At 40.6% G+C, this 288,358-nt stretch overlaps 3 protein-coding genes across 9 annotated transcripts; 1 reads left to right on the forward strand and 2 right to left on the reverse strand.

The window, feature by feature from the left end:
• Window positions 1-56,973: 56,973 nt before the first annotated feature.
• On the reverse strand, window positions 56,974-60,175 carry LOC118884412 (translation initiation factor IF-2-like). Its single transcript, XM_036832062.1, has 2 exons — window positions 59,393-60,175; window positions 56,974-58,707 (listed from the first exon to the last, which is right to left on the reverse strand). The coding sequence occupies exons 1-2, from the start codon at window positions 60,173-60,175 to the stop codon at window positions 58,510-58,512; spliced, it is 981 nt and encodes a 326-aa protein (XP_036687957.1). The 3' UTR covers window positions 56,974-58,509.
• TSC22D1 (TSC22 domain family member 1) lies at window positions 59,666-187,170 on the forward strand. Of its 5 annotated transcripts, none has more exons than XR_005017166.1 (4): window positions 59,666-59,909; window positions 60,375-63,430; window positions 90,700-90,870; window positions 91,764-93,446. XR_005017166.1 is itself a non-coding variant. In XM_036831262.1 (4 exons), the coding sequence occupies exons 2-4, from the start codon at window positions 60,546-60,548 to the stop codon at window positions 185,991-185,993; spliced, it is 3,195 nt and encodes a 1,064-aa protein (XP_036687157.1). In that variant the 5' UTR covers window positions 59,798-59,919; window positions 60,375-60,545; the 3' UTR covers window positions 185,994-187,127. The 5 variants fall into 5 exon arrangements, 4 of the variants coding, with proteins under 4 accessions (XP_036687156.1, XP_036687157.1, XP_036687159.1 ...); XM_036831262.1 differs by lacking the exons at window positions 90,700-90,870; window positions 91,764-93,446 and adding exons at window positions 184,507-184,558; window positions 185,736-187,127 and having other exon boundaries at window positions 59,798-59,919; XM_036831261.1 differs by lacking the exon at window positions 91,764-93,446 and having other exon boundaries at window positions 90,700-90,871.
• Window positions 187,171-218,233: 31,063 nt separating this feature from the next.
• SERP2 (stress associated endoplasmic reticulum protein family member 2) lies at window positions 218,234-244,238 on the reverse strand. 3 transcript variants are annotated; one of them, XM_036831129.1, is made up of 5 exons: window positions 244,194-244,238; window positions 243,803-243,920; window positions 239,070-239,142; window positions 225,128-225,545; window positions 218,236-218,663 (listed from the first exon to the last, which is right to left on the reverse strand). In XM_036831129.1, exons 2-4 carry the CDS (start codon window positions 243,884-243,886, stop codon window positions 225,451-225,453), a joined length of 252 nt encoding a protein of 83 aa, XP_036687024.1. In that variant the 5' UTR covers window positions 243,887-243,920; window positions 244,194-244,238; the 3' UTR covers window positions 218,236-218,663; window positions 225,128-225,450. The 3 variants fall into 3 exon arrangements, with proteins under 3 accessions (XP_036687026.1, XP_036687024.1, XP_036687025.1); XM_036831130.1 differs by lacking the exon at window positions 244,194-244,238 and adding an exon at window positions 244,145-244,180; XM_036831131.1 differs by lacking the exons at window positions 225,128-225,545; window positions 244,194-244,238 and having other exon boundaries at window positions 218,234-218,663; window positions 243,803-244,068.
• Between the last annotated feature and the right edge of the window lie 44,120 nt (window positions 244,239-288,358).

Raw genomic sequence — 288,358 nt, forward strand, 5'->3', positions numbered from 1 at the left:
GTCCACTGAAAGGGCCTAAAAACAATGACATCCCGGTAGAAATGACCATATCTAGCACTCAGATTTTGTTTTCTATTTACCATTCTCCAATAAAAGGAACCAGGGTTTCTTGAGAAATGGCTCATTTCAGGTCTGGTACAATAAAGGTTTAAGGTAAACATGGAACATCTTGTAGTTCCATAAAGCAAAGAAATACTCAAACTCTAATGGGGTTAATGTCAAAGTACCATAGGAATGAACTTCAGGGTTTCCTGAACACATTTTTAATTAAGTGCAAAACACACAAATTAAGTATAAAAAAGAATATGGGAATATAACACTTTGAATTAAAAAAATTAATAAGCCTATGCAGACTTAAAAAAGAGAGATACAATAGAATACCACTGAACAATAATAAGGAACAAACTGTTGAAACACACAAACAACATGGCTGAATCTCAAAATCAAGCCAAGTGAAAAAATTCAGACAAAAAGGAGTACATACTGTAGGATTCCATTTATATAAAATCTAGAAAGTGAAAGCTAATCTACAGTGACAGAAAGCAGATAGGTAGTTGCCTGTGGATGGGGTTAGAGGAAAGAGGATGAAAAAAAACTTTGGGGGGTGTTGGAAATTCTTGTTATCTTGATTATGGTAATGGTTTCACAAACATTTGTCAAAACTCATCAGTTTATACATTTTAAATGTATGCAATTTATTGTGTGTTAATTTTATCTCAGTAAAATTAGAGAGAGAGAGAGAGTGTAAATGATGGGGACTCTTCTTCCATTGCTAGGTTATAAATACAGAAGAAATGAAAGAAGTAGAAAATTGTCATTTTGCAATCCCCAATGTAATAACTGATTCAGACAAGAATTATCAATAGAGGCTATCAATTCTGGGGGAAATGTTCAAGGTAACAGGATAGTCACATGGTCTCAAAACATCACCCCATAGATTACTTATCAGTCCTAAAGGGGAAAATATACCTCTATGTTGGAGAGATATGGTGATAACACCATCACAGCAGAATATACATTCTTTTCAAGTGCACAGGGAACAGTCTCCAGGATAGATCACATGATAGGCCACAAAACAAGTCTCAGCAAATTTAAGAGGATAGAAATTATCTCAAATAGTTAACTTGAAGGAGCTGTTTGTTGCAACTGTATCTGAAGCCAAGATTGCCTCCTTTATAGTAGACCTTGACATATGAATGAAATAAAAATTGCAATCATATTGCTACTCATGGGATCTGTACCATCAGTAGGGATCCACTGAGGACATCCTGGTCCCAACATTGCATAAAATTCAATTGGAATATTTTGTTACTGGTGAGATTGGCCTGTTCTTTTAAATAGCATATTGTTGTTTTCAAATAGAGTCATTAATGGTTCCATTTTCCCCTCTACACATTGAGAAATAGCAGTTTCTGTTCTATCCATGGGCAAGTCATTACTTCCAATTTCAGCATTTTATCATGTTGAATATTTATTGAGTTCTACAGTAAATCATGGAGCTTGTAAATACTGTCACAGGAAAACAAATTTATAAACTACTATTATCACAAAGATTCCTGAAGCGTTATGCTGTGTGGAGAACCCATCTCATCAGTCACTCAGGAATGTTATATATAAGATTTACAGCCCTTGCAAATGAAGCTTTAGAGGTTTTCATATGTGATTGACGTGTCCATCCATTATATCTGTTACTCAGTAAGTGCACAGATGGTGCTGTGTGCTGAGTGGCAAGGTGGGTGGGGACCCAAAGGAACTCTTCTGGTGCTTGTAGAGGTCAACGTGTGGGCTTGTGACAGAGTAGGAGAAGAGGATGTAGCCAGATACAAGGTCTGACCCTTCAATCTGGATGGGCCCCTGCTCTAGAGAGGAGTTTGGCAGTGCAGTATCTCCAAAGTTTTGGATTGGCCTATGTCCCTAGAAGAATGTTGGGTGCACTGTGACCATGGCCACTGCAATTGAGCCCACCCATTGGATGAAGTGCTCTAAGTTCTGTTGTAACAGAGGTGGGTCATCCACCCAGGGCCCTTCTATATCTTTCCCACAGGGATTTGGACTTTCACCTCTGTGCATCTGTTTCCTCCCTGGGAAATGTAGGAGAGCACCTGCAGCCTTGTGGAGAAAATCGTAACTTCTCCTTTTTCTGCTTCACTTCTTAAGCCATCACCCTCTTTGACAAGATGTACATTTCTCTTTCTTTCAGATTGCTATTGAAGTACAGTGCATAAATCTAATCTTTAAAGTTTATCTTATTTAAAGTCTCTGGGGAGTACTTAGGATTTGAAGAAAGCAAGCGGCAAACCCTGGAAAATGTGAATAATTATAGCATTATTGATTTATTCTGTAAACTTGCATCTTATTTCACTTTACTTGAGGCTGGAGTGAACAGCTGTCTTTTTCATTTATTTTTCAAAAGCAGAGACTAGTTAATTCTTTTTCAGGAGTGGCAAGTTGTTGATCAGGAGATTACAGTCACCCTGACTAGTGAGCTGAGTTTTCTTCTTGTTGCTCTCTGTTGCCAGGGTATCTTCTTTGGGTTTGGGGCAACTTTCCCCAGCTTCCTTGTCTTTCTCCTCTTCCTACACTACACAGTGACTGAACAACCTCCAAGGGCTAATTTAGGAGGAGTCGAGAGCGTTTGAATGGGGCTTTGTATTCGTGATTCATTTCCGTTAGCCTCACACAGATGAAGGATGGCACTAAATAACACATCCAATTTTTGAGGCTTGATATTTGCTAACTGTATAGCCAGGCCCCTTTGACTCTCACTGAAGGGGAAACTTAAGCTATTAACTGAGATTAAGTGACTCATTTTAAGGTCAAACAGTAAATCAGGGATAGAATGGGAATTAGAACCACAGCTCCAAAGAGCTACAAAAACAAAGACTTGAAGAGCAGGGAAAAAAGGATACAATTTAGGAAGATTACTTTCTCCTCTGGCTACAATGACAGACAACCCTGCCTCTGGATTATTCTCAGGGATTAATAATTCATTTTGAACCTCAATAATGAATTCAAGTGTTCACGCACACAGCATCTTTGTGTGACAGTTCTGTGCTCTGCTCTAGAAGAAAACGGAAACAGATTTAAATGGTTCGCTGATCCCCACCCACTCTGCTGTCTGCGGTGTGTTGATGTAGTTCAGTTTATTTTAGCAAGAATTTATTTAGCGCACACTGCATGCCAAGCATGGTGTTAATCCTCTAAAATGAATATTGGAGAATTTAAGCAAGACCCGCACATTTCCCAAAGGAACTTGGAGTCCAGTGATCTATTCATTTATTACCTTAAATGATTATTTGTACCCTTCTCTTTCCAACCAGTATAATTACAAGAGGAACACAAATTAGACTTTGACTTAAAAGTTTCAAGAATACGCAGTGATCTTGAAGACACAACTGGTTTTTTTTCATTCAGCCAGATGAAGTGGTGAATGCCAGCACAGTGACATCGGCGGCTGCCCTTCTGTTGTAGACTTGGAAAGCATATCCTAAATCCTCCAGTGAAATGTTTTGACAGGCATTTTCATCCAGATGTTATTAGCAACAAAACGAAAACAATCCACACATCAATTCTGACTCTCAGGGAGGTCCTTGATGGGAATGTTAGCAACTGCAACTTCAAGTGTTCTTGCCCAACCAAATCTCATTTCCCAATCAGTCGTAATCTTTTAAGTAGCTTTTCTCTTTGGGGGTAAATAAAGCATAGGCATGTATTTGTTCAGCCACTTTTTGCATTTTTCATTACTGCGACACTTTTTGGAAGTTATGACTGATCCATGGCTTAACGACGTAAGGATATTCTCAATAGCCAAAAGGCTATTGGCAAAAACATCACACAAGCCTACAACCTATTGGAGATCGGAAAGAGCGTGGTCTGGGCAGTCCATTCATTCAACAAATATTTATTGAGTATTCTGCTAGACCTACATCTGAGACCAATGACTCCATCTCTCTGAGCCTCAGCTTTTCTCATCTGTGAAATGGGGACACCTACCTCGCAGGGTGGTGGGGATTCAGGACAGCAGCTACGTGAAAATTCCCAGCCCAGGGCACACATAGGGGAGGTACTCAGTAAACATGGATTTCCTTCACTTCTAGGGGAAAAGGAAAAGATGTATTTTTTCACACTTCCTTCAAGTTGCCTTCTTCACCTCTGCCCTCTTCATCTTTAACAGCTGCAACCTTGGAGACTTCCTTAGAAAATAGATAGAGGTCATTGCTTGGGAATGCCTTCACGTTCTGTCTTCTGACCTCTCCTCAATGTGTCCTCATCTTTACTTATTTGGTCTCAAAGCATCACCGTCCTTTCTCTGGCCAGATTAACTCAGCCTTCTGTACTCTGGAGCTCATTCCTTCCCAATTCCAAAAGACCTCCTGCCATCCAAAACTTCTTTCTCTTCTTGTCCTCGGGTACTTTACTTTCGGTGTATAAACAAGGCTTGACTCTCCTCTTGGACTCTTGAGCTCCCCCGTCCAAGGGTCTCTCTCTCCTTGACTTCAAAGCCAAGCTTTTGGGGGTTTCCCTGGTGGCGCAGTGGTTAAGAATCCCCCTGCCAAAGCAACCGCATAGCACAAGGAGATCAGCTCTGTGCTTTGTGACCACCTAGAGAGGTGGGATAGGGAGGGTGGGAGGGAGATGCAAGAGGGAAGAGATATGGGAACATACGTATATGTATAACTGATTTACTTTGTTATAGAGCAGAAACTAACACACCATTGTAAAGCAATTATACTCCAATAAAGATGTTTAAAAAAATAAAAAATAAAATAAAAAATATTAAAAAAAAAGAATCCCCCTGCCAATGCAAGGGACATGGGTTCGATCCCTGGTCCCGGAAGGTCCCACATTGCCGCGGAGCAATGAAGCCCGTGTGCCACAGCTACTGAAGCCTGCATGCTCTAAGGGCCCGCATGCCGCAACTACTGAAGCCTGCGCACCTAGAGCCCGTGCTCCTCAACAAGAGAAGCCATCGCAATGAGAAGCCCGTGCGCTGCAACGAAGAGTAGCCCCCGCTCACCGCAACTAGAGAAAGCCCGCGTGCAGCAGTGAAGACCCAATGCAGCCAAAAAATAAAAAAAAATTTTTTTAATAAAAATAAATATAAATAAAATAAAGCTAACTGTTTAAAAAAAAAAAAAAGCCAAGCTTCTGGAAGGATGGGCGATGGATCACTCCCTCCGCTTTCTCACCCACCATTCACTCCTCAAATCCCCATCCTCTGGCTTCTGTCTTCCTCACACCATGGGGACAGCTCTTGCCAAAGTCATCATTCATTTCCAAGCCTATTGAATATTTTTTCACCTTATTCTTCGCGGCTCTTTATGACGTTTGAAACTGTTTTCCTTCTGGAAACTGCTGCTCCCTTGGCTTTGTGGTATGTGATTCTGGCCCTCCTCTTCCTTCCCTGGCCACTCCTGGCTACTCTAGGGGCTCCCCATCCATTATGCCTGATGATAATAATCAACTTTTTTTTTTTTACTTTTATTGGAGTATAGTTGATTTACAATGTTGTGTTAGTTTCAGGTGTACAGCATAGTGATTCAGTTATACATATACACATATTCATTCTTATTCACATTCTTTTCCAATATAGGGATAATAACCAACGTTTATAGAGACCTCAATATATGAAGGTAGTTTCCTAAGTACTTTATATAAATTATCGCATTTAGATCTTAACAAACCTTTAACGAGTACTAATATTTCCCCCTTTTATACACAAGGAAATTGAGGCTTAGAAAGGCTAAGCAATCTGCCCAGAGGGACATACTAATAAGAAGTGGAGCCTGATTCAAACCCAGGCAGCCTAGCCCCAGAGCCTCTCTTATCACTACCTAAAGATTAGTTTTCTCCTTAACCTTTTCTGTCCATTTTAACATTTCAATCCTTTCCCCCCTCATCCTATAGGTTCTCCCAGATATATCTAATTTACTCCTATTCTTTCAGTGATTACCTACCTATATATTGATGACTCCTAGGTGAGTGCAGGATCTCCAAGAAGCAGACACCAAAATGGAATTAGATGTGCAAGAGATTAGTTGGGAGAAATGACTGCAGGGGATACAGGAGAGAGGGAGAGCCTTAGACCTTTGTGCTGATGGACGTCGATGAAAGAACAGGAAGGAAGGACGTTGGGTAGGGAGAGCCTCAGCTCCCAGTACAGCCCAGAGGAAGCCTGTGTTAGAGAAGCACGTGTGAGGCATGGCCATGCTTGGTCACCGGGTGGGAGCAGCCCAAGGCGAGTGTGGTGAGTGTGAGCCTGTCACACTTGAAGGTGAAGGGGCAGAAGCCTGTCTGCCAGCCTACTTCCTCGCACCGGGTTCTCTTGATGGGAAATCTGAGCAGTACACCTCCCTAATCAATGCCAAGCCCCAGTCCCCATTTTCCATCCGAACCTGTCTTTGAACTCCAGTCCTACCCCCAGCCGCTTGTCTCCCATGTCCATCCCACATCCACGGAACCTCAAACTCAGCATGTCCAACACTGAACTCCTTAAGGGCCTCGCCCCTTTCATATTCTCTACATCCGCTGCCTCACCGTGTGGCTCTATCATCTAAGTCCCCCCCCCCCACTTCCTTTCCCTCATGTCTGCGCATATAACCAGTAACCACATTCTGTGGATTTTAGGTTCTAAATTTCTGTTACATTGATTGGTCGTTTCCTCTCCATATCTATTACCGATGCCTTCGTTCGGACCCTCATCATTTCTCTGTTATAAGAGCTTTATATCTCCCTGGTCTCCTTGTCTCTGCTGTCTTCCCATTGTGCTGTCAACAGAGTGATCTTCCCCCCTTGAAACTGACCTCATGACCTGATCATCTCCACGTGACATAGTGAAGCTGAGAGGTGAGCGCTGAGTGCTACAAGAATTCAGAGAGGGGATGGTCAGCATCTGCTGGAAACGCAAGGAAGCCTTCCTGGACAAAGACACCTGAAAAATCACCAAGTAGATGACCAGCCCCTGTTTAAATAGGTAATTATCCACTCAGCCACGGCTGCTCATGGCCAAGAAAAGTTTAGTCATAAGAAAGTTTCATGTTGCTTATGAAAACAGTGATTTGTTGCAGGCAAAGAAGGAAGGCTCTTCATTTTCCCTGAAATGTGAGGACCTTTAGGTTTGGGATTTCTGTCTTTCAAGCACAGTGGACATTAACACATATCTGTTGGATGGGTTTCAAGTTCAGCCATGGCCTTTGCCCTAGTGCTCCCTGACCTCGCCCCACACCTCCCATCTCCTTTTAACTTGAGAGGCAAATGCATTCTCACTTCTCTTCGGGGAGGAATTGTTTCTTGTCTCTTCAAAGAGAAACTTGAGAAGGCCAAGAGTGTGGGCCTCTCCGGCAGGTACGGTGAATTCTTGATGGGTCTGAGAAACAACGGAGTTGATTTTGGTTTTCAAGGATATCAGAGAACTTTAGGAAATCACCCAAGTTTTGAGTATTTTGAGTTCAATTTCCAGACATGTCAATAAAGATATGACTATAATATGCTCTGGAGGATACAAGATATTCTGCTCAGTGAACTGACTTGTGAAAGTTTAATCAGCTAACTTATCCTTCCCCCCACCTCTACCCATCCAGGATACAGAAATGAGCACTTTCCTTCTTCCAGAAGAAATTTATTCCACATGCTCTGTGAGACAATGTAACAGAAACTATAGTAGATCAGATAAACCGACACACGCGAAGATACTATCAGCTACAAATAATACCAAATAGCAGCCTTCTAATTTTGATACCTAAACATAAGTTCCCTAGAAGATGTCATTTTAATAGCAAATAGTTATACACTTGCTTTAGATTAGTGTTTACTTTCTGAAGGAAATGATCCCATTATCATCTTTTTGCCTGTAGGAGAGGAGGGGCAGCAGGAGAAAGATGACCGAAGCAAAAGGTCATGGAAATCGATTCCCGGTTCAGGCAGATGATTAACTGCCTCTTCAGAGGCAACCCCTAGGGCCACAAAAGCCGTTGCTCATTTTAAGACTTTCCCAAGTTTCCCTCTTGATTATTGAAATCTGATCTTTGTTTCATAGGCATACATCAGTAGCTTGAAAACTTTATTTTGTTGACTGTAATTTGTCCCCCATATTCAAGACTAGGGAAGCAGGTAATAGCTCTATGCCAGGGGCTCCCCTTCATGCTGGGGTTTGTCTTTGCAAACGTGGAAAGGAACAAAGGCTGGGAGAAGATGCCCAGAGAGCTCAGACCATGAAGAGGGAAAGAGGCATAACTGCCACTTTGGGTGGCCATTCATTACCTTTTGGAGTACAGGATTAACCCCAGTACAAAGTGGCACTTTCCTGGTTAAACCAAACTCTTGGTTTTCTATAATCCTGGGGTGTCAGGATCAGTTGTGAAATGTGTGTCACACGCACATTACTACTAATAAAGTTGTAGAGCTTTTCTTAGTACCGACCATTATTATTACTCAATAAATGTGAGTAGATAAAAATATATATATATGAGTAGATTAAGTGTTATCCTTTAAAAATGTCTCTCTCACTCAGGTCCATTCTTTTTTTTTTTTTTTTTTTTATAAATTTATTTATTTATTTATTTATTTTTGGCTGTGTTGGGTCTTCGTTTCTGTGCGAGGGCTTTCTCTAGTTGTGGCGAGCGGGGGCCACTCTTCATCGTGGTGCGCGGGCCTCTCACTATCGCGGCCTCTCCTGTTGCGGAGCACAGGCTCCAGATGCGCAGGCTCAGTAGTTGTGGCGCACGGGCTTAGGTGCTCCGTGGCATGTGGGATCTTCCCGGACCAGGGCTCGAACCCATGTCCCCTGCATTGGCAGGCAGATTCTCAACCACTGCGCCACCAGGGAAGCCCTCAGGTCCATTCTAATGAGCTTCCCTGGGGGAGAGACTGAGGCTGGAGATGGTTACTAATGAGCCACGAAGACCACTCTATGGCAGCTCCAGTGGTCTGTGCCTGAGAACCTCATGTGTGTTAGGCATCATGACTAGAATAAGGTTGAGAACCGTTGGTCCAAGAAATAATCTCTCAGGGAGACCTCTGGGCCTCTAAGCTGGTGAATGACCATGCTTACGTGTGGCATCTTTCTCTCCTCCTCCTTCTCACCTTGCAGCTCGACCACAGGTACTAACACAACACAGTGTTCAGTTGACTCTTATTTCACATGAGCTCCCTCTGAAACCTCCTTTCACTGAGTTGTCTTGGCCCAGGCTGCTGCCTGCAACTTGTCCAGCTCTGCCATCACGGCTCCAAGCATCCAAGGAGAAAGGGAAGACAGAACCCATCACCCAGCTGTTCCGGGCCACCAGCGTTGTGTTGCATGTGTATGTAGCATGTCAAGAAAACTGGCTGCGTTTTTCTTTTTTCAAGTAATCAGCTTTCAGAGCCCATCTCTGCCATTTAACTAGTGTGTGACCTTGGGAAACTTTCTTAACCTTGCCAAGGCTCAGTTTTCTCACCTGGAAAATGGGACTACAGTAGGGTTGTTGTAAGGGTTAAGTGAGATGATGCTGTTGGGAGGAAAAACTTCCTCTTCCAACATGAGTTCAGCTCGTCAGGAGAAAAGACAAAGTTTATTTACATTCACTGGAGCCTTTAGATGAAATGGCCCAGAACAGCAAGAGACAGGGGTTTATACATCAACTAAATAGGGGAGAGAAAGGAAAGAGAAAGATCTTCTGTGGGAGAACAAAGGAAGGTCTGACAGTTTCAGATAAAGTTTGTTAAGCAGTTACTCATTCCAGTGATAATGGTTAGTCTCTATTCCACAGAATGGAGACTCTCCCAGAGAGGGGATTTATGACAACTGTATTTTTGGGGAGTTCCAGCTTAAGTCCCCCAAATAAGTTTAGAGAAGGTTTCTTTCTGTGGTTGGTGTTTGTTCAGATGTTTTTAGCTTAAAATAATCTTTATGCCATTGAGGTGCATGTTGGGTTCCTTCATTGTAAGACACATGGTGCTATGTAGGTGTTGTTACAGGAGAGGGAAATCTTTCAGAGTTCGGAGACATTACCCAAAAGTGGCATCATCACCCTTGGGGCCAGTGGCTCCCTTCTGGGCTCTGGGGAGTAGGTGGTACCCTAGAAATCGTAGCAGCAAAGGCAGCCATGAGGAGAAGTGCTTTGCTTGTCCCGAGAGGAGAAAAGAGGTCCCCACTCTCCACACTTTGACCTTAAACACAAATGATGTGCTCCTGCCTCCACCTGGAAACAGCCTCTTCTTTGGCTCCGCCACAGAAAAAAATCAAACTGAATAAAAATAATTTTCCTTCTGAAGTTTTTACTCCTGGTGTCTGTAGAGATGGTCAAAAGGAGGCAAGGCATGTGGCAGAGGGATGCTGGAGTCCAGGCGGGAATTAAAGTCACCTAACGAGGACCAGCTGAAAATCCACATCCAGGTTTGTGTATTTTTAAGTCCAAGTGAACAGCTTTATATAAAGGTGTGATTTGGTTTCAAGGTATTTTAAGCCCTGACAAGAAAAATCTTTAAAAATAAGAGATAAATCTCTACTTTGCTCGTTAGAGAAAAGAATAGTGGAATAGTTCATATTGCATAGATTTTCATGTTTTAATTCCATTTTTTTCCAAGAAATCTACTTCCCTTCTATTTGTGGCACTGCGTGTATAGCTGGGAGTGAAGACACGTTAGAAAAATTCATGTAATACCTAATTGCATTGAAGATAGTTATACCAAAAGAGACTGACTCCCAATGAGAAATCTGCTTTAATTTTATTATTTATACTATAAAGGATTTATGAATTGCATGTAGTGCAAAGGGCACCACACCAATCCTATAAATGTTACTCTTATATAACTGCACAAATTATGCAAATGATGCAAATGACTTATGCAAATAATTCAAAATTGCTAATCTGAAATTTTAATTGGGCATATATGACAAATATTTTCTTCAGTAAGGTAGATTCCCCCCTCCCCAGGCCAACTGGTAATTAAATAAGAAATAAGGGGAGTAAGGTACCTTAGTGGTTAGAAAATGAAATTTGTTTTTTTTTTTTTTTTTTTTTTTAAAGGTTAGACTTTATTTTATTGCCTAGATTCTATTTTTTTTTAATTTATTTATTATTTATTTATTTTTGGCTGTGTTGGGTCTTCGTTTCTATGCAAGGGCTTTCTCCAGTTGCGGCAAGCGGGGGCCACTCTTCATCGCGGTGCGCGGGCCTCTCACTATTGCAGTGTCTCTTGTTGCAGAGCACAGGCTCCAGACGCGCAGGCTCAGTAGTTGTGGCTCACGGGCCTAGTTGCTCCGTGGCATGTGGGATCTTCCCAGACCAGGGCCCGAACCCGTGTCCCCTGCATTGGCAGGCAGATTCTCAACCACTGCACCACCAGGGAAGCCCAAATTTGTTTTAATATAAACATATCGCCCAACATTTTTTTGAGTGACTTAGTTACTGATGCCAAAGATTATCAATCAGACTAGTTGTAGAAGCTAAGAACATGCAGTATATATAACAAATAGGCGTTTTTGGAATTATTTGAGGAAAGGTGATATTTTTCTTATTCCAAGAGGTACCCTATGTTTATCCATTATTTCTTCCCTAAGGGCACTTGTTTATGACCAGTAAATAATCGAATTGCTTAATTGGTCTATCCACTTAAAAAAATATCATTCTCTGCATATTGCCAGCATTTTTATCTGCATTATTAAATTCTTTTAGATTGTAAATCCCAAAGCAGTAGCTTTCAGTTCTGGTGTCATAAGCCATTGGTGTTTGATCGTCTTGTAAGAGAAAAGAAAAAAAACCACAAAAAAAAAACCTCGTGGGGTGGAATGTGGGTGGGATTGAACATAACTCACAGACCGCCCTACGGGTGCCTGGAGCTGGAAAGCATCTTGGACGCCCATGGGAGCGCGTCCCTCATGCAAATGTCCTCTGTCAAGTGTGACCCTTCAGAACAAAGGTTGAGGCCCAGATCCTGTATGGCTCGAGGTCACGTTGATCCAGATGATTCTTCCCAGCTAGGATGGTGACACTACAAGAGGGCATCTCATAAAGGCCCCCTGATGGTGATAACAACAATAATAATGACCACGAAGCTGGTGGTGGTGATGATAATGTGTCTTTGTTCTCAAGTGGTTCCCGATTTACTCTATGTCACCTCTTCTTAGCCTAGGCCCAGAAAAGCTGAAAAGTTGGAAAGCCAAAACTCCTTCCTCCCAGCAAGTGCAATGAAAGGTAACGGGTAAGACGTACCAACTCTTCTCCTCTGCCTGATACACCTGTGGGCCCAGATGAAGGTAAGCGTTGCTCTCCCATGTATGAAGCCCCTCCGGTGCCCATCAGTATAAGGTCCAAGTTCAACGCAGCTAGGAAAGAATAACAGGTCTTGTTAGTGTGGTAGACACTTTGCATCACCTCCCAACAGCCAGTCTCACCCCCACTCCTTGTGATGTTTACTCTGCACCCACGTGCTCAAGGAAGGTAGCTCCCCTCCCCCCCTCCCCATCTCTGAGGGGTGGAACATATGAGTCAAAGGCAATCACAGTGGTCTTCTCTTTAACAGTGATTGGCTTAGGCACTGGCACCTTGACCCAGTCCTGAGGATTAGTCTGGGAAAGCTTTTCCTCATTGATTAAAAATAAAAAGATGCACAGGAGCGCACATTTCTCTCCTTTGCTGGACATCTTCATACCCGCAGGTGATATCTGGAACTGCTGTAACCCCTTGGGACGGAGAGGGGAGACCCTGGCCACACACTGGGATGTTGAGATGCTGAATCACAAAGAAGGAAAGCACCTGGGTCCTTGATGCCATCGTGGTGCCACTGTATTCAGCAAACCTGGAACTGCCATCTCTCTGGAGTTCTGTAAGATAATAAGTTTGCTATTGTTTAAACCACTTTAAGGAAGGTAGGACTTCTATTGCGCGTGTGGGCAAAGGCGTTCTCACAGACACACCCTTTAGAGGAGCATTCAGCCTTGTGATCTGCCAGCCAGGCATAGAGGCCACGGAGTTGATAAACGAACCAAAGGAGCACGCCCATAAGTTGCCCCAGTCACCTTGATTCAGTTGCTGGTTTAAAAAAATCATTGAAAACTGTAATTTTTCAGCCTTCTGAAATATCCATTCATTCACTCATTCAGTGACTATTCAGTTAGCGTTTACTACGGTCTTGCTGGGAAGGACACAAAGAAATGGAGTATCTAGCAGTGACTTAGTTCTCAAGCATTCACCAAAAGCTTCACATGCACAATTTGATGGCCACAAGAACTCAGTGAAATCAGTATTAGCATTTCCATTTTACCGATGACTGATCTGAGGTTCAAAAAAAGGTTGTCCAAGTGTCCATAACCTGACTCCAAGTCCAGGGTTCTTTCCACCAAAGCGTGAATTGTATCTTGCCCTTGTACCTTGCTTTTAGATCTAAAATCCGGGAGATGAGGTATCCATACATTTAGAATGAAAAAACAAGATTTAGATAGCGATGCAGAATAGCTATTTGGGAAATATTACAGGGTAGTAAGTGGTTAAATGCCTAATGCGTAGGGCAAAGAGCAAGCATCACAGAGGAGGAACTTATCATTCTTGATGCAGAAGCAGAGTGTATGTTTATTGCAAATGGAAAATAATCTTTCCCACACAGGGACTAACAGCCTGTATTTGGAATCTGATTTAATCATATAAAAACTATTGTTAACTTCAAAAAAACAAAAAAATGCATTAACCAAATCCATGTTTCTTATCAGATCTGTGCTACCTACTTTTGGCACCTGTAAATAATTAATTCTAAGCTTGAAAAGATCTGATAAAACAACTTCATTTGAAAAGCAATCATGTGTAGTTGTTGAGACTATTAGAGGAAAAAGATTTAAGGTAGTCTCAATTTGCTCCAATAGCAACTGAAGTGAAGGAAATGGATTAACAATAGATTCTTACCTTTACTAAATCACAGAATTAATAACATGTACTCAAGCCCTTTAAAACTGTCTGATTCAGTAGCCAGTAGCCACTAGATGCAACTATTTAAATTTTAATTAATTAGAAATTAAATAAAACTTTAAAATTTAGTTTCTCAGTTGCACTAGCCACATTTGACATGCTCAGTAGCTGTATAATAGGTGATCGGCTACCATATTGGACAGTGCAAATATAGAACATGTTCATATTTGCAGAAAGGCCTGCTGGACACTGCTGCTCTAGACTGGCAAATGATAGATTGTGATGGAGAATTTAAATTATTTTTTAAAAGAAAAAGGGGAAATATTGAGTTCTTATTATAGTACTTTTGCCTTGTTTTGTATAATGATAGCATCAGAGTTGCTCTGCTCATTCATTATAAAACAAATATTTGCACTTTGCTAGGCACTGTGTAATTACGCAATTTCAGTTCTGCTAGGGATGGGCAGTTGTTTCTCCCAGAACCTAGCACCTAGCACTGTGCAGGAAAATAGTCCTACTCAAGAATTGTTTATTGACGGAACAATGCAGATCTTCAAACATCTTCCTCTGCCTTTGTACAGGTCAGGAATGAGACTAGCAACTCCATTGCTGAATATAAGGTAACTTCTTAGTTGCCCACCCAATATCTTTTCCCTCCTTCTTTTCTGCAGGTAGAATTCCAGTTTTATTCAGGTCACTAATGTCCCCAGCCAGGGAGATGGATCAAGACTTTTCTATGCCCACACAACAATTTTATCCCAGCTTTCCCATCCTTTGTTTCATCTAGAATGGCCATATAATCCAGATTTGGCCAGTGAGATCTAGGTAGAAATTAGTGTGTGGCGTTTCTATAAAACCTGATAAAAGGAAATCGACTTGGCTGCACCACCCGCTCTGTTCCCTTCTTCCTGCTTTGAAGGTGAATGTGTTATCTGGAGACGCCACAGGCATGATAAGATTCTACATTTGAAGTGGCCATTATAATGTATGGTTCAGACCTCCTGCTCCAGGGAGCATAATTGACTGATGGCTCCAGGTGCTGCCTTTCTGGACCCACCCCCGAGCTCATGCAAGGCTATCCTTCCTATGGGACACTCTGAGTCTATGACCGAGTATGGCAGGGAAACGAATGCAGGCCCATTCCTGCAAGACAAAGGCCTCCTTCAACAGGCAACTTTGGCCTGAGGACTCCCCATTGGCCTGGCTGAAACTTTCTTAGAATTATCCAGCATCTGAGAGTCTTCCTCTCCAAGCCTCCTTCCTTGCTGCTCTTTTTCACAAGCACCAGATTTGCAACATGGTCTGAAAGCTCTTCTTGTCAATTCTTTCTCCCTCCCCTTTATCCGTCATAGCCATTTCTCCTAATAAATCTCTTGTGTATCTAACTCCCTCTTGAAGTCTCCTTCTTAAAGGACCCAATCTAAACCCAATCTAATCTTGGCTAAATAAATTAGGAACATAATCTAACCTGGGAAGCTAGAAGAGGTTCAGCCTGATTGAAGCACGAAGCGAAAAGGCTGGAGAGGTTAAGAAGACTTGAAAGCTACATTCAAACCATTGGTTTATCAACCTCTCTCTGCTTTCCTACTTTTAAAATCCCTGCAATTTTTTTTTTTTTTAATAGTGTAAACCACTCCGTCAGGATCATTTCCTAGAATCCACTCCTATCCTTCTGGACAATTCCTTTCAGCACCAGTTTGGTAGCTTGTCTCCAAGATGGCCACCATCAATTCTTTCCTCCATATAAGCTCATACCATTTCCTCATCAAGAGATGGAATCTCTTCCTACCTTCCCCTTGAATCTGGGATGGCTTTAGTGACTTGCTGGACCAGTAGAATATGGCAGAAGTGACACCCTGTGACTTTCAAGACTCAGTCATGAGAAATCTTGTGGCTTCTGCCTATACTAATAGGCATATTCTCTCATGGAATTCTCTCTCTTTAGAGGAAACCAGTGACTGTGTAAGAACTGCAACTAACCACGAGACTACCTGTCGAAGGAGAGAGAGAGAGAGAGGCATGCTGGCCAGACTTCAACTGTTCTAGCCACCCCAGCCCAGCACTGAACCTGAGTCAAGGAGCCATCTTGGACTTTCCAATCCCATCAGATGCCCCAAAGAGAAGAAAAGAGGCTCCAGACATACAGCCCCAGGAGAGATATCCTAGCCATCTCCAACCATTTATTCCACTCCAGCTGAAGTCTCAGATTTCATGGAGCAGAGACAAGCATTCCCACTGTGCCCCACTCATATTCCTGACTCACCAAATCATGAGCATAATAAAAAAGGTTGGTGTTTTATGCCACTAACTTTCAGGATGGTTTGTTTTGCAACAAAAGATAACTGGAATATCCTTGGGATCCCTCACATCCATAAGACTAAGCCATTTTAAACAATGGCTTCTCAGAACTTCATTTTAGTTCTTTGAACTCTATCATCATATTGAGCTAATTCTCCACAGTCTTTATCATCCTCCTGCTAGACTTCCTGTCTTCCTCACTGAATCCAGTATCATATGGTACAGTTATGGAGGTCGTGCACTGCACAAAGGTGTCAGGCCAAGGAGTTGAGTGATGGCTGAAAAAGGTGTCTTTACATTTACGTAAATCTGTTATATAGCTTAGTGGCTGTCTTGACTGGGACAGTCAGTCCCCTCAATTTTTCAGTCCTTCAGTTCTCTTTGCTATTATTGGATTGCCTGTTCAATGTAATCCAATGCTACCTTCACCCCATTTTCATTTTTTTGCATCTTTGATGTCTTGAAGTACTCATTGTGCCTGTCGCAAGTCTTGGGCCACTTCCTTCCTCTTCCGCTATTAATAAACTCTTTTTTTTCTCTCTCTCAGCAGAAATACCTTATTTCCCTAATTGTATACAATATTTGCCTATTTAAAAAATTTAAACTATACATAAAAGTTACACTATACATAAAATTATAAAGAAGAAAGCAAAAAACCTGAAATCCCATCCCTGAGATATCTATAATTAACATTTTTGGTGACTTTTTTTTATATGTTTGTACATATACACAGGATTTTCTGGATCATTCTATCTGCTTCCTCCAGTTCTTTCCCCAGATGATAAATGAAGAATCTTTGCCTGGATGCTTACACTGCTTGGCAATGTTTTAAAATCTGTCTCATTTCCTTTCTACTACATCTGGTAAGTTGACATCTTTTCAGTTATCCTCAGGCTCTACCCACTTTGCTGCAAAGAGTGAGTCCCTCCTCAACTCCCCGTCACCTCAGTGGACTTCTGTCATGGCCCATGCATCAAAAAAGGATGAAGAGGGACTTCCATGGCGCGGTTAAGACTCTGTGCTTCCACTGCAGAGGGAGAGACTATGGTTAAGACTCTGGGTTTCTGGGACTACCCTGGTGGCGCAGTGGTTAAGAGTCCGCCTGCCAATGCAGGGGGCATGGGTTCAAGCCCTGGTCCGGGAAGATCCCACATGCCGCGGAGCAACTAAGCCCGTGCGCCACAACTACTGAGCCTGCTCTCTAGAGCCCACGTGACACAACTACTGAAGCCTGTGCGCTTAGAGCCTGTGCTCAGCAACAAGAGAAGCCACCGCTCCCCGCAACTAGAGAAAGCCCTCACACGGGAACAAAGACCCAACACAGCCAATAAATAAATAAATAAAGACTCTGCACTTCCACTGCAGGGGGAAAGACTGGTTAAAACTGCTGTAACCTAAGTGTCCATCAACAGATGAATGGATAAAGAAGATGTGGCACATATATACAATGGAATATTACTCAGCCATAAAAAGAAATGAAATTGAGTTATTTGTAGTGAGGTGGATGGACCTAGAGTCTGTCACACAGAGTGAAGTAAGTCAGAAAGAGAAAAACAAATACCGTATGCTAACACATATATATGTAATCTAAAAATAAGAAAATGGTTCTGAAGAACCTAGGGGCAGGACAGGAATAAAGACGCAGACATAGAGAATAGACTTGAGGACATGGGGAGGGGGAAGGGTAAGCTGGAACGAAGTGAGAGAGTGGCATGGACATATATACACTACCAAATGTAAAATACATAGCTAGTGGGAAGCAGCCGCATAGCACAGGGAGATCAGCTCGGTGCTTTGTGACCACCTAGAGGGGTGGGATAGGGAGGGTGGGAGGGAGATGCAAGATGGAGGGGATATGGGGATATATGTATACGTATACCTGATTCACTTTGTTATACAGCAGAAACTAACACACCATTGTAAAGCAATTATACTCCAATAAAGTGTTATTAAAAAAAGAAGAAAAGAAGAAGATTTGGGCATTACATTTTCTAATTCTTTTTTTGTATTGAATGTGTGTCCAGAATACTTGCTTAATGATCTTATACATTCTCATAGTTTGTAAATTTTCTTGGGTTTCCTATGCAGACAATCATATTGTCCCTGAAAAATTAGATTTTTATTTCCTTTCTCTATCCAAATATATTTTACTTCTTTTTATAATTTATTTATATTAGCTAGTCCCTCCAAGCAATGAATTAGAAGTAATGATAGTAAGCATTCCTGTCTTCGTCCTGACTTAGTAAATAAAAAGCTTCTAATGTCTCACCGTTAGGTATAATATTTACTAGAGTTTTAGTGAATATCACTTTGTTAGGTTAAGGAATTTTCTTTCTATTCCCCTTTTGATTATAGTTTTATTTTAACGTTAATATATGTTGGATTTTTCTGTATCTATTGATGTGTTTATGTTTCTTTCACCTTTAATTTCTCATGAGAAATTACATTAATGTATATTGTCTAGTATTAAAACTTGGGTGGACCCAACTTAATGGCAATCTATAATTTTTTTCTCTCTAATAGCCTTTTTTAAATAGTTGAGAAATTTTGTCTCTTTTTCTATTTTTGGAACATTTTACATAAATTTGGGATTATCCATATTTAAAGCATCAGTAGAATTATTTTTAACTGCCTAGGTCTGTAATTTGAGGGAGGATATATGGATAGAATATATTTTTAAATAGTGATTAAATATGCATAATAGTTGTAAGTGTAATCATATCTTTAATTCGTTTGCGAGTCAGCCTGGCAAGTTATATTCTTTTGGTAAATTGTTTATGCAAGTCTTCAAATTTATAAATTTATAAGTAAATTTATAAGCATTCCAAATGTAAAGTTTTCCTAGCATTATATTATAGTTTAAAAAAAACTCTAAAAAAATAAAAAACTGTGCACTTCCACCACAGGGGACCTGGGTTCGATCCCTGGTCAGAGAACTAAGACCCTGCATGCCATGTGGTGTGGCCAAAACAAAACAAAACAAAAAAAAAGAGGATGAAGAGGGGCAAAGAGAAAGGAAGCAAGTCGGGGCTACCTTGGGATGGACAGTTGGACAGTTGACAAGCTTAGGAGACAGAAGCTGGGAAGGCAAAGCATAGCAGGCCAGGATGGCGTGTACACTGAGCAAGGCCAAGTCCAGATGCAAGAGCCAAAAAGTAAGATTGCAATGGAAGCAAAAGAAAGGCCTTAGAGAAAGTCTGTTAGACACCTGAGTATGACTCCTGTTAACAGGGCTTTATTACAGCCAACTCCGGGTGCTAAAGTACTTAAAGGTATAAGTGTCACTCCTCACAGGCTGAAGTTCTGGCTCTTGAGAACTGACTCCCTGTGCGTCCCTGGCCAGTTGGTCCACTCACTCCCCTTGCCTGACTGTGAGCCTTGGAAGCAGCTCATGCCTGCATGAAGGCTAAGCTGGTACTAGTCTTTGTATGATGGCTTGTCTGTGGAACTTCTCTTCCAGGCTGGAGTTGGCCAGGGCCCAGCTCTGCCCTGCTGAGTTGTTCCCTCAAAACATTTTTCTTCATATTCCTAAAACCCTTGCCAAGCTCTGGCAAAAAATATTACGTTTATTACCACAAGCCAGGTTATAAGGTGGGAAAGCATCCTATGTTTTGATGCTGCGGTATAGAAACGAGAGGAAAAAGTCCTTCAGTGTCCTGGTAAGGCTTGAGTGGCTGCTGGGGTGAATAAAGAGGGGAGAGTTGTCTGCTGTGGGCAGTAGGGGAGGGGACCTGACGTTCCAGTGGCTTCTTACTTGGACCTTCAAGCAATCGGCTGGTTTTCAGCTGCATGTTCATCGTCAATGCCCAAGGTCCCTGTGAGTCCAATTCCTAAGCATTTCAGAGATTTTTTGTTGTTGTTGTTAATTTATTTATTTATTTTTACAAGAGATAAATAGACTGACACCAAGCATTGTACATGGATGACCACAACAAAAGCAACAATGATTGCAATTACCAAACATGAAACATTTCAGAGATTTTATGGCATAAATCAGGTCACTTCTAGACTTCTCTCACTGCCGGTTTGGGATTCAGTTTTCACAAGTCTCCTGTGTCAGTTATGGCTCATCCATCTGCTTTACAGTTTTCAAAATGTTGATGATGTTTGTCTTCATGGGCATAAGCCTATCTTTTAGATTTATTTATTTTTAACCTTTTACTGTCATTTTGGGGGTTGGGGAAAGAGACTGAAGTAAAGTACACTCAATCCATCATCTTCAACCAGAAATTAATATGAGAGTATTTGCCAAGGAGAGCAACATGGTGAAAACATTATTTTAGGAAGTTCAGATCATCTGTAAAATGCAGGATAAATTAGACGGGCAGAAACTTAAGTCACGGAGCCAGGAGGGCACACAAAAATCCAAAAGGGAGAAAGTTAAAGGTCTGAAATATGGTTGTGGCAAAGAGAATGAAAAGAAAGAGCAAGACCTTTGAAAAAGGGGAAAGGAAGGAATTTGTTGGCCAATTGACTAAAAGGAAGAAAGAGGAGTCCATGTGCTTAGGACAGAATGACTGAAAGAATCCTAGGAATTTATGAGAAGTAATAAAGAAGAAGCAGAAAGAGGTTTGGGGGGCAGTTCATGGCTTCTGCTTTTATAATGATGAGTGTTAAGAATGAGGGGAAAGTAGGTTACTTTCTTAGGGCAACCAAAATATAACAGAAATTCTACCAAAACTCATCAAAGTTTTTATTTAATTTACAGGGAAATCTATTTTTAAAAGATATTTAGAATATATATTCAAGAACTTCTAAGTGTAACATTGGAAGTGAATGGCCTTGGAGGTTCAGGAGGTAATGTCTTTTCTCTCCCCATATGAAGGTCATAACTTTTTTTTTTTTTAATTTTATTTATTTATTTATGGCTATGTTGGGTCTTTGTTTCTGTGCGAGGGCTTTCTCTAGTTGTGGCAAGTGAGGGCCACTCTTCATCGCGGTGCGCGGGCCTCTCACTATCGCGGCCTCTCCCGTTGCGGAGCACAGGCTCCAGACGCGCAGGCTCAGTAATCGTGGCTCACGGGCCCAGTTGCTCCACGGCACGTGGGATCTTCCCAGACCAGGGCTTGAACCCGTGTCCCCTGCATTGGCAGGCAGACTCTCAACCACTGTGCCACCAGGGAAGCCCTGAAGGTCATAACTTTTTAGGAAAAGGTTTTTTATTCTCTGGAGAGAGTAAATCAGAGGGTTTCTGATTTAGGAGTTACCAGGCACAGCTTAAGTTTTGAGGTACCAAAACTTAAAACAGGGGATTAAGAAAAATCCTGCAGCCTTTTTATCCCACTGGTAGCCAGGCTGCCTTTTTAGTCAAGAGACCATGAGTCTTTTTAAAGAAATCTGACTAGGCCAAGAGGAAAAGCCTAAATATACAGACAACAGGGGCTCCCTGTGCCAGTCAAGGATCTCCACAGAAACACAGAATCAATAGAATATATGTGTATTCACATTAAGAGATTTCTTTTAAGGAAATACCTCATGCAGTTATGGGGCCCAGAAAGCCCAACATCTATAGGGCAGGCCAAAAGCCTGGAAACTGAGGCAGGATTTCTCTGTTACAGTCTTAAGGAAGAATCACTTTTCTCTGGGAAACCTTGTTTTTTGCTCTTAAGGCCTCCAACTGATTGGATGAGGTCCATCCACATGATTGAGATTAATCTTCCTTAAAGTCAACTGATTGTAGATGTTAATCACATCTACAAAATACCTTCACATCAATGTCTAGAGTTGTGTTTGATCAAACAACTAGGCACCATAGCCTAGCCAAGCTGACACATAAAATTCGGTCCTCACACTCCCCAAAGAAACTGCCCAACCAGATCACCCCAACACCAAAGCCCACCATCAACAAGGCCCACCCATGGCACAGACCTCTGAGTCCCCTTATTAAGTGCCCCATGCTAAAGAAATAATAGTCAACCAAGAATCAACAGACATCTCAGCAAAGTCACTTTGTGGAAACAAAAACAATTCAGGGAGAAGAAAACAAAACAAAAACAAACACAAACACAAACAAAAGCAAAAACAAAAAGCCAAACCACCATTAATATCTTTGGGGGAGATAAGAGAAGACAATTCAATCCTGAAACAAGAAAGAAACTACTGGAGAAAAAAAGACTTCAGAGAACAAAAAGGAGCTCCTGGAAATTATAAAAATTATAACATAAATGAAAAACTTGGTAAGAGGGTTATAAGATAAAGGTAAAGAAATCTCCAAGAAAGTAAAACAAAATGACAAAGAGACAGAAAACAGACAAGAAAAAAAAAAAAAAAGGAGAGGGAGAGAGAAATCAGTTTGGGGGGATTGACATCTAAATGAGGTTTCAGAAAGAGAGAACAGAGAAAATGGAGGAGGACAAATTGTCAAAGAAATAATTCAAAAAAGTTTCTGAACATTAAAGGTCATAAGTTTCCAGATTGAAAAGTTTTACCAAGTTCCCAGCCTAGTGGTTAAATCTATATCCACACCAAGCCACCTCATCATGAAATTTAAGAAAACAAAGAGAATAAAGCGTGGGTGAGGAGGAGGGACAGATTACATACACATGATCAAGAATCAGACCGACTTTGGACTTCTTAACAGCATCAGCAGAGGGCAACGGAACACGCCTTCAAAACTCTAACAAAAAAATAATATTTTAACCCAGAATTCTATTACCAACCCAACCTAGTAAATTTAAGGGTAGAAGAATGATCTTTTCAAAAATGAAAGTTCTCCAAAAATTCACTTCCCAACCACTTTTTCTCAGCAAGGAGTGAAGGATATCTTCCTCCCCAAAAAAGGAGTAAACAAAGAAAGAAGAGGACATGAAATTCAGGAATCAAGGGATCTAAGGAAAGAGAGAGGGAAAAAGAATACTCAGCAGAATGTTGAGGGGAGATCCAGGACACAGCTGCCCTAGACAGAGAGAGTAGTCAGTCCAAACTGAATAAGGTCAGAGGATTCTGGGAGAGATGTCTCCAAGGATAAGAAATTGATGGGGCACCTGTCATGTTTGAACATATTAAGAGGAGAGTTACATCACTTGGGAACGGTTCGGAGATAGAAAACTAAGCAATAAAAACAAAAACAAACCAAGAAATTATCAAATCCAGGAAAAGCAAAAGGTTATTGAAGAAAGGAAAAGTAATAATGTCAGTTAGAACTACTTGGCTCAATTATAAATGGTATTTACCTAGTTAAAATAATGTCAATATTAAATATTGTTTAATAAAATTAACATATTTGCGGGGCAGGCAGAGAAGTGGAGAAGGAGCTAAATCCTTATCTTGTCTAATAAATAGAAATGGATAATATGAAATACTGAAAAATCAAGAAATAGTAGTTACTTCAGTAGCAGTCCAGTAATGTTATTTACAGATTTAGAGGTAAATAGATTTAACAAAAAAAAAAAAGAGTTAAAAGGGCTTGTCTCTGGGAGGAAAAAATTAATGGTGGAGACAGGGAGAGGATTGTTGTTTTTCCTAATAAGCTTTGTAGAACTGTTTGATCCTTCTTGTATATACACAATTTTAATGAAAACAAAAACTAGAAAAAAACTTCCCAAATAGCATAAAACCCAAACTCCTGGCAGTCTAAGAGTCAAGCTTACGGAGTCAGAGTCCTGGGTTCCAATACCAGCTTTGCCACTTACCAACTATGTAACCTTGGGCAAGTTTTCTAAGTTCTCCAAACTGTGAAAAGGGGATAAATAATAGTTCTCATGGTAACGGTGCATACTGACTGATTCACAGCCCTGGCTTGTGAAGAATGAATGAAATAACCCATGTGAAGTCTGAGCACTATGCTTGCTACACTTAGTGTTGTATAAACTTTTGCTGATTTTTTTTTTTTTGGCCATTATCAGGCTGACGTTCAAAGGCTCTTTGTCATCTCTCCCATCTGCATTTCCAACCTCAAGTTCTCTCACTCTTCTAGATAAACTCTAAGTTTGGCTGGGCAGTGTTCATTCTTTCTGAAATACACTGCCCTCCTTCCTGCCTGCTCGCTGCTCATGCAATTATTTATTTTCCTATTCCCCAACCTATTGTGGTTGAAATAACAATGGCAATGAAATGTGTTACACCCTGTAGATAACTGGACGATGTCTGCATTGATAGAATCTAAATTCAAGATGTAAATATTTCCTCTAGGGGCTAAAAGCTGAAAGGAGGTGTTCCATTTTTGTTCAAGACATGTTAATCTTGTCATTGCTCAAGGTTGCCATGGTTCCTGTTTGGCGCTTCCAGGACTTAAGCTTGTGCCACTACATCTGAACAAGTATAAATAACCCTATTCGACTGAGACAGGGAGACAGGCAGGGTGAGATTCTTGTGAGATAGGTCAATACTGTAATTAGAAATATAAGCCAGGATTTTTGTGTCTCGGTTACAAACTGATCCTGGCTGCCCCTGACAATGCATATTTCCAGCTTCATGTTTTCCTGGAGACCAGGGAGCAATTTACTTTGTAAACCAGAGAGATACTCTTTTCCCTTTCCTGGGGCAAAATTTAAATGGAAAAAACCCCCCATAGTAACCATTTGCTTATAGTTTTTAAAAATAAAGGCTTCAATTGTGTAATTTGTTAGAGCCAATTATTTTATTGAAGAGAGAGACTTCATTACAATATAAAAATAAGTTCTAGCCTAAAAGATAAAGATTGAACCAATGAAAATAAAGCTAATTAACTTTGGCAAATCATACTCTTCCGTCAACTTCATAATCATTTTCAAGTGCACAGTCATAGGTAGAACAGTTCCTTGAACAGAAATGAAAATCGTGTTTTTATGAGACTCACTAACCTATCTCTGATGACATTTATGTACTTTCTTAGAGACTTTTGGTGTCTGGTGTATATAGGAAGTAAATAGTAATATAGGAATGGTGTTAATTGCTTTTCATTGCTTTAAATGGTCACAAGATTTCAAATTTTGATTGCATACATCATTTTATGAAACTTTCTTTCGAAGATTTAAAGAAGAGGCACAAAATTATCTTCCTTCTAACCATCATTGTAAGTTGAATTCAAATAGACTATCCAGCATCTTATGCAAATTCACCAGCATTTCATCATTTATTATCTTCGCCAACAATATTTTGTTTGTATTTACTGACACTTTATCAATGTCCCTAAGGCATATAAGGATAAATCAGTTGCTATAAGGTGTACATTTGTATGGACTAGGAATATTCTCTTTCCTCAGAGGGTAAATAATTCGTGAAGGGTTGTTTCATGCGAACTGTATTAGGTTTTTAGGTAAGAAAGTGAGAGATGAGAATATTTTCATGCAAAATAGAAAATTTGAAACCCTCAGGTTAGGTTTTGAAAACTCTTATTCCCTTAGCTTTAAGGAGGGATAAAGTAGAAGACATTTAGGTGAGCAAAGACCTCCAAAATGTACACTTTAGTTTCACCTTCTCTGTGCCGTTCCTATGCTTTATCTACTAAGCCAAATACTATTGCTTAGGACACCCAAGGAACAATTAGAGCACCGTTCAATCTCTATTTTAGAAAATTTCTTATAAACTGAGTATTAACCCATGATTGCCCTTTATTTCTAATTACTTTCTTGCTTATTAATATCTTTGTTAATTTAAACATATGTGCCTGCTTAAATCTCATGAAAACCAAGTCTTAGATAATAGACAAGATATGTTGCCAATGCAAAGTTGCCAACTACAGGTTGGAACTGTTCTTAAAACAAGAAGGTCAAATCCAAAAAAGGACCCATGAACCAAGTTTCCAGGACCCTCTAGTATGCACTGGATACCAATGACTAAACATGAAAGTAATACTGATCTCTTTTTATTTTATTTTTTTATACAGCAGGTTCTTATTAGTTATCTATTTTATACATATTAGTGGATACATGTCAATCCCAATCTCCCAATTCATCCCACCACCACCACCACCCCTGCCACTTTCCCCCCTTGGTGTCCATACGTTTGTTCTCTACATCTGTGTCTTTATTTCTGCCCTGCAAACCGGTTCATCTGTACCATTTTTCTCGATCCCACATAGATGCCTTAATATACGATATTTGTTTTTCTCTTTCTGACTTACTTCACTCTGTATGACAGCCTCTAGGTCCATCCACGTCTCTACAAATGACCCAATTTCACTCCTTTTTATGGCTGAATAATATTCCATTGTATATATGTACTACATCTGCTTTATCCATTCGTCTTTTGATGGTCATTTAGATTGCTTCCATGTCCTGGCTATTGTAAATAGTGCTGCAATGAACACTGGGGTGCATGTATCTTTTTTTTTTTATTTTTATAAATTTATTTATTTATTTATATTTATTTTTTGGCTGTGTTGGGTCCTCGTTTCTGCACGAGGGCTTTCTCTAGTTGCTGCGAGCAGGGGCCACTCTTCATCGCGGTGCGCGGGACTCTCACCGTCGTGGCCTCCCTTGTTGCGGAGCACAGGCTCCAGACATGCAGGCTCAGTGGTTGTGGCTCATGGGCCCAGTCGCTCTGTGGCATGTGGGATCCTCCCAGACCAGGGCTCGAACCTGTGTCCCCTGCACTGGCAGGCAGATTCTCAACCACTGCGCCACCAGGGAAGCCCTCTTTTTGAATTACGGTTTTCTCTGGGTATATGCCCAGTAGTGGGATTGCTGGGTCATATGGTAATTCTATTTTTAGTTTTTTAAGGAACCTCCATACTGTTCTCCATAGTGGCTGTATCAATTTACATTCCCACCAACAGTGCAAGAGGGTTCCCTTTTCTCCACACCCTCTCTAGCATTTGCTGTTTGTAGATTTTCTGATGATGCCCATTCTAACTGGTGTGAGGTGATACCTCATTGTAGTTTTGATTTGCATTTCTCTAATAATTAGTGATGTTGAGCAGCTTTTCATGTGCTTCTTGGCCATCTGTATGGCTTCTTTGGAGAAACGTCTATTTAGGTCTTCTGCCCATTTTTTGATTGGGTTGTTTGTTTTTTTAATATTGAGCTGCATGAGCTGTTTATGTATTTTGGAGATTAATCCTTTGTCCATTGATTCGTTTGCAAATATTTTCTCCCATTCTGAGGGTTGTCTTTTTATCTTGTTTATAGTTTCCTTTGCTGTGCAAAAGCTTTGAAGTTTCATTAGGTCCCATTTGTTTATTTTTGTTTTTATTTCCATTGCTCTAGGAGGTGGGTCAAAAAAGATCTTGCTGTGGTTTATGTCAAAGAGTGTTCTTCCTATGTTTTCCTCTAAGAGTTTTATAGTGTCTGGCCTTACATTTTGGTCTTTAATCCATTTTGGGTTTATTTTTGTGTATGGTGTTAGGGAGTGTTTTAATTTCATTCTTTTACATGTAGCTGTCCAGTTTTCCCAGAACCACTTATTGAAGAGACTTTTTCTCCCATATATAGCCTTGCCTCCTTTGTCATAGATTAGCTGACCATAGGTGTGTGGGTTTATCTCTGGGCTTTTTATCCTGTTCCACTGATCTGTATTTCTGTTTCTGTGTCAGTACCATATTGTCTTGATTACTGTAGCTTTGTAGTATAGTCTGCAGTCAGGGAGACTACCAATCTCTTATGGTTCAAAAATTTCATTGGATAATGGCATCTTCCTTGGGTTCAATAATACAGTGGCTTCAAATACTATGGCTGCCAACTCTTCAATTAACAGATTGATGAATGTATTGAAAAACTGGGCTGTTCTCAAGTGGTAATCCCACTAATGGATATTATGCTTGATAAATTAATTCTGAGGCTTAACTTCCATGCAGAGTGGAAAACAATGAGAAAATCAAAGAGAAAACAAAAAGAAAATCACAATAGCACAAAATACAGATTTCAAAGAACTGCCTTGTAGCCTCTCCTATAGAAGAGGACAAGAAGAAATAGACATTTCCAGAAACATGGCACGTGATATAAGATGACCACCTCATCACTTTGCCTTGACTGGCATGGAATGTCACCTCACACATGCAGATGACTTTGGTGCAAAAGCTTTTTGCTCATGATGGTTTTACTGCTGTCTGTGCAGGACACACTGAATTACATGTGATGACCACGTGCTTTTTCCATAGCAGCGTCTATAAGAATGTTTAATTTGGATTTTCCAGAACAACAGCCTAATGGCTAACAGGGCCTCACATCCTTTCCCACCAAGTGGTGCCCAGGGAACCTTATTCCTGATTGTGGTTGATAACTGACCACTAGGTTTAATATTTCCCCAATTTCTTTACTTTTCTTATTCCACTTTTTTTTTCCTGTTTTCAACTGCATGTCATATACAGATTGGGGTAAAACACTTCACAACTTATTTCTGGTTTAATATTTCTCATTTTCAAATGTGCTTTTCAGACTTTAATTAAACCTAGTCTCCCTAAGGGGCTACTAGGAAGCACTGTTTTTTCTGCTTTCCAGAAGGGGACAAAGAAAAAGGAATAATGACTTCAGACAGTAAAAGTAGACAGGGACAGTAAAAAAGAAACTCTCCTGACTGCTTCTGAATTTAGAAGCTTTGCAGCCTTTCCTCAGACCTCAATTCGCACTAGTAAGCCTTTTAGGGAAATCTGTTTCCTTGAGGAGGTTGATAGGTATTATATTCTATTTCATAATATGAGAAGAAAAATCATTACTTAATTTCTTATAGGTGTAACATCACATATAAATTAAAGTATAAAAATAAGAAAAATGTTTACCTTATTTGCTTAGACAAAAAAATCATTTTTATTTATTATGAAGTAATAAAATTATTATTATTTTTCATTTTATAGCAAAATTCATTCATGATTAGGCCAAAAATAATTCTAATTTGACGTACTGGCCTTTAAGTCATATAATTTGATAATCCTGTATAATTAGAATTTATTGAGACTATTTAAAATACAACCTTTTTGTCTTTAAAATGCACACATTAAGTGGACATAAAACAGTTAAACAACAAAACCTCAACAAGGTAGCCACTGGTTAGTTTTGACTGCATTTACTGAGACCAAAGAGTACATCTGCAAGCAGTATATAAAAAACATCTCAGAAAACTTTTTGGGGGGATAATAAAGTAGCTCCTTGAGGAAGCACTTATTCTTTCTTCCAAATTCCACAGCAAGATTTTACTTTTAAAGGCAGATGCTGTAGGTCTTTTTTTTGCAGAGAAGGCAAAAGAGTTCCCCTCTTTGAGGTGTAGTGCTGCACAAATATTTTTAACAACTAATAGGAACAGAAGGAACAAGGTACAGAAACCAAACTGATGAAGACACTCTCATCTAAAATTTGTATTTTACTCACTGCAGACAAAGACATAAAAAATGGGAATGTTCTCCAGTTTTCACATCAGAAAGAAAACATTCTAGTATGGACCGGTTCGGAATGGATGGAGGACCAGGAATGACAGAATCAAGTGGTAAAGAAAGCACAGGATGTGGGCAAGACCAGGTGAGAAACAGTTTCCTCTGTCAGCCGTGCCCCGCTATAGTGTGCATTACGGTCGACTCCTCACTATCCTTTCCTCCCACCAGATGATCAATCTAGGCTAACTGTAATTCCATGAGCCTTGCCAGCTCCTAGTTAAGGAATGGGTTTGTGACCCAATGAGAAAAAATCTGCTGAGGGCTTTCTGGGCAAGGTTTCCTCACTCTTATGAAAGAGTTAGAGGAAAAGATGGACTTTCTTCTTTCATACTCAACCAAACCTACGCTCAGAAGTTGGCAGAGTGGATGGAAAGAACTTCAGTATTTGATGAAGTTGTTGAATTACTAAATCAGCCAGTCTTGAATCCTACCCTACTTCTGGACTTCCATTTATGTGAAATAATGTTTCCCTATGTTTAAGCCAGTTTAAATCAGAGTTTTTTGTTAACTATTAACCAAGAATTTTCTAATTGATAAAATTAATGAGGAAGATTGGGTATTTCACCAAAACTCTTGCATGACACTATTTATATTTGCATTTATATTTATATTTACATTTACCTTTATATTTATATTTTTTGGCCACGCCACACGGCTTGTGGGATCTTAGTTCCCCAATAGGGGATTGAACCCAGGCTATGGCAATGAAAGCACCGAGTCCTAACCACTGAACGGCCAGGGAATTCCCTTGCCTGGCTATATTTTAAGTACGGTTTCCATAGTGTATGTTTATACCTAAGTTGACTGAGCTTAGTTTATTCCACAATTTGGGTTCTCTTCTCAACTCTTAGTGATCTTTCTCAAGTCCTAACTCAAGAATCCTTTTATAGGGGCTTCCCTGGTGGAGCAGTGGTTAAGAATCTGCCTGCCAATGCAGGGGACATGGGTTTGAGCCCTGGTCTGGGAAGATCCCACATGCCACGGAGCAGCTGGGCCCGGGAGCCACAACTACTGAGCCTGTGTGCTACAACTACTGAAGTCCGCGTGCTTAGAGCCCGTGCTCCGCAACGAAGAATAGCCCCCGCTCGCCACAACTCGAGAGAGCCTGCAAGCAGCAACAAAGACCCAGTGCAGCCAAAAAAAAATAAATTAAAAAAAAAAAAAAGAATCCTTTTATATGTTGTTTGGTAGAAAGGTATGTGAACTAATTGACTCCAGATGTCTTTGCAGCCAAGATTTGGTGTTCAGAATGGGAGAGTAAGCAAGCAGCATCAGTTGCAGAACGATGCTTGTAACATCTGTGAATGTGTCAAATATTATCCCTTTGAGATTATTTTACAAATGCACTAATAAAGATGTCATCCACTAGCAAATTTGATATTCCTAATAATATGACTGGAAAAATAAGAAGAATTTATAAAGAATTTCTTTATTCTTCCCCTCAATCTTCCATCATTTGATGACTATTTTATTAATGACTTAACATGTTCTCCATTCTATGCTGGCAATTAAGAGCTAAGCATTCACTATGGATATCAATATTCATATTGCTGGGACTAGGAAGAGTGAGTATTAAAGAACAGTCCTATTATTCCAGGGATCTGCAAGCCAATATTTCTGAAAATGAAAAATCACATGTCTTTCAGAAGGAATATCTTTGGGTTAAAATTTGACTATTTAGAGTAGCATGACAAGAGCACCGCTACAACAGTGCAGTCTATGGGAGGTTTGAATAGTAACATGAAGTAGGATGGCCTCTAACCTAGGATTTCTTACAATCTATGGGGTCCCTTTCTATGAGTCTCAGGAGTCCTCTGTCCTTTTGCCAGGACTCTTTTGTCCTTAGTTTGGCCTTAGTAATAGCCCACAGGTAACAAAGGGGGATATATAGTAGGGGAGATACTAATTCTTGCACCTAGCATTCTTTCCTTTTATATTTATACTCTTTCTATAGTGCTTTAGTGCACCTAAGCACACCTTACAGTGCCTCCAAGCTATTGCAACCTCTTGACCTCAGTTAATTCCCACTTAAGATAAATCTCATCTTTCTGTCCAAGTTGCCTTTCTTGCCCATAGTTCTGATTTATTACCCTCATGACAGCCAGAATGATTCTTTAAAAATATTTGCATGGTATATCATTTTCCATCATCTTACTCTCGAGCTTTCTGTATCCTTATATTAAGGATGTGCTTCTTGTAAGCAACATGTAATTTATTTATTTATTTATTATTTATTGTTGGCTGCGTTGGGTCTTCGTTACTGCGCGCGGGCTTTCTCTAGTTGCGGCGAGCGGGGGCTACTCTTCATTGCGGTGCACAGGCTTCTCATTACGGTGGCTTCTCTTTGTTGCACAGCACGGGTTCTAGGCGTGCAGGCTCAGTAGTTGTGGCTCGCGGGCTCTAGAGCGCAGGCTCAGTAGTTGTGGCGCACGGGCTTAGTTGCTCCGCGGCATGTGGGATCTTCCTGGATCAGGGCTCGAACCCACGTGCCCTGCATTGGCAGGTGGATTCTTAACCACTGCGCCACCAGGGAAGTCCCCTAGGTTTTGTTTTCTTATCCATCCAGTTTGACAACTTTTATATTCTAATTAGAACATTTAGTTCACTTACATTTAATATAATTATCGATATATTTTGCTTTATATCTATCATCATAATATTTGCTTTCTTTTTGTTTCTTCTGTTCTATGTTCTGTTTTCTCTCATTTCTTGTCATATTTTGGATTTATTTTATTATTTATTAGTAGTATTCTAATTTCTTTCCTCTATTAGCTTAGAAGTTATACATTCTTTTATTATTCTTTTACTGCAGGATTACAATATTAGCTTACCAAAGTCTAACATTAATTGGTATTTTTACCCTCTTACCAGACAGGAGCCTTAGAACCTTTTAACTTTATTTATCCTTCTTCTGACTTATATGCTATTGTTGTATTTTAATTTCATGTTTATTGAAAATTTCACAAGAAATTATTATTTTATACAGTCAATATTTATGTTATCCACATATTTACCCTTCTCATTGTTCTTTATTCTGTCCTACATCTCTAGGCCTCTGGGCTTTCATCTGGGATCATTTTCTTTCTGTCAAAAAAAAATCTAGATCTAGATCTATCTCCTTTGCATTTTCTTTACTGTGAATCTGCTAATATGAATTTTATCAATTTTTGCTTGTCTGGATATTTATTTCAGCTTCATTCTTTTATATATATATATATTTATTTATTTATTTTTGGCTGTGTTGGGTCTTCATTGCTGTGTGCGGGCTTTGTCTAGTTGCGGTGAGCGGGGGGCTACTCTTCGTTTCAGTGCGCAGGCTTCTCATTGCGGTGGCTTCTCTTGTTGTGGAGCACGGGCTCTAGGTGTGTGGGCTTCAGTAGTTGTGGCACATGGGCTCAGTAGTTGTGGCTCGCAGGCTCTAGAGTGCAGGCTCAGTACTGTGGTGCACAGGCTTAGTTGCTCCGTGGCATGAGGGATCTTCCCAGACCAGGGCTCGAACCCGTGTCCCCTGCATTGGCAGGCAGATTCTTAACCACTGCACCACCAGGGAAGTCCTGGTACTAATATATTTTGATCAATGTGTGTCCTTCCCATTAGAATGTAACCTCCAAGAAGGTAGAAGGCATGTCTGTTTTGCTCCCATTGTATTCCGAGCACCTGAGCAGAGTGTATGGGGCATAGTAGGTGTTCATTAAATATTTGTTGAAAGAAGGAGGAATTTAACCTTTACTGAACACCTGTTATATACCAGGCAGTGCGGTAAGCGCTTTGCAAATATAATTTTATTGACTTTTCATAACAACCAAATGTGTTAAGAATTCTATCTCCTTTTCACAGATGAGATAAAGTTTGAAGAAGAGAAATAATTTCACCAAGTTCACACAGTCAGATATGGATGTGGGGTGTGACCTATAACCTCTGCCTCCATAGTAAATGCTCAGTTTATTCTGCCACATTTATGTTGACCAGGTGGGCTGTTCCCTGGCTTCCTCTGATAACAGGCTGGCTGATTTCATGAAAAGATGGAAATAGTAAATAATAGATTAATATCCTTTCAATGGCAAATTCCTGAAGCCTTGTTGCTTTAATGAAAGAAATTAATTTATAGCTACTAAATTCTAGGTATAATGTAGACAGCTGAATGAGCTAGTAGTTTAGAAGAGATACATTCAGGAATATATCTTCAAAAATCATACCATGTAGACATTTTCCTACTGAGCTAACATCAATTGCCCACAAAGATCAGTTGTTTAGGTGATACAATTTTGATATTAGGGTCTCTAGTAAAGAAGCTAGCACAATGACAAAAGTTCCAACCAAGATAACAAATAAATTTTAAAGGTCAAGGAAAAGGAAGAGGCAAGAAAGAGAAGATAAAGGAGCAGAGAAGAGAGGGAAACATATACAAAAGGAGAAGAAACAGAGTAAAATGGAAAGGGGAGAGAATGGTGCCCATTTGTTTTTTTGTTGTTATTTTGGGTTTATTTCTTTTAGTTTTCAGTCCACGCTCTTTCAGTAATACCATCCTCCACTTACCCTTTGGGATTACATCCTCCCTTTTGGATACGTAATCTGGTGGGACTGTTGTTCAGAAGGGGGCTGCCTTCCCTGGGCCAAGGAAAGAAGAGTTGACCATAGCTAAACCACTCAAATGCTCTCTTCCTGGAATCTGAATCATTCCTTCTAGATGCAGCTCTTGAGATGTTCATGCCGTGGAGACTCACGTGAGGTGCCCGGTTCAGTCCTTTCCAACACTGGGTCTTCAGCCTTCTCTCCTCAACCCTTTGAGCTTCCCCAATTTACCCAATAAATTCCTTTCTTACTTAAGTTTACCAGAGGCAGTTACTGTTGCTTGCAGCCAAAGAACTCTACCTGACAGAGTCAAGGAAGAAGGTAAGTGAAAATAAGTGTGGAAATTAAGATCTGGAGTGAGATCCACAGAGCATATATTTTCAGATCCTAAAACAGTAGGTACTGGGGACAAACAATTCTGGTTTAAACCTGGAAAAAAATGTGCAAGTTAGTGTTCAATCATCTCAGCTCTCTAGGAGCAAATATAATCACACTGTAAAGTAGCAGAGGGTTTCCAAAAGGTGAGAGTAATATTCTTTTTCAAGGATAGCCTACTGTAAGATTGACATCGCAATTTCGAGTAATGAAAAGAGAATGTGTCTCCTGCAAGGCAGAGGTTTATCTCTGTTTTTACTGTGTAAGATCTTTGTGTCTTTGATGATTTCACATCTTTGGCATGACTAAAGGATTTTTCAATTCAAATCGAACTCCTTCAACTTGGCTAGTCCCTCCCACTTCCCCTGACTGGCCCCCTGGGATTCTTTCTTTTCACTGCCGAGGATTAAATTCCCTGTGAAAGCCTTGAGGGCAACAGACATCTGTACTAGAAATGAGATACAAAACTGTCCAAAAAGAGAGAAGCAATCCCAAAGCCAAAGTGAGAAAATAATTGAACACTTATTCATACTGGAAAAAAGTCTGGTTCCAAACTGAGTTTTTTATTGACTTTTTCTGTGAGGAAAGTATCATCATTTTTGAATAAGAAACTGTTATTCTTCTACTTTACCAAAGATGCTAAGTTTTGCATGTTTAAAACACCACACAAACATCTCCATAGAGAATGGCTTGCTGCCAATATCTGGTGAGCACACCAGACTTTCAAAACAGCCCAGTTATACCAGTTCTGTATGGGTGGGTGAGCGATTCAAGATAGAAGGCTGAATTAGAACTCAGTCCTAATCCTGCTTGGAATGCTGGTTTTATTGGGTCATAGCTTGGTTGATCAGAAGACAACCCCACATGCCTACAGTAGCACAGATCCATTGCTCCCTCCTCAAGCTACACACATGAAAGGCACAGTGCTGTTTGCAATGTGAAACATCAGATGTGATGAGTACAAATAAAAAGGACCAACAGAACACATTGTAGACCTTAACTATTACCTTGTTATTTTATCAGTCCTTACTCTCTCCACCTCACTTATGGAATATCTTACATTAAATTTATATTCTGGCAATTGGTGTGTGGAGTCATAAATTGTGCCAAACTGAATTGATTGCCAGTTTAGACATGATGATAAAGGGGTTCATATAAGAATGATATATTATCAGAACTGTATTGTCTCAACTTTCATCTGTTAATCCAAAAGCTCATCAGAAACTTGAGGCTGGATATAATGGAATATGATTCAATGGACAAGAATTGAGCTCCAGATATTAACTCTCATAAAATAGCCCCTTGAAAATGTCTTTTCTTTATGTTTATTTGCCATGGGAATTTTTTTTTTGTTGTTGTTTTTTTGTTTTATTTTTGCTCACACATTTTTGCTCTGTGTGACAAAATTGAGCTTGGGGGAAAAAATCACATAGGTTATTATGTCAGGGCTCCCAAATGGTTAGATGACCCTTCAGTAAAAAAACCTAAGGGTTCTTTGTTTTTCTTATAGTTGCTCAGGCTTTAATTCTACTGAAAAGTGACTGGAAAAGCCATTCTATGAAATGACTCTTTAATATTTGATAAACGAGTCAGTCTGATGGGCCTATATTGTCACATCAGTCATGCTTCTCAGCTAAGACTGCATATTTTCACATGGAATGGTCATTAAGCAAACCTTTCAAGATGACAGGAGTTCAGTTACTTTGTCGCATTTTCCAGAAGGAAGAATAATGAAATAAAGTCTGGAGAGTTAAAAGGAAAAGGAAAGCATGTTGCGCACACACACACACATACACACACACACAAACACTTCTTTCTAACGTATGTCTTTGCAACATAATTTGTCACAAAGAGCTACATACGAAGTGAATAGGAGACATTTATTCCTAAATCCTCATGACACTTTAATGAGATAGCAGGAGAATATTATTATTTAGCCCTTAATGACTGGGAAAATTGAGGCAAAGGGATGCTGAAAAATATATTGAATATTACACTATTAGTCTGAATTAAAAGACCGGAACTTGCTCAAATAACCTAGTTTGGGGAAATGAACCTAAGATGGGGAGTGAATTGGACAATATAGACACCAGATAGCTTCCATCTGGATCCAGATGCTATTTCCATTCTACTCTAAGTAGCACTGCTTTTAACCACAGACTAAGAGAGCTCTGGTCTCTCCCCAGAGAAATCAAACTGTCAGACTTCTCCCTTGGATTGCTCCTCCCAATCACACACTCCCACACTCACGCTCTGTACACAAACCTACCAGCTGCCCACCAGAAACAGCTGTCTCAAGACAGGTCTGTCAAAAGAAGTCTTTCTATGGATGTACAACCACTGGCAGCAGCAGGAACCCTTCACCAAAATTGTCCCTTTGGCCTCAGTTCCAACTTTTGCCTCTGACCCAGATAATACGTACATACCCATTGTAGAAAACATAAAAAATACACAGAAATCTTTTTTAAAAAATCACTCATAATCTCACTACCCACGCATGCCGCAACTACTGAAACCTGCGCACCTAGAGCCGGTGCTCCGCCACAAGAGAAGACACTGCAATAAGTCCGCGCACCGCAATGAAGAGTAGCCCCCTCTCGCTACAACTAGAGAAAGCCTGCGCACAGCAACAAAGATCCAATGCAACCAAAAATAAATAAATAAAAATAAAATTAAAAATTAAAAAAAAAATCTCACTATCCAGATTGATGTCTGTCAATATTTTGATATTGTGTAAAAAAAAATTTTAATCTAAATATTCATTTGGGTTCACACTGTACTTGGAATTTTGAGTCCTGCTTTACTTTTTTTAAACTTAACTTATATTGTGAACATTTCTCTATGTCATAAAAACATTCTTTGTAATCACCACATACATCTAGTCCATAAAAAATAATGATTATAGAGATCAAGGAGAAACCACAAAACCGAAGGGGAAAATAGTAAACAATCTCAAAGTTGAAGATGAAAGAATGATCGTTCCAATTACTAATTTTCAAATCCTAAAGGTTATGGGGGAAAATGTTCAAGAAAAAATTAGAAACTAGTAAAAAAGGAATGAAGCTACTTTGATAAACGTATAAAATAGCGAAAAGATAGTTGTTAGCAAAGGCATAATACATAAATACCAAGAAAATAACTTTTATTGTGCAGCACCAAATTATACTGGTGAGGTTAATTAATGTAGTTTTATTAAATAATAAAAGGGAAATGCCTACATTTTAAAAAGATGCCTAAAGAAAATATGCATAAAGGAGCTCATTAACTGTATGATATTCTTAACATGGCATTGCAGGTTCTAACATTAGATTCCCTATGTGAGTTCTGTGAGGACTTAGAAAAAGAGGTGGGCAGTATGTTAATGGCAGAACCGTCCAACTCCTCCCCCCATGCCCCACCAAAGATCATTCACAAGAACAACAACAACAAGAAAAAGTGGTAATATTTAATCTCTAGCAAAATATTTTGTGTTCACTGGAGATTGATCCTGATACTACCAGCACCCCCCTTTTGCTTCAGAGCACCTCTCACTTCCCAATGACATCCAGGGGGGTGGGCTGGACCTGGGCTAGAGCTGGGAGGAAAGAGCTCAGTTAAGGGACCTGGAGAAGACTGCGATTTATTGCTAAGATGATGGGCTGTGGAGTCTGACAGAACTGCATTCCAATCCGAGGTTGTCACTTCTAGCTGTGTCACCTGGGCAAGTGACCCAAACTGTCTGCAGTTCCCTTTCCACATTTATATAGTATAGGTAATAAAATCTGTTTCTCACAGATGTTTCATGAAAGTTGGTTATTGTCATTTATACTTCATTTTCATGTTTTCACATATTTCTACTTCCCCTTTTTTGACCATGGAATTGTAGCTCATTTCAACAGTGGTTCTGGCTTCTTGTTGTTTGTTTCAACTTCATTAATAATACACTGGACTTGTGTTATGGTAAGTCAGCAAGATTCCGTCCACCCCAGAACTTGTCATTTGATGTTTAACAAAGCTCATAGGTGGCACTAATACTACTCTTTAAACATTCATTATACAAAAATTCCCTAAATAAACTTTTTATTGAGAGCCTAATATGTGCTAAGCACTATGCCAAATGATATGGCTAGAAATTAATAAATCCTGGCTGGATAAGAAGGTGAAAAGAATTGTCTAAATATATTTAGAAAAAGGCTTAGGCAAATATTTTAAAAAGGTATAATAGATGAGGCTAACAAAAAAGTAGAATTCTAGTTGTAATATGAGTTAAAGACAATGTTGGTTTAATTTCAAGAAGCTTTCTGATAGGGTAAAGAATATGAATTAAGAAACTGGAAAAGCAAAGTGGAGTAGTAATCAGGAGACTTTATTTTCAACCCATGCATTAGCTATACTATTTTGAGCAAGGCATTTAATTTTTCTGGACCTTAGTTTCTTTATCTGTAAAACAGAATTCAGGGATTACAAACTAAAATTTAAAAAAATACTCTCCTAAAGAACTCATGGATTCAAGAGAAATCACAATGGAAATTATAAAATATTTTTTTTTTTTTTTTTTTTTTTTTTTAATAATTTCCTCCTCCTTTTAGCTACTTTTATTTTTATTTATTTATTTATTTTTGGTTGTGCTGAGTCTTCGGTTCGTGCGAGGGCTTTCTCTAGTTGCGGCAAGTGGGGGCCACTCTTCATCGCGGTGCGGGGACCGCTCTTCATCGCGGTGCGCGGGCCTTTCACTATCGCAGCCCCTCCCGTTGCGGGGCACAGGCTCCAGACGCGCAGGCTCAGTAGTTGTGGCTCACGGGCCCAGCCGCTCCGTGGCATGTGGGATCTTCCCAGACCAGGGCTCGAACCCGTGTCCCCTGCATTAGCAGGCAGATTCTCAACCACTGCGCCACCAGGGAAGCCCTTATAAAATATTTTTATATGTACAACAACATATCAAAACTTGTGGGTAATTAGAAAGGTAATGGTAATTGGAATGAAATGCATACATGTAAATGAATTTATTTAAAATATAAGAGATTGAAAATGATTGAGCTACATGTGCAATTCAAAAAGCTAGGAAAAAACAAAGTAGAAAAGGAAAATAATGAAATTAACCATGGAAATTAAAGAAACAGAAAAAATAATAAAAATATAGATTATCAGCAATACCAAAGGCTGGTTTTTGGAAATAATCCAGACAAGGCAATTTATGGAAAGAAAGTAATGGGCCAATCTCATGAATTTAGATGCAAAATTTCTAAATTAAATACTAACAAATCACGTGCAAAAATGTATAAGAAATACATTGTGATCAGAGGTGCAGCCATTATGGAAAGCAATATGGAGGTTCCTCCACAAATTAAAAATAGGATTGCCATATTATCCAGCAACCCCATGTCTGGGCATATATCCAAAAGAATTCAAAGCAGGATCTCAAAGATATATTTGCACACCCATGTTCATTGCAGCCTTACTCACAATAGCCAAGACGTGGAAGTAACTCAAATGTCCAAAAACAGATGAATGGGTAAAGGAAATGTGGTATATATATATATATATATATATATATATATATATATACCATGGACTACTATGCAGCCTTAAAAAAGGAAGGAAATCTTGTCACATACTACAACATGGATGAACCTTGAGAATACTGTGCTAAATGAAATAAGCTAGTCACAAAAAGATGATACCATATGATTTCACTCAAATGAAGTATCTAAAGTAGTCAAAACCATAAAAACGGAAAATAGAAAGGTGGTTACCAAGAGCTGGTGTAAGGACAGTAGTAGAATTAGTGTTCAGTGGGTATAGAGTTTGAGAGTTGCAAGATGAAAAAGTTGTAGAGGTCTGCTGTACAACAATGTGAATATACGAAACACTACAGAGCTGTACACTTAAAAATGGTTAAGATAGTAAACTTAATGTGTTTTTTACCACAACTTAAAAAAAACAGTAAGACATGGAAGCAACCTAAATGTCCACGGATAAAGAAGATGTGGTATGTATGTATATATATATAATGGAATACTACTCAGCCATAAAAATGAATGAAATAATGCCTTTGCAGCAACATGGATGGACCTAGAGATTATCATACTAAGTAAGTCAGAAAGAGAAAGGCAAATATCATATGATATCACTTACATGTAGAATCTAAACTATGATGCAAATGAACTTATTTACAAAACAGAAAGAGACTCACAGACATAGAGAACAGACTTGTGGTTGCCAAGGGGGAAGGGGCGCTGGGGGAGGGATGGACTGAGAGTTTGGGATTAGCAGATGCAAACTATTATATATAGGATGGATAAACAACAAGGTCCTACTGTATCACACAGGGAACCATATTCAATATCCTATAATAAACCATAATGGAAAAGAATACCAAAAAGTATATATATACATATATATATATATATATATATATATATATAACTGAATCACTTTGCTGTACAGCAGAAACTAACACAACATTGTAAACCAACTATATTTCAATTAAAAAACAAAGTAACTACAGCACAGTGCATAATATTCAGACACTGGAGGGAAATGATCTGGGTTCCAGTCTCAGTTCTACCACTTATCTATGTAACCTTGGGTAAATTACTTTTCTTTAGTTTCTTATTAAAATTAGGATAAGTATAGACCGTTAAAAACAAACAAACAAAAAACACTGTGACCAAGTAAGGTTTATCCCAATACCTGTTGGTCTAAAATTCACCATATTAACAGATAAAAGGATCAATAAATACAGGAAAACTTTGTGAAAAATCAACACTTGAAATGTTCTTCTCTATGATTTATGCGGCTTTTCTTTCTCTTTCTTTAGGTCTCTGCTCAAATGTTGACTTATCAGTGAGGCCTTTTGGGACCATCCTGCATACAGTAACACCCTCCCACCCTGCCATTCTCTAACCCTGCTCTATATTTCTTCATAGCAGTACTTCCCAGGCATAAAGATAATGGAAGAAATCACAAAGACAAAAATAGAGAAATTCGACTACTTAAAAATGTAAAACTTCCTTATGGAGAACAGTATGGAGGTTCCTTAGAAGGCTAAAAATAGAACTACCATATGACCCAGCAATCCCACTACTGGGCATATACCCAGAGAAAACCATAATTCAAAAAGACACATGCACCCCAATATTCATTGCAGCACTATTTACAATAGCCAAGACATGGAAGTAACCTAAATGTCCATCAACAGAGGAATGGATAAAGAAGATGTGGTACATAGATACAGTGGAATACTACATAGCCATAAAAAGGAATGAAATTGGGTCATTTGTAGAGACATGGATGGACCTAGAGTCTGTCATACAGAGTGAAGTAAGTCAGAAAGAGAAAAACAAATATTGTATATTAATGCATATATATGGAATCTAGAAAAATGGTATAGATGACCTTATTTGCAAAGCTGAAGTAGAGACACAGATGTAGAGAACAATGTGTGGATACTAAGGTGGAAAGGGTGTGGGTGGAAGGAATTGAGAGATTGGGATAGGTATATATACACTATTGATACTATGTATAAAATAGATAACTAATGAGAACGTACTGTATAGCACAGGGAACTCTATTCAATGCTCTGTGGTGACCTAAATGGGAAGGAAGTCCAAAAAAGAGGGGATATATGTATACATATAGCTGATTCACTTTGCTGTAGAGTAGAAACTAACACAACATTGTAAAGCAGCTATATTCCAATAAAAATTTTTTTTAAAGTCAAATCACTATGTAGTACACCTAAAACTAGCATATATGATACATTAACCATATTGCAATAAAAATTAAAAATAAATAAATTAAAATTTTAAATTTTTTATTGGAGTATACTTGATTTATAATACTGTGTTAGTTTCAGGTGTACAGCATAGTGATTCAGTATTTTTGCAGATTATATTCCATTATAGGTTATTACAAGTTAATGGGTATAATTACCTATGCTGTACAGTATATCCTTTAAATTAAAATTAAAAAAAATAAAAATGACTGGAGCTATCTTCAGTGCTACCACTTAAAAAAAAACAACTGTAAATGGAGTGTAACCTTTAAAAATTGTACAAAAAATAAAATTCTTTTAAAAAGCCCACTCCAACTATTAAGATTTACCCAGAAAAGAATTCTAAGCCTGTTTTTTAACAAAACATTTTCCTTTTTATAATTAAAAAAAAATACACATTAAAACACTTTCCAAGGTCACTTATTTTGATATATTCCCCAAATGAAAGTTACATATAAATAGCATCTCAAACTCTATGACAACACTCCCTGAGAAGTTAGGTCACATTAGTTCACTCTGTTCTGTCTTTGCTAACTCTACTTCACTTCTTTCAAATCAAACTGATACGGTTAAAAATGACATGCCTGAAAGGTCCTTATGTTCACTTTTACTGTATATAGTATATCAACTTTATGAAATAAATAATTCACAAAATATTGCAATCCAAAAAAAAATGTAAAACTTCTTGATGCCAAAAAACCATAATAAGCAAAATTAAAAGCCAAGTTTAAAAACAGGGGAAAATATTTATCATCAATATAACTGGAGAAAGGGAATGAGTTCATAAGTACAAATAAGAAATTTTTTTAGTAGGAAAAAGTGGGAAAAGGACATGGACAGATCAATCCATTTACAGAACATGAATTGATTAAATTTTTGAAAAAAAATCAACCTCACAAGTACTCTAAGAAATGCAAAATTTAAAGAGATGCTTTTTTAAAAACAAAAATCTTTGGAATTAGAATGATTTTAAAAGGAATACAACTCCATGTGGTAAAACAGGTCCTCATGTCCTGCTGGTGAGAATATAAAATGATGCACATTTTCTTATATTAGTTATGCATTGCTGAGTAACATGTTACTGCTAAACTTAGTAGCTCAAGGCCACCGATGAACATCTATCATTTCACAGTTTCTGTGGATCGGGATCCAGGAACTGCTTACCTTGCCACTCAGGAAGGGCAGTCTGTAGCTGGGGATGGTCATTGCAGGCTCAAGCAGGGCAGGAGAACCTACTTTTATGCTCCCTCACGTGGCTGTTGGCTGGCCTCAGCGGCTAATGGCTATTGGCCAACAAACTCAGTTCCTTGCCACGTGGAGTTCCCCATTGGCTGCCGGCATATACCTACAACATGGCAGCTGGCGGCTCTCAGAGCCAGTGACCTGAAAGAGCGACCAAGACAGAAGCCACAGTGTCTTTTATAACCTAACCTTGCAGGTGACCTGTCATCACTCTGCTGTATTCTCTTGGTCACACAAATCAATCCTGGTAAAATGTGGATCAGGACTTCGTAAGGATATGAAGACCAGGAGGCAGGGACCACTGGGGGCTCTCTTGAAGGTTGGTTACCACATTTTTTAAAAGCAAGTTGTCAATATTTAAAAGTTTATACCTACCCCTTGGTCCAATAATATTAATTACAGTTCGAGCAATTTATTCTAAGAGAACAACCATATACGTGGATAAATATTATGCCCAGGCGTGTTTACTATAGCACTTTTATAATAGTAAAATATGGAAATAATTTTAATGTGTAATAATAGAGGATTTATTGATCAAACAAATGGTAATAGTATATGATGGACTACAATGTATCCATCAAGAGTGATTTTGAAGAATTTTCATATAATGGGAAAATGATGATATAAGGCTTTTTTTTTTTTTTTAAGGCAGGGCATGAACATTTGTATAGAATATACTTACTATGTAAACATTAAAATGCATACATAATTATGTTTTAAAAAGAGTGGGTATACCTTAATGCAGTGAGAAGACAAAATAACACATATGTAGTATTCCAAGCACTCACCCCTCCTACTCCACCAAAAAAGTTTAACCTGTGTCTCATTATGAAGAAATAATCAAACAAATCTAGCTTGTGGGACATATTGCAAAATGACTGGTCTGTAATCTTTAAAAATGTCAGTGGCAGGAAAGACAGAAAAAGACTAGAAAATTGCTTCCAATTAAAAGAAGGTGCAATGGATTTTCCTCGATTGACTTTTGGATTTTTTTTTTAGGGTATAAAAGACATTTTTAGAACAATAACCTGAGGAAATTCGAACATGGACTTTATATTAGATAACAACATTGTATCAATGTTATATTTCCCGAATGTGATCATACTATTATGATTATGGAGTAGACTGCTATTGTACTTAGGAGATCCATGCTAAAGTCTTTAGAGTTGAAGTGTCATGCAGATAACTCTTGTGTGTATATGTGTGTGTGTGTGTGTATGTGTGTGAGTGTGTGTGTTAACAATTGGTAAATCTAGGTGAAGGGTACAAGGTGTTCATCTTACTATTCTTGCAACTTTTCAAATGATTTGAAAGTTGAAGAAAATAATCTTTTAAAATTAAATGCAGGGCTTCCCTGGTGGTGCAGTGGTTAGAAATCCGCCTGCCAATGCAGGGGACACAGGTTCGAGCCCTGGTCCGGGAAGATCCCACATGCCGCGGAGCAACGAAACCCGTGTGCCACAACTACTGAGCCCGTGAGCCACAACTACTGAAGCCTGTGAGCCTACAGCCCGTGCTCTGCAACAAGAAAAGCCACCGCAATGAGAAACCCGCACACCACAATGAAGAGTAGCCCCTGTTTGCCCCAACTAGAGAAAGCCCGCGTGCAGCAGCAAAGACCCAATGCAGCCCCCAAAAAAAAAAAAAAAAAAAAAAAAAATAGTAAATGCAACCCTAGAAAGAATCGAGATAGTAAGAACAGCTTTATTTTGGAGTAAAATTAAGACAAAAGTTTATACTTTTCTGTAGTTACACATTTTCAGGATTTTAACATGCTAAGCCTGTTATTTTAATAATTGGCTAATAATAAATGTTGTATAAAAAGACAGATTTTTCCTCGTTAGGAATGTCCACTTAAGTTTTTGTACCTTATTCTATAAATCTTTAACTGACTTTATTTAACAAGGCAGAAATTTTGCCTTGAAACTTTAGTAAGATGACTAGGAGACAACATACACAACAACCATATATATTGGTTGTAAAAGATCGAAGTTAACAATATGGATGACCCTCAAAAGCATTATGCTCATCATACAAAATATCTTTAAAAAGGGAAAATATAGAGAGACAGAAAGTAGATTAAATGGTTTGGGAGTGGGAATGACGATTGGCTATAAGTGGGCATGAGGTTTCCTTTTAGGGTGATGGAAATATTCTAAAATTAGATAGGGGCGATGGTTGTACAACCTTGTAAATATACTAAAATTCATTGAATGCTCTACTTAAAACAGGTGGATTTTAATGGTATATAAATGATATCTCAGTTGTTTAAAAAATACAGATTAAAAGACTTTTTAGCCAGATGAAACACACAATCTCAATTTGAAGAGACAAAAAAGGTATGAGAAATCTATTAGGATTACTTGAGAAATAGCCAATAGAATCTTACTGTTCTATCCTTAGATTTTCCTTGTTTTTATCAAGAGAAGCATCATTCATTCAGACTTCCTGGAGTCATTTAGATGTAAAGGAATACCTGATTTATAGACTAATTCTCTAAAACATATTTTATAAATTTAAAATACACAGGCTAGTAGTGGATCACAGAAGACTCATTGCTTAATTAATGGATTAAACTGCTTTGTAACTACAGTTTCAAATTTTATTTCTTTCAGCAATTGATTTTTTTTTTTTTTTAGCAATTGATTTTTGAATGTTTACTATGGCCAGTTTTAGAGGTAACCACCAACATATAATTGTCTGTATAGAGGTGATGGTACCGGTAAATACTTAAAAATGCTGCTTGGAGTCAGGTTTATAGGTTAATTTATAAGCATATCCTTTCTTCAAAAAATAGGTAATACCAATGCAAATTTACTCTAGTCCATGAGTCACAGTGGTTAATGCAGTCTGAGTTAGTGACGTATCACTGTGTTCTCAAAAGTGTTAATGAAGTTATTCTTGGTAAATTTTAATGCGTCTATAAAATACTAATTAAAAGATATTTGATCAGAATTAGAAGATCATATTCTAATTCCAATTGTGGCAATCAGTTCTGAGGTACTGTGATAACCAGACACCTCGGCTAGTTCCTCTTGGACCTGTCTCTTACTAGACCACTCGCTAATGCCACACAGCCCTTGACTGACTTTACGTAAGTGTGAGAGGACAGTGCTTGGTCTGTCTCATTGGCGTGGAGCACCATCAGACCAGGATCTGCAGTCATGCGAGTGCAAAAAAACCGGGGGGGCCGGCGGTGGATTTAACGTCCATAGGACCACACTTTTGAGGAATGAGGAATGGAAATCAGTAGATAGATGTTAACCCTATTTGTCTCCTGGAAAACATATTTTAAGGTTCCTCCATGATAGCCTGCTCAGTAATACATCCTTGTTTTGGTTTTTCCTCCTTCCCTGTTTCATTCCCTCCTGCTGATATTCCTGCCTCCTGACCCCACTTTTTCAAATAAACTACCTGCATGCAAACCTTGTCTTTTACTTTGGAGGAACTCAGGCTAAGACATATAGGATATTTGATATATATACTATACTATGGTATATATATACTATATATTACAGTACTTGTTAGTAAATTCTTGCTGAATAATTGACAATGTTGGACCAATAGGTTTGCATTTTTCACTTGAATAGCTTCATTCGAGTAATAGGAATTTTATAGATGATAAGCCCCTAATGTTAGAGGGAATAAGTTCCTAATGTACTTTAAAAATTTTTTTTTATTTAATTAATTAATTTATTTTTGGCTGCGTTGGGTCTTTGTTGCTGCATGTGGGCTTTCTCTAGTTGTGGAGAGCTGGTCGGCTTAGTCTTCCAGAGACCTCTCCCAGCTGCTTTGCAACCAACCACAGACACCAAAGAATTCTGTGTTAATTTAATTCTATCCTCATGCAGTCTTTGAAGAATTCTGTATGTGACCTTGGTACCCTTAACTAAGTTCTTGCTCCACTACTCACCCTATTACTTTTTTTTTAATTTATTTATTTATTTTATTTATTTATTTTTGGCTGTGTTGGGTCTTCGTTTCTGTGCGAGGGCTTTCTCTAGTTGCGGCAAGCGGGGGCCACTCTTCATCGCGGTGCGCGAGCCTCTCACTGTCGTGGCCTCTCTTGTTGCGGAGCACAGGCTCCAGACGCGCAGGCTCAGTAGTTGTGGCTCACGGGCCTAGTTGCTCCGCGGCATGTGGGATCCTCCCAGACCAGGGCTCGAACCCGTGTCCCCTGCATTAGCAGGCAGATTCTCAACCAGTGCGCCACCAGGGAAGCCCCTATTACTTTTTGATGACCCGATCATGTCATATTTCTGCTGGTTGTATAAGTGTGATAGAGTCGACTGAAATGTACATTATAATCATTCTAGAATGTTCTGTTATGAGGTTTGTAGGCAGAAACTGAGTTTCCTGTTCCACACTAAAAATGAGCTACAATTTAGGCAAGTCCTTAATAAATGTTTGTGGGCAGAGAGACCTCATTGAAACAACAGCGATCAACTCTTCGTTATCTTTGCTATTAGAAGAAAGCAATGACAGAATTCTTCCAAAATATTGGATAAAGTATAATAGACTTAGACGTCCCCCTCAATAGTGTTACCAGACTAGACTTTTTTCCTCTTTTGGTCTAGACCAATTTCTAAAGGATTTGCCATCCGTCATGCACACACTGTAATGGGGAATGGAGGACCCGACTGCAGTTGACTGAGAGGTTCAGGATGGTCTGGGAATGCAAACTGCCCACAGGAAAGTCACATGCAGATAATGAGGTGATGGTTGTCCCTGCAATACTGATTAAAATGCACTTCAATCTCTGCAATAGGCTTCAGGCTCTGCTTTTCTGGCCCTGGGACTGCCATAGCCAAGCTGGTAGGACAGGGGTCTTTCATGAACAGGACCAGCAAGTTTAGGCTTTTAAAATGGTCCCTAGCTTCCTTGTTGAAAATGGAGCTCAAGCTTTTGTTTTAAAAACTTCGTTTTAGGGCTTTAAATGTGAAGCTGATAACTTACTACTGACATTTATCTTTAAACGTAAAATCCCCTTTCTAGTCTTTCTCCTTACGGAATATTCTATCTGTCACTATATAGATAGTGGGCTGCCATAGAATAAAATCAGTGAATGTTAAACATATGAGATACGGACATAGTTTTATCCTAGGCTTGGTTGTTTGCTATCATGACATTTGTCAGGGGATAAGTAGCCTCGAAGAACCTTTTGTGTGTTGTTATTGCCCCTGCTTTCTGTTAAGTTTGGTGTATTTTATTAGTAGTATTGCTAGATTTAGTTACACCAGGAACACAGAGGCTTTTCTCCTCCCAAATGTCTGCCATTAAAAAATGAACAAAAGCCAAAACCCAACAACAAAAAATTAAGACAACCAACAAAACCCATACACTTACTCAGAATCAATTATCATACTAAAGAGCCAAAATTGCAGGGTTTTTTACATCTGTATTGGGCACTATTCCCCAGCAGATGTATGCATCAATGAGGCATCATGGTTTCTAAACTACATTGTTGCTATTGTTTCACATTAAAATTTTTCTTATCTAATTTCTGAAGATCCATATTGTGCCTATATGTAACTGCTGGATTAAGAGGTGCTTGCAATGACTTGGAAGTCTCTGGTTAGGTTCAACCTGGAGGAGAAATGTCTTTGGGGAAACGTGAACCAAATTGTTCTCCTGCTGCTTTCCATTTGTCCTTTGTTTAAAATAAGGTTATATAAATACACCTTCGAGCTGGGGGTGAGGGTCCGGGGTAAGGTTGCCTCCTTTTGTGCCCTCACTGATATATAAAAGACCATTGTACAGGCAATTTTGTCTACTAAAGAACAGGCAGTAGATATTCAATTAATGATATTGGACTTGGATCAATCTTATCTTTCCTATTCCTAGTTCTTCTAAGGAGAACTTCCCATTATCTCATCCTTACCAGTATAGCAGACCACAAATTATTATATATTTTGAGTTAATTCTACTTACTTTCCAGGGAAAAATATTTTAACCCAATAAGATGAAAAATATCTGCAATATAACTCAGATGAGATCAGCCATGACTCTTTATATGTATTTGTGGAATGTTAAATTTAAAAAAAAATTAGTTGATAACCTTTTATTTGCTTTTTTTTTTAAAATTATTTTTCCTCTCCTACACTCTTTTTTAAAGTATTTTGTTTTTATTTATTTATTTATGGCTGTGTTGGGTCTTCGTTTCTGTGCGAGGGCTTTCTCTAGTTGTGGCAAGTGGGGGCCACTCTTCATCGCGGTGCGCGGGCCTCTCACTGTCGCGGCCTCTCTTGTTGCGGAGCACAGGCTCCAGACGCGCAGGCTCAGTGGTTGTGGCTCACGGGCCCAGTTGCTCCGCGGCATGTGGGATCTTCCCAGACCAGGGCTCGAACCCGTGTCCCCTGAATTAGCAGGCAGATTCTCAACCACTGCGCCACCAGGGAAGCCCCATTATTTGCTTTTATATTTTATGTTTTTGCAGCAGTTTCTTATTCATGAAGTACAACTCAACACGTTTTTAGGATGAACAAAACAGCAAGTGGTGTTATCAGTTGACTGTTGCTGCACAATTGTCGCCAAGAAGAAAATGAGATATTACTATTTAAGGATTTCATTCAAGTGAAGATGGTTGTAGTCTCAATTTCTGAGGTATGCTGAGGGAAATGGGAGTGGAGGGAGGGGCAGGTTGGAGCACTGGACATGAAGGGAAGAGAAAGAGGAATGGGGAGTGATGTCTATTATAAAATCTATTCAGCCTCCAAAACATTTTTGACTTGTAGATCAAAGCCATTTGAAAATATGTTAAGGCCTGAGTAAGGCCTGAGTCTTAAAAGAGTGACTCGTCTGGTGCAACTAGTAATAAGATGAATGTTAAGCTAATGTCTTATTAGAACAGAGTCACTTGAAACAGTGCCAAAGACTGTTCTCTCTGGACATTTTAATAATGCAGAGCTGGGTGGAAAAGGTGATTGGCCTCCTCTGAAGATCCTACAGATCTGAGAGGCTCTGGGGCCAAAATCTCCACGCTCTTCCAAAGGAAGTGGTGACATAAAGAAGTCCTACTTTCAGTCAATTACTATGTATTCACTGGGAATAAACTTCAGCTACAGAATCATTATCATTAAAAAAGAATTTATTGAACGCTTGTATACAGGGCTAAATATTATGTACTTAATTTTTTAAAATAAATTTATTTATTTATATATATATATTTTTTTTGTCTGCGTTGGGTCTTCGTTGCTGTGCGGTGGCTTCTCTTGTTGCGGAGCACAGGCTCTAGGCGCGCGGGCTTAGTTGCTCTGCGGCATGTGGGATCTTCCCGGACCAGGGCTCGAACCCGTGTTCCCTGCATTGACAGGTGGATTCTTAACCACTGCGCCACCAGGGAAGTCCCATGTACTTAATTTTAAAAACATATCCATAATAATAAACAAGGTAGCTTCTTTATTTTAACCTTAGTTATAGAAAGAAGGTTGTTTTTTATTATACTGACAATTGTAGGGGAGGAAAAAGAATTCTTCCTCTACCCTTCTGAGTTTTTAGCTGAGGCCCTTGTTATAAAAGACAGATTAATATTAAGAGAACTACAAACAAGAATTGCAAATTAAGAGGAAAAAACCTAGAAGTTTATTAGCATGTATACCTTATGCATACATGGGAAATACCCAGGAAAAATGAGTAACTCTCCCAGGTGGCTTAAAATTCAGGATTAAATACTGTCTTAATAGGAAAGGGTAGGGGGGATATAGGCCTCTTACGGCAGAATTAGTGACTTTTAGGAAAGATGAATGGACCCTTAGAAGAACAGATGGGAGGTGTGGTAGTCTTGAGTGTGGTGCTGACATCTAGTTCTCTCTCCTCTGATGAGTCCATCTTCCCTGGTTGATGAAACTCCTGGGCAGGGGATTTATGACAATTGAGTTCCTTCTGGAGGATCTGTCTTTAGGCAGATAAAGGAAGTTCAGAGAAAGCCTCTCCCTGCATTTGCTGTTTTTCAAGTGCCTACAGTGCAAAATATTAATATACCAAAGTGGCATATTTTGGGGTGGTATGCCTTGCTACCCTTCACAATCATTAATAAAAGGAAAAAGTGTTTCATGTGGAGACAAATGCAAAAATAATAGCAGAACCCTCATTTGGTATTAAGACTTCAAAATGGAAGTTTTGACCAATAAACAGGTAGTAAGTTTTTTAGATGTATTAACTAAGTCAAACTTTAAAAATTGATCATTTTATCTGAAATTATTCATTGTAGTCTTTGTATGAGCTCTGTGACTAGTCATGCCAAGTAAGTTTCTTAGAAGATAGTTCTGGAGCTCATCTGAGTGGAGGAAGCACATGAATTCTCCATATCCTGAAGCCAGAATGTAAGGAATGCACTTCCAGAATCCACAGAGGCTAAGCACTCCAGTTCTAAACAGTATTTAACATAATGCTCTGTCCCTAAACAAATGCAAAGCTACCAGAAAAGAGGATGCAGATTCAACTCGTATCTTCTTACCATTTTCACTGAACTTTGCTTCTTAAAAAAAAAAAAAGATTGCTTTGGGCATGATGTTCCATGAAAAAGAGTAGTCAGCAAGTTGTTATAAGCTTAGGCTGGGCAAGGAGAATTTTACAGAGATCAAGTAAAGAACAGAGAAGGAAATGTAATACCATTGGATGCCCTTGACCAAAATTTTAATAGTGAGCTTGTTTCCTCATGTCATAATTTCTGAACCTAATGTTCTGCAGAAACATCCTGTGAAAAGTTCAGTAGTGAAAGTTCATATGACAAATTATGTTGACAATATTATTGTGTAATGTGGGATTTAAGAAATTCTTTACAAGTACTTATTGAGTTACTATCATATGCTTGACAATAAAGAGAACTTAGCGCCCTTTCCAAGATGTTTTTCACTGGAAGTATTCCTTTGAAAATGCTTGTTTTTCTTTATTAAATAATTTAGGATCAACACTGGGGTACCATAGAGTATTATTACCCCATTTTATTCAAAATACGTATTGATAGAGGTGTAATTCAACAACCATTTTTGTGTGTCAGTTATGACTTGGATAAATAGGGTGTTTAGAAACTCTTTCAAAACATCAAACTTAAACCACTGAGTTGGCATTATGGTATGATCCCATTCCTGTCTATAAATAACTGGGGCAAGAAAGCACCTGGACCTTTGCTTCCAGTTTTTGATGGAAAGCTTTGCTGGCATCTTTGCAATTAACTTTATGTTTAACTTCATGAAGGGGCTGAGTCAGTTATACATTTAATTTTCTTGAATTTGACAAGTGTGTATATATTGCATGTAATAAATCAGTTTTATTAGGCTCTTTCTTCTAAATCCCATCTCACGCTTTTCTCTGAAATTCCAACCTTTCCCCTTTAATTGTTCTAATTTTATCATTCACACAGGAAGGTTTTGTAAACACCTTCCACAGGCAAACAGTACACTTAATGGTCTACGGTCATCCTATTTATTTATTTATTTATTTTTGGCTGCGTTGGGTCTTCGTTGCTGTGCGCGGGCTTTTCTCTCCTTGCGGCGAGCAGGGGCTACTCTTCGTTGTGGTGCGTGGGTTTCTCATTGCTGTGGCTTCCCTTGCTGCGGAGCACGGGCTATGGGCACGCGGGCTTCAGCAGTTGCAGCACACGGGCTCGGTAGTTGTGGCTCACGGGCTCTAGAGTCAGGTGCAGTAGTTGTGGCACACGGGCTTAGTTGCTCCGCAGCATGTGGGAATCTTTCCAGGCCAGGGCTTGAACCCATGTACCCTGCATTGGCAGGCGGACTCTTAACCACTGCGCCAACAGGGAAGTCCTACGGTCATCCTAGGAAAAGGATTTTATCTTGTGTTTCTGACTCTAATTTAGGTTGGATGTATCTAAGATTTTCTTTTCATTTTATTCAAAGGTATTAATCAGAAAAGATTTTGGCCTTTATGACTACTGATTTCTTGTTTTTCTTCTACAATGAAATTAACTGGGAATGTCAATTTAAGTATAAGTTACCGAAAACTATTTTATTGATTTTCTTCTCCTAAAACATAACCCAGAGTAGAAGGAGAAAAATGAATGACCAAAGGAAAATTCCACACTGAGGAATGACTTCAACAGCCATTCTTTTTTCCTTGAGCTTTGAGACTGGAGATATACCTAAGTGTTTGTGAACCTAATCTTTAAATACGAAGAAATACTGGCTGCCATGGTTTGTTTGTACTTCTTGACTTGGTTTTGGTTCATGTATGGTGGAAGGACAGAGGTCTTCTTGGAATTATGATACAAAGAAAAATAACAAATTTGTTTATTTCTGTAACTTTAAGTATTCAAAAACATGTACAAATACAAATTGGTCCTTAGAACATGTTGGAAAGACTAGATTATTATTGTCCCTATTTTACAGGCTCTCATGTTAAATGAACACTAATTGCTAAAATGGGAAAACATTTATCTTGTCCTGTATAGACAGTGTCCCTCAATTATGTGTGATTAATGCCTTTTTTCCCCCAAGCATTTGACATCTGTTTTTGATCAGTGAAGGATCATCCAACTTATCAAGCTGTTGTTCTGTTCATTTATGTCCAATTCCTACGCAGCCACAGTAGAGACTCTAAAATGTTCATTCTTTCCTAGAATGTCTCTGCATCAGGAGAAAATGGTGCTCCTAGATTCTTTGGAAAAATTAAAACATGAGTATTATGTAGAAATTTAACTTGGGAGCTAGAATTGGCAGGAACCTGATTTAACAATGTGTCTCAAGAGGCAGCTGTGAAGTAAGAGGTGGTTACTCCGTATGGATTTGTGTCTTAACCCTACTACTTGTTGTTGTGAGGCCTCAAACTCTCTGTACCCCACTTTCCTCATTTGCAAAATGGGGTAATTATAGTTCGTACATTATACAGTTGTGAGAATTAGAGATAAAACAAAGCTGTTAGAAAATGTGTGGTTGAGAGTAGGCATTAAATAAATATTAGCGATCATCTGGGGAGATCTGGAGGATTATTTGATTATAAACTTAAAAAAACCCTAAATTAACAAATTATTTCTTTTTTCAAGGTCACTTCACAGTTCTGTAGCAGAAGTTAGAAATGATTTTTTTTTAAGTTGAGAGAAAATTCTCCAAATTAACACATTCGTAAGTCAGCAAAGACTGACTGTGGAAGCATGTGTAACATTTGCATTGGTTCAAACAGGGAAGAAGTCTTTTATCCTCTTCATGTAGAAGAAATGCTATGTGCAATTAGTGTGTGTGCAGCATATCTTCACTGGCATTCAAAAGCATTAAAAGAACACTCCCTAATTTCCAAAAGAGCTTTGAAAAATACTAGTCTCTAGAGGTCAGACTGCTTTTTCAGAAAAATCCCTCAGCACAGAGGCATAGAATCTGAAATTAAGAGGACCTGAGTACCCAGATTTAGGCATAAACCTTGGATGAGTTATTTAACCTCTCTGTGATCACTTACTTCTAAAATGAGAATGATAATGCCTCCTCCTTCAAAGGGTAGAATTTAACAAGCTAATGTATACCAGTGTGCCTTCTGAACCATAAATTCAAATTTCTGTACTTTTTTCCATTTTATAATTGTGTCTCCTTTGAGGATATAAAATTGTTTAGCTGACCAGAAACATTTATATTGAAAATTTAATAAGTGCTGCAAAATTTCATCAGTTACAAGCTAAGCTATACTCATTGAAATTTGAATGAAAAGTTTCAAAATAAGTATTTTGTGCAATTTACAAAAGTCAAATAGCACATACAACTCCTGGTCTCATTTAAAGAATTTTCTAGACAGCAAATTGATTTATAAACATGGTGTAATATCCCTGTGCATAAGTTTCATATGTAAAAATGTGTGACTTTTTCCATGTTTATAACTCATTATTCAAAAATTTGATTTTTTTTTTCAGATGACATTTAAAAGTTACAGATAAGTCCTATTGCAGGACTGAAGCACTGGTTAGCCAGAAAAATTACTGGAGTGGATCAGTGGTGTATTTTCTTCACCCATTTCTCTTTAGTATTTATCTTTGCACTCACAGCCATTCTGAGTCTAAGTATTCCCTTCCTGTTCTTCAAGGGCATTACTTTTGGAGAATTAATTGGTTTTAAATACTGATCTATTTCACAGTTCTCACAAATAGGTAAATTGAGTTATAATGGTCAGGAAAATTTCTATTTTATGGTAGAAAAAACTCTAAACATAGTGAAACTGAGCAGGCGCCCTGTGGGGCTCCCAAGCACAGAGGCCCTTTTTGTCCCCCCATTTCTTCTGGGCAAGACTCCACCTCTGTGACCTTCCCTGAGTTCCAAAGGGTGGATTCGGACAGTTGCTAATCAAGGGAGGGGCCGCCAAGAAACCACCTGAGGCCAGAATCAAGGGAGGGGCCGCCAAGAAACCACCTGAGGCCAGATTAAAGGGACCAGAGAAGCTCATCAAGATGAGGAGATGAGCATCTGAGAGGAGATTGAGGAAGTGCAGGCCCTGCTCACACCCTAATCTTGTCAAAGACCCCGCCTTTGAACTCCTGTTATAAAATCCCTTCATCAGATCCTCTGGGGTTGAGACATTTTCCTGAGGCAGAAGCCCGGCGTGTCTTCCTTTGCCTGGCAAAGCAATAAAGCTATCTTCTTCTACTTCACCCAGAACTCTGTCCCCGAGATTCGATTCAGCACCGGTGTACAGAGAGGTGGAGCTTTCGGTAACAATAGCCAAATATACATGCTGGTTTGCAATGTCACAATAACGAGATTTAAGTGAACACTGCACTATGGACTAATCTTTTCCACAATAGAGAGTAATTCAGAACTACACCTTCAGAATGTAAACAGGTGAAATGCAGTCTTTCAAAAGACAAAGGGTAACTCCAAGTACTGAGTTCAAAGGAATTAATGACTTCATTGCACATAGCAGTGTGCATTTGATATTAATGTAAAAAAAATTCAGACCTTTTAGATTAAAAGGTGGTAACATGGTAACATGGGGTTGTTCAAGTGCTTCGGCTTGTTTTTATGGACTTATATTTATGTATTGCTGTTCATAGAAACGTTGGCAACTGGAGAAAGGAGAGAGAGAGCGATGTTTCTCAAACGCAGGTTGCCGTAATTGCAGAGCTGCTCGTCTATCTCAGTGGGCCTTGATGCAGCCTAACCAGGAATTTGAAGGTGATACGGCAGAGAAAAGTGAAACCCATTTCAAAAGGCTGTATTTTCTATGTCTTACGTTATCCTGAAAAAGTTAAAACAATAACAACTTTCTTTTAAAAGAAATAATATACCCACTAACCCCCAACATCAAAACAGCCCAAAATAACAATACTCATTACTACTGGTTATTAGAAGTATCTGCTTTTACAGGGTTATCTCAATGACTCATTCTGTCAACGCTGGAAGACTTTATTTTTTATAAATTTATTTATTATTTATTTTTGGCTGAGTTGGGTCTTCGTTGCACGCAGGCTTTCTCTAGTTGCAGCGAGCGGGGTTTACTCTTCGTTGCGGTGCGCGGGCTTCTCATTGCAGTGGCTTCTCTTGTTGCGGAGCACGGGCTCTAGGTGCGCGGGCTTCAGTAGTTGTGGCTCGCGGGCTCTAGAGAGCAGGCTCAGTAGCTGTGGCGCACGGGCTTAGTTGTTCCGCAGCGTGTGGGATCTTCGTGGACCAGGGCTCGAACCCGTGTCCCCTGCATTGGCAGGCGGATTCTTAACCACTGCACCACCAGGGAAGTCCGGAAGACTTTATTACATGGGTTTCTTCTGCTTCAAACCCTATCATAGTTGGTGTTTAGGCGGCAGGTATTTAGCTCAACACACCAGGGGGTGTTGAGCTGTTGTCTGGGGTAGTTTAAAATTTTGACCTAAGGCAAGATTTTGAGAGATCTAGAGCATTTTCTTTCACACTGTAGCTCACAAACACATTTTGCCCTACTAAATTCTATTGCAGTTTCAGTTCATTAGGATACTTCCTATTTTCCGTTCAAAAACTGTTGAAAAAAGCATGTCAGAGTTGCATTTCAACAATGAATGGCGGCCATTAATCAGGTGTATTTCTTGCAACAAAAGCTGTTGTAACATTAAAAAAGAAATTATTTTTGTAAAATACACAAATGGCCATAGTTATGTTAAAAAAAACCCCAATCATTCACGTATTAATTCATGAGTAACATAAAACAAGTCCGATCTTTTCAAGTGAATTTGAGTTTTACTACCATGTCATTTTCAATATTTGTGAGCACCTACTCCGGAACTCCACATTAAAAACACGTAGTCCTACCTTTTGGGTTTAGTGGGGGACACCACAGAAAAAGCAACATATCAAAACTTTGATACAGGCTATACGGAGATGTTGAGGGTGCGTTTCTATTCAGTAATAGAATGGTGATATTCCTAACCTCTTGGGGCACAGAATGAGGGGAAAAGTTTAGAGAAACCTAAAGTAACGTGTTGAATCGACAATTATGCCATTTATGTTTTAACAAGCTCCTGAAATACGATTGTAGATCTGGAAGTCTGTGAGACTTACTGAAGCATAGGTCTAACCATAAACGTTCAGTTCCTCAACAACCTAAGTTGAAAAAAAAAAACACATTTCTCCCTAGGGTTTTCTATATTATAATACTTTGTTGTTTTTTAATTCCTGGGCGAGAAGTACACTCTCGCCTAGTAGTAAACAATGCTTAGAGCTAGAATGTTTTGATGTGTAATGCCAGGGAAGCAACTTCCAGTAAACTGCCTCCCATCAACCTAACATTGCTTCTGTAGCACCATGCTCAGATCCATGCAGGTTTTATTATTATTTTTTAAACTGGAATTGCAGATGGTTCTTTCTCTTTTCTAACCTTAAAGGGTAGTCTTCATTGATGATCGTGTTGCCACCATGACTAGGCCAGTTTGTCTTTTAAGTCAAACCTATGCAGGCTACAGCCTGGACAATTAAACGAAAAGCTACCCCTGCTGGAGATAAGCTCCACCTGTTGAGGTCAGTTATTTACTTGGCCGGGCTACTGCTTCCCTCCAGGTAACGACGAATTGCAAGCGCTCCCTCTCCAGACAAGAGCTCAGGCAGTTAACTGCAAACAGCTGCAATATCTGCCGGGCTGGCTAGTCCGTGCCCGTCGAAAAGCGAGGGGACCGCATGGCAGCTGCAACTGCGCTGCACAAAAGGGAGCGTCTATCCCGAGGAGCTACCGGCCTTCCGCGGACGCCGCGGCTCCGAACGCTGGGGCATCCTCCGAGGGGGCGAGGGCCGCGCGGGCCGGGGTCGAGCCCAGGTGCGGCGAGGAGGAGGAGGGCGCCTCCACGCGCCGAGGAAGAAAGCCTGACTCATGTCGTGGCGGCGGCGGACTCCTGGGAACTGAAACTCGTGATGCTGTTGCTGCGGAGAAAAGCCTCATTACCCATTCCGCAGGCGGGGGGACACTACCCAGAGCGCTGACACCCAAGACCCGGGCTCCAGCGGCCTCCGCGAGCCCCTCCCTGCCGCGCCCCCTCCCCTGCCGCGTGCCCGCGCGCGCGCGCGCCGCGCGCCGGCCGCGTGTGAAAAAGGAGCGGACACACCTAACCTGCGCGCGCCCCGCACCCTGCCCCACCCCCACCAGGCCGACTCTCTCCGGCCGACCCGGATTCGCTCCCCCGGCCGAAATTCCCCACCCCCACCAGCGCCGCCGACGTCGGCGCCTCCGCCAGCCTTCGGAAATTTCCGCCAGGAGACCCGGCGCTCGGCGAGGTTCGAAGACCCGCCGCCTCCTCCTCCGCCAGACCCGGCTTTATGTCTGCGGCGCCGGGGCGCATGCGCAGACGCCATCTTCCCTCCTTCTCCTCGGCCAGCCCCCTCCCCCCGCCACCGTCGCCGCCTCCTCTAGCCGGCGGTCGCCCCTCCTCCTCCTGAGCTCGGGCGCTGGTCCCTCCTCTGCCGATGCCGCGAGAGACCCGGGGATACGGTGGAGCCGGAGAAAAGCACTAGTAACAACCACCACAGCCCCCTCTCCGCCCGCCGCCCTCCCTCGGCACCCACCCACTCACCCGCCCCGTTCGCCGACACCGACCAACCCCACCTCTCGTTCCTTTGAACGGCGTCGGCTGCAGTCGCTGCAGCAGCCCCTCTGGCCACCAACGCCGCCGAGAAAGGAGTCGTCGCCGCCGCCTGCGGCCCCCTCCCGCCCGGGCCGCGGGAGCAGCGGGGTGCGGACGAGCCGGCTGCGGAGGAAGAGGACGAGAGCGGCTCGCATCGTCGGCGTTAGCGCACGTCCCGCCGCCCTCCGGGGAGGCTCGGGCGCCGGCCCCTTCCTCCCCGAGGACGTGTGCCGAGCTGAGGCGCCTGCCCGGAGGGAGGAAAATGCTCGGGCTCCATGGCTGCCAGTGATGGAGAGGTCCCTGGGCTCCCGCTGCCACCGCCGCCGCCGCGCCCCGGCCGTGATCCGCGAGGACCCGGCGTCTCTGCGCGCCCGCCCGCGCCCCGTTGCTGGGCTCACCGTACCCGGCGCCCCGCCGCCGCCCCGCTCCGAGCCTCGCCGCGCCGGCCCCAGCCGCGGCCAGCGTTTCCTCACGGAGCAGCCGCCGCGAGCCCAGGGGGTTTGAAAGGGTCCGCGGGGCGTGGGGGGAGGGCCGAGCGGGGCCGGCGGGGCCGGTGGGGCCGGTGGGGCCGGGAAGGGAGGTTTGAGCCACACTGAGCTCAGGGTTCGCCGGCGGCGGCGGGGCTGGGGGTGGCGAGGGGAAGGCGACACTCGCTCGGCGCCGCCTTCGTGCAGAGCGACCGGGAGGGTTTTGCAGCGGCCGCCGCCGCCGCGGCGGGAGGAGGGGTGGAGGTGGCTTCGGAGTTGTCCGGAGAAGGTGGGCATTTCTCGGCTTTCCCACCCCCTCCCCTAGCCTCCCCCCTCCCCTGGTCTTCCCCTCCCTCCTGCCCCGCACCCCACGTGAAGCGGAATATAAAGGGGGGTGTGAGGCTAGAGGGGAAAGTGAATGGTGAAGGACTGAAGGGGTTCCCCCTTCGGGTCCCCGGCTGTTCTGTTCACCCTCGTTCATCCTCCCTTCCCGAAGCTCGCCCTCGAAGGCAGAAGCGACCGGCGCCTTCGGCTGAGAAGGAGGAGGAGGAGGAATCGCGCCGGGCAGAGCGTCAGGTCCCGTTTTCCTCCTCGGCGTCTTGAATACAAAGATTACGGTGCAGAAGGAAATTGCACTCGCCTCCTCCGCCCCCCGGTACCCAACACAATGCACCAGCCGCCCGAGTCCACTGCCGCCGCGGCCGCGGCCGCTGCAGACATTAGTGCTAGGAAGATGGCGCACCCGGCAATGTTCCCTCGAAGGGGCAGTGGTGGTGGCAGCGCCTCTGCTCTCAGTGCAGCAGGTACCGGCGTTGGTAGTAGTGCCCCATCTTCCGAGGATTTTCCGCCTCCGTCGCTGCTCCAGCCGCCACCCCCTGCAGCATCTTCTCTGTCGGGACCACAGCCTCCGCCTCCACAAAGCCTGAACCTCCTTTCGCAGGCTCAGCTGCAGGCACAGCCTCTTGCGCCAGGCGGAACTCAAATGAAAAAGAAAAGTGGCTTCCAGATAACGAGCGTGACCCCGGCTCAGATCTCTGCCAGCATGAGCTCTAACAACAGCATCGCAGAGGACACCGAAAGCTACGACGATCTGGATGAATCTCACACAGAAGATCTGTCGTCTTCCGAGATCCTTGATGTGTCACTTTCCAGGGCTACCGACTTAGGGGAGCCTGAACGCAGCTCCTCAGAAGAAACTCTCAATAACTTCCAGGAAGCCGAGACACCTGGGGCAGTCTCTCCCAACCAGCCTCCCCTTCCTCAGCCTCATTTGCCTCACCTTCCACAACAGAATGTTGTGATCAATGGGAATGCTCATCCCCACTCCCTCCATCACCACCCTCATATTCATCATGGGCACCACCTCCATCATGGGCACCACCATCCATCCCATGCCGGTGTGGCCAGTACACCCATTCCGGGAGGGCCGCCCTCAAGCCCAGTATCCAGAAAACTGTCTACAACTGGAAGCTCTGACAGTGTTATGCCAGTTGCACCAACTTCTGCCGTATCATCGAGTGGCTCACCTGCATCTGTAATGACTAGTATCCGTGCTCCGAGTACAAGCGGCAGTATAGGTATAAATTCTGTTACAGGCACTAATACGATGAATAATGTCAACATTACGGCTGTGGGTGGTTTTAATCCTAACGTGACCAGCAGCATGCTTGCTAATGCTAATTTAAGCGCGAGCAGCGTTCCCAGTGCTGCCGGTGTGAGCGTTGGGCCTGGAGTGAGCAGCGGTGTTAACGTGACTCTCTTGAGCGGCCTGGGCAACGGTACGATTTCGTCCTCCGCTCTCATTAACAGCACTGCCAGTGCAGCTGCAGGGATGACTGTAGGATCAGTTTCAAGTCAGCAGCAACAGCCGACAGTTAACACGTCCAGGTTCAGAGTTGTGAAGTTAGATTCGAGTTCCGAGCCCTTCAAAAAAGGTAGATGGACTTGCACCGAGTTCTATGAAAAAGAAAACGCCGTCCCCGCCGCCGAAGGGGTGGTGATCAATAAAGCAGTGGAAAGTGTAAAACAAAACCCGACGGAAGTGACTTCTGAGAGGGAGAGCACCAGCGGGAGCTCAGTGAGCAGTAGTGTCAGCACCCTGAGTCACTACACGGAGAGTGTGGGGAGCGGAGAGGTGGGAGCCCCGGCTGCCGTGCTGCAGCAGCCGCCCGCTCTTCCAGGCGTCGCCCTGCCGCAGATGGACTTCAGTAGCGCTGCTCCGGCGGGCATTTCAGCAGTTAGCCTGCCGCAGAGTATTTCTCAGTCACAGATCTCGCAAGTACCGTTACAGCCTCAAGAACTGAGCTATCAGCAGAAGCAGGGTCTTCAACCGGTACCTCTGCAAGCCGCTCTCAGTGCTGCAGCGGGTGTCCAGCCATCACCTGTGAGCGTGGTGGGTGTACCTTCAGCTCTAGGTCAGCAGCCTTCCGTTTCCAGCCTGGCTCAGCCCCAACTGCCGTATTCTCAGGCGGCCCCTCCGGCGCAGGCTCCCCTGCCAGGCACACCACCCCAGCAGTTACACTATGGACAGCAGCTGCCGGCTCTTTCCACACAGGTGGCCCCAAGCCACGGTCCGTCAGTGACTCCGAATGCTGCTTCCGAGTATGTTCAGCAGCAGCCGATTCTGCAAACGGCAGTGTCCTCTGGACAGCCCACTTCTGCGGGGGTGGGAGCAGGAGCCGCGGTGATTCCTATGGCTCAGCCACAGAGCATCCAGCTGCCAGCGCAGCCCGCAGCAGTCCAGGCGCAGCCCGCAGGGGCATCTGGCCAACCTGCTGGCCCGGCGCAGACGGCAGTGTCTGCTGTACCTCCTGGCAGTCAAATTGCAAATATTGGTCAACAGGCAAACCTACCTACAGCAGCACAGCAGCCCTCTACCCAAATCACACCTTCAGTTATCCCGCAAGGTGCTCCTCCATCTTCACAGATAGTTCCACCCGCTCAAGCTGCGATTCTTCATCAGGGAGTTCAAGCTAGTGCTTCAGGCCTCCCTCAACAGTTGGTCATTGCACCCCAGAGTACCTTGTTAACTGTGCCTCCCCAGCCGCAGGGAGTAGAGTCAGTAGCTCCAGGAGTTGTTTCGCAGCAGTTGCCTGCAGTTAGTCCTTTGCCCTCTGCTAGTAGTATTTCTGTTACGAATCAGGTTAGTTCGGCTGGTCCTTCTGGAATGCCTCCTGTCCCAACAAACTTGGTTCCATCACAGAATATAGCACAAGCCCCTGCCACTCAAAATGGTAATTTGGTTCAAAGTGTCAGTCAGCCTCCCTTGATAGCAGCATCTAATGTAAATTTGCCTTTGGCGCAGCAGATGCCACTAAGTTCTACTCAGTTCTCTGCACAATCATTAGCTCAGGCAATTGGAAGCCAAATTGAAGATGCCAGGCGCCCAGCGGAACCCTCCTTAGTTGGCTTACCTCAGACTATCAGTGGTGACAGTGGGGGAATGTCAGCAGTTTCAGATGGGAGTAGCAGCAGCCTAGGAGCCTCTGCTTCTCTTTTCCCGTTGAAGGTGCTACCGCTGACGACACCCCTGGTGGATGGCGAGGATGAGAGGTAAGGTCATGCCATGTTTCTGCAGACACTCGGCAGATTCAGAGTTAATCTATTTAGTAGCTATGTATATGCACAAGATTAGTCTAAAGCATTATATATTTCTTCCTTTTTGTATGTGAAACTGCGTTTTTCTGGTAAGTTTTCTAGAGCAAGAGCGTTAATGGAGCAGTCTCAAACTAGTTGGTCAGGAAGTGGTATAAGTATTGTGTAAACACTATTTGACAGGATAGTTTTTGAGCATTAAGACTAGGTCTGGGAGCACCGAGTGGTTTTGTTATTTATAAAATGGTTTTTAGAGTTATTAGTTTTTGCTAATCCGTCTAATAGCTAATCTGTTCTTTTGAATTACGAAAATCATTATGATCATCTCTCGGGCACGGGAGGGGAGGTTGTGGTTCCCACATTTGTTTCTCCTTTACTGGACAGGACAACCCTTTTCAGTTCTACTGTGTTTGCTCTTAGTCTGTGAAAGATAACGTTAGCTGCTTTTCCTCATCAGATATTATAGGAAAGATGACCTAAGCTGGGTTATACAGGTTGCCCTCAAACTAATTGACCAACTTTTTGTGTACTTATCTAATGGTCGTTTCATCTGAACAGTAAAGGAATGGGAATCTTAAAAAGTGTTTCGTGGGGTAGGAGGCCATACACTCTTAAAAATAACCAGATTTATCGTTGATGGTAGTATGCTGTGCATTTTTCCTTTTGCATAGTAGATCAAGGTGGTAGCCATTTTAAAGGGTAAAGAAACAAAAGTCTTGGAGGGTTGAATTTATAGAGACATGAAACCGACTTGGCGCTCCTACAGTCTACTCCACCTGTTCTCCTCTTCTCTTACCAAAAAAAAATACATAAAGCCTAAAGTACATTATTAAACCAGCGTTTTCTTAATTGGATTGGAAATAATGTGATAATCATGTTTATTGAATCAGATTGTGTCTTTGAAGCTGGCTAGCTAGAAAAGTTGTGAAATCTCTCATGCTACTACATGGCTTTAAACTAAGTTGATTTTTAAAGGAATGTTCTTTTCACAGATTTGCCAGTCTGTGACTAACCTTGATCAGAATAATATAGGAGTTATGACAAAGGCTATTCATTTTCACTGTGGAACTTTGAATAAGCTTGAAAGATACTTAATTATTTTAGTATTAGTTGGAGATTTTTGTGATTGAACTTTTATCAAACCAGTTGGAACATTTACGTTCAAAATGTATATCTGTGGTTTTCCCTTTGGAAATGTTGAGCATATTTCAAAAGAATTGCAGTTTTAGAAAAACAAAGGCCTAATGTTTCAGTGAGGTTTTCATGTTTTTTTTTTTTTTTTAGTTACTTAAAAGATATAAGGTAAAGGCATGATTAATTGAAATAATTTAAAGTCTTGTCTTTCAAGATTTTTATTATTTTTCTAAGTCATATAATTAAAATCTCGTTACCTAGCCAAATGTATTCTGTATCATGTGTACAAAACTGTACATTAAAAGATAGACCTCTTCTAGGAGGTGGTTTCCTTAATAGTCCTATTATAATTATTGTTAAACCTTTATATGTATCAAATCATACTAATACTTATCTGTAATTTTAAAGAATTATTTACCCCAAATATTAATATGTTCTAAATTTAAAGGGTGTGATCTGAGTAAAGCCCACGGGTACATTATGTGGATGCTAAATTTAGAGAAATAAAAGATGGGTCAGATACACAAATGAAAACCACATATTTTGAATTCAAACCTGCCATGATTTTTGCTAATTACTGTTTGTGGTCTCCTGGCATGACATTCTCCTTTTTTGTTTTCCTCCTGGTGGTAGGGCATGATAGAGCTTTCCACAACATGCTGTTCCAGATGATTAAAGTCAGGAGACTTTACAGCTAGGTTTTTAACTGTAGAGATAGAGTCCCCGTTTAAGATATTACTACAAAATTAATTTTTCCGTATAGTAACTGAGAGGAAGATTAATTAGGGGCAAATTATGTAGGAAGGTTTGAAATTAAAGGGACAAAAACAGATACTGAGAAATATGATTAAATATTGGTATAAAGTAACTTGAGTTGACTGTACCTGTTTGAATGAACTACATATCTGAGCCTTTGTTAACATCAAAGTCAAGTCGTCAAAACCAGAAAATTTTTTTTCAGAGGTATCCTTTAAATTCTGAAAAATCAAAATGACCCCTAAAATACCTGTAAAGGTCAGATAGGGTAAATTTGTATATTTTTTTCTTTGTGTTTTCCTGCAGATTATTTCTTTTATCACTGTAGTTTGGAAAAAGAAATGTGTTTCATTTAAATTGGTTCTTGGAAGGCAATTTGAGAATATCTGCACGAGAAAAAAGTGATAATGAGTTTCTATTTATTTTTTTAAAATGTTAATGGTTAAAAAAATTCTTTTTACTTTTCCTTCCCATGTTAGTTTCTGGGTCACTTGCGTCTTCTGGGCTTGGTCACCTATTAGTCTCCCATGGGAGAAAAGAGTACATTGTAATTTCAGTATTATGACTTAGAAAACACGTTAACAATAAAACTTTTGGATGGTAGGACAAATGAAGATTCGTTGTTCTTTAGTCATCTTTTGAAATAATATTCTAACACTTTAAATTTTAAAATATTTCTAACACGTGGAAAATGCTTTCAGTTGGCTACTGGTAGAGACTGTGAAGATCAGAAACATGGATCAGGCATTAAGATTATGTATCTAGTTTTTAAAAAATCATTCTCATTAAAAAGTTCTTAATGTCTCACGTTAGCCTTTAATGTGAACTTATTTTTACAACACAGGGAAGATACAGGTATTTCACACTGATATATAGTCTTTAGTGTTTTGTGATTGTTAATACAGCCTCTTCTGTGAAATTAATTGGTCAAACTTCTATTCATCCTTCAAGGCTCAGCTCAGATGTTCCCTCTGAAGCAGTCTCTTCACCCAGGGAATGTTGTTTCCTTAGCCCTTTTTAGTGTTCCTCTATTCAAGGCACTGCACACATTCAGTTTGAATTATGTTTACCCATTTTCCCCACAAGACTGTGGGTTCCTCAAGGGCAAGAGCTAAATCTTTTTTGAACGGATTAATGAGCAGACCTTTCTCTGCTTTTTTATCATGATTTAAAATTTGTATTGTCTCTCACCTTAAGCACAACTGTTCAGGTTGTAGGATCATATAATTAAATGCAACAAAGTGAAAAGAAATGAATGAAAATACTTGCTTTTTCTACCTCTTTTGCCTTTTCATACCTTGAGGTGAATTGATGTCTATCTTTAAATACAGTGCCTGTTATACAGTTGGCCCTCATATTTATTAAAGAGGAATGAGTTTTCTTATCAAGTAGGAGTAATACTCATTTTACCTACTTCTTAGGATGGTAGCATCAGATAAAATACTTTAACTGTAAAATACTAAATTATAAGTTTTAATTTTTATTTAGGTTGTACCTGCACAGTTTAAAGAGCCAAATAGTTTACATGGTTATCAAAACAAACAAAAGCTTCCTGCCTGCTTCATTTCCGAGAAGCAATCACTTTCACCTCTTAGATAATGACTGTGATATTTACCTCTTAGTCTCTAACTGCTTGTATTGCTACTAGATGTGCAACATAGCCAGGTGGTTAGGAGCATGGACCCTGGAATTAGACTGCTTAGGTCTGATCCATCCTCTATTGTTAACTAGCTGCTTAACCTCTCTGGGCCTCAGTTTGCTCATTTTAAAAAGTGAGGAAAATAGTACCTATCTCATAGGGTTGTTACAAGAATTCAATGAATTTGCAAAGCCCTTAGAACTGTTTCTAACTCATATGCCCTATATGTGTGTGTTAAATAAAATACTCCTTACTTTTTTAAAAAAATACATTTCTTTCTTTCTTTCTTTCTTTTTGGCTGCATTGGGTCTTTGTTGCTGTGCGCGGGCTTTCCTTAGTCGCGGTGCTCGGGCTTCTCGTCGCCGTGGCTTCTCGTCGCCGTGGCTTCTCTCGTTGCGGAGCCGGGCTCTAGGCGCGCGGGCTCGGTAGTTGTGGCTCGCGGGCTCTAGAGCGCAGCCTCGGTAGTTGTGGCGCACGGGCTTAGTTGCTCCGCGGCATGTGGGATCTTCCCGGACCAGGGCTCAAACCCGTGTCCCCTGCATTGGCAGGTGGATTCTTAGCCACTGCGCCACCAGGGAAGTCCATCCTTGCTTTTGTTTTTGGCTTTATTAACTTCCTGGGTAGAAAATGAAGATTAACTTTGTCATGACCTACTCAGCTGGTCCTCTTACCTCCTGGTCCCCCCTCCTCTTAATAGTTATGATTGCATCACTATTGATTATTCAGTGTTCTTGTAAAATATGATTACTTTTCCTGTCCTGTCTAATGTTCTGCACTCGCCTCCCTCCTCCCACCCCAGCCATCTAGTATGTGTGGTACACTTATATATATATTTCTGTACACTATTTAGCATTTAGAAATGTTAGTGGGTTCCCCCACCCCAAGTTTTCATCTGTCATCATCTGTTCCCTCCAAGTTGCCTTTCTCCCCACTTTTGTATGTTTTGGGCTTAACCTTTTATGATAGAGCCTTTCCTCAGACGTCTGGCAATTCTTGGTCCTCTGCTTGTACTTAAGCGTAGGAGACTAAAGAGCTGATAAGAAGTTCTCAATGTGACTTGCTGACTGTTAGCTTTACCATAGGATGATTTGGCTGGAATTCATTGTCTCCACCCACCCTGCCCCCCCTTAGTTTTCTCTGTAGTAATCACTGATTCATCATTTCATCAGATGTCCCTTGAGATGTTCAGACATATCAGGTACTGTTATCAATTTTATCTTCCTGAGGAAGTCTCTCTCATATTTCTCTGAGCTTCATTCTGGACTGATTGCCTTTTAGACTTGGTATGCAACTATTAGTATTTGGGGGATTCCTTTCACTGTCTTCTGTGGTTGGATCTCCATTTTCCAGTGACTCATGTCATTATTCATTCTTGGCTCACTTGATGTTTTAAAATGGCTTTTGCTTACCCTGTTACTTGTTTGATTCTTCGGTTAGGTAAAGAATACTGGATTGGAAATTGTATTATTTTATAATTTTGCTCCATGGCTTTCTAGCTTCCACGTTGCTTTTGAGAAGTTTGAAGCCATTCTCATTCCTTATATATATTACATGTGACCTGTGTGTATGTGTTTTGTTTTTTCTTTTTTTCCCCTGTACTCTTGTTTATTCTCTCTTTCCATCCCTTCTCTCTTTCTTTAAATCTCTGAAAGCTTTTAAAATTGTATCTGTTTTTAGTGTTCTGAAATTTTACGATGATGGGTTCTTATGTGGGTTTTGTTTCATTCAGGGTGCTGAGTACTGGTGTCCCCTTTCAGTCTGGAAACATCTTTTAATTCTGGGACTTTTTCTTGAATGAGGTTGTTGATTATTTCTTTCCAATTTCTTTTTTCTTTCTCAAACTCCTTTTATTGGGATAACGGACCTTCTTGACCAGTCTTCTAATTTTCCCATATTTTCTTTCCTATTTGCCATCTCTTTTTCTTTTTGCTTTACTTCTATTGAGTTTCCATCTATTATCATGTATTTGATTTCCAAGAGCTTTTGTCTTTGGTCCTTTTAAATAATATCTGTCCTGTTCTAGTAGCAATAGTACTTTCTCTTAGCTGTCTGATCTCTGTGTGATCTTTGTCCTCCAGTTTTTGCTTTCTTAGTTTTTATTTGTTCGGTCTTTATCTTTTGTGCTATAGCCTTTCCGTAGATGGTGGTTGTGTGTGAGAGTAGGGGAGTAAAATGCTGATTCAAAATTCTGAGAGTCTCGTTAGCTTTGCTTTATGGTCACCTGGCCGAGCATCCCCGTATATGTCTCTTCACTCAGTCAGCTTGTTTTCAGTATGTTCTCCCGCATACTGTTGTGCCTCATTTCCTCAGTCCTGGGATCTTGTGTTTTATATTCACCAGACAATATATTTTCAGTTTTTTTGTTGGGGCTGGGGAGGGGCAGTTGGGATTTGTGGGGCTGGTTGCTTCTTAAACAGACTTTTAAACAATCTTCCTTATTTTAGCACTCTCTCTCTCCCACATCCCACTTCAGATGTATGTGGTACTGCCAATTCCTGAGTCTTTTGGGGATTTTACAGTTTAAATTGAGTTTGTTCTTGGCTTTCCCCACTGTTTGCTAAAGATTTGATTTCCTAGTGTTTGCTAAATAAGTCATTTGTCACTCAACCATCTGCTTTCCAGCTTCCAAATTTTTGTTGCTATTGTCTTTTCCACCCGTTCTCTCAGTTTTTGTGGGTTTATGGCTTTATATCTTTAAAAATTCCTTTTCTGTCATTTTAGTGGGGTTTTTAGGAAAGGAGTGTAAAATAGATGTGCATTTAACATTACACATCTATTTCAGTTGTAGAATACTGCACTGTTAAATGTAAAGAATGATACTAATTTTAACAATTCATGTTCCAAGATTTGATCTATAACTAGTACGTAAATTTTGAGTGGAATTGCTTGGCTTATATTCAGCAGAAATAATAATGGCATATAACTTGGTAGTTCAATTCACAGAAGTGATCAAGAATGTTAGGATTAGATTCAGTTAATATTTGTTGTCACATTTAACCACTCAACAACCTTGTGAATTAAGTTTTTTTCTAATTTACTGGTGAATAGACTGAAGCTTATTTAGTTTATTAGAGAAGCCAAGTAAGCAGTGTCAGGTTATATACATAACAGTAAAGTTATATACATAACAGTAAACAGTAGGATTAAAAGCCATTTTTCCAATTCAGAATCTGGTGCTGTTTCTACTACTCATAAAGCCAACAAAGAGGTAAGGGTGATGCCCATAAGTAATAATAGAGTGGCTGAAAACCCGAAAAAGGGCAGGCTTTACTGACTTGTGTATTAGTACAAATAATGGGATTGTCATAGAACGTACCAACATTTACCTATGAGCCCTTGGTGAGAAAAAAGTGGGTAAAGTCGTAAGAGTGGTGTACCTGGGATACAGTAGACAGACATGTTAAATGAATTAATTTTAACATTTTTTGGGGAAGTTGTATGAAAATTATCTTTTCAGGAAAACCATTTTAATTTTCTAATAATTTAAATTCTGTCTTTGTAACATTGACTTCAGAATTGCAAAACATGTAGATTTTATTTCTTATTTAGAAAGTTCAATTTAAAAACATGAAACTGCAGAGCATGCCCTGTTCTGGTGCGACAATATCAGAACCCTGGTTGGTTTTTTGCTGTGTCACCGTGTCGTTAGGTTTTAATATGTCATGGTAAGAATATGCTTTAATGGCTTATTAAAAGAAATTACATGAGGGAAAAAAATGATAAAGGATGTTTACATTATTTGAAAAGAATGATCTATAATGTTTTGGATTCCAGGTTGACTTTTTTCCTAGTCTCACATATATTCAAATGCCCCACTCTCCCCAACCCTTCACTTCTTCCTTACTAGTCAGCTTGACCTGAAAATCTTACTTGACCTTTCAGTCTCAATAGGTCTAGTTGATCTTTGTTTTCCTTCCTTGAAACACCCACTCTCTTTTGCTTTCAGTGATATCCTGCATAGTTTCTTCCCACCTTTCTGGCCACTCCTTTTCATTCTCCTTCAGTTCAGCTCCTCTGTCAGACTCTCAACATTGGAGTTTGTTTGGATTTGAGTCCTCTTCCCACCTACTGCCTTTTCCCTTTTCCCTAGGTAATCTGCTGTTCCACGGTCTGTATGCTCTCAACTCCTGAATGCATATCATAGCCCACACTTCTCTTCTTAGCTCTAGACTGCTACGGTCCTCTGCCTTCCTGTTATCTCTGCTTATATTCTCACAGCCTCTCAGTCTCAACAGATCATAAACTTAACCTCTTCATTACTTACCCTCTCAAATTTCTCTTTTAGTCATGCTCATTTTAATAAATATTTCTTACTGTAGTTCTTCACTTTAGAAACCTGAGTCAATCTTGATAGCTTCCTTTCCCCCACCCTCTGCATTCTGACCATTACATTCTAAATATATCTTGAATTTATCTTTTCTTTCCCCATCTGTGTTGCCACCACTCTAGTCTAAGGTAACACAGTCAGCTCTTAAAGCCCTGCAGTAGCTTCCTCACCAACTTCCTGCATACATTCTTGCCTTTCTCTGATTTTATGTCTTGTAGTCAGAGTGATGTTCTTAAAACGGAAGGCTGTTCAGGTCTCTCACTTGCCCCAAACCCCTGAAGCCTTCCCATTTCTTTTAAGGTAATTAACATTTCGCTTTTGCTCACTTCTGGCCTCATATGCCACTTTCCCCCTCACTTTCTGTGTCCCAGCTGCCTCCTTTCGACTCCTTGGGTTGCCATCCTTTCTTGCTCTCTCCTCCAGGCTTTGGCATGCGCTGTGTCACCTTCCCTCCATTCCTCCTTAAGCCTCACTGTCACTTTGAGAGGCCTTCTGTGACATACCAATCTAAACTTAGGTTCTTTGTTAGTACTGTTTAAGATCACCTTGTTCTTTTATAGTGCTAGTACAGTTTGTATTGCATAATTAGTTTTTGTTTTTGTGGATTATCTGATTGATGATTTTAAGCTTCATGAACAGAGATGTTTGGTTTGCTACTATATATCCAAAGTATATTTCAGTGCCTTACAGTAGGTACTCAGTGAAAATCTGCTTAATGGATAACTGAAGAAAAATATTTTTAATACTGGCATAAGTTCAGCTTCTTTTTTTTTTTTTTTTTAAAGATATCTTTATTGATTGACTGATTGATTGCTATGTTGGGTCTTCGTTTCTGTGCTAGGGCTTTCTGCAGTTGCGGCAAGTGGGGGCCACTCTTCATCGCGGTGCGCGGACCTCTCGCTATTGTGGCTTCTCTTGTTGCGGAGCACAGGCTTCAGACGCGCAGGCTCAGTAGTTGTGGCTTACGGGCCTAGTTGCTCCGCGGCATGTGGGATCTTCCCAGACCAGGGCTCGAACCCGTGTCCCCTGCATTAGCAGGCAGATTCTCAACCACTGCACCACCAGGGAAGCCCAAAGGGTACTCTTGAGCTTCATGGGGATAAGACAGATGAGATAGCATCTTATTTTTCCAGGCATCCCAGATTATTTTTGTAATATCAGGTCACTACTTAAGTTGAGGAACTCTTGATACTCTGTGTACATGCCTGAGTATTCCTTTTTTGAGTAAATTGTAGATGGATGGATTGATTATAAAATTGCTCATTGTTGATAAGATTTCATTCTCTCCCAGCTCACCTAGTTATCTAATTTCTTTGGTTATTAGGGTTAGTGTATATTCACATGGTAACAAACAGCATACTGACGAGTTAGGAACATATAAACGTACAGTTGAAATACTATCTAGCATTAAATTTTTGCTAACACATGGCTATGATAAATTTCTAGTGGTGATAGTAATAAAACCTGCCTCTTGTATGATTGGCGGGGGGCGTTAAACAAAACTCTGAAATAGATTATGTACTCTTGAGTCATAGCAGTCCTAAATTTTTTATTTTTTTATTTTTTAGGACTTTTTTTTTTTAAATTTATTTTTGGCTGCCTTGGGTCTTCGTTGTTGCTTGCGGGCTTTCTCTAGTTGCAGCGAGCAGGGGCTACTCTTCGTTGCGGTGCGTGGGCTTCTCATTGCGGTGGCTTCTCTTGTTGCAGAGCACGGGCTCTAGGCGCGCGGACTTCAGTAGTTGTGGCACGTGGGCTCAGTAGTTGTAGCTCACGGGCTCTAGAGCACAGGCTCAGTAGTTGTGGCACATGGGCTTAGTTGCTCCGTGGCACGTGGGATCTTCCTGGACCAGAGCTTGAACCCGTGTCCCCTGCATTGGCAGGCGGATTCTTAACCCCTGAGCCACCAGGGAAGCCCATGTCCTAAAATGGATAGGATGCTTTTGTTCCATTTTCACAGAGGAAAAAACTGAGTCTTGGGTTCATTTATTCAGTCAGTAATTAAATATTGAGTTCCTACCATGTGTCGTATGCTGTTTTTAGCTTTTCATGGACAGACTACAACAATTTAGTAATAATAGTAGTAGTAATAGTTGTAGTAGGAGTAGTTGAAAATTATGGTACTCGCTATATGCTTGTTCTAAGCACTTTATATATATCAACTTGTTTAATTCTCAGAACAACCTTATGAGGTGTAAGTACCATTATTATCTGCATTTTGCAGGTAAAGAAATTGAGGGATAGAATGATTAAGTAATTTATTCAAGGTCACATAGCTAGTAAGTGGGAGCTGGGATTTAAATCAAGTCAGTCTAGGTCTAGATTTTGTGCTCTTAATGACTTCTGTGCTCTGCTGTCTCTGTAGGATATGATCAAAACCAAGGTGTTCTGACTGTTGTTTCCTACGTTGGAAGGCACTGGGAGCTACAGATATTTAACTCATTATATCCTCAGATACTCTTGTTTTGATCTTGGAAGTTTGGGTAGGGATGCTACTCTTGTTCTTGTACTCCAGAATGTAAGCTCCTTGAGAGTAAGGATGTTACCCACCTGTTTTTACCTCTGTATTTCCACTGCATGCAGTATAACCTGATTCATAGTGTGTTCTGAAATATTTGTTGAATAAGTGAGTGCAGACATGTGGCAAAAACATACCCCACAGTCATCTGGGAAAGGTATATAATTATTGCCAAATACTTTGCCATCCTGTTACATTATTGCATAGCGGTTTTGATAGGAGTAAGGTTCAGTTTTTCTCGGATATGTTACTGTACCTATTACATTAAGTTCTCTGTCTCCCCCTCACTAGCCTATCAGATGGGTATATTTATTGAGTAGGTACTAGGTGTAAATCATTATATCTAGTAATGGTGTGGGCAAAGATGTAATCTAACATGGTTCTTGTTCCCAAGCAGTGTATGCTACATACACATGGGGAAATTATGAGAGCTAAATAACACTTTTAAACAACATGAAATATGAAATCAAAGAATCAGAAATTTTGAGCTGGAAATCTTGATCCCATTCAACTTTTGGCTTATAGGTAGAGGAACAAGTTCAGAGAGGCTACGTGAATTCCTGACATAGTGCTACAAAACGTTTCTTAGACTGTAACTGGAGCGCTAGCCTCCAAAATGACACAGGAAATTGCATTCAAAGTTCACAGATGGGATAGAATTGACCTTTGGTAGGTTAGGAAAGCAGTGTTGTTTGAACTTACTTTTCAAAAGTCTTGAGTTGAAGGAGAAAGTTTGAGGCAGGAGAGGGTTAATAAAAATGGGAGGAAAAAAGGAGAACAGTCTGGGCCTAAGTAAGGCAACAGTTGGGCTTAATGGAGTAAGTTTGTCTTAAGGAGGTGATAGGAAGTGACTGAAGGTTAAATTGAGGAGTGATTTTTGCCCTCAACACTTGCTAACTAACTGATGTTTAAGGAAAATTAGTATCAAAGGAATCCGTAATCCGGATTGGAGTGGGGGTACGCTTGGAACAGGGAGGAGAACTTAGGAAATTATGTTTTTTCTGTTATTTGTTAACGAATGAAAGAAAGAAATTAGGGGGAGAGTGATTTCCGTTGTAAAATGATTCAGTACAGGAACGCTTTGGTTAGCAAATCTCTCAGTTTATAAAAATACTGTATTCACCTTCCTACCTTCTCCTCCCTTGAAGCAATGTTTTGTTTCTCTTGTGTTGAAAAAGAAAAAAAATAACCTAATTTCCCAGAAAAGCTATTATTTATAGCTGCAATTTTAAAGGTCTGAGGATAAGTGGTTATAACCTTCAGGTAGGATTTTTGGCAATTTAATCTTTTCATAGGGTTTATCTGTGTCTATAATCCAAAGCAGATGTGCCCCAAAAATATTTAGTAGTGAAAAGAAATCCAAGTGAAGGTGAACTAAATATTTAGGATTGGTTCTTTACTTTAGTGATCGTAGCTGCTTTCTTTTCATACTAACCAGGTTCCATTGCCAGTCTCTTCCAGGCATTGGAAAGAGGTGGAATTATTTCTTCCTATCTCCTGAGCACTCCTAGGTCTCTACCGAAAGGGAAATGGTATAGATTTATTTAAATGAGAAAAGCATTAATGCTATCATTGACAATAAATGTGAGTAATTTGATTATTTTACTGACATTTAAAGTGCCACAAAACTTACGCCTTTATATGTTGGTGCATTGTTTCATTTTGCTTGCCATTTAAAAATTTCGAGAATATATACATGTATGTGTGGGTACACATACAAAGGAATATAATTTTTTAAAAGGATGTTTTGAAAATGTCCTTAGATTACAGAATCTCCTGGGTATTTGAAAGGATGTAATTTATTGACTGTGTATATGCATAGTACTCTTTATATCCTTAAGGAGAGCCTACGTTGAATTTAAGAATAAGTGTATATGTATATGTACGTATACGTATACATGAAAGGAAAAGATAACAGGTAACAGATTCAATTTATATTACTCTTCTATTTCTGGTCCTTTGTGTCAAGTTTTCTCACTCATTTATAATTTATTGTATCTTAGAGTATTTATATCTATCTTTGTAAGCTTCTTGAAACATTTTAGGGAATGACTTGGGATAGAAAGCCAGTAAATGGGAAAAGTATGGCAAGGGAGAATATGGTGTGTCATAAGAGATCTCATAAAGCAGTATTGGGAGACAGAAGGTAAAGATCACATGCTTTTGAGGAGGTGACATTTGAGAGAAGTTTGATAGCCATGGGGATTAGCAAGTCACTTTAGTGGAGAAAACATACCAAGAAGGTTCAAGGTTCTCTTTATAGAAGAGAACACAGGACATAGTCTAAGTTGGTAAGAGATAGTGTCTGTATACAGGAATGTAGAAGACAAGGCTAACTTTGAAAAGCCTTAATTAAAGGCGGGATTGCGAAGTTTGGACCTAATTGGACTTGGAATGGAGAACGCTTCTTGTTTTTGTATAGTGGCCTTATCAGTGCTGTGTTTTAGGAAAGTGCTGACCTTACTTTGGATGTCTAGTTGCTTCCTTCCTTAATGGGGTATGAGAAGTTCAGTAATTCCTTTTCTGTCACTGGTGGAAATGGAGGCACATTTTCTTTGTGGTTGCAATCTGAGGTAATGGTTTGAACCAGTGACCTTGGCCTCATTAGGAAAGCTAAGAAGGTAAGGACCCAGTCCACACATGGTAGCACTCCACTTATCCAGAGTGGATAACCTAATCCTTCAGACACAGCTCTGGCTTCCAAAACTGCTTGAAATTGCCATCACAAAATAAAGCTATGTTTGTGTGTTTTTTTTCCCTTACTGTTTTTGCATAGCATTTCTGGTCCTTTTTAGACTTTTTTTTCAAGTCTTATGTTTTACTGGCTTTATCATTTTAAAGCAGATGAGGGGAGGGGAAGGGAAAAAAAAGGGGATTCTGAGGCATGTAAGGTGACATTGGGAAAGTAGCAGTTTCTATAGCCTGGCAGCAAGGTAGGAGTTAGAAATTTTAAGAAAACCCCAGAGAAATTTGATATGGTATTGAATGTTCACCAGTTGAAAGTTAGATTATGTTTTGTGTATTATTTTAAGAAGCATGAACACGAATGCGTTCCCAATGGTGTTAACTACTGAGCTATGGATGAGTATAAGGAGACAGTATTTTTAGTTGTCTGCCTCCATTGTATCAGTTAACCATCGACAAATTAATATACTGCTCCATGTTGCTTTTTTCCTATTCTAAAGTAAGGGCAAGTGTTTCACGTTTTCCTAGCTTTCAGGCTGGTAAGATTATTCTGTAAGAAATTCATAATGTGTTATAAATAAATGTTAGACCTTTACAGATAGAAATTACAGAGAATATTTTCAGTAGTAAAATTAAAAGTCCCTAATAGATGCTAAGATTGAAGTAATTATTATTAATGATTTGTAGTTTTAGTGAAATTACTGATGAATAAGTGACATACAGTTACCTGTTCTGTATGAGGTATTGTATAGATACCTACTTATTAGTTATTTTGCTATAATATTATCCCCCCTGAGTTTTTCCTTTGAAATATTTTTATTAATTACCTTTTTCAACACAGTAAATCAAATAATTGTATCAAGGAAAGCTGATTTCTCATTTCAGATGTTTTTAATCTCTTTAGAAATGGATAACCCAAACCGCTTACTTTCTTTCATAAGGAAGTTTTTGCTTATGCTTAATATAGTTTTGTTTGCTTGGTTGTGTCCTTTTAGACAGTTTTGTTTTGGTATTTTCAACAATGACAAGGATTCTCTTTCTATTGAGGGAAATACTCTCATGTTTTAAAAATTACTTTTGAAAGATGGTATTCAGTGAAACTTACATTAGCCAATTTATTTTGGAAAAAAATGCTGCTTTGTAGTTACCGTTTTTGCTTGGTTTTTGTTTCTTCAAGTGTATTGTTTTGGGTGCAACGTGGTGAGGCGAATTGAGTGAATGCCTAGTTTTGGCTCTAGTGCTGTCTGCTGATCATGTGCTAATGAGCCATCGCACGTCTGGGTCTTTCCTTCTCTTCCTGTTTTAAAAGGCTTGATCACTGTGCAGTTTGTCTTAACTTCTCTTTCAGAGTCAAGCGTGGTGCCGTGTCTTGCCTTTGGTGGATGTTCCATGATATCATAGCATCTTGAAATAAGGGATTTGACTGATTCCTAAGCTGTTCTGTATCTTCATTGTGTTATTCTCCTCTTTGGGGATCCACCAAACATTATTTACCAGTTATTCTCTGATATGACATCAGGATTTATATGTTTGTACACTGGATATATTTTATTATTAGGAATTTTACCTATTTTGAGGTTCCAGGGAGGAAGGGTGGATCCAGAATGAGGAGGTAGGGTAAGTCCAAACTAGGTATCGTAACTAGCTTTCTGCCTCCATTCTTGAATCCCATAATAATAAACCACGAAACTGCATCCCAGTCCTTTTAGGAACAAGTATATTTAATGCTTATTGAAGGTAAATAATATTTGGATTAGCAACTTCTTTAACTCTTTTTTGTAAATTTGTATAAGATTGATGATAAATTCATAGGGGACCTGAGGATTATATAACAGATGATTCTAAGATTTCTTTCAGTGTATTACTGGCTGATATATTACTATGGGTAAAATATTGTCAAGTAGCTTGGTCACGTAGCTACTAAGTGATGGAGCTAGTATTCTAGTAGGTGATTTGATTCCAAAGCTTGTACCACTCGGCTCTCTGTATCCATGGGTTCTGCATCCATGGATTCAACCATTCTCTGGTTGGTTGAATCTGAGGATGCGGAATCCACAGATGGGAAGGGCCAATAGTATTGATACTACTGGATTTGGTATCCACAGGTGGTCCTGGAACCAATTTCCCTGTGGATACTGAGCGATGACTGTATTCTTAAGCATTTTGGAGGTTGCCATGGCCCACTGATAAGCAGCAAGAGGTGACAGTGGACAACTATAAAAAACAGTCTTAGCCTACGAGTATGGAGCCATTTGGCCTTATACACTTCTCGTTGGTTCCTCATTATAGAGTGGTACAGTGACTGGTGTTCCTAATGATGATCCTCTCAATCTGAATTTAGTTATTTTTTCTTGATACATTTTGAAAGCATTTTTTATTCAAAATGATTAAATTTTCCAAGTTCTTGCTGAAGAATAAACTTTTAATTTGGAAAATCTGCTTAAGTGGCATCCAATTTCTGAATAATAAATTGATAACAGAGATAGTTTTATGACATGAACATTTCAATAAATCAGACTGGTAGCCTTCCATTGGTCTCAGTGAGCTTTAAGTATTATAAGCTGTTGATACTTAGGTTATTTTTTTTGTTTGTTTCATGTGATCAAATTATATTACAGTACTTTTTAAAGTAGAAAACTCACTTTAATCAATTCAATCATAGTAGCACATTGTGACTCAGATCTTTAATTCTGTACAGTTACAGCTTATATTCACATCACATGCTTATTATTGGAACAAGAAAATGCTAATTTACACGAAGGTTTTTATAGTAAGTTGAAAAACAGGATTAATCTAGTCTTTTCGCTCATTAACCTAGAAGGGGAAGTGTATTTTTTAAAATCTAAGACAATTGTATTACTTATTAATTCAAAGTTTTTATAGTAAAGCTGCTTTCCTTAATTGTTATTATATTTTTCCTGATTCATTTACAAACATTGGAACTATAGAAAGAAGCAATTGGAATTTTTTTTGAATTGTAGTTAACAGTAAAGATTTATCTTAAAGGATATAGTAGCTTAATTAATCATTTAATAGTAATGTAGTATAAATCTTACATGTTCCATAATTTTACTTTCCAGTAATATGAAATAGCCAAAAGCTGCTGAAAGTCAGTAATTTTCACATCTTACACAGTTGATTTCATTTCTAGACTTTTTACTTACTGATATGCTTTCAACAGCCTAAACCCGCCACTCTTCCCAATCCATGAGACGGTCACATTGAAGAGAGAATGTTTTAAAGTGAGGTTACCATTGTGAAATGGATAGGCTAACTAACAGACTCTGGGTTTTTTTTTTATGTAAAGGTTTAGTTGTGTTTCCAGTTATATTCAGATTCTTAGCCCACGAGGATCTACCAGTAGCTTCAGTTAGCTTTTTAAGAAATCGATCCAATATGCAAAAGCAAAAACAAGTAGACACATTGGCCTAACAAAAACCTAGTTGTGCTATATTTGGGCTTATGAATATGTGACCTAAATGCCATTGATACCAATGGTCTGAGTTAGAGGCTCAAAACATGAATAAGGGAGAAAAAACAGAGAAATAGAAAGGTGGTAGAAGACCATTAAAGGGGATGGTAGGGAAAGAGGAGGATCTGGTGATAGTCATAATTTATTAAGCAGTTTTGTTGCCTGCGTCTGTAAATCTAGCTGTATAAAGTATTTTAGAAAAATTACCTAAACTAGTTAAGCAATTGTGTGTTAGCCCAGAAGGCTTTTTATATTTACAGTATTTCTTTTCTTTTTTGGTATTGTGATGGTTTATTTATTTAAGAAATATTTATTAAATGCTTGTTATGTATGTTAACACTGAGCAAAGGTACTCAGGATGCAAAGAAAAAAAGTCATGATTTTGGTCTTAAAGAGTTTTGTCTAGTACCCTGAAGAAATATCCTAATATCTTGATATATCTTCCGAATTATCCCAAGTTATATTATGCTTAGTTATTCTGTGTGTGATGTGCACGACAGCTTTTTTATTCACACAAGTTGATTAATCTAGGCTGTAGACTAATGAGCATAGAGCATAATGAGGTAGAGTTTAATGAGCATTAGCCTTGGCATCCGATGTGGTGTCTGATCTTGTTTATGCTACCTCTTCATTGTATGACCTTTGTAAATGTACGTGTAAGCCCAATTTCCTTACCTGTTAAATGGGAGTAATAGCTATCCTTACACTGTTGTTGGGAGGATTAAAGGAGATAAAGTAATGCACCTAGCTCAGTTCTTAGTTTTGTAAACAGTGGCTGCTCTTATTGTGCCGAATAAGAATGATTCCATTCCTTTCTTACCCGCTGTAAATTAAAACTAAAAGCTCGTCTACATATTTAGAGACTGTCTCCCTACTATAGCCTTCGAAACAAGTGATTCTGCGCCTTTGTGACATTTTTGGTTGTAGCCTTTTTCACCTTGGGCTCCATAAGAGAATTAATGCCTACAGGAAAAGAGTGACTACTTTCTCAGTTCTCTTAAGAATAATGTATATCCAATATCACCATTCCAGATGCATAAGAGAGTAGTGAATGTGTTACATATAGTGGAAGCATCAGGGGTGAATTCTTTTGCTGAATCCCAGGATGCTAGTACTACATCTGACTATTGGAGAAGTGCTTCAAACTTCTGAAAGTTATGGAAGTAAAAGTTGTTACAAAGCACACTTTCCTCTTTCTTAATGGGGGCAGGGAATATGTAGAAGGAATGTAGTGTCATGTAGCAGTTTGTTGATACTCCAAAATGCAACCATTTCCCTAATCAAATGATTCTGAAACTCTTTCATTGTAAAGATTGTTTTAGACAGGCATAATGCCCTGAAGACCCATCTGTTCCGTACTCGGTCCCATATGGGACTGAACACTTAACCTCCTTAGAATGAATGGAGTTAATCAGTTTATTTTAAATAAGATAATGAGTCAGTACCTGGTTTTTAAGTTTCAAAGATTCATTGAACTGGATTTTGAAATCTAGTTTAAAAGTTTCAAAACAAGTGTTTTGGGAATACTAGTTCTTCAAGTATAAAAAAAAAAAAAAATAGTTCTAGAGCCCAAGAATTTGGGGGAATGCTTTTTGACATAGACATCTTGGAGATGGACATTGCATTTTAGTTTATTGAAGATTGAGAAATTCTGCAGAAGGGAGACAGTTTTACTTATTGACTCCAACTCTTTTGAACATATAGCACCTATTAATGTCCTGTAGACCCAGTGTTTTTTGGAATACACTTCGGGAAATATTGATCTGCTTCATTTTATATGTGAGAAATATTCTGGGTCGTATAGCTAAGTGATGGCAGGCCTCAACTGGATCCCATCTCTACATTTATTATTCTACGTGAACAGTTCTTTTTCTGCTATACCACCATATTTTCTGTAAGTATTTGATTTATATTAGAAATAAAAATATAATTGTTGTCATGTGAAAGTATATACCATCTGGCAGAAGTTTAAGAACATATTTTGAGAAGTATAGCACTGACATATTTGCAGCCTCATTTAATTGGCCCTGTCATTGTGAATGGTTTGCAGATCTTAGGGATGGCCTTCATATGAGTTTAGTATATTCCTGGGGGAAATCTAGTTAACTCCACAAACATTCAAAGATAGGGAAGCTAATCAGAATTTGTTCTACGCTTTGATTAGTAAAATATAGAAATTTTACTAACTTGGTTTTTCTTATGCTTTAGAGTTAAAGCTTGACATTGCTAACAAAGTAAAGGAGCCAATTAAACATTCTCATCTCCCATTTATCCATTTCCTATGTTACACTTATTTGAACAATGGAATAAGAAAGGAGTACTGAAAGGGATGTCAAATTCTGAGAAAAATTGAAGTCTTCTGGGGACTAAAAGGATTTATCAAAGGGGTGAAAAGAATGGATATTGGAGATGTTCCTGAAGATGTATTAGTAGATTAAGGTATTTTTGGCTCTTTTGGGAATGTCTTTGAAGATAGACCACCATAAAACTGCAGGAAGTCAGAACTTTTAAAGTGTTAATACTAGCTGCATTCGGCAGTATCAGAGATTTGATTCAAGTTTTGAAGGAAGAACGGAAAAAGGTTTTTTTCCTACTCAGAAATACTATAATCTGGTGTTCTGAGTAAAATTTAAAGGAGTGCCTTATTAAAACATGTGAAGGAATATACATGAATTTCATTTCTTCGAGGAGGTATGTCCACATTTGTCGTTTTCTCACTTGCTAAATTGAAAACTTGAGTTCTGGTAGTAGTGGCAGTTTCAAGGCCTTAACCCAAGATCTGTGATGGCTTTTACAAAGTTGTGTTGATAGCCTATACGATGTTAACTAAACTTCATATATCTGTTTTATATCAAATCATATTTCTTAAATTGTTGATTGTTGATGGTGGTGATATTCTTTTCCCTTCGTACCTTTTCACCATTTTCTTTTTGGCAGTACTTTCCTTTTCAAGACCTGGATGTGACTGTAAAATCTTATTTACAAAATGTTTGGAAAGTAGAATCGGCTGTTAAAGCTGTGAATGGTTGGTAAAATGCCAGGATTAAAGGTTTTTTTCCAGGATTTAAATTTAGTATAGCATATCAGGTTAGGCATTTTTTATTTTTCTGGTTTGTAGTTTCATTACTGTGTAGATATTAACTACCTGATGAGTATTTGACAAACACAGGCTTTCTTAATTTCTGATGGTTTACTGACATGGGCCCTGAAGTTCAGGATGCCCTCTCTCTAAGACTTATGGATGTGTTGGCCTTATGACTTTTTTTTTGTCACTGCAAGCTCAGTGGCCGGACAAGTTATATAAATTAGAATAGGGTAGATTAAAGGTGTTATTTGTAATTAGATATTTGTCCTGTCTTTTCAAAAGCCTACCCCATTTTATTGATAAAGAATTTGAAAGCATCCTGTTCTTGTATAAAGTGTTGAGTGCTTCTGATATCATACTTACATTGAGATGAGTGTATTTATATTGATTTTTATTAGACTTAGGTTGGGACGAGGAAGGGAAGGACCTTCCTTTGATTTTGTCTTTATGTACGGAAGAATTTGAGTAGATATACTGAAAGCTATCTGTAAATAATTTTTAAAATATATTAAAATTTAGGACAACTACAACGTCCATACAGAGTATTATATACTCTGTAACAAACTAAAGACTGTTCTCTGGGTAGCAGAATTGAGCTCTGAATTAGTAGAGAATAAAATCCAATTTGTTATTGCTAGATCATTATTCTAATCATGCACATAACAGAAATGATGACTTAAATTATATAATTTTATATAATTTTTAAAGTACATTAAGATAATTGAACTCATTAAACTCTTTGAGATTTTTATACATTTAAGAGAGTATCCTATATATTTATTTGTTAGGCAGGTCAATAGATATGTGTGACATATAAACTAGAAATTAAAATTCTGCATTTTGCTTTTTTGTAGATAGTTTAAAGATGAGAGAAAAAAAAATAAAGATGAGAGGAATTTTGGATTACCTTTTCAACAAAGTTTTAGATACAGGTCTTTCAGTTTCCATAGAAACATCTGTTTGTTCCTAGATATTTATGTTGCTGATATTGAGTTTTGCTATATTTTATTTCTAACTCTTACTGCCTTGTCAAACTTTCCTGGGTTGATAGGAATGGCAAAGCAAATAACTGTCAACTGATCTATGTTGAAATGAAATAGAAGGAGAGAATTTTAGAATTCTACTTAAAACATTTATTCTAGCACTTTATCATATACTAAGTATTTTGAAAGAAAATAATTGTTAATCAAAATAATATGATTTGGAAAAGTATAAAATTAGTGAAAACTCAGGATCTTGGAGACAAACTGGTTTTCAGTTTCCTGCTCTACAGCCTACTAGGTGTGTGATCTTAGCTGAGTTACTTTACTACTTTGTGCCTTAGTTTCCTTATCGGTAAAATTGTGATGATTGTACTGTATGTGTCATTGAGTTATTGTGAGGATCGAATGAGGCAATATATATATATAATGCATAATATATTGCCGTATACTAAGCTCTCAATAAATGTTAACAAAATAAAATGAAAGTTTATGAATATTGTAACTGATTTTATAAGTAAAGGTATATTATTTGGGAGTTTTATAATTTGATTTTTAGCAAAAAAGTGTTAGAGGGATATTTATGGTGCTATACATTGTTTCTTATGAAAGTTTTTAAGGAAAATGAACAGAAATTTTTATTCCTTCCAATTTTATTATGCAGGAATAAAAATTCATACATGGTAATTTATTTTTATTTTTTTATTGGAGTATAGTTGCTTTACAATGTTGTGTTAGTTTCTGCTGTACAGCGAAGTAAATCAGCTATATGTACACATGTATCCCCTCCCTGTTGGACCCCCGACCCCTCCCACCCCTGCCAATCCCCCCCATCTAGGTCACCACAGAGCATCTAGCTGAGCTCCCTGTGCTATATACAACAGGTTCCCACCAGCTAACTATTTTACACATAGTAGTGTGTATACATACATGGTAATTTATATTTGAAGACTTCTGGTTTTTTAGCCACTTACTCTATTATATGTTTGCTTTAGTCTAAAGTTAATTTCCATGCTAGTTTAACATAAACATAATTCAGTTTTTCTCTTTGTAGGAGAGAAGATATTTTTTGATCTCTCATACTTTTCTTCTGAATTAAAGTTCTCCGTATAGAGAACTATTTATCAAAGAAATTAAAAAGCATAAGCAAGACTGTCACCATCCGATTACTTTTCTGATATTAGTACAGAACATAATGCTGTCTGTCATTTCCACTAGAATTAGTTTTTAAAGAAAGATCAGAGTGAACTTTCTATCAATAAAAATTGTAGATTTATATTTCTTCTCAATGAACATTCCATAGGTACGTCACATTATTCAGAACCTTTTGTTTTATATTTTTAACTTTATTTTAAAATAAATTTAGACTTAACAAAAAGTTGCAAAAATAGTACAGAGTTCCCATATACCTTCACCCAGCTTTTCCTAATATTCATAGGACAAATATAGAAATCAGGAATTAACATTAATACTAACCAATCTGTAAACTTATTTGCATTTTGACCATTGTCCATTAAATCATCTTTTTTTGGTCCAGGATCCTATCTGGAATTTCAGTGTACTTAATTGTCATGTCTCTTTAGCCTCCTTCAATCTGGGCTAGTTCTTCATTCTCTTTGCCTTTTGTAACCTTGACAATTTTGAAGAGTACTAGCTAGTTTGAATATTACTTAACTTGTGTGTCTGATGTTCTCTCATGGTCAGATTGAGAATTATATATTTTTGGAAAAGATTCCACTGAAGTGATGTTATGTCTGTATCAGTGCATTATATCAGGAGTTACATGATACCGATTTGTCCATTACTGGTGGCGATAAAAGATAATTTGGTTAAGGAGGTGACTGCCAGGTTTCTACACTGTTGATTTACTCTTTTTCCCTTTGTAAATAATAAGTGTCTTTGGGGAGATATTTTAAGACTATGTAAATACTGTTTCTCAAAATACTTCCATTAATTTTAACATAAAATTATGTTCACTAAGGTTTTCTTTGTTTCAAAGAATGGAGCCTTTTTCATTCAAAGGAGGCAGTGGTCAGTTTAAATGTTTCTGTGTTTAGTCATCTTGACCCTGAAGTTGCCTTTTTAAAGGCAACTTGATTCTGAATTTTTTTTTATAGTCGATATATATTTTTATGATTGCCTTTTATATTTTATTCTATAGAGCATTAACTACTCTAAAAATGTATTGTGCATTTTCTTTTTTTTACCTGTTTTACTTCCTCATCTTATAGTCAGTGGAACATGAGGGCACAATTGGATTAGCTATTTTTTTCTTTTCTATCTTTTAACAAACACTTGACATTTAAACCTAGTGGAGTAACTTGAATCCCAATAATATTTCGGGATAGTATCTTTTCCAAAAGGATGAAGAGAAAATATATTGGTAAATCTTGGAATTTGGTTAGATATTTCTTAAAACAATCTAATATTGTGTTTATTTTAGTGTTTATAAGGTGTATCCCGTTTGACAATATATACAAGGTTGTGGTTTAGATAGAACCTTTTCCTCCAGAGTCAATACAGTACTGTGGCTAATTAATTCTAAGCAAGCTGGGCTTTGTTTGTCTGTCTGCTTCTTGACAAGATCTCTCACTTTTTAAAATTGAAAAATTGAAATTGGATGTTCTGGCAATATCCGGTTTTTTTTGTTTTTGTTTTTGTTTTTTTTTTACTAATTTTAGGTCTGGAAAACAACATTAGAAAATCTATAATGGGTGTTGTAATTTAGCTAAAATTTGTGTCACCTCAGGATAATACCTTTGACGTTTCTGCTGATCATACTTAGAAATTAATCCTAGAAGCTGATGACCCCCAAAAGAGAATCCATGAAACTAATACACTTTCGATAGTTTTTATTTCCTTTAGGATAAGAAAGTTTAACTTTAGGTACCAGCCACTTGACAAAATTCTTACTTTTTGTTTTTTGACCAGTAGACTTCGTTCATTTGTAAAACGTTTACTGAATTTATTTAATTCAGTGTGTAGTCTAGGGGCTGGAGATGCAAAGACTCACTGCTTCTCTTAGGGATGTTCTTTCATTTTCTTCTTAATGCCATCTGGGGCTGATCTGGACACTTGGAGGGATTTGTGGGAAATTCTTATTCTTTCTAGAAGTGCCTTACAACTAGTAACAGTGAATGATAAAAGATGAATAAGAAAAAGATATTACTGTGTCCTGCTCCCAGTTTGGAGTAGTAGAATGTTTTGTTTTATAAATAATCTGTAAATCTATAATTTAGTAATTTCGACTTCAGATTGGTCTTCTATAACACAAGTGAATAGAAATCATAGTCTTTGTAGAAGTGTGTTACCTTCTATTTCATTGCTTAAAAATGATCAGGTGTAGCTTTCCCTCTTTCATTGATATTAGAAATGCTTAAAAGTAATAAACAGTATATGCTCATTTAGTAATTTAGTATTGGGAACAAATATCGCACATAGTCTAGTTTGTACATTTCAGGAGAATTTCTCAGAGTGGTATTTATATATAAAATACTTAGATTGTTTCTGATTTGAATGTGACTTGATTTTCAGTAAGAATCTTTAAACTTTTAAGTATTAATGGAAAATATTAAAATCGTAAATGAATAGACCTTCTAACACCTTGTTTGAGTTCCTTTGTGGCATTTCAGCATTGCTGATTTTATTAGCTTTGGTTTGGAATTTCTTCTTTAGTGCTTGAAATGCAGCCCTGCAGTGGAGTAATTTCTTTTTTCCTTCTTGAAACATCACATAGAAGAATGCTGTATACTGAAACAGAATTAGGATAGGTCCTACTATGTCATTCTTGTGAGCCTCCATCAGTAGTAGTCTTGCAAAGGCTGTCCTTTCTTGTTTGAATAATGATCTCATTTTGAAAGTGCCTTTACGTTTTTCTACATAAGTGATATGATACACTATCTAATCCACAGTCTTCATAGATTATGAACTCCTGAAGCAAGAGAGATGCAGCTCTCCTCAATGATTCAAAATAATTTCTATTTAGGGAAATTTGTTTAATTTTTTTTTGAGTATGAATATGTTGAATCCACAAGTTTTGGCATACTTCAGGCAAAACAAAGAAGTTATATCCTGAAAGTAATCTGACTTGGGAGAAGTTTATAAGTGGATCTATTATTTCTCCAGCCAACTCTCATATTTAATTTACCCTATAACCTAACCTAAGGACATTTTTTTTTTTTTAATCTAAGTTTGTTGCATTTTTAATTTATATACTCTGTGGGGTCTGGTAAATAAATCAAGGGTTTGGAGCTCCTACTGAAGGAGAAATTGTAAATTTAGACCATTATTAATCTGAGCAAGATACGATTTCTTGGGAGTTGTTTTTCATTTTCAAAGTGAAGTGGGCTTCTGAACTTAAATTACCAAGTAATTCTGTTCCATAATGGAATGCTCCCCTTTTGCCTGTATTTTCAATCAGACATATTGTTACTAATTAGTATTTAAGAAATGAAGGAAAACTGGGAAATTTGGAAAATCATATCTTGTTTATAGTTTCTGAATATATTTTAAACTGTATCTTAATCAAAGTAGTTAAGTTTTACTTAGATCTCGTTCATTTGGGAGTCTTTAATAATTTTCACGGTTTATATTGAAATATTATTAGATATGAAAAAGAATGATTTGTCAAGGAAATTGATTAGAAAAGGCTGGAGGATGATTGTTTAATAATTTTAAAGGCACTTTTCTAGCACCTGTTTCCACTGTATAGGTCCAATGAAAATAAATAAAATAGCTCTGATGTATCAATTTTAAGCTCTTTCTCATCTGTTAAAAAGCCACCTCTTAAGAACTCCAGCTGTGGAATACTTTGCTATTCTATTTGTGATTTTTGGACCCTTGCAAATACCTAGTTAGATTGTGTTTCTTGAGATATTCAGTATTCAGATCTTTTTCTTTTTTGTGCTCCTTTCCTCTTGTCATCCCTCATGTTCCTCCTCAATGTGATTATACTGTAGAATACTGTTTAAAGACTTCAGGATTTAAAATCTATTGGAAACTTATAATGGAAAATAGCCGCCACATAGGCTCATAACTTTTGTAGTTATTTATTTGATACCTCATGTTAGATGGCAGTTTCACCCCCTTGACTTCTTTAGATTTGTTTTTTCATTGCTTTCTTTAAATTCTTGAAATTACAGATTTGATGGTTAAATTTGTAGGTTTTCTTTTCTTAGTCCAAACTGTTTACATTTTTCACTTGTAGAGACTTGAATATATTCCTAAAGTACAGAAGGGTTATTAGCTCATTCCTTCATCTTCAGGCTTTAAAAAAAACATTTAGTCTAACTGTTGTTAGGTAATGGAATAACCATTCCTTTTCAGCTGCTGGCATATTTCCAAACTGGCCGGCAGAGCCAGGAGGAAATGAAGGCATTAAAAACTAACTTTGGTTGGTTGCCACCTTCTTAGTGCTGAGACTATAACCTTTGTTGGTTGGTTGATAGAGAACAAGAGAGCACAATCCTCGTTCCACTAACAGGTAAGGAACCCTTGTGATGACGAGTTGGTGTGAGAGAGCGATTATTTGATAGCATTTTTACTTAATTTATCCCAAAATATAACATGTCCCTGAAGTCAGATAGTGTGACTGCCTATGTCCCATCCGGCAGGAATATGCAGCACCTTTCTGTTTAGAGTAAGATCTGAAATTTAATAGGCATGTATCACTCTGTACCACAAAGTATAATTGATCTGTTTTCTACTGTTAAAATTTATCCTGCAGTCCCTATAACTTTAAATACCTATCTGTCTGTCTTGTTCTCCTTTCAGCTTTTCCTTGCTCAGATGCTGTGTCCTTTGAACTTCCTTCTCTTAGTTACCTAATTGCTATAATAAAGTAAACTATTTTCCAGTGTCTTTATCATCATCTATTATTTGGGTATATCTTACTGCTTTAATTTCTGCATTGTAGCCATTAATGATTATTTCCTGGTCCTTCTTGACCCAAAACCAAATGATCATACGTTTGTAAAAGATTGTTAGTCTGTATTGCCTGTATCCACAGTTCTGCCCTCCCGCTTTTAAATATGAGTGCTTGAAGAATAAATCTTTTTCAGTGACAGTAGTCATAGCTTGATAAAATTCAGGTTTAGTTTTATATTGCTATAATATGGGACTGTAGTCTGACTAATTCTTTAAATTACTGAAAACTTAAAAACTGAGAACAAATTCAGCTTCTTAGACAATTCCCAAGGTTTATTGGTATTCCTGTTAATATGCTTGATTATTCTGTTTCTACTTTTCAATCCGTCTTCTTCTCTTTGACAGAAGAATTAATTGGGACTTCTTTGATATATCTGAGGTCGAGTGCCTTTCCCTGTCCCTTTAAAACAACTGATCTTGTTTTCCAGTCCTAATTTATCATTTTTTGATTTGGTCTTCCACTTGAAGTTGAGTGGTTTGTCACAGAACGTGTTACGGCTTAGACCAGGATAGGTCCCTTCTTAATAATAGTTACTGAGGAATGAATCATTTGTGGTGACAGACTTCTAAAATTCAAATTAAGAAGGCACTAAGGAAAGTATGCCCAAAGGTAGCTCCTTTTTATCCTGAGGATAAGTCATTACAAGCTCAAATGACCAGAGAATGTAATTTCTTAATAAGAATTTTTTCTTAAATCTATTATATTCAGCTCTCTATTTCAGTGCTTCTCTCCTACCAGAGGTGCAAGGAGTGATCCTAGAACCACAGATACAGCCAAGACCACGGAGAGCTTTTGACGTCAGGGGTCCACTTTCTCCACTGAACCCTTGGAGGCAGAATATCCAGCTTCTGGAGAGAGTTGGGAAAGGATAATAAACAAGTGGGTGCTTTCCATTATTTACTTGGGTTTATTTATAGATTGGAGTGTCCTTCCATTGCCCATTTAATTCTACTGTTAAACTCCTTGGTTTCATATAAGAACCAAGTGGGGCTGCAATCTGTTTGTTTTTCTAAGAATGCTAACTAGTGCCCGTTCAGAAAAGGGACCTAAAATTTATTTTAATTTTCTCTCCAGATAATTAAAGCAGTGGGTGATTTGGGGGCACTTGATTTGGTGAATGCCTGTGTAGTCCACAGGAATTTTTAAAAGGAAATATTTGCCCATTTTAGCCTTTACTGGTATTAGTGTACTTCTAAGTGCTCTTTTATATTCCAGTATTTAAGAAGTTTCTTTATTTCGTCTTTGGGCAAGCTGGGCATCTGAATTCTCCTAATTTACACAGTCTGATGTCCAGGTGTTATCCTACCCTGTTAGTGAGAACTTTTTGCTCTTTTTCCTACCTTGAACTTTAGGACTTCAGATTAAGTAGATCTTTAAACAAGATGCAATGATAGTACCATTATGGTTTTACTGTCAAGTCTGGGCTTCATTCTTTAATAAGATAAATATTAATGAGAATGAGTTTCAGGATATAACATCCCTGAAAGCTATGTTAAATATACTCACAAGTAGTTTTCCAGTCTGTAGGAATAATGTTATGTGTGGCAAAAGAGCCTTGTCCTAGATTTTCCCCATGGCATTAAGATGGTTTTCTCTTAGTTTCTTTGATGCCAAGGGTAGGATTTGATTCCAGGAAGTTCTTATCACCTACAGTGGGTAGAATGTGAAGTTGGTGCCTTTGGCAGGTTTTCATTTCTCCTTGGTGGATCCCTTCTGTGACTCCAGGTATCTTGATAATGGGAGACCGGTTTATTTGTTCTCTAATTGCCCAGATTTCTTTCAACTGGTAAACATCATACTTCAGCAAAAGGAACTCTTCTAGCAGAGCCTTCATGGATGATATCTGTCACACATGCAGCAGCTGCAGTTTGGAAGGCAGTGGTGAACGGAGCCATGCATTATATCTAGAAGACACAAGGATGAGAGAGCCACCTGATCTTGTCATTGATAAACTTTAAGATTTACTCTGGTGTACTCTTGGTCTGGAAACGGAAAGGCTCAAATAATGACGTAATTTTTTCAGATTGGAATTTTACATGGCCATGAAAATATTCCTTTTTATTCAGAAGACTGAAATAGAGGAAGCATGAGAGACACCTTTCTTTAAAAAGCAGCTCTCTGTATCTGTTTCACTTAAAAGATTTGTGGGATTGAAAATCACCTTAATGAAGCAGGCAAACTTTTTTTTAGTAGTCTGGGAGATCGAAAAAACGTAATGAAACTGTCTTTTGTTGCCTGACACTGAAAGGAACTAGGAAATATAAAGGGTGAACTTCTTAATTATTCCCAAATTACTTTTAATATTAGGATGCACTTTTTTAACTTTTTCTAGTCTTGAGCCTTATTCTTATTTGTCAAGTCAACAAAGATTCCAGTATAGGAGTAGAGATGTCTTTGAGTTCAGTCTTCTAAAGTAGTAAATACCTGTTAAACTTGAGGTATCGTTCTGCATTGCAGGCATTCTAAAGTTGAATGATACTGAAAAAAAGAGATATTTTATAGAGCAAAAGCAATTAGTAGTAGTAGGATAAGCCTCTGTGTGTGAATAAGTGTTGCAAGATAGTTATCCATACTGTCGATAAATTGATGGCAGTAGTGATCAAAATGTTTTATTTCTCTTTTTGGTATCTATTTAACTGGTCAGTCAAAAGCTGTTAAAGAAGTTTTTAAAAGTTATGCAATGCTGCCAGTTTGTTTTATTTGGTATAAATTTTAAGAATAGAAATTCTAGAGATAATAATATGGAAGCATCTAAATGTCTTAGGAATCTTAAAGGTTTTGGAAACCACATTTGCTAGATTATAACCTGGCCTTTAGTCTTTCTCGGCTATTTGTGAGACCTGTTTTCCCCTCATTTATTATAAATAAACTTTTGTATGTACAGTACTTAAAAGTAAGTTTAAAAGATCAATTTGAGCTAAAATTTCCCTAGAGAGCTCTGAATTCCCATAAACAATTACAGCTTTTTACTCTTGATTTGTTTTTGTTAAAAGTTAATAAGATAGTTGTTACAAACACATATAAATTAAAAAACAACTACTCACTCAACATTTTAGAAAGAACTCAGGGAACTGAAAGTGAGATTTGCTTGGAAATTTAGTTGAACTCTTTGAACCACAATACAAACGAGTTTATGGCCTGTGAGGTTATTAGCCTTTTGTTTCAGTTTTGAAGAAGTGATTTAAACTCTTAATCCCATTAATCTCATGCTTTGATTAAATTTTAGCTTTGTTCCTTAAAGTGTGCAAAAGAAATGTAAGTGCATTTCTATTCATCTCATGCCACTAAAAGCTATTTAAAAGTGAAACTTTATGTATATTAATGTGAACTGATGTGTTTAAACTTTTATTTTGATACATTTTCCTTTCAGATTTTTAAATATTTCGTGTCACAATATGCAATCCTATATTTTTCAGTGTTTATTTTATGGATATTACTATAAGCTAATTTTTTTCTAGAATGACTAATTGTGTAATATTTGTATTATGTGATCATTTGAAAAACTAATAAATATTTTCTCCATAAAAAAATGCACTTACTGATAAATGGCTTATTTTTCTTTCAGGAGTAGAAAATGGAAACTACAACAGTATTTTTAAGTGTATTTTAATTTTATGTGTCTTTCTCTAAGTATTTCTGAATATATATCCTATCCTTGTATATGTTAAACTTTTTTGAGAAAAAAAATCATTTTAAACTGTTGAATTAAAATGATTCTCATTGGGTCACCCAGTGCCAAATGTAGGAAATAGGTGATCTGTTTAGTCTATTTTTGCATTTTCCTGATTAGCTTCATCTTAGCTTTGTTTCCAGAATTGGATTTTTTTAGATGCCGTTTTTGTATGCCAATTTTGCAAACCATTAAAACTCGAGTTACTATCATAAGTATCAGGAGTAATATGGTCAAATCTTTTAAAGTGAGATCTTGATAAGCAAAGACCCTTACAAAATAGCATACAAAAGACAGTTCCTCTATTCAGAAAAAGAATATTTGAAAGTAACGGCTGATTGGAGAACTACCCAATTTGTGGGTGCTGTTAATAGGAGAAGAAAATGTTTTATATTTTAGTGTTCTCCTTGAACAAATAATTGTAGAAGGGGAAATCTTAGAGTCTCTTGCTTTTAACCTTATCAAAACAACATGGAAAAGGATAAAATTGGGTTTTAATGATTCTTGTCTTTATATCTACGTAAACTTAATCAAAGCCACTGGAACAATTTAGCTTTCCTATGCAGAGTCTCCTAGAAGCAAGAGGAGATTTCCCTTTTTGATTTGAAGAAAACTCATAAGAAGTGGACTCCTAAAATTAAAAATGAACATTATGATAGGGTCCTAGGCAAGAAATAAAGTTTGATTAATGACAATTTGTGGATTAAAATGAAAGAATTTGGCTCCCTGAAGAAATTATACTCTGAAAAATGAGAATTATAAAAGGAAATTATGATTTAGAATAGCTACTGTATTTGGGGTGGGGGCGGGAGAGGAGCTAAAATTCTTGGCTTTATTAGTCTGGTAAGTTTGGGAAAGATGAGTAAAGATTCTGTGGATAAAATTTTTTTTTTAGAGTTAAAGCTATTAAAAGGTTTACAGACATAATGTATTTCTATGGAAGATGGAAGGCTGTATTTTCCTTGAATACAAAAAAATTTATAAGCCTTAACTGTATGTGTATAGAAGGGTAGGATTGGGGGGTTAAATAAAAATCTTGCACTGGAAATTTCAAACATATTGTAAAAATAATGGTGAAATGAGAGTTTTAAATAATTTTCATTACATGGACTTTTCCCTACACTGTCAATAGCTTCAAAATAAAAACATTACAGAATGTTGAACATGGCTTTATCTCCGAGGTGTAAGAATGTAGGCTTATTGTTTCACCATGATTCATGGGATTAGCTATAGGAAAAAGTTTTGTTTTGTTCCTTAGTGAGGAAACAGTTTTTTAACATAGCTTCTGTTTTAAAAAAGGTAAATGTCACATAAGCAGTGTGACTGCAAAGTACTGACCTTGTAGCTTATTGTAAATAAGTGCACAGATCTTACTGTATTTTGCTGTATTGAAACAATTGAGCAAAATGTCAGTGCCTAGATGTCCTAAGCGATTTCTTGATTTTTAAAAATTCAGGTATTTTTATTTCCCATTTAAAAAAATTCACATTAACGTAGTCCTGAAATGTGAAAGATTTGTGTTTCCAAAATAAGCACATAGGTGCCCTTTAAAGTTTTTTCCCACTAAATGTACATCTAAAGTAATTAGATCACTGCAGTAAAAAAACGTTAGGGAACTTTGAAGGGTGCATCGGAGTTTTCAGGAATTACGATCAAAGGGATCTCTACTCAAGAGGTAAGGTATGGCATAGGTAGAAAAATGTTCAAAACGTGTTCAGTGCAATGTCTGATGATAAAGTAAACTGCAACAGATATCCTTTGATTTTCAGACAGATGTAGAATTAGGAAAATAATTTTTCTTAAAAATCTCTCCCAGAGAAGAGCAATGGATAAACCACTAATTTGTTTTTGTATGACTTTGGAGTACATTTAGAAACAAATATCTTCAGACATTGTACCCTTTTGGTACCTGGCCTGAATATATTCCGTGGCATCTCCTACCCTTGCTCTCTTTAATGTTTATGATCCATATTTAATTTAGTATTTCTTAAGCCCTGAGAACTGTTAAAATATTGTACTTTGAATGGAAAGTTGAGTACAGATTCTTTGAGGTTATTGCCTGGCTTCATGTTTGCTGTGTATGCCTGTTTTTGTTAAATGAAACCTAGAATTTAGAAAACAGTAGCTGTACTGAGTAATTTTAACTTCGGTTTGAGAAATTTGAGTTTTATAAACATTCACTTACACTGTAACTCGGGAATCTGTTATATTAAGGATTAAGAAATAATATTGTTGGCTAGTATATAAAATTGTTCAGACAAAGTTATACTGTTATTCTGTAAGGTATATTAAGTAGGTTCAAAGAATCGAGTGTTAGCATAATATGTAGTATATCTAGAAACAAAGGAAAATGCAGTATTCAGTACAGGTGAGCTAGAAAAATGATTTAGAATTCTTTCTCTAGAATTACATTACTAGTATAATTTACTCAATAGATGGCAATATAGAAAACACAGTAACCTTCCATCCTATCTTTTTGATTCTTTTTATAAGGACATCAGCTCCTGGACATTTGGCTTTTATTTAAAACAGTTTGCTGTCTAGTCTGCATTTGCCTTTATGCAGAGCAAATGATCATATTGCTGTGATCTAGTGACAGCACTCACTACGTCAGTGAGGTAGCTGATTCCATGTTCAGGGATGCTCTGATGGTAAGAAGTTGACCCAGAATATGCTTCCATGTCATTTTTTATTTGAAAATTACCTTAGAAATTAGGTAGGTTAGCATACTTATCTGTAAAATAAAATACATAAAATTTTACATGCAAGATAATCGATATCTGGGAACAATACATGTATTTCTAATATCACATAGTTTATTAAAGGTCTGCTGTAGGATTCAAGTCTCTTGACTCCAGGCTCAGAGATTTATACTTAACTGTACTTTATTTCCTCATCATGTTAGTCCTAGTTCTGGACAACATAGAGCGAGTCTGATGCCCTTCAAATATGATAGCCTTCAGGTATCTTAAGATGGCTGTTATACTCCATCAATTCCAAGCGCAAGTTCCCCCCCCCCGCCGCCACAGATTAAGCACACCTCCATTTTTTTTTTTTGCTCTTATTCATGTAGCATGGTTTTGAAATCCTTAAGAGTTTTGTAGCTCTCTGAACATGCTTCAGTTTATTATTCTTCTTAATGTGTGACACTGAACCAACACAGTACACGCTCAGCCTGTGTTTAGCCCTGTGACTCATACCATTTTGTTTACGTATTTAGCCAGTCAGGTGCTTAATTTTACAAGATTCTCTTGGACAAAAGAGTTACAAAGTGATATGCAAAAAATTTTGTTTCAAACAATTAGGCCAGTACAGACTAATGTGCACAGTTCAGAGGAAAAGAAAAAAATTGGCTCAAGGTAATAGCTAAGACCTTGAGAAAGCAATCAAAAAAGTACCATCTTCATTTCAATTATTGCTTAATTCTGAGTCACATAACTATAAATTCCATATTAAATGGCTTGTGTAATGTAAAATGTTATTTTTCAGGTTGTCCTTAGTAATTTAAGAGGAGCCAGGCCCTTAGGAGCTAAACTGTTGACATGGCACTGGCATTGAGAAGAAAATGAACTTGTGTTTAGTAGCATAATGAAAACTAGAAAGGAAAGTCAGTGCTTCAGTGGAGAAGTTTGAGATACACCCCAAACAGCTGAAGATGGTGGAGAAGTGGCCCTGGAAGTCTGAGAGTGTGACCAAAAGTCTAATGAAAGCACAGTCTTATGTTGCTTCTTGAAATATAGTGCAAATACTGTAGCAACGTTATTTTGGTATAACAGTGTTTTAAGTTACCAGTTATATAGCTTTTTCCCCCCAGATTTTAAATTGAGCTCCAGGAAGACACAAGGTGTTTATTTAATGGTTGCATGTACCTTTAGGGTATGCGTACCTTTGTTTGAGAAATACTGGTTTGAGACAGGTTGTGTTCTACCTTACCTGAGTTAGAATTTGGGGACAAATGAGGGAGAAAGAAAAGAACAACCATTTACATGCCTACTCTGTGCAGCTTTTGCTAGGTGCTTTACATATATTTATCTAATTAGATCCGGTTGACCTATGAGAAAGGTAATTTTTTATTTTACACACAAAGATGCTGAAACTCAGAGGTTACCGCGCCTGCCCAAGGACACATAATCAAGCAACAAAAATGGCATTTAAAAGATGATTTGTCAAAATCTAAAGAATTCTATCACACCATTGATTGTCAAATATCTTTGCCAAAAAGAATGCATATTCTCAGGAAAATTTCACATAGAACCTCAGTGCTTAAAGTAGATAAAAGGGATTTTTGATTTAGTATGCATTTTTTGAGAATAGTTTTAGTTTTACAGAAAAATCGGCCAGAAAGTACAGTCCTCCCCCTGCCCGCCCCCATTTATACAATTTTCCTTACCATAGTTTGCTCTATTGTTGATATCTTGTGTGGTGTATTTTGTTACAATTAATGAACTAATACTGATGCATCATTATTAGTTGAAATCCATAGTTTACATTAGGGTTCACTCGTGTCATACAGTTCTGCAGGTTTTGCCATATACGTAATGTCACGTATCATAATTATAGTGTCATACAGAATAGTTTCACCTGCCTGCAAATGTTGTTCCACCTATATTCATCCTTCCCTTCCCACCCCTCCCCACCTCTGGCAATCTGTAGTTTTGTTTTTAGCCTTTTCAGGCTGGTTTCCTTCATTTAGCGATATACAATGTCTTTTTGTGACTTGATAACATATTTCTTTATATTACTGAATGGTATTCCATCATATAGATTTACCACAGTTTGTTTATCCATTCATCTTTTTTTTTTTTTTTTTTTCCATTCATCTTTGAAGGACATCTTGATTGCTTCCAGTTTTTGGCACTTATGAACAAAGTTGCTATAAACATTTATGTGTAGGTGTTTTGAGGACAGATTTCAACTCATTTGGAAAAATACCTGGTAGTGAAATTGCTGGATCTTACGGTAAAGCCTATGCTTAGCTTTGTAAGCAACTGCCCAGCTGTCTTCCAAAGTGGCTGGACTATTTTGCCTTCCCACCAGCAATGAACCAGAGTTCCTGTTGTCCTGTCTCCTTGCAGGCGTATGGTGGTGTCAGTGTTTTGGATTGTAGTCCCACTGATAGGTGTATAGTCGCATCTTACTGTTTCATTTGTAATTCTCTAACGATACTATTTTCCATCTGTATATCCTCTTCAGTGAGGTGTCTTTTCAGATCTTTTGCCCATTTAAAAAATCAGTTTTCTTTTTGTTGAGTTTTAAAAGTTTTTTGAATGTTTTGGATATCAGTCCTATACCAGATAAGTGTTTTGCAAGTATTTTCTCCTAGTCTGTGGCTTGTCTTCATTCTCTTAACAGTGTCTCTTAGAGAGCAGAAGTTTTAAATTTTAATGAAGTCCACTTCATCAGTTTTTTTCTTTAATGGATTGTGCTTTTAGTGTTGTATCTAAGAACTCATTGTCAAGCCCATGGTGACCTAGATTTTCTCCTATGTTATCTTCAGGAAGTTTTACAGTTTTGAGTATTACCTTTAGGCCTGTGATCCATTGAGTTAACTTTTGTGAAAGGTGTAAGGCCAGTGTTCAGGAAAAGACTGTCCTTTTTCCTCTGAATTTTCTTTGCTCCTTTTTCAAAGATCAGTTGACTATATTTGTATGGATCTATTTCTGGGCTCTTTATTCCATTCTATTGGTCTGTTCTTTTGCTGATACTATACTGTGTTGAATTCTATAGTTTTTTGGTACGTCTTAAAATTGGGTGTCAAACTTCTGACTTTGTTCTTCAGTATTGTGCCTACTATTCTAGGTCTTCTACCTTTTCATATAGACTTTAGAATCAATTTGTCCACAAATGACTTGCTGGGGTTTTTATTGGGATTGCACTGGATCTAAAGATCAAGTTGGGAAGAACCGACATCTAACCATATTTAGTCTTCCTATCTATGAACTTGCAGTTACTCTCCATTTATTTAGATCTTTTTGATTTTTCATCAGGATTTTGTGGTTTTTCCTCACAGTCTAGACACATTTTCTTAGATTTATACCTAAGTATTTTTTTTTTGGTGCTAATGCAAATGGTGTATTTTAAATTCCAGTTGTTCATTGCTGATATATAGAAAAACAATTGACTTTACCTGTATCTTGCAACCTTGCTATAGTTGCCTACTAATTGCAGGTATTTTTTCCTTGCTTTAGGGACTTTAAGTGTACACAGTCATGTCTTCTGGAAACAAAGACAGTTTTATGTTTTCCTTCTCAGTCTTTATACCTTTCACTTCCTTTGCTTATTGCATTGGCTAGGACTTCCCACAACAATGTTGAATAAGAATGGTGAGAAGGGACTTGTCTTGTTCATGATATTTGGTGGAAAGCATCTAGTTTCTCACCAATAGGTATGATGTTAGCTGTAGGTTTTTTGTAGATATTCTTTATCACATTAAGGAAGTTCTCTAGTTCTGGTTCCTCAAAGGTTTTTTGTTTGTGTGGTTTTTTTTAAATCATGAATTGGTGTTGGCTTTTGTCAAATGCTTTTTCTGTATATATTGATATGATGATATTTTTTCTTTAGTAGTTAATGTTTCTAATTGATTTTTGAATACTAAATCAGCTTTATATATGTGGAATAAATGGAATTTGGCCATGGTGTATAATTCTTTTTTTCTTTTTTAATTAATTAATTAATTAAATTACTTTTTTGGCTGTGTTGGGTCTTTGTTGTTGCGCGCGGGCTTTCTCTGGTTGTGGTGAGCAGGGGCTACTCTTCCTTGTGGTGTGTGGGCTTCTCATTGCGGTGGCTTCTCTTGTTGTGGAGCACGGGCTCTAGGCACACGGGCCTCAGTAGTTGTGGCACGTGAGCTCAGTAGTTGTGTCACCCGGGCTCGAGAGAGCAGGCTCAGTAGTTGTGGCACACGGGCTTAGTTGCTCCGTGGCATGTGGGATATTCCCGGCCCAGGGCTCGAACCCGTGTCCCCTGTATTGGCAGGCGGATTCTTAACCACTGCGCCACCAGGGAAGCCCGTGTATAATTCTTTTTACATATTATTGCATTCAATTTGTTGATATTTTGTCAAGGATTTTTGTATCAAGGTTAATGAGACACTGGTCTGTAATTTTCCTTTCTTGTAATGTCTTTGTCTGATTTTGATATTAGACTTGCCTCATAGAATGAGTAAGGAATTGTTCTCGTTTCTATTTTCTGAAAGAGATTGTGGACAATTGGTGTCATTTTATTCAACATTTGGTAGAATTCATCAGTGAAACCATCTGGGCTTTGTGCTTTCTGCTTGGGAAGGTTATTAATTGTTGATTCAACTTCTTTAATAGATACAAGCCTTTTCAGTTTGTTTCTTGTGTAAGTTTTGGTAGATTGTATCTTTTAAGGAATTGGTTCATTTCATCTAAGTTATCAAATTTGTGGAGATAGAGTTGTTCATAATACTCCTTACTATCCTTTTAATATCCGTGGGATCAGTAGTAGTGGCTCCTCTTTCCTTTGTGATATTAGTGGTTTGTGTCTTCTTTCATTTTATTTGTTAGCCCAGTTAGAGATTTATCAATTTTATTGATAAAATAACCAGACTTTGGTTTTGTTGATTTTTCTCTGTTTTACTGTTTTCAGTTTCATTGACTTCTCTAATTTTTATTTCTTTTCTTCTACTTGCCTTAGGTTTATGTCGCTCTTCTTTCTAAGCAGTGTTTTTGCTGTATCCCAGAATTTTGATAAATTCTTTTTTCATGTTCTTTTAGTTTGAAATATTTAAAAGTTTCTTTTGAGACTTTTGAAACCAATGTATTATTTAGAGGTGTTGTTTAATTTCTAACTATTTAGGGGTTTTTCATTTATCTGTAAATATTTGGTATCTTACTAATTTTAGTTTAATTCCCTTGTGTCTGAGAGCGTACTTTTAGTATGCTTTCTATTCTTTTAAAATTTTGTGGTGTGTTTTATGGCCCTTAATCTTGGTGAATTCTCCATGTGAGCTTGAGAAGGTATATTCTGTTGTTGGATGAAGTAGTCTTTAGATGTTAGTTAGATCCAGTTGATTGATGGTGCTGTTCAGTTCAACTGTCTTTACTGATTTTCTGCCTGCTGGATCCATCAGTTACTGGTGGAGCGGTGTTGAAGTCTTTTAAGTATAATAGTGGATTCATCAATTTCTCATTTGAGTTCTGTCCGTTTTTGGCTCACATATATTGATGCTCTGTTGTTAAGAAAACATATATTAAGGATTGTTGTGTCTTCATGGAGACTTGACTCCTTCATTGTTTTGTAATGCCCCTCTTTATCCCTGATAACTTTTCCTTGTTCTGAAGTCTGGTTTTCCTGAAATAATGTGGTTATTCTAGCTTTCTTTTAATTAGTATTATCATGGTATCTTTCTTATCCCTTTACTTTTAATCTACCTGTATCTTTGTATTTAATGTGGGTTTTTTATAGACAACATACAGTCAGGTCTTTTTTTTCTTTAATCCATTTGACAGCCTCTGTCTTTTAATTGGTATATTTCAACCATTTACATTTAAAGAAATATTGATATAGTTGGATTTGTATCTATCTTGTTTGTAACTTTTCTATTCATTGGCTTTGTCCTTTTAAAATTTATTTTGCCTTACACTCTATTTCTGTCTTCTTTGATATTAAGTATAATTCCAATTTAGTTTGAGTCCTAACATTTACACGTAGTGGTGCTTTGCTAGGTGCCTTCTAAAAGCATTTCACTACTTTAATTTGATTCATTTAATTCTCTTGAGCATCCACTTACCAAATTTCATGCATCTCCCAAGCATTGGAGATATTGAGATGCTTCTACCCCCATACCCCTCTTTTCAAAGGCTTTTTCCCACTGTTATCTAGAGCCTGGATCTGTCTTTTGTATCTTGTCAAGGATTTTGTGGCTTTAGTATTTTCTATGAGCAAATTTCCCTCTCTACTGGATCATTCCCATCACCATCTAATTATGCTGTCATATGTTATCTTAAGAAAAGGAAGCGGGACTTTCCTGGCAGTCCCGTGGTTAAGACTCTGCACTTCCAATGCAGGGGATGTGGGTTCGATCCCTGGTTGGGGAACTAAGATCCCGCATGCTGTGCGGTGTGGCCAAAAGAGGGAAAAAAAGAGAAAAAAAAAAAAAAAGAAAAGGAAGCCACCTTGACCTTTTCTTCACCCTCTAACTTCTACTGCAGTCTCTACTCACATTTATTACCAAGAATTGTCTACTCATATTGTTACAATTTCTCAAATTTTATTTACTTCTCAGTCTATCGCGATGTGGCTTTTGCATCTCATACCACTGTGACTGCTCTTATCAGAGTTACCCAGGTCCTCCCTGTTGCCAGATCCACTGGATGCTTACCTGTGCCTTGTGACCTTTTAGCAGAATTCAGTGTAGTTGAACACTCCTACCTTCTGAAATGCCCTTCTCAGTCCTTGAGTTTTTCCTCTCACCTCTTCTTCCTTTACACTTAGATGATTTTATCCATTCCCATGGTTTAATACTTTTTCTTTTTTTAACTCCCCCAATTTTTATCCCCTGCCCAGCCACCTCCTCAAAGCTCCAGTCTTGATATCCACTTGGATATCAAGTGGATTAATTAAACTACTTAAATTAAAATTAAAAAACATGTCCAACCTTGGACTATTTTTCTCTTCATCTCAGTGCGGAATCATTATGTGAAAAACCATGGAGTGGTCTCTTCCTCACCTCCCATATACAATCTATTTGTTTTTCGTTAGTCCAGTTGTCTGTTTTGGGACTTTTTTTTTTTTTAACCTTGTTACTATTGTTTACAGCACTTTTAGGTTTACAGAAAAATTGACCAGAAAGTACAGAGAGTTTCTATATTAATTCCCCTTCCCTTGTTTCCCTTGCTACCAGATATCTTGCATTAGTTTGGTACCTTTGTTGTAGTTGAACCAGTTTTGATACATTAAAGTCCATAGTTTACATTTGGGTTCACTCTTTGTGTCAAGAGTTCTATGGGTTTTGCTAAATGTGTAATTTCATGTATCCGCCATTAGGATATTTTATCACCACCTCAATCCCTGGCACCCACTGATGTTTTTACTGTCTCTCTAGTTTTGTCCGTCTCAGAATGTCATATAGTTGGAATCATACAGTATGTAGCCTTTTCTGCTGGTTTCTTTCACTTAGCAACATGCAGTTAAGGATTGTCCTTATCTTTTTGTGGCTTGATAGCACATTTCTTTTTATTACTGTATAGATCTGTCACAGTTTGTCCTTCACCTATTGAAGGACATCTTGGTTGCTTCCAATTTTTGGCACTTATGAGTAAAGAAAGCTACTGTAAACATTTGTGTGCAGGTGTTTTGAGGACGTAAGTTTTCAATGCATTTGGAAAAATACCTAATACTGCAACTGCTGGATCTTAAACGGTAAGCCTATGCTTAGATTTGTAAGAAACCACCAAACTGTATTCCAAAGTGGCTGTCCCATTTTGCATTCCCACCAGCAGTAAATGAGAATTCCTGTTGTTCTACATCCTTGCCAGCGTTTGGTGTTGTCAGTGTTTTGAATTGTAGCCACTTTGATAGATGTGTGGTGGTATCTCATTGTTTTAATTTGCAGTCCCCTAATGGCATGATATTGAGCATCTTTTCATATGCTTATTTTCCATCTCTATATCCTCTTCGGTGTTGAGATAAGGCCAGTGTTTAGATTGATACATCTTTTTCCCAATGTGGATGTTTATTTGTTCTAACACCGTTTTTTTGAAAAGACTGTTCTTTCACCTTTGAATTGCCTTTACTCCTTTTTCAAAGATCAGATCTACCTCCTAAATCTCTCTCAAACCTTTCCAACTTCTCACCATTTCCATCTACCAACTTCTGCTCCAGGCTACCATCATCCCTCGCCTGAACTATTGCAGTAGGCCTCGCTGGTCTCCTTGTTTTATCTCTTGACTTCTGTGTTCTTCATAGAATAGGATTTATAATGATTTTAAAGTATAAATAAAATCGTAACTGTTTCCTGCTGAATACTCAGTGCTCTTCTTTGTAAAAACTTATAAAATCCAAATTCTTTATCATGGCCTATGATCTCACCTCCAACTTTACCCTTACTCCTGCACTCCAGCCAACCTTGGGTTTATTTCATTTAGTCTCTAAATTGTTTGTCCCCTATCTTAGGGGATTCCCAGTGACTGGAATGCCCCTTCCTCTGCTTTTAGGTCTCAGCTTAAATGTTTCCTTTTCAGAGATGCCTCCCCCTAGTCACTATAGCTAAACATCCAGTTCTACATCTTGACCTCCATTCTCTGATATTGATTCCTTCCTAGTATTTTTCTCAATTTAAAAGCATATATTGTTTATCTGTTTATTGCCTGACTTCCTGAGACCAGGGATCACGTCTGTCTTGTTTATACTGTTTCTTAGCACCTGGCAGAGTAGCTGTCACACAGTAGGCACTGAACAAATATTTCAATGAGGAAGGCGTAGGCAGCCTTTGCGATGCCCAAATCTAGTGAGGGAGATCCACACGTAAATAGGTGAATTGCAACGCCACTTTAGTGCTGTTGGATAGTTGCCGTAGTCCTGCAAAATAAGCAATAGGAGACTAAAAAAAGAAAAAAATCTTTGGGATTCTTTCTCAGTAGTGTGAAGTAGTGATTACAGAGGTCAATTTATGAAGTCTTACTACCTAGGCTTATTTATGAAGCCTTACTGCCTAGGCCATAAATAAAGTTAATATTATTTAATAATGGGGTCAACATAACTTTCATCCAAGCAGTACGAGACTTAGGATATTAAGTGTTCCAGAAACCGTCAATCTGTACCGACAGTATGGGTGCTTTAGGGTCAGTCTCACGCCCACCAAGAGATGGTCCAGCATACTGACTGAGCTTTGGCTATAGAGTCAGTGTTTGGTTTTGAGTACTCAGTGCTGCCATTCACCCCGGGCAAGTTGTTTAACCTCTCTGCGCATCAGTTTCCTCATCTGTGAAGGAGCTAATAAACATACTGCACAGGGTTGTTATGAGGGTTAAATAGACTAATCTATATAAAGCATTTTTCCATGTGCCAGATACTGAAATAAACATACAAGTGTTTCCATCATTTAACTAAACTTTTATTATTTTAGAATACACTTACATTGAGTAATATGCAGCTTTCTCAACAGATACCTCCCTTCCTACTTTAAAGAGAAAGACTTCATTTTGATGCCAAACGTGAATCTTAACCTTTGCAGCACCCATCCTTTTTACCCTCTACCTGTGCTCTACGTTACATTACCTCTGCTTTCTCAGATGTCTTTAAAAAATCTCAGATGATTTTTTAATTCCTTTTCATAATTCTTCCTTTCAACTAGATTTTTCTCATATGCACAAAAACATGTTAAAGTGTCTCCAATTTAAAAAAAATGGTATCTTAACTGTAGGCACTGCCCCACCTCTTCCTGTATATATGCAAACTTAACATTCTCTATAACATTCTCTCCGTTTCTTTCAATGCCACTCACTTCTCAGTCTACTCCAAGCTTGTTTCTACCTCTTAACTTCATTGAAATAATACTGTTGAGGTGATCAGTGACCTTATCACTGAATCAAACAGACCGTTTTCATACCTTGTCACACGTGTGCTCTCAGCATTCAGCGTGATCGATGACATTCTCCTTTTCTGACATTTTGGACTCTGAGTCTTCACTCCTCTGATTTACTCATATCTCTCTGGCTGGTTCTTAGTCTGTATTGCAGACCCATTCTTTACCCAGGCTTTACTTTACGTATTGGAGTTTCTAAGGCTGTTTCCTCAGTCGTTATCTCTTACTTCTTTGCGTCTCTATCCATACTCTATAAGACTAATTACCTTTATACTGATGACTCAAGTTCAGTAATACTGGTCCAACTTTAGAGATCGAACGACCTACTTGGCATCTCTTTTCCTTTCTGTGTGCCCCAAGGGCACTTCAGACATGTTTTATGATCTTTCCCCCCTCAAATGTGGTCTTCCTTTAGCATTCCTCGGTTTAGTGACTATCACCCCCTGCATCCAAGTTATGCATGCTGGAATCCTAGGTCACATTCTGCATATGTGTATTCCTCACACCTCCTTTACCCCCTCTGTCATCCAGTCCTGTTGATTTTTGTGTCTGAAATCTCAGTAACCTACTTCTCTGTTGTCAGTGTCCTGGCTTAGTCTTATTACTTCCTAACTTGAACCATAAGAGTTCTAATTGGTCTCCTTGTATACATCCTTGTGCTAATCAAATTCATTCTCCACAGTACAGCCAGAGTGATGTGTCTCAAGATACGAGTTTGATTGATATTATTATACCTTTAATTAAAACAATCAGCTGCTTCCTGTTGTTCTTAGTTAGAATCCACGGGTAGAATAGAGACAAAAATCCTTAATGTCATCTGTGAAACCCGGAAAGACTACGTTCTTATTTACCTCTCTGCTCTCACCCTTGGTCACTTCTTATTGTTTTTACTCTGTCTCTCCCTCATCCTTTTTGCCTTAGCTGGGTGGTCATTTCCTTACCTCAGGAACACCTCAGATGTGCTTGAACAGGTTAGATCACCATCTGTTTGCTCTCATAGTGCCATGTACCTATTGTATCAGTGCTTACAGTTTTACATGTTGGTGTGCCATCTCTCCCTCTAGCTAGAAGTCCCTAAGAGACCAAGGATCTTGTTTGCTTTTGCTTACCATTTGCCAGTACTTCGCACAGTAACTGGCTTGTACCCTTCATTTCATCAACTCTTAAGATGCCACCTTCATTTTTTTTCCACTAAGGAATAAAAAAAAGGAAGGAAAGTAATCAATGGAAGATAAGCTCACAATAATGTTATTGAAAGAATTTTCTGTAAAAGCTGAATTAACTTGAACTGTTATATTTTCTTCCAGCCCCCTGCCTTTCTTGGATGATAAAAGAATGTAATTTGAGAAAAATATCCTAGAGTTTATTTCTAGACTCCGATACTCTACGAAAATAATTGGCACTTAATCATGGTTCCATTGTTCAGGGCTTCCGAAACGGAGAAATTAGATTTGTTTCTAACTTTGGAAATAAAATATTCAAGCTAGTTTTGATTTGTCTTTAAATGCAGGTTTGATGACTTCCTGAACTCCCAAGTGATGCTGACTTGTGATCATCTCTGGGAAAGGGATATTTAGTGAGAATTTGAGTTTAAGAACAATACTTTTAAAAAACATTTACGGTGATGTGAAATGAATCTTGTTTGTCTAGCTCCTCCTTTCATTAATTTACTCTTTTTCGCTCATACTTTTCGTTCTTATAGGAAGATACGCACTGCCAGCATTTCTGTTTCCATGCCTCAGTTCATGAGGTTCTCTGCACCGTTCCTATAGTGGGCCCAAGGGGTCGTTTCTATACGACTTAATTTTTGCCTTGACTCAGTTTACGCTTTGTGTTAGAGAAATTTAGAATGGAGAAACTCAGTTTACCATTAAACATCGTATGTTTCTCAAAGGAAACTTTAAAAATCTATCAAAAAAACCTTTTTGTAGTTTTAAGGCCTGTTTTTCTAGATTCTGAGTAATAAAACACTCCTGGTAGCCTGGCATTTGGTAGTTGGAATAAACTAATCCCTTCAGCCTTTTGCAATCACTTAAAATACTCATTAACTGTGAGTCATTGTTTTGAGATAATGTACATTATATTCTTTTTGTTTTTCTTGCTTGAATTGCCCAACATTCTTTAGAATAGCTCCGTGCCACTTGTGAGCTTAGCGTACATTTTTATTTGGAAAATTGAGTGGTGCCAAAGAACATTGCGGGACAACAGCTATTTATTCCCTTCCAATCAAGTTGTCTTTTTGTAGAGCAAAAAGTACACCGAAGAATAGAACTTTTTTTTCTTGCTGAGGTACTGATAAGTTTGAGAAAATGAATATGCCTGAAATAATAGGGAACTAATTACCTTGGGCATCTTAAAAACTTATAAACAAATTTCTTTGCTAAGAATGGTACTGTATTTCTTTATTTTCAAAATTAAATTTATAATAGTCCTTTGAAAGCAGAGAATAATCTTCATATTTAAAAGTCAGTGACTATTATCACATTAATTAAAATATATCTGTATAAAATAGCTTAAATACTTCCTAAAATTTCTAGTTTGAACTATAAGGACTCAGTCATTTTTTTCATAAGTAATTTAAAACATTTTAAATATGTCGTCCACTTTTTAAGTTGGTGGCATTCTACTATTCTAAATATAAGCCTTTTCTTCATGGAAAATGTGACTTAATGAACTCTTGTATTTTTCAGTATTGTCTTTAAAAAGTCATTAAAAACAATCTTGTAATGGCTATCAGGTTTTTAACAATGATCAGCTTTGCTTCCACTTTTCACATGAACCAGAGCTTTGCTGTTTTAGTTGCACAATTCAGTGCATTAAAGACAAAAACAAACCAGTAATCACCTCCTCCCAGTTACCTTCTTTGTTCTCTGAACTCTTGGTATTGGTGGAGGATGTAGGACTATTCGAATGAAGATACATTTTATGCATGTCTTCTAATTAAGTAGTCTAAATTCTGAAACCTTTGTTTAGATATATTCATCTCCCTATAATACAGTTTCTTAAGGTCTATATCGGTATTGCCAAATTTAGATTACCTTTTTCATTAGTCTACTAAATATGTCAGGTTACCTATTATGAAGAGGAAGTTATCCTAAAGGATTTAACACCTCTTTTACATTCTTGGAAATGTATTCAATTGTTGTGACATGAAGACTCCACTAGGAATGGAGATATTTATATGTAAATTCTATCTTGATAATTTTTCAGTCAAAAATTGGATACTACTTACTGGCTCTGCTTTTGGGCTTCATTTTCTTTTTTTTTTTTTTGAATTTATTGTTTTATACAGCAGGTTCTTATTATCTATTTTATATATGTTAGTGTATATATATATGTCAATTGGGCTTCATTTTATTTTCTATTCAAGTTTGGCTTCTTGATAGGAAATGGGGGATCAAATTTGTTATATAAATTAGTTTTTTATTCACCTCTATAAATCAAAAGTTTTTTTAAGCTCACCCCAATATAAGTTTTTTTTTTTTAAGTTTGTGGAATTATTATTTTAAAGGAATTCCTTAAATTTTTTTTTTATTATTTATTTATTTATTTATTTATTTATTTTTGGCTGTGTTGGGTCTTCGTTTCTGTGCAAGGGCTTTCTCTAGTTGCGGCAAGTGGGGGCCACTCTTCATCGCGGTGCGCGGGCCTCTCACTATCGCGGCCTCTCTTGTTGTGGAGCACAGGCTCCAGACGCGCAGGCTCAGTAGTTGTGGCTCACGGGCCTAGTTGCTCCGTGGCATGTGGGATCTTCCCAGACCAGGGCTTGAACCCGTGTCCCCTGCATTGGCAGGCAGATTCTCAACCACTGCGCCACCAGGGAAGCCCTAAGTATGTATTTTGAGTGTGCAGATATGAGAGGTTTTTTAGATCACTGTCAACATTTCAGTACAAATTACAAAATGGTGAGGATGTTTCTAAACATCCATCTGTAACATGCTTCATAATTTTTTGAAATCTTGGTTAATCTCTTTGACAGCAATATGAATCAGATTCCATGGTGAGTTTATTTTGATACTTTTTAAATGGCTGTCAGAGATGGTTCACAAAGATACATAGATTCAAATGGCAATGATTCCTAAATCATGATACTAAGATTTTAATACCATCCAGCAGTTATGCAGAGGTTTTGGTCATATTTGGCTGGCCCCTAATAGTCTGACCTTGCACCTAATGGGAGGGATTTTAATTTCTGTCATTTTAAGAAATGGATTAGAAACCTGATGTGCTTCTTCTGGAAGATTTTGAAAGGGGTTAAAAATTCTGTTTCCAAGCTTTTGGGTGTTCCAAGCTTTTAAATGAGAGGATTTTAAAAATTACTCTCTCAACATTTTTAGTAACAATCACAAAATGATGGAGCTGTCTTGAAACATCCATCTTTAAAATTCCCATAGAAGTTACTCCCGAAAAGCGGTCTTTCTCTCATGAACTGTTGAAACATTCCGTTTACATTGAAAGTACAAGTTCAGTGTGTTTGTTTTGAAGATTGTGCTTGGTGGCTTAACCTCTTGTCATCACAGAAAAGCTCAGCAAATTGTGAATGTTTTTCTTTTTGTAAAAGAAAAAAATCCATAGCCCATCTTTTAAGTTCAACAATTCTTTTACGTTCTTTACAGTAGATAGCTAGCAAGCCTAGTAGCTGTTTTTAGCTGTTCCCTATCTCATTAAAAATACTAGCAAGCCTAATAGCTGTTTTTAGCTGTTCCCTATCTCATTAAAAATACCCTAATGATTCTTCTACTTTAAAGGTTTTTTTAAAAAATAAAATTAACCACATTGATACTAGTGCACACTTCTTATTTCAACTCCTTTGCTGCAATAACTTGCCTGTACGGAAATGACTCATTGATTTTCACATGAGTTGCTATCTGATTTATCTGACAGTCCCTTTTCTAGTTAAAGCAGCTGCTCCATCAGAAGTTACACATACAATTTATAAAAGAAGAAATTTGCTGTGGAGTAGTACATCTTCTCCAGTAAAACTTTTCTTTAATTCTTCATATACACAAAAACACAATGTTTTATATTGGAAACAGAATCTAGCAAATAGCGTAGGCTGAGACGTGTAAGAAATGTGTCTTTTTATCTTATATCCAACCTTTTGGACTACATAATTTGCTCCAGTACTTCTTTCTTCAAACATTATGCAATCTTTCCTATAATTCTGGCAGTGTTTACTGATGGAGGATTGCATTTTAATTTGTTACTATGCTGTTTTTGTTTTTGTTTTTAAATTACTCATGTTTGCCATAGGAGGAAGAGCAAAGTATTTTCCTAATGTGACATGACTATTTGTTAGGAGTATTTTGTGAGTATTGTAAAATGTTGAGCGAACTGGATTGAGTATTGCGTGGCTTAAAACATGTCGTTAAAAAATATAGATATTTTATGTTCTGGATGTTCAATTTTTAGATACCTTGCTAACAGTGATGGCTTCATACTCATTAATTATCAAAGCACAATATATATTTAGGGCTGTGATTGCCTGTTTGGTGGTGGACATACATATTTCAGATGAATACTTGATAGTTTTGTGGGGCTTCTTTTTTTTAGATCTGATTAGCATGATGCATTTGTCAACTTGTAGTTGATAGGGTGTTCGTGCTAGGAGAAGTATTCAGCTATGCCATTTTCCTTTTATTTGCTTGTGTTTGTGTTATTAATATCATCCTAATCCTATATTCCTTAGCAGGAATATTTTAAAGCCATTTCTCCATTTGGTGTGGGTTATTTAGTTAATAAAACTCACTTAATCAGATGCCCATAAACTGCAGTTAAATTTAAAACATTGAAAGTGATCAAGTAAAAGTGCTACTAAACATTCCTCTACCTTTGTGGAACTACCACTGAGGAAACCTTAACTGGAACACAGCTTGAGCACTAATTGATGAGACCATCTGACCAAGGGATAGATCGAGGGCGCCAGTGTCAATTTCCATATTAAATATCAGCACAGCTCAGTGTCTTACTTAATTTTTTAAGATTAAAAATTTTTTTAAATATATTTTCTTCTGGTACCAGATATCAATAGATTATCTTTTATACTCTATTATGGAGTTTACTAGTTTAAAGTATGGTTTTAAAAATTGGGTTTTTCTCTCTCATAGTCCTTCAAGATTAAAATAATTTGCATGTCAATTAAAATAAATGTCAGCCTCATTTAACAGTTCACGATTTTTTCCATCACCTTATTTCCCTCAAAGTTTTTCATTTCCGAGGTTATTGAACTCTTTCTGAATTAGACCATTGTACGGTCTTAGATAAATATTAAAGCAAGGTTTGATGAAACCTTGATACTTTGATAGCTAGATGTTACAGTTAGGACTGTCCATGAATTAAATAAGCAATCTGTTTTTAACTTTGCCCTTTTGAGGGGGATGAGACAATTTGTTTAATTAGAAATACTCTCTGTGAATTAACACATAATTTGTTTACCTCCACTTTGGAGCAGGATATTCGTTTTCTTCTGGGATATTTAACTTCATTCTTTGTCAGAACTACTTTTGAATATGTTGACATATTCACGAGATTGATTTAATTTGTAGACACTTAAAGAAAATAACAGCATTAGGCTGGAAAATACTTTAAAACGCTCAGGTTTTGATAGATCCTGCACACTTAAAATAGATTTTAATGTTCCTGCACATTTTCAGTGTGAAACTTAATGCTTATTTTCTGTTATTGATGTGTCTGAGAACTTATAGGGGTTAATAAGTTCTTCCGGGAAATTTTCTGATTTATGCTTACTGTTCATTTTCTCCAATTTTTCCTTAATATTTTAGTGATTATGAAATAATTTAATTTTTGTTACGGTAACAATGACGTTACCATTGCTTTCCTGTTTTTTGGATGTAATGGTCATAGATAAGTGCACGCTGTGTAAGAAAATAAATATTAGTTTGTGAAATGGGCCATAGCACATGATGAATTAAGTTTTGAAAATTAGCTTCCATTTCAGTTGTTACCTCTAATGACTGAAAGATGTGTGTGTGTGTGTGTGTGTGTGTGTGGTGTGTATGTGGTGTGTATTTTACACACAGTCTGGATCTAATTATATTTATATATTATACATATACATGTATTTGTGTTAGCACACAAACACATGCACACACATGTGTATACGTGTGTATAAACACTTCATTGATCTCTGACTAGAAGGGAGCATGGTAGATCAGACAGTGTAATTCTAGGTTTTTTTTTTTTTTTTAATTTATTTTATTTTTGGCTGCGTTGGGTCTTTGTTGCTGCGTGCGGGCTTTCTCTAGTTGCGGCGAGCGGGGGCTACTCTTCGTTTCGGTGTGTGGGCTTCTCATTGCGGTGGCTTCTCTTGTTGCGGAGCACGGGCTCTAGGTGCATGGGCTTCAGTAGTTGCGGCTCGCAGGCTCTAGAGCGCAGGCTCAGTAGTTGTGGTGCACGGGCTTAGCTGCTCTGCAGCATGTGGGATCTTCCCGGACCAGGGCTCGAACCCGTGTCCCCTGCATTGGCAGGCAGATTCTTAACCACTGTGCCACCAGGGAAGCCCTAGGTTGTGTTTTTAGGTTACTGGAGGCAAAATGGCCTTGACTCTACTTTCACTAGCAGTGTGTGAGTGTATTCATTTCCCTCGCCCAGATTATTATTGTTTACCTTTTTTTGCTAATTTTCTAGTTTGATTTGTTTTAATGTGTGCTTTGATTATTAATGAAGATAAACATGTTAAAAGTACAATTATATTTCTTCTTTTGAGTATCTTCTTTTTTTTTCCTCTTCTAGTTCTAGTAATTAATTCAGTGAGCATTTGCAAATTCTTACTCTCTCTGTCGTGATTTAATAAACTTAGAGCATAACCTTCTTAGCTTTTACGATTTGCCAGGGCAAGGAGGTCCAGGTTTTTTAGCGTTAAAGATGTACTGACACTTTCCTACTCCTGCCCCCCCTTTGAAATTGTGGTAAACTACTCATAACATAAAATTTACCACCTTAACCATTTTTAAGTGTACAGTAGCATTAAGTACACTCACATTGTTGTGAATCACTGTCACCCTACCCTCTTGGTCATTTTTACAACTCTGCCAGCATAGTAACGTTGGCTTTAAAATTTCACCGGTGTTGCCCGTAGCATTCTTACTGTTAGTGAACCATTCTTTTGGTTACTATTTTTGTAATAACTTTGTGGAGATTTGTTGGCTTCTCTGGGTGTGGAAGCATGCTGTCTAGGTGCAGAAGCTGAGACTTCTAGTTAGAGTCCCTCATTCTATGAATATGGCTTATTAGCATTAATTTCAGTTTTCCCTAAACTTAATTTGTTCTGCTAAGACTGATGCTCATCTGCCAATTTATGCGCATCACGTGGGGGCCTCATGAGATAGTTCTCTGGTTTGTTCTTTCCAACGAGACACTTTGCTTCTTGAGCATGGGGGCTGTGTGTCTATCTCTTTCTGTCTGTATTGGCAGAGGGCACAGGAAGTACAAAGGCCCTGCTGGGGAGGGAGCTTGATTTGCTCAAGGAACAGAAGGGAGGCCTGGTGGCTGGGTGTGAGAAGCAAGGGGGCGTTGGTGTGCGATGAAGTTGCAGGGCCCAGATGCTGTGGGGCCCATGGGAGTTAGGTTCCTATTGCACTGTGAATAGAACTCTGTTGAAGGATTTTAACTGAAGCTGGAGTGCAGTGAGCGACTTAGTCTTACGTTTGTGTTTTAAAAGATAACACTGGCTACTGGATGGGGAAAAATGGATTCTAGAAGAAGAAGAGTAGAAGCAGGGAGATGTGTTGGGATGCCAGACGTGTAATCCAGGCGGCACTGTTATCCTGATTTATTTCCTTTTTCTCAATCTCTCTCTCTCTCTTTTTTTTTAAAAACTAAATCCACATTGTGACCATCTGCAGCACAACTGAAAATAACTTGCCAGGTTTACTCCATGGAAGAGTGAGACTTATCAGAATGTATAAACCTCAGAACGATGGGTTCATTAATATCATACTTCAACCAAGCTAGCTAACCCCAGGCTAAATATAGTTTGCCTATGAATCTCAGAAGTTCACTGTCAACTATCTTTGAACATCCCGGTGAGGTTAAATGAACTTTAATTATGTAGGAGTTAGTGAATTCAGAAAGGTAATTCGTATGCCTATTTTATACGTGAAGAATAGGACTTAGGACATACAGTCATTAAAAATACTGAAATAAAAAGCAAAACATTTGTCAGTTTCTCCTGACTGCAGGCACCGTTTTGTCAACATCATGCTTTTACTTTAATTCCTTCCAAATCCATTATAACTTTAGGACATAGGTGAAATTTGAGAGTTTTATGCACGTTTTTGGCATTTATTATTTTGGTGTCCCAGATAAAAGGTCGTGTGATTCCTCTGTGTAATTGCTTCTGATTCCCCAAGACTGGGAAAAGGCCCCTCTTATATGCTTTTATAGCACCTTATGCCTTCCCCTATGTTAAGCATTTATTATACTGAATTATAAGGCTCTTTGAGGGCAAAGATAAAGATAAGGGAGAATGAAGGCAAATGGGGGAATCGGAGAAACAAACTTGAATGAACTTGAGGCAAGTGTGAAATTTCTGTGAAGTCTTATTTCACTCCATAATACAGTTTTGTTATATGAAATAGTATTTTAAATTACCGAACACCGAGTGAGATTGACATCACAGGGAGCTGTGACTTCCTCTATTTTCAGCATACTATTATCTTCTCCAGTGTGAAGAGTTACAGTTCTATAGTATTTTGTGAACTTGAAGTTTCCTATCTTGGCTTTAGAGGAATAACATCAATACTTACATGATTAGACTTTGTAAGCTTTAAAAAATAATTTAATATAAGATATTTACTTTTTACTTTTTTTTTGAGGTAGAGTTGTACAGTATTATATAAGCTTCAGGTGTACAACATAGTGATTCACAATTTTTTAAGATTATGTTCCATTTATAGTTATTATAAAATACTGGCTATATTTTCCATGTTGTACAATATATCCTTGTAGCTTATTTATTTTATACATAGTAGTTTGTACCTCTTAACCCCCTACCACTACATAAGATATTTACTTTGAGTATAATATTTTGAAAGGAATTCAGATCCTCAGTTCTTCAGTATAATATTAGTCTGAGTCGTTGCCTTTTTAGGCCTCTCTAAGCTTGGTCTTTCACTCCTTTTTGAGCCTTCCTTATTTTGACACTGCACTACTCTGGTTTACTCCTTACTTCTGCTCTTTTTATCTTATTTCTTGGCTATTTACCACTCCTCCCATGAGCTATGTATAGGTACGTAAAAGTTTTCTCCTTAGTTCTGTTCCTTTCTGTCAACTTACTGCTGGAGCATTTGCCGCAGTCCTTAAACTCTAAACTCTGCCGACGACTCCAAATCCTTATCTCCAGCCTTGGCCTCTTTCCCGTTGCCCTGTCCTATGTAGCTGACTAACTGCCTCGTGTTCTGCGTGGGCTCCTTCTCCTGAGCTTGGAGCTTCTATTAATGATGGTCCTGATGTTCCCATCATCTAGGCTCCCAAGCTTAGTCACTTTGACTCCACTTTCTCATGCCCCCCACCTGCTTGCCCCTGAGTCCCCAGTGCCAGAACCCCTGAGTCCCCAGAGCAGATGCTCTGGGTTATCCAGTTTTGTAATCTCTGATTCTGTAATATGTTTTGCTTTTTTGTTCTTCTTCTTTCCACCCCCATTATCACCACCATAGTCCAGGCTGTTACTAGCTCTTTGGACTATTCGTGGGAGATACCTTATTGACTACATAGCCTCCAAGCCTACCTGCCTCCTTCCCAGTCGTAAGATTAATCTTACTAAAACATTCCCTCTCAACCCAGTTCAGAAATCTTTAGTGGCTTCCTACTGTTTTCTTCTAGCTGACTACTTACTCATATTTTTAAAATGCTACCTACCTTAACGTAACCTCCTGCTTATTCTTACGCATCCTCTTTACCTAGAATTCCCACTTCACTCTTCCCTGAAGCTTACCTATCCTGGGACCACACTTCAAGTTCTACCCAATTGGATGTGATCTTTTGGAAATTCAATCCATATATGTGTGTGTGTATGTGTGTGTGTGTTTGTGTATTTTATACTTTAAAAAAAACTGCCACTCATCCACACCCTGCCTTAATCATTTTTTCGAGTCATCACAGGCAGAATGGTTAAGAATGGACTCTGGACCTGCATTGCCTGCCTTCTCATCCCAGTTCCACCTCTTACAAGTTCTACACCTTGAGCTGATTACTTAACCTCTGAGCCTCATTTTTCTCATCTGTAAATTGTGAGCAGTAATAGTACCTAGCTCACAGGGTTGTTGTGAGGAATAAGTGACTTACTACTATATGTTTAAAACACGGCCTAGTACCATATAGATGTTTGCTATTATCACATGTTTAAAAAAGATTTATCCTATTCCATAAGCTCCCTAAGGGTAGGGGATGTCTTATTCTTATTTGGAATGCCGCACAGAATCTATCAAGTTACCTTATACTTAGTAGACACTTAATAAGTTATTTAGTGAATGAAATTGAAATTTATTGAAAAATCCAGTTGTCCAATAACATCTACTTTTGGTTTTGAAATAAGATTGTTTAAATTTGTACAGGGGAGTTTCAACAGTCATAATGTGAGGTCACAGAGTTTTTCTGGGATAATTTAGGTAGTAAAGTATACTGTTTCCTTGTTTAATTACATGGTTTGGAAAAAAAACCAACTGTACTTTTAAGAAATATATTCTAAACAGAATCACACAAAGATGATGAAATAGTGAAACTTTGAACACTAAAACTCTTAAAACATAAGCTTTAGTGTTTTAAATTAAAAAGCAACAACAACAACTAAGAATCATATTGGACAACAATTTGCATGCAATAGAGACAACCTTCTAAGTGAAAGCACCCCAGAGTAGAACTAGTCGCTTATAATTTTCTTTCAAGAACACTAGTTTTAGGCTCCATCCTGGGATTTTAACTTATATATGCATTTGGCTTTTCCAAGATATATTTAATAGTGTTTTTAAAAAAAAATTTTTTTTAAATAGTGTTTTTGAGTATTGAATAAGAGATATCTAGGACTAATATTTACTGTTGGTCTTGTATGATAATTGTGAATTGTGGTAACAGTGTTTCAGGCTTAAATATTTGAAATCGTTTCAGGTAGTAGTTTTATTTATATGGTTTTAAAGAAACATTATCATCGGACATTTCACTGAAATTTTATCAATCTGCTTGAGACTTTTAATAGGAACTTAAAGTAGCTCTAAAACTAGACCACAGGTAAACTACAGAGTAATGTTTGGTTCTGATGGGAAAAAGGGAAGAAATATCCATTAAGTATGGGCTTAATTTTTCTGGCTCCAGAGAAGAAAAATTGAATTTTCACCAGTAGATAGAAACCTGGCTAAATGCCCCAAGAAAGTAAAATAATTTTCCTCACTTTAAAATATTTGGTGATAATCAGGTAAAGCAGCTTTTTTTTCTATGTAGGTTTTACAGGGCCTTGAAGCATCAGCCAAAGAACCACTTGCAATGCCCATTAACCCAGGGGCTCAAATTCCCATGAACTAATCATTATTTATAATAAAATCTAGGTATATTATCTTACATATTTAATAGAGTAAAAAACTAAATTTCCATCTTTTAATGTTAATATGCTGTGAGATTTATTCAGTTAATGTCTCCTAATTTTGTTATGAACTTATTTAAAATTTTTAACGTTAAAGTGTTGTAAGTATTTCTAGTCAAAAACATAGATATATTTAAGAATCTATAAAACTAGGTTTTGTAATGGATCAGTATTTAAGTAAAAGGAGGAAAGGTATCAGGTAATTGTAATGAAATATTCATCAGCTGTAGAATGACCTACTCATCCACTTGCCAAGTCTTTACCCTCTGTTTCTGTTTCATTTGTCTTTATAACCTTAGTGTTGAAACACTGAGAGTTTATGCTGTAAACTCTTTCTCACTGCTTTAGAGTTGTAAATACTGAAAGATTTTTACATTCTAGATTTCACCTCCTCCTCCCCCCCCAAAATTGATGAAAATTCTTGGGAAAATAGTTGTTTTACAAACTTAGTTGCAATGGCAATATGAAAATTTAAAGGTATTTATGTGTGGCATCCTGGAGTTTGTTGGAAATCATTTATTTTCCTTTCTCTTTTGCCATGTTAACTTCAGTCTAGATTTATATATGACAAAATAGAGCCCCAGCAGATTTCTAGAGACTTTCATCTTTTACCGTATCACCTCGCTGCCGTCTGTTTTTCTTATGTACTTTAAGGTATCTTGTGTGGGTACATTAGAAACTATCCAAAGGAACTAGGAAGTAAAATTGCTGAAATAACAACCTTCATGTTAGTAATTCTATGATACCTTAAAAATTATTGATTGTAGATTTGTCTATGTTGTGTGCATTTTTTCTGTATTTTTATCTTCAAATTTCATTATGTTCAATATGCGCATATTAGCGTATCTCTAATGACTGATGATTATACTTTGGCTCAAGCAAATCTTGTATCAAGTAAGTTAGTCTCGACTATTTGAATTCACTCTTTGTTTCTTGATTTCCTATGGCTACACTTAGTTGTAATGATCAGTTAAACATTCTGAATGCTTTTTTTGGTGAGCCTAGGGCTGTGGGAATACAAGGGAAGTTCGTTGTGGTCCTTATTTTAAACAGCTTGCAGTTTTGTTGGGAAAAGTATGTGTGTGTGTGAAATAATTATAAAAATAGTAAATCATTAAGGATTAGGTCATAAAGTATTGCTTACATAGGAAGGAAGAGCTAAGTGGATTCAGAGCAACTGGGTTGGACTTACTGCGGTAGGAAGGACTCTGGAGCTTGACTGCCTGGATTTGAATCCTGGTTCCACCACTTACTTAACTAGCAATGTGACTTTGGTCAAGTAATGCAACTTCTGCCTCAGTTTTCTCATCTGTCAAATGGGGATAATAAAACTTACCTACTGGGATTGTTGACTTGTGGCCTTTCTAAACAGGGGTTTCTTGAGAAAATTCAGCCCTAATGACCTCAGGCATCTATTTATATACTGACTTGACTTCTCTCCTATGCATCTGGAATGGCACTAGTTATGAACCATCCTTGGGAGATTTGAGAAAACAGGCATCAGATAATTTTCTGTGTGTAGTGGTTCCAATAAGGAACCCTGGTTGAGGATTAAATGAGTAAATGAATCATGTGGAACAGGGCTTGAAAGTGTTAATTATTACCGTTGTTAGACTCTGAAAAAAAGAGAGGATTTAATTAGAGGTAAAGGGTTTTTCAGGCTGAGAGAAGTTAAAGGTTATCTGAAAGTGTTTTCCATCTCAAACAAGTATCCAATTACTTGTGTCTGTGGGACCGAGATGGGACTTGGAAAATCAACAACTTAGTCATCAGTCAGAAAAGCATGGAGCATTTGAAAGGAGGGTTGTACATAGGAAAAAAAAAAATGCTTCTTAATAAGCACTTACCTGTATCAAAGTTACACAAATTTATAAATATCATATTGAAACTGTGGGAGAGAAAAGTTTTTAGTGAGCAAGAGGTGGCAAATGGAAATTAACCATATGCCAGAAAGATAAATTGACACACCTTTTTTTGGGTGGTTACATATCTATTTTTTGTTGCATATTAAGGCAAATTGGAGAGACATTTGTTTCATTTGATCTAGAGGGCTGTGGGAACACAACTTTAGGTAGGTTAAGTTGGCTGCTGAGTATAAAGATCATTGGTGACACTGGGAGAGAGTCATTTCAATGCAGTTCACCCCACCGTGCGTGTGTTAGAGCTCACGCTCCCTCTCCCTCTCTCTCTCTCTCTTTCACACACAGACACACACACACACACACACACACACACACACAGTTTCAATATAGTTGTAAATTCCTATGGCTTTGATACACTTAACATGCTTATTAAGAAGTTTGTTGTTTTTTACTACACGAGGCTCATCATTTCACACTCAGAGCCCCTTTTCCCTGCATTTTATCCTGCCTGTCACACCTGTGATCATTTTCTTTCATCTGTTCCATTTGAACCCCAACTAGTACGCTCACCCCTTCCTCAGTCCAGCCTCTGGAACCCAGTCTGACCTTAGGGCAGATTTAAAGAGGTCCAGTTCAATACTGGCAGATTGCGCAGTTGGGATACTTGTTGCTAACTTGATGCTTTATTGTTTAGTAGTATGTATAATTGGCGTACGGCTTTGTTCCTATGATCAGTTCCCCACCTTGCACCCCAATTTGTGTACCTGGGCTACTTTTATTTCTCTTTGCAGAGTCCTTTGATAACTCTAGGCTTATTCATGAAACTCAGAGGCGGACTTTCTCTGATGTACGACATTTGCAGTGTCCCATCAGTTGGGGCATCTGTTAATTGATGCTGAAACTCCCTGAGACTAACCTCCTGCCTTATTATTACCTTTGCCTCTCAGGGTTTTATCTGTTTTATCCCTGCTAAATTTTCCATCACTGCCCACTGTTGGTTCCCCACCCCCCAGCTTCTAGTTCCAAATCCTTATCCCTTCCAGGTTCCTACTGCAGGAACCACTGGTACTGCCTGAAAAATGACAGTGGCAGAGGGTGAGATGTTCTTTAATAAAACTTCTGGCAAAGAAAGAAGCCAGCAGAGGAGACACCATTAAATATATGAGATAAAGTAAGGCTATAGGAAAAAACGGAGCAAGTTTTAGCATTAAGAACCCAGAGGGAAGCCCTTTCTTTCTTTTGGTTGAGATTATAATTTAGAAATTTTAAGATGCAGTATGGGGAGGAGAGAGAGGGAATTTAATTGATCGGCTTTATCATCTCTGAAATTTAGGTAGAAATGTTGCTTGTTGACACAGATAAATTGCAGTGGCTCCAAGAGAATGAAAAACGAGATATAGAATGGTTTATATGGGGAATGGATATATAGTCAAACAAGAATGTATACGTGGATTGCTGAACAGCTGTGGAATAAGACTGATTAGGTCTTGCTCCTGTATCATTTGGGAAGCAGACTGGCTAATAATTAGTCAAATGTGTATATAAAGTTTTTCTAGGAGTATATTCCAGAAGGAGTTAAAGGAAGCTTACAAAAATATGCCCAGCATGACAAAATAAAGTATCTGTTGAAAGTATATACATTAAAAAGGATAAGATGGGGCTCAGAATGAAAATATTACCCAGGCAACATATAAGGAAGTCTAGAAGTGGGCCATAAATTAGCTGTGGGCTTTCTAGCTGCCCATGTGAAGATGGAAATAGTAATTGCTAATTCCAACTCTGTACGACGTAAAACAAATGAATTAAGCAAAACACAAGACTTGTTGGCATTGAGAAAATATTTGTCCGAAGTCTTTTCTGGGAATTTACAAACTAATGAAAATGGGGAACATGTTTTGGGTCAGCAGAAATAGCTCTAGGAAAAATCAATCTTGACCGTAAGAAAATAAGTCAGTTAATAGCATTGTCTCATTCTTTCAAGTGTTGGAAATCTATAGATGTTGTTAAGTGGGCAGAATTCAATTGGATTAGAGCAAATAGAGTAAAACTAAACCCCATTACCAATGAAAACACATAACTATAGTTTGTCATTCAAGTACTATTTTATGGGAAGTATTTGTAAGTTTTAGATATTTCCAGATTTCAGTTTACCCCTAATCATCAAGGCAGTCTAGAGGTATATCCCTGCTTATCTTGGGCTTACCTGGGTACCTTCAAATGCAGATTGTCGAAACATTCTTAGATGTCAAGTGTTTTCAGCAGAAACGAGTAAAAGAAAAGAGTAGAGAATACTTCCTTTGAAAAATATTCTGAAAGGATCTAGTTTCTAGCATAGTATCTAATGGCATCCAGATGATTTGGTGAGGCTAAGAACACGGCAGTGTGCCCGGGGAGTTGGTAGCTAGTGGTGCAAGAGTGAGCAAAACCGATATCCAACTCCACAGGCCAAAACCGAGTTGTTATTTCCAGTGAGGGAGAGAACCATTAGTTAAATTTTTATATTTAGTTTGTTCGTGTCAAAGCTAATTAAGGGATTTTACCTTGACGGTGGCCTTATTTAATAAGAAAAAGATTTACATTTCCTTAGATTGACTTAGAGCAGTTTTTTTAATAAGAAGGATTAGAAAATATTCCTTCATGTATTAAACGCATTAATCAAGTCAGAAGCTCTTGTTTTAATTAGTCTGAGGAGGGATTACTAGGCAGAAATGTTGCATAAACAAGTTGCTGGTTATTTTCTCAGATATTGGCCAGCCATGAAGACCTAACAATCAAGTAGCAAAGGGTGAGCAGATCTGTGAATTATTTTATGTTTGCCTGACGGAGTAAAGGGCTGAATAGATGAACATTTGCTGAGCGAGATACCAGGGAAATAAATATGATAAAGTCATGGCCCCTGCCCTAGGGTGTTATCTAGTCTATGGGAAAGTCAGCCAATTAAGTGGTAAGTCATAAGTGCTCTGATAAATGCTTGGTATGCTGTGAAAGTAGTGAATTGGGAGCTGCGGAATAACCCTTTCTAGAGGATGAGACATTTAGTTGAATTTTGAGGGAAGTTACTCACTTGGGAAAGGATCTCCCACTTAGAGAAAGGGCACCCCTTAAGCAGCCTAGGTCTTTAAAATAGGAAGAGTATACCCTTTGTATATTGGGGAAAAGACAAGGAATGGCAGGAGATGAGGCCAGAGGGATAGGAAGAGGCTAGAATAGGGAAGACCTTTTGTGCTAGGATAAGGACCTTCACTTTATCCTAAAAACTATAGGGAAACATGGGAGGATTTTGAGTAGAAAAATTATATGATTAGATTTGCATTTTGGAAAGATGGATCTGGCAGCAATTTAGAGATTAGCTGTGGAGAACAGTGCTGTTGGCAGTGAGATTATCTGGGACACTTTGTAATTAGTAGTGAGAAGTGATAGTCTTGAATTAAGGCAGAGACGGTGGTGAGGAAAGGAGGAGGAGAGGGTCACATTCCAAAGTGGAGGTAGAATCTGCTTTGAGTCAGTGCCAGATGGGGTGCGAGCGATGATGGAGAAAAGGGGTTGAAGATAATTTGTGGCCACGGGTTTTTGTTTTGTTTTCAGATTGAGGTGAAATTCAATTTAACATAAACAACATACAATTAATTATTTTAAAGTCAATAAACTACGACTGAAATATGGTATTAAGTATATTTACAGTGTTGTGTAATTTGTCACATTTCAAAACATTTTTATCACCCCAAGAGAAAACACCACACCCATTAAACAGCTATTCGCATTTGCCCCTGCCCTCAGGCCCTGGCAACCACCAATCTGCTCTCTGTTTCTAAGGGTTTACCCATTCCGAATATTTCATATGAATGGCATCATACAACACGTGACCTCTGTTGTCTGGCTACTTAGCGTGATGACTCCGAGGTTGATCCATGTTATATCATCAATCAGTACTTCATTTATTTTTGTGGCTGAATAATGTTCCTTGGGTGTATGTCCCCCATTTTTTTAATTCATCTGTTCATGGACATTTGAATGTTTCCACCTTTTAGTTATTGTGAATAGTGCTGATAAGAACATTCACTTATAGGTATTTGTTTGAGTACCTGTTTTCAATTTTTTTGGATGTATACCTAAGAGTAGAATTGCTGGGTCATACGGTATTTCTTTAACATTCTGAGAAACCACCAAACCATTTTCCACAGTTGCTATACCATTTTACATTCCCACCAGCAAGGTACAAGGGTTCTAACTTCTCTGCATCCTCACTAACACTTATTTTCTATACTTTTAATTACAGCCAACCTAGAGGGTGTGAAGAAATATCTTACCGTGGTTTTGATTTGCGTTCCTTAATGACTAAAGAAGTTAAACATCTTTCATGTGCTTGTTAGCCATTTGTATGTGTTCTTAATTCCACTCCTAGGTATATACCCCAAAGGTCTGTTCAATATATACTAGACCCTTATCAGATATATGATTCACAAATATTTTCTCCCACTCTGTAGGTTATCTTTTCACTTTCTTGATGATGTCCTTTGATTCACAAAAGTTTTAATTTTCATGAAGTCCAACTTACCTGTTTTTTGTTGTGGTGGTGGTGGTTGGTTGTGCTTTTGGTGTTATATCTAAGAATCTATTGCCAAATCCAAGGTCATGAAATTTTATTCTATATTTTGCTCTAAGAATTTTTTAGTTTTAGCTCTCATATTTTGACCATTGGTCTATTTTGAGTTTGTAGATGGTGTGAGTCGAGTCCAGCTTTATTCATTTGCATGTCGGTATCCAGTGTGCCAGCACCATTTGTTGAAGATACTGTTCTTCCCCTGTTGAATGGTCTTGGCATCCCTTTCTAAAATCAGTTGGCCAGAGTTGTGTGGGTCTTCTTTCCGTATCTTTGTCGTGGTTGATCTCTGAAGTGTATGTTACTTCAGCTTGGGGTCAGCTAGTACTTGGACAGAGATTGCCTTGAATATCTGGACCCTCCCCCCTCCTCCTCCACCAAATAACCCCAACTCTCCCAGTTTTTGTAGCTTGGCCCTGTATTAGGACATTCCTTTAAAGCCGAGCTAGGCTACTTACAGTCTCCCTTAGCCTTCGCTTCCTCATTGCACTGAACCTGAAGATCAGCCAGGGGTGACATTTCGGGGTCTTCTCACATCCTGTCCTGGGTATGCACTTTGGCTTTCTAAATTCCCCGGTATATATGGTAGCTTTCCACTATACTAGTTTTCCAAAGACTCTCTCTCCCCAGACTTTCAGCATATCTTTTGTGCACCTTACCTGTAATCTTTTTTTTTTAAAGAATTTCACTTTTAATTAATTAATTAATTTATTTATTTTTGGCTGTGTTGGGTCTTCGTTTCTGTGCGAGGGCTTTCTCTAGTTGTGGCAAGCGGGGGCCACTCTTCATCGCGGTGCGCGGGCCTCTCACTATCATGGCCTCTTTTGTTGCGGAGCACAGGCTCCAGACTCGCAGGCTCAGTAGTTGTGGCACACGGGCTTAGTTGCTCTGCGGCATGTGGATCTTCCCAGACCAGGGCTTGAACCCGTGTCCCCTGCATTGGCAGGCAGATTCTCAACCACTGTGCCACCAGGGAAGCCCTACCTGTAATCTTTTGCCTCAGGTGATAGCGGGTTGTTCATAAGCCTTTCATTGTTTTCTAGGAATGCCCTCTACTTAGCTACTTTTCCACCCTGAGTGAGTGAGTCTGAGTCAGTCCTTCAGGTTGTCCCCAGATAGGTCAACACAAACACGATTCTTTGAGAACAAGGTCTGCTCTGCTCCCTACGCAGCCAGGGACCTGAGTCCCACACTGGGAATGAGGGCTGCCATCACCAAGATGACAGCAGAGCCAGAGAGTTGGGTGGGCAAGTAAAAATGCTGCTAAGTTTACCTACCATTTTCCCGTTTCCTCTTTTTTGGTTCACTCTTTGCTTTGTTGCTTATAAACCTTTGACTATTCTCCAGAATTCTGACTAAGTTGATTCTGATAGTTTTGCTCATTTTGGAGCATGTTTCTTTGGAGGGACGTGCCTTGGGGCCACCTACTTCGCCGTATTTGCTGCTGTCACTCCCGCAGATGGCTCTTGGAGGAATACATTTGATGGGAGAGGTGAAGGGGGTCTGAGCTAAAGAGAAAGTGGGATTTGAGAGTTATCAGATGTAGATAGCTACCCAGGGAGAGTGCATCTCTTGAGCAGTTTGCAAGGGAAATGTTAGAACTCATATTTATATATTTTAAGAAGTTTTTTTTATCATTTGTTATGGGATTCCTGTAAAAGAATTACATAACATTTAAGCAAATTATGAAACAAAATAGACACCTGTGAATCTACTAGCCAACTTAAAAATAAAACATTAGAGTATCTTTGAAACTATTTTGTATCCCCCCAGTCCCAGCCTCTACCTTCCCCCATCTTACCCTCAGAGGTAACTACTATAGTGATTTTTTTTTGGCGGGGTGAGTGTGGGGGCTTATATTCCTGTATTTTAAAACAAAACAGATCCCACATCAGCTTATCTAGATATGTACATATTCCTAAACAATGTGTTGTTAGTTTTGTTTGTCTACGAGCTTTATAAAAATGGAATCCTGTAGGGAGTGTTGTCTGGATTACATTTTTCACTCAGTGTTGTTTTAAGAGTATCCAAGTTCTGTGTATTCATGTGTTTTCATGAATGCATAAAATTTAGATGTGTGAAGCCCTACAGTTTACCTGGTCTCCTCTCGAGAGGCACTTAGGTTTGTTCCCAGGTGTTTTTTTTTTTTTTTTTGCCAGCATAGACAGTGCTACTGTGGACATTTTTATACATGTGCACAAGACATGTATGGTATTTCCACAGGAGTGGAATGGCCGAATCATGGAAGAGACACACGTTCAACTTTAGAAGTTGATGTACCATGACTTTCCACAACAGTTGTTCCAATTTGCCCTCCCACCAGCAGCATGTAAAAAATCTCACTGATCGGTATTTTTGCCATCATTTGATATTACATACTGCTTCAATTTTTCTAATAGAGTGCATGTAAATGTTAGTTCATTGTGGTTTTAATTTGAAGCTGAGTACTCTTTGATACGTTTATTAGTCATACGTGTTACCACTTCTATAAAATTCTCTTTACCATTTTTCCATTGGATTGTTTGTATTATACTTATTTGTTGGAGCTTTTTATGAACTCTGCGTACTAATCTTTTATTGGCTATGTATATTATCAATATTATTGCCTAGTTTGTAGTATGCCTTTTCACTTTATGAAGTCCTTTAAACAAAAGTTCTTAATGTATTCAAATTTATGTATATATTTTTTACGGTTTGTGATTTTTGGGTTTAAGGAGTCTTTTATTACCTCAAGGTCATCAAGACAATTTCCTGTAATTTCTTCTAAAGTATGAAAGTTTCGTTTTGCACATTTACATCTTTAACCACCAAGAATTAATTTTTTAAATGAAGTGTAGCATACAGAGAGAAAGTGTAAATATTGTATTACTTGATGTATTATCACAAAATAACAGATGAGTAACCTCCATCCAGATTTAAGAAAAATAGAACATTACTAGCATTCTAGAATCCCCTTTCAAACCACCTCCTAATTATACCCTCATTCTTCTCCCTAAAGATACCTAGTCTATAGATTTCTAAGTGTCAGTTACTTTTGCCCATTTAGAACTTTATATAAATGAAATTATATGCTATATATGCTTTTATTTCTGGTTGTATTTGTGAGATTCATCCATGTTGAGTTTAATGGAAGTTCACTCATTTTCATAGCTATGTAGTATTTCATTGCATAAATATATGGCATTCTATTTTTCTATTGATGGACATTTAGGTTGTTTTCATTTGGAGACTGTTAAGAATATTCAACTATAAACATTCTTATGCATATCCTTTTGGTGCACAAATATTTGCATTTCTGTTGAGGGTAGTCCTAGGAATAAAACTGCTGGTTGGTTTGTGTATGTTCATCTTTAGTAGATATTACCAGTTTTCCAAAGTGGTTGTACCTATTTTCACACCTACCAGCTATGTATGTGTGTTCCATTTGCTCCAAATTCCATCCATCACTTACATTTAAATCTACTCGTCAGTCTTTCTTATTTTAGCCATCTTGGTGGGTGTGTAGTGTTGCTTCATTGTGGTTTTAAATTGCATTTCCCTTATTAACAATGAGACTGAGCATAGATAGATAGAAAAGCAGACAGACATGCTATTGGGATATATTATTTTGTAAAATACCAGATCAAGTCTCTTGCCTATTTTTCTATTCAGTTGTCTGTCTTTTTCTTATTGATTCTAGGAGTTCTTTAAATATTCCTGAAATAAGCTCTTTGATGTATTATAAATATCTCCTCTCACAATGTGATTTATCTTTTCATTCTTTTATTGCTGTCTCTTAATGAACATAAATTTCCAGTTTTGATGTAGTTCAGTTTGTTCATTTTTTCCTTTAAAGTTAATGCTTTTGTGTTCTGTTTAAGAAATTTTTGCCTATCCTCAAGATAACTCTCCTATGTTATTTTCTAGGAACTTTTACCATTTACATTTAGAGCTACAATCCATCTTATTTATTTATTTTAATATGGTATGAGATAAGAGATCAAGAGTAATTTTTTCCATTTGGGGGCAGCTAATTAATTGGCTCAGCACTAATATTTGAAAAGACCATCCTTTTCCTTCTTTGCAATGCTGCCTTTGTCATAAACTCATATATATATATAACCATTTCTGCATTCTGTTCTTTTTTTGATCATGACTTTTTTTTTTTTTTAACTTTATTTATTTATTTATGGCTGTGTTGGGTCTTCGTTTCTGCGTGAGGGCTTTCTCTACTTGCGGCAAGCGGGGGCCACTCTTCATCGCGGTGCGCGGGCCTCTCATTATCGCGGCCTCTCTTGTTGCGGAGCACAGGCTCCAGATGCGCAGGCTCAGTAATTGTGGCTCACGGGCCTAGTTGCTCCGCGGCATGTGGGATCCTCCCAGACCAGGGCTCGAACCCGTGTCCCCTGCATTGGCAGGCAGACTCTCAACCACTGCACCACCAGGGAAGCCCTGATCATGACTTTTATTCAAAATGTTTTATTGAGATGTTATCGACCTATAACATTATTTTAGTTTCAGGTGTACAACATAATGATTCTATATATATTATATTATAAAATGATCACAATTAGTCTAGTTAACATCCATCACCACACATAGTTACAATTTTTTTTTCTTGTGATGCGAACTTTTAAGAACAACTCTCTTAGCAACTTTCAAATATACAGTATTATTATTTACAGTCACTGTGCTGTACATTACATCCAGTGACTTTTATAACTGGAAGTATGTACCATTTGACCTCCTTCACTCATTTTGTCCAATAAACTGACAACCACTAATCTCTTCTCTGTATCTATGAGTTTGTTTATTTTTTAAGAATCCATGTATATAAGTATTCATACTTATGAATCATACGGTATTTGAGAGAGATCATACGGTATTTCTCTCTCTCTGTCTACTTATTTCACTTAGTATAATGTCTTCAAGGTCCATCCACGTTGTTGTAAATGGCAAGATTTTCTTCATTTTCATGGCTGAACAATATTTCATTGTATATGTATACCACATTTTCTTTATTCATCCATCGATAGATGCTTAGGTTGTTTCCATGTCTTGGCTATTATAAATAATGATGCAAATAACATGGGGGTGCAGATATCTTTTTTGAGTTAGTGTTTTCATTTCCTTCAGATAAATACCCAGAAGTGGAATGGCTGGGTCATATGGTAGTTCTATTTTCGATTTTTTGAGTAACCTCTATAGTGTTTGGCACAGTGGCTACACTGATTTACATTCTCACCAACAATGCACAAGGGTTGCATTTTCTATACATCTACACATCCCTTTTCTACACATCTTTGCCAACACGTTATTTCTTGTCTTTTTGCTAATAGCCATTCTAACAGGTATGAGGTATGTAGGTTTTGTAGTAGTCACATTAAAAAAATATAAAGAAACAGGTGCAATTAATTTGAATAATATGCTTTATTTAACCCAATATTGTTATTTCAGCATGTAATCAATATAAAATTATTAATGAGATACTTATCTTTTTTTGGTACTAAATCTTCAAAAGCTAGTATGCATTTAACCTTTACAGCACATCTCACTTTGGACTAGCCACATTTCAAGTGCTCATAGCTGCTCATAGTGGGTACTGTATTAGTCAATATAGGACTAGAATTTCTAGTAGAGTGCTGATACTGGGCAGACTTACCTTGTTCCTAACTTCGAAACAAATGCTTCTGACATTTCACCGTTAAGAAGGATATGGTCTGTAGGTTTGGGTAGCTATCTTTCATGTGGTTAAAGAGGCTTTCTTATATTTTTAGTTACTAAGTTTTATTATTAATAAGAAACTTATATTGAATTTTGTCAATGTTTTAATCTCTTGAGATGATCTTTTCTTTTTCCTTTAATTTGTTAAGGTGATAAGTAAAATTTTGAGATTTTCTAAGGATAAACCAGTTTTGTATTGCTGGAATAAACTCAACTTGGACATGATGTCTTTTTATTCACTACTAGATTTATTTTATAAGAATGTCATCTTCTGTTACTTGGCTGTTTGATAAAAATTTACATGTAGTAGGTTCTAGGTCTGATGTTTCTAAGTGTTGCCTTAAATTTCATAGTACTCTAATACGTTTTAATTTTTGCTGTATATATGATTATATCCCCCTTTTATTCCTGATGCTATTTATATTTGCATCCCATTTTCATTAATCTTTTCAGAGTTCTACCTATTTTATTAGACTTTTCAAAGAGCCAAACATGTAAAAATTGAATCTTGTTTTAAAATTTCATTCATTTTTGCTTTATATTCATTGTCTCTTTCCTTCTGCATTTTAGGTTTATTCTAGTTCCTATTCTATCATATTAAGTTGAAATTTTAGCTCGTTAATTTTCAAGTTTTCTTCTTTAACATTGTAAGCATTTAAGGCTATAAAATTTCTTCCAAGTTATTACTTTGGCAGCATATCTTACAAGTCTGCATTTTCTTTTCATTTTAAGTCTTTTAAATTTTCACTGTGATTTTATTTTTGACCCAGAAATGATTTAGAAGTGTGTTTTAAAATGATCAAATGTAGGTGTTTTTACATTTTTATCACTTTGTTAGCAGATTATGTATAAATGATTTGCATAGTGGTCTACCAACTCGGTTGTGTGATATCGATTCTTTGAACTTTGTTTAGTCTTTTAATTATGGTTTAGCACATAAATAGTTTATGTAGATGTTCCATGCATGCTTGTAGAGGATGTGTATTCTTTAATTTTGAAGTCGGGAAATCACTTTGTGCCCATTTAGTAAAATTTTTTAATTGCTTTGTTTAGATCTTTAATATCTCAGCTGATTTTGTCTGCTTGATCTAACAATAGTAGAGAAAGGTGATTTAACACTTTCTCCCTTATAATTCTATCAAATTTGCTATATGTATTTATGTGTATTCAGTGAATACAAGTTGAGAATTTGTGTATATTTCTGGTGCATTGAAGCTGTTGTGTCTTGACTCTCTATCTCTAATGATGCCTTTGGCTTAGATCTATTTTGTCTTACTTTAACAAGGTCATTCCAGCTTCTTTTAGTTGGTATTGCCAGTGATATCTTTTTTCCACTTTCCGTCTTTTTTAGTATTTCTGTGCCCTTATATTTTAGTGTGTCTCTTTTTTTTTTTTTTTTTTTTTTTAGTGTGTCTCTTGTAAATACTATATATTGTAGGATTTTGGTGTGTGTAGGGAGAGTTTTTGTGTTTTTTTTCCTATGTATAGTCAACAAGGTTAATCAATATCTTAAAACCCACTCCCTCTAGAAAAAATACAAGTCTTATCATATTTTAACACTAATTACTAACTTCCCCATTCCCCACAAATTACATAATACTGTTATCGACCATTTTAACTTCATTTTTAAAAAGTTCCATAAATTTGATGTTATTATTTTTCTATAGACAATGTATGTTTAGTTTTATGTACATGTTTACCAGCTTCTTTGCTTACTATTCTTTCTTGTAACTCAGACCTTTTTAAGGGGGCATTTTTCTTCTTCCTAAAGAATATTTTTGGGGAGTTTTTTTTAGTGAATGTTAAATGGTGATAAATTTTTATTTTATATTTATCTGAAATGGTCTTTATTTAACTCTAGTTCTTGAAAGGTCTTGAGTACCCAGTTCTAGGTTAAGGGTTATCCTGGTCATTTGTTCTTTCCACAATAGCAGGACATTTTTGAAATGTCTTTCTAATGAAAAATGTAATCAAAAATCTAATATTTATTATGTGTGGGCTCAATAAAAATAATCTTACTAAGAAGCCTCTTAATAACCTTGTAAAAAGTTTGTATTAGGTTACTGGCAGAATAGCTATACATTTAAAGATTAAAATATGACTAATAGAAATTTCTATCACATATGTGTGGTGATTGCCCTTAGGTTTGTAGCTAGGGTCACTATTTATACTAATATTGTTTATGATCTTGAGTTTTTATTTGCTTATACTAAGCACCCATTTTTCAGAAACTCATTTTTAGTTCTTGGTGATAAGAGGGCAGGCTGTCTGCATTTCAGTCTTTAAAACCTTATTTTCTAACTATTGCCTTAAGTGGACTTTACTATTATTTCTGTCTACTCCTTACTACTTCTATACTATGATAAAAGGAAGGAAATGTAGTCTTAGCTTCACTGAATGTTCGTGTATCACTCAAGCTATATACTCTACGTATCTTTTATTTTTTAGTTCTCACTGTAATCCCACCTTACTTGCATTTTATAAATGAGGAAATTGAGTTTGAAAGTTATTTAAGTGACTTCCTGAGGTATCATAATATATGTGTTGGGACTAGGAGTCAAAACACAAATACTCAGGTATTTTCTACAATTCTGGTCTCATTTAAGTTACGATATCCTATGGTAAGCAGTCCTCTTAATGCAGATCAGTAGGTGGACTGCATAACCACCTGTGTAGCTTGATGTTAGACATGCAGAAGAGCACTTCAACTAAAAAGAGTGCTGTACTGTTATTTTGTGTTGCTTCAAGGTGTACAATTAGATTTACTTGTAGGATTTGCGATAGCTATCTTATGCCACGAATCATTAAATATGTTTATCATGAGTATCATTTGTACTTATAATAATTTCTGTCACTCCCTGCCTTCTCCTACCCCAGCTCCCATCCTAGATTAACATGACAGGTAATAATAAATAACTGTGTGTTTTTTCTCTTCCAGACTAATTAAAATAACTTATTACATACTTAAAGCCCAACATTCAGAGACGTTATTTACTACTGGGTTGGCACTATTATTTATAATGTATAAAAATGGACTTGTATGGGAAGGGGGAAGGACTGTGTTCCTTTACCTGTCGAAGAAATTGGAATATTCTGCATAGTCTTAAAGGATTTCATAGAAAGATAGGGAAATCCATTATTGTAAATACTAGGGGTTTTAGAGGGCTGTTTGAACATTCCTATGGTTGACTATAGAAATCCTTTCAAACTTTACGGCTACTCTAACCTCAAAACATTCATGTACTATTTTTGAGTTTCTTTTATCTGTTCTTTTTTTCCTCAGTTTTTCAAATTTTGTGACAGTATGTCTATTAAATTTGTTAACAAATTTTGTAGATTTTAATTGTGTGTTTAAGCAATACATTAAAAAAATAATGGTCCAGATTTGTGTATTAGGTGCCTGTGTGTTCAGCTTTAAAAAACTAGGTTAGATATCAAATTATATAGAACCTTATATAAATAAAATTATACTTAATTTAAGATAGCCTGGGTTGTGTACATAAAAATATTCTTCTAGAAGGAAATGGACAGGTATTTTTTTAAAAAATAGGATATGATGTGTTAGCGCCATCTACTGTTGAGTAACAATAATCACGTCTTTGTGTATACTTGGATTTTTTTTCCCCAGCCCCTATTAAGTCCTGTGTATTACTCTGGATATTCTCACTTAGTTGACAACTCTGTAAAATCTGGGTGTTTTGGGACATTCAAATGATACCCAATCTATGTTTAGAGTTGGTCAGTTTTTGGAGATCTTGCTTCATAATTCTTGTCGAAGTAGCAGTGGCGAATTTCCTTTAATATTCTTGACAGCGCAGGATTTTAAAATAAAGCTAGCTGATTATTCTAGTTTTCCATATAGCATCCTTGTTTTAAAATTTGCTGATTGATTGACCATTGCTATAAAAAGACTGGTGGATTAAAATTGGGATTTAAATTGAATGTCCCCTTTGTAGTTGAAAGGCTGTCTGTGGAAAGCTATTTTCCATATGTTGCTTGTTATTTAATTAATTGAATTGTCCAAATCTGCATAGCACAGTATTGAGTGTATTTGTGATTTAAAGGAAAACCTTTGTCTAAATAATATATTAAATTTCTTGGAGCTTAATTTGTTAATGGAAAGGACATTACAAAAATAGGTTCATGTAATGCTATTCACTTTACCACTTGTGATCTTAAGACCATTAACGTTAACTTCTCTGAGCCTCAGTTTTCTCATTTGTAAATGAGAATACAGTAATAGTACCTACCTCTTGGGATTATTGTAGAGCATAAATAAAATATTCCTTCTAAAGCACTTAGCATAGCTTCTGGCACATAGTAATAAACACTCAATAAATGTTAGTTATCATTATTTGTCATTAATATTTTGATCACTGTTTATATATTCAAAGTGAATATAATGTTTCAATAAATATATTTTTATCTTAGTCACTAATACCTTTTTTAAAACCCATATTGTTTGAATAAAATTGTAGCTTAAGAATATAAATGTTCAAAATGTTTACCGTTTGTTTCTGCGCATCATTTAGAGTGGAGAATGTATGGTAGGTGGAAAGTACAAGGCCTTTTGGGTCTTTGGTCCTGGATCTGTCAGTTACTAGCAGTGTGACTTGCAGTAAATGATTTAACCTCTCTAGAGCTCAGTTTCTTCATCTGAAAAATGGGTTTTTTTGAGGATTAAATGGTATAGTGTATGTATAGAGCCATTATTCTTGGCATTTTGTAGACTAACAGAATGTAAATGTGAATTCTCTCTTTCAGTAACAACATACTACAAGTTTACTAACATGCACATATTTCTATAATTTTGCTTTATGTTACTCATGCTAAACTAAGAAGATATTAAGTATCTTTATGTTTGAATGACATGGAATTTGAGAGGATACAAAGAAATTGTTACATCTTGGAGGAGTATAATTGTGGAGATAGGATCTAAATATAGGAAGGTTTTTTTTTTTTTAATTTGAGTAATGTGGTAATATTTGTACATGATTGTTAAATAAATTATACAAGAAATAGTTTTTAGGAATTCAAAGGAGGAATACTTTTTATACTGGACCCAGCTTACTTCCCCCCTCCCTCATCACCATCACCATCACCATCACCATCACCATCACCATCATCACCATCATCATCATCATCATCATTTTAGTAATTGTGGCACCTTGGGTATCCTGGGAGGACATAAAGAAGATAAAATCCACTCATGGACTGATAGAAGTATTTCCCGATTACATGTTATCTACCAGCATTATGGACCAAGTCTTCAAGATGGGGCAGGGGTTGTACGTGGTAGTAACTGATCAACACTGAACATGGTACACGCTTGTAAATCCATGAACAAGCAAATGAAAGCCTCCGCATCACAGTAGTAACGCCAGTTGAAACCAGTGTTCTTATCACATGCTACTTTAAATTTCTGCGTATAAATATAAAGAGCTAATTCCCTCCCGTGTCCTCTGGGTCTTTACCTCATCAGGATACTGCATCATCTCTTATCTTTCATCTTTTCCTCTTTACTGGTAGCTTGTGTGGACCAGCAAGCCCCCAGTGCCCCCACCCCAGACCCCGTCTTCCTCACTCCCCATCCATCAATGGGGCTGTGAGGCGGCTGTTCCCTCTTCTTCACCCCCCTGCAAACCAAGCTCCTGAAGCTGTTCTTTCGCAGATATGACCAGTGGCTTCCTAACTGTCCAGTCTCAAGTCCGAGGAGCGCTTTTCGGTCTTAACCTCCTTTGATCTCTCTTTGATGTCGTTGCCTCATGCTCTCCTCCCTCAGCTTCAGTGCATCAAGCTCTCCTAGTTTTCCTCTCTTCGACCTGCTCTTTTTTAGTCTCATTTACTGGTTTACTTTTCCTCCCCCAGCCCTCTAAACTGTTGGTGTTTCCTTAGGTTCTATCATTGGCCTCCCCTTCTTTACTCGACAGGTTTTCTTTGCACTGCAGAGACCCTGCCTAGATGTGATGATATCTGTGGGATCCTAGGTTCACCCTGGTAGTGCAGGGGGCAGAGGGCATGGGCTTTAGCCCCTCATAACTTCCATCACCTATCAACACACGAAAGCTTCCCTGAGTAAACATACAATCTATGTAAAACAAACAACTGAAAAACACAAAATCATGTAGAAGTAGTATGTTTGGTATGGAAACTCAGCCTCAAGAAGTGTCTCTAACCCTTTCTGCCCCTGAACTGCTCCTCTGTGGAAATTCTGGAGCTGCCCTTGAGTGACCTCAGTTTCCCTGTGAACATAGCTACTTGCATGTCCCATCCAAGCTGGGCTCCTCACTTATCACTCCTTTCAGACAGTCTGCGCCTCCTGCATTCTGCCAGTTAACAGTACCAAGACGTGAGCTCTATCAGAGCCAAACCCTTAATCATCCTAAACTCTGCTGCTTCTCTCTTATCTTAGTAACAAGCCAGTCCTGGGATAACTACTGCCTTAGTATCTTTCATTTATGATGGAATTTACTCCGTTATATTATGGTTATTTGATCAATGTCTTTTTCTTTCACTAGAATCTTTATGTCCCAAGTACCTATCATAATTTTATCTGATAATATTTTTATATGTAGAAATAAATTTAGCAACAATCCCTAGACCCCAAGGAATTAATAGCATCAGCCTATTATACTAAAAAACACCAAAGTACTATAAAACAATAGGTCTTCTACTCTTCATATGTAAAAATGTTATATTAAAGAATGTTAAATTAATGTTACAGTAAAGTGAAATGCTTTAAGATTGTTTTCTTTTGTAGTTTCTCAATTTAAAAGAGTTTTTTATATGCCATCGATACATTTTGGAACTTGTACACTTCTAATTGCTTCAGTCTTAGGTTATTAATCCAATTTTCCTTGTTTAATAATATTTCTCAGTACTATTTGTTCCTTGGATGCTCTCAAATGGTGGTTTGATAGTTACATTTCTGTTAAATGCATACTGTACCCTCCATTTGTTGTCATTTTTTGAAATAAACTGTTCCCATTATCCTTTCAGGGCCACTCTTGGAGGGGTAGACTTTTTCCATTTCAGTCCTAAATAAATAGCCTAAGAGAGGATGGCGGGTTCCAAATTCTAAATGGTTACAACTTATTTACGTAGGTTTTCCGATGGTTCTAGTGTTTGACGTTAAGAGAAGTATGGGGCTAACTGAAACAAACTTTTAAATGCCTAATCTTACTTTAACCTCCTAACCTTATTTTAACCTTCTGAGATGGTCACGGTTTGATGATGGCTCAAGTTCAGCTCCGGGCTGATGACTTGTCCGTATGGAGGCCACTACTAAGCTGTCAGCCTAACAAGACAGAAAAGTGATCTCTTCTTGAGACTGTGTGTGACTGGTAACAGTTTGCCCTTTTCATTCGGTTGTTGTTAATCTCCTGAGGCCCAGGAAGCCTGATAATCAGGTTTTAAGAATTGTGTGATGAACAGGAGTCAATAATTCTCAAACAGGATCTAAGGAACAGAGCGTATTTCTTTGGTGTAGTGGCTTTACAGGAGCTTCTTCCATTGTTCAGTTAGTCTTCGTTCTTTGAGTTTCTAGACTGTGTACTGAAGGTTACTTAGGGTTGCTGATTCTAGGTACCTGGGTGCACTTCCCGTTCATTTATGGTTCACCTAGTTCTGATGTTTTCTGAAATGTAATCAGTCAGTCTTGGATAGTTTATTTCATTGCATCTGCTCATAGAGCCATTTGGGACAGAGCCAAAGGCCTTAATTTCTTTTCTTTCAGTAATATTCAGAGGGCTTGAATCTTGGGTGATGGAGGGCCTGAGTGAAAGTCTATATACACAAACACATGCACACATACACACAGTACATGTGTGTGTTTGTGTTTAATACACTCATAGCATGTATTCATTAACCTTGTTGCTGTTAGTTCACGGCCGGAGTCCCCCTCCTAGTGCTGTTTTTGATAAAGATCAGTGTTCGTGTGTGCGTACTGGGCTTTCTTGCTGGGTGGTGGGCATAGCAGGAAAGACTAGATACTCCGACAGAATGTGGGAAACAAACTGAGTGTGAGTTTTCCATAAATAGTTTGATGCTAGCTTCTGTTTTGGGATGTGATGTGAATTTACTATCATTGCCTTATTTTAATTATATAAAGAATTGCTATGTATTAAAAACAGGGGAAAAATTTCAGTACCCCATTATTTTATTATTTTCAAATTTTAAACTGTCATATTTGTTCTTTGTAGAGGCAATAGGGCTGTACATTCTGGCATCAGGCTGCCAGATTCTAAGCCTAACTCAAAAAATTATTCACTTATGCCTATGAACTTGGGCATGTTTCTTAGTCTTTCTGTGACTCAGTTTTCCTGTCTATAAAATGGTAAAATAGTTATTATGGGGATTATACTATATATGTAAAGTACTTAAAATAGTGTGTGGATACTAGTCACTCAATAGTGGTAATACAGTTATTCTTTCTATATTATTTTTCCTGTGGCAAGCATTTGAAATGTAATTTTTCATGTAAATTTAAAATGTAAATTTAAAAATTTTTTCAAACTTAAGACTTCTGGAATCTTCTGGCATCTCCAAGAGAATGTTGTGATTTAACTCTTTAAGCAAAATAAAAGTAGTTCAAATTTCAAGTTCTGTCCCAGCTTCCACGACAATCAAAATTTGATTCAAAAAAAAATTTGATTCAATGCTTTTAATATTAAAGAGTATTTCAAGTATAAGATATTTATTCTTGATAATGTTGGGGTCAGATCATGTAGTTAATGAATAATTTTCATCACTTTCTTTTTTAAAAATAGAGCACATTATCCCTGTTTTTGTAAATTGCACCATTAGATGATAATCAAAAAAAGGAGGAGAATCACTTCATTAATTATTCTAAGTTTATTTCAAGTTACAAATAATTGATTTTTTGGGACTGATTTAGAACTAACCATTCTGTTTTATAATAATTCTAATGTATTTTTTCTGTACTTGTATTCCCAGAAATAAATTGCACAAGTTGTTCTGTAGTTTGTAGTTTATGTAACTGTTAAAGTAGAAAGTTGAACAGACTTTGAGTGATACCTAATTTACATGTTCTGTCAGCAATGACATTTCAGCTAACTTTTAGAAACTCCATATCTCTTAGGACTTCAGCATGTCTTGTTAGAATCATAGTTTGTGATGATTGTACAATCTATGCCTTCACCTGCTGATGCCCCACCTCCAAGTGTGTTTTAACGTCCAACAGAGTATCTCACATGGGCTCATGTGCCTTATCTAGTGTCAGCCACACGGCATTACTTTTAATTTTCTCCGTCTCTTCGGGCCACCCACTAAGGTTCTGTCCTGATCACAAGGCAGTGCCCCTTTTGGTGGTTTTTTGTTGCTGATCCTTTTCTTGGCCGTTGGGGGGACCTCCCAGGGCTGGGTCACTGAATGATTTCTAGGACTCGCTGGTGAAGCTGTCTGGTTACAAAAATCTCTGTGAAAAGGTTTTTCACTATTGATTTAATTTTATTTAGTGGCAATATAGGACTGCTCAGATTTCATATCTCCTCATCAGTCTGTTTCAGTAAATTATATTTTTCTAACAGTTTGCCCATTTAATCTATATTTTAAAAATCATTCTTATATTCCTTTTTCATTCCTGATATTGCTTATTTCTGCCTTCTCTTTTTTCTTAATTAATCATACTGGGGGTTTGACAGTTTATTTTACAGTCTTTTTCACGGAGCCAATTTTTGGCTTTGTTGATCTTCTCATATATGTTTTCTATTTTAATCGCTTTTGCTGTTATCTTTATTATCTCCTTTCTTTTATTTTGCTGGGTTTCCCCCCAGTTTTCTTGATAAAGCCTTATCCCACTAATCTTTAGCCTTTATTCTTATGTTCAAGACTGTACATTTCCCGTTACTTTAGTTGCATCCTACAATTTTGATTATTTGTTATTCATTTTAATCTCATAATTGAATAGAAAATCTGTGATGTTAATCCCTTTGCATTATATTTTTTCTATTACAAATTTTCCTTGATTTTCTAAAGTTTAATCTATTTTTTAAAAAATCTCCAACATGGACATTTACTGGGTTTTTTTTCTGTGTTTTAATTGATAAAAACAGAAATCCATCCTGCTGTTGCTGATGTCAGTTCCTTTCACTTTGGTTGATTTTATCAGTCTTTTTCTACCTTCTGGAGTAGCATTGCAGACTGTGTAGGAGAAAAACAAATGAAGAACTATGTGTTTCTCTTTATTTCCCATCCCATCCCCACCTCTGCTCCAGTAAAATGGTATATTTATAGGACTAGAATAGAATATCTTGGTCGCAAAGTGCAGGAAGTACTATGGGGCCTCTTGGGAATGGAAAAGCTGCTGGGCAGTAGGTTTCTCCGTCTCTCTCTGAGACCTCCATGTCTGCTTGTTTCTGCTCTGCTTTGCTTGGCCTCTTGATTTTTCCTCTCTTCCCTCGCTCTCTCCTTCCTTCCCTCCTTTGTTCCTTCTTTCTCTCCTTTTCTCCCTGCCTCTCCCTCCCTGCCTCTCTCCCTTCCTCCCCACCCCCTTCTTTCTTCTCTTCATCCCTTCCTTCATCTTTTCTCTTCCTCGAATCTTCCTTCCATTCTTGAATCCTCATTGTCTGCCCCCAAACTCCCCTCACACGCACAATACACAAGTATGTTTCAAAAGTTGGAAAAACCTCCCGTTAGAGCCTCCTGATTTTTGGATCAAGGAGATCCATGGGAGCCATATGGCATTGACTTATCACCTTCTAAGAAAACCTAAAGGAAATCTCGTATGCCCTTTTAAAAATCCTTGAAACAGAGCAAGTCACTGTATTGATAGTGTTTTTGTTCTCTCTGAAGCCAGCCATCATAAAGAAATTGGGTCACTGCTCCTTTAAATAGAAACCGCCCTTGGGGAGGGACGGGAACTTTGGATGCTTCCGGAAGCACGTGGTCCACCAGGAATGTCAGTTGGTCCTGGGTGGGAAGAGAGGCCCTAGGAAAGCCACGCTGGTGTGTGTACCGTGAAATTTTTTCTGTAGTCTGGTAGAGAGATCTGCTGTGAGTACTTAACTGTAATTCAAATAACCGTGGAAAGAATTGCCCCTCAATGGTCCTATACATTGCTTATTACCTTGAAAGGCAGTTGGCTTCTAAATACTCATCTTGGAGGGGGAAATAAGGTTCAGTTCAGCCATTTTTTTTCCCCCTAGTTGGAACATTTTAAGATATTTTTTTAAACCACTTGGAGGATTATTTGGAGATTATCAAGGGAAGAAGTTTTTCCTTCTCTTGTTAACTGAGATGAATTGTATAAAGTCCCTTTTTAGTTTAAGAGCTTTAAAAACTTAGTTGTATAACAGCTTTTTAATTTCTTTGATTCCCCAGGTGAAGCTATTGTGAATTGACTTAAAATTGTAGATGATTTAGAATTTTATGTTGAGCTTTTCTATCAGAAAATATTGCCTTCATTTATCCATACTTGAAAATGATGTTGGCTGTACTTTATAGTATGTTTTCAAAATAGAGGTCTTTAGATTCATATGTAAAGCATCAGTTGCATGGTTCTTTTGAATTGTTCAAAATTTTTGTGAATGCATCTTAAGAGCTGGTGAATCCTAGCTTACTTTAAATATAATGTTATGTATATTTTATAACAGTATATATATACTGTTTCTACTGTTTCTGTAACTTAAGCTGATTTGAATGCTGGCAGAAGTGCTCATCCAATTGTATAGTTCCACATAAACTTAAAGTACTTCAGAGTAGTTGGTATTAACTCTTAAAATTAAGAATTACAATTTTAAAACCATTTAAGTTTCAAAAAAGAGTTTTGTTCACTAGCTTAAAAGTAGAGAAAGTAATTGTAGGAATTTTGCAGTTGGCGTACTATAAAAAGACACAGGTTATATCTATGGTTTTATTTAAAGAGAGGTAAACCAAAAAGATAATGGACAAATAAACTTTTAAGTCTTTTAAAATTAAATCTGTAGATTTCATCAATACTAACAGTTTGAAAAAAAGTTATATTATACACTAGAGCTGAAATTGCAAATGGGAAATTTTCTGCTTAGCATAAATAAGTCTTGAATCTTAAAGGAGAAACAAGCTTTTTGCCTAAATTAACTCTTGCATAGGATGGCAAAATTTTGTAGTTATTTTTAGTGAAAAACTAATGAATCTATTTAAAAATTCTAATTTATGTTTGATTTATGGATTCCTGAGGTGTTTGTAAACTTTGTAATAAAATAGTCCCATAATTTTAAAGTCGTGAGGGAACTAAGAGATCATTTAATATCTGATTGCTAATGGTCAAATAATGTTTGTTTTCATAACAATATAGATACAGATGGAAAAATTGTTTTTTTAAAAATCACTGAAGTAACTTAGAATAACTTTAGTTATTGCTTAAATAGACAACCACCAGTTGTTGTTTATGATATAATTTTTTAAGAACTGGCTTGTGATGATTTTAAAAAAGACACACTTTTGTTAAACCAAATAGAACTTATGATTAACAAATGAATAGCTCACTGAAATTAATGGTTAATTGAAAATATTTTGGATATATAGGATAACTTTCATCTCAGTTATAGCATTAAGTGATCTTATTTGCCCAGGTGTTTTGTAATATGACTTGCTTCTCTGATTATTGGCTTTAGAAGTAACTTACTTAATACTTTATAAGTGCTTTTGCATGTATTGTCTCATTTGGATCTTTAGAATAACTTGTGAGGGAGGTAAGGCAAATACCCTCATCCTCATTTTACAAGTGAAGAAACTGCAGTCAGGAGATTGCTACTTATGGAAGCATAAGTAGCCAGTCAGACTAAGTCCCAGTCTTTCAGCTCCTGAGTTTGTTGTACTTTTTATATATATGTAGTAGTACATGTAAAGTATGCTTAATAAATATTTGTTGAGTGATTTTTATGATAAATAATTTTTATCATAAAGCAATATATATTGTACTTATTAATGATTTACTTAGAAATTTCTTTAAGAAATTTGGAAGATACAAGAAATTAGAAGGGAAGAGTCATCTTCAAATTCATCTACATTGCATTTGATGAAAGATAAATTATCTCACAGATATCATTTGTATGTGATTGTAATATATAAAAATATAATTATATATCTATATGTACATTAAAAATATATAATTATAGTGTATATTATGGTGTGTGTGTATATATATACATATGTGTATATATACACTTACATATGTATATGTATTTAACTGATATTTCACTGGCAATTTAAAATCTGTTAGTTGATCTGGTGTGAGCGAAGAAGTGTTTCTAGAGGAATTTATGTCCAATTTTAGGGACATTTAGGGAGAAAGTTAAGAAAAGCTGTTTGTTTTATGAGTTTACTTATGGAATTTATAGGTAATACTGGTGTCCTTGTTTCTTCTGTAGCCATTCAGTAGGTTCATTGCACATTTTAAATTATCGACAGAAAAGATAAAAAGATTGTGAAAACATTTACTGCATAATCATAATCCCTGATAAAACTTTTTGTTTTTTGCACTTTTTTCTATTAACATAGTATGAGACTTTCTACTATAAAAAGAAACACTTAGCAAAGCTGTACAATTAAATGTGAAGCTTATTTGGAGAATGACTTTGAACATGGAAGGAATGGACAAAAATAGATACCTCAGAACAAAATTAGCTACCATTCTTCCCCAATTCCATTATACTCTCTTCATACTTGTCTTGAAAAACTTATCATTATACTGTCTCATTGCCTCTCCTACTAAAAGATAAATTTTTGATAGTAAAGACTATGCTTTTTCATGTTTTTGTCCTCAGTACCTGGTGCACATAGCAGGTTCTCAGATATTTGTTGGATGGATGATTGGGTGAGAGGGGAGAGAGAAATCAGATATGCCAGTGGTTTTAAGTATCTGAGAGACTGATACCAGTATGCAAGGTAAAACTGCTAGTTTATATGAAAAAAGAGAAGGCATAGTTCTGGGGCTGTGAGATAAAAGAGATGACCGGCTGTTGTTAAAGAAGTAAATTCCAGGGGCTTCCCTGGTGGCGCAGTGGTTAAGAATCTGCCTGCCAGTGCAGGGGACACGGGGTTCGAGCCCTGGTCTGGGAAGATCACACATGCCGCGGAGCAACTAAGCCCGTGCGCCACAACTACTGAGCCTGTGCTCTAGAGCCCACGAGCCACAACTACTGAGCCCACGTGCCACAACTACTGAAACCCGCGTGCCTAGAGCCCGTGCTCCGCAACAAGAGAAGCCACTGCTATGAGAAGGCCACGCACTGTGACGAAGAGTAGCCCCCGAAGAGTAGCCCCCGCTCGCTGCAACTAGAGAAAGCCTGTGCACAACAAAGAAGACCCAAGGTGGCCCAAAAAAAAAAAAAAAAATCCTCTTAAAAAAAAAAGTAAATTCCAATGATGCTGTAGGACAGCAAAATGTAACAGTCTCTCTTTGCCCTCTCTCCTGAAAGTTTCAGTAGTTAGAAGGAAACATAAGTGCTATTCAGAGTCATCATTAACATAAAGATAAAAAACAAAAAGATCTAATGTATTATCTTTTCAGATACATTTTAAGCAGATATTCTACTTTTATCTATGTAAATATCTATTCTATTGGTTAGGGCGCTTGGAAACTAGAAGCTGAACCTGTCACTTAGGACAGGTTATTTGACCTCTAAGCCTCAATGACCTTCTTGGTAACTTGGGGATAAGAGTGGTTACTCTTTCACAAGGTTAACATGAGGATTATTAAATGAGCTAGAGCAGGTGAAGTACATAGCACAGACTTATAGGAAACTCTCAATAAATGTTACTTATTACAATAAACTAAATTACAGTTGAGCAATATTAAACGATTTTTGACCTACATAAATAGAATTTCATATGGTTCAACCTCATCTTGCCGTCATCATATTTTTCTGTAATTGGTGTTCATATTTTCACAGAATCAACGTCCAATCCTTTATCTGTCAAAAGAGACTTAGTCTTCATTGAATAGTTTTCTTAAAACGAATTAATACAGATGGTGCTCTGAAAATGTCAGTGGTCCTGTAATTTTATCCACTATTTTAAAACTAGTCTTTTTATGTCAACACGATGTTTAGAAACTTCATAATTTATTATTTAGATTCATCAAGGAGTCTGAACAATTTAAGAATTATAGAATGTGTGTAAGTCAAGGTACTACAGAAATTTACCATACTTCATTTTTGCCTACTTCATCATTTAAAGTTGATCAAGCAATGCTATCTAGTGGGCAATACAAATTTTGCAGCTCCATTTATTTAACAGGATGGTTAGTTAATTCCCAGAAAGGAAAGCATGAGCCACAATTGATGTGAAGAATGTATTGAGGGCTTCCCTGGTGGCGCAGTGGTTGAGAATCTGCCTGCCAATGCAGGGGATACGGGTTCGAGCCCTGGTCTGCCTGGTCTGGGAAGATCCCACATGCTGCGGAGCAACTGGGCCCGTGAGCCACAACTACTGAGCCTGCGCGTCTGGAGCCTGTGCTCCGCAACAAGAGAGGCCGCGATAGTGAGAGGCCCGCGCACCGCGATGAAGAGTGGCCCCCGCTCGCCACAACTAGAGAAAGCCCTCGCGCAGAAACGAAGACCCAACACAGCCATAAATAAAAAAAAAAAAAAAAAAAAAAAATGTATTGAGAGCTCCAAGTGCTCACAGTTGCATTTCTTCATCTTATATTTGAAGAGACAATTTAGTTTTTACCTTAGAAACAATTTCATTAAGCTAAACGTTGACAATTTAATAAATTTTTACAAATTTTATGAACATTAAAATCAGTATTTAAGATTTTAAAATAAGTCTTATACTGATGAATATTTTTTTACATACGCACTTTTTTTTTTTTTTTTAGCACATTTTTAAAAATCAGAATTTGTTTTAAAGTATGAAGTGGTGAAGGGCTTTTGAATAGGTACCACAAGGTGGCAGGATTGTATTTTTGTAGATTCTTTTTGCTTTGACGTACTGAAAATTCTTGGGTATCTAAAATCTAAGTTTTCCATGTGGTTAACTGTTAAGCGTTTTATATACCAGAACTTTTAAATTTTAACTTTTCTGATGGAAAACCTTCTAAAGTACATTCCATGCTTTCCTGAACTCTTAAGCAGAAAAATATAACTCAGCCTTTACAATAAGCCATTTGAATACCAGATATTGGATTGTGGTTAAGATGAAGTGAGAGATAAAGGTGGTGTGCGAGGAATGAGGACTGGTCCCAGCAGAGACTGTAGAACTTGTGCTCTTAAAATGTGTGTTTGCATTAGCTTGCTTTTTGCTTATCTACATTTTTTCCTAGTAAGGTGAAGTGAATCATGTCAAATGCCAGACTCTGGTGTAGTAGAACATAATTGCTTTCTGCAAAATTAAACAGCAAATGAACGCAGTCATTGCCTTCTCCCAGTGGCGGGGGGAAGGAAAATAAACTATGAGGCTTTAGAAAGTCTTCATCAAAGGCCACTCTGGTAAATGCAGCCCCAGACCATGAAGACTAGGATTCTGTAGCTATGAGTGTTATTAGAAACTAATGTAGCTGCTTGTGGAGCAACTTTCAGAAATGTTTCCTATGATAATATTTTAGACTCTGAGTTGTACATACTTTGTATGAAAGAGATAATATTGATTATAAAAGACGTATTTAGGGATGGATGTATTTCCATGGTGACTCTGTTTTCCTGTCCTGGTCACGGGGGAGCTGTTTCAAGGCAGTTTGTGCCTTTATGGGCGATACAACAAGCGTTGGGTAAAATCTTCAGTCTCTTGGAGGCTGCATTTCTGCCAGAACCTTTCTTTCCCCTCCTGTACACTTCCAGCTCGAGTTGTTCTGTGAACCTGTTACAGAATAGTTTTGGACTAAAGATAGGTTTTCTTCTGGATTTGTTTCCTTCATTAATTATTTGCATATTTTTCTAATCTTTGAAAAGATATCATGTATAGAATTCATTGGACCAAATTTCAGAAGGAGTCCATTTAACCTCCCAGAAGCACGGGTAAAGCACTATTGAGCTCTGCTGATGAAGGGGAGAGGAAGAGGACGTGGCTTCCAGCAGCACCCCTGTGTTTCTCTGGCTCTCTGGAATGTTCCTCTACCTGCCTGCCCCTTCCCTACTCTCCCTAGTGATCATCGACTTATGGAGGGTTTGGTTTTTTTTCCCCTTATCTTTCATTCAGCCCTTCTGGGGTAATTAGAGAACTTTGTAAGGGCTCCAGGGAAGCCCCAGGAAATGATTGCTAAGTTAGCTCCATCTGAAATGGATATCAGAGCCTAGACACTTGATCCTGTCTTCTTGGTTCTCCTCAGTGGTACTTTTTTTTTTTTTAATTTACAGTAGATGAGGAGGTAAGCATTTCATGACTGAAATATACGGATAAACTTCCCTAGCTTGTAATTTAAGGATGTGTACACTTTCCTCCTGGCAAGGTATTATATGTTTTTAAGTAAAAGTGATCTTCTTCAAGCTTTGCAGACGGGTTTTGTGGATTATTTAAAAGATTCATGCTTTAAGAACCAGCTCGAACTCGCCCTGTTGCCTGGGGGCAGTTTTTGTGTAACTGTACACTCTGAAACGAAATTAACTCTGACTTTGAGATTACCTGAAAGATGCGATGCAAGAGGTTAGCTGTGTTAAGAACCCCCTCCTACACGTTCTGCAAAAAATGTAACAACGGTGAGCAAAAAAGCAGCTCATTTGAAGTTGTACCACGTTTGAACATTTAACCCCAAGATAGAATCTCATTAAAAGTGTTAGCCCACAATTTAAGTATTTTTCTCATTTTAAATGTAGTTTTAAGATATATTTAATTCTTGTTTTGATGAAGGAATTTTGGATTAAAAGTACATTGTAGTTGAATTTTTTAAAAAAGAAGTTAGCGATGGGTAAGGGCAGTTAGTTGCAGACTTTGAATGCCAAGCTAAAGATTGGGGTCTTATCCTACAGGTAGTGTGTAATCATTAAAAGACCTGTAACTGAATGAGTGACAGGCAAGAAGGTTAAGAAAATTAAGAATATTGGCCTGGAGGCAGTATACAAGATGGATTTGCTTGGATCCAGCTGGATAGAGATTAGAGCCAGATTGACCAGTGGGGATCATTTGGCAATAATCCAGAAGTCTTATGATATGGGTCTGGATTAGGGTGTTGGTAATACAAATAGAAAAAGAATTAAAGGCAGAGGTATTAGCAGGGAGGAGTTGACCAGACAGCAAATTGCTAAGTGCAGTTAAGAAAAAGGTATGTTGTATAAAATTTCTGTTTTTGTCAGACAGAAGTCTTAGACACAAGCCCATCTTCTGTAGGAAAACTATTTCTGTACATTTAGCATATTGCAAATTCTTCATAATAAAGGAGATACTGCTACTTGATGTAAAGCCCAATAATGGAAGACAATGTTGATACTGAGTCTGATTTCACAGAATGATATGCTACAGTTGACTTTGAAAGGTCATAGTGCAGTGGTTCTCAAAATACTAGCAGCCTCAAAATCACTTGGTTTCTTGGGGAGGGTGAGGGTGTTTTAAAGAATGCAGAATGTCATGGTTAAGAGCACAGGCTCTATGCAGGTCTACAGGTTTGAAGCCTGTATCCACCGTTTACCATGGGCAAGTTACTTATCTTCTCTGTGTCCCAGTTAACTATTAGGGTTGTTATGGGCACTAAATCCGATGATATATAGAAAGTGCTTAGAAGATTGCCTGATACATTGTAAATGCTGAAAAAATGGTAGCCACTATTGTTATTAATTTGTCATTTCTTACCTCTGGAGATTCTGATTCATACCTTTGGGCTCAGAAATCTATATATTTAAAAATATCCCCTCTTGCAGCTCTGATCACCAAGTTTGAAAACTTTTGTTGAAACCTGCTTTTCTACCTCCATATAATGGGGCTGTATTTAAACCTCTTTATCCATTTTTTTCCCTTTATTTTGACATTCCAAGGTTGGCCATGTTTTTCAATGGTATGTGCAGTACTTTTAATGTGCTAGGTCAGGGACTCCTTTTGAATAGCTTATCTAAATCCCTCTGGAAATTCCTTCAAACCTTCCCCACCCCCATTCCTCTCCCCTTGGTCTCCCAGTGGAATTGAGGATCCTAGCCCTTAGGTGCCAGACCTACATGCTGCCTCACCTGGAAGCCTAGATTAGAGCTCCCTGATCTGGGCCCTCACGTTTCAACTCTGCTTATTTCCAGCCCTACCTATGACCTCAGAAATAGCCTTATAAGCTTTGTTGGGGAAAATGAATATACAGTCTTATTGACTAATTACAACTGCAAAGTTTTTTTTTTTAATGCATAAATAATATCAGGTTTTGGTTTTTGTTTTTTTAAAATACCTCCTAAGACCTTTTCTCCAATCCTCTGATTGTTACTGGTGTCTTGCTCTGGTCTAGTGGTTCTTAGCCCTGACTTCCCTTCGAAATCACCTGGGGAACTTTTAAAACCTACCGATGCTCAGGACTTGCACAAGAGCAATTAAATCAGGATGGACCTGAGCATCTGGATTTGTGAAAAGCTTCCCCAGTTGAATCTAAGTTTCGGCCAAGGTTGAGAAGCACTGAATTAGTCTGTCTCATCTACCCCGCCCGGCTGCAGTTCTGTTGGACAAACGAATGCTTCAGCCATCTGAAGTGAACATAGCTCTCCTAGTCTGGCAGGGAATTTGAGGTGATAAAGGGAAAGCTTTCCAAAGCCTGTGTCTTTCCGGATGGACTCTCCTTGTACTCCTGTCTCTGTGCTTTAGACCTTCGCACATGCTATTCCCATATTCGATCAAGGTCTTCTAGAACTGTAAAAACTGTCCTTCATAGTGCCGGCATTTCTTCTGTACCATGATACGTATGTTTCTCAAGACCTTTTCATTTTTCAAAATGGCATGCAAAAAATAAGACAGCTTATGGAGAAAACAGAGTTGGGGCCGATCACACAACACTTAGGCAGCTTTTGTAACCAGAGCACCGAGAAAACAAAAAAATTGGTACCAGCTCGATAGAGCTGGAAGCTCTCATGGTTGATACTAAAAATACACACAGAAAAGTAGAGTGAAATGCCAGCAACATTTTAATTAGAGCAGAGGCGGCAGGTGCTAAGCCAAGGCAGAAGGAAACGGAGCTCCAAGCCAGGGGGTGCTGCCTGAGGCTGGGAGCAGGAAGCAGCACCCCGGCAGAGGCTGAAGGCTGCACGGAGTGGGCGCTCCTGGGGAAGCGCTTGCTTTCGGGTTTTGTTAAATGCACATGAAAGGCCTCCTGCTGCTGCTACAGCAGCAGAGCCTAGCGCTGTCTCCTTTCTTGCCAAAGGCTGTAATTCACTGGCAGTTCTGGCTCCTCTTGTGTAGGAAAACCCCTTGTGAATCAACACAACTTTTGTGTTAGACTGACATCATTTTTCCATTTACTAATCACTTCAGAATTACTTTGCCTTCCAGAAACACATGTGATAGCAAAAAAAAGACTGTATCATACTTGGTAATCCCGGACTAACTTGTGACATGAGTTGATTAAGGCCTCTCGTTCCCTCTAGAATGTGAGCTCCTTGAGGTCAGGGACTGGCTGTTTTGACTTCCCATCCATCCTAGGAGGCATTTGCGGAATGAATGAATGACTGAGAACTTCTCTAATGAAAGTGGTGGGAGCCATTAGAGCTAGGACCATTGAATGTATACTTTCAAAAAATGGAACAGTGAAAGTGACATAACCTTACAGAAAGCTTAGAAAGCAGAGGAAGAAATCATCCCTGCTCTTCTACTACAATCATACTCTAGTACTATTATTATTGTTATTGTTATTATTATTATTACATGGCCTTTTGAAATATACATTCTATCAGTTCTCTATTGCTGTAACAAATTACCCTACAATGTAGTGGCTTAAAACAACAGTAAACATTTATTATCTTGCTCAGCTTCTGAGGGTCAGGAGTGGCTTAGCTGCATTGTTCTAGCGCAGGGTCTCTCAGGAGGTTATGGTCAAGATGTCAGCCAGGGCTACAGTCCTCTGAAGGCTTGACACTAGGCTGGAGGATCCACTTCCAAGATGGCTCACGTACATGGTTGGAAAGTTGATGTTGGGTGTTGGCAGCATGCCACTTAGTTCCTTGCCATGTGGACCTCTTCTCCACAGGGCCACGTGAGGGTCTTCATGACATGACAGCTGGCTTCTCCCAGAGGGAGTGATCAAAGAGTCTTAGAAGTCACACACCATCATTTGTGCAGCACTTTTTCCCCAGGTCAGCACTCTTCACTGTGGAAGGGGGCTATACAAGAGTGTGAATGCCAAGAGGGGAGGATCACTGGAGGCCATCTTGAAGGCCGGGTACCACATATATGCATTCATGTTGATAGTTGTCACCACAGGATGGGTATAGTCTACATCTTTTTGTTCTCTTAACATAGAAGTATTTTCATACTTAGTTTCTATTATTTTTGGTGTCTATAACTCTCTAGTTTCTTTTGTTTCTAAACATGAGATTATAAAATATAATAGTTATACTTAATTTTCTCTAAAATTCAATTCAGCAGGCATTGAGAACCCTCTATGCACATAGCTAAGCCTTTAAAATTTGCCACTATATCCCTGCATATAAATAACTCAATTATGGTTACAGTAAACAGTTAGGAAAATGACTGATTTTTCTTTTCTTTTTTCTTTCATGGTTTGATCTACTTTCCTGACGTTGTTCTTTGACAATTACTGTGATTGGATTGCAGGTAAGGATTCTTTTAAACTTTTTCTCTCTTATTATACCTTAAGAGCAAATGGATATAAATTTGCAAATATAAGTTTTTAATGAAATCCTTGAATGAAATACCACACATTTAAGGATTTAGACGTTTCTTTCAAAAAGCCATCTTCAAAGAGAGAACTATTCTCTTTATATAAACTTCCTTATGAAATTCAGTAGCTAATCTGAATTTATTCCCACTGACCCATCTCTGGCTTCAAGTGCATAGTGTGTTACCCATGGGCTAACCCGTTGTGTGTTACCCGTAGTGTGTTACCTTAACTTCTAGTTCAGAGTCAAGAGTGCAGCCAGTCACTGGGCTGCAGTTTAGCCAAAGCTACTGTTTCTGTAATTCTGGGTAGACTGAAGATTAATACAGGTACGTGAGAAGTTTGTGAACATGTCAAATGAGTTGAATGCGATTTACAGATGTTAGGTTATTACTGCACTTCAAAGAAATTTCCATGGACTTTTAAACTGAAATTCCATAATTTTAGGAAATCACATATATGTAGTTTTTATATCTATTTATACTCTCTTCCTTATGTTTATACATAGATGATTATGTCTATTTTTATTACTTTGTCAAGTAAAATTGATCCCTTTGATCAAACACTTGAGAAACTTATGTACAATTTTTTTATGATCAATTTTAGTTTTGTTTTTGTTTTTTCAGAATTAGGATTAGCAGGGATAAGGACTAAAATTGTTAAGTGGATCTTTTTTATTGAAAAGAGTGGCGTGATTTGAATTATTTTTCAAATTTCTTAAGCCTTCAATAAGTGTAACATACATCTAAAATCTTGTTTATAATTACGTACATTAACTTAATTTTTATACATTATGTATGTTAACATAAGCTTTACTTTTCACAGAGTATTTTAAATATTAAATATTTAAATATTAAATATTTAATATTTCCAGACACATTCACCATCTTTTTTTAAAATTGAAATATAGTTGACTTACAATACTATATTAGTTTTTAGTGTACACTATAGTGATTTGATATTTTTACAGATTACACACCATACAAAGTTATTATAGTATTGTTGATTGTATTCCCTGTGCTGTACATTACATCCCTGTGACTTAGATTTTAACTGGTATTTTGTACCTTTTAATCCCTTTCTCCTATTTTGCCCATCCCTACCCCTTCACCACCCCCTCTCCCTGCAACCACTAGGTTGTTCTCTGTATATGTGAATCTATTTTGTTATATTTGTTCATTTGTTTTGTTTTTTAGATTCCACATATAAGTGAAAACATACAATTATTTGTCTTTCTGTCTGACTTATTTCACTAAGCTTAATACCCTCCGCATCCATCCATGTTGTTGCAAATGGCAAGATTTCATTGTTTTCTATGGCTGAGTAATATTCCTGTGTGTGTGTGTGTATCACATCTTCTTTATCTGTTTATCTGTCAGTGGGCACTTAGATTGCTCCCATATCTTGGCTATCGTAAATGATGCTACCGTGAACAGTAGGCTGCATATTTCTTTTTGAATTAGTGCTTTTATTTTCTTCCCGAAAATGAAAACACTAATACATGCAACCCAGATAAATACCCAGGTGGTATGCTGGGTTGTATGGTAGTTCTATTTTTAATTTTTTGAGGAAACTTCATACTATTTTCTATAGTGGCTCTACCCATTTACATTCCCACCAACTGTGTACTAGGGTTCCCTTTTCTCCAAATCTTTGCCACTTGTTATTTCTTGTCCTTTTGATGATGGCCATTCTGACAGGTGTGAGGTGATATCTCATTGTGGTTTTGATTTGCATTTCTCTGATGATTAGTGATGTTGAGCATCTTTCCATGTGCCTGTTGGCCATCTGTATGTTTTCTTTGGAAAAATGCCCATTTAATTCTTCTTCCCGTTTTTAAATTGGGTTGTTTGTTTTTTTGATATTGAATTGTATGAATTCTTTATATATTTTGGATATTAGCCCCTTATTGGATGTGTCATTTGCAAATGTCTTCTCAAGTAGGTTGCCTTTTCGTTTTGTTGATAGTTTCTTTGCTGTGCAAAAGCTTTTTAGTTTGATGTAGTTCCATCTGTTTATTTTTGCTTTTGTTGCCCTTGCCTGAGGAGAGAGGTCCAAAATAATACTGCTAAGACTGATTTCAAAGAGTGTACTGGCTATATTTTCTTCTAGGAGTTTTATGGTTTCAGGTTTACATTTAAGTCTTTAATCCATTTTGGGTTTATTTTTGTATATAGTATGAGAAAATGGTCTAGTTTCATTCTTTTACAGGTAGTTGTCTAGTCTTCCCAACACCACTTATGGAAGAGGTTGTCTTTTCCCCATTGTATATTCTTGCCTCCTTTATTGTAGATTGGTTAACTGTACATGGGTGGGTTTATTTCTGGGCTCTATGAAGGAGGCGTACCAGGACTGGAACATAGTTTGGGACGTCAAGTAAATAGGTGAGGAAAAAAAGAGGGGATTCTCTCTAAAGATATAAAACAAAAATATTAGGAATCACTCTCTGAACTATTTCATCATATCATAAGAGATTAAAGCAAAATTTTCATTGCCCTTTTACCAACTCAGTGACATCTTTCTTGGGATATTATTATGAATTGGTTCTTGGGATAATTTTTATGTGTTAGGGATTCTCATAGTTGAAAAAATTTCTTTTGGATATAATCTATAACAATACCGTTTATTAATTAGGCTATTCTCAGGCAACTTTCTATTTTAAAAAGTAAGTGGAGAGGGGCTTCCCTGGTGGCGCAGTGGTTGAGAATCTGCCTGCCAATGCAGGGGACGCGGGTTCGAGCCCTGGTCTGGGAAGATCCCACATGCCACGGAGCGACTGGGCCCGTGAGCCACAATTGCTGAGCCTGCGCGTCTGGAGCCTGTGCTCCGCAGCCAGAGAGGCCGCGATAGTGAGAGGCCCGCGCACTGCGATGAAGAGTGGCCCCTACTTGCCGCAACTAGAGAAAGCCCTCGCGCAGAAATGAAGACCCAACACAGCCATAAATAAATAAATAAAATAAATAAAATAAAAAAAAAAAAAAAAAAAAAAAGTAAGTGGAGAAATGTGCTAATAACCTCTTTTGATTAACCCCTGGTATGGCTGAAACCAAGCAGTTCAGAGTACGAGGTCATAACCTTAATTGCTCATCTGATTGATGTGGGAAATGCCAGGTCTTTTCTTGTGTTATCTCCCCATTTTATATAGAAAGAAATGATTTTTGGAAATTTGGATTAAAGTCTAACTCCAAAGCATAAAATCTGACCTTTACTCTTTAAAGCAGCATTAAAAAGTCATTACTGATCAGGGAGCAAAACAGACTTGAAGTTTTGCCATAACATATCCAGAGTCAAATGACTAAAATAACATCAGAGTTGCTTTTAAGGGTTGTTTGGAAGAGATATTTTAATTGGAATTAAAAAGGATAAGTCAGCATCATTTGGTTTACCTCCCTTAGGCCACATAGAATCATGTGTGCTATTAAGAGAATGAGAGTGTTCGTTGCTCTCAGAATCTTTGCGGGAAACATTAGAAGGCTCACATTTGATAGAATATAGTGACTTGGAAATAATCAAAGTCTTCACCGATCCATTTGAGAAGTGAAAATAGATCCTAGAACTTTTCCATTTTGATATAAGCAGACTTTGAAATCCTTGGAAACTTAGTTTTCTAAGTCCATCCAATAATATAAAGCAGTGTCAATAGCCTTAGATCTTAGATCAAATGCATGCATTTATAATAGACACCTGTTTCATCAGAATTGGAAATTTGATCCAATGTATATATAAAACCTCCTTCTTCAATTAACTTGTATATCATTGCTGGAAATTCTTCAGCAGTTTTCTTATCTGCATTCTCTGCTTCACAGAGAATGACAGCTGAAAGCTTTGAAATTATAGAGATTTTTGAGACTGCTAAACTAGTCATTGCCAGCACTAAAAGAAGCAACTTCTGCAGGAAGACCTGGTGATTTCCATTTAAGGTCTTTGTGTATAGATAGTGCTTTCTCTTTGATTGTGAAACAGGTTGTTCTTGGTTTTTTGTTTTGTCTTGCTATTTGTTCTTCAATCCATGTATCAACAATCTTTCCATTCCTTCTGTTTCTTAAGAGCTTGTTCTTATTGGCTTCACAGCACTTGAAGTTACTCTAGCTATAGATGTTTCTTTTATTTTCATGTGTCATCTTTGGTGGTCCACAACATGGATTCCTTTATGCTTGTTGCTCTGGAGATATCACATGTTCTCTCATGTCTTTCAAAACACCCTATTCTTAGCTTCTTCCTCAATAGTTAAAAGTTTTTCTTTTGCATGCACTGCTTGGTATTTTTTTAAAATTGAAGTATAGTTGATTTACAAAGTTGTGTTAGTTTCAGGTGTACAGCAAAGTGAAATATTGTTCCCTATGCTATACAGTAGGTCCTTTTGTTTATCTATTTTATAGATCGTAGTGTGTGTATGTTAATCCCAAACTACTGCTTGGTATTTTTGAACCAGGTGGTTAGATGTGTTTGGGATTCGATTGAGTGCTTTTTTTCCGTATAGAAAAGTTAACATTTGCAAAAGAATAGCAAAACAATCTTGTAGGATAACAAACGTGAACTGAGTAGCTGGTATATGCTTGAGATGTGTGCGTTTGTATTTTTCCAGGTAGCCTGATTCAGCTGGGTGCAGTTTCCTGTGTTCAGCTAGTATTTCTTGAAGACATAGCATAAGGAAAATGTGAAATATGAATTATGCTCTAATTGTTCTCTATCATATAGACTGTGTTGGAACAAATTTGTGTTTTCCCAACAAGCTTTATAACAGAACAGATTGTGCTTGATAGGCTCTTTTAATTTCTAAAAGCATGATCTGTAGTTCTAGGAAATTTTCTTGAGTTATTTTATGATACTTTCTTCTCCTCCATAATCTCTATTCTGTTTCCGAAGCTTCTGTCGTGCAGATGTTAGTCCTTCTAAACTGCGCTCTCTCTTCTTTCCTATTTTTCCCTCTTTGGTATTTGTTCTAGTTCTGAGATATTTCTTCAACTTTACTTTCCATTCATTCTAGGGAATTTTCACCTGTGCTCTCATAATATCAGTTTTTCAATTACCAAGAGCTTTTTGTAGTGTTTTGTTGTTGTCTACTCACCCCATCCTCATTATTTTATCCATGTGATCTTTTAGGATCTTTAAAGTTTCTTCATTCCCCTACACTGTCTCTGTTTCCTCCAGGTTCCTTTTTTTCCTGGGTGATGGTTCTATTAGAGGATGATTAGCCCTTGCTCAGTTATTTATTCAGTTGGTAAGGATAGGTAAGGGTCTGTTTTGTTTTCTACAGACTCTCATTTTGCCTGTACCTTGTACTTTGAGAAGCCTGTGCTTTAGAAGTATTGGATTCTTCAATGCATATCAGCTATCTTCTGGACTTTCTTTACGGCTTGCTTAGGTTTCAGCTTGACGAATTACCATCTTTTTTCCAGGCTGTTGAAATTGACATCTCTCCCATTTACTCTATCCTTGCATGTTTAAAATTGGATTCTCTTATCTCTTTAGTGGTTTGTAGATAGCAAGAGAGATAATATAAATGAATGTATTCAATCTACCATATTCACTCAAAAGTAGCTTTAAACAGCTTTGTAGTTGAAGAAAATAAACCCTGTGAGATTCTCATGGTTTCATGAAACTACCCAAACCAAGATTCAGAAAAGAGCTGTCATTGCATTTCTAGTGCTTGAACTTTGTAGGCAGATGATTCTACAAAAGGATATCACTTGTTTATACTTCCAGACAGGAAAAAATTTTGAGTTTCATTGGAAGGTGAAAAGCACCCCAAAATAATCTTTGAAAAAACTATTTTGGAGCATACCAAGTGGCTATATTGCTGTTAAATGCACAGCAGTGTTTCTTAAATGCACTGTGTATCATTATGCTGATCTCAGTAAATACTCTTCTCTACCAGAGAAGAGAGGAGTCTTTCAAAATACCAAGAAAGCCAGGGCCATCTCTTACATCATATACTGCTTACTGCATGTTCCTGCGATGCTTCATGATGGCTTGACTTTGTACAGACTCTTGAATATCAGAGGACCATTGTTTCTTCCTGTTCTCCCTGTTTGATAAGCTCTTCCGTGACTGATTCCTTCATTTCTTTCAGGTTTTTACTCAAAATTCACTTTCTCAGGGAGGCTTTCCTTGATGACTTTATCTGAAATTTTATCCCCTCTGATCTTGCATATTCCTGCTTCCATTCTTTGTCTCCTCAGTATTGTCACTATCTCACATACTATGTATTTGCATGTTTGTCTTGTTTAGTTTTTTTAATCCCACTTGAATGTAGGTGCCACGAGGGCAGGGCTTTTGTTCGTTACTGAATCCTCAGTGCCTGGCACAGAACAGGTGCTCAATATATAGGCGTTGGGTTTCCATCAATTTTCCAACTATTTCAGTATATTCTAGTCATAACCAGTCTTTCAGCAGACTTAGGGTTACCAATATATAATATGATGACATCTGTTATGTTAAGATTGCAGAAATATTTTTTGCTATTCATAGTGATGATGAGTATGGCCTTGATCCAGTCACATAACTCCTTTGTGCCTCGGTTTCTTCATCTACATCAATGAGGTTAGTAATGGTACCTAGATGAGCAGGTTGCTGAGAGTAAATACATGTAACAGGCTTAGACTAGGGACTGGCAAGTACTAAGTGTAATTAAGTGTTTGCTGCTATTGTCATCACTATGATTATTATTACTGTTCATTTTCCTTCTTTCAGTGACACCATATTGAGCATTTACCATATATCAGGCTCAGATCTAGGTGTTTAGGACACGCCTGTAAATAACAGTTAACACTCCACCCCACGCCCCAACCTGTTCTAGCTGAGGGAGGCAGACAATAAATATAGTAACTAAATACACGGGAATGGCTTTTAACACTTTCTGGCCAGGGAAGCGCTGCTCTTGGTAGGAGACTGGGGGAGGAGGGAGGGGTGTACAGGTGTTTCAGTGGTGGTGGTAACCTTCTTAGTTTAGTGATGGGTTTCGGGGTGTTTGTTCTACTGTTATTCTTCATAACTTACATATATGGTACACGTATTTATATGCTTTAAATACTTCATAAAAAATCGTTTCTGGGGCTTCCCTGGTGGCGCAGTGGTTGAGAATCTGCCTGCCAATGCAGGGCACACGGGTTCGAGCCCTGGTCTGGGAAGATCCCACGTGCCACGGAGCAACTGGGCCCGTGAGCCACGATTGCTGAGCCTGCGCGTCTGGAGCCTGTGCTCCGCAACAAGAGAGGCCGCGACAGTGAGAGGCCTGCGCACCGCGATGAAGAGTGGCCCCCACTTGCCACAACTGGAGAAAGCCCTCGCACAGAAACCAAGACCCAACACAGCCAAAAATAAATAAATAAATAAATTAAAAAATAATAATAATAATGTGTAGAGTAAAAACCAAAATGAGAAATTTAAAAAAAAAAAAAAAAAAAAAAAAAAAATCGTTTCTGTCTCAAGCATACTTCAGTGCTGAAACAGCTTAATTATTCATTTAATTTAGTTATCCTGATTAGGTAAGATACTTGACTTAAGAAAATCCCTTAATATAACCTAATTGGCCCCATCCCTGCCCCCCATGTATTAAAGGCAGTCATAGTTGTTTTTAATTGGCTCTGTTTTTTTTTTCCATGATATGTATTTGAAGTATTCAGTTTTATGTAATTTGTGCAGGATTATCCTAACTTGGGGTAAATGGGTGATGAGATTTATGCTTTGTCACTGACACCATTTTAATGACTTTAGCAAAATGTCTTGTTTTAGTCCACATAATATGATTGAATTTTCAAATATATGTAGTATTTGTGTAATGGAGAGAAGGATTTGATTTTTCTACATTAGACTAAATTAATCATTTTATGTTTTAACTACCTTCAAACCAATTATGAACCTATTAAAATTAAAGCATATTCAATTAAGAGTATTTCTTTTTTATTAGAAACACATATCTAATAATAATCTGATAAATAGTAGATTTAAGATATAAATTGTTCCAACGTGTCTAACCGTAATGGCTGTAAGTACAGGTACTATTTTAAGGACAGGCATCAGTTTTGCACTAAGTTCATTGAATTGGGCATTTCTGAGGCATCTAGAAACAGCTCGGCACCTCTCAGCTCTGTGGGGTGGTTGCATCATGCTGTATGTGAGAGTCAGGTGGCTTGAGTTTGGATCTTGGCTCTGCTGTATTTAAGCGTTATGTTACCTTGGGCCGTGTTTGGCCACTGTAAGCCTCGGTTTTCTTTTCTTTAAATGAAGAAAATAACGGTACCTGCCACCTCAGAGTTAGAAGTATTCCGTAAGAAAATGCATGTACAACCAGTTTATTGAGAAGTCTTAATTTTTCAGGGGTATGAACGTGCAGCAGTTTTTTAAAAATTAATTAATTAATTAATTAATTAATTAATTAATTAATTTTTGTCTGTGTTGGGTCTTCATTGCTGCACGCAGGCTTTCTCTAGTTGCGGCCAGTGGGGGCTACTCTTCATTGCGGTGCGCGGGCTTCTCATTGCAGTGGCTTCTCTTGTTGTGGAGCACGGGCTCTAGGCACGCGGGCTTCAGTAGTTGTGGCTCGCGGGCCCAGTAGTTGTGGCTTGCGGGCTCTAGAGCGCAGGCTCAGTAGTTGTGGCGCACGGGCTTAGTTGCTCCGCGGCATGTGGGATCTTCCTGGACCAGGGCTCGAACCCGTGTCCCCTGCATTGGCAGGCGGATTCTTAACCACTGCGCCACCAGGGAAGTCCCATGAAACAGCCACAGTTTTTAAAAATTCACCTTTTCTTATTTCGAAACCTGACTCTCATGTTGGAATCAAAGCTCTCTACTCTGCCCATTCTCACCCCCCAAAGGGAAAAAAAAACCTTAGTCTGGATCCTGGCACGTTGGGGGAGTGGGTACCGCTTGGCTCTCACATGCATTCCCCCCGCCCCCTCGTCTCCCAAGCAGTGGCCGGTGTGGCCGGCGTGGCCGGCGTGGCTGGGTGGGTGGGTGGAAAGAGCAGAGGTGGTTAGTGGCCCACTCCTCTGTGTGAGTGGCAGCTGCTTCCCTGTCTCCCTGTCTGGACTGCTGGCTTTTTCTGTGAGGCAGCCATTCACATGTGGGCTCGTGTAGGACACATCTGGCAGTTCTTTGGGGAACCCTTGGCCTTGGAGATCTGACACGATCTCCTCATTCCCCTGCTCCACAGTCAAATCACCTTCATCCTCTTGCTTCTTGGTCTCCGCATCCAGTAGGCTGCTCTCCTGGGCAAAGTTCTTGCAAAACGACTCAAGCCTCGCTACCTTTGTGGTGTCCCCTAGACCCACAGAAAACCCAGGTGTCTTTGCCAAGACGGATGGCTGCCCCGATGTTTGCGGCCGTCAGCTCCGCCGTCCCTTTCCTGCGTGCATTACTGTATACATTCTCTTCCACCCCCCACGGCTGTTTACTGCTACCTAACAACTTCCAAATCTTTCTCTCAAGCCAGATCTCTCCTAAGTTCCCAGACCACATTTCCCATAGCCTAGGGTGTCCTCTCACCATTATTTCCCGGATCCAGTTCCTCCCCGTGACTTCAGCGTCATCCTGGTTAACGGCATTGCCTCCTCCCATTCATGTAACCCAGGAGCCTGGGGGCCCTCCAGCCCCCCTTAGCTCCCTGTAAGCCAGTCCTGTCTCCCAAATATCTTCTTTTTTTTTTTTTAAAGATTGAGGAAGCAATTAGATTTAATTTTCTTAACAATAAAATATACAATCACTACTCACTGGTAGGCTCTTTTGCCTCAATTCAAATACCCACTCATTTCAAGTAAAGCACTCACTTTAGGTAATGACCAGACACAGGAAATGAAAAAATCTAGATTCTAAAAGTAGTCACAAAGAGCACTGTAATATTCATGGTATAAAACTTGAGAATACCAAAGAACTGTTGGAGGAAACTATCACCATGTACACTGTTTACAACAATTATTCACTGCATATCTTTGCCCCAAGAACAGTATCTATTACGAAAACATTTCAATTCTAATTTATACTAGTTCATATTCACATTGTAAAAGTTATTCCTGGATCAAATGTTTAAAAGAAAGATGTTAAAATTTGTAAGGTTCAAAGACTGTCTACAAATAAGAAAATGACTCAGAAAAAATTATAAAAATGGGCAAAATAAATGAACAGCAATCATACAGAAGAGAAAAGCAAACGGTCAACAGAAGTAAGCAAGCATGTTCAGCCTCATTAGTAGTAAGATATCAGCAGATGAAAACATCTTTTGAATTCCTTCCCCTTTTCTCTGTGTCCCCCGCCCCTTCTTGGTTCTGGTCCTCATTATTTCCTTCCTTTTACTCCAAATCCCATCTCCTTTAGACTTGTACACTGTGGTCAGGGTGGTCTCGCTAAGACACAAATCCCGTCGCATCACCTGCCTGCTTACAACCCTTTTGTGGGGACCCCTGCTGCCTTCGGACCAAAGTCCAGTCTCCATCCCATGGCCTCTGAGGCCCCAGCCTGGGAGCAGCCTTTTTTCCTTCTACTGCTTCTCTTTACGCCCCACCACTGACCCTGACTTCCCTGCTCCATAGCCACGCTCAACCACTGACAGAGGCCGGGGGGCGCGGCGTGATGCTCCGAGACCCAAGCTTTCCCCGGCCTGTCCCTGTTTACGGAGGGTCCTCATTCTCTTTGTCCCTGTGGTCCAACCAGACACTTCCACTTGCTTTTCAAGGCCCAGCGGGAGTCTTCTGCTCTCAGAAACATCCTCTGGCTTCTTTCTGCTAATCATCCTACCCACATGATTCCAGGCATCACACGTCTTCCTCTCCCCACCCCCCAAGTGCCCCTGGGTCACTGAATGCAGAGACTATGCCTTATACATCTTGAAATTTTAGGGCCAAGCCTAAAGTTCCTGGCCTTTCGTGGGTGCTCAGTGCTGAATAAGTATGAGTAATGAACAAAGGCACACCTGAAGAGCTAATGTGTAGAAAAGTTTTCTTCTGGTTCGTATCCTAGCTAAGATGTGTTGTAGTGACCATTTCTTTTACAGTGGTTGGCAGTGAGTTTAGATACTAAGAAGTGACCCTAATGATCACTGCGAATTTGTATTTCCCACTCCACTGGCCTTGGCAGCCCACACAGTACTTTGTTATTTTCATTATGTTGTCTTCTCACTCTTACTTGTGAACGAAGGAGAACATAGCAGCGTCAGAGTCACATTCTGGCAGAGAGATGGGAAGGGCATCCTAGGTAATGACCACAAAGAGTAAAGATCCGTGGGGACTGTACCGGGAAGCTAGACGGTCTGGGCGTGATGTGCTTTCTCCCATGAGTCTCGGCCTGATGTGCTGACCGGGCCGCTTTCTCCTCCTGGTCCCGGCCTCAGCCACAAGCCTTGGGGACACAGCCTGCCTGCCTTCTTTATTTTTTTATTTTATTTTATTTTATTTTTGGCCGTTCCAGGTGGCTTGCGGGATCTTAGTTCCCCAACCAGGGATCGAACCCGGGGTCCCAGCAGTGAGAGCGCCGAGTCCTAACCACTGGACCGCCGGGGAATTCCCATGCCTGCCTTCTTTATGAGTGAACATTTTTCCCTGCAGTCCACTTGGGTTCCTTTTGATCCTTCTCACAGCTCTTGAGGGCTCTCCAAGGAACTACCAGGGCTTATGAAAAAGACATTGGAAAATCAATCTTGGGCACGTTTGCAAAGTAACGTGCCTGTCAGCAGGCTGTGTCTGTGTGTCTGCGGTGGGCCCCCTCACCCTGGGACCTCTTCCCAGTGGTTGGAAAACACCTCCTCAGACTGTGGAACTCGTTGGCACTGGGACTAGCCTGGGTGCCCGTCAGCCTCTCCAGCGCCATAATCTATTTAATAATACTAACCGGGTGAGGGCCGGCTTTCACCAAGAGTTCAACATCTCTACTCAGGACAATGCCTGGAAACTCTGCAGCCAGGCTGCCGGGCCCATATGCCACCTGGAGCTCTGGCTTTGGTCTCCACACGGACTCCTGGCCAGTTTCTTCATCTGTAAAATGGGCAACTTTACATGATTACTGAGGTTCCATTGAGATTGGCAGGAGGGATCTCCCCTTTACTCTTCCCGCACTAATATTCCTTAGTTTAGATCTCTGTATATGAATCTGGAATTCCTGGTCTAGAGGACAGCATATTGAATCAGAAGATGGTTCTCTGCCCCGTCCTACAGTGAATGAGATAAACGCTGTACAAAAGCACACGATGTCTTTGAGCTTCAATTTCTAAACCTACAGATGAAGGAAATTAGAACTAGATGATCTCTAAATTAGATGATCTCTAATGAGAACTAGATGATTTCAGCTCTAAAATTCTGAACAGACCAATTAAAGAAACCCTCGGGCCTCAGTGAAGTCACAGAGCCTGGACTCTGAGAGACCATAATATGGAAATGTGTCCCTTGATCAAAGCAGAAGGTAAACACGCAGCATCCCTAGCACAGAGTTACCTTTTCCAATTTGTTAATGCTTACCTAAGTCTGCACTGCATTAGAAATTCAGGAGCTGTGTAATCCTCTAGAATTTATCTTCACCTTTGTAAATAAAACTGTACAGTTGAACTTCATCTTATTGTTTCAGGATCACCAAGGACCGACTCTAATGGCCCTAAGTGGTTCTGTGTGCAGAGAATAATGGTTAATCTAGTTCCCACTGGCTCTTCTTTCTCTATTGCTTATCATTGTTGTTATCTTATGGAATTTAACATGAAAAAATAGCTTAAAGTAACTAGTTGCTTTTCAAAAGTGAAAGAAGAGTTTGAGGCATCTGTCTTACGTAGCTGTGCAAAAGTGAAATAGAAATAGTATTCATTTCTGATGGACTTTCACGAGGTTCTTGAAATAGCAAATCATAATCAGGACGACTTGTCACTTCTTCAGAAGTTTTATGTAGGCTATCATTTGGTTTCAAAATCTACGATGCCCTTTTGCCCGTGGCTTCTGATTTTCATAATCTACCACGATTTAGCAAAAGCGGTGATTTATGAAGAAACTTGGCTTTGAGGAGCTTATTTTCAAGAAGATAAAAAGGAAAAGGGAGAATGTTAACCCTTTGAATCCTGTTGACTCTTTTAGAATAGGGGCATTCTTTTGGAATTATAGTTATGTTAAATAAAGCAAAGAAATAGAGGCATGTGCAGACAAGTATGGAAGAACCAGAGATTGTTTCTAGAACTGTAAAATAATTTAAAAGTAATCGTAAATGTTTAGAGAGAAAATCTACAGAAAGATATAGGAAAAATATATTTATAGAGAGCCTTATATGCTATATATATATGTGTGTGTATAAATAAATAAAAGGTTATATTTAAATTTGCTAATATTTTGCTAGGATTTTTGAAATTCTCACCCTGAGCAAGTAATTTGTTACGTCTTTTAATCCTCGTGGGATTTAGGGAACCTGTAGTATCAATATACCTGAGTTAGTTTTCCTGCAGGTTAATTACCAACAAATGCGGCAGCTTTAAGACAGAGCAAAATTATAGTTTAAAATTCAAACTCAATAATACATTTCAAATGATTATAGAGCAGTTAATTAGTCTAAAGTAGACATTTTTAGGTCTTATCAATGAAAGTATTCAAGTCCTTAGATTATAACTTCCTTCTTTTTTTTCTTTTTATTTATTTATATATTTATGTTTTTATTTATTTATGTATTTATTTTTGGCTGCGTTGGGTCCTCGCTGCTGCGCTCGGGCCCTCTCCAGTTGAGGCGAGCGGGGGCCACTCCTCGCTGCAGTGCATGGCTTTCTCGCTGTGGCGGCCTCTGTCGTTGCGGAGCACGGGCTCCAGGCGCGTGGGCTTCAGCAGTTGTGGCGCACAGGCTTCAGCGGTTGTGGCTCGCGGGCTCTAGAGCGCAGGCTCAGTAGCTGTGGCGCCTGGGCTTAGTTGCTCCGCGGCATGTGGGATCCTCCTGGATCAGGGATCGAAGCCGTGTTCCCTGTATCGGCAGGCGGACCCTTAGCCACTGCGCCACCAGGGAAGTCCCTGTAACTTTTTTAGTAGCTTTTTTTTCCTCTTTGCTTTTACTTTAAAATATTTTTAATCAAAATAATACATGTATAGGTATCTAAAGTAGTAAATTCATTGAAACAGAAAGTAGAATGATGATTACTGGGGCTAGAGGTGGGGAAGGGGTACGGGGAATTGTTTGACAGGTATGGTTTCAGATTTGCAAGATGAAGAAGTTCTAGAGGTCTGTTTCACAACAAGGTGCATATACTTAACACTACTGAACTGTACACTTAAAATGGTTAAATTGATAAATTTTAGGTTATATGTGTTTTACCACAATAGAAAATACATGTGCATTTATAAAGATCAAGTAGAATTAATAGAAAAAAAATATTAGCAGTTCCTTTTTTTTTTTTTTCATCCTCTCACCTGCTACCTAGAGGCAGCCAAGTTTTTTCTTTCATTTTTTTAAAGTGTAATTCAGTGAAGTTTCTCTGTTCAGTATACAGTTCTTCAGGTTTTGACAAATAAACAGTGGTTGTACCACCACCACAATCAAGAAATGACACAGTTCCATCGCCTACGAAAACCTCCCCTCCCTTACCCCAAGGCTCTGGCAACTTCTGACCTGTTTTTTGTGCCTATAGATTTGCCTTTTCTAGAATGTCACTGTAAATGGAATCATCGTTTGCAGCCTGAGTCTGGCTTCTTTCATTTAACCATAATATATCTGAGATTCATTCATGTTCTTAGGTGTATCAGTAGTTCATTTCTTTTTATAGCTGAGTAGTATTCCGTGGTATAGGTGGTGTACCACGGTTTGTTAATCCATTCTCCAGTTGAAGGACATTTGGGTTGTTTCCAGTTTTGAGTGATTATGATAAAGCCACAAACATTTATGTACATATGTCTGTGAGAACATAAATTTCATTTCACTTAGGTTACTGACTTAGACTGGGGTTATTGGGTTTTACGGAGAGTCAGTCAAACTTTATAAGCAACTGCTAAACTGTTGTGCAGAGTGGTTGTACCATTTTGCATTCCCACCATCAGTATATGAGCATTCCAGCTGTTCTGCGATCTTGTCAACAGTTGATATTTTTAGGTTTAATCTTTAAAAGATTTTAGCCCCTCTAGTAGATGTGTTGCTGTATCTCATTATGGTTTTAGTTTGCACTTTTGAAATGATTAATGATGTTTACCATTTTTCCATGTGCTATTTACCAAGCATGTATCTTCTTTGATAAAGTGTCTGTTGCCCATTTTTTTAAAAATTGGGTTGTTTGTTTTCTTGCTATTGAGTTTTAAGAGTTCTTTATATATTCTAGATATAGGTCCTTTATCAGATGTGTGACTTGCAATATTTAATTACAGTCTATAGTTTGTGTTTTCATTCTTGTAACAATGTCTTTCAAACAACAGAAATTCTTCGTTTTGATAAAGTCCAGTTTATTGATTTTTTTTTTTCTCTTTTATGGATGGTGCTTTTCATGTCACATTCAAGAAGTCTTTGCCTAACCCAAGGTCTGAAGGAATTACGGTTTTGGATTTTGCATATAAGTCTGTGATCCATTTTAAGTCAATATTTCATATGGTGGGAGGAATGGATCAAATTGGGTTTTGTTTTCTATATTCTATCTAGCTGTTTCAAGACTATTTGTTGAAAAGATTATCTTTCTGCACTGAATCACTTTTACATCTTTGTTAAATCAATTTGCCATATATGCGTGGGACTGTTTCTTACCTCTCTGTTCTGTTCCACTGCTCTACACATCTGTCCCTTTACCAATACCACACTATCTTGATGAGAGTAACTTTACAGAAAGTCTTGAGTTTCTGCTCTATTCTTCTAAAATTGTTTTGCTTATTCCAGTTCTTTTACTTTTACGTATAAATTTTAGAATCACTTTGTCATTTTTTAATAAGAAGTCTTGCTGGAATTTTGATTGGGATTACGTTGAATCTTTACGTTAGTTGGGGGAGGGGGAATTGACATATTAACAATATTGAGTCTTTCAATTGAACACAGTGTATCTCACCATTTATTTGGTTCTCTTGGATTTCTTTCATCAGTGTTTTATAGTTTTTAGCATACAGATTTTATACATATTTTGTTAAATTTATATCTATTTCATGTATTTTTATGAGATAAATGGAACTTTAAAAAAATGTCAGCTTTTGGACTTCCCTGGTGGCGCAGTGGTTAAGAATCCACCTGCCAATGCAGGGGACGCGGGTTCTATCCCTGGTCTGGGAAGATCCCACATGCCACGGAGCAGCTAAGCCTGTGCGCCACAACTACTGAGCTTGCGCTCTAGAGCCTGTGAGCCACAACTACTGAGCCAGCATGACACAACTACTGAAGCCAGTGCACCTAGAGCCTGTGCTCCACAACAAGAGAAGCCACCGCAATGAGAAGCCCACTCACCTCAACGAAGAGTAACTCCCACTCGCCGCAACTAGAGAAAGACCGCACGCAGCAATGAAGACCCAATGCAGCCAAAAATAAATAAATAAATAAATAAAATTTTATGATGTCAGCTTTTAATTGTTCATGCCAATACGTAGGAATATAATTGATTTTTCTGATTGAACTTATATCCTGTGACCTTGATAAACATTCTTATTGTTAGTTCCTGTAGTTTTTTTTGTACATTCTTTGGGATTTTCTGTGTAGGCAATCATATTATCTGTTAATAGGATAGTTTTATTTTTTTCTTTCTACTCTGGATGCCCTTTCTTTTGTCCCTTCCTTCCTTCCTTCCTTTCTTTTTTTTTTTTTTTTTTTTTTTTGCCTTATTGCCTGCCTATTACTATTACCTCCAGTATATCGAACAGTATTGCTAAGAGTGGACATTCTTGCCTTTTTTCCAATCTTAGGGGGAAAGCATTCATTCTTTTACCATTAAGTGTGATGTCAGCTGAATTGTTTTTGTATATGCCCTTTATCAGGTTGAAGAACTTCGATTCCTGTTTTGCTGAGGGTTTTTATCATGAATGGACGTTGAATTTTGTCAGATTGCTTTTTCTGCATCTATTGAGATGACCCTGTACTTTTTCTTCTTTAGTCTGTTGATATAGTGAATCACATTGATTTTGGAATGTTTACCTTGCATTCTCAGGATAAATGCCATTTGGTCCTGAGGTATTTATTACTCTTATTATATATAGTTGGATTCAAGTCGCCAAAAATTTTTAAAGAACTTTTGCGTCTCTGTTCATTAGGGCTATCGGTCTGTAATTTTCTCTTTCCCTTTTTTTTTTTTTTTTTTTAAATAATGTCTGCCTGATTTTAGTATTAGGGTCATGCTGGCCTTGTAGAATGAGTTGGGAAGTGTTTTCTCTTCAGTTTTCTCAAAGAGAGTTTGTGTAGAATCGGAATAGTTTCTTCCTTAAATATTTAGTAGGATTCACCATTGAAACCATCTGGGCCTGAGATTTTTGGGGTAAGAAGATTTTAAATTACAAATTAATTTTAAAAATGGACTATTTTAGTTACCTATTTCTCCTTGAGTGAGTTTTGGTAGTTTGTGTTTTTTTAGGAATTTGTCCATTACATCTAAGTTGTTATATGTACTGAAATAAATTTGATATGCCATGTTTTCTTTTTACTCAGTTCAAAATACTTCCCAATTTCCCTTTTATTTGACCCCCATGGGTTATTTAGGTATGTGTTATTTCTGAATATTTGGAGATTTTCCAGATAATTTTCTGTAATTGACTTCTAATTTAATTCCATTGTGCTTATAGAACATGCTTTGTATGATTTGAACCCTTTTAAATTTATTGAGACTTGTTATGTGGCTCAGGATACGGCCTATCATGGTAAGAATGCCATGTGTGCTTGAAATGAATGTGTATTCTGCTGTTATTGGATGGAATGTTCTACAAAAACCAGTTAGGTCAAGTGGTTGACAGAGTTATTCCAGTATTCAGTACCCGTGCTTATTTTCTGCTTACTGTCTTTCAATTACTGAGAGAGGATCGTTGAAAACTCTAACTTTAATTGTGGATTTTTCTATTTCTCCTTACAATTCTATCGGTTTGTTGCTTCATATAATTTGAAGCTCTGTTATCAGGGTATAAACATTTAGGATTTTTATGACCTCATGGTGAATTGACCCTTTTATTCATTATGAAGTGATTTTAGCTCTGCAGTCCACTTTCTCTGAATCATATAGTCCCTTCAGTGTTCTTTTGATTATTTTAACATAGAGGATCTTCTTCCATCCTCTTATTTTACCTAATTATGCCTTTATATTTCTTTTTTTAAATAAATTTATTTATTTGTTTGTTTGTTTATTTTTAGCTCTGTTGGGTCTTCGTTGCTGCACCCAGGCTTTCGCTAGTTGTGAAGAGCAGGGGCTACTCTTTGTTGCGGTGCACAGGCTTCTCATTGCGGTGGCTTCTCTTGTTGCGGAGCACGGGCTCTAGGTGCGCGGGCTTCAGTAGTTGTGGCTCGTGGGCTCTAGAGCGCAGGCTCAGTAGTTGTGGTGCACGGGCTTAGTTGCTCCACGGCGTGTGGGATCTTCCCAGACCAGGGCTGGAACCCGTGTCCCCCTGCATTGGCAGGCGGATTCTTAACCACTGCACCACCAGGGAAGTCCTAAAGTATTATTTCTTAAAGGCAGCAGTGGTTGTGTCTTGGGTTTTTTTTTAAATCTGATCTGACAATCTGTACCTTTTAATTAAGGTGCTTAATTGAGAACATTTACATTTAATGTGATTATTGCTATAGTTGGTTTGAATGACTGTCTTACTATTCACTTTTTATTTTGTTCTTTATTCCTCTTTTCTTCCGTTCTACTTCTTTTAGATTGTATTTTTTCTAAGGATTCCATGATATCTTCTTTATTGGCTTATTAGCTGTAACTCTTTGTATTGTTATTTCAGTTATTACTTTAGAGTCTGTAGCATATATTTTTAACTTACCGCATCTACTTGCAAGTAATGTAAGAACCTACAGCACTATCCTTACCTTCTTCCCTCCTGGCCTGTGTTGTTTTTTGTCATACATTTTACTTCTACATATGATATATCCCCTCTTCACTCATATATTGTTATTATTTTTGCTTTAAATAGTCATTTATCTTTTAAAAGAGATTTAAATAGTTAAGGGAAATGTCTTTTGTATTTAACTACATAGTTACCATTTCTGATGCTCTTCATTCTTTTGTGTACATCTCAACTTCCATCTGGTATCATTTTCCTTCTGCCTGAAAGACTGACTTCACAATTTCTTATAGTGCAGGTCTGCCAGTGATTGAATCCTTCTAGCTTTCGTGCGTCTGAAAAAGAATTTCATCTTCATTTTTGACAGATATTTTCAGTGGGCATAGACTTATAGGTTGACAGGCTTTTCAGAATTTCCTTTCAGCACTTGAAAGATGTTGCTGCACCGTCTTCTGTCGACCAGAAGTCTGCTCCCAATCTTATCTTTGTTTCTCTGTGTATGATCTAGTTCTTTTTTCTGGGCTGCTTTTAAGATGATCTCTTTATCACTGTTCTTAAGCCATTTGATTATGATACACCTTGCTGCAATTTTCTTCACAGTTCTCTTGCTTGAAGTTTGTTTAGCTTCTTGGATCTGTGAATTTATTTTTTTAAAATAAAATTTGGAGAAAATTGCCATTATCACTTCAAATATATTTTCCCCTCTCTTTCCCTCTTCCCTTCTTCAGGGACTTCACTAAAGATTTACTTGGTTGTTTGAAATTGCTTCAGAGTTTAATGATACTTTCTTCTTTTTTTGTTTTGTTCTTTTTTTCAGCTTTTTTTCCTCTCTGTTTTGTTTTGGGTAGTTTCTATTGCTGATATATCACTAATATTTCTTCTGCCCTGTCTAATCTGCTGTTAATCGCCTGCAGTATATCTTTCTTCTCAAATTGTATTTTTCATCCTCATAAATCTAATTTGGGTTTTCTCTATACCTTTCATACCTCTATTTAATATGCTGCTGTTTACCTCTACTTTCTTGAACATATAAAATATGGTTATAATAATTATTTGAGTGTCCTTATCTACAAATTATATCGTCTTTGTCATATCTGGGTCATTTTGATTGATTGATTTTCCTCCTCATTATGAGTCATGTTTCCCTGTTTATTTGTATGCCTGGTACTTTTCATTGGATGCCAGACATTGTGAATTATTGGTTGCTAGCTGCATTTTATTTAATATCCTCGAGGCTTGTTTTGGGAAAAAAATAAGTTACTTGGAAACAGTTTGATCTTTTCAAGGCTTCCTTTTAAACTGCTTTACACAAGACCAAAACACCATTCAGTCTAGAACGAACTTTTCCTCATGACTTTCCTCCTTGAATATCTGGTGCCCTGCGTTTACAAGGTTTGTGTTTTTTTTTTAACCCAGGCTGGTGGTAAGACCAACTATTCCCAGCCCTGTGTGATTTCCAAAAATTGTTCTTCCTGCTTCTTTCGGGTGGCTCTTTCCCCAGCCTTGGGTAGTCTCCTCACGTGTGGTGCTAAGTACTCCACGGAAGCCTGGGAGCAGAGGAGCACGGTCCCTGCAGGTCCCATCCTCTGTCTTTTTTTTTTCTTTTTTCAAACAGAAAGTCACAAAAATTATAATCATCCTCATCAGTTCACTCAGTCCCATGTAATTAATTTTTTTTCATCTTGATCTTTTGTTAGCACTTTTATGAATTCATCAGTTTTCCATTAGAGTTCTGAAAATGCTTATTCATTCAGTTCAGCAGTATAGTCAGTTACCAGAAACCTGTACTTGTCAGAGTCTTTTCCATGAATTCCTTGAAGATGAAACCCTTTTATAGGAACATTTTTGCAAAAGCATCAGAGTACACCCAGAACTGCCTGTAAATGACGAAAGACTTAAAAATGACCACGGTTAAAGATTGATGAAAGTTCATAATAATGCAATTGACAAGGAAATTTAGTTATTTCTGAGGTATACATTTTAAAATAATAACTAGAATTATGACTTATAACATTATACCAGGACATATAAGATTTTTAGGAATTTCATGTAATGTCTGAAACATTTATATTAACATATTTCCATACAAATAACCCAAAGAAAGTTTAGTATTGTTTATTTTTTAATTTTTGAATTTATTTATTTTTTTATACAGCAGGTTCTTATTAGTCATCCATTTTATGCACATCAGTGTATACATGTCAATCCCAATCGCCCAGTTCATCACACCACCATCCCCACACCCCCGCGGCTTTCCCCCCCTTGGTGTCCATACATTTGTTCTCTACATCTGTGTCTGAACTTCTGCCCTGCAAACCGGTTCATCTGTACGATTTTTCTGGGTTCCACATGCATGCGTTAATATATATTTGTTTTTCGCTTTCTGACTTACTTCACTCTGTATGACAGTCTCTAGATCCATCCACATCTCAACAAATGACCCAATTTCGTTCCTTTTTATAGCTGAGTAATATTCCATTGTATATATGTACCACAACTTCTTTATCCATTCGTCTGTCGATGGGCATTTAGGTTGCTTCCATGACCTGGCTATTGTAAATAGTGCTGCAGTGAACATTGCGGTGCATGTGTCTTTTTGAATTATGGTTTTCTCTGGGTATATGCCAGTAGTGGGATTGCTGGATCATATGGTAATTCTATTTTTAGTTTTCTAAGGAACCTCCATACTGTTCTCCATAGTGGCTGCATCAATTTACATTCCCACCAACAGTGCAAGAGGGTTCCCTTTTCTCCACACCCTCTCCAGCATTTGTTGTTTGTAGATTTTCTGATGATGCCCATTCTAACTGGTGTGAGGTGATACCTCATTGTAGTTTTGATTTGCATTTCTCTAATAATTAGTGATGTTGCACAGCTTTTCATGTGCTTCTTGGCCATCTGTATGTCTTCTTTGGAGAAATGTCTATTTAGGTCTTCTGCCCATTTTTGGATTGGGTTGTTTGTTTCTTTAATATTGAGCTGCATGAGCTGTTTATATATTTTGGAGATTAATCCTTTGTGTGTTGATTCATTTGCAAATATTTTCTCCCATTCTGAGGGTTGTCTTTTTGTCTTGTTTATGGTTTCTTTTGCTGTGCAAAAGCTTTTAAGTTTCATTAGGTCCCATTTGTTTATTTTTGTTTTCATTTCCGTTACTCTAGGAGGTGGGTCAAAAAAGATCTTGCTGTGATTTATGTCAAAGAGTGTTCTTCCTGTGTTTTTCTCTAAGAGTTTTATAGTGTCCAGTCTTACATTTAGGTCTCTAATCCATTTTGGGTTTATTTTTGTGTATGGTGTTAGGGAGTGTTCTAATTTCATTCTTTTACATGTAGCTGTCCAGTTTTCCCAGCACCATTTATTGAAGAGACTGTCTTTTCTCCATTGTATATGCTTGCCTCCTTTGTCATAGGTTAGTTGACCATATGTGTGTGGGTTTATCTCTGGGCTTTCTATCTTGTTCCATTGATCTATGTTTCTGTTTTTGTGCCAGTACCATATTATCTTGATTACTGTAGCTTTGTATAATAGTCTGAAGTCAGGGAGTCTAATTCCTCCAGCTCCATTTTTTCCCCTCAAGACTGCTTTGGCTATTCAGGGTCTTCTGTGTCTCCATACAGATTTTAAGATTTTTTTGTTCTAGTTCTGTAAAAAATGCCAATGGTAATTTGATAGGGATTGCACTGAATCTGTAGATTGCTTTGGGTAATATAGTCATTTTCACAATGTTGATTCTTCCAATCCAAGAACATGGTATATCTCTCCATCTGTTGGTATCATCTTTAATTTCTTTCATCAGTGTCTTATAGTTTTCTGCATACAGGTCTTTTGTCTCCTTAGGTAGGTTTATTCCTAGGTATTTTATTCTTTTCGTTGCAGTGGTAAATGGGAGTGTTTCCTTAATTTCTCTTTCAAATTTTTCATCATTAGTGTATAGGAATGCAAGATATTTCTGTGCATTAATTTTGTATTCTGAAACTTTACCAAATTCATTGATTAGATCTAGTAGTTTTCTGGTGGCATTTTTAGGATTCTCTATGTATAGTATCATGTCATCTGCAAACAGTGACACCTTTACTTCTTCTTTTCCAATTTGTATTCCTTTTATTTCTTTTTCTTCTCTGATTGCTGTGGCTAGGACTTCCAAAACTATGTTGAATAATAATGGTGAGAGTGGACATCCTTGTCTTGTTCCTGATCTTAGAGTAAGTGCTTTCAGTTTTTCACCATTGAGAATGATGTTTGCTGTGGGTTTGTTGTATGTGGCCTTTATTATGTTGAGGTAGGTTCCCTCTATGCCCACTTTCTGGAGAGTTTTTATCATAAATGGGTGTTGAATTTTGTCAGAAGCTTTTTCTGAATCTACTGAGATGATCATATGGTTTTTATTCATCAATTTGTTAATATGGTGTATCACATTGATTGATTTGCGTGTATTGAAGAATCCTTGCATCCCTGGGATAAATCCCACTTGATCATGGTGTATGATCCTTTTAATGTGTTGTTGGATTCTGTTTGCTAGTATTTTGTTGAGGATTTTTGCATCTATATTCATCAGTGATATTGGTTTGTAATTTTCTTTTTTTGTTGTATCTTTGTCTGGTTTTGGTATCAGGGTGATGGTGGCCTCATAGAATGAGTTTGGGAGTGCTCCTTCCTCTGCAATTTTTTGGAAGAGTTTGAGAAGGATGGGTGTTAGCTCTTCTCTAAATGTTTGAATTCACCTGTGAAGCCATCTGGTCCTGGACTTTTGTTTGTTGGAAGATTTTTTATCACAGTTTCAATTTCATTACTTGTGATTGGTGTGTTCATATTTTCTATTTCTTCCTGGTTCAGTCTTGGAAGGTTATACCTTTCTAAGAATTTGTCCATTTCTTCCAGGTTGTCCATTTTATCGGCATAGAGTTGCTTGTAGTAGTCTCTTAGGATGCTTTGTATTTCTGCGGTGTCTGTTGTAACTTCTCCTTTTTCATTTCTAATTTTATTGATTTGAGTCCTCTCCCTCTTTTTCTTGATGAGTCTGGCTAATGGTTTATCAATTTTGTTTATCTTCTCAAAGAACCAGCTTTTAGTTTTATTGATCTTTGCTATTGTTTTCTTTGTTTCTATTTCATTTATTTCTGCTCTGATCTTTATGATTTCTTCCCTTCTGCTAACTTTGGGTTTTGTTTGTTCTTCTTTCTCTAGTTCCTTTAGGTGTAAGGTTAGATTGTTTATTTGAGATTTTTCTCGTTTCTTGAGGTAGGCTTGTATAACTATAAACTTCCTTCTTAGAACTGCTTTTGCTGCATCCCATAGGTTTTGGATCATTGTGTTTTCATTGTCATTTGTCTCTAGGTATTTTTTGATTTCCTCTTTGATTTCTTCAGTGATCTCTTTGTTATTTAGTAATGTATTGTTTAGCCTCCATGTGTTTGTGTTTTTTTACGTTTTTTTCCCTGTAATTCATTTCTAATCTCATAGCGTTGTGGTCAGAAAAGATGCTTGACATGATTTCAATTTTCTTAAATTTACTGAGGCTTGATTTGTGACCCAAGATGTGATCTATCCTGGAGAATGTTCTGTGCGCACTTGAGAAGAAAGTGTAGTCTGCTGTTTTTGGATGGAATGTCCTATAAATATCAATTAAATCTATCTGGTCTATTGTGTCATTTAAAGCTTCTGTTTCCTTATTTATTTTCATTTTGGATGATCTGTCCATTGGTGTAAGTGAGGTGTTAAAAGTCCCCCACTATTATTGTGTTACTGTCAATTTCCTCTTTTATAGCTGTTAGCAGTTGCCTTATGTATTGAGGTGCTCCTATGTAGGGTGCATATATATTTATAATCGTTATATCTTCTTCTTGGATTGATCCATTGATCATTATGTAGTGTCCTTCCTTGTCTCTTGTAACATTCTTTATTTTAAAGTCTATTTTATCTGATATGAGTATAGCTACTCCAGCTTTCTTTTGATTTCCATTTGCATGGAATATCTTTTTCCATCCCCTCACTTTCAGTCTGAATGTATCCCTAGGTCTGAAGTGGGTCTCTTGTAGACAGCATATATATGGGTCTTGTTTTTGTATCCATTCAGCAAGCTTGTGTCTTTTGGTTGGAGCATTTAATCCATTCACGTTCAAGGTAATTATCGATCTGTATGTTCCTATGACCATTTTCTTAATCGTTTTGGGTTTGTTTTTGCAGGTCCTTTTCTTCTCTTGTGTTTCCCGCTTAGAGAAGTTCCTTTAGCATTTGTTGTAGAGCTGGTTTGGTGGTGCTGAATTCTCTTACCGTTTGCTTGTCTGTAAAGGTTTTGATTTCTGTGTCGAATCTGAATGAGATCATTCCTGGGTAATCTTGGTTGTAGGTTCTTCCCTTTCATCACTTTAAGTATATCATGCCACTCCCTTCTGGCTTGTAGAGTTTCTGCTGAGAAATCAGCTGTTAACTTTATGGGAGTTCCCTTGTATATTATTTGTCATTTTTCCCTTGCTGCTTTCAATAATTTTTCTTTGTCTTTAATTTTTGCCTATTTGATTACTATGTGTCTTGGCGTGTTTCTCCTTGGGTTTATCCTGTATGGGACTCGCTGCGCTTCCTGGACTTGGGTGGCTATTTCCTTTCCCAGGTTAGGGAAGTTTTCGACTCTAATCTCTTCAGATATTTTCTCCTTCTGGGACCCCTATAATGCAAATGTTGTTGCGTTTAATATTGTCCCAGAGGTCTCTTAGGCTGTCTTCATTTCTTTTCATTCTTTTTTCTTTAGTCTGTTCCACAGCAGTGAATTCCACCATTCTGTCTTCCAGGTCACTTATCCATTCTTCTGCCTCAGTTATTCTGCTATTGATTCCTTCTAGTGTAGTTTTCATTTCAGTTATTGTATTGTTAATCTCTGTTTGTTTGTTCTTTAATTCTTCTAGGTCTTTCTTGCATCTTCTCGATCTTTGCCTCCATTCTTTTTCCGAGGTCCTGGATCATCTTCACTATCATTATTCTGAATTCTTTTTCTGGAAGGTTGCCTATCTCCACTTCATTTAGTTGTTTTTCTGGGGTTTTATCTTGTTCCTTTATCTGGTACATAGCCCTCTGCCTTTTCATCTTGTCTATCTTTCTGTGAATGTGGTTTTTGGTCCCCAGGCTGCAGGATTGTAGTTCTTCTTGCTTCTGCTGTCTGCCCTCTCCATGCTCTCTCTTTTACTTTAAAAAATTGTACATACCTAAAGATAGAGTGAATAGAAAAAAATATATTAGCAGTTTCCTTTTTTCCAGTCTCCCAATCTATTCCTGAGGCAGCCACTTTTAATTTTTTTGGTTTCTCATATTTACCCACACATGTCCATGTCATAGTGATATAGTTATTCTTGCTTTTTCAATTGTAGATATTTTATAATCAAGCTGTGGTAGATAAGGATTTAGCACTTTTAAACTATTCTTACCACAGTTTTTTTCTTCCCACCACACATTTCTTCTTCCTACCACCTTCCCAATAAAGTTAATTTAACTTTTAAAAGTTAAATAAGTAAAAAATGTTAAGAACGAATATAGTCATGTAAATTTTATTTATGAGCGTAACTTTTTTTTCTTTCTTTTTTTGTTTTCTGTAAAACTGTCTTTGAACTTATCTAGTTGCTCCATTAGATCTGTCCCATACCTTGCTGTACCACCCCCCGCCCCTGCAAATGCTCAAATGTATTAAATCCTGTCTCTGTTTATTCCCACCAAAGTGCTGCCTCCCAAAGGCTCCCACTTCCCACATGGTTACATACCTGTTGCTGCTAAGGCTTGCTTATTAGCACCTTTCATCCCCAGATTTCCTTCCCCCATCATCCTGCTTTTTTTTTTTTTTGGCTGTGCCTCACAGCATGCGGGATCTTAGTTCCGCAACCAGGGATCAAACCTGTGCCCCGTGCAGTGGAAGCACGGAATCCTAACCACTAGACCACCAGGGAATTCCCCCCATCATCCTGTTAATTCCCTTCCTTCTCTCCTGCATTTGAGTCCCTGGTTCATGTTTCCCTTCTTTTTTTTTTTTTTTTTTTTTCCTTTTGGAATATACAATATTTCTTATATTTTTTAAATTTTATTTTATTGTGGTAAGAAGACTTAACCTGAGACCCACCCTCTAAAAGTTTTATGTGTACCAACACAGTATTGTTGACTTCAGGTTCAAGGTCGTACAGCAGATCTCTAGAACTTATTCATCTTGCTGTAAACCCTTTTCCTTGATTTGCTCCTCCATACTGGTGTCTGAAATGTCTGAAAATGTTCTTATTCTACATTTACACGTAAATGATTTGGCAAAGTGAAAAACCTTTCTCTCTTAGAATTTTATAGACATTTTCTCCATTGTTTCCTGGCAGCCAGCAGATTCTGATACTAGTACCTGTGTTTGTACCTTGTTTTTTTCTGTTTGGACGCTCTTAGGATTTTCTCTGTCCTGAATGATCTTTAGTCTTGTGATGATGTGCTTTGGTGTAGGGCTCTCTTCATTGATTGCGGTAGCCGTCTGGTCATCTGATTTAATCTGGAGACTTGTGCCCTTCCGTTCTGGAAAAATTCTTAAATTATTTCTTTGATAATTTTCTTCCCCCTGTTCTCTATTTTTAGAATTCATTCTATTTTGATGTCGGACCTCCTAGATTGATCCTTTTAAGTCTCTTGTATCTCACAATTCCATCTCTTTTTTGTTCTACTTTTGGGAAGATTTTCTGAACTTTATCTTCCACCTTTTCTATGGAAATCAAGGAAATTTAAAATATGGTTGAATTTTTCCGTTTGGATTTCTTTGGCATTCTTTCTTGTTCCAACAGTGTGTGGGACCCAAACACTAAAACATTATTTGTTGTTTATCTGCAATTCAGCTTTAACTGGGAGTCCTGAAGTTTCATTTGCTAACACTGGTAACCCTAATCCCAGTGCCTAGTAAGAGTAAGCCAGGAAAGGGGGTCCCTAGACAGCAGTGATTTGGTCAGGCTCACAGTGATGTGCTTTAGCCTCTTCCCTGGCAGTCACTTTAGATTTGCAAGGAGTTTGGACAGAGGGAGAAACAGGTTATCCTATTAGAGTGGTGGATCCCCAACTGTACCTATATTGGCCAAGGCAGATCAAGTTTGGAAGAAAAGCAGATGTTACTGAATTAGCATACATGCTACCAATATGCAGAAGTGATTGAATTGGAGTCCAGGTAAAAAGGTTCTTAGGCAAAACAGAACAGAATAGAACAACAAAATCAACCTCAGAGAACCACCCCGATCTCAAGTGTCCAGGCTTTTTCCTGTATTCCAGATTCCCCAGCAGAGTGAGACCTCCTGATCTCTGCCCAGTGCCTGAAGGTGACTAGTATCATCCATGCCTTTAGGGGTCTCTCCCAGAGGCATGGGAGTATTTATCCTGTCCTATCAGCTGGTCTTGGTTAAGCTCGGGTCACTAGACTCACAGATGTTCTGTTTTACAAATGCAAGAAACTTTTGTAATGGCTAGAAAGTAATTTTAGCCATTTGGGCCTCAGACGTTTCTGACCCATGGGTTTTCCTCTATAGAGATTAACTCCAATTTCTTTACCTTCTTTTTGAACTTATGTCTTTTCAGTTTTCACATAAAAATCCATCTTAAAGGAATCTAGCCCATTTATGTGAAAAATAGGAAAAGAAATAGATTTCTAATCATATTTTTGCTTGTATATCTTTTAGCCCAGCAAATTCTCCAGAAATAGATTACAAACGTTCAAGGATATATGTACAAGGATGTTCCCTGCAAGTGTATCTAAAATAGCAAAGTATTGATGATGACCATAACGTCCTGCTGTAGAGATATTGGGTAAACAGAGTGTGGTTCAGATATTGGCTTCTATAGCTTAATACTTGGATGATCAGTTGGAATGAATGAAATAAAAACATAACCAACTTGTATCTTTGTTTTCAAGAATCTGGAGCACAGGAAAAGGCCTGGACATTTGAGATTGGGGTGGTTCTTTGCTATTGATTTTATTTTTCTATTCTGTTCTGTTTTGCCTAAGAGCCTTTTTACCTGGATTCCAGTTCAATCACTTCTGCATATTGGTAGCACATATGCTAATTCAGCAACATGTACTTTTCTTCCAATAAATAAAATCCAGTTAATTTAGTAATCTTCTTAAACTTCAGTGGGAATTTAAAATTCATTTCTTTATATGACCTTAGAGTTTTGTTTTTTTAAGCTCTTAATTGCAGCTTAAGCGATGCTTTAATTTTTCCTGTGCAGTTGGCATTCCGTTTAAATATATAAATGACTTAATCACATAGATAGTTTTAGTGATAACTGTAACTTTCAAAATATAGAAACTACCATGTAGTAAGTAATAATTGTGCCTAGCATTCATAGACATGGAGACCACGTGTCTGCTTCCCAAATTATGATTTTTGAGGTTCCACTTACTCTGTTTCCTTTTACTAAAAATGGGTGCCTTTCCAAAATTTGTATCATGAGATAATATATATTTAATTTTTGTAAATTATAAATATGCCAACACGTATTTGAATATCACTTGTTATTCAAAAGCATAGCCTTAAAATTTAGAGAACAATATGAACCTTACAGTAAAAAAAGGATGATACTGACTTGGTTTTTTTAACCCAAAAGAGAATTGCCCTTTCATCAGCTACCACATTCACCAGATTTGGTTCCTAACGACTTCAGACAATTTCTAAAACCAAATGCACTCTGCCAACATTGGGTCACCTTCAAAGAATGTCTAAGAGGCTCCATTGGCAACTAAAATTTCCTAAATTAAAGGATGCTGCTTGAGGGAGAATGCTTCTTTGAGAGAAAAGACTCCGTGTGTGTGTGTTTGTATGTGTGTGTAAATCGAATATGTACTTATACATGTTCTATGGTTAGATTTTATGTTGGAATTATTTGTGATGATACAACTTGTTTATGGATTAGTCTTTAGTATTTGTAGTTTTTTTGTTTTCTGTTTTTATAGGATTATACCATTAGAGGGCAGTATTGTAGAGGTTTAAATGTACCTTCTTAAATGTATTGAATTGCAAACTGTTTATAACCTGTAATAAGTGAACTTAAGACCTTAGACTTATAGTATATTAAACTGCAACCTCAATTGATAACATCCTTGCAAATATTTTAAATTAATAGAAGAAATTATGTAACGGGTTAAGCTATTTTACACCCAGATCTCTTAATTTTAGTTTAGAGAAGGGAATTATTTGGTCAGTGTGGCCATCAGGGTGACATATATACCTACAGTATTTCAGTTCCTCTGATGGAAGAAGGCTCAAAGGATTGAGTCTTATAGGAATTGCACTTAACATCCAAAAACTTGCCTTACGGACTTAGTGAAAATATATCCATGTGGGTAGGATTCAACCTGTGGATTGATTTTTTTTTTTTTTTTTCCCCTAGCTATAAATGGAAGAAGGAGGTGCAATTTTAAGTTTTATGGCTCTAGGGACATTTTGAGATCTACCTGATTACATCTGGTGGTTTCCTTTTGGCCTCAATTTGTATATGCCTAGCAAAGAATATGTACTGTTTTTTGTTTCTACACGTAATTGATAAATTCATGGAAAGGTAGAGTCTCTCAAAAAGGAAATGTGATTTTTTTCCCTCTAAAATTCACTGGCTAAGAAAAAAAAAAGTATTATTACAGTATGGTGTTATCCTTATAAATAAAATTGCCTGTAAAATCCTCCAGTTACTGCTGCTTGTAAGAACGAGATAATTGAAATCGAGACACTCGGGCTCCTGCAAGTCTTTAGTGGTGGGACTGGGCATGCCCAGTAGCTCAGACGGGTCTGGTTGCAAATAAGCAGCTTTCGCGTTCGGCAGCCACGGGGACAGGCAGCTCCAGAGACTGGGTCTGGCTCCCTTAAACGTAAGCACGTGCGGGTTCCCAATCGTATTTTTCGGAGCCCCTCGGCGTTTTCTGCCGGAGCACTGCTCCATCTTTCCTTGATCACGGAGGCTTTGGCGGCCTGCACCCCAGCCCCTTAGACTGCGGCCTGGGCCAGCCCACCCGAGGAGCGGATCGCCGGGCTGGGGGCGGGGTGGGGGTGGGGAGGAAGGCGGGGAAGCTAGGAGGAGGGCGGGGAAGGGAGAAGGGGGCGGTTCCAGCGGCGTGCTGGCCAATCGGCGCGGCCCTTCCCTGCATATATTTTGCACGGAGACTGGGAGTCCTAGTCTAGAGCCTGGTGGAGCCCGGCTGCCGACGTGGGAACCTTCTCCGCACGGTAGTGGGATCTACATCTTCCCGGAATCGCCAAGCCCCAGAAGCCGGGTTTCTTTCAATTAGGGCTGCTGTTTTCTATTTCTCCCTGAGCTACATAAAGCCAGAAGATTTTTATCTAGCTCAAACAAGGCTGCTAGTCTTCCTTCTTTTTTTTTTTTTTTTTTTTTTTTCTGCGAGGGTGTTTTTGGCTGCAATTGCATGAAATCCCAATGGTGTAGACCAGTGGCGATGGATCTAGGAGTTTACCAACTGAGACATTTTTCAATTTCTTTCTTGTCGTCCTTGCTCGGGACTGAAAACGCCTCTGTGAGACTTGACAATAGGTAAATGTCGGCCGGGATAGTTTTTAAAAATTTACTCGTGAGATACTTGTAATAATGCAGGTGAAAGATAGCCTGGCGAATTCCTTTGTCCATTGCTGAGAGGCTACGGTGACATGGATGTTGCTTTTTGAAATGTTCAGAATAGCCTTCTTTTTGCAGGTCTGGCCAGAGAACAGGCTTTTACCACATTATGTAATTTAGCCTTTGTGGCTGACTAAAATTGGGAAATGTCTGGATATTCATTAGTAAAAGAGTGGCTGGTGTGTTCTGGAGGGTGATATATTACATAGCATTAAAGAATATTGAAAAAATGATGCTAGTAACATCACGGAATTGGGAAATCCTTTTTGTCTTGGATGTTTAAGATAGATTCCATTTATCGATTTTTTTTTTCCTTTTCAGCTCTTCTGGTGCAAGTGTGGTAGCTATTGACAACAAAATCGAGCAAGCTATGGTATGTACTGATTAAAAATCGTTTGTACTAAATGTGGGCACAGTACAAAAAGCGAGGTGTCTTGGGATGGAACAAGCGCATCCATAGTTAAACTGATGATTGCTCTCCATACATTTAGAAATGCCGGCACTGTCTCCATTCTGCTAGCATGAAGCCACATACCACAGCTGCTAAGGAGAGAGAAAGGGGCCCTGAGGGTATTCGATGTTCTTTCCAGGACCGATTTCCCACAGCCGTCGGGATTTTGGCGGAGGTTCCCCTTTTTGCTGGGGAATTGCTAGGAAAGCGCTGGCCCGGCGTGTCCTTAGGTCGTGGGTTCATCTCTAGTGATGTGGCTTTACTAGGAATCCTAAGGTTTACCGGGGAGCCGGGAGGGGGGAGGGCCACAGAAGTGGGGATCTCCGGAAGGGGCCTCCTACACCGGGCCCAAACGGATCCCCAGTGATGGAGGCTACTGCACAATGAAAAAGAACCGGAGAAAAGTTTCGCCTTCTCAGCCTGCGCCTGGTTTTCTCCTATTTTTTATTTCCGCCTTGGCCGTTCTTTGTTATTGGAGCAGCGCCTGTGGCTCTTCTCACGGGATTCTCTGCCCACTGTTGCTAGGCAAACTCCGAACCTTTAATTCGGAGCTATAAATAACTCGAGCGCCCATTGGCTGCAACGGCTGCCCAGGTTTCTGTGATGTCAGCTTAATCACGAAAGAGGGGGGGATGGGGGGAGGGAGGAAAATGCGGCAACACGCTCTGTAGGAACTGGCTGCAGCCGGTGCTGAGGGAGGCGGTCTGGCGGGCGGAGGGAGGGACTTGGGGGCGGGGACGCGGCTACCGTTGCTCCGGGGCTGGACAGCCCTGGGCCGGGCTTTTGCAAGGAGCCCCAGAGCCCCAGTGCATTTTGCCATCTCGAATAGGAAACTTGAGCGTAGGCATTCCTGGCCAACGGCTGCAAGGAAAGCAAAGGCTTTAAAAAGGCTTGATGACTTAGACGTTAAACTGAAGTATTGTACAGTTGTGGTTGTATTCCGGAGATTTCTCCTAGGGCCTGTTAAATGAGCTCTAAAGGCAGGATACGTAAATGGTTAGGGAGAGCCCCGCAAAGTGATGCTTTAGAAATTCAGAGTGCGGGGAACAGTAAAGAGAAAGTTAAACCTTTTTTTTCCTCTTCTCTCTCTCCCTTTCAGGATCTGGTGAAAAGCCATTTGATGTATGCGGTTAGAGAGGAAGTGGAGGTCCTCAAAGAGCAAATCAAAGAACTAATAGAGAAAAATTCCCAGCTGGAGCAGGAAAACAATCTGCTGAAGACACTGGCCAGTCCCGAGCAGCTTGCCCAGTTCCAGGCTCAGCTGCAGACTGGCTCCCCCGCTGCCAACACACAGCCACAGGGGACCACACAGCCCCCAGCGCAGGCAGCGTCCCAGGGCTCAGGACCAACCGCGTAGCCTCCTGTGCCGCCGCGGAACTGGCTGCTGCTGTCTGAACTGAACCGACCGGAGAAGATGGACTGGGGGGCGTCCGCGTCCACCGTCACCCATTTCATTGCTCGCTGCAAAAGAGACGTGAGACCTGACATATGCCATTATCTCTTTTTTTCCAGTATTAAACACTCATACGCTTTCGGCTTGAAGAAATTTCTTAAGTTGGGTGAATTAAAGGTTAATGAGAGAATTAGCATGGATATACTGGGACCTCATGCAGCTTGGCAGATCCGTGAGAAATGGTTTCATTCATGCTGAGGAGCTGTGTGCCTTTCCATCCCTCCCCTGCTCCCCACCCCCCACTGCCAAGAGTTCTTCCTGCTTGCACGTGGTATACTCCACGGGGTTCTGAAGCAGTGGGGCACCAATGGACTTTCCTCTCTCTCCTCCCCCCGCCCAGGAACTGGACGGGGAGGTGAAAGTCAAGAGTGAAGCTTAGTCTCACCTCAGATGAGGAGAAACATAGTTCACTGTACAAATGACGACTGTCACCAACATTCATAAAAACCAATAGTACTGTGCCTCTTTCCAGAACAGTGGATGACACAAAACTATTAGCGTGACTGAACGGTGACAGGTAGCTGGGATCTAGGCTATCTTACCCTGAAGGTTGTTTTGCTTATTGTATATTTGTGTATGTAGTGTAACTTTTGTACAATAGAGGACTGTAACGACTATTTAGGGTGTACAGATTGCAATTTAGATGTTTCACTGGCTGTCTGAAGAGGTGTGGGTTGTCTTTTATATAGAGATCTACGTGAAAAATAATACATGAAGAAAAACACACCTACCTAAAGAGATTTTAAGAATTTGGCACAGTTGGTCACTTTGTGTAATCTGAAATCTTCTAGCTGCTGAATATCTTAAAGTCAGTCCCTGTTCACCGAAGTCTTTTGATTGAGCTGGTTGAATACTTTGAAATATGATCAGTTCTAGCTAATGAAATGGATTTCCCAGTAGGGGTTTCTGCATATTACCTGTATAGTAGTTACCTGCCTATGTTTCTGTGCATGTTCTCTACACAGTTGTAAGGTGTCACTGTATTTAACTGTTGCACTTGTCAACTTTCAATAAAGCATATAAAATGTTGATAAACCAGTGTTTCCATGTTATAGTGTTAACATAATCGCAGTCATTTCCACAACTATTTCCAGATAAAGTTAAAACAATTCGACTAGTAAAATCCTGAAGGGGGATGAAAGGGTTGGGCAAAGTAGTGGTGCTAGTGGTTTGACTGGAGGAGTAAAACGAATCAGACGTTGCGTTCTGTCAGGCAGTAAGGGAAGAGACATAATGAAAGAGGCAAGAGCTTACTTCTTCAGACTAGTTGTGTGACCCAGTCAAGTGGCTTCCCCTGCTCAGGGCTAATGTGGGGTATTGTTGAAAGAGAGAATCTCTTAAGTTCCTCTGTGGTTTTAAAATTCTAGGAGCCCGTGGAAGTTTTAATCTCTCAATGTTTACCAGCTTAGGGGAATGAACCTTACTCTGTGTATAATCCCAACAAGCAACTCTAGGATCAGAAGATGGGAGTTAGAGAAGCTGATTTCCACTTTTAAGAACTCTGTCACCCTAAGTTGGGGTGTCTTTCCTAGTGTGGATTGAGTTCCCAGCTCCTGGGAATTTCCAAGCAAAAGATAGGATAATTCCAGGGGTTTCCTCTTCTGGGTTTGAGGAAGGAAGGACCAGATAAGCAAGGGAGTCCCTCCCAGTTGATTCCTTAAGACTATATAAAATAGGTCAAGATTCAAAACATGATGGAATCCTAAAGCAAATTGGCCCCTGAGAAGTGAGCCTGAGGGGTCCCACTCTGCTGCAGGAGCCGTGCCAGCGAGCAGGCAGGGTGGATTTTCAGCTCTGCAATCTGCCCCTGCACCTCAGCAACCGCCCCTCCACCCAGCGGGAGTCAGGTATTCCCCAGCTCTAAGGCTTACGGAAGCCCTTGCAGGACAGGACTCGACTCTTCTGAGTCCTTCACTTCTCTGATGTAGAACTGCTGAGAGATTGATGGGTGGATGGAGGGAACATCAGAGCTCCCCGAAAAGAACTGGACTGGGTGCATGTGTTACGAAGCTCAAAGTAACTGGTGGGGCCACCCATCTCCTGTTGAAGCAGTAAACTGCCGACGGCCTTGGGAGGTGGCGGTTGCCATGAAGATGGTTTGGGGAATTTGGAGAAGACTTAAAACAATCTTTGTCGTATTTGTTTGAAGGTTATATAACTTTGACTTAAATAAAGAGATACTTAATACAGTAATTTCATTTCCTTTAAAAAAAAAATACTGAATCGAAATATTTAACCATTTCATCTTTTAGGTTTTTAATGAATATCCTCAAGAGCAAAGGTGGTAATTGAGGAAATTTGACAAGTGTCATGTCAATGTATTATTAAGATAAGGGAGAACTTTCTTCATTATTTAAAGGAATTTGGGGCCTTTATATTAAAAATGTGACACTCCCATGACGTTTTGGGGGCTGAATATTGTATGTGAAATACGAATGAATTATTAGAATCAAAAGATGTTTTTCCTTACATGTTAATTTTAGTAATTACTAAACACATTTTAAGTGATTGACTTATATTTAAGGATATTTAAGGTAATTTTAATTATTTAATTATTTATTTATTTATGGCTGTGTTGGGTCTTCGCTTCTGTGCGAGGGCTTTCTCTAGTTGCAGCAAGTGGGGGCCACTCTTCATCGCGGTGTGCGGGCCTCTCACTATTGTGGCCTCTCTTGTTGCGGAGCACAGGCTCCAGACACGCAGGCTCAGTAGTTGTGGCTCACGGGCCCAGTTGTTCCGCGGCATGTGGGATCTTCCCAGACCAGGGCTCGAACCCGTGTCCCCTGCATTGGCAGGCAGATTCTCAACCACTGCGCCACCAGGGAAGCCCTAAGGTAATTTTAAAAAGCATTTTACTATCTGCTTACAGGCCTGATTAGGCCTTTGTTGGCCTGTGGGTTGTTATGTAATTGATTATATCATACTTACGTTATGTGGAGCAGGAGAGATTTTTAAGGGGGACAGAATGTTGTCCAGCACTGGGTGTTCCTGACATCAGCAATTGCAGCAGGAGAGACCGCCATTCAGGGAAGGAGAGACAGAAGGAATTTTACGTGATTTTAATGAATGTTTGCTTTTTGTTTCAAATTAACAATGCTCATAACTCAGTAATTCTGTGCTTTTTTTTTTTGCATAGTTTAAAAGCAAAAATCTATTTTTCATTATGTGATCAATACATAATGCCAGGATCAATTTTAAATTGACACAAGAAATGTATAAAAGTGCATTATAACTGAACTTAGAAATGAAAACTTAATTTCCTCAGACACTGCTCTGCCCTTACTTTATGTAAAATAAATAGTTGAAGCTATCAGGAGCCTGACTGCTTTTAGCCGTCAACTTGCATTCCCACAGCAGTCATGGCCTAAAGATTAGAAACGGAGGCAGAGAAAATGAAGTTTCCTCCTTCACAGATGAAATTGCCTGCCACGGAGCCGAGGATGAAGACTTCTGGCTGCCAGGCCTGGCCCTGCAGTAACTAGCTCTTTGACCTTTTGAATGGGACCTCAGACCCACTTTCTCATCTGTAAAATATGGAGTTGGATCAGATCACAAAGATTCTGTCCTGCCATAAGATGCTACAGTCCTCTGCTTTTTCCAATGACTTTATTTCATTGGAACTTTTTGGGGAGAGTGTGGTGTTTTGTTCGTTCATTTAACTTCTTGGGCTAAAATTAATTTGGTTTTAATCCTAGCTTTGCCAGTTACTAGCTAAGTGACCTTGGGCAGGTTCCTTTACTAACTGGTCTGTTTCCTCATGTTAAAATGGGGGCATGCTATCTCCATAGGGTTTTTTGTAAGTGTAATGCTGGAAAGCCATAAACAGAGACATGGGTTCAGAGCAAAGGTTCAAGAAATGTTAGCCTTTCTCTTATTTTTGAGTCATTCATCCTCTTGTTTATGTTTATATATATATTTAATTTTGTATTTTTTTCAGGAATAAAGTTGTGGCAGTTTTATTTTCTAATAGCTTTTATTTAGCATGGATAATAGTGGTGGCTGTTAAAATTTTATTACAAAAACACACATTAAAAAATGCCATTTAGAATATGGACAGAAATGGACCATTTCTTCTGTATCTAAAAAAATAATACTTAAGGCAGCTATTTGATTTACATAAGTCAGAGAAAGAATTTACTGGGAATTGTTCATGTTTGAAAGTCATATTGGTAGAAGTAAATACACAATTACTTAGGTCTTTGTTGCTGCACGCAGGCTTTCTCTAGTTGCGGCGAGCGGGGTCTACTCTTCGTTGCGGTGCATGGGCTTCTTATTGCGGTAGCTTCTCTTGTTACAGAACATGAGCTCTACGTGCGCCGGCTTCAGTAGTTGTGGCTTGCAGGCTCAGTAGTTGTGGCTCGGGCTCTAGTCAGCGGGCTCAGTGGCGCATGGGCTCAGTTGCTCCGTGGCATGTGGGATCTTCCCGGACCAGGGCTCGAACCCATGTCCCCTGCATTGGCAGGCAGATTCTCAACCACTGCGCCACCAGGGAAGCCCTCAGTGGTCATTTTAAAGAGTGCAAAAATGACTACACGGTTACAATATAAATCTGTGCTTTAATCCAGGTGTTTTGGACACAGATGTCTGTAGGGTATGACAGAGAAGCCCCCTGAGTGAAGTGAGATGGGACCATAGGAAGTGGTAGTGACTGTGGCCTTGGAGAGTGTGCTCCATCCACACACACGGGGCCTGTGCTCCTCAGCTCCATGCGGTTGTTGCTGGGTGGGAACTCAGGCGCTGTGTTGCCAGATCTTCACATTTTTCAAGATCCAGAAACCCAGGCTGTGTCTGAAAATTCCCGATTTTTAGACACCGTGCAGACCAAACAAAAGCACAGCTACTCTGCTGATTTGGCCCACAGGCTGCGAGTTTCCGCTCCCTACTCTCTAGATCTGCCTCAAGAACTAGACTCCTGCCCTAAATGGCAACTCATCCCTTCAGCACAAAATAAAACAAAATCAAACCTCTTCTTTTTTGAGTAGAGAAAATGGGCACAGGCTGTCTGGTAAGCTATGTGTGAATTTACTCAGAGAACGTTTCCTGAGTACCTTCTGTGGCTTGTTCGTTTTACTAGAAGGTAGTGTAGAGCCCCTGCCCTGAAGAGCAGCTCAAGTATTGCCTGTAAGAGAAGTGAAGCACTTTGTTCTCTGGCAAAATTTGCCTTACGTGACATAATACCTGAATCACTCCTTCTCTGTTCCTTTTCAGATGAATCCTTCAGCAAAAATATTTCTGGGAGTTCTTTTAAGAACTGTTGTTAAATTGGTAGCAATTCCTCAGGGTAGTATAACCCCTCCGCTACATTTTATAACTGACTCATGTAAGGACAAAGATGGTGTTTGCAGATGTGTGTGCTACAAGCTTATATCACACATGCCCCAAATTTCCAGGAATAACATGTATTTCAGTAAAACAATCTGCCCTATTGAATCAAGTACACTCAAGCATCCCCTGATAGTGGTTTATAGTCGATGCAGACTAGGGGAGCAAGAAAACAGAAGACTGAGTTTCTCTCCTTAAGAGGAGAGAGAGGTGGAGACATTAGGGTGACCCACTGTACTGGTTTGCCCAGGGATTGAGGGCATTTCCGGGAAGTGAGACTTTCAGTGCTAAAACCAGGAAAGTCCCAGGCAAATTGGGACAAATTGGTCTTCCTAGATCCCATTTCCTCTTCTACTTAGACACACAGCTGAATTACACCTCCCAGCCCCTTGAAGTTGGGTGTGACATGGGACTCAGTTTTAGTCAATGGATTGAGAGCTGAAGTGATGAACACCTGGCCGTAAGAAACCCAGTCTGCTGTGCTCCTTCTGCTGACCTGATGGGAAAGACCTTGGGCCCTTGGACGTGACAGAGGCTCTGTCAGCCTGTGTGTGTGTGTGTGTGTGACTGGAGCGTCCTACCCCACTAACCTGGGACCGGCCAGCACGGTGCCATTTGCCGGAGCGTGTCAGCCTTTAGGCATCTTAGAAACTGCTTGCCTCAGGGACTGACTCCAACTAACATGGAAATGAAGACGCTGAACTGGGGTGCTGCCGCCAGAACCAAAATGTGTGGTGTTGACTATGGCTGGGTGATGAAACGATTGGAGGCTTGAGGTTGAGACCCATACTGTGAAGCGGCAACACGTTTTGTAAAACTGCTGCCTGTGCTACCTTAGAAGCCGCCCAAGTGCCCAGTGAGCCTGTAGCTCTAAGGGGTCAGAAAGTTAGTAACCTGTGGCTCTTTGCTGTGTTTGACAAAGGCTTTCAAGAAAAAGGTGAGCTCAGGAAAGAATGAGCTCAGTTTGTAAGTAGAAAGGAAGGGGAAGAAAAGGTAAGAAATTTGGGATTTGGGGTGGTCTGGTATTGGAAAAGCCTGTTGCTTCTAGAGCCCAAGGAGTTGGAAATAAGACTAAAAAGCCGTTAAGGCCCATTAGGACCTTTCAGTTAAACAAGATGATCCACCCCTTCAGCAAATATGGGATAAAGGGTACGGACTCTCCGTAGATGCCTTTGGTTTCAAATGGCTTCCGGGTGCTGACCGTTCAGCTGATAGAGGTGGGCGAGACCAAGTACTAAATCATAACACCATCTTGTCCAGAAAAATATTTTTGGTCATGCTATTGACACATTGAATTGATTGGATACAAATAAGGGAGAAGCCTGCTAAGTTTCTGAGGAACTTCTATCGCCAAGGAAAACACCAGCCTGCCCAGACTTCAATGATAACAATGACACCAGCAAAACGTTGCTGGAACCTTCAAATAACCAGCAGGCCTTAGGACTGGCAGTGGGTATCTAAAGCTGTCCGGCTCCCAAGGAGATCGTTCTTCTCCAGCACCCACTTCACACAAGGAGGATACCAGGCAAGGAAACCCCCCAGACGCAGGAGCCTGGAGCTTTGGAGAATAATGGGCGAAGGATTTCCTCCCAGAGAGCAAAAGGAGTCAGCTGGGATCAGAGGTCACCATCGGATGATCCTTGGGCTGTATCAAGCCTACTGACCAGAGCTGGCTCTCAGACATGTGTTTACACAGTGTTTGGGGCAAAAAAGTGAATTAGTGACATCCCTTCTGAAACTCGGGTATCGTTCCAAGTTCTGGCAACCTTGAGTCTGTCAATTCCTGCATGACAGTCCCCACCTGCTGCTGAGTTGAGCTGCTGTTGACTTTAGCTGGGGCGTGGGCCTCCAGCTGCCAGAAGCCCACCACTCTGGGATGGCCCACGCTGTCAGCTGCCATCATGCCTCTCTCATCTGGTTGCATACCTGGCCCAGGTAGGCATTCGAGGTTGTGTTCCAAACCCAGACTCTAACACCTGATTCCTAAAATTTGGTGGCTTAATTCATTTTAACCCTGTTTTTAACATTCACATGATATGAACCCTTAAAGAAGAAAAGAACTTGAACTTGTTCTATTACCTCTTGGGTTTTATTTTGCTTTGTAGATCCAAGCTGTTGGAAAGGAGCAGAGTTATGCTTTTTCCTTCACGGATGAGACATGATTGAACTGGGCCAAAGCATGAAGACTGGCAGCGTCCTTTTGGGGAAAAGAAAATGGAACCCATTTGTTATTATTATTATTACATGTTATTGAGCTTACTGTGTGCTAAGCACTTGAAATACAGTATCTCATTTATTCTTCACGCCGGCCCCGTGAGGAAGGTGTCATCCCACATTATAGGAGAAGAGAGCAGAAGTAAGTTGCCAGGTCAAGTGTAAAGAGGTGATAAGTGTCATGCAAACCACTTGTGACAGACACCAAGGTCAGTGCTCTTAGCCACCATTTTGGCCCTTTCCAAAGCCAGGCAGCCCCATCCAGTGGAGCATGGCTGGGGCCCTTGGCTGCCCCAGTGCTGGCATTCTGTCCATCCCTCCGTGTGTACACCAAAGAGGGGTGCATGTGGTGGCACAGGTCAGGGTTGGCCTGTGAATCCTGTTTCTTCCAGGAAGCAATAATACACAACACCCTGCCCCAAACTCTTCCTGCCCTGTCAAGCTGCTTGGCTAGCAGGGTCCAGTGGAATTCTATGTCCTTGTAAGGGAATTTTACAGCACAAAGGGAAGACTAGGTATGGATTGAGGAGCCATAGGTGAATGTACAGCACAAAGGCAAGTAGACCTCCACTTCCTCCCGTCCATCGTGGCACCAGATGGATCCACGGCATAGATGAGACAGTTTCCTTTCCCACACCAGTGTCCCCGCCACTTGACCCAGAAAAGCCATCACTGGAGAATGAAATGATCCTCTAGAGCATAAAACCCACCACATTTATTAAGCACCCACAACGTACCAACCTTAGGGAGCCCACTACGTCCTGTAGGTACAACAATGAAAACACTTCTGCTTTTGAGGTGCTCAAGTCCAGCAGCAAAGACAGATCATATAAAGGATTATTATGATGCAAAAGACTACCTCTCTCAATATCATTGCACGCTGAAGCGTCGTGGCACAAAGCGGCAGGGAGAATCCACTCTGTCTGGGAAGTGAGTAACTGAGGGTGGGAAGAGACACAGTTTGGGGAGGATATTTTGGTCTCGCTCCATGCTTGTTTTGGGAAGAGGCGTTGGAATACTGTCTTCTGTTGGCTGCCCAGAATTCATTTTTCATCCTTCCTTTGGGAAACCCCAAGGTAACTACAGAAATGGCCCTGCTTGACATCTGCCCTTCCCCCCAGCTACAGCGACCCAACCTGGTTGAGTCAGAATGAACTTTAGCCTTCAAAGGACTCAGAATCTTGCCCCGGTCTCTCCCTGCTGGGATTGGCAGTTTGAAAATGAAACGCTCACAAGTGCCACAGCCATGAGCAGAAAGCTTGCGGCACCTGCAGGAGCCGTTGTGTGGGTCCAGAAGATGAGGCAGCCTAAAGGAAGCCGGGCTGAGATGTGAATCTTTATGACATCATTTGAACCCTGCTTTCAACTAGATCTGAAGCCAGATCTATCCCCTGACATTGTTCCTTTCTGTGAAGCTGATTTAAGTTAGGCTTTCTGTGGCTGGCAAACTAGAGGATCCCTAACTAGTACAGATCTTTCCTCTGTTTCCTTGTCAACAGATTGGAATTCTGTTTTTTTTTTTTTTCTATAGGAATAATTACTGTTGCATACTTTGAATTTTGGAAGAAATAATTATTGCTGTATACTTTGAGTTCCCAAAGTTCTATAGGAGTTATAAGTCTGTCTCATGATAAAGGAAGGAAGGGAGGGAGGGAGGGGGAGAGAGAGAGAAAGAGAAAGAAAGAAAGGAAGAGAGAAGGAAGGGAGGAAGGAAGGAAGGAAAGAAGGAAGGAAAGAGAATGAAAGAGAGAGAAAGAAAGAAGAAAGAAAGAAAGGAAGGAAGGAAGGAAGAAAGAAAGAAAGAAAGAGAACCACCTCCCATGGTTTCAAATTGAGTCCATTAGTGTGTGAAATTTTTACTAATACTGTAGATGAAGGACATCATATTTAACTGGTCCCCATGGTTGAGACCATTCTGTAAATGACCAACTGTAATTTCCATGGAGGTGGTGCTCAACTATATCTGGGAAGGTCCTCGAAGCCTCCTCGAGAACGTGATACTTGAGCTATGCCTTCTAGGGTAAATTGCCAAGAGGGGAGGGGGGAATCTTGTGAACGCAGAGAGGAACGGAAACTTTAGGCTGGTTTCCTCTAACTGGAGCGCAGGCTGGTGGGGTATGAGGCAGGAGGGGGAGGGGGAGGTCCTGGAGGGCCCTGTAATCACGTTAAGGAATTGCAGGGAAGGAACACATTATAAAGTCCATTTTAGGAAGAATTTAGCAGGGGTGAGATTGTACACAGAGAAATCTGTTATTGAGCTGTTGAAATAGATCAGGTGTGAGAGAGGAATCTAAGAAACACACCAGGATGTAGAGTCTTGTCCGGGTGGGGTGGGGGAGGAGTGTGGGAGCCTCTGGCTCAGGGAATGGGTTGGGTGGGTGATAGTGCCACCCCCAGGGCAGGAATAGGAAGGTAGAGCCTGTCTGGCAGCCTAACAGAGTTCAGTTTTGAATGTGCAGAGTGAGGGGCTGTAAGGAATCCCAGTGGAGATTTCCTCTAGCCAGACCAGCCTCTGGCTCCGGGACCGGGGGCGATCTGGGCTAGCTGGCAGAGATTCCCATGCTCACGATGTCCATGCTTTTCTCTTCTTCCAGGGCACAGCCAGACTACCTTCCCAACCTCCCCGCAGTAGCGTGCACTATGTCCTGCCCACGGATGGTGAACAGAAGGGACATATGCCACCTGCAGGCGTGGCCCCGAGGGACCTGCCCACGCTCTCTCGGCATCCACCCCCGAGCTGAGGGGGAGGACTTGAGGATGGGGGGAGGGCAGAGCTACAAACTGCAGGAGCCGGGCTCCCTGCGTGACTGTGTGGACAGGGCACCTCCTCCCACACCCCCTCCCAACTCAGAGTGAGCTATGGGGAGAGTGAAGAGTGTGACCTGGGCTTGTGCTGAGCCCCAGGCATTTGGGAGTGTTTGTAACGCAGCTGAAGAAAGTGAGTTGAGTGTCATTTTTGTACCCAGTCCAAGCCTGTACTGCTCACCACACAGGTCAATGAATCGAGAAATGGGTTGTTGGGACAAGGAATAGTGACTTTATTCAGAAAGCCGGCAGACCGAGAAGATGGTGGAATAGTGTACAAAGGACCATCTTACCCGAGTTAGAATTCAAGCTTCTTTTATACTAAAAGGGGAGGGAGTGTGGCTGCTTGTTGCTAACTTCTTGGTGCAGGTATCCTTCGTTCTTGCAGCTGTGTCCACTGAGGTCTGGTCACAATGTTCCTATAAACCTCCAACAAGACAAATGTTATTCTCTGTTCTACAACTTTGTATCTCTATATGAATGGGAAACTGTCATACCTTGAAAGGTCAGAGCCTTGAGAATGGGCTCTCCTGTATATGTCAGGCTATAGGCAACAGTCTTTTACAAAGGTGCAGAGCCAGCATGACTAAGCAGAAAGCTTAGAGCTAAAGGGAAAGATCCAATGTGAGTCAGGTTTGTTCTCCTCTGTTACAGGACCACGACACAGGTGGAGGAATCGGGTCTTCTCAGAGAAAGGGCAGGAATGTGAAGGTGGAGGCAAATACAGATGCATTTGCAGGTGTTGGGAAGCTGAATGTCCCTCCTACTAACCAAATTTGTCCCCTGTGAATTAGGAAATGGGGATCTGCGCAGCAAGTTCAGACAGCAGCGGCTGGGAGTTTGAGAAAAACAATGAAGGTAGAATCACACAGATTTGTGGAAGGAAGCTGTCAATGAAAAGCACTTTTGGTCCCAGTAGCAAATCCGGATCTTGCAGGATCCTGGTGGTCTCTGAAGAAGGCTCTGCCCCCGGATCAGGTGGCCTGGGGACCAGGCTCTGGGACTGGTGGTCTGGGGCTGTGTAGATGATGGATTCGGTTGAGACAGGAGATCCTTGGGGCAGTGACAAAGAGAGTGAACACGAGAGAAAATGGAGGTCTGGATTTGAGCAGTGGTTTAAGGGAAAGGCAGGGGGGTGGTTGGGGGATTTAAAGACATGAAAGCTATAGAATTGAGAGGATGACATGACCAACTAGATACCAGAGTTAGGACATTGGAGGGATGCTTGGGACAGAGAGCGTGGCCGTGGGAGGTTCTTCTATCCCAGCAGTACTGACACCTACAAAGTTACACAACAGAATTACCTTACACAGGAGAGAGGGGAGGGGGTTCCTACGCAGCCTCTGGCTCTACCCCCTCCCTCCTCTTCCAGAGGGGACACTGAGTCCCAGGGACGTGAAGTCACATCTCCATGATCACAGAGTTAGTGACCAAGACAGCTCTGGACCCGAAAGTAATTGCAAGGGAAAGGGAAAAGTTGGTGAGAGGTGGGAGAGGAAGAGAGGAGGGGCATTCATTCATTCATTCACTCATTCGTTCCTTCACTCACTTCTTCATTCAGCAAGTAAGTATTGCCTTTTAGATGCTGGGGCCACAAATATGAATATGAGCCGGTACCTGCCTTTAAGAGCTTCTAGCCAGGGAGGAGACCCAGACAGCTGTTGGAATAAAGTGTGCAGGTTACAGTGGGACCGGAAGGAGGAGTCATTTGTGGCTGGGTTGTTGGAGTGGGTGGATGATGAGTATCACGAAAAGCTTCCAAAAGGAGCAACTTGAAGTCTTAAAAGATGAGGTGGACGAGTGGAAAGGATGTGTCGGTAGAGGAAGCGGACACCGGGCCAGAAAGCAAGCTGTGCTCTAAAGCAGCCCTCGGGTTGGAAAAGCAAGTGCTTCTCCTTGGAAATCATGTTTTGATCGGTGGGGGAATTTGGAGGAGACGTCAGAGAGCGAGGTCTCGGGGTAGCACGTGTTACAGCCTTGCCCCTCGGAGGCCTGGCTAGTGCACATCGGCCAGTGGAGCGGGGAGTAAGTTGCACCCGTCACTCAGCTAAGAACCGGAGAAGGCAGAGCTCAGAAGCAGACCTCTTGGCTCCGGGGATCGGCTCCACTGCACCGCAAGCCACCAGACACCACGCTGAGGGCCAGGATCCTGGAGGCGAGGCCGACCATAAAGAACACAAATAAAAAGTGACAGTGCTAAAATCCATGAGAGAGTGTTGGGGGAGGGGGTGATTGACTCGGGCTGGGTAGGGGCAGCAGAGGTAGGATCTTGAGGTATGAAGAAGATTTTGACAGAGTAGATGGAGAGACATAGGGTGAGGAGAGCTATACTGGGGGAACCGTGAATGATTCCGATGGAATTTCTACCTTAGGGAGGAGCCTCCATGGATTTCAAAGCAATGAACAGCTGGAATCTGTGTTTTCTCAGAGGCCTGATCCCTCGTGTCTGCCTGGCCCTCTTCCTCTCACCTGCCGGGGGGCAGTGATGCTCTTACCAGGGGCCATTTTTTTTTTCAATTTGTCTGGCACTTTGTAGATGCTAGATAAATATCTGTTGAATAAATGGAAAAGAGTGATGAGAAAAGATTCAGAAGGGCCTCTCCCCTTCCACTACTAGGGACATCTTTTGAAATTCTGGGATTATAAAACAGAAGATTTCGTTTACCCAGAGGACCCAAATCTTAGCTTCCTCCCCCAGGGTTCTTAATCTTTTTTTTGCACCTTGGATCTCTTTGGTGTCTGGTGAGCCCTTCTCAGAACAAAGTTTTTGTTTTGTTTTTAGTTTCTGTTTTTCTGTCAGGGGATAGATTAATTCTTTTTGTCCTGTTTATTTTCATGACCACTGCATTTGTTTCAAAAAGAACTTGCAGAAACAAGAGTGCAACTCAAAATCCCCTAGCGGGCTTCCCTGGTGGCGCAGTGGTTGAGAATCTGCCTGCCAATGCAGGGGACACGGGTTCGAGCCCTGGTCTGGGAAGATCCCACATGCCGCGGAGCAACTGGGCCCGTGAGCCACAGCTACTGAGCCTGCGCGTCTGGAGCCTGTGCTCCGCAACAAGAGAGGCCGCGATAGTGAGAGGCCCGCGCACCGTGATGAAGAGTGGCCCCCACTTGCCACAACTGGAGAAAGCCCTCGCACAGAAACGAAGACCCAACACAGCTAAAATAAATAAATAAATAAATTTATTAAAAAAAAAAAAAAATCTCCTAGCAGTGTGAATTCAATGAGGTCAACTTAAAAAAAAAAAAAGAAAAGAAAAGGAAGGGAAAGAATAGGGGAAAAAAAGGAAAAGGAAATGTCTGAAGCATTTGCCGGTCTCATCATCCAAAGCGAGAATCTCTGGCAGGGAGCTGGCCTCACGGCCCTCCCCTCGAGGACCCCCAACATGAAGCAGTAATCCTGGTGGTTAGACAGGGTTCACGCTGCCTCGGCCACTCAAAAGCCAGTGTGTTACTAGCAAACTGCCAGGTGTGCTGGGACGTGGGCCTGGGAGTGGCGAGTGTTTCACGGGCTTATGGGCCACCGGGCTCAGTGGACCCCTCCTCACTCCTGAGCCCTCACTTCCTCTTCTCACTTAGAAGAGGCAGGGATCCAGGTGACTCCGGGCAAGGAACACACACCCCTTTGGCGAAAACCTGGGCTTCTAGAATCCACTAACTTCAAATGTCTGAACATCCCTGATGCTTTGCTCTGTCTTTACAAACTTTTTCTTTCAGAGATTGATTGCATCTCCATTGTAACGAATATTTATAGCCCGTTCATGCCTTTGACCCACAAATATTTACTGAGTGCTCATGTGAGCGAGAGCAAACCATCCGTGCTCCCTCCAAGACCGCGGGACCCGTCTGTCCGCCATCCGGGCAGATTCCAGCCATTCTTCCCAGTTTGGTTAAGGGAGGCCCTTGGGGTGGGGATGAGGAGTGCTGAGGGGAGTGGCCAACGTCCTGGGTTGGTGGGGCCTCACTGGGAGGCCGCTGGGAGGCCAGAGGGCGCCGGGGTGGACGAGGGTGGGGTTTGGTGGGATTGATGTGGGCCCAGCGACCAGTAGCCCGTGCAGGGTCCGTTGGCGGAGGCGGTGGAGAGGGAAGGCTGCGGCCCTGAAGGAGTGCGCTGCTTTATACGCGGTGCTGATTGGCAGCCTTTACGCCATTCATTCCTTCCTCAGATCCATCCATCCACTCACATCTAAAGAGATCTTCTCTACCTATGTACCTTCTCTAGGTTCTATACAGCTATGAGCACCCAATACAGCCCCTGATGCCTGGGAAGGGAGATAGGAAAGTCAATGGTTGGCATCTAGAAAAGGGCTGAGTGAGCGTCAGTGAAAGGGGCTGGCTTGGAGCAAAGGAGGAAATGACCAGGTCTGCCCGGAGGGGCGGGGAGGAGAGAAGAGGGGATTCCAAGGAAGGAAGAGCAGAGGGGTGTGAAGCAAGACCTCCTGGCCCGGAACCAGGTCTTGTCGCCAGAGACAGGCTGCTCGCCCCAGAGGTGGCCGGGAGTATCACCGTCACACTCGGGGCCACCAAGGGCTGAGGCCCGAGGCAGTGTACTCAGATTCGCTTTTGGAAATCCTGAGCTGACATTCATGAGGAGGGCAGGTTGGGGGTGAAGGGCTGGGCTGGGGTGGGACTGATGTTGTGGCACTGAGACCACCTGGGAACCTACAGCTACACGCAGCGGTGATGACCCTGGGAGGAGGGGCCCGATCTGAGAAATATCTAGGAATAAAATGGGCTGGTAGCAGGCGGGGGGAGGTGGGGAAGGAAACCAAGGGAGGGAGGGCCAGCAATTACTGGTGCTGTGCCGGGCTACCCGCATGTTTGGCCGCGGGAAGCTAGGCTCAGTTTTGAGTGGGTTCTGGGATGCTGGGTGCGGAGCCTGGGCACAGCTGTTTGCTGGAATTTGGAGCTCGGGAGAGACGAGGACCCTGGGCTGGAGCTGAGCTTCGCACAGTCGCGTCCTGGTAAACAGGACCTGCTGCAGAGCCAGGCAGCTGGGGGCCGCCGGTGCTACCACCTGCGACCATGGGCAAGTCCTTTCCCTCTCCGGCCTCGGCTTCCTCCTCTGCGCTGGATGCGGTGGTGGTGCAGATGTGATGACGTAACCTATCTATTGGGCTTAGAACAATGCCCGCCGCACAGACGTGCCCAAAGCTTGTTAGCTACTGTCCTTAGGACTGTTTGGGACCCCTCAGGTTTTAAGTGGTGGTTGAACCCTTATGAATGGACGAGATGGCCAGGGAGAGAGAGTTGTGAGGCTGAGGAGAGCCGTGACCCTGAGCACGTAACGATGTTTTCTCACTCCACCCCTGTTTCTGAGTCTCTGAGTCAGAATGGTGGCCGGAACAAATCACGGGGCTGTGGTTTAAAATCTTTTAAAAACAAGTTCTCATCGGACCTTCTAAATATATCAAACCATTTAGTTTTATGAGCAAGCCAAATTAAACCCTTACTCTTTATATTTCGAAAAGAACAAAGTGACACAGTGAATACCATACAGGACATTTTTAAGGTATGTGGGAACCACGGTTGATCCCAAACTTGCTGTTAACCAGTGGTGGGACCCTGGGGAGTCATCCACCGTTTATGAATCTGAGTTAATTCACTGTAAAATGAGTCACTCAGATCGTATCATCACTCAGGTTTCTTCCAGTCCTAAAAGTTTAGTTCTAAAGGCAACGAATTATTTGGCTGGTTTTAGTTACTTGATGTACTTGAAAGTTCAATGGCAGATCTTCATGTATATGTGGGACGGGGGAGGCTTTGTCCACAGTAGGTGAGAGGCCAAAGCAGGTGGGGAGAGGACAGTGGGAGGGAGGTCTGGGAATCCCGCAGCCTCGGGGGGGAGGCTCGGCAGCCCAGTCTGGGGCCCCTGTGTGGGCTAGAGGCCGACCCCCTCCAGCGACCACGGCAGACACCATCTCTGCCTCCGTTGTATTTACAATCTGTTGGGAAAGTGAGCTAGTGAACAAGTCCCAATAATGAATGAAATGATGCTAAGACCACAGGCAAGTTTCTGAATCTCTTCAAGCTTCCCCATAAGATGGGGATACAAACGTTTCACTCAAGGGGTGTTATGAGAATAACTGCCCTAACATGGTTTTTTCCTTGATTTTTTTTTTTTTTGAGAGTAAAAAAGAAGTTTATATATTTATAAATGCCAAATAAATACCAGAGGCCACCCAACGCCCCCTCCCAGACAGGGCTGTCTCCCCCAGCCCTAGGCTTCTAGGGTCTGAGACATCTTGGCCCCAAGCTACAGCCCAAGAACAGCTGCCAGTCTGGGCTACCAGGGAATTTCCTTGATTTTTGATGGGACTTGCAGAGATGCATAGAGTATAACAGAAGTAAATAAATGAGGACATGGGGACGAAGGGACGATAAGATGAAAGAAAGGTGAATTAATCTCCAAATGGCGCAGGGATGGCCTCCTGTAGTTGCTAGCAGTGGGGTGCAAATTCAGTTCTGAGCTTCGAAGCTATCAAAGAAAGCAGAAAATATGATCAGTTTGATCATATCACTTCCGGTTAGAATTTTCCAGTGGCCTCCTGTTGCCCTTAGATAGAAGCCAGGTGCCTTTTAGCATGTCACAGCTTCCTCTGCTCCCACCAGCCGCTCACATGCTATGGCTTCTCCCTTTCTTGAGCTATAGCCATTTTCCTGCTCTCGTACTCTTTCTTTCCAGGCTCAGCTCGCTGTCTCTTCCTCTAGGAAGCTTTCCTGACCCCGAGGCTGGTGAGAGAGCGCTGCTCTCTGCTCCCCAAGAATCCTGCACCTCCTGCCTGTAATTGCTGGTCTGTCTTCTCTCCGGCTACCCACCTCCTTCCCCACGACTCCCTCCCTCCCTCCTAGAGCGCTGGACACGCAGTATTTGCTCAGTAATTATCAGCAGAATGAATGGATCTACTGAAAGTTGCACAGCTTTTCTGGTCCTGAGATCTCTGTGTCAGGCTCCCCGATGGATCTTCAGAAAGGGGGCCTCATGTGGTGTAGGGGACACACCGCACGACCCACAGCCTGGCCGGTTGGACTGAGTAAGTGGTGATCTAGGAGAAATGGAAAGAGGCTGATGGTGTGGTGGTTCCAGCAGGACTCACTAAAGAAAATAATCTCAGGTGATGAGAACCGAGGTGGGAGTTTCCTGCAAGGGAGGGAAGGAGAGGGGGAAGGAGTGAGCTGAAGGTAGTTTACAGAAAACCTACAAAGGACATTTTAAGAAGCCTGCTTTCTTTTTTTTTTTTTTTTTTTTTTAAATACCAGCCATCCCCCTCTCCCAGCCAATATGAGTGACGGTTGCTTCTTTTTTTTTTTTTTTAAATTTTATAGCTACTTTTATTTTTATTTATTTATTTATTTTTGGCTATGCTGGGTCTTCGGTTCGTGCGAGGGCTTTCTCTAGTTGCGGCAAGTGGGGGCCACTCTTCATCGCGGTGCGCGGGCCTTTCACTATCGCGGCCCCTCCCGTTGCGGGGCACAGGCTCCAGACGCGCAGGCTCAGTAGTTGTGGCTCACGGGCCCAGCTGCTCCGCGGCATGTGGGATCTTCCCAGACCAGGGCTCGAACCCGTGTCCCCTGCATTAGCAGGCAGATTCTCAACCACTGCGCCACCAGGGAAGCCCAAGAAGCCTGCTTTCTATTACCACCCCTTGCAAGGCAGATCTGTAGAAGTTAGTGAGATTTTTGAAAATAAGCAAAAGATCAACCCCGGAAAAGAGAAGGCAGAGGATGGTACAAACTCACAGCCCCAGGGGACATATTCTAGGGCAAAGGTCACAGAGGTGAAAGGCCAGTGACTAATCTGAATTATCCAGGCAATGAGGAGTTCACATGGTGAAACCTTTTGGACTTGCTGAGCTGTGAAGATGCTATGGTGATCTTCATGGAAAAATCATAGAGAACAGTCCACACCGACATTTCACAAGTAGACGTTGGTCCAAAGATCTTTAATCACTTTATATAGAGATACCTCATTATATGTCTCACTGGAATCTCAGCTACCTGAAAAGAGTAAGAACGTTTCCTTTTCATACATTTCCCACAGTATCTGTCTTAGAATCTTCACATCATCCTTGCTTGTTGAATTAAATTGAATTCAAAGGACTGGAGAGCAAGGTTTTCAGATGTAGGGAAGGCACACTAAGCTTAATAGTAGAGGCTTGTGCTTCAGATGGCTTAGAAAGGATCACTCATTTGTAAAAATATTCACTCTCCCATTAAAAATGACCCGGAGCCTCCATGAAAAAAAGACTCAGGGATTTTACACAATAATATATTCTATGCAAGTCATCACTGTGAAATGACTTCCAAGGAAATCCTCAGGACCCATGGGCTGCATTCATAAGTGCGTGATGGTCCTCTCCTCCATTGGTCAAACCACATCTGGAGTAATAAGTTTTCTGTTCTGGGCCCATATCTGCCAAATGACATGGATAAACCCAGAACAGATTCAGGAAATGGTGACCAGGAGAGAAAAGACCCTCAAAGTTATGAGATGTAGGAAACAACCGAAGGAAGATTCCACTTATGCTTTCATTCACCTGCTCACAAGAACCGGAACCTTGGTACTAATTCTAGACTCTTTCACCTCCCTCAATCCCTCTTGGATCCCGACACTGCTCTGCGTTCCCCCGTGTCCCCAGATGAGTTCTGGTGCCCCTTGGGTCTCCCCCATGCTCTGCAGCAGCCCCTTCCTCTGGGCCTGAGCAGGGCTCTCAGGGTGAACTTTCTAAAATGCACGTCATTTCGTGCCACTCCTTGCTGAAAATCCTTAATAAATACTCATACATCCAGCCTCTGACTTAAGCCCACTGTTAACAGCTTTATCCTATTCCCTCCCTGTCACAAGCACCCTCAGCTCTGGCCAGGCCACAAACCCAGCAGGTCCTCCAATATGCCATGCACTTTCTCACCTCCCACTTTTGCACATACGTTTTCTCCATGGTAAGCTGGAACACAAATTCAACTCCAGCTAACAATATAATATATTACCTGATGAATATAATATATACCTGAATATAAAGTAACCCTGAATATAAAACATTTTCCAGTAAGAAGATTCTCCACCCTGACTTGATTATTTTCCCCTATGTTGAATATTTACACTTACTGGGGAGAAGGGGCAGATGGCAGCCAACAGTTCTAACTTTACAACCATCCAGCATCCTGAATTCAGAGTCAAGAGACAGTTTTCCTCCCTTGCCGAAGATCCCCAGGGAAAACTCTCGGAGGCTGAGCTTTGGACCTACCCTGAGCCAATCACTGTGACCAGGGGATAGGGGCTCACTCTGATTGGTCCCTGCAGGAGAGGGGCGGGGCACAGTGTCTGGGACCAGGGAACCGCCTGCAGGGAGGGAAGCAGAGGAGTTCCCAAAGGAAAGAATGCTGGAGAGATGCACCACTATGTCTTCTCTCTTTCAAGCCCTCCCTAACCTTCCCTGAAGAGTCAAGTGCTTCTTCCCAGGTGCATCCAGAAGTCCTCACGAACACCCCTCTCCCAGCATGGGTTACATCACTGTGGTTTTCTGGGTTATGTGCCTTCTCACCCATCAGACGTAAATTCCGGGAGAGCAGGGATTTTGTTTGTACTGGTCATCTTCTGTCTGCCGTCCATGTTTACTCTCCACCCTCTTCCCCCTGCCTGCCCATATGGACAGCATAACCGGGCCCCTGGGCCTTCTTTGGCCAGTGGGGCTGATGAGCAGGAGACGAGAGGGAGAGAGGAAAGTGAGGCTGAGATATTTGTCCCTCTGGCTCCTTGCACTGCTGTTCACAGTTGCGGGTTCTGCACTATCTCTTTAGGTTTCCCTGTACCTTTTCCACACCAGATAAATAGCTCCTTTATTAAACTCTCCTCATATTACCCAATTAGAGCGTGCCACCTGGTTCCTGCCAGACCCTGCCTGACCCAGTCCTCTATTCATCTTTGTTTCCCCAGGACCCAGCACTGAACCTTCCACACCATGGGCACTTAATAAATTCAGGAATTAAGGAATGATTGAGCATCGGCTAGATCTAGGAGTGTTGAGCTCTGTATGGAAAATGGACCAGGGCAATAGGTTTCAAATATTTTTTGGTCAAGACTCACAGTAAGAAACCCAACTCAAATTGCAGCGCAGTAGACACACACATATTTATATATAACTGAGTGAGGAGTTTCGTGAAGCAATGCTTAATTTTACTATTTGCAACGCACTGTGGTATCTTGTATTTAATTGTGCTCTGTCTCAAGTTCAAATTCTCATTTTGATCTGTTAAATTGTCTTATGCCCCCCAAAATGGTTGCAACCATGGCTTAAGAAGCACCAGCCCAGTGACCCTTCACGTTTCCTCCCTGCTGGAGAGTCTGGGATTCCAGCGGAGAATTCTAACGCACAACGAGCCACAATGTAATAGCGTCACAGGGATGATGAATTTACTGGGAGTTGCCTTCATTGCCTTGAAAAATCAAACAAAATTGCCATTCTATCTTCCGTTTTTCATAGAACTCTTACTCAAAGTTGGCCTTTTTAGGTTTAGACTGATTTGGAGGAAGGGGTAGATGAGAGTTCTTAAAACACACCGATGTACGTGAGCAATTTTAAGCATCGGGTTCATAAAAGTCAGTGTGGGGACCACAGGCCTGGGAATTCAGAGCCAAGTGAATAGGAAGGCTAATCTTGTGTGTCTGCCTGCGGCTCCCTGGGCCTCTCTTCTGTGACCCGCTGCTGTCAGCAGCTCTGTCTCTGCCTCAGCAAAAGTGCGTCTTAGTGCCCTGGTTATATGTAAAGCTTGACCAAGACGACACTGCCAGCCAGTCTGTGTCACCAGGGGCTGGTGTCACCAGATGGCAGGCCTTGCCATCTACTTGCAACTGGATATTTTCTCCCCGTTTCAAACTCAGCCCAAGTCTGTGGTCCTCTCCACCTCAAAAATTGTATGATTCTATTTTAAAAACTGAGTTTTATGTTCTCTAAAATTGACTCTCCCCCTCCCAATTCACCATCTGTCATTCTCCCGGTGTCTGAACTGTAAAGCCAACTTGGAAGGGTAGAAGATGGTAAGAGATGTTATTTAGCTGTGATTCGGAATCAAATCCTTAAACCCCATCTTCCACCGGCCACTGCCTCCCTGCAAGGTTCTTGAGAGAGAAAAATGCAAAGACGACAAGCCCAGATGGGGCTCCATAGTGGAGGTTTGGCCCGCTGTACAGGCGAGCTGTCGTTCATTTGTTTCTTAATCGTCAGTTTTTCCAAAAATTCCTATCAGCGCCTACGATATGTCAGGCACGAGGGAGAGAACGGTGAACAGAATCCTTGTCCTAGTGAAGCTGATGTCCTGGGTGGGGGGGGGGAATCAGAAAAGAAACAAATAAACCGATATGTCGATACCAGCACAGGCGATGGTGGTAAGCGAGGGCACAGCTAAGGCACGTGCCAGGCGGTGAGTGTGAGTGTGTGTGTGTGTGTGCGTGTGCACATGGGAGCATCATTTTAGTTAGTGGTGTCAGTGAGGGCTCTTTGAGGAGGTGACATCTGAGGAGAGAGCCGAGTGGATTTGAGCCAAGGAAATATTTAGGGGGAAAGTTTCTGCACCCCAGACCACGCCAAACCTTGGCCACTATTTTAACACCTAGACTCAAGGATTTTTAAAAATTATTTTTAATTATGGTAAATTATACATAACACGAAATATACCCTCTTAACCATGTTTAAGCGTACAGTTCAGTGGCATTAAGTATATTCACAGTTGTGCTACCATCACCACCACCCATCTCTAGAACTCTTCCCATCTTGTGAAACTGAAACTCTATATCCATTCAGCAATGCTCCATTCTCATCTGTGCCCCACTGCCCAGCCCCTGGGAACCCCCACTCTACTTTCTGTCTCTAGGAATTTGACCATTTGACCATGAGCTTGTCCTCAAGTTTCATCCATGTCATAGCATATATCAGCCTTCCTTTTTAAAGGCTGAATAAGATTCCATTGCACTTATAGACCACATTTTATCTATCCATTCACCCATCCATGGACACTGGCTTGCTTTAACCACCTCTTGGCTGTGGTGAATAATGTTGCCTTCAACATAGGTGAGCAGAGATCTCTTTCAGTCCCTGCTTTCATTTCTTTTGGGAATATACCTAGAAGTGGATCTACCATTTTAGAGCATTTTTCCCCTTGAGTTGATCTACTGTTCTTTGCACGTGGTCCCTGGTAATTATGCACCAGCGCTTCTCCATCTATGTTCTCGTCCCTCTCCTCTCTGGACTGTAGGTTCCTGGTGGCTGGGAGTCTGTGTTCAACATTCCCGCACCCCGAGGCCACGGAAAGCACACAGTCTGCCTCTGGAAGGATTTATTAAATGCACAAATCTGGACAGGGCTGCAGCCAGGAGGAGGGCGAAGGGTGGGTTGGACTGAGCATGTATTTTAATATATTGGGCTTCTCTGATTTTGTTTGAAGGGAGGGCACTGCCCCTAAAATAAAAACGGGTATAAATCAACTTCCTGTGGGAGAAGTGGAAACCCACAGAGGGTAAGTGACCAGCCAGGCATCCAGGTGTAGTTAGTGGCTTGGCCAGGACCCAACTCCATGCTCTCCTGTTCTCTGTTCAGAGCTACTGCCACTATGGCCTTTGCCAGGACAGGCAATTGCCTTCTATTGCTTTCTCCCTTGCCCTCTGCCTGACTCTGTCCCTCACTTCAAAGGGCAGAGCCGTGCCAAGCACAGAATAGAGGACACACCTCTCACTAGACCCAGCCTTGGCCCTGGTCCCCTGCCGGGTTGGGCAGCCCAACATGGAGTGAGCAGGGCCCCCATATGCAGGGAAGTGAGCTTTCCTCTCCCAAGAGCTGTAATCAAGTTCAGGGAGAGGGTCTCAGCACCAAGGCACCTCGGGGCCACCCTGGCAGAGGTAGCTCAACCGAGAATCGGAACCTCCCTCATAGAGCTTTGGGGGTTAAATGATCTGAAAAGCACTTGGAACAGGACCTGGCGAACAGCAAGGGCTCTATGGGTGATTTTCATTATCACAGAAGGCCAGAGAGAGAGAGAGAGAAGGCCAGAGAGAGAGAGAGAGAGGTGGGGAGAGGAAGGGAAGGTGGGAGGCGGGGAGGAAGAACAGGTCCTTGAAATCTAACAAAAGTCCCATAACGCTGGCTATGCTCAACTCCCTTCCCTTTTGTATTTTAAAACTTAAATAACACAGCCTCCATGGTGTAAAGGAAAACATTTTTTCTGGATTCCCTGCAGTACCTCAGCGCATGGTGCAGGGAAAGCCTACCTGGCAGCAGGCACGGAGGTGGCGGGGACAGGGCAGTGGGGTCCGTCGCAGCCCTGGTCCCCGGCTCCCTGGGCTGTAAGAACACCCCTGGGCCTCAGCCCTTGCTGCCTGCCCCTCCCCTCCACAAACTGTTTGGGCTTCAACCCACCTTTGGCAGGAAGAAACTGCTTCCCGGACGTGTAGCATTAAAGATGGGTCCCAGAGCCTCCAGGCCCTGGATTGGGATAGGTCCTGGGTCCCTCCAAGCCCTGGGAAGGCTTCCCCAGTGCAACTCTGCTGAGACCATCTCCCACCTGCAACTTGAAAGCACCCACTCCCTTGTGAATGGCTTAGAGCGGACAAGGCTGGTGGGACCCCCAGGATGTCTATGTTGATTTACAATCCAGGTCATCACAGGGGCACTTTTTTTGGTTCTCGTTTAAAAAATGCCATCTTGTTTCTCCATGGAGACTGACAAGAAGTCTTCAGGAGAGTTCCCTCCCAGGGCTGGCAGGCTGGGCTCTGTCCACGGACCCGGCCTCATGCCTTGTATCAGTGGTGGTGCACTAATCACACTTCTCCTTCACCTTTGCGCCAAGAAAAGAGCAAAGAGCCAGACCCAATGATTGTTTGCATTTGCCCACACCCTCTCAGCCGGTGGGCAGACATCACTGGGCTGCATCCAGGGAGAGGGAAAAGGGAAGGGGCTTCTCTGGTGAGAGAATGAAAGGGCTGGCCTGGCCAGGGGAAGGAGGCGTGCAGCCCAGGGCAGGACTGAGGGCAGGACACGGGGGCACAGCTAGAGAAGCGTGAAGAGGCAATGCTATGAAACACCCCAAAGCCAGTGCATAGAATATGCCGTTTTGTTAGATACAGAGTAGAAATTGCTGCTCCTTTGAGAGAGACACAGACACCAGGGCAGAAAGAGGCAGCCCGACATCCCCTAGGGATGTGTTGTCGAGGGTAGCTTCCTAGGGAAAAGCCTGAGCCCTCCCTGAGAAGACTCAAGGCTATTTTAAGGGCTGGTCCTCAGAGGGCCGTGCCCAGCCTCCCTGTGCTGCAATGCTGGGCAGCAAGGCTATGCGCTGGCTTCCCCCAGGTCTCCGTTGCCACTGGTAGCAAAACCCAAGCTGGGTTATTACATCAACGACTTCTCCCCTCCTCGGCCCCTGGGGAGCCCGGCCAGGTTGGAAAGCAGCAGGAACCTTTTCCAACACAAATACATGATGATCTCAGGTAGCAGCGCTGATATTAGAAAATGGGGAGAGACGTCTTATGGGTTTCACTCAGATGGAAAGGGATTGGAGCCAAGCTCAGTCCGTTTCAGGGCTGTGGGCCAATCTGGGCGGCGGAGAGCTGCAGAGATGGCCCTTGAAATACAGGTTTGGTGACTTCTGACAGTAAGTGGCCTTAATCCACAGGGGGAACGTTCCTGCTTCTTTGCCATCTTTGCCAATTTGCAGTATTTGCTGTAAAATAGAAACACCCAGCCAGGATCTCCTGCCCTAAAGGCAGGGAACAAATGAAATGTTTTCCTATTGAGTAAAGAGCTCACATTTTCCCACATGCAGAGCACGGATCAATGTCATCAACCTTTCATCTTTCTTTTATTTCCCCAAATTACCTTCCAGAAGAGAGCGCGAACGCCAGTTTTGTGGACGTATCTCCAGTATACAGATACTTTCTGTGTCACTGTCACAGTGGACGTTGTCGTGTTCTGGCAGCCACCTTGCATCCTCAGGAGGAAAATTAGATTGTGCATCAAGCCCCCGTGTGAAAGGAAGGGGGCCGAGAACGCCGAAGGTGGCTTCTTGCCCCTGAGCCTTTAGGAGGCTGGGAGCCCAGGAAGGTGCTGGCAGCCCCCAACCCCCCCTGCTGTCTGCTCTTCCTGGGCTCCCAAGACGTACCCGGTCCACAGGACCAAGGGCGCTTCTCCTGTGTGTGTCTTGCTCCCTGACTATCCTATTCACACCTTGTCACCGGAAATGTATCTTTATTCTACTCTCGCCCGTCCCCTGCCACCCCCAGCTATCCGGTCTGAAGATGGTTTATCAAAATAACACCAGTCAGATGAAAAACAGGGAAAAAGTTAACCCTTTTCTCATATAAAAGTAATACAGGTCTTGGAATTGGACCAATTTCTACCATCCCTCCTAAAACAAATTCCCTTGTGGGATGTGGTTCTGAGAGTGGAGACTGGGAGTGTGGGAGGGGTCACATGCAGGACCCTGTCACCGGGCCTAGGCACACCAGATCTGGTGACTTTGTGTGAATGATAAAGTGAATCACTAAAATGTCAGAAAATCCCTTTCCTCCCTCCATTTTCTTCTTCTTTCCTCCCTTCCTCCCTTCCTTCCTTCCTCCCTTCTTTCCTTCCTTCCTCCCTCCTTCTCTCCCTTCCTCCATCTACCCACCCCCTCGCCTCCCACCATTCGCCATCTGTTTGGAATTCCAGTTCTCCAGTGCTGTGGGAATTGACTGCATGTCTTATCTCCATTCTAACATATTTGGAGGTTTGAAGATAACAAACGTGTAATCAGAACGAAACTAGCCGTAGGTCAGCCTCTTCACAGATACCAGTTGTCTTCCCTAGCCCAGATTAATTTAGAATCTTGCCTAAAACTCCACCTTCAGGAATTACTACAAGTAACAGTAATAATAGAGAAAACCATGGCACTGACAGTAGTGTATACAGTTTGAATTCTTTCTTCATCATCTGGGATGGATTGTGTTGATCCAGCCACACTTTCCCTTCTGGGCATTCTTTTTTTTCTTTTCTTTTTTTAAATGACTTATTTATTTATTTATTTACGGCTGTGTTGGGTCTTCGTTTTTGTGCGAGGGCTTTCTCTAGTTGCGGCAAGTGGGGGCCACTCTTCATCGCGGTGCGCGGGCCTCTCACCATCGCGGCCTCTCTTGTTGCGGAGCACAGGCTCCAGACGCGCAGGCTCAGTAATTGTGGCTCACGGGCCTAGTTGCTCCGCGGCATGTGGGATCTTCCCAGACCAGGGCTCGAACCCGTGTCCCCTGCATTGGCAGGGAGATTCTCAACCACTGCGCCACCAGCGAAGCCCCCTTCTGGGCATTCTTGCTGTTGAGAGCAAGTTGTTCTAAGATAGGGCCCTGGCAGAGGTAGGATTTTGAATACATAGCAACAGTTCTCTGTGTAGTCTCCACTGTTCTGAGTAGCAATTACTATTATATTACTGTATGATTGCCAACAATAATTCCATATGTAGTTGTATACATATATGTAATTATATATATAATTTGTATAGCATTCTACAATTTTTTCAAAGCGATGTCACATACCTCGTATCATTTTCTTCCCACAACAGCCCTGTGATGTGGAAGGGCAGGATATCTTCAAATGGATGAAGGAGGAAATCAAACCAGAGAACAAAGTGACGAGCAGAGGCCAGGAACCCAGGGGCCTGACTTCTGGTCCTGGGCTGTTTCTATGATCCAGTTCTGCCTTCCAGCCTTGCCCAAGCTATGTCTTCACCAAGAGGCTGTTGTTTGCTGACTTATTTATTCATTCATTTCATGAATAGGTATTGAGCTCCAGGCACTGTTCTAGGTGTTGGCGGTATAGCAGTGAAAACCAAAACAAAATCAAAACAAAATCAGCCCTTCCTGTAGCGTAGGGTCAGGCGCTGGCTAAGGTCAGTGCAGTGTTGAAAAGCACAGATGCAGGGCCAGCCTGCTTGGGTCTGCATCCCAGCTCATCTGTCTACTTGCAGCATGACCTCTGGCATTTCAAACCTTCTGATCTGTTTCTTCATCGGTAGGGCAGAGGTAATTATAGCCCCCCCCCCAAGGGGCATTTTATGAGGCTTCAATGAGCAGATACTCATAGGTACTAGAATAGGATCTGGCCCAGAGTAAGCCTGCCATAAGTGTTAGTAGTGAGTGTAACCTACCTTATGGGGAGACTGAAAAAAAAAAAAACAACAAATGTGTGCGCAAGATTGTTAAATGCTTAAGAATGCTTTGCAGCAAATTTGGGGTGATGACTGCAAATGCTGATTTCTTTCTGGCCCTTTCTTCTTAAGTAGTAACGTATTTTCTCTCTCTCATATGCGACCTCCATCTTGTTCCCACCAAGAAGTAATGGATGAGTTATAAACGTCTCAGGGCCATTTTTTTTTTTTTTTAAATTTTTGGCTGCTTTGGGTCTTCGTTGCTGTACGTGGGCTTTCTCTAGGTGCGGCAAGTTGGGGCTACTCATTGTTGTGGGGTGCAGGCTTCTCATTGCGGTGGCTTCTCTTGTTGCGGAGCACGGGCTCTAGGTGCACAGGCTCAGTAGTTGTGGCTCATGGGCTCTAGAGTTGCAGGCTCAGTAGTTGTGGCGCACAGGCTTAGTTGCTCCGTGGCACGTGGGATCTTCCCGGACCAGGGCTCGTACCCGTGTCCCCTGCGTTGGCAGGCGGATTCTTAACCACTGTGCCACCAGGGAAGCCCTCGGGGCCAATTTTTAAACTATTCATTTGGACTTCTCTTCCAGAGCTCTGTGCAACTTTGCTCAGATCTCTCTGTGTTCCTAATGCAATATTTAAAGTTTGTATCTGTCACAGTGAGATAAAATAGAAGTCTCTGTGTACAGGCTTGTGTCTTGGGGGCTTTCAGGATGTAAAAGTCTGTACTTCTGTTTTGAACATTCAAGGCTGAGACTCTCCAGTTACTTCTCAGAAAGAGCTTGACTTCCCAGCCCAACCTTCAATTCTGCTTTGCCTTCAAGGTCCCAGCCTCCCACCCCAACTTCCCACTCATGCCTTGGCACCGATAGAATTAAAATCCTTTGTATTCATCCTGAGAGATTTCCTCACAGCTCTGCCAAGGCAGATCGTTGCCTGTTTCACTTTTATTATTTAAATTCTAAATTCCTTCTTAGTAGCGTTTGCCTTCTGTCATGAACAAGGGGCTGGTGGATGTGCAGAACCTTCCAACTTAATCCAGTGCTTCTCGAGTGAGGGCTTGTGCATCACGATCTGAGAACTGCCACTCAAGAGCAGGGCTTGGCAGGGCCCGCTTGTTTGTTAAATAAAGTTTTATTGGAACAAAGCCTGTCCACTTGTGTAATGTATCGCCTAGGGCTGCTTCCAAGCTACAACAGCATAGCTGAGTCGTCTCAAGGCCCTGTGGTCCACCAAGCCTAAAGTATTTACTCTCTGGCCTCTACTGAGAAAGTGTGCTGATCCCCAGGGAGGAAAGCAGACCCACAGCCGGCAGATGGAAGCCTGAAGATTTAAAGATTTTCAAAGAAAGGGACCCATGGCTGAGAGCTGTCGCTACATGTTCACAATTTGCAGCTGAAGCCTGATGATGACTTGTGTACGATAAAGGATATCGCCCCAATGATATTTTGCCTCCAAAGCAAATGGGACCACGTGTGGGGACCAAGTGTGGAGTAACAGCAGGGATGTTACGTCAGGATGTCCTTGTGTCTGGATGGGATGAGAATTGTCTTACAGCAAAGTGTCTACACATCTGTGTGTGTGTTCCCCCCCTTCTGAAGCAGCGAGCACGTTCCCTGTGCACAGCCTTCTCAGAAAGAGTGTTTGATCTGTAATGATGCCCTGGAGGGCGAGGACCTGGAAAGAGCTCTCTGCCTTCCCACTGCAGGTGGCTTCCCTCTTACAGAGCTTTTGAGGGCCAGGTATTAAGCACTCTGTGCCCCGGTCTGTGCTGTTCTTGACAAAGACACACAAGACCCGGAGCAAAACAAGACACAGTGTCTCATGTTCGCTGAGCTCGGCAGAGCACCCCCTGGTGCTTAAAATGTCAGAGGAGGGAGGAACTCTCGTGCATCAGGGTTGATGCAGTGTTAGGTTTAGGGGTATTACCTCTGGGTCCCTGTTTCATTTAATTAAAGCACGTCTGCTGGTGAACTTGTTCCCAAAGACTAATTAGTGGATGGGCAGCATCGAAATCATCTGCATATTAAAAAAAAATATGCTGAACATCTTCCTCGGTGAGTTTGATTTTCAATAGGCCTGGGGTGGATTCCTGCTTTTAAAAAAACCCATCCCCCCTATAACTGTGATGCACCGCAAGTGAATGCTGACAAACGGAATCTGGTGTTTATCTCACAATGTTTCAAAGGATTCTGGAGGTGCTAGTTCTTTCTCTGCAGGATCTGCACCTTGAGTCCCCAAAGAAGCTGCTTAATGCGCCCCTGGAGGTACTGATTGTCTGTGATTGAGATGTGAGGTCAGGTTCTCATCAGAACTCAAAGTGGGACTCAGACGTTCTTACCTCGTGAGCCCTGCTTATCTGTCTCCCATAAGGGCTTGATTTTTCTCCAGAAGAGCAGTGTTTTCACACTGTAGGTTGCAATCTACTCGTGGGTTACAAAGTCATTTAAGGAGGTGCAATCAGCATTAAAAAAAAAAAAAAAAAAAGGACTAGGGAAAAAAAAAATCAGGGTGCATCACATGTGTTAAGGATAAGTGTTGTTCTGTTATAGTTGCTTTGGTGGGTGTGTTGTGCATCGGGTTGCCATGTGTTTCTTGCTATGTGTCATGGCAAAAAGTCTCCACTGTACAGTATAAATCAGCCATGAACCTAATTTACTTAGGGCAGCTCCCATCTCCGCTTGCAGAGGGCTGACGGAAGAAGTCACCAGGGAGGGCAGACTGTCCTATACAAGTGCTTCCGGGGAGGCTACCTGGAAACTAATAGAAAACCAATTTGTGGATGATTGCATCTTCTGGGGGGATAAATCCATCATGGGAAGTTTTCCGGATGACAACCGACTCAGCCCAGCACACCTGTCACCTGGCGACAGCTGGGTTTATCTGGAGCCCAGTCTGGCCAAATTTCAGTTTCCCTTTGCTTGAAATGGGGATATCACCCCATTGGCTATTACTGTTGTGGGAAAGACCAAATTAGGGAGGGAAAAGGCTCTCTCCAATAAAGGATGAATTTCAAAGCTCAGGCCCAGTGATGGCTTTTCACGATGGTCTGGTAGGTGTACTTTTATTGGCACTAGGAAAGGAAGAGGAAGGCCCTTAGATCAAATCCAGGCCCCGTGGGTGTCAGAGAGGGTGTTTGTGGGAGCACAGGCCAGGGAAATTTTATAGCAAGGGGGCTTCCTTATGCTGGCTTCTTGGCAGGCAGCAGTGGGGTCTGATCTTACACGGATCTTAGTCACCAAGAAGAGGATGGCCAGACAGAGCCAAGACAGTGAGCAGACCAGCTCACAAAGCATCTACTCAGTGCAGCCCTCAAGTGGTGGGGAATATCTCCTGCCGGCTCAGGAGGGGTTTGGGGTTGGAATTGGGGGGTGGGGAAGCATAAGGATGGTAGCCTGTCCCTGGGGCGGCTAATTTCAGAACAGCCCTGTCACCCTCTTCTCAGTGGGAAAGAAAGAGGAAGGAGGGGAACTCAGAGTATGGGAGAAAAGAAAGCTTTCAAGAATATCACTAAAAGGTCTGGGGTGAAAGACTCTTGGGGATGAAAAGCGTCCCCCCCCCCCCATTCCAAAGGGCCACTTACAACAACTCCCCTGAAGTGGCAGAGAGAGGTCCTGGCCCCTTCTGCCACTTCTGTTTTTAAAGCTCTCACAGTTTTAAGGGATGAAAAAAAATGGCTAAGGACGCAAAGATGGAATTTAAAAAACAATCGTGAAGGCCTGTTTGAAGTTGCACGGTGAGAGCATCTTTAATCCTTCAGGTCGTCTGGTTGTCCCTATGACTTCCTTAGGCAAGATGAGAAGTCCCAACCAGGGGGCAGGCCAGATGTCACCCAGTCCCTGCCAGGAGAGGCTTTGCTCAAGAGCAAGCTCGGCTGCCTTTGCTGCTCGGAACGGGGCAGAACTCCACTCCTTCCTCAGCGGGGCTTTCTCAGGATCTCGGCGTAGAGGACACGGGCCTCACCCAGGGAGCTGGTACCAAACACTTCTTCTTAGCCCCAGTGGTGGGGATTTGGATTTAGCAGACTTGAGGTGGAACCCAGGAGTCTGCATTTTGAAATGCATCCTCCTACCCCCCCCCCCCCCCCCGGGGACAGGATGCAGGCCGTCCACACTTTGAGACGCTGTGGGGAAGGCTGGCCGGGGAGAGGAGGGTCTCGCCCACCAACCTTGAACCTCACGCACCCAGCCGGCAGGACTCCTGCCTGCCCGGTGCTCTGTGTTAGGGCGGGGCTGGGCCTGAGGCCGGATGATTTTCCCAAAGAGGCCTCTGGGATGCACCAAGCCCTAATGCAGCCCACAGAGGAGATAATGGCTAAGTGGACTTGAACACACATTGTAGGTACCTTTTCCGGATTGAAAAAAAAGAACAACGAAGAGCGAACCAAAAAAAGAAAGAACCCCAAAAGATTCACACGTTGTGAAATGTGTGGAAAACCCAAGGTCCTTAGAGCTGCCCAGGACTTCATTTCAGGCAAAGACCTTGAGGGTGGCCAGCGCCCGGCTGGGCAAACCTAGCCCTGGTTCCCGGGCCACAGATTCCCTGACCTTCTCCAGTTACATAGTCAAGTCCCCTACCCTACCCATCCCCCCGGAGCTTTCCTAACATCATCTTCACTTTGGTTTTCTCACTGGAACCCACACAGTGTATAAGGTTGAACAAAGACATTTATTTGTAAAAGCAATTCCCAACGGAGCAGAGCTTGCATCCATAGAAAGTAAAGCGGTGATCATTCAGAAGCCCACATGCAGACATCAGTGAAACCCAGGGCAAAAGCAGACAGACAGCTCTGCTGCAGACACCCGGAGAGCTACCAATCCTGCCAACTGCAAAGCAAAATGTCCTTTCCGCTTGAGAGCACAGATGTACCGAGATGTCCCGTGAGAAAGAAATTTGGTCTGACATCCACGATGAAGTGATCAGGGAACAGTTGAGGGAGCCTTTTTTTTTCTTCTGGGTGGCTTGTCGGCTTCCCACAGATACCCGGCTAAGAGCTCCACCTGCCAGCGGCAGGGGGCCGTGTCCCAGCCCAGCCCGCTCACATGCCCATCCTTATGCTCTGAATGATCTGGAAGATAGCTGAAGGAGGGAAACAAAACAGGCGGCTCAGACACCAGACAGCGCACAGCTGGAAACCCAGCCCCACCGCCAGCCCTGCTTCTGCTGACCCCGGGCCCTGGACCTGTTAGCACACAGCTGATTAGATATTTCCTAACAAGGAGTTAAGTTGACAAGAGGTCAGTGAACTTCTTTAAAAAGGCAGCCTTGCTCTGTCTGCTGATGGATGCCTCGGGGATTTATGGATAACTCCTGCTAATTCCACCAGGAGTGAAGGCCAGAAATCCCTCAGGCCCTGAGACGTTTGGCCCTCTTCCCCGGAATGTTCTGATGCTGCTGGGAAGCGGGGGGACGGCGCTTTCGTGCAGGCAGGGCACTCATTTAACAGGTCAGAGACGCTGCCTCTTCAAAATGGCTGTGACCTGGAAAAGAAGCTGCCCTTGAACTGGAAGGAAGGCCGGGTGCTGGGAGCAGACACGTGGAGCTGGGCCCCCGGCTGCTGATAACCTTTGATACAAGTGCATCTTTAGGCGGCCTGGAACTTTCTGAAATTCGACTTGAAATGCACCGAGAGCAACGCTGATTTATTCAGGGCACCGTCTTCACTAAGTGGACCGAACTCCTTCCTGAAGGGTTGGGTAGCCTGAACGTCCACAGACAATTCCTGGGACTCCCTCCCCTTATTCTGGTAAGAGCTGGTTGGATAGCACCCAGCCTGGTTTTGTTTATAGGGTTTAAATGTGTTCCAGGGGACGAAGGTCCAACTTCCTTTTCCACATCCTCCCCAGATGTGACATATACAATATCGGTCAATCGTGATGAAGACAGTCATGATAATAATAGCAATGAACACACATAGAATGATTTTTTTTTTTTTTTTGAGGGGCAGCTGGGTATCATGTAATCATGTGTAAAAACAGAACAAGCACAGAACATTCAGGGGGCTTACCCCTTCTCTCCTTCATAAAGTCATCCTGGAATATACCCAGGAATGCTGCTTCCTAAGTAACCATAGTGAAATATGCTACCCAGAACCCTCGAGAAACAAAAAGTGGTTGACATTTTATCAAGTAACGTTAGTGAGCACATACTATGTGCCAGGCATTGTGCTTTGGGGATCCAAAGATAGTTCACACCGAGGGCCCCGGGGACTCTTTTCTTGGACAGCTAGATTTGAAGGGTAGATAAAGCACTAATGTAGTTGGTTTTTTATAAACTAAAACAATCACTGTGTGCATCATCACGACTTTCCTAAATTGGATATACACCCAACATGATTTAATATTAAGTTTTCATGAATGTCCAGTGTGACCATAATAAGAAGTGATAACTAATAAGACCCTGCTGTAATATGGTTATAGAGGATGCACAGCGTTTGATCTGATCCCAAAATAGCTCCGGTTGGCTGTACTTCTTGGGCTCTCATTTCTGCTTCTTAGCGGTTATTTGGTCTCGATGATTCTTATCTCTGGTCACATCTCTGGTGCTACTACACCAATCTGCAGTGGGCCCTCTTCTATTATTATGCTACTGTAGACTAAGCTGAAAACAAAGGCTGTTAGAACTATGTATAAAATTAGAGTCAACCAGTTGTGTGTGAAGGTCGGAAAGACTCTTCTCTAGATAAAAGAGTTAATTCAGCAGGTTGTGATATTTAACTCTGGTTGTGCTCAGAGGTTTTCTTGGCTTATTCTCATCTGGGGGGTGGCCCTTAACAGGAGAAGTTGCTAGATGGATGAGAAAGTACCTTACCCAAATGTATAAGCCTGCCGGAACACGGATGTTTCCACCCTCCTCTACCAAAGCTAACAAGGAATAAAAATCAAATAAACATTTCTGTGTTCTGGCTCCGCAGGAGTGCTGGAAGACAGCTGTATATTCAAGCACATCAGGAAAAAAATATTTACATCTACTGTGCCTCAGGCTTTGTTCTTGGGATCAGGAAAACATCCCTAATTTGGACAAACAGGCTTACTTTAGAGGGGAATGTTAGGGTCAGAGGGAACTGGGTTTGAATCCCAGCTCTTGTGAATAGCTGTGTGACTGCATGAATAATTTAACCTCTTCAATTCTGTCTCCTCTGCTGTGAAATGAGGACCATGCTGCTTGCAGCGTTAATACAGGGATTAAATGGTCTGACATAGATGAGGTTCCTCACACATCAAGGTTTCGGTGCATGGGAGTCATTGCTATTATTACTGTTACTATTACTACAATGACGGCTGCTGCTTCCATGTATGAACATGCATACCAGAGCTCAGGTGCTACCTGCCACCCTCTAGAGGTGTGAATTTTCGGAATTCACTAACTAGTTCTGAGCCCTGATTTCTCTATTTATAAAACTGTAGATAATATGTACCTCAAAAGATGCAAGGAATAAATATGAAGACATAAGTAAAATATCTGCCCATAATAGATGCTCCAAAATGTTAGTTCTCCCTGAGATTTATTCGTAGACAAGGAATCATTATCAGCAGGATATAGGTCAATGAATACGAAACAGGCTGTCCCTTAGTCCATCAGACCCTATTAATTCATGACTTCAAAGGTGCTGGGTAATGATAAAACCACTCAATTCTTTTCAAGGAACTGCTACAAATTTCTCTTAAGAGTCTTAGACAAAGTTTGCTGGCCTCAGAATAGCAACACATATTAAAACAACTTACCTATTTCTGAGTCTGCTTTAAAAACTAATGAAAGATCATTCCTGACCCTAATTGAATCCATGAATTAACAGGTAAAAATCTAATGGGCTTTAACATGTGTACAGGCGACCCTTTAAAATTGAACCCTCTTGGAGAAATTACTTTGAATAAAGTCTATTTTAAGTTCACCATTTGCCTCCACCTCTAAGATAATGGAGAGATGGTTGTGTTTTATGATTCCTTTTTCAATGTCTTTAAGAATTGTATCCCTGTCTTTAAGAAGGCTTGTATCAATGGCAATGTCTTTAAGAAGCCTTCACCATCCTGTACCAATTATGTTAACTGTACTTCTGTGTGCCCGCCAGTAATGACCCGCCCTACAGCCCTGGCCTCCCCGATGCTGACTTTCTGAGGCGGTGAACAGGAAGGGAGCCAAGAGTGGGTTCAAAGTGGGAAAGGAAGTGGGGAGTCTAGACCCTGACAAGTTAATAACTTAACAGAGGGTGAACAAAGCAGAGAAAACAGCCGAGCGGGCTGCAGGAAAGGCGCTGTGGGCAGGCGAGCCAGCAGGGAGGACGGATGCCAAGAAAGGGAAGGATGGCAGGCATTCGAGGTCAGGGGATCTGGCCTTGGGCAGGTCAGAGGTTCAGGAAGATCCAGGCTAGAGTGGGAACTACAGAATCTGAGAGCCTCCACACTCTCCCACCTGTACAGGATCCTGGTCCTTGGTAACCTCGGACGATCACGTCTCTCTTTTATTCAACCATTCCCTTTCAATGAAATTCTTAGGGTTTAACATGCAAGAAGCACTTGCAACTCAAAAATCAACCAGAACAATCCTCCTGACTCCACATCTCCCATCCACAGGTGTCCTCTTCCTCTTTACAACCATTTCCAAAAAGCTGTCTAAGTCCTCACTTTCTCCATTTCCTTACCTTTGGGTTCCACCTCATTCCACTGCATTCTAGCTTCTCTCTTCACTCCAGTGAAACAGCTCTTGCTAAAGATACAAATGACCTTCCATGTCACTTAATCCAACTAGCACCCTTCAGCTGCCTCTTGTCATACACCCCTACTTACCATCGCTGAGTGCTCCCTCCTGGAAACTCTCTTCCCTTGGCCTCTGTGACACATCATTCTCCTAGTTTCTAGTTTTCCGCTTCCTCTTTGGCTCTTTACACTAAACGTGGTTTATGGGGGTCATCCTAACTCCTCCTGACCAGTAAACAAGAATGTTGAAGTTCTGCAGTGAGCATGCTGGCTTTCTCCTCTTCATTACATTCCTTCTCCCAGGTGATCTCATCCCGGCCCACAATTTCAGTTGCCACTTAGCTTTTGATGACTCACCCATGTGTGTTGCCAGCCCCGACCTCTCCTCGGAGCTCCAGATCCACACCTTCCACCATCTAATTGATACCTACACACAAGTGGCTCAAAGGCACGTCAAATGCAACAGGACCTTCTCATGATCTCTTCCCGTTGCCAAGCTTGGCACCATCATCTTCCATCTTGCACGTACACCAAAAATGCCAGAGTCATCCTTGACACCTCCGATTGATGACCAAGACCTGTGGGCATTACCTAATAATCTTGTGATTGTGCGTCTTTCGCTCCATCCTTCCAGAAACCACCCTAGTCCAAGTTACCATCATCTTTCCCCTGATTCCTGCAGTGACCTCCACTGGTCTACTCTTGCTCCTCCTTCAATCCTTTCTCCATACTCTAGCTAGAATTATTCTTTAAATAAAAACAAGTGAGATCGTGCCCTCCTTGAGTTTCTAACACACCAGAAGCATTCTATTGCCCAATCCTTGGTGAAGCCTCCATGATCTGCATCTCCTGGCCCCCGGCAACTTGTCCAGATTCACCTTCTCCACTCTCCTCCTCTCTTACAGTAAGCCCTCCTGTTTTTAAAAGCTCCCTGCTCTTACTACTGGGCTTTTACACATGCCAATCTTTCTGTCTGAAATACTTTCCCCACCTTACCCTATTGCTTAGTTTTTACTTCAAAATTCAGAAGTTACTTCTTCAGAGAAGCCGTCTTTGACCATCTGGAGCAGGAGTTCTCAAACTTAGGTCTCACAATCTCCTGAAAATGTTTGAAAACAGACACTGGACCCCATCCCTAGAGTTTCTAATCCAGTGGGTCTGGGGTGGGAACTGAGAATGTATATTTCTAACAAGTTCATAGGTGATGCTAAGGCTGCCGGTCCAGGGACCACACTTTGAGAACCACTTCCCTAGAGCACACCAGCCCTCTGCATTACAGGCACACCTTGTTTTATTGCGCTTTGCCGATATTGCGATTTGTGTTTCTTTTCTTTACAAATTGAAGGTTTGTGGCAACCCTGTGTGTAACAAGTCTATGGGCAACACTTTTTCCAACAGTATTTGCTCACTTCGTGCCTCTGTGTCACATTCTGGTAATTCTCACAATACTTCAAACGTTTTCATTATTATTATGTTTGTTATGTGATCTGTGATCAGTGACCTTTGATGTTGCTGTTGTTGATGGACTCACTGAAAGGCTCAGATGATGGTTAGCATTTTTCAGCCATAAAGCATTTTTTAATTAAGGTATGTATACTTTTTTTTAGACATAATGCTATTTATTGCATGCTTAATAGACTACAGCATAATGTAAACAAAACTTTTATGTGCACTGGGAAACCGAAAACTCATGTGACTTGCTTTATTGCGATATTAGCTTTATTGCAGTGGTCTGGACCCGAACCTGCAATGTTTCCAAGGTTGGCCTGTATATGCTTTCACAGCCCTATGTTCCTCTCCTTTGAACATTTTCATGCCTGAAATTTTACATGTTTCAGCATAATTATTTGTTTGACTCATCTTTCTTCCCCACTAGACCACAAGCTCCAGGAGAGCAGGGATGGTTTTGCTCCCAGCTCTACCCCTGGGCCTAAGCTCAGCACCGGGCACATAGTAGGTCCTCAGTAAAAATTTACTGAAGGACTGAACGGTGAAAAATTGCAAACAGCATGGAGGAAAATACATTTTAAAAACCTCAACTGATTACTCTTCAGACCTAAAGAATCAGCATCAAATGGCGACCTTGAGATTCAATTGCTCCAAGAGCTCAGTTCTTGAGGGGAAGTCAAGTCACCAGTCAAGAACATAAACCCCTTAAGGCCGGGAGCTGGGCCAGCCCAATCCACTCTTCCCTGGGCACTGCCCCACCCCAGCTAACTGGGAGTGCCCAAAGGACACAGAGATGACACAAGTGGATCCCCTAGGACACTGTCAGAAAGCTGGAACCCTGCCAGACAATGGGGCCTTCCGAAAACGACATTTATTGAAAGTAAATGGCTGACGATAAGCGAGATCAAGGGAATTGCTGAGAAAAGAGATCAAGACAGGCCAGAGGAACACCCTTTAGGAGGATAAGCCAACTCTAGAATTCACACAACTTTGATTATTTTTCATTTAAAAAATTAAAAAAATGAAAGCATTGGTAAGAAAAGTATGGGCCTTGAGAAAGATAAGCAGAGATGTTAGGAGACAAGACATCGCCAAGGTGGGTCATTAAGCTCCCTGAAAGAATTAGCACAAAGATAGTCAAAGGCAAGATGCCACTTCCCCATGGCTTCTCCAGAGATGGAGAAGACGGGAAAGAGAGGGAAGCCAGGGATAGGTGAGGGCAGGAGGGCACTATTAAAAGAGAGATCGTATTAGCAAAGAATGGGATGCTCTCTCCACATTAAAAGGGCAGACAGCAGAAGCACTCTTCCGAGAAGGAAACCATACACAGACCCAAAGGGCCCCAGGGGCACAGGGCCACAGGGCAGAGCGAAGCACATGACAAGCGAGGCCGTAGGTCACCTTGAGGGAGCCAGTGGCTGATGAGACATCTTTTTCAGACCGTCCATCTCAGATCCTGAGGCAGGAGTTCCAGAGCAGACGCATGTCCTCAAGCTTTCCTTTGTGGTGAAACAGAAAGGTTTCTCCCAGGGCTGCTCAATTCCTCAAACTTGCCAATCTTGGGGCTGTGACTCCCTCTGGGTGTCACAGTTTCAAGATAGTTCGGGCAGTCTCCAGGAAAGGCCAGTGCTTATGTGGTCGACCTGCAAACACGGTGAATTCAAATTTGCCCTGGAGCAGGTGTCCAGGACAGAGCAAGGTGATGGAGCACCCCGGTGGCCCAGTCAAGAAGCAGCCCATGGCTGGATCAGGGCTTTATCCACCTGGGAGCAGACCGAGAATGGCCGTCCATCTGGAACCTCTGGACAGCACACATTTTCTGGCAGGGAAAGTAGGAGATGTTTTAACAGGAGTTCTTTTCAATACACAGTCATATGCTAAAGGCCTAAAGTTGGTGGAAAATCTGCTCCATGGTATTTTGGGGGAAATGGTAAGAGAGAAGGATGCAGGATAATAGAAAGCAGATGGGTTTGGAGTTTAGGTTTGGGTACTAGCTCTCTTTTTAGCTACGGGATGCTGGTGGATTTCCTCTTTGAACCTCTGTTTTGTGATTTGGAAAAAGGAGTACCATAGCTTCTTTGTAGGGACTGTGTGATGAGAAAAGAAAATATAAGTGTAGGACCTGGCATTATAATCAGTACTCAAGAAACGGTAGCCAAAATAGTTGTATGAATAGATTCTGCTCACCCCCATTGGCTAGTTTTTAAAGAGTTCTTTCTAGAAGGAGAGAAGAGGCTCCAGCTCTAGCTGTCCCTGCAGAGGTGACACCACTGACCTCTGGCCGGCAAACTCTGCCCTCTACCTATCCAGGTGGGAGCTGGGGTTCCTGCAGCTTCCCCAGTATCTCAGAGCTCTGCTCCCCCAGGTTTTCTCCCCATCACAAAGGTCAAAATGTTATCTTTCTTTCCTTGCAAGCATTCAGAATCTTGGCCGGCACCTTGCCAGGGGGGTTGAGAGGCAAGGAGACAGTGCAACTAAGGGCCGTCAACATAATGACAATAACAAGAAACATTTGTAAAACTATTACCAGGATTCCACTAAACGTGTGGCATGCGTTGTCTCATTTAATCCTCAGGATTGATTTTCATGAGGATCCTAGGAGTTTTCAGATAGGATCCTACGCCTTTTAAGAATGGAAGAAACTGAGGCTTGGAGTGGGCGTGTGGGTGAGTAGCTTGGACAAGGCTTCACGGCTAGTAGTTGGCAGAGCCGGGTTTGCAACCCAAGGAGGCTGGCGCCGGAGCTGGTTCACACAGGACTGAGTCCTTTCCCTCGCCACAGCGTCCTTAACAAAACAGCCAGTCCGAGGGAGGGTGGGACTGTGGGCTCTTCCAGAAACGGAGGGGCCTCCAGCGCATGCATAAAGGGAGACCACTGGACCACCTGAAACAGGAGGCCCGGAGGACAGGAGGCATTCAGGTGCAGCTTAGAACATCTCAGGGAATCACTTTCCTTATCTGTTCTGAATAGGTTGTCCTGAAAAACGGTCCAGCCCGTGACACGTTATCTCTTCCCAGTCCTGCCCCGGCAGGCAGAGCGCCTACCAGATACAGGAGAAGAAAACACACCGAGACACACGAACACACACACAGACACACACAAACATACACATACACAAACACACACAGACATAAACACAGACACATAACAGATCCTGCTTCAACCAGAACAGCTTTTCTTTTGTTTCCCTCTAAGATTTGAACAAAGAGGTCTACTACTTTAAAAAAAAAATAAAAAAGGTCTACTGCTTTTAAAAAAAAAAAAGAAAAAGCTAAAACCAAGAGTTTAGCCATTTTGCTCTCAAAATACACTTATTTTTTTCTGATTATACAAGTAATATATGCTCATTGACAAAATTGGAAAATATAGAAAATTAGGAAGGAAATAAGTCACTGGTTAATCCTATTACCCTAGAGGTTTCCCTTTGATGGGGGATATAAGCTCATCAGTTTCAAGAAAACCCAGACTTCAAGAACGACTAAAATTCACATAATCTCTAATTAGGAAGTGAGTATCAGGTTCGGCCAGAGAGAGAGAAATGCAATCGAAACGAGGGATAGATGAGGGAGAAGTAGTCTGAGGGAGGGAGGTGGGGTGTGGCTGGTATGTAAGTTTCCCTCTGAGAATCACAGCACGATGGGGATTAAATGGTGGTTCCACTGACCCCGGTTGGAACCTCAGTGAGGGAGGAGGACAGAGAAGACTGCTCTCAGCTTGCTGCTTCCTGTTCACACCCAGGGACACACCTGGGCTCAGGAGAGGTGAACGATACAACAGGATCACAAGACACACGTAGGCGCTAACATACTGCCTGGTCAACTGCATGGGAAGGGAAAGACCTACTGTCACTGAGTCCATGTGAAACTTCTAGCCCAAGAGGAAAGTCAAAAATGCTGAAGAAGACAGTTGTCCTGTGAACACTGCGGCACTGACACTATAAGGTGGGTAGGCCGGGGTTGGGACCCTGCTTGTCACTGCCGTGTTCAGGCCAGACATTACTGATACACAGCAGCATACTTGCCACAGAGCTCTGGGGAGGCCTCAGAACCCTTCTCCACAAGGCTCCTGAAAGAGATGAGGACAAAAGGGAGAGGAAGACCCAGGGGCAAGGGCCGTGGGCACAACCAGCAGGACGGGCTTCATCCATGGTCCCGGGAAGCACACGCAGACAGCAAGTGTCTCGCGCAGATAGCAGTTGGCGTATCTGTGTGACGGCATCTCTGCCGCCTCAGATGGACATTCCGGGTCACGCTTGTCTCTGAGCCTCAAGATAAAAACAAGTACTCTTCAGAAGCTATCAAACAGTTCTCTAAAGAGGCAGGCTTTGAAACCGGGGACTGAGAGTCAGGACGAGCTGCTTATCTGGAAAGAGGCCCCACCGCCTGCAGAAATGGAAGATAATATTTTTATAAAAACGGGAGCGAAAAAACGGCCAAGTCTCTAAGAGGGGGGTGTTTAAACCCTTGGGGCTTCAGTGTGAATCTGAGGTCCTAGGAGATCAAATAAAGACAAATGCAACCAGTTAAAAAGGCCCAAGCAAAAGTCCTGGGTCAAGATCTGAACAAGAAAAGTTTCTGGCCTGTTTGGAATAATCATCTGAGGGGACCCAGAAGAGGTATCTGACTAAGAAACAGGTTTTAGATTTCTGATGGAACGTATATAATACTAACAACAATAAGGCTAGTTTCCAAATTAAACCAGACAAAGCAAGATATGGCCCTGAGATGTCCTATCTGGACAATTCCATGTCTCAAAAGAACGCTGTTCGCCAAGCTTTTGCATCTCACAAAGAAAACTTTTTTTTTTTTTTAAATAGCAAAACGGTGGTGCATTTGGGTTGCTTTAAGGGAATAAAACTTAGTTTATTTCTGATATTCAACTTAAAGTACAAACCCCTATTCATTGATTTTAGTGTAGCTCTGGGCGCTTCCTTTTCCCTGCCTGGGTCGGTCTGAAAGATTCTGATGCTTTATCGTGGGAACATAGTTTCACCCACTGGGAGTGCTATCACTGAAATTGCTCACACTCGTCCTTGGAGTGAAGAGGCGGGGTCTACAGCTCTCTGGAAGGTCAAGACCAACGTGAGTGGCTGAGCCTGCCAGGTGAAGGCGTGGCCTGGGAGGATGGAAGGCAATGGGAGCCTGCAGTGTCCATGACACACCTGCCCCATTCATGGTGCCACTACTTTACATGAGGGCGATGGGGACAGAGGTGGTGGTGACTGAAGCTGCAGGTTTCAAGCGTGCTGTGGGCCAGCACTTACGTCCCTGGAACCATTCAGTACCAGGACAACCTCTGGAGGGGCTCCTCCTATCCCTGTTTGATGGATAAGGAAATCAATACAGAGAGAGTAATGAACTTGTCCAAGGTTATTCAGCAGAAACATAGCGAATCCAGGCTTTGAACCCACATCTGGCGGAGCCCCAAACTATCCTCCCCTCTGAAGCCTCTTATCCATTTACTGCCAGTTGGTCAGTTTTCAAAGAAGAGACCTTTTGCAATCCTGGAAAGTGGAAATTTCCTTCCTCTGAAGGGGGGTGTATTTAGTATTTAGATAACGTCCTCTGACTGGTTACAACCATGGACTTGGGCTGGACTGGGGCCTCCCTGGTGAGGAGTGGGCATTCCCTGGGCACGTGTTTTTGTGCCAGGGGTCTCTGGGTGCCTGTGCGCTGTGCCCTCACTGCTCCCCTGGTTCCTCTTCCTTCCTTTTCCTTATCTGGCTCTTAACAGCACCAGCACTGCTGGCACAAAAGGCATGTGTGGAGAACAAGGAAGGCCAAGGAAAGGAGCCGAGAAGGAAGGGGTCAAGAGTCTGCTGTGACACATCACTCCCCATAATAATGGGGTCCCGTAACCTCTTGGAGGTTTGTTAACTTGTTTTGCCACGTAAAATGGAGTAAAGGTGACCAATAAGTGAGCCTATACTTAAAGGTCAACATTTTTACCATTCTTCATTTTTTTCCAAAAGATACTAGGGAAACAGATAAAACCTGCATTCCTTGTGACTTGCCTGATCTGAAAATTTATTTACCCTAGGTACACTGACAGTATTTCTATAATTTTTATTTTTTAAAATTAATTAATTAATTAATTAATTTTTGGCTGCATTGGGTCTCTGTTGCTGTGTGTGGGCTTTCTCTAGTTGCGGCGAGCGGAGGCTACTCTTCGTTGCGGTGTGTGGGCTTCCCATTTTCGTGGCTTCTCTTGTTGCAGAGCACCGGCTCTAGGTGCGCGGGCTTTAGCAGTTGCAGCATGTGGGCTCAGACGTTGTGGCTCGCGGGCTCTAGAGCACAGGCTCAGTAGTTGTGGTGCACGGGCTTAGTTGCTCCGCGGCATGTGGGATCTTCCCGGACCAGGGCTTGAACCCGTGTCCCCTTTATTGGCAGGCGGATTCTTAACCACTGCACCACCACGGGAGCCCTCTATAATTTTTTAAACTGAAGTGTAGTTGATTTACAATGTTTCAGGTGTGTACAGCAAAGTGATTCAGTATATATATATAATCTTTTTCAGATTCTCTTCCATTATAGGTTATTACAAGATACTGAATATAGTTCCCTGTGCTATACAGTAGGTCCTCGTTGTTTATCTTTCTTATATACAGTAGTGTGTATCTGTTAATCCCAAACTCCTAATTTATCCCTTCCCCCTCTCCCCACTCCCTTTTGGTAACCATAAGTTTGTTTTCTATGTGACACTATTTCTAAAAAAGAGCCCTTTGCCCAGCCCACCGTCAATTAGAAAAGTGGGTTTAATAGAGTGAGGTAACGAAAGCAAGAGAATCAGATCAATGATCAACATCTTCACTACTATTAGAAGATTTCATATTTTTCTTATCTGTATAAGGATCTACAAAATATGAATAATTAACCACATGAACTCAGAGAGGGTGAATGACCTCAGAGGTATCCCAGGGACTTGGTGAAATGGAACTTCAGCCTGGCACACGGGTGTATCCTGTTCAAAGGGAACGGACCCGCTGGACAGACACAGGAAGGGGTGTGTCTGCAGAGGCATGGAAATCCCGCCGCAAACTCCAGTGCATTTTGTGCGAGCGTGACAGGCAAGGGCAGGGCTGAAGGTGCTGTTGTGCGCACTACAGATGATGGCAGGACGCTAGATGGGGCGGGTCTCTCCTACTTTGTGCTACAAAAGGGGAACAGAAGCGAGCGAGAGCAGTGATAAGGGGCTTCAATCATCCAGGCCCCGAGAAGGCTCATTATGTAAAGCAGAGGAACTGATAAAGGGAAGAGCTAGATTTGAGGAAATTGCATTTTTTTTTTAACATCTTGATTGGAGTGTCATTGCCTTACAGTGGTGTGTTAGTTTCTGCTGTATCACAAAGTGAATCAGCTATACCTATACATATATCCGCACATCCCCTCCCTCTAGCGTCTCCCTCCCACCCTCCCTATCCCACCCCTCTAGGTGGTCATAATCGCATTCTTTTAAACGAAGAGAAGAGATAGGTAGATAACTGAATCACTTCGCTGTACAGCGGAAATGAACACAACACTGTAAATCAACTATACTTCAATAAAATAAATTCAATAAAAAAGATAGGTAGGAGCCTATGGTCTGCGACTCTGAAAAGGGAGGAACTCAGGAGGGAGAGTAGGAGCTGCAAGAAGAACTGAATCGTGACTAATCCCAGAGACGTGGCAACGGGTATGAATCTAAAGGAGCTATTGTGTTTTTCGTGACGTGTTTGGTTTAGAAAAGGACACGGACAAAGATAGAAGGAAGGGCACAGTACCAAGGACGAACTGAGAAGAGTGACACATTTCTGTGAGAACAGAGCTTGGCCTGAGCTGAAGCTTGCAAAAAAAATGCTAAAGTTGGCAAAAAAAAAAGAAAGGAAAGAAAATAAGAAAAAAAGGGAGATGGTGGTGGATTATTTTTAGATATGATTTTAAAAAGGAGGAGGTCCATTGCTTGGGGATCATGATGGCATGTTAACAGAGGATAAAGTTAAGAGGACCCAACTCCCCGTTTGATGTCTAGCCTTTCCGTAGAAGCTAGTGGTCTTTTAACTAGATTTAAAGAAGCATCCTTAGAAGAGCACCAGACATGCAGGCAGGGGATGTAGTATGCCAGTAAGTGGTGTGTTCTCTTGGCCAGTTTAAGTCCAAATCTCCACGCCCTGCAGGCTCCCATCCCAGGCCCCTGGACAAACCAGCAGAGAGGATAGCAGAGACAATGTACTTGATCCCTGAAAAAACTAATGGAGACTGGGAAGGTTCCAAAAGATTGTTGTCAGCAAATGTCCCAATTTACCCAAATGGGGGGAAAGATACAGTTCCTACTATGTGAATCAATAAGCCTGGCAAAATTTTAATTAACATGTAATTTAGAGAAGGTTTTTAATCCCTTTGGAAAAGATGGATATTGAGAACTAGCACAGGTTGGAGAAAAATAAGCCAGACTAAATGACTTATTGGCTTTTTCCCCTCTCCTATATGCTACCTAAGGGCACAGACCGGACAGGGCCCCGGTTACTGTGTATCTTGAAGCCAAAAAAGAAAAAAACCCAAAAAACAAAAAAAAACACCAGCTCCGTATCTATTTAGTTCTTGACAACAAGGGCTACATGATGACCGAGGCTCACAGATCCCTGTGATTGGGCTTTGGCCAGTCTTGAGCCTGTCGTACTATCTCAGGCCTCTGTGCCTTTGTCATGCAGTGTTCCCTCATGTGGAATAACCTTCCCTTTGTCTGGCTGTTTGTCCTTCAAAACTCAGCTCAAATGGCACCTTCTCTGGGAAACTTTCTCTTCTGCTCAGTAGGAATTAGAAGGCCCTGATATAGTCTGACTGTGTTTTCTGAGATCCACATGTTGGAATCCTAATGCCCAATGTGATGGTGGTAGAAGGTGGGGCCTTTGGGAGGTGATTAGGTCCTGAGGGTGGAGTCCTCATGAATTGGATTAGTGCCCTTGTAAGAGAGACCCTACTGAGCTCCCTAGCCCCTTCTACCACGTGTGGATGCCATGTGAGGATACAAGGAGAAGTCTGTGATTGGGAAAGGGGCACCCAACCGATCACACTGGGACCCGAATGGGACTTCCAGGCTCCAGAACTGTGAGCAATCAATTTCTGCTGTTTATAAGCCACCCGGTCTCTGGTAGTTTGTTATAACAGCCCGAATGCACTAAGACAGTCCCTTGTCCACGCTTGCCAAGCTCTCTGGGTGCTCTGCTGTCAGAGTGCTCTTTTCCTGGGAGCAACGACATGTTCCTTATCTGTCTCCCCAGTGCCAGCTGCCCCCTGAAGGAGTTTGTATCTCCAAAGCCCGCACTGTGCCAGGCACACCAGGGACCCTCAAGACACGAGGACTGCTTGCAGGAGTTTTGCTGAGAGGTTCCAAGTCAACCTGAGGGGAGTTGTCTCTAATTGTTTTCTGTGGGCTTCGCCAAATCTAGACTTTTATCAGTGCCTAGGACGAATAACATACTTTCAAGAAACCATAAAGCTGGGAGAGAGAGATAATTAGATAAAAGGCTCAAGGTTCAAGATCTAACAATCTACAGGTTGGCCATAAAGCCTGAAAACGTAGATCACTTTTTTTTTTAACATCTTTATTGGAAAACTGCTTTACAGTGTTGTGTTAGTTTCTGCTGTATAACAAAGTGAATCAGCTATATGCATACGTATATCCCTGTATATCCCCATATCCTTTCCCTCTTGCATCTCCCTCCCACCCTCCTTATCCCATCCCTCTAGGTGGTTGCAAAGCATGGAGCTGATCTCCCCGTGCTATGTGGCTGCTTCCCACTAGCTATCTATTTTACATTTGGTAGTGCATTTGTCCCAGCTTACTCTTCCCCTTCCCTGTGTCCTCAAGTCAATTCTCTAAGTCTGTGTCTTTATTCCTGTCCTGCCCCTAGGTTCTTCAGAACCATTTTTTTTTTTTTTTTAGATTCCATATATATGTGTTAGCATACGGTATTTGTTTTTCTCTTTCTGATTTACTTCACTGTGTATGACAGTCTCTAGGTCCATCCACCTCACTACAACTGACTCAATTTCATTTCTTTTTTTGACCGAGTAATATTCCATTGTATATACGTGCCACATCTTCTTTATCCATTCATCTGTCGATGGACACTTAGGTTGCTTCCATGTCCTGGCTATTGTAAATAGTGCTGCAATGAATATTGTGGTACATGACTCTATTTGAATTATGGTTTTCTCAGGGTGTATGCCCAGTAGTGGGATTGCTGGGTCGCATGGTAGTTCTATTTTCAGTTAAGGAACCTCCATACTGTTCTCCATAGTGGCTGCACCAATTTACATTCCCACCAACAGTGCAAGAGGGTTCCCTTTTCTCCACACCCTCTCCAGCATTTATTGTTTGTAGATTTTTTGATGATGGCCATTCTGACCAGTGTGAGGTGATACCTCATTGTAGTTTTGATTTGCATTTCTCTAATGCTTAGTGATGTTGAACATCTTTTCATGTGTTTGTTGGCAATCTGTATATCTTCTTTGGAGAAATGTCTATTTAGGTCTTCTGCCCATTTTTGGATTGGGTTGTTTGTTTTTTTGATATTGAGCTGCATAAGCTGCTTGTATATTTTGGAGATTAATCCTTTGTCAGCTGCTTCGTTTGCAAATATTTTCGCCCATTCTGAGGGTTGTCTTTTCATCTTGTTTATGGTTTCCTTTGCTTTGCAAAAGTTTTGAAGTTTCATTAGGTCCAATTTGTTTATTTTTGTTTTTATTTCCATTTCTCTAGGAAGTGGGTCAAAAAGGATCTTGTTGTGATTTATGTCATAGAGTGTTCTGCCTATGTTTTCCCCTAAGAGTTTTATAGTGTCTGGTCTTACATTTAGGTCTTTAATCCAGTTTGAGTTTATTTTTGTGTATGGTGTTAGGGAGTGTTCTAATTTCATTCTTTTACATGTAGCTGTCCAGTTTTCCCAGCACCACTTACTGAAGAGGCTGTCTTTTCTCCATTGTATACTCTTGCCTCCTTTATCAAAGATAAGGTGACCATATGTGCGTGGGTTTATCTCTGGGTTTTCTATCCTGTTCCATTGACCTATATTTCTGTTTTTGTGCCAGTACCATACTGTCTTGATTACTGTAGCTTTGTAGTATAGTCTGAAGTCTGGGAGCCTGATTCCTCCAGCTCCGTTTTTCTTTCTCAAGATGGCTTTGGCTATTCGGGGTCTTTTGTGTTTCCATACAAATTGTGCAATTTTTTGTTCTAGTTCTGTGAAAAATGCCATTGGTAGTTTGATAGGGATTGCACTGAGTCTGTAGATTGCTTTGGGTAGTATAGTCATTTTCACAAAGTTGATTCTTCCAATCCAAGAACATAGTATACCTTTCCATCTGTCTGTATCATCCTTAATTTCTTTCATCAGTGTCTTATAGTTTTCTGAATACAGGTCTTTTGTCTCCTTAGGTAGGTTTATTCCTAGGTATTTTATTCTTTTTGTTGCAGTGGTAAATGGGAGTGTTTCCTTAATTTCTCTTTCAGATTTTGCATCATTAGTGTATAGGAATGCAAGAGATTTCTGTGCATTAATTTTGTATCCTGCTACTCTACCAAATTCACTGATTAGCTCTAGTAGTTTTCTGGTAACATCTTTAGGATTCTCTACGTATAGTATCATGTCATCTGCAAACAGTGACAGCTTTACATCTTCTTTTCTGATTTGGATTCCTTTTATTTCTTTTTCTTCTCTGATTGCTACAGCTAAAAACTTCCAAAACTATGTTGAGTAATAGTGGTGAGAGTGGACAACCTTGTCTTGTTCCTGATCTTAGAGGAAATGGTTTCAGTTTTTCACCATTGAGAACAATGTTGGCTGTGGGTCTGTCATATATGGCTTTTATTATGTTGAGGTAGGTTCCCTCTATGCCTACTTTCTGGAGAGTTTTTATCATAAATGGGTGTTGAATTTTGTCAAAAGCTTTTTCTGCATCTATTGAGATTATCACATGGTGAAAACATAGATAACTTTTTTATACAGATGGATTTTTCCTCTTGATTTTCTGTGGCCTGCTAATGGCATTTTTTTGGTTTGTTTGTTTGTTTTTTGGTTTGTTTTGTTTTGGCGAGAAAATCAGAGAGCGATCATCTGAGGCAATGCATCACAGATGACTAGGCAGGCACTGAGGGAAATGCTGCATTGATGCACCACATTCATTGCAATTTTTCACAGTGCTCTGAACTATGCATTGCTAATGCAGGGCAATACACTGAATACATCATGTAACGTCACTAACCATACTGTACATTATTACGTAATATCAGTAAGCCATTTATTATTTATGTTCTTCTATGTTTCCATACTTTATGGCTACTCTGTAGAAAAACAGCTTACAACCAACAATGAAATTAAAATAGAAATGTTCATGGAGCTTTATATTAGGTCTAAAAAGAAGTCTATTTAATATCTACAGCATGGGGAATATTTGGTTTTATCCATCCATCCATCCATCCATCTAACCAACGAGATTAAACACTCCCTATGTGCTAAAAACTGTGCTAGTATCTAAAAATTTAGTGGAAGATAAATACTGTCTTCCCTAAGCTTATATCCTAGTAGAGAGAAATGGATAATAAGTAAGCAAATTAAATAATTTCAAATGTTGATGAGGGCCATGAATAAAATAAAACAATGTGTGATGCAGATAGGGGACAACTTTAGATGGGAGGGTACAGAGATGCATCTCTGAAGCTTGCAGGAAGTTGACGTGAAGAAGAGCTTGGTGGGTCCTGGCTGGCCATTAGCTCTCTGTAAGTCTAGGAGGTGCTGTGATTGTTAAAAATAAACTGCAAGACAAAGGCTTAATCTCCAAAATATACAAGCAGCTCATGCAGCTCAGTATCAAAAAAACAAACAACCCAATCCAAAAATGGGCAGAAGACCTAAACAGACATTTCTCCAAAGAAGATACACAGATTGCCAACAAACACATGAAAGTATGCTCAGCATCACTAATCATTAGAGAAAAGCAAATCAAAACTACAAGGAGGTACCACCTCACACTAGTCAGAATGGCCATCATCAAAAAATCTACAAGCAATAAATGCTGGAGAGGGTGTGGAGAAAAGGGAACCCTCTTGCACTGTTGGTGGGAATGTAAATTGATACAGTCACTATGGAGAACAGTATGGAGGTTCCTTAAAAAACTAAAAATAGAACTACCATACAACCCAGCAATCCTACTACTGGGCATACACCCTGAGAAAACCATAATTCAAAAAGAGTCATGTACCACATTGTTCATTGCAGCTCTATTTACAATAGCCAGGACATGGAAGCAGCCTAAATGTCCATAGACAGATGAATGGTTAAAGAAGATGTGGCACACATATAGAATATATGGAATATGTAACTCAGCCATAAAAAGAAATGAAATTGAGTTATTTGTAGTGAAGTGGGTGGACCTAGAGTCTGTCATACAAGTGAAGTAAGTCAGAAAGAGAAAAACAAATACCATATGCTAACACATATATATGGAATCCAAAATAAAATTGGTTCTGAAGAACCTAGGGGCAGGACAGGAATAAAGACACAGACGTAGAGAATGGACTTGAGGACACGGGGAGGGGGAAGGGTAAGCTGCGATGAAGTGAGAGAGTGGCATTGACATATATACACTACTAAATGCAAAATAGATAGCTAGTGGGAAGCAGCTGCATAGCACAGGGAGATCAGCTCAGTGTTTTGTGACCACCTAGAGGGGTGGGTTGGGAGGGTGGGAGGGAGATGCAAGAGGGAAGGGATATAGGGATATATGTATACATATAGCTGATTCACATTGTTATACAGCAGAAACTAACATAGATTGTAAAGCAATTATACTCCAATAAAGATGTTAAATAAATAAATAAATAAACTGTTTGGGGCATATTAATAAAAGCAGGGTTATGAGACAAAAAGCAGGGACAGACCTATTATCTCTGTAGCAGTTGCACCATTTCTAGACCAACTTCTGCAGTTGCAAATGCAATACTTTAAGAGAGTCATGGCATGTATAGAAGGATCTAGAAACTACATCTTATGAGGACAAGGTTGAGAGAACTAGGGAAGTTGAGTTTGTAGAAGGAGTCACTAGGCAGTCATCTTGAAAATATCCAAAGAGTCAAGACGTTCAGAAGCAAAAGAGTCCAAGCTGTGTGGTTTTCGGCGTCCACACCTGAACTACCGAGAAGACAGCACAGTGTGGTTCAAAAGAGGGGAGATGTTTCCAATAGAATCAGAGCTGCACAGAAATGGGATAGGCTTTTTGAAGGAGTGAGCACTCCTGAAGTATTCCAGCAGTGGCCGGGTAAACTCTATTAAAGATGAGGGATCCCTGTATTGGACAAAAGACTCCCTTTGAGGACACATCTTTAGGGATGGCGTACACTTTCGTTTCTTGGAGTGGAAGATCTTCTCTCATCTTGGAATCATCTTTTAAAAAATTGAGCCTCACACAAAGGCTTGTTTGGCAATAGTGCCAAGACCATCAGATCCCTCCTTCCTCCTAAGAGCTTTTGTTTCCTTGGAAGAGTGGTCTCCTAAAGATCAGAGGCACCTTCAGTCATGGGCATCTCTTGCCATTGGGGAGGAATGATGTCTTCCTGGGAGGTCTAGATCTTTGCAGGAAGATGTGGACTCCTCGCCTTCCCTGCCTTCAGCAACAGTGAGGAGATGGAGGATGGGAACATCTAAAGACCTACCTTGTTGATAGAAGTGACCTCCACTCACCAGTACTTCAGAGACCCAACCCATGGGGACCAGGAATTAAGTCAAGGCTCCCAATTACAGACGTCGACTAGAAACAACTGCATGATCCTTCTGGTCAAGTCTGCACTGTGTGTGTGTGTGTGTGTGTGTGTGTGTGTGTGTGTGTGTATGTAAGTAAAGCTCTCTTAACTTGCCACCTTCCAGCATCAGGTGACTACACCTCGAGGCTCAGGTCAAAGGCTCTGTTTTACTCAGCATCTCTGCAGAGCTTCCCTTAAGGCCTAAGGCCTCTCCTCTCTGGAATGTGGATTTATCTCAGGCAGACAGGTGCTCCACTTTCTGTTCCAAATGCCCTTTTTAGGTTAGGTCTTCAGAGAAAGCTTTAACTGAACTCTGAAGTGTAGCCAGCCAATTTAATTGCTCACTGTAATCATTTTATGATTATGATTTGATAGCATATCAGTTCTGTCTCTACTCTGTTTGCTGGAATGGAAATGAAATCAAAACCTATTAAGATGAAGACTTCGGGCAGCAATTAACTTGAATCCCAGACCAATATAGTTTTTGTCTATTTACCTTGAGAATAAAACATGTGTTTTTACAGGACAAAGGAGACCACGGGATATAAGGGCAGCGAGAAACCCATACCTGAGCCGCAGACAACAAAAACAAACAGTGCCAACAGCCATGGGCCCACAGGATATTTCTCTTCTTGCGGCCTCTGAAAGGGAATGGGAGAAAGTAAGATTAGCTTCATTCATTCAAGAAACATTTACTGAGTATGCTAGTCACTAGACACCTCTGTGAATGAGACAGACCCAGTCTCAATGCCAGCGGGCAGATCTAGACGAACAAAGTCAATTTTAAGGGATCAAGATTGGTTTGGGAAAATTCATCAATAACCTTACTTACACGCCTGTAACTCAATGAACTTGGTGGTTCTTAAATATTCTGGGGACAGATGAGGTATAAAAACACAAACCAATACAGTGACTTGGGAAGCCAAAAATGATATTACTAATCATTGCTTCTGTTGGCTGAAAGCACACTTCATGCCAGGCACTCTAGAAGGCAGCCAACATCCGCGATCTCTAGCACTCACAACTCCACGCAAGGCCAGTATTATCATCTCCATGCTGTACTTGAGAAACTGAGGCTCAAGCTTTGCTAACTGGAACAAGAGGCACATTTAGGTCTGTCTCTTTACGGAGCCAGGTGATTTTCCTCCAACAGATTCATCTTGAATTCCTGCATCCGTGGCTTCCAAGCAGGGTCACAGAGCACCGCCATTTTCTCAAAACTTTCTAAGTGCTAAAAACCTGGGAAGCCACTGCAGTGGAAACCCTGGGAACAGTAGACGCACCACAGCAGCTGTGTATGGAGATGAGGGGAGCGGCGTTTTGTAATAAACCTCCTAATTCTTAGTGAAGCTTATGCTTGGGAGAAATCTCAACATCCCCGGGAAGCACAAGGGGACTGCGGTCCCCACACGGACCAGCCCTGCGTACCTCCTGCTCTTCTCAAGCCAAAAGCACAGACGTCAGAGGAAGGTCCCTCTGCAACTCCTCTGGGTCTGTGTGTAGGTAAGGCTTGGTCCTTACAAGCAAATCAATCAATGGAAAACCAATATTTTCTGAGAAAGGCATCTGAAAATGTGGGGAATTTCTCAAGTGAAAAGGGAGATGGTAGAGTGAAGAAAAATGAAGAACTCACTAAATATTCCCTCATTGGCATGAGCCAAAAATAGGCTGTGGCCAAAACATAGGTTAGAGAACTTATTTTATCATAGACAAGGCAACAGTTCTTTGGTTCTCAGCTTACCTGTTCCATTCTTAGAGAACCTTCTCTCTTCTACCTCAGTTGAGTTCACTTGGCATTTAAATCACCAAGTACTTTTTTTAGATAGCATTTATCACAGTTTGTATCTCGATGTTTATTCTTGTGATACTGTGTTTGATGTCTGTCATTCCACTAGACTGTAAGCCCTGCAAGGGCAGGCACTGTGTCTCTTTCGTATATCAATGTATAGCAACGTCTGGCCCAGAACTTAAACACAATAGATGCTTAATAAATGTTCTTCGAAGAATGAACAAGCATACAAGCCCCACTAAATACGATGTCTTAGGTCAGCTAGAGTAAAGAAAGGGTCTAGGAAGGATATTGGCTATTTTAATACTTCCTAATTGGTGATAGGGTTATTCCAGCATTTCTCTTACTAGAGAAGTATGGATTAGTGTCAGTGGCAGGTAAAATCTAAGGATTAAAACCACTCACTTCTCCGACCTTGACCACTTGTATCTACCAACACTCTTGTATGGTGGCAAAGCACACTGCAAGGGAATAGATGGTTTCTTTTGACTAGAAGAAAGACAAAATCAGTCTTAAATAATTGCATAGGATAACTTTAATCAGCATTTGTACTGTGTCATTCTTTGACACTTAAGACCAGGTCAAGATCAGAGCAAGTAAATAATAGAGGTATTAAATAAAGTTACCTGAACAGAGTGTGACATTCACCCCTCTGCCCCTTTGCCAACTTCCTAATCACTTGTGATAGTTGACCAGAAACAAATTCTGTTGCTGTCATCCCACTGATGCTAAACGAAAAAATTCATTTAGTTCTATCTCCAGCAGAGTCAACAAGTGAATCCAGGAGCCTGTAGATGGATTTTTGGTCTCATGCAGATACCAAATGGAGTCATTTATTTTTTCCTTTGCAGAAAAACTCAAATTATCAGGATACAGAGCTTGCATCCTGATAACACAAAATCCTTTTTGATGGCATTCCACAGTGAATCAATATTATTTGGGGACTTTCAGAGCTCAAGAACTCCTTGGCTGGTCATAATACCAATATATCCTTTTTTGAGAGCTTTGAGTTACTTTTTTGGGGAAGCAGTGCCCAGCACAAATCTGTTGGGACAATTCACCTAAGCCTGAATCTATTGCTGGGAAAGGTAAGAAAAGCAGTAGAATCCTGCAAATGACACGGTTCATTACCAGCAGGAATTTGTCACTCCCTGGGCTCCAAAAAATGGATGACTTTCCCTGTGATAAGATACCAGCAGGGTAACTCAGAATTCTGAAATTTAAATTGCCCTTTCATTCTGAAGAAGTTACTACTGTATAATCATGAAATGATTATTCCATTTCTGTTATCTGGGAGAACAGTACTGATTCACTCCGTAGCTGTAAGCTGATAATGAAATACCCAAGCATCTATATACAATTAAAAGAGTTTATTTCTGAACAATTAGTCTGAATTTTCTGTTAGAATCTGTTCATGTGTCTGCATTTATTGAATTTCATTCTGAACAAGTTACCCCTTACAAGTTACTTCTTTCAAAGTATAATCATGTTTGATCTCTAATTAGGAAAAGGAGATTTAAGATTTAAAGTGTTTCTTTTTGAAAGAGAATTTCATTTTTCTTTTTGGAAGCTGATCCATTTACAATAAAGTTAACCAAAAAGCCTTTCTAACCAAGGGAAAATAAACATACATTGTGGCTTGGTTTGGAAACCTTTCATTACAAAGTTAGTAGGACCATTTAGAAACACTCATAGGTGCCAGGCACTTCTGAAGGGCCCACTCCATGGTATATCAGAACCTATTAAAAATCCACTCAGACCATACATTAAACATAATTTGAAAATATCTCTGAAAGTTAAGCTGAACTGCAGTCAAGTTGACTACATTTCCTAGATATTTAAACAGCTTTTTCTCCAATTTTTCCATTTTCTTTTCTTATTTTGGAGCCAATCATTTTTGTTTCAGGTACCAAACATTTTCTAGTGGTCTTGAGAAGCTAGAAGTGGCAGACACTGACTTTACCAAGCCTAATGGGTAAAACAGCTCTGCAAAGCAGTTTCTGTTTTGTCGTTACTTCTGCAGTCAGATCAGTTGTCAAATGAGAAGAGTTAAGTGACCTCTGTTTTTTTAGTTCACTAAAAGGAACCACACAACTAGAAATTTTCAGTAAATCAGCTAGTCTGTATGATATCCTGGGAAGAATTGATCTCCTAGGGATATAAACCCCGAATACTTTAACATCCATTAAAAATTGTTTTTCAATGTCAATTTGGACAGCAAGTTTTTTTTTTTCTTTTCCTGAGTAAAAATAGGGAAAACAGAGATCTATGTGAAAAATAGTTCCAATTCAATGGCATATTGGCATTTTGCTGCCCAATAACAACTAAATGATCTAACTCCCAAATGAGAGAACTTCCAGCACAACTTAAGCTTGTAGCTGCCTATAAAGATCCAAATTTGATGCTAAGGTTTCTCTGCCATAGTACTGCTTTGTTCTGCAAGAATTCTGGTGTAGAGATTGCAGATCCAGCTTTGTGCTCAGTTAATCAAACCAGCTTCATGCCTTTGGCTAAAAGCAACTGCCTCATCAAGTCTGCAAGCTCTTCCAGCCAAACCTCAAGTTTCAGCTGAACTTCCACTGAAGTGTCTGGGATAATAGATTCCATGCGCCTTTGCTCATACGCTTGGAGACCAGCACTACTCAACAACTCTTCCGAGGGCTGCCTCTGAATGTCCAGGATCATGGGCCTGGCAATTTCTGTTGAAGATCATAAAAACAAACAAACAAACAACACACACACACACCCCCCTGTACTTAAGGCACAGATTTTACGTAAGCATCGTTATAAAGCTTTAGTCTACAGTTTTGGAGGTGCAGAATGCCTGGCAATAAGCTAGTCTCTAAAGTTCTGTAACATACTATCAGGATGAGCCGGAATTGACGAGGGGAACAAGGGGAATGTTGCTTTTAAACTTTCGCCGAGTGGTGCGGGACCTCACTGGAGAACAGACAAAAGAGGAGGATGGAGGGAACTACTGGGCTGAATAGCATTCCTAATTCCCAATTTATACAGGGAGACCATTACAAAGGGGCAGGAAAGAAAACCTTATCTTGGGGTGTTTGTTGGGGATGGAGGGCAGGGGATGAAGCCTAGGAGGGAGACGTGGCAAAGGGCCTCCCTTTACTCATTCATTCATTCATTCATTCAACAAAACCGAGCTAGCACCTCCTAGGTTCCAGGCCCCGGCGTCAAGCAGTTGGTTTAACTGTTCCCTGAAGGATGTGAGTTTCGTCTTTCCCCGAGACAAAGGCCCAGTTCTCTCCTGGGGAGGCCCTTCTGCGCCTCCGCGGTGGCCCCAGCAGCCGCTCCCAGAGGGGCCACAGCCAACCCGGGCCCTCTCCGCTCCGGCGAGCACAAGTCCGCGCCACGGGGAGCCCGGGCCTCAGTGCCCACCGTGCGGGACCCCGCGGGAGGGGCAGCCCGGGGCGCTGGGGAGGGGGAGGCTGGCCCCGCGCCCGCCCAGCCCGGCCCGGCCCCGCGCCGCCCGGTCAGCGCCGCCCCCGCCTTACCAGGGTTTTGGCTACATTCCCCCTCTGGGTGATATTTTTGCTGTGCTTCTCGTTAGCCATCCGGATGCGCTGTTTGGCCACCATGGCTCGGGCGCCAGGAAACGTTCTCGACTCCCACCTGCAAGGATTCCCCCCCCACGTGAGCCCCCGACAGGGCCGAGCGCGTCCCGCCGGCCCCGGGCGCTGCAGGTGGCAACGCGCGGCCCCCGAGCCCCGCGCACCCCGCTCCCCAGCCCCCAACGAGCCGGCTCCAGAGAGAGGCCAGAGCCCGGACGGAAGTAATCTTTCATCTCAGGAAACCCTCTCCTACTTCCTCGCCATCCTTCCGGTCCCCCCAGCTACCTAACCAGCGCGGCCCCGAGGCGGGCGCTGCGGCGCGTCCTCCCCGCACCTGGCGGCCGGAGCGCGGCGCGCCGAGCGGCTCGGGCCCCGGGGCCCCAGGGGTGGGTCAGGACCCAGCGGCCGAACGCGGCGGGGCCGAGGGTTCCGGCGGCCGCGGGCTTTGTGCGCTCATAGCGGCCGGGGGCTCCTCGGGCCGGGACCCACTGGGTCCCGGGGAAGAGATTGGGGCGGCCGCGCTTCGAGCAGGGTCGCGCTGTTTCCCCCGCACCGCTGCCCCCTGGCCGAGGGCTGGGCTGGAGGTGGCGGCCCGGGGTCCTCCAAAGACAAGTTGAACAAGGACGGGGCTGGGTCCGCGCTGTTGGGGGACAGTCCGAAGGAGCCTCCCCTTAAGGGGTCTGGGGAAGGGCCTGCGCGAGGGAAGGCCACTGCAGGAGCTTTCTCAAGTGCTGCGAAAAGGGCCGGATCTCCCCGGGGATGGGGATAAAGGGGTTGTGGGGATGGAGCTGGGATAGGCCTTCCTGCCTGGGTGATTGCGTGGGTTACACGGAAGACGGTCCAGCGCCACATCTGAGTGAAAAGTGGAGGAAGACCTCAGGCCTGTCGCCCAGGCGGGATTTGGTGATTGCTGACCGGAGGTGGGTCGGTTTGACCCTCTGGCGCAGCTTGGATTTCCTCCAGCCACCCTTGTCCCTGGGAGTCTGAACTGGGAGTTTCCCTGCGTTACCGGGATAAAAACGGAAGTTTTCCTGACTCACAAACATTGGTACTAGGCCCTACAGATTGTCTAGTGTCGGGGGGGGGGGGGGGGGGGGGGGGAAGGGGGAATAGTGGTTCCGTCCCTCACTTTTCCGTGCTGAAGGGATTGGAGTTAGCTCTTAGAAGACCAGAAGAGTTGAGAAGAAGAGGGGAGAATTCAGCCTGGAAGATCTGGGGCTTCGGGAAGTGGTGGGGAAGAAGAGCTGTGAGTTAGTTAGACCAGCTTTGGCTAATGCACCCCAATTCTTCCCCTTTGGGCATCCGTGGCTACGTTTCTACCAGGTTTTATGGAGTGAGATTCCCCTGTGGCAGTGGGAGGGTGAGGGAGAGCTCCTTCTTTCTTTGGGGGGGCCCTTTACCAAGCTCATCCTCATGCCCCTCCCCATTCCTTGTCATGCAAACTACAATAGGGACTGTTTAGGGGCTGCTTTTGGTAACACAGAAGCTACCTAACATCATTAGTAAAGTCTGGTCATTCTTTTTCTCTTCTAAAGATCAGTCATTTCCAAACTAGTTTCCATCGGCTTAACCATTACCACCAACACCACCCCGTAATTACAGGACCTCAAACCAAGCAGGCCCAACTAGTGCGTTGCTTTTATAACACTTGAATTCTTGGTGGGGAAGGGAGAGAGGGCCATCCCTCCCTCAGTTATGCTTGCTGAATCTGGCTGTGGTGTTAGGCCCAGGGCGTGCCTCTCCGTGACTCAGCTTCCTAAGAGCTCATCCAGATTTCTGGAGAAGTGGCAGAAGGTAGCAACCCGCCTGAGCTGAGCACAGACCTGGCTCTGAGGAACATTAAGGAAAAGATACAGACAGAGATGGTTTTCCATTCGGGCCTGCAAGCAGAGAAGTGTTCCTCAGGGTCAGAAGCCTGTCTTCCCTCAGGCTTAGGTGTGCTGCCTTGTTTAGGCAAAAATTATTTTTTGACCCCTGGCTCCTGCTTGATACTGGCCAATTTTACTCTTTTTTTCTTGCTATGCTTCACTTTTACAACATTTTAAATAAGTTTGTTTTAATTATAGACTGTGTACTCACAGTAAACATTTAAACAGAAATAGTGTATAAAGTGAAAAGCAAAGGTCTCATTCCCAGCCCCCTCCCACTAATTCCCACTGTTTCTAGGTTACCCTTGCAGTAGTTTTTACTCATATATAAGCCTACTTATGTATTCCTTTTTTAAAAACAAACAGAATCGTACTATGCCAACTGTTCTGCCACTTGCTTTTCTCAATTTATTACAATATGATTGCATCTACTTATATATCACTTCTTTTTTTAATAGGCACATAGCACTCCATAGTATGGTTATATAGTAATATATTGAACTATAGGTGGACAGTTTTTGTTTTGTGTGTGTGTGTGTGTGTGTGTGTGTGTTTGCCGACAATGCTTTAGTGAACATTCCTGTACACATATCTTTATGTACTTTGCAGCTATATATGTGGAATAGATTGCTGGAGGTGAATGTGCTGTACTTTTTCATGGCTTCGGTGGAGTTAACTGCTTCTGTTTTGGGTGAGGCAGTCTCCTGTTGGGAACTCCACTTTACCCACCCGTACCCCACTTTGCCCTCTGCAAGTCTCAGACCAGTATATTGCCTGGAGGATCACCATTATTTACTAAGAAGAGTTTTCCCTTCCAGTATGGGTCTTGGCCCTTCCTCTCCTTAGCTCCCCTGCCTGCCATAAACCAGAGGTTGAGCTGGCTTATGCTAGAAGTCCTTCTGCAGGGAAGTGGGGTCCAAGGTCTGAAGCTGTGTCCCTAGAGTTCAAGAGTAACCGCTGGGCTAAGAAGTAGCAATGCCTGGAGTCATCTTGCTTTTTTGAGGTGGGAGGATTGAGGAGGGGAATGGAAACTTGATCAAAAGTAGAAAGTTCCTTTGGGTTAATCGTGCTGGCAGCAGAAATTTTATGACATACCTTTAGCGTGCAGTGCTCAACCGCAACTTCTAAAATTGCCTTGGGTAAAGAAGCAGGAAACTGCTAACTGATTAAAATTTAATTTAGGCTGGTAAGTTTGTCAACTTTTAGAGCAGGAATTCATAACAAGCCTGTGTCCATTAATCATAAGTCTGCTCCATTTAGGGCCCTGGCTTTTTATGGCTATAGAGACTGAGTTTTACCCCTCCTTATAAATGATGTAAAATCAAAGCTTACAGATGTGACTCTATTGGGCTGTGATGTAGTGGACACCTGTCATTTTTCTGTGGCTGACCAGCATGCAGACCTCACTTCTTCTGGGGGGACTCCTGTACTGTGTGAGTCTCAGGACCGTTTCTCCCACTAGGGGAGCTCACTGGGACTTGGTCTCCCAACCCCTGGCAGCTAGGGCCGGGGTGTGTGACCCAGCTTGGCCAGTCAGATGCTCCTGTTTGGAACTTTGAAGCTTGAGCAGGCAGTGCAAGGATAAAGGGACAGGTTAAGCTTCACCCTGGTGGTGGGGTCTTTAAGACACCGGCAGTATCTAGTAGTGGAGGTGGTGGTGGTGGACCCAGGGGTGGTGTCTCACTTATTATGTAGCACCGGCAATCCTTACAATAAATTCTTCTCCTGCTTTGGACTTCCCTGGTGGCACAGTGGTTAAGAATCCACCTGCCAATGTAGGGGACACGGGTTCGAGCCCTGGTCCGGGAAGATCCCACATGCCGCGGAGCAACTAAGCCCGTGCACCACAACTACTGAGCCTGCACTCTAGAGCCCACGTGTCACAACTACTGAGCCCACGTGCCACAGCTACTGAAGCCCACGCACCTAGAGCCCGTGCTCTGCAACAGGAGAAGCCACTGCAATGAGAAGCCTGCACCCCACAACAAAGAGTAGCCCCCGCTCACCACAACTAGAGAAAGCCGGTGCGCAACAACGAAGACCCAACGCAGCCCAAAAAATAAATAAATAAATAAATAAAGTTATTAAAAAAAAAAAAATTCTTCTCCTGCTTCTCTTGGCCAGAGTTTATATGCCTTGTTCACAACCAAGAACACTGATTAATGTACATGAAAACAGACAAAAACCCAGAATGTCCTCCTTGGTCATTTCCCTTTCCAGATCTGGAATGATGGCCATCTCACTTGAAGTTTTCAGACATTGTCAGCTAGTGGCCTCTCTTCAGCCTAATTCATCAAGGGGACCTGAGTGTAGAGGCCTTGATGACAGGTGCTGTGGTGACCAGTTATTGATTATGAATGAGACTGATTGACAGGTACACTCTACATAAGTAAAACCAGCAGATCACTGACACTTCAAATTAATATTTTCAGTTTCTTCTTCATCCAAACCACTTCCAATACTGCTGGAGAAGAGGCAAATTTGACAGATCATCTCCTTTTGCACATATTATGTTCCAGTGGAAACATTCATGACGATGTCTGAACTGCAGGCAGAGGAAAATAAGAGAGCTCACAGCCAGCGTTACCTGCTGCACGCGTTAGAATCAACTCAATGCATTCAGTTATGACTTTACAGAATCATGTCACCTTGTAACTGGAAGGAAACTCAGTCATTCCTTTTGTGTTTATTGAGTGTCTACTATATGCCAGACACTATTTTAGACACTGAGAATTCAGTGATTGATACAAGAGTTTCTGCCTTTAGAAAGCTCCTGGTTGTGGCAAAGGAGTAACCTTGGGAGACCGCCCTCATTTCACAAATGAGCAAAAGCCTTGGAATTGCAAAGGGAGTTGTAGCAGAGCTGAAAGCAGAATTGAGACCTCTTGGCTTCCTGTTTCCTCAAAAGAAACATTTACTAGGTAAACTTGAGTGGGAGCCAGGGTGCAGCTTTGGGAGATTTGGAGCAGCCTCTACATGCACAGAAAATAAATCACACACACACAAATGTGCACACACACATGCATACTGCAGAAGAAAGATAAACTACGTTCCAGACCTCCAGGCTTGAACTTTGGTCCATAAATGGTGGCACAAAACAGACTTTAACCATTACGGTAACCATGGCATTCCCTGACCCTAGAGGTGATCAGACTAAGCTTTAAAATGCAAGATGTGATTACCCATCTCCAGTCTGTAATTGCCTGGCCACAGCTGTTATTAATAGCAGTAAAACCATCATATCCCGAGGGGGGGGAAAAGAATCATCCCGTCACAGTGCTTTCCCTAATGACCTCCCATGGCAACGCACTCATGGCTGAAGAGATGCGAGGTGTTTCCTCATGTTTGAACTCAAGCTGTGTATCACACTCCTGACCATGCCCCTGCTAAAATTTCAACCGTGCTTTCAGGACAAAGCCACCTTGTTTCTGTTCAGTTGGGTGCATGTTTTTAATGGCTGGAAGAGTTTCCTGGTAGGGAAGAAATAACATCAGCAATAATATCTAACATTTCCTAAGCACTTCCTGAGGGCCAGACATTGCTAAATGCTTTGCCTGCACTTTCTCACTTGTTATACAACCCTCTAAGTACATGGATTCTGGAAACAGATTCCAGCCCCTCCACTTATTAGTTGGGTGATAAGTCTCTCTCCCCATCTATAAAGTGAGGCTATAGCGATAATGATTAACAGACAGTTGTTTTGAGATTAGATGAAATTATTCATGTTAAAAACACTAAACGCAGAGCATGGATCCCTGGTCATTACTTAGTAAATGTCGGCCCCTACTATTATCTCCATAGACCACTGAGGAAATTGGTTTAGAGAAGTTAGGTATCTTGCCCAAGGAAGATCAAGACAATGAGCCATGGTCATTGCCCTCAAGTAGTTTGGAGTCTACTTGAGGTGCTTAAACACTGCCAAACATTTTAAGCCCAGATGAACTCAAGGAGCCATTGCATTGAGGGACAGAACATGTGGACAACATTTCCAGGTCATTTTTTTCTTTTAAATTATTTTTAAAATCTGAAAAAAAAATTCATGCATTAACCATACCAAAGGGATGTAGAGAAAAGTCAGTGTTTCTCATCTCTGACCCCAATGAGTTCAAAACAACCCCTACCTGTCTTTCTATGGATATTGAAGCATGTATGCATAATACATTTTTATATATGTACATATATTATACATGCTTATTTATGTATAGTATATTTAAATAAGCTCTTTACAAAATCCTTTTAATTCCCCTTTAAAAATCTCAGATAGTATCCCATTATTCAACATGATTTGTACCTTATTTTGTTTTTTTTTCACTTGATACCATATGATGGAGATTGATCCATATCATTATATCTAAATCTATTTCATTCTTTTAAAATGGCTGCATGGTATTTTGTGTATGGCTATACCATAACTGACTTAACCAATCCCCTATTGCTAGACATTTAGATGGTTTCCAGTTTATTGTTACAAAGATCAATGAATAGCCATGCATATATATTTTTGCAAAAATGCATGCATATATTTATTGGAGGACTTCCTAGAAGTGTAATTACTGCGCCAGAAGTTATGTGTGTAAAAGTGTATGGATATTGCCAAATTATCCTCCAGAGATGTATCAATTTATATACTCCCTCCATAATGTATATGAGTGGGTTCAGGCTATTTTTTTCTTAGTTATATGGCATTGGACAAGCACTCCTGGGGGAGTAGCATTACTTCTTTTTGTTTCTTTATAGTCTTTCCTAATGAGACTGAGTGCTGTAATGAGGCCAAGGTCATGAATTTGTCCACTAAGTAGTCAATTAGCTTTGTTGTCTCCTTAATCAAGGTTAGATCTTTCCTTGGTCCGTGAGTCACAATAGGGACCAGAGGAGAAAATGGACAGATAGGCAACATTCCTGACCATTTCTGGATTTCCTTAGAGTCTACTTTTCTAATAATAGGGAATTATCAAAAATTTAAACTTTAAAAAAATAAATAATATTGTTCTTTGCTGTTGCAAGACATTTATATCTAGTATAGAGCTCTAAACAATTTAGAGAAAGAGGACTTATATTTATGAACAATCCTTATTGTACAGAAATTGCTTTTAGTAGATTGTCAGCTCCTTCAAGATACAGACCTTGGATGTTCTTTATGGTATCCCCAGAGGCTGTCTGATGACATGTGTTATGTATTGAGTGAATATTGAATGAAAGAATAGTGAAAACTGAAAGGATTTGGGGGATTTGGATATTAACTACAATAAATATCTATTTAGTGTTTTATATAGTTTGTATTTCATTCATTCAGAGTACATGTCAACTCGTGTTAGGTACACAGAGGAAGTTCGTACTCCAAGTTGTAACCCAGTCATCTATAATAGATAACACCTTATGCCCCAATTTCATTGCCTATGTTAGTTTCCTCTGATTTAAATTCAAAGTTACATCACCATTTTAAATAACATGTACGTTTTACTGATCCGATTCACTTATTCCTAATTATAGTTGTTATTTTTATCTCTGTCACGTCAAATTTTTTAAAAATCCAGTCCTTTCAATAACATAAGCACAAAGTTGCTTGAAAGGAGCTTTGTGGATGATCAAGAATGCTATTGGCCTTTCTGAATGTCAGCATATTAAACCGATGATCCCAGCTTCTGGAAACTTGTCACATCTAATGTACTTTAAAAGGATTTCATAAAGAGCTTATTGGCAATGATATGTACGGATTAGTAAACCATCTGCAGAAAGCTCAGACGTTTGCACGAAACTGTTTTCACCGAAACCGCAGTAGGTTTTGAATCACACAACATCCCTGGGTGACTTTGTATGTGGAAAGCTCTGGGCCATTCGGGCTTCCCACATTCATCTGGGTGGAATTGTATACTAGGCAGGGGTTGCCCTAAGGTTGTTCAATATCACAATGAGATCTGAGCCTGGATGAGGAAAAATAGGTGAGGGAAGAAGAAGAGGAAGCTTTGAAGGGGGTCCCTTCCGGTCACCATAGAAGCATTAGACCCCCATGTCACCTGGAAATATAAGCCTGGGACTAGAGCCATGGCCCCTCTCCCATACCCACATACACACCCATTTCATCTAGAAGCAGAAATCAGGAAAGAGCCAATCTATGGGAGGAAAGGAAGTGATTTAGAGCAGCTGGCAATCGTCGGCAATAAATGGATTCCCAGGAATTCCTCTGAGCATGATATTGGGAGGGTGTGTGATTTAAGCTGCCCTTTTACCCCAGAGACATTTGTCCAAGAGTGACAAAATACCGGCAAAGAGTGACAAGTGTTGCAGCATCCACTGTGGGTCAGGCCCACGGAAACGTTGTGAATTCTTTCTGAGAGATAGGCAGAGAGTGTTCGTTTGTCCATTTTCCAAGACATTTACAGGGCTTGATTAGCCAATCGCCACACCACTACTGGGAGATAGGTCAATGTTATTATTATCCCAGGTTTACAGCTGAGATACTAGCACACAGATGGTGACTGTGACAGAATTCCCAAAAAGGAGGACCTGAGGGCCAACAATCTGGTTAGAAAGGGGATGGAGTGGGCAGTGGTAGGAATGTGTCTTTTTTTTTTTTTAATTTATTTTATTGAAGTATAGTTGATTTACAATGTTGTGTTAATTTCTGCTGTACAGTGAAGGGATTCAGTTATACATATATAATACATTCTTTTTCATATTCTTTTCCATTATGGTTTGTCACAGGATATTGAATAAAGTTCCCTGTGCTATACAGTAGGACCTTATTGTTTATCCATTCTATATATAATATCGATAGTTTGCATCTGCTAATCCCAAACTCCCAACCCATCCCTCCCCTGCCCCTCTCTCCCACTTGGCAACAAGTCTGTTCTCTATGTCTGTGAGTCTGTTTCTGTTTCACAGATATGTTCATTTGTGTCATATTTTAGATTCCACATATAAGTGATATCCTATGGTATTTGTCTTTCTCTGTCTGACTTTCTTCACTTAGTATGATAATCTCCAGGTCAATGCATGTGGCTGCAAATGGCATTATTTCATCCTTTTTTATGGCTGAGTAGTATTCCATCATATATATGTACTACATCTTCTTTATCCATTCATCTGTCAATGGACATTTAGGTTGTTTCCATGTCTTGGCTATTGTGAATAGTGCTGCTATGAACATAGGGGTGCACGTATCTTTTGAATTATAGGAATGTGTCTTGAAGTCATGTTTGCATAGCATTCTATATAAAATTAAGAAAACCTCAAGCATACCCAGCCTCTATTCCTGGCACTGTCTCCTCGACACCACCATGGCCCACAGTGACAGATGTGACTTTGCCAGGGGGTTGTCACATATATACCAGTGGTGGCACTTGGTGAGGGTTCAGGTTGCTAACCCCTCTGCTCTTTGCTAGGGCTCCCCATTTAACAATCCCTGAGCCCACCTCCTGAACAGACTCATGGGACTTCAGGGTTGAAAAGGACCTTGGAAGCTATTCAGTCCAACTCCTCATTTAAAGGTGATGCAGAAAAATTCATGACGGTTGCTTGGTAACTGAGAGTGATCATTTTCATATGTAAAAACTGTTCTCAACGAATCTGAGTGTGTGTGAGTGTGTAGAAAGAGGGGGGGGGGCTTATTTTTTTTTTTGCTTTCTCTATCGTTTCGGTAATATGTAGGACGTGTAGTTAAAATGCATTTCTTCATTTTAACACAGCTAATTATCATTCACGAGTAAAAGCCATAAACAGAGTTTGGCAGTTAAAGGATCAAAGTCTAGAAGGAACGGAAATATGACTGGTTCCACTGAGGGTTTTTTGTTTCTTTGCTCTGAAGGAACAGAAACATTCTTCTTTCAGATTCATTCGGGTTAGTGTTAGCATTGCTGGTTTAATAACAAAAGTTCCCTATTTTACTGGCAAGCCGTTCTCTGGGACGCTCCCCTGATTGATTCCATCTAGAGGTTGTTTTTTCGTTTAGTGGCGTGGCGCTCCTTTTCTGCATTACTCCTTTGTCATAATTGATATTCCGCGAGTGTGTTCACTTGGTTCATATTTGCATGATCTGTTTTCTCTTTCTCTGGTCACCTTCCGTTCAGTGCTTTCCACGGTGCTCTACTGCACAGTCGCCATGCCAAAGGCACTGACATCCAGGCCCATGGACTTTGGATGGGCAAAGTAGTCCTATATTAAATATGGTATTGCCTGAATGCACATTCAACATTTTGACTCCGCACAATAGGAAAGCACTGAATATTTATACTGTTATCTCCCAAAAGGGAAGCCTTGGTTGCAAACAATTTATCTGGCTCATTCTGCAGCTCTCCTAATCTGAGAAAACAGGGCCTTAATGAACTTCAACTATAGCAAACAACAGATTTTTTTTTAAGGCTCTAGTTGCCTTTGTGCTTCTGACTTTGTGAAGAGCTCACAGAAAGACCAGGTCCATCTGGGTCTCTCTCTGTCTCCCGACGGCCATGAGTACCAAGCAGTTCACCTTCCCAAGATCCCTATCTCCCCCTGCTTCCTTCATCCTTCTAGAGATGCTCGAACCCGGGTGGCCCATGGGAACCGGGCGTCTCTGCGGCCTCTGTGCTTGGTTCGGTCCAGCTCTTTCTGTACAACCCCAGTGAGAGTCAAGGAGAAGGTGTCATGTCATGACTGGTATTTTCTCCTTTTTCCTCTCCTGTCCAAACCCACAGAGTCTAATCAGTAACCAACAAGCTTTATTACAGACTTGGCTTTCTCAGTGACAACTTAATGAAAAGGGACCTTCACTCCCGGTCTTGTTTCTCTCCCTCCATTCCCTTGACTTTGCACCCCACGTGAACTCACTCCCATAAATGGTGCGGTTTGCTTTCTCCATCCCCGGCCTGCCGAGATCTGGAAACAATTGTGTTGTCTGACACTTCTTTCCACAGCTGAACTTGTCTCAGTCAAATTGTGGTCTCTCCTGCTTCATTGGCTATTTGTTTTCTTAACTCTGAAATGTGCTTCCGCCTCACCCACCCCCTCCATCCTGTGTATTGTGTTTATCCAACGTGGGAGGTTGCCAATATAAAAGAAAGAAAATGACCAGTTAGATCTCTGAATAGTTTAGGAGGGGGAGGAAGGGGACAGGAGGCCAGAGAAAGAGGGATGGGCCATTTGGAAAACTTCTGGCTGAATAAGACCTTACTAGCCAAGGATCCAGGATAGATGCATGCAGAGTCGACTGGCTAAATGCTGCCTTGTGACCATAATAGCCCTTTTGGTGAAATGCAGTGTCATTCCCCTCCTCCTCCATTTCTAGTGTCTACCAATTGTTAACCTTTTCCTTAGGATTCACCTTTTTTTTTTTTTTTCCTGGAAAATATCTTCATTTCATTGTTACTTCAAGTGGCTGAGATGTTCTACCTTTGTGTGTGTGTATGTGTGGTAAAAGACACATAACATAAAACTTAACCCTTTTAAAGTGTACAATTTAGTGGCATTAACCATCACCACTGTTTCTAGAATTTTCTCATGAACCCAAACAGAAACTCTATACCCACTAAGCCATCCCCCCCTTTCTCCAGCCCGTGGTAACCTCTATTCTATTTCTGTCTCTATGAATTTGCCTCTTTTAGGTATTGAAATACAGTTTTGAAGTCTTAGCGTCCTTAAATGGGTAACAGTTGGCTCAAAGCCCCAGTGTACTTCTATCAGATTGTGGAACAAACCATCTGGTGGACTGAATCTTTCCTTAAATAATCCAGGAAACAACCACAGTTTACCTGAATTACTCATCCTATGGCTCCTAGCAAACAGTTTGACTTTCCGTCGTATAAAGCTCTTCAAATCCTTATTTTCTCCTTTCCCTTCATTCGTGGTACTTCTCAAATAGTTTGCAAAAAACTGGTTTGTCATTAAAAGGTGGCAATTGCCCTGGTTACTGCCCCTAGATGATTCTAATAATGGGTTTAGATTTCTTTTTAAGAACATTTTTAAAAATTGAAGTATAGTTGATTTACAATGTTGTGTTAGTTTCTGGTGTACAGCAAAATGATTCAGTTACAAACACACACACACACACACACACACACACACACACATATATATATATTCTTTTTAAGATTCTTTTCCATTATAGGTTATTACAAGATATTGAATATTCCCTGTGCTATACAGTAAGACCTTGTTGTCTATGTATTTTATATGTAGTAGTTTGTATCTGCTAATCCCAAACTCCTAATTTATCCCCTCCTCTTCCCCTTTGGTAACCATAAGTTTGTTTTCTATGTCTATGAGTCTGTTTTTGTCTTGTAAATAAGTTCATTTGTATCATATTTTAGATTCCACATATAGGTGATGTCATATGACATTTGTCTTTGTCTGACTTACTTTGCTTAGTATGATAATCTCTAGGTCCATCCATGTTGCTGCAAATGACATAATAATGTTTTTGAAACAAGTTCCCTATATTCCTTTTTTCAAATTGTGATAAAATATACATAACATAAAATTTACCATTTTAACCATTTAAAAAAAAAATTATCTGGCTGCATTGGGTCGTTGGGTCTTCGTTGCTGGGCACGGGCTTTCTCTAGTTGCGACCAGCGGGGCACTCTTCGTTGCGGTGCACGTGCTTCTCATTGCGGTGGCTTCTCTTGTTGTGGAGCGCGGGCTCTAGGCATGCGGGCTTCAGTAGTTGTGGCTCGTGGGCTCCAGAGCACAGGCTCAGCAGTTGTGGCGCACAGGCTTAGTTGCTCCGAGGCATGTGGGATCTTCCTGGACCAGGGCTCAAACCCATGTCCCCTGCATTGGCAGGCGGATTCTTAACCACTGTGCCACCAGGGAAGTCCCCCATTTAAACCATTTTTAAGTGCACAGTTCTGTGGTATTAAGTAAATTCACACTGTTGTGTGACCATCATCACTATTCATCTCCAGAATATTCACATCATCCCAAACTGAAACTCCATACGTACCCATTAAACACTAATTCCCCATTTGCCCCTCCTCCAGCCTCTGGTAACCCCCAGTCTACTTCCTGTCTTTATAAATCTGCCTATTCTATGTGCCTCATATAATTCCCTTTAATCGACTCAATGTCTATAAATCCCATTCAACAGCAGAGATGGGATGCCACATCAAGAGGAAAGGGACTTGTTAAACTTCTAGAGTTTATTTCAGGCTTCTATTTTGACATGGCTGGACTTACAGAGATGTACAACTCTGGGTACATGGTTATAGATCAAATTTTTGAGATTCCTTTACGGTGATAAGGGACCCATTTTTACAAATGCTCGCACTGGGTTAGTTGCTTCTAGGAAACAGGAATCACATGGGCTGTGTTTCTTTAACTATAGGCAGGGCTTGCTGATTTCTAAAAGGAAGATTATTTCCTCGAGGGACTTTTGAGGAAATAGTTAACAGCTGGAGGGTGGGCCCTTGGGCACATTCAGAGCACTTTCAAACGCCTTTGGGGTGGGAGTGTAAATAACATATATTCTTGTGGCCGGGGTAGGATAGCTACTAGAACTGAAGCAGGCCACTCAAGTAGACCATCTCAATGTTTTGATTAGAGCAGTTGTCATTATTTTCTATTTTTTGGAGAGAGAGAGGTAGGAAGGAGGAAAGGATTTGAATTAGTTTTCTTCCATCTTGGTCCAGAAGGATCAAGGTAAATGTGCAGATGTGCCTAAAGATAAAAAGAAGAACAGATGCAAAATGATTCTCCAGCAGAATACTCAGGCCCCACCTTCCCTCAGGAAGCATTTTCTGACAATTTGACCTGTACCTTTTGCTTTCTCTGCAATCCTCCTGTGCTTTTCTTAGTCATTCATCTGATGGAGACCATCCATTGTCTGCGTTTAATGTCTGATTTACTCCCCAATAAGACTGTAAGCTCATCAAGGACAAGAATCAGGTCTTCTCTGAGGTGTTTACCATTGCATCTGCCCTTGGGCTAGCTTTTATTAAACACCTAACATAGCACTTTGCCCACAGAAGGGGTCAATCATACTTTGGAGAGACTGTTCCCAGAAGGGAAAATATCTGGTTTGGGCTCTCTGGAATTTTTTTGTTTTTGTTTTTCTGACTTCTCATCTTTTACCTTCACCTCCCCTTCTTTTCTCCTCAACACCTGTGGGAGTTTCCTTTCTTCTATCCGTGGTCTGTGCTACCTAAAGCAGCGGCTCACGAGCTTTCAGGGGCAGCTGTGGTGGAGCAGAAAGAATACGGCATTTGGAACCAAAAGATGTGGGGTTGAGTTCTGGAAGCCTATGACCGGGAAAGGCCTTGGTGTTCTCATCCATAAAAATAAGCATAACAGTACTTCCTCTGCAGGTTTGCCATGGAGATTAAGCATGGGCTAGGATGTCCAAGTGCATTTTGATCTGTAAAGCTACGTAGGGAGGTGTTAGTGTGGTTAGGGATGTGGCCTTGGGGACCAGCTTACCTGGGTTTGAACCTGGTTCAGCGTTATTACCTTGGCCACGTCACTTAAACTCTGTCTCAGATTCCTGATCTGAAAAATGGGGATGTTTATGACACCCACCTTGCAGGCTTGTTCTAAGACTTCAATTAATATGCTTGCAGACACGTGGTAAGGACCATGTGGAAGACGATGATTATTATGTGATCATAAAGAGTTGCGATGACTGAATGCAGGTAAATTCCAGTCTTAGCCCCAGTTTTACATTTTGTTCTTATCTTTTTGTCCCCGCAATCAGCAGGGTGTTTCCACTTGGACAGTTTATCATCACTTAGATCTCTAATGCCTAAAATGGAATATATAATCGCAACCCAAGTGACCCCCCCCCCAAACCTTGGCTGCTGTTCAGGTCTACCACTGCTGGTGAAGGGCTCCGTTCTTAGTTACGCATGTTTATAGTCTCATAGTTATCCTTGACTCTGTTCCCCCTATCGTGCTCTAGGTCCAAGTCATCAACAGCATGTGCTATTTCAAACATACGTAGGTTCAGCTGGAGACAATGTCCTTTGCTCTCAGAGAATATTATGATTATTAATCAACTGTTTTGGCTAGAGTTTCCATAGAATACAAATTAATCTTCTTGTGTCATTCCAGAACATGGAAAGAGTGGATGATTGATCAGCAATGGGCCATAACAACAAACTTTCTGAAGATCAAAATCACACTTTGAAGAACTCTGAGATGTCACTTTCTGGGTTTGAAAATAAAAACACAGATGCATTCTTGATTTTGTATATCCTAATCCTATCTGAACTGTATTAAAAAAAAATTCTGCCATATGATAAACTTCACACGTGTTTATGGCTGCATTTTTCTAGGAGCAATTTCCATTTTGATGTGTTGTTTCCCAGATTGTGTTACTCGTGAGTTAGGCAGGATGGAAAATAAGATATCAAGTTGACATCTTGGATAGATGCAACTGCAGATTAATGGGGCAGGGGAATTCACTCAGGGCTGTGAGGAAGTACACCATAAGTTGAGCAGTAATTTTATCAGAATATGCCAGAAGACACGGGAAAATTGCCAGGCTGGGATAGGATGGCAGTGAATACATTGGCTTCTGCTGTCACGACAAATCGTCAAATGTTTTTGAAAAAAATGATTGTATGGGTTCATAGTTGGAATGAAAGAAAAAGATAGTAACTCAGTTGCTGTTGTTTATGAAATAGTTTGAAAGAGTGATCAGAAGAGCAAGAAATCTAATAAATCATCTGGCACTCGAGCTCATTGTAACAGACCACAGAATAAAAGCTTTGTAAAGTGATTTCTTCTGGGTCACTCTGAGAAGAAAGTTAGATGACAGAGAAAGACAAGTATCATATGATATTACTTACATGTGGAATCTAAAATATGATACAAATGAATTTATTTACAAAACAGAAACAGACTCACAGACATAGAGAACAAACTTATGGTTACCAAAGGGGAAAGGTGGGAGGGGAGGGATAAATTAGGAGGATGGGATTAACATATACACACTACTATATATAAAATAAACAACAAGGACCCGCTGTATAGCACAGGGAACTATATTCGGTATCTTGTAGTAACAATTAAGGGAGAAGAATCTGAAAGAGAATGGATACACACACACAGCTGAGTCACTTTGCTGTTCACCTGAAACTAACACAACATTGTGGATTAACTCTACTTCAATTTAAAAACATAGTTAAAAATTAAAAATTTAAAAAAAAAAGCAAAGTTAGATTGAGAATTTGAACATTTGGGTTCTTCTCCTATTTCCTCTAGCTATGTGATCTCAACACACTACTCATTCCCAGGCCTCATTTGTCTGATTTGTAAAACAAGAATAATATAATAATATTTGTTCTCTTAATTCATGGAGTGGTTGTGACGATCCCCTAAAATAAAATAGGTGAAAAATCTTGGAAAATTATAAACTATAATATGTGTTCTTATTATATACATTTCCCCAGGATTTCCACCTTATTTCCCTATCACAATTTTTTTTTATATTTCAAAATTCCCAAATTTCCCCTTATCAGAAATGCTCAGCAAATATTTCTGTTGCTTATTGAAAAGATCAGCTTGGGGCTTGTTTACAGCTGTTACTGTGCACTTAATACTTTCTTCTGAGCTGCTCGTCTCTCCTCCTGGCATCCCTGCAGGAGAAACAGAAAGCACATTGAAGGTTACGCTGATTGATTTTAGGGATACAACCTCCTAGGGCTGGGAGGGAGCCCTATTTTTTTTTCCTAAGGAGGCTAAGATGACGGATTAGAATGAGCCAAGTTTTTACTAGCACTTTCCTTTAGGTTTGGCAATATATATTTGGAAATAGCCTAATAATGTTACTGATACATCATGATTTACACACAGCTACTATGAGTGTCTATTGTGCCTGAGGAATGAATAAGGACATGTCTTCTTTATTCATTTAGTTCCCTCAACAGACCCAGGAGAAAAGTATTCTTTTTGACACTTCCACGGATGAGAAAACCAAGATGCAGATGGGTTCCCCTGCCAAATGATTCAGAACCAGTAAATAATGATCCTGGAATTTCGAGCCAGGTGCGCCTGATTCCCAAGCCTATTATGCCACACTGGGTTTTATTGTACGTTGACCTGTCAGGGAATTTCACTTTTTCTCGGACTGTATTTAAGGCTAGAAAACGTTTGGCTGGCAGTATCGTGTGTACCCCTAGACGATCCTCCTTTTGTTTTATTTTATTTATTTTCTTCGTTGTCGTTTTGGCCGCATCGCTGGGCATGTGGGATCTTAGCTCCTCGACCAGGGAACCTACTCGCCCTGCGGGGGGTCTTAACCACTGGCCCGCCAGGGGAATCCCGATCCTCCTTGTAAAATCACGAGTCACATCTGACTTGCACGTGATGCCTGCCCCCGTAATTAGACTAGACCCGAGAGACCAACTTGCTCAGGCCTCTTCCTGCAGACGGGCTGCACGTGCAGCCCTTGCTGCCCTCGACGGAGAGGAAGCCACGCCAGAGACGTGATCACGGTGATGAGACGCCCGGATGGCGCAGCCAAGGGGTGGAGGCGGACAGCTTCCCGGGGCAGTGCTCTCCGTGATGCCATTTTTATTTTGGACGAAAAGTTTGTAAGTCAGAAACAACAGAGAATATAACAAACACCCTGTGCCCGCTAGCCAGGCGGAACAGATGTACACGTTTTACCATACTTGCTTCGGAGAAAGCCGAAGTCCCTTCTGTTCCCTTTCCCAGTCCCGTTCCATTCCCTCCTTCCCTAGACATCAGTCGCCACCATCATGAATTTAGTGTGTCTCTTTGCTCTCCCTGCTTAACATAATAGTATATTTTTAAAGCATTGGCAGAGATGGCGGCATGTTAAATTTATCATCCTATGACTTTCTTTGTTCCCTTCACGTTATGTTCCTAAGATGTCACCATGTTGATTTATATGAATCCAGTTCATTCATTTCAATTTCTGTGTACTGTTCCATAGTGTGAATATACCACAAAATCTATTAATTCCCCTATTTTGGGCTATCATATAGAATGTTATAGTCAACCCCCTTCTGCACACAACGGGCATTCCCTCTAGGGTGTACACCTAGAATGGATGAACTGGGTCATAGGCCGTGTGCATTTTCCATATTACCAAGTGTTCTCCAATGTTTGAGTTGGTTTCTACTCCTACCAGCCGAGTGTGAGAATGCCCATTTCCCCCACATCTTCAATAACACTTGGTATCATCCAACTTTTTGAATTTTGCAAATCCAATGAGTGGGAAATGGTAACTGTTGTTTTAATTTACTGGTGAGGTTTTAGTTCCTACAAGCTCTAAGGCTCATCCGAATGGCCTGTGCCCACAGTCCCAAAAGACTCGGCCTCCCAGGAGTTATCACAGCATCTACCCTCTATTCTCACCTGAGAGTTTGCAGCAGACAGAGAGGTGGTGGGCAGGCCAGGGTGTGGCCAGCAATGTGTGTGGGAGGTGTGTCATGTCCTGAGGCTGATGACTGCCTCTGTTCCCACATCCTGTTAGTCTACAGGACTGCAAGGCCATAACAAATATTGACCCCGATTTTCTTACGTGTAGGTTTCTCTGTGTTTATTGGTTGGGTACATTTAGGAACCAATCTTCCTGATGAGCTTGCGGAGTAGAAAACGCCTCCACACAAAGGCCCCTGGAAGAAAATGTCCTGCTTCCAGATAAAAGCGATGTTTCTTAAGAATCTATGCCAACTTGGGACTTCCCTGGCGGTCCAGTGGTTAAGACTCTGGGCTTCCACTGCACGGGGCATGGGTTCCACCCATGGTCAGGGAACTAAGATCCCGCATGCCACGAGGTGCGGCCAAAAATTAAAGAAAGAATCTATGCCAACTAGACATGCAGGTAATAGGATTCTCCCTGGGCCTCTGCCCTTGAACTCTTCAAGTCCACTTACGCATTAGACCTTGTGTAGTGTTAAGGAAACTGGGACTTGGAGTACTTATTAGCTGATCTCGGCTCCACCTCAACAAATAGATGATTTTGGGAAACATCTCAAAGCTTTATTCTTCTCATCTGCAAAATGGTGATCTTAACACCTACCCTAGAGGGTTGTTAGGATTAGACGAGGTAATGCAGGCACATGGTAAGGGCTCATTAGATGTCAGCTATTTGTGGTAATAACTCTCTGATTTATTTTAATTTGACTCAACTTTTAAAAACTGGGAACTCTCAAATAAATATCTTGATTTCTTAAAAAAAAATTGAAGCTCTGGTAACACTGGGCCAGATTCCTATGTATTTAAGATAATCCCAAGAGGCCCTCTTGATGGGCATGCTTTCTTTTATTTGTCACAGCCCCCGTGCCCACACATGGGATATACTTATTTATATCTCCTGCCTGGCCTTAGGAGGAATCTGAATTTGCAGCTTCTGCTCTTGTGATTTCCAGTCTTCACGGTTCCTTCACGATGATTAAGCTATTGTTCTCTGAGCAGGCCCTTAGAATCCCTGTCTACAGCTTCCAGGGACAGAGGATAAAGAAGGAAGAGAAGTAATATTTAGTGACGGGCTGGTTCTGTGCCAGACATTTATGCTCTGTACTTTACACCCCTGTATTATTTAATCTTCACAATAGCTGTGAGGTAAATACTATTATCCTCAAATACAAATTACAAAATACATATGACAAATGGTGAAGCAAGCTGGGTGAGTTGAATAACCTGCTCCAGGACATGCCGCTACAAAGAGGCAGAGCTGGGGTTTGATGCTGGTCCTTTATTTATTTATCTATTTTTGTTCATGTATGTACTTTTATTTTTATCCTACCCTATTCTGAAAAAGATTTGTGGAAGAAAAAGTAAAGAAACAGATAAGAAATGTTCATTCACTTCAGTAATCAAATAATTGAGTTAAATTACAATTTTAATCACATTAAATTATATAAAATCTTTTCTTAAAAAACCTGTTATGAAGTACATATCCAGTTTGCAATTAGTGGATATAATTTCTAGTGCTAATGCTATTATAGTTGACAATCTTTTGGAAAGCAATATGACAATAGATAGATAGCATGAACCATAAACATGGGCGTACTACTGAATGAGTAGTAATTCTAACCATTAGTTAATAATATAATTTTTAAAAAGCAAAATAATATTTGATGGAGGATTTTCATTACAGTACAATCTTTAATTTCAACTAAGAGAACACTTCTTAATTTCTTATTTCTATTTAATTATTTTTTATCCAAAATAGTAGAAATGACTTGGTAAATTTGAATAAATAAAATAATATTCTGAAGCTCCTCATAAAATAATTATTGAAACTACTATGGAAAAACATAAAAAATTATGAAACAATATCAAATATAACAGTATAAATTAGGATGTCTACCTATTGCATTTCTTGAAAAAGTATTCACTGCAAACAGGTTGGACAATGCATTTGAGATTCAGCCATGTTGTTATGTACATCAGTAGTTCATTCCTTCTTATACTGAGTAGAATTCAGTTGTGCAGATGTACCAGAGATTGTTTATATATTCACCAATTGAAGGACATTTGGGTACAGTTTTCTGTGTAGTGAAAGCAGCCAGACTCAAAAGGTTACATACTGTAGGATTCTATGTGTGACATTTGGGAAAGAGACAAAACTATAGTTGCCGAAAACAGATCTGCGGTTGGCAAGGGCTGGAGGTAGGGAGAAGAATGGATTTTAAAGGGGTATGTATTCATTTCCTAGGGCTGCTGCACAACTTACCACAAACCAGGTTACTTAAAGCATATGAGTATTATAAGTGCTTTTGGTGAGTTTCTCAGACAGAAATTAGAAAAGTGTTACTGGATACTGGAAAAAAAAAAGATGAACCTTGTTATAAAGCAGTGGTCCCCAACCTCTTGGCACCAGGGACAGGTTTCGTGGAAGACAATTTTTCCATGGACCGGGGGTGGGGGAGGGTGGCTCAGGCGGTAATGTGAGCGATGGGGAGCGGCCGATGAAGCTTCGCTTGCTCGCCGCCGCTCACCTCCTTTCTGTTATAAAGTGACGGAAAACTTGGCTGAATTGTGTTCTAACTTTGGGTGGAAAGTAGAACTTGTAAAGTGCTGAATTTGGATATTTAGGTAAGAAGGTATCTAAGCAAAGGGTTGAAGGTATGGCCTAGTTTCTCTTTGGTGCTTATGATAGAATGAAAGAGATGAGATAAAGTGAGGAAGGAACTGTTAAACTAATAGGACCCAGAAATTGATGATTTGGAAAATCCTCAGCCTATCCATATTGTTAAAGATGAGAAGTTTGCCCTGGAGAGGAATTTGCCCCAGGTTGGGCCATACTCAGAATCTCACCTATACCTGATTTAGATGAATTAGAAGATGAGACTTGGGACTTCTTGAGTTTATCATATTTAGATGAGATTTTGGATTTATTGTTGATGTTGGAACGAGATAAGACCTTTGGGAATGTTAGGAGTGGGTGAATGCATTTTGCAGGTGAGAAAGACATGAATTTTGGGGGACCAGAGAGCAGACCATTGTTGGTTGAACTGTTGCCCTCCAACAAGATATGTTCAAGTTCTAACCCCTGGCATCTATGAACGTGACCTTATTTGGGAATACAGTCTTTGCAGATGTAATCTATTTTAGATTAGATCATTCTGGGTTTCAGTAGGTCCTAAATCCAATGACTGGTGTCTTTATGAGAGAGAGGGAGATTTTTAGATACACAGACACACAGACACATAGGGAGAACCGCATGTGAAGATAGAAGCAAAGATTATAGTGATGCACCCACAACCTAAAGAGTGCCAAGGATTGCTAGATGCTGGCCCTTTAGCACACCTAACCCGCTTCTACTCATGACACTGTGCCAAAGGATAGAAAATAAGCTTATCAGAGATTTGTGGTGACCATCAATATTCAGGCTCCACCTAAATGTTCTGGCAGTTGTTACTGGATTTCAGGTGTGTTCTTGGGGAGAGGTGAGCCGGGATCACCCGGAGGACATGCACATGTGTGAACCCCAGGGCGTTATTTCCTGTGCCCTGATTGGAGCTACCTCCTCCTTCAGCAACCGTCTCCCTCAAGGGCCAAGGGACCTCCCCAGGTGAGGTGTGTGTCTATCTTCAGGTAAGGCTTTACGTTTGGCTGCGTCCCAACAGGCTATGAAGGCAGAGTTTTGGGGCTCAGCCTGTCAGGCCTCGTCTGACTGAGACTTCCCAGCACAGCTCTGGAAAGTCAGAGAAAATGTCAGTTGGAGCACTTGAGCAAGCGGAAGCAGTATGTGGTCCATACTGAAGATAATTCCACGGCCGGTGTCGTAAAGGGTAATGAGGTAGTTGAAGTCACACAACAGAGATGCCTTCGATTGGCTGAGGACTGTTTCTCTTTCGTGGGTAAATATTTTACAGCAGTTATCTGGGTGAAAACCAGCTTCCTGTAAAAGGCTGATTAAAAAAAAATAAATACTCTTGAGGGCTGAATGCTCTGTAATTATTTCCCAACTAATGATACCAGCTTGACTTTATGCAAAGGAAAAGTTCAAAAACAATCCTTATTGTCCAAGGACCATTCCCAAGTGTATAACTATTGCCCCACAGCTTCAGAGGTGAGAACCACTTGTTCCTTTATTCTTCAAACAGAATTCACAGCTACAGAAACCTCCTTAAAAAAAAAAAAAAAAAAAAAAAAGCCATTTAATTTAACACTCACAATGTAGTAGAAAGTCCTGTGTGTGACCTTTGAAGCCAGAAGACTTAACACTGAGATCTTTGGCCAGGGAACTTAATTACTTTAAGCCTTTGTTTTCACCTATATAAATGAGATAATAATATGTCCATTTCTCCTGGGTGCTGTGAATTCAAGAGGGATTATGTTCCATTCGGCAACAAACATTGAGTATTGGTTATGTGCCAGATGCTGGGAACAAAAGATGAAAGGGCCCTTGAGCCTCAAGCACTCCCAGGGGAGTGGGGACAGACCCTTCAACCAGAGACCTGTTCCATACTAAGGGATGCCCGTGGATGCCCCAGTCTGTTCTGTGTGACGGGAGCCCAAGGAAGGCCACGGCCATCACTCTGGAAGGACAGCACGTGGGAGGCAGCACCATGCTGGGTCTTGAAGGTGTGTGGGGTCCCCCGGAAACAGAAGGGGGACGACCAGGAGGAGAACCGCAGGCGAGTGTGAAACAGCGTGGGGAGCGCCCGCAAGCCCTCTGGTGTCGCTCAGAGGTACGTGGGACACAGGACGGGGTGGTGGGGGGAGATGAAGCTGAGGAGGTGGGAGTGCAGGCCAGGCAGGGCCAGCCCCGCTGCCGGTGACTCGCATGGGCTCCCTGCTGGAGACGAAGGGCCAGCCAGCACTGGAGGAAGGGATATCGGCAGCTGTTAGCAGGGAGAGCAAGGGACCGCCGAGGCTGTCGTGGTTCGCCCTCATCAGGTAATACGGAGCCAGACGACGGCTCCCCCAGTCGGCTACGTAGAGCAAACCTCCTCTGGCCCTTGATCACTCCCGAGTCTGCCCTTTTATACAGTCAGGGACCTATCTGAAGCCATTTCTCGCAACCTTCCATCTGTCCTTCCCATCACGTGCCCTCGCCCGGCCTTGGACCCGTCCTGCGCCAGGATCCCTCATGTGCTGGACCTCACTGTCGAGTGTGCCGAGTGCATATGTCCCTCTACCTTGTTCCCGCAAGAGTTCCCAGCCCCCAGCCAAGGCTGCCCCTTGAATCCCAGCACCCCCCGGTCTCCATCCCTGCGATTCTGTGGCCTCCCCATCTGCCTTGACGTTGCCTCCAGCACAACCGCGAGAGGAGAGGTCTTTGGTCAGAAGGGGTGGAGAGCCAGACTTCCCCAACCACCAACTGCGGAAAGAGCCCGCTGGTCCTTCTCTCTGTTTTCCCTTTAAGGGCGATAAGGCATCGTGTCCAGTGCTCTGCCCACCTTGGATAACTGGACTGCTTAGGCGAGAGCAAGAGTTTCAATGGAGAACCACAGCCAACACATCCATGTACTGAAAACTCATCAATGGGGCAAATATTAACGGCTAAGTGAAATATATTATGTCCACCGTGCAAAACAGCATTAAAATTTAAAAATATATGAAAGGTTATAGTTTTTACTTGAGTAATAGGTGACAGAATATTAAAGATGGCTGAATTTGATTATCATTGTACATATCTGAGTGATCTTTTCATGAGCTGGCAATGAATGAATAATTTTAAAAAGCCTAAATAATAATAAATTATTATATAATTATTACATACATTTTATTTTTCTCGCCTTATTTCAGCTTAATTACTAGTTATGTTATAATCAAGATTTTCACATCATTTATGCTCACTTGATAACAGTGATATTAAGTATTAAAATTACTTTGTAATTATTTGAAGGTAATGAAGTATAAATATATTTTATTTATAAAGCAAATTAAATATGAAAATTTATAATTATTTTATATACATTTTCAAATAGTTATTTTCTCCTAAAGTAGTCAAAATTACCTTTTAAAATTGAGGCAAATTATAGTTTATAATTAAGAAATATAAAACTTTTAATCAAAATGGTTTAAAGAGTTGTGTTTTTAATTTAATTCTTTGAATATTTGAATCCTATTAAATATTTTATAAAAATAAATCTATTTGTCTTTCTAGCATTAAATGTCTCTTTAGTTGCCAGCATAATCGCATGTCGTGTGTATATTTATAAATACACAATTTTAAGAGTAATATGAGTTGTTGAATACTGCAGAATGGTTCTCTGTCATCATGTTGTGATGCCCCGCTAATCTGAGAGTACCTGCAGAACCACGCCCTGGAGCACAAATGAGTTACCCGGCACTACTGTGAAACAGTATTTAATTTTGCAAGGGTCTGTGTCTTCCAGGCTATCTGAAAGGAAGGTCTTGGCAAGTTAATTAATTTGTCTTTACCTTCATGCTTCTGTCATTCAAACGTTCCCAGTGTTCACCACTGACCTTGGCAGTGGCCCAACCCACAAACCTTCACAGCATTTAGATACAGTAGTCTATTGTTTCAAGGACAGGAGAGCAAGAGGAGTGGACAGGTGATTCCCTGGGGCCTGAACGGTGCTCGCTGTGAGAATGGTTTCATTATCAGAGGGAACGTTTATGGTTACAGGTTATGCTGTGCCACCGATGAAAGCCAGATCTTAGTAACAAGTGACAGAGGTGCCCATGTATTTCTTCTTTTTTTTTTTTAATAAATTTATTTATTTATTTTTGGCTGCGTTGGGTTTTCGTTGCTGCACGCGCGCTTTCTCTGGTTGCGGCTACTCTTTGTTGCGGTGCACGGGCTTCTCACTGCGGTGGCTTCTCTTGTTGTGGAGCACGGGCTCTAGGCTCACGGACTTCAGTAGTTGCAGCACGCGGGCTCAGTAGTTGTGGCACACGGGCTTAGTTGCTCCGCGGCATGTGGGATCTTCCTGCCAGGGCTCGAACCCATGTCCCCTGCATTGGCAGGGGGATTCTTAACCACTGTGCCACCAGGGAAGTCCCCATGTATTTCTTCACTACATTTCTTGACTGTTTGTGTTATGTAGGCCCTCTAAAGCAGGGAAAAATAAAATACATGACACACAATTAAGCTTGACTTCAGATAAACTAGGACTAATTTTTTAGTGTAAGTGTACACCCCAATTGCATAGGATATACTAAGATATCCTACATGTACGGATATATACTGATTTAGTATAATTCCATACTTATACTAAAAAATTGTTCATTGTTTATCTGAAATTCCAAGGTAACTGAGCGTGCAGTATTTGTATTTGCTTAATCTGGCAACCCTCAGGGCAAAGAACATGCTCTCTCTTGCCCAGGACTAAATGCAGTCCTGGGCTCCAAGGGCTTTATATGGAACACAAAAAAGAGAAAAGCAGATCCCTGAATTCTGAAAATCTTAGCCGAGACTCCTGTGGGAGGAATGTTAAATATCCTTTCTAGCTATCGCAGAGGTAGGCAGAATCAGAGAGGTTAATTTCCTACCAGGAATGTCTGTGGGAAACCAGGAGATGAGTTCTTCTCTCCCAAATGTTTCTTTCATCATGAAGCCATGGAATGTTATTGGTTCATTCTGTCGTAAAGCTTGAATAATCCTCAGCTCTTCATTTATTTATTCATTCATCCATGAAATATTCATAAAATCTTTTTATGTACCAGGCACATAATATTTAATAGTTGAACAACCCTATGAGGTAGATGTTATTATCTCGATTTTACAGATACAGAAATGAAGCTCAGTGAAGTTAAATAATTTGCCTAAGATCACCCACTTGGTGCATTACAGAGGCAGAGTCTAAGCATATGTTGTTCTGACTCCCAGCTCCTAGGGGAGATGCAAGCTGGGGTGCAGAAGGGAGAGGAGAACTAATCATTCTTCAGTGCTTATTATACCCCAGGCATAACTGTATGCGCTTTAAACTACTAACAATCTTTGTTGTTTGTCAGATTGAATTCTGACCTTTCAGGAAAAAAAAAAAAATGGAAGAAATACAGAATTGTTTCCATAAGATAAAAACTGTTTCCATAACCTAAAAAAAAAATTGTTTGCTCTTCCTTAAACTTATTTGGAAATGCAAAGGACATAAATTGCCAAAACAATTTTGTGAAAGAATAAAGTTGGAGGACCTACAGTACCTGATTTCAACTTATTATGAAGCTACAGTAATCAAATACATGTGGTGTTTGCATAAGGATAGACATATAGGTCAATGGTAGAGATTTGATTCCAGAAGTAAACGTATACATTTGTGGTCAACTGATTTTTGAAAAGGGGGGCAAAAGATGAAAGGATACTCTTTTCAAAAATGGTGCTGGAAAAATCAGATATCTATTCGCAAAAACAAACACACAACAGCAACAACAATAAAATACTTAGACCCTTAGCTCACACTATACACAAAAATTAACTCAAAGTACACCATAAATCGAAATATAAGAGCCCAAACTATAAATTAAAAAAAATTTTTTTGAAACCTGATGTTCATCTTAAGAGCTGAGAATTTAGTAGTGAATAAAGTGTCGAAAACCCCTTCCACTGATGGGCTTACATCCTAGTGGGGATAGACAGATACTAAACAAAATAAGTTTAAAATTATATAGTATATTAGTTGGTGATAAGAACTATTGAAAAAAACAAATCAGGGAAGAGATTGTAAAGGGGTTATAATTTTTTTTTTTTGGCTGCCTTGGGTCTTCCTTGCTGCACGTAGGCTTTCTCTAGCTGCGGTGAGCGGGGGCTGCTCTTCGTTGCGGTGCTTGGGCTTCTCACTGCCGTGGCTTCTCTTGTTGCAGAGCACGGGCCCTAGGGCGTGCGGGCTTCAGTAGTTGTGGGGCACGGGCTCAGTAGTTGTGGGGCGCGGGCTCAGTTGCTCCGCGGCATGTGGGATCTTCCCGGACCAGGGCTCGAACCCGTGTCCCCGGCACTGGCGGGTGGACTCTTAACCACTGCGCCATCAGGGAAGTCCCAAGGGGTTATACTTTTTATAACTGCTGTCTGGAGGGCACCATTGGGAAGATAAAATGTGAACAAAGACTTGAAGGAAGTGAGAGAGTGAGACACAAGTTATCCTGGGAAGAGCATTCCAGGCAGAGAGAATGGAAAGTGCAAAGGTCCTGGGGTACAAGGAGTAGCAAGGAGGCTTGTGTGGCTCCAGGAGAGCACATGAGGGAAGAGGGCTCATGGCTCAAGTTGTCGTAGGTCTTGCAGCCCATCAAAAGGACTTGGGCTGTTATTTCTAGTGAGGTGAAGAGCATCACACTTGATGGAATTAGAAGTTTTAAAAGAAAAATTCTAAGAGAATAATTAATGTTTTTCACTATGCGATTAGATACTATTTCTCTCTGTTGGAGAACCACCCAAAGACCCTTGGCATAAGCACACTGATCCTCAGTACCTTTTGGAAAAAACTAGTTCATAGGAATCAGTTCAAACTCCTTACCAGGACCTCTAATGCTCTGTAGCCTAAATCTCTTTAAAAATTAAAACTCCTCACATTGTGTATATACACCCTCCAAGTGTATACATTGTATATGTACACATACACCAGACTGCATTCCATTCCCCAGGCCCTTTCACTTGGCTCAAATGGCACTTCCACTACGAATGTTTCCTTCATTTCATCAAATTCCCTCTCTACTCTCAGTGAACTTAGTAGACACCTGAATTAGTCAGGAGAGGTGGATAACAAACACTCCCTAAATCTTACAGGTCTAGAAGAACAGCGATGTACTTCTGGTTGACGCAGAGTTGGCTGTGGTTTGGGAGCCTCTCTTGGGTCGCTGACCTCATGTGTTGACTTAGCGTTGCACTTGATCGCAACTCATCCTTCCACAATCACTAAGATACCAGATGAAAACTCTGTGGAGTCTCACACTGGCAGCTAAATGCTTCTGCCCATATCATTTTCTCTAACATTTATTGACTAGAGCAACTCGCCCCTGCCTGGAAGGGTAACTAGAAATATCGGTGGATGGCATCCCGGTTGCCATAGATCCTCTTTAGGTGTGCTTGTCAGGCTTGTGTTGATTTGTTTATATGTGTGTCTCCCCCACCCTATCACATATGAGTGTCTGTCTCGAAAGTATCACAATTCATCATCTTGATTTATCTTGGCCTAACCCAGCACTGCACCTGGCATGTAGTAGGTGCTGAATAAATGTTTTGTTTTAAAACAAAAATATATGTTCTTTATGAAAAGCTCACAGGTGTGGCTCAGAGAAACTGTGCTTTCTGCATTTTTGCATTTTATTTTCTTTCTAGCAAAAAGCAGCCCCAATAAAGACGCAGACATAGAGAATGGACTTGAGGACACGGGGAAGGGGAAGGGGAAGCTGGGACTAAGTGAGAGAGTGGCATGGACATATATACACTACCAAATGTAAAATAGATAGCTAGTGGGAAGCAGCTGCATAGTACAGGGAGATCAGCTCGGTGCTTTGTGTCCACCTAGAGGGGTGGGATAGGGAGGGTGGGAGGGAGACACAAGAGGGAGGAGATATGTGGATATATGTATATGTATAGCTGATTCACTTTGTTATACAGCAGAAACTAACACACCATTGTAAAGCAATTATACTCCAATAAAGATGTTAAAAAAAATAAACAAACCAAAAAGATACAGGTATCCCAGGGTGCATAGCAGCACTATTTACAATAGCTAAGACATGGAAGCAACCTAACCATTATCAGATGAATGAATAAAGATGTGAGATATATGTGTATATATATATATATATATATATATATATATATATATTATACATATACCCATACACGCAATATACACACACACAATATTACTCAGACACAAAAAAAGAATGAAATAATGCCATTTAGAGCAACATGGATGGACCTAGAGATTATCCTACCAAGTGAAATAAGTCAGAAAGAGAAAGACAAATATCATATGATATCACTTAAATGTGGATCTAAAAAGATGATACAAATGAACTTATTTACAAAACAGAAATAGACTCACAGACATAGAAAACAAATTTATGGTTACCAAAGGGCAAAGGGGGGAAGGGATAAATTAGGAATTTGGGATTAATAGGTACACACTACCATATATAAAATAGATAATCAAGAAGGACCTACTGTATAGCACAGAGAACTATATTCAATATCTTGTAATAACCTGTAATGGAAAAGAATCTGAAAAAGAATATATATATATATATAACTGAATCACTTTGCTGTATACCTGAAACTAACACAACATTGTAAATCAACTATACTTCAATTAAAAAAAAAAAAAAGCAGCCCCAAATCCTCAAGTTTCCATTTGTTATCCCATAAATCAAAGGATGATCAGCTGCATTTCTCACCACTTGGCTGAGTCAAATCATAAGGGACATTTCTCACAACTTGGCTGGGTCAAATCATGTGGTTTATGATTTTCAAAAACTACAGAAAAGGACTGTTAGTTTCTTACTGTTGTTGGAATATTTACAACAGTACGATTTTTGCTCATACCCTCTCTCCAGAGAGCACAATGTAGTTACAGGCATTACCTAATGCAGGCAGGTCTGGGGAGGGGAATGGAGGTATAATAACCTCCGTTGTCTGGGATGCAAACTCAGTAAGGTCTGGTGATTTACACAGGTACACATGGGAGTCTGCAGATCTTCATTTCCTGACTTTGGTTGAAACGTGTCTCCATTCCCTCCGGTTCTGCCTTAATTTTTCAAATCCAAAAAATGTACAAAAGTGGCCAATTTTACTTGGCCTCCTTTTAAGGAATTATTTTCCTTTTCTAGTGTCTTTTTCATCTTCTAAACAACTTGGGTTCAAAATAATTAATATAGTAACAAATCCACCAAAATGGCAAACAATATTGCTCTGAAGCCAAGGTCACTTGTCAGGTTGGGCTGGATAAGTTCAGAGCATCAAATTAAATAACCTCACAGGACCCATCCTCTTTTAAGATTCCATGACTCCACAGCAGAGAACATCTCCAAATGAAATCTATCCTTATTTTAACAAATATATCCAACCCACTTTCCAACGGCTGTCTCAGGATGTTTGCGCAGTGCACTAATGGCCTTGGGTGGTCAGTCAGCCACTCTGGCTTCTATTTTTTTGGGAAAAGTGATTCAGAGGCTAAAAAAACCCCGCCATGTAACATTGTGAGTCATCTGGCTTTTACACCTTTTTCCTTCCACTTCATTTGTCAGTTCATTCATTCATTTCTTTATCCATTCATCAAGCATGTACTGAGTACCTGCTCTGTGCTGGATTACTGCAGGGCATGGAAAAGCACCTGGTCTCTGCCCTCTGGCATCTCATCATCCAGTAAGTGTACGGATAATTACAATCCAAGGTGGTAAGTGCAATAATATGCACAAAATATTTTAAGAGTCCTGAGAAGAGGCTCCTCATCCAGTCTTGGGGTGGCTAGGGAAGAAGTCAGGAGGGCTTCCTGTAAGAGGTGACGCCTCAAGGCCAGTGTTCAGGTATGAAATACTCATCCAGGAGAATGAGAGAATGAATGGAGAGGCATGCGATAGGATTGCCTGGCAGCACTGAGGGTCCTTTTGAGTTTATTAGTCATGAATTTAAACTGAGACTGAGGAGCCTGACAGAATGTTTTCCTCCAGCCAAGTTCAGATGCTTGGGTACAGGTACAGAGTAGGTGGGGGGTTGAATTATCCAGGGCTTGGTAATTTCAATGAGTACAAAGAAGGGAAAGAGGAATAAAGATTTAAGGGTGCATGTAAGGAATGACTGTATTTATGGACAATGACACAAGAACTGGGAAGAGAATGAGGGTAAGAGAAAATGAAACTGGAGGACTTTTGGAATTTGAGTTCTGGACTTAAGGGAGTGAGGTGGAAAAATAAGAGGAGTGGAGATTGGAGAGGGCGATACTTGAGAGTGAGATTACGGAAAGGCTGTGGTTTGAGGAAAAGACAAGATCACGGGAATGGGGCCTTTGGAGGAGGGAAACTCAAGGAACTGAGGGATTGGAGGGTATTGGATGGACTGTCTACCCCATGCAATGTTAAAGTCGCCAAGGCTTATGACAAGAGTTGTATTCATTTCTATTGTTGCTGTAACAAATGACTACAAATTTAGCGGTTTAAGCAACACAAGTCGATTATCTTACTTTTCTGTAGGGTAGAAGAACAGCACAGGTCTCATGGGTTAAAAATCAAGGTGTCGGCAGAGCTGTGTTCCTTTCTGGAGGCTCCAGAGGAGAATCTGTTTCCTTTTCCTTTCCAGCTTCTAGAGGCTGCCTGCATTCCTTGGATTGTGGCCCCTTCCTCCGACTTCAAAGCCAGCAACAGTGGGTCAAGTCCTTCTCTCATCATATCACTTTGACCTCTGCCTCTTGGGCTAAAAGTCCAAGATCAAGGTGTTGGCAGGTTTGGTTTCTCCCGAGGACTCTCTCCTCGCCTTGCAGACAGCTGCCTTCTCACTGTGCCCTCACGTGGTCTTTCTTCAGTGTGTGCATCCCTGATGTCTCTGTGTGTCCAAATTTCCTTTTCTTATAAAGACTTCCATCGGTTTGGATTAGAGCCTAACTTAAGGGCCTCATTTTAACTGCGTCACCTCTTTAAAGGTCCTGTCTGCAAATGCAGCCAGATGCTGAGGTGCTAGGGGTTGGAGCTTTAATATACAATTGTTGGTGAGATGCAATTCAGTCCATATCACCATGTCACATATTCGCAGGTTCCAGGGACTGGGACACAGACATCTTTTTTGGGGGGATAGGGTGGAGTGGGGGGCAGGCATTATTCTGTCTATCATGGGAGAAATGTTGAAGAGATTAACCATCTTCCCAGTGCTGAAACCTTCCAAGAGTGGGGATGTGCCCAGGATGTGTGTAGGAGATACCCACCAGGAGTTCCGGTCTGAGAGTATGTGCATAAGGGTCGCTGGAGGTTGGAGGCTGGAGGAGAAATGAGGAGCCTGACCACGGGTCACTGGGGGTATGTGTTCGAAAGGACTGCTGTTTGAAGGGGCTGCAGGAGAATCAGCTTCTTTCCCGTGGAGCCAGGGTTAGTTGGGGCAGGAAGGTGACAAGAGCTCTTAGAGAAAGACGATCAGAGGGTATGGGGAAGGGTGAGGTAGGTTAGGAAGAGAGTGAGATTTGGTCTGCGTAGAAGGATGCAAAGTTGTTCAGGGGACGGGACCTGGTCTGGGAGGCTTGGGTTTCCCTTGGTGACTGATGTAAACAGAGACGTCGTCAGGGACCTTCCAAAGGCCTTTCCCAAGCTCGCACTAATCTCATTCCTCTCAACTTCTTCACGGAAGATAGCATTTGGGTTTGTACTTAGTTTTTCTTTGTCTATACTGTTAGACAACAGTTATGGTTTGTCTATACAATTTGACCACAGCCTCTTCTAGGGGAGGGGCCCTATTTGATACCCCAACTAATGCCAAGGACAGTCCTGGGCTTGTAGTTCAGATGTTCAATAAATAATTGATTAAGTTCCCTGTGCATTTTATTTTTAGAAGAGAGAACAGGCAGGATACTTCCACCATCTTCCATGCCTCCATTTTCTTTCTTACAGCGCCCAATTTTCCAATGACTTGAGAATTTTGCTTGAAGTGTAGAGTGATCTTGTTTCCTTCCAGATGCAAAATGACAGCTGACACTTTCTGAGCACTTTCTTTGTTGGGCTGCTGTGCTCCAAGCACCATCTCATTGAATTTAATCCTCCCAGCAACCCGATGAGGGGGTTACATTTACTCTCCTCATTTTCCAGATGAGGAAACTAAGGTCTGGACAAGTTAAGCAACTGTTCCTGAGGCCACACAGCTGAAAGGTGGGTGGAACCCAGAGTCCATTCCTTCTACCTTTTGACGGTCAGCCTTCCATTTGTCAGTCATCCTTTCTTCTTTAATCATGAAACAGCAAACAATAGAGCTTAGAAAAGTGTTACTTGCACAAGATGACTGCTTTTAGACTTTACTGTAAAGCTTAATTTTTGTTGTGCAAAATATAAACCTCCAGAGTCCAGTTCTTGCTATGACTTCAGGATGGGTGTGTAGCCAAGGGGCTTCTGGACATGTGGAAATGAAGTCTAGAGTAGATCTTCTCTGACTTGCCAGGAGCTCCAGCATTCTTTCTGATCTGCTCTAGAGAACTCTGCTTCCTGTGATTTGTGAACATGCCAGTGAGGTTGAGAAATGCTGCTACCAGGGACATAAGCCTTATGGTCGGTGTCTGCTCCACAGGTCTTTCCAACTGAGGGAAGAATGACACGTTTTCTAAGCACGTCATTTAAAGCTATTGTTTATTAAACTTAAAAAAAATTAAGTAATTATTTTAATTTAGGTGTGCTTGTACAATTTTTTTAAAATTTTATTTTATATTAGAGCATAGTTGATTTATAGTGTTGTGTTAATTTCAGTTGCACAACAAAATGATTCAGTTATACATATATTTATTCTTTTTCAAATTCCTTTCCCATTTAGGTTATTATAGAATATTGAGTATAGTTCCCTGTGCTCTACAGTAGGTCCTTGTTGGTTATCTATTTTAAATATAGTAGTGTGTATATGTCAATTCCAAACTCTCCATTTATCCCTCCCCTCCTCCGCTTTGGTAACCGTAAGTTTATTTTCTAAGTCTGTGAGTCTGTTTCTGTTTTGTAAATACGTTCATTTGTATAAATTTTTTAAAGATTCTGCATATAAACGATATCATATCATATTTGTCTTTCTCTGTCTGACTTACTTCACTTAGTATGATAATCTCCAGGTCCATACTTGTTGCTGCAAATGGCATTATTTCATTCTTTTTGTGGCTGAGTAATATTCCATTGTGTATATATACCACATCTTCTTTATCCATTCATCTGTCAATGGACGTTTAGGTTGTTTCCATCTCCTGGGTATTGTAAATAGTGCTGCTATGAATTTTGGGGTGCATGTATCTTTCTGAATTATAGTTTGTCCAGATATATGCCCAGGAATGGGATTGCTGGATCATATGGTAACTCTATTTTTAGTTTTTTGAGGAACCTCAATTATTTTAATTGAGGTATAGTTGATGTACAATCTTATATAAGTTTCAGGTGTACAGCATAGTGATTCACAATTTTGTTTTTAATTCTAATTTTTTATTTTTTTAGATTTTTTTTTGATGTGGACCATTTTTTAAAGTCTTTATTGAATTTGTTACAATATTGCTTCTGTTTTATATTTTGGGTTTTTGGCCCCGAGGCATGTGGGATCTTAACTCCCCAACCAGGGATCAAATTCGTACCCCCTGTATTGGAAGGTGAAGGCTTAACCACTGGACCACCAAGGAAGTCCCACAATTTTTAAATGTTGTACTCCATTTGTAGTTCTTATAAAGTATTGGCTGTATTCCCTGTGCTGTATGATATATCCTTGTAGCTTATTTATTTTATACACAGTAGTTTGTACCTCTTAATCCCCTATCCCCATTTTGCTCCTCCCTTGGGTCTCCCCAGTGGTAAACACTAGTAAACATCTTTTTTTTTTTTTTTTTAAAGCAAAAAAGTTTATCAGTTTGTTCTTTATGTCAGGGTGTGGGGGGAATTAACTTGGGAGCAGAAATTCTGTCAAGGTCCAGAGTATTTTCTGCCTTCATGGTCTTTCTCTACATGTTCTATTTCTTTTTGCTTGTGTCTGAAGAAGTTGCATTTCAGTTGTACCGGCCTGTTTGACCCAGTGCTGTAGGATGGAGAAAATGTTCTAAGCCCTTCCAGGAAACAGCCTGATTCTCTCTGAAGGTCACAGAATTTCAAGTCACATATGTGTAGCCAGAGCTGCACTTTAAACTCCTCCAGAAAGAGGGCTTAATGAACTCCTGAAGTCTCCAGGGAAGGAAATGCCAACAGCATTTTTTGCAATGAATTTCAGTGTCTCACAGCACTGCGATTGCAGAGTGAGTTTTACTAGCTAACAGAAATCTCAGCTTCAGAGAAAGCCAGGCTTGGACCTTGTTTTCCCCTTGGTGTGGCTTGCCTTTCTCTCTCTGATGTTCTTGTAGATTGCGTCTCTTGGGAGCCATGACCCAAACATTATCCCTGAGCCCATCTGAGTGCACAGCAGGCAGATACATGAGCTGATGCAGAAACTCTAAGAGCTTGTTTGCTCTGGTCCACTGTTGTAATTAAGCATTGGAGAAATCTCCTTAGTACCCTTGTGAAAAGTCAAGCATTGATCTGATTTCATGGGCACCAGCAGGTGGACCCTTGGGAATCAGGGCTTTGGTTATTCTGTTGCAGGTGGATACAGGATCTGGTAGTGATTCTCCAACATTGGTGTGTTCCAAAAGAATATAGAGCCTCTAGCTCTTTGAAATAGGACGGGGCCTGGATCTTTGTACTTTTAGGAAGTTCCCCACGAGTCTCTGATGCAGATCAATGTTTAAGAACCACTGTTGGAAGCACAGCGCTAATTATTATACATCTTCCAATGAAGTTGCATGATGGTCAGATGCTGTGCTTATAAAGGAAACTATGTTTCTTGTGGGTTACCTTTCATAAAAATCGTTTCTTATTACATCTGAAGGAGAAGAAATAGAAGGTACCAAAGGTATTATCCTCTTACAGGGCAATCAGGAGAAAACCTGAATCGTTGATTAGAACAGTTGCTAAGCAACCACTTGCGGCCAGGATGATAAAAATACTTCAAAATAAAAACTCTGCTCAATATTCTGTAACAACCTAATTGGGAAAAGAATTTGCAAAAGAATAGATACATGTATATGTATAACTGAATCACTTCGTTGTACACCTGAAACTAACACAACATTGTTAACCAACTATGCTCCAATATAAAATAAAAAGTTAAAAAAACAAAACAAAACAAAACAAAATTTGAGGCCTGGGGAGAGGGAGCTTTAGGCTCCAGGGAAAGAACTGTTCTGCACTTTATTTGGCTTCCTTCCTTCCTTCCTTCCTTCCTTCCTTCCTTTTTCTTTCTTCCTTTCTTTCTTTCTTTCTATCTTTTTCTTTTTTTCATCTTTATTGGAGTATAATTGCTTTACAATGTTGTGTTAGTTTCTGCTGTATAACAAAGTGAATCAGCTATACGTATACATATATCCCCTCCCTCTTGCACCTCCCTCCCATCCTCCCTATATTTGGCTTTTGCTTATTGCCGGTCAATACATCTGAAGGCGGCATCCTTGTCAAATACTTAAAGAAATTCTAAATGATATTTCAAATGAAAAGTAAGTAATTTATACAAGAGTTAAGGAAAGAGTTCTCAGTGAAGGGGAACTGAGTAAACTTTTGAGTTTAAAAATTGAGTAATTTGTACTTGTGTGTGAAGTTTTGCTAAAGGACCGGTTTCTCATAGAAATGGGCAATGGTATTGCCGTGAAGGTAACGAAACCTTGTAAGGGAGCGGTTTAGGCAGTAGGCTGCCCCAAAGGTGGATCCTCATCAGCCCTGTGGGGATTGAACGCCGTCTGCCCTGCTGGGATTTGAACACTTGAACCTCTGTTTCTCAGAGTGTACAGGGGGGTTTCCATGCTGCTCCAATATATGGCTCCAATATACCCACCCTTGCTGTCTCACTCTTATTTCCATGACAGGCCCCAGTAGGCTGGTATGGGAATTGAAAAACAAAACAAAATATCAAAACCAAGGGGAAAACTGCTACTACATGTTCCAAGAGATTTACTCTGTTGGAAACCTTTTCCAGGGACCTCACAACTACTGGCATTCCCATGGACCGCATGTGTGTCTTTTTAAAAAGGCCTGGGCTTAGACTTCTGCAAAGAAAGCGACGTCCAGTGACATCCTTCAAGGCAAGTGTTGGCTTCCTGTTAGCGCCTCCAGGACACACTCTAAGGCTCTACAAGGCTCTTTCCAGGCCCAGCCGTCAAACCCAGGACTGATGGGGCCTCTTAACACAGTGGACCTATGTCTGCCCAGCCGCATCTTTCTAAATTCAAATTTATAACCTGGGCAAGTATTTGTTTGGGGGGCAACGGCACGGAATATTTGAAATCACGTCTGTCGTTCAAAACTGCAGAGGTATAAATATTTTGTCCAACTCCGGTGCTGGCGTTCAACCACCACGTTCTTAAACATGAGGCAAGTAGAAGATGGTCTTGGACACAATTTTCTCTCCAAGCATGCTCTACCTGGGAAGGATTTTGAGGGGCTTATTCGAGGTTATATTTGCCGGGTTTGCTAATGTTCTGACTTTAATCCTATAGAGAAAATGTGAAAGGGAGCCTTTTTTCCTTTTTCTAAGATGCCCTGATTTCTTTGCATTTAGAAGAGAATATATTTTCTGGATTACAAACTTAAATAAATATTTGGTTTGGTTTAAATAGTTAGAAATGCTGGCCTGGGAAAAGTCTCTTGCCCTTTCTTGCTTCTGTTTTTTTGCTCTCGTACTGTCAGCTTCACGTGGTCAGCTCCACAGAGCCACGTCCCTTGGCCTGGCGTCCCCTCAGCTCAGGTGGGCAGAGTCAGCCAGGAGCGCGGTGTTTCTGGCCCCAGCAGGCTGCTGGGCTGTGTGCGTGTGCTGGGCTGTCATACAGTCCGCTCGTGTGCTGTTTGGGCCCAAATCTAAGCTCCCGGTGCTCCCTTGCTGCAGAAATGCTGATGTGGTCTCAGCCTCCCTCCCTTCATCGAACAAAGACATTCCCGCCACTGTGGCCAGCGCTCACGGGGCTCCAAGCTGGAGATGTGATGGGTCAAGGACATTCAGAAACCTGGGATGGAAGGAGAGAGGAAAAGAGCATTTATTGAACTCCTGCTCTGGGCCAGCTGTTTTATGTTTGTACTTCCTTAAAACTCCCCCAAACCATTTTGTGAGAGACAAAATGTCACCCCCATTTCATGGATGGGAAAACTGAGGCCGTGACTGGTGAAATCATTTGCCTAAGGTCATGCAGCCAGTAAGTGGCCAAGCCAAGATTTGAGCTCAGGTCTGCCTGATTCAAAATCTACGGCATCTCTGCCTCATAGTGGAGTTGGGAGGTTAGAATCCATCCGATCTGGTTGAAGGGTGAAACGTTTTTCCAGTGAAGCGCCTCCTCTCAATGGGCCTTTGCCACTGGGAGACTGACTGACACTCAGCACGCCATCCTCCTTGGGGAGAAGTCTCCCCGGCACCCTGTCCTGGGTGGAGGCAGCAGTGGCGGAGGGATGTGTTCAGGGTTCTGAGGGCTTCCTGTAACTCTGCATAGCTGAGCTTCTTGGCTGTGTACTCAGCTCCCCAGACTAACTATCCTCCGGTCTTCCCCCCAAAAGCCTTTCCAATACACCTTCCCTGCTGAGCTTAGCTGGGCAGCTTTCTGTTACTTGCAAACCAAGAACTCTGACAGCTCCGCCCTTCTAGAGATAATTCCAGACCTGCAGCAAACAGGAGTGAAGATCCCCGCTCAATGAATGGGAGACCCCCTGCTCTGTTTTCTCCTCTCCACTCCCCTTTCTGCTTGGACATGTTTCTCCATTCCTAGGGAGTGTGCAAGCTCCAATTGCCATGCATTTTCCCAACAAAACTACCCCCAGGAAAGATTCTGAAATGTGTTTATCTTAAAGTGAAAAGGCTGATGAGAACTTTAACTAGACCTCTCCCCAGGGGAATTCGCAATTTAACAGGCCAAGCCTAAAGGCAAAGGCTTGAGCCATCTGAGGAAACTAGGCTCCAGGGAGACTTAGGAGGGGTCTTAGAAAAGGAGATTATCCTCCAGGGGTCCTGTGGATATGACTCGAGCAGGCCCACATTAGACTCCCAGCCAGGACCTCTGCAGAAATGTGGGAACCTTTGAGCGTTCCCACATCTGCTGTCAGGGCTTGTCTAGCCTCTAACGGAGGAGGTGGACTTAGCTCCACTGCACTTGTAAGCAGACAGGGTAGGGGGCTCCCCAGAGAAAGAGAACCAGGCATGGCTTTCTTGACATAAGAGAAGCCATTTTTGCCCTAAGCCATTTTGTGATCTAAGCCTGGCCAGAATGCTTGCCCTTGAACAGTTCTTAATAAATAATGATTCTGAGGGAAGTGAGAGAATGTAGGACAAAAAGGTAAAGCAGTCAAGAAACAATAGTTAAGTGAAAAAACACAGACCTAGTTCCTCCTCAAAGGATATACAGAACAGTATATCTTGAGTTCTGCAGGAACTAAGGCCCCCATCCAGGTGGAAGATGGAATGATGATGTTGACCTTTTCTGACCCTCAGGACTTCAATCCACTAAAGTTTGGACTCTGTCAACCTTTGCCCCAGTTCTGCGCTGAATTCTCCTCTGTTCAAGCCCCCTGGGGAATATGCATGTACCCTTAGCTTAAAACTAAGCTCCTTCCTTGCTGCAAGTAATAAATCCTTCCTTCTCCCAATCTTTGGCTTGGTTGTGTCTTTTGGCTCGATACCCACCAAGAGGCAAATCCAGTTTGATGAGGCCATTGATGAGACCCCAGTCCTGAAGTGGGGCAGGTGGGGAGACCAGAAAAGGAGATTTCTCTGCAGGACACCATTCATCACCAGAGGATTTTAAGGCCTCTTTATTCAGACTCCCTTCACACGATGGTCACGCAAAAGTGACTGAACCACTCTGAACTTCAGTTTCTTTTTCTGACAAACAGACAAAATAATGACATCTACCTCAAAGAGCTGTTTGAGAGGCCTCTAGGAGATAATAATGCTCTAGAAAGCATTTAAAAAATAGTAAAGAACTGTTCACATATATCTTTCTAATGTGATATTATTCTAATACTAAAATGAATGAGACTTTTTCATGATAAGAGAGCTTCCTCTACACAGTCTCTTCTGAGTTTCTGTGTAGGTAGCTTTTCATTTCTCCAGTTCCCCAGAGTGATAACCGTACTTGTCCTGTTCGGCTGGGTCTCCTTCTGCCCTCTGACCCCTCGGTGGGAAGAAAGGGTCTGAGGCTGCCAGGGCATAAACCCTTAGAGGAGAGTGCCGAGCGCTCACACCTATAGAACTATGAAAGGACTTTGAAAGGCTTCAAGGGAAGGATGCTGCCTTAAGAGATGATTTTTTTTTTTTAACAGGATTTAAAAACTGGAATGTCACTTAGGAAAGTATGATGTGATGGCTAAGTGTGAATGCTTGGAGTAAATGCCTGAGAGTGGAGTGTCTCCACAGTGGAGCAGAGTTTTGAGTTTCCTCTTAGGATGGCCAGGCTTTGCCCTCTATCTTTCCAGGGCTCTGCACTCTCGCTGGGAGGGCTCGTGGGCAACGAGTCCAGCCAAGTGGATCAAGAGAATCCTGACTCTGGATCCTTAATGCAAGAGGTTGCTTTGGGGGCTACAAGCCTCAAGAAGCCAGGCGCCCAGCCTGTGCACCTCTTTGGAGCCGCGATCGGTGGGGAGCGGATTTGGGGGTTTGAATCGTGACTGACAGGTGCAAGCTGTGTGAGCTTGGATACGTTATTATTTCCCAGGAACATCGTTTTTCTCATCTGTTCAATAGGGGCCATGATAGCACCAACCTCATAGGTTGTGAGAGTTTGTGAAAATGCCTGTAAGGGCCTGAAATTACACAGAAAGCATGGAGGTAGGGTGACCAGCTGTCCTGGTTTGCCCAGGACTGAGGGATTCCAGGGGTGTGGGACTTGCAGTTTTAAAACCAGGATAGTCCCGGGTAATGGGGACAAATTGGATACCCAAATACAGGTGTTAAATACGTGGTAAAGTCACTGGCCACAGGGATAGACGTGTGAGAAGGAACACTGCTTCTTACAGTAGCTGCAGACACAAACCCAATGCACCAGTTAGGGAAGATGGCCCGGGGCCCAGGGCTAGTACCAACTGGGGGAAACCTCTCATGAGGTGAGGGCTCCCAGTGGTGAAGAGCAGGTCGGAGTAGCCCTGGGCAGCAGGTGGCAGGGAGTCTCTGTCCTCACTGCCAGCGGCTTGGGGTGGTGGAGGTGGGGTTTGTGAGAGATACAGAATAGGGCCAGGATGCGGCTGGCCTACACGCCAGCTTTGCTAATCTGCTTCTGACCCGCAGGGAAACCAAGTCAAGCGTGCTGCTGGCAACAGCAGGGGCAGGGCCACTGCACTAGAGGCCACGGAGGCAGATGCCCCCAGCACACCAGAACCTTCCTCCAAAGGGCCTCAGCCTCCTGGCCAGGATGGGAGACGGATGGGCTGGTAAAGAGAGGAAGTCTGCAAAGCACATACAAACAATCCCTGAGTGATGAGAAACTTTAAGAGACCTAAGAGGCAAAAAGAAGAGTTAGACCCACTACATTCAAAGTTGAGAGACCCCAAATCTTGCCCTCACTTCACCATCGATGTGCACTTTGTCCTGAAGAAAGTCTGTTCTCTGTTCCACTTCTTGGACCCCAGGACCTAGCTGTGAAATGAAGTAGTTGGATTAGATTATCCCAAAGCACCTTTCAGCTCCCAAATTTTTATTCCAAGAGGGCCCAACTCAAAGAGAGGGTGTAGGGCCTGCCTGTTTTCTCTCGCGTGCCACCATCGTGGAATATTTGAATTTTGGATTTTAAAATATATATTCTCAACTGAAGAGGAAGAGTCCTCTGCAGCACAGGTGTCAGCCCCTTTTATTAACCACTCTCCAGAATAACTCCTGAGTTCCATGTTTCTGTCACCCACTTCCTTCGCGATGCCTAACACAGCTTGTTTCCATCTCTCCTGCTCAAAGGCGCCCTGCTTAACGCTGCCATGTTAATCTGCTTTTGCCATCACCAATGGCAACCACACTCACAATAAAAACCGTCCACAGCTCCCCCTCATCACAAGGACCAAGTCACCACCCAGCCATCCCCCTGCCAGGCCCAGCTGCCCTTTCCAACGTCTCCCCTTCCTCAGGCCACAGGACTTTCTAATGCGGCCTCCTGCTCCCAAAACGCTCTTGGTCTGACCCTTCTCCAAGCCTTTGCTGAAGGAGTTCACTTTTTCAAGAATGTCCCTGAAGTTCTGCTCCCAACTATAACATGTGTGTTTCCCCCTGACATATCCAAGCGATTCTCCGACATCTGCTGGTGTCCTACAACGCAACTCAATGCTGATACTCTCTATCTGGAGATAGTGCCTGATCCCACAGGCTAAGGGCTCAGACCACTGACCCACACCCTTTCCCTGAGACGCCAATCCCAAGTCCAAGTTGTCACCTGTGCTTCTATAGATCGGAGGTTCCAATGACGCCATCCTTGGGTTTGATTAGTTTACTAGAGCAGCTCACAGAACTCAGAGAAACATTTTAATTACTAGATTACTGGTTTATTATGAAAGGATATAACACGGGAACAGCCAGATGGCAGAGACGCATAGGGCCAGGTATGGGAAAGGGAGGAGCTTCCATGCTCTCTCTGGACACCCCCCTCTCCCCAAATCTCCACATGTTTACCAACCTGGAAGCTCTCCAAACACCATCCTTTTGGGTTTTTATGGAGGCTTCATTATGTAGGCATGATTTTGATTAAATCATTGGCTATTGGAGATGGATTCAGCATCCAGCCCCTCTGCCCTCCTTGGAGGTCAGGGCACTGAAAGTTCCAATCTTCTAATCAAGTGGTTGGTTTCCCTGGCAACCAGCCCCCATCCTTAGGCCACTGAGGGGCTTTCCAAAACCCCCTCATTAGCATAATAAAAGACATCTTTATGGCTCTCATCACTCAGGAGATATCAAGGGTTTAAGGGTTCTGTGCCAGGAATGGGGACAAAGACCAAACATCTATTTCATATTACAAATCACAATATCATCATCTCCTCTCTGGACATATTTCGGTGTCCGCCCCAACCTCACCAGTTCCTTGTAGCCTCCCTGGTCACCTTAGCTCTCAGCACTCCCTTCTCTCAGCCTCGAGACCATCAGTATTCACAATGTAGCCCACTGACCACCAGCACTGTGTGATCTGGAAACTGGTTAGAAACACAGAATCTCAGGTTCCACCCCGACATACTGAATTGGAGCTGCATTTTCATAAGGTCTCTACAAGATTCTCACAAATATTAATGCTTGTGAAGCACTGTCCAGGACCACTGGAGGCTTTAACTTTTCTGTACTGGTTTGTTTCAAGGCTCCTCAGAGGCCAGCTCTCTATATTATAACTTTTTGTTTCCTCAGAGCACCTAGCATAATAATGTCTTATGGAAGGTGATAAATAAATTCCTCTTAATTTTACCAACTAAAGTGGGATGGACCTTCTAATGGGTGAAAGAGAAATAGGAAAATGGATTCTCCTTTCTCCCTTCCGCTTCCCTCCACTTACACACATCCTGGCCCGAGAAGGTCATGGGGGTCAGGGACTCATACTCCTTAGAGAGGCTAGTCTGGGTCATGATCCTAGGTAAGCCACTAGGGCCAGCCATGTGGTGGCAGAAGATAAGAGAAATCAATCAAATAGAGGTAGCAGAAGAGAGAGATGCTGAGTAACGGCCATGACCCTGAAAACAGACGCAGGGTAGGGAGCTATAAATTAAATTTCCTGATTGAGGTGGGTATAAAAACCTGACCATTTCAGCCCCGTGGGGGACAACCCTTATGGGCCACATATGCTCCTGAGCTCATTGTGGGATTGGACAAGGTTTTCTTGTGCCTGTATTGGTTTGACTTCTCTCTCTGGCCAATCCTACCCCCTCCCCCTCTCTCCCACAGCTGTTGATCCCTAATTAATATCCTGTATGCCAAACTCCATCTCAGAGTCTGCTTCTAGAGAATCCAGAATCACTACCAACCTGCAACAGTTGGTGCTGGGAGGGGTCCAGGAAAGCAGGCAATAAGATGGAGTTTTGAAGCTGCATCACTTGCCATCCACCTAGAGAAGAGGACTCCATCATTAGTAGGAGCTGGAGCGCAGAGAGCGCCTCACACAATGTGGTGGCCCAGTTGCTTAAACTCTCACCAACGGTGAATTGGGAGAGTACATTGTTTGAAGAGAATGCACTGACTAGAGCAATTTGTCAGGCGTTTGAGAAGAGAAGGAAAGAGTCATTTTAAGGACTGATTTTGCTCAGTGACTTTGAGTAAAATCCTCAGCATAATGGTTCAGAGGTATCTATGTCAAAAATCATAATACAGTCTTATTGTGAAGTTCAAAAAAATTCTTGGAGGCTATAAGAACTTTTATCAGCCAGGAAAATGTCACTGTCATTGAAATAATGCAACTGAAAGTTAAGAACTTCAATATCTAGGCATCCTCTGGATGCCCAAGAAATATGAATTGACTCACTTTTTTTAAAAATTAATTTTTATTTTATACTAGAGTGGATTTACAATGTCGTGTTAGTTTCAGGTGTACAGCAAAGTGATTCAGTTATGCACATACCTATATCCATTTTTTTCAGATTCTTTTCTCATATAGGTTATTACAGATTGAGT

This window comes from Balaenoptera musculus, chromosome 18, assembly GCF_009873245.2.
Source record: "Balaenoptera musculus isolate JJ_BM4_2016_0621 chromosome 18, mBalMus1.pri.v3, whole genome shotgun sequence".
Lineage (NCBI taxonomy): Eukaryota > Metazoa > Chordata > Mammalia > Artiodactyla > Balaenopteridae > Balaenoptera > Balaenoptera musculus.

Coding starts and splice junctions, on each gene's coding strand:
- TSC22D1 (XM_036831261.1), top strand. CDS start 59,700: ATGGAGAGGTCCCTGGGCTCCCGCTGCCACCGCCGCCGCCGCGCCCCG. Junction 59,910..60,374: donor AGCCGCCGCGAGCCCAGGGG/GTTTGAAAGGGT, acceptor CCCTTCCCGAAG/CTCGCCCTCGAAGGCAGAAG. Junction 63,431..90,699: donor GTGGATGGCGAGGATGAGAG/GTAAGGTCATGC, acceptor TATTATATTCAG/CTCTCTATTTCAGTGCTTCT.
- LOC118884412 (XM_036832062.1), bottom strand. CDS start 60,175: ATGCCCACCTTCTCCGGACAACTCCGAAGCCACCTCCACCCCTCCTCC. Junction 58,708..59,392: donor GCCGTTCAAAGGAACGAGAG/GTGGGGTTGGTC, acceptor CCGCAGCAACAG/CATCACGAGTTTCAGTTCCC.
- SERP2 (XM_036831129.1), bottom strand. CDS start 243,886: ATGGTGGCCAAACAGCGCATCCGGATGGCTAACGAGAAGCACAGCAAA. Junction 239,143..243,802: donor GGAATGTAGCCAAAACCCTG/GTAAGGCGGGGG, acceptor ATTCCCTTTCAG/AGGCCGCAAGAAGAGAAATA. Junction 225,546..239,069: donor TTTTGTTGTCTGCGGCTCAG/GTATGGGTTTCT, acceptor TTTCCCTGCCAG/AAAATGTGTGCTGTCCAGAG.